Source organism: Podarcis bocagei (assembly GCF_964188305.1).
Source record: "Podarcis bocagei genome assembly, chromosome: 3".
Lineage (NCBI taxonomy): Eukaryota > Metazoa > Chordata > Lepidosauria > Squamata > Lacertidae > Podarcis > Podarcis bocagei.
The window spans coordinates 86,700,146-86,988,503 of NC_138127.1; the positions used below are offsets into that span (position 1 = coordinate 86,700,146).

General features: G+C 43.3%; 2 protein-coding genes and 1 long non-coding RNA gene across 6 annotated transcripts; 1 reads left to right on the forward strand and 2 right to left on the reverse strand.

The window, feature by feature from the left end:
* Positions 1-33,175: 33,175 nt before the first annotated feature.
* On the forward strand, positions 33,176-123,076 carry EML4 (EMAP like 4). Of its 3 annotated transcripts, XM_081185977.1 has the most exons (24): positions 33,177-33,537; positions 50,157-50,339; positions 66,038-66,167; positions 68,502-68,681; positions 73,401-73,529; positions 74,581-74,606; positions 75,479-75,511; positions 84,767-84,890; positions 86,903-87,052; positions 87,972-88,041; positions 89,651-89,761; positions 92,614-92,709; positions 93,550-93,684; positions 95,111-95,246; positions 98,603-98,754; positions 100,982-101,107; positions 101,599-101,730; positions 103,089-103,156; positions 108,806-108,894; positions 111,505-111,602; positions 117,666-117,753; positions 118,718-118,816; positions 119,252-119,382; positions 120,141-123,076. In XM_081185977.1, exons 1-24 carry the CDS (start codon positions 33,471-33,473, stop codon positions 120,609-120,611), a joined length of 3,024 nt encoding a protein of 1,007 aa, XP_081042103.1. In that variant the 5' UTR covers positions 33,177-33,470; the 3' UTR covers positions 120,612-123,076. The 3 variants fall into 3 exon arrangements, with proteins under 3 accessions (XP_081042104.1, XP_081042103.1, XP_081042105.1); XM_081185978.1 differs by lacking the exon at positions 68,502-68,681 and having other exon boundaries at positions 33,176-33,537; XM_081185979.1 differs by lacking the exons at positions 68,502-68,681; positions 75,479-75,511.
* On the reverse strand, positions 93,697-239,873 carry LOC308582744. The gene is made up of 3 exons (XR_014005831.1): positions 239,251-239,873; positions 232,530-232,738; positions 93,697-94,709 (listed from the first exon to the last, which is right to left on the reverse strand). It is a non-coding gene; the product is annotated as an uncharacterized lncRNA (long non-coding RNA).
* A 20,195-nt stretch (positions 239,874-260,068) lies between these two features.
* On the reverse strand, positions 260,069-271,424 carry COX7A2L (cytochrome c oxidase subunit 7A2 like). Of its 2 annotated transcripts, XM_081186126.1 has the most exons (4): positions 271,235-271,424; positions 265,235-265,367; positions 263,533-263,667; positions 260,069-261,000 (listed from the first exon to the last, which is right to left on the reverse strand). In XM_081186126.1, exons 2-4 carry the CDS (start codon positions 265,298-265,300, stop codon positions 260,857-260,859), a joined length of 345 nt encoding a protein of 114 aa, XP_081042252.1. In that variant the 5' UTR covers positions 265,301-265,367; positions 271,235-271,424; the 3' UTR covers positions 260,069-260,856. The 2 variants fall into 2 exon arrangements, with proteins under 2 accessions (XP_081042252.1, XP_081042251.1); XM_081186125.1 differs by lacking the exon at positions 265,235-265,367 and having other exon boundaries at positions 271,235-271,422.
* Positions 271,425-288,358: the final 16,934 nt, after the last annotated feature.

The window sequence follows — 288,358 nt, forward strand, 5'->3', positions numbered from 1 at the left end:
GAGGTTAAGGGGTGATATGATAGCCATGTTCAAATATATAAAAGGATGTCACATAGAGGAGGGAGAAAGGTTGTTTTCTGCTGCTCCAGAGAAGCGGACACGGAGCAATGGATCCAAACTACAAGAAAGAAGATTCCACCTAAACATTAGGAAGAACTTCCTGACAGTAAGAGCTGTTTGACAGTGGAATTTGCTGCCAAGGAGTGTGGTGGAGTCTCCTACTTTGGAGGTCTTTAAGCAGAGGCTTGACAACCTCAGGAGTGCTCTGATGGTGTTTCCTGCTTGGCAGGGGGTAGGACTCGATGGCCCTTGTGGTCTCTTCCAACTCTATGATTCTATGAAGTCTCTGTTTTATCTATGATCCCTCTGGGTGACCTTGGACCTTACCTAACCTACAGCATTGTAGCAAGTGGAAGGTGGGTGGAGAACCTCCTACATGAGTTCTGTGTCTCCTGCAAAGTCCCACTCTTATTGATAAGCATGCCATCTTTTTCTAGGTGTTCTCATATTATTATTATTATTATTATTTTAATTTTTTATTGCAACTTTGCTCTTGGGGGCAATTTTTTTTAAAAGCATCAATACAATACAATACAATACAATACAAAATAAGATAGAACAAACAAACAAAAGCATTTAAAATTGTGGTGCGTAAACAAAGTAGTTGTCTATGTGAGGTTCCTCCCCGTTGTTTTGAAATGTCTAATTACTCTCTGCAATATGATCACTCTGCAAAAGTTAATGCTGTTTCCATTGAACAACTAGGAACGCATTGAAATCAGGTAGAGGAAATGTTGCAAATCCTCCATATATTGCAAGGTATACTATTTCTTAATTGAAGTGCTACTTTGTTACACACAATTTACCTGAAACCTATTTGCATTAATTGCCAAGGAGGGAGAGAGTGCACCTGCCCTTCTGCCAAAATTTGGCACATGGGGCGGCAGTGAGAGATAAAGATCTGGCCCAGGGGGTCAGAAGTGCTCCCATCCCTGCAACAGAACATTTACAGGATAATTTCCCAGAGGATAGTTTTAAGAGCTAGGACAGAAATGAAGAACCAACCAAGTGGTTGGCAAAGATAACTTCTTTTTCTTCTTTCCTCTAAATATCCCTGAGCAGTATACAAGGCCACCCAGCATCAGTGAGAAGTGGGTTAGGCAGAGAGAGAGAGAGAGATTTCCCCAGAACATTATGACTGAATAATAAGGCATCTCCAGGTTTGGGGTTAAAAGGATCCATGCATTTATTTTCTCCATTTCCTAATTTTGGTGTAAATCAGCACTTTTCACCTGCCTGGTGACAGCTTTAGACTTGAGCTAGTGGCTTCAGCTGTGCTCAGTCTGTATTATTATTATTATTGTTGTTGTTGTTGTTGTTGTTGTTGTTGTTGTTATTATTTATTGCTTAAGTTACAAATGTGAGACAATGTGCAAACGTTCTGGACTAGTGGTATCCTGTTTTGTAGTACATCTTCCCCCCTCTGACCTTGAATGCAAATTAATCCCAATAACTGTTTATTATTGTAAGAAAAGGTAGCCTTGTCAGGTTTTCTTTGAAGACAGGAAGCCGAGTGTGCCAAAATTAGTTCTCTTTTGACTTGGGCCATGTAGGGTTTTAACAACCACACACACCCCTTTGAAGCTGCCTTCAGGTCTTTCTTCTAATCTTTGTCCTTTCCTTGTAATAATATCTGGTGCTTGTATCTATTGGAGTAAAGCGACAGCTGAAGCGTATTAACGTCCATTCTTCTGGAGCGGTGCTGGAAGTTGTAAAATTCCTTCAAGTGAGCACAGTTTTGCTGGCAGGCTTTGTTTGCTAATTGTATTCAGTTGCAGTTGGGCAGCAGCAGAGTTTGATGGATTCTGGTAGGTGGCTTTTAGTACAGAGTACTGTCTATGGCAACTCTTGGCAGCACTTTGACCTTTTGCAGATGCTTTATTGAGGTAGTAAAGTGGACTTCAAGTTCCCTCCCCTCAAGCAATAGTTTGGAACTGACTGCATGAACATATTAGGCACTGGTAACATCTGTTTTACACAGATGTAAAATTGAGTGGTGCCTGCCCTGAAAGGATGCCGTGTGGACTGAATGCTCATTTAACCATTCTTCTTTATTTCATCTCCCTGTGCTGCCAAAGATACACAGCAATCTGTGGCCACACTGTTAGAAACTCAGATATATAAGCTAGGAGCCAAATGGTTCCTTAAACCAATGTTACAGTCACAAAATGTCTAGTTGCCATTTTGGGGCAAGGAGGTGGCTCTGAAGTCTTATACAGTATTTCAAATGATGGACTGACTTTGATTTGATTCTCAGTTAAACATCTGGCTAGTTCAGATGACAACCTTGAGTTAAGAGCTTTGAGAAGAATAGTCACTAGATCCAGAGACATATTTTGGCCCATTCTGACCTCTTTTTTTTCCTAATGGTGCCTGCTGTTGCTCAGGCTGCACAAAAAAAATCATTTTGGTTCCAGAAATCCATTCTGATTGTGCAGATTAAATATAACTTGATAGAATTCTACAGGACGGGGTATTCATGTGTGAAAACAGTGCAGACCCAATTGTCCCTAGGCATGTAACTCCAGACAGTGGAGATGTCACGTGCCATTTTGGCATCCAGGCATCTTCATTTGGTCTCAAGTGATCAAAAGCCAGGTGCAAAATTTCGAACACTGTGTGTATGCTCAGTCTTCATTGAGTTACCTCTCCCACCTAAGCTCACACACCCTCAGGTACCTGTATTTTTTTTCAAACCTTGATGTCCCCCAAGCCTATGGATTTAATTTTATTAAATTTTATTTTATTTAAAAACCTTTACAAACCACTTAATATTCCATATTTCTGATAACCTCTCCTTATTGCATGGATAGCAGTACATAACAATAATCACTCCGTGAATTAGCTTTAGTATTATAGGACTAGTTTCCAGAGTTACTTCGTTTCCTCTAGAGAAGCCTTTCTCAGCCTTGAGTCACGTTAATTAATTAATTAATTTCCTATCAGAGACTCAAGGTGGCTTACAGATAAAATAAGAACAGTTTAAAACATTGGGAAAAACAAACTTTTTAAAAAATTAAACATTAATAGGATTAAAACCATATATAAATTGAGTGTGTGTGTGTGTGTATGGATATATGTATGTATATGTATATATTCTGTTCTCTGGTTGATGGAAATCGGTTTATGAAGAGACATTGCCCCCAAAGTCTGATATATTCTTATTGTGCTAGAACATTAGTGAATATGATAGGGATTCCCATTCCTTTTGAGACCCCTGCACTCCCCCTCATCTGCTCCAGAAGGTACCCAACTCGCTGGAGCAGATTTTGGTCATGCACAGGAGGCTATGGGAAGGAGAAAGGTAATCCCCGCTTGTACAAGCTGAAGTATAAGTGGAACCAGAACTGCATATTTCCCTTTGCAACAGTGAATTGTTTGCTTGAGCATTGCATGTTCAGAACGTCTTCTCTTGCATGATGGTCACACACCACTTCACATCTCTATCTGGGATTGTTATAAAAATGTAGATAGTATTTTCATTATCTGAGTTGGTTGGCGTATGGTGCACCAAGTTTGCAGGTTTGATCCCTATATGGGACAGCTGCATATTGCTGCATTGCAGGGGGTTGGACTAATCCACAGGGTCCCTTCCAACTCTAGAATTCTGTGATTTTAGCAATCTAATTTAAGGGGGGGAGGAATTCCCTATTTGCTAAATTTGTGGTTAAAACAGGCCTTCAAAAGAATATGCGCCCCTTTATGCCTGCAGCAGTCCACACAGATATAAGCAAATGTGTAGTTTGCATATCAGAACAGTTGAATTTTCCCATTCAAACACTTTGAAAATTTGGACCCCAGCGGCAAATACTTCTTTGCCAAGTTCATGATTAATCCTTTTTCTCCAAACATGCCTATACATAATGTTTGCTTGAATTAATGATAGCCATCTTTACAGGTGTTGTAAAAATTGTGAAGAACATCTCATTTTTGATCATTCTGCTTTGCATTTTTATTTAATGAATCTCTATGTGTTTCCCATTAACGTATGTTCTCAGCCAGAGAAGTAGTTTTTGTGCCATTCCTAAAAGGCTTTCACTCTAGTGGCTATCCTAACATTTCTTTAAACCTTCTATTGTGCTGTTGAATCTCTAGGAGGTTAAGAGAAGCATATCAGGATGATAGTTCAATGCACTTGTAATGTTTATGTTTGTTTTTTTTAAAAAAAATATCCAGCTTTTTACCACCCAGGTCTCAAAGGGGCTTAGAACAATAAAAAATATACAAAAATGTAAAATATTTAAAACATAACTTGAACAACAGAAATTTAAGGTCTCAGAAATGTAAATAAAGAACGCTAGAAACTTTAAAAGAAGAAGAAGAAGAAGAGTTTGGATTTGATATCCCGCCTTTCACTCGCTTTAAGGAGTCTCAAAGCGGCTAACATTCTCCTTTCCCTTCCTCCCCCACAACAAACACTCTGTGAGGTGAGTGGGGCTGAGAGACTTCAGAGAAGCGTGACTGGCCCAAGGTCACCCAGCAGCTGCATGTGGAGGAGCGGGGAATCGAACCCGGTTCCCCAGATTACGAGTCTACCGCTCTTAACCACTACACCACACTGGCTCAACTCAAACAGGCTTCCTCAATCTCGGCCCTCCAGATGTTTTGAAACTACAGTTTCCATCATCCCTGACCACTGGTCCTGCTAGCTAGGGATCATGGGAGTTGTAGGCCAAAAACATCCGGAGGGCCGAGGTTGAGGAAACCTGTTTTAAAACATCAGATAAGCATTCATCCCATAAAGGTCTCCTGAAATAAAATGGTTTTAACCAGGCTTCTGAAACTCAGCAGGGATGGTGCCCATTGGAACTTCTGTTGGAAGGGAGTTCCATAAAGGTGGCCGCACAGCACTGAAGGCACAGCTCCTCATTGACATGAGCCTTGCTTTTGGTCCTAGTGGGTGAAAAATTCAGTTCCTTAGGTGAGGCTATTAGTCAATTTGTCTACTTTGAGTGGCAGCAGCTCTCTGGGGTTTTGGGTAAAAAATCTTGTTCTTTGCTTGCTACTGGAACTTTCTATCTGGAAATGCATCCAAATCAAGTTGCAAAGTAGAAATAGACACATAAGAAATGTTCCATTAGTGAAAGACATTAACCTGGACAGTGACTAGGGATAGGGAGATACATCTACCCTCTTTAATGATGTACATAAAAGTTAGGAGAGGAGCCACTGTGGTGTAGTGGTTAAGAGTGGTAGACTTGTAATCTGGTGAACCGGGTTCGCGTCTCTGCTCCTGCACATGCAGCTGCTGGGTGACCTTGGGCTAGTCACACTTCTTTGAAGTCTCTCAGCCCCACTCACCTCACAGAGTGTTTGTTGTGGGGGAGGAAGGAAAAGGAGAATGTTAGCCGCTTTGAGACTCCTTAGGGTAGTGATAAAGCGGGATATCAAATCCAAACTCTTCTTCTTGGAAGTGCAGCTTAACTAGTAAGGTTCTTTCAGGCTGTAGATTGTACCCTTTCACATGAATATCAGCAGCTGATTATGCCGAAACCAGATAATTGTGGTCTACACAAGCCCTCCTAAGATGATGATCATGATTGCATGGACCTTTGCAACATAAAATTGAGCAGTGAAAGATTTATACGATCAAGGAAAAACAAGCCGACATAATCTACTATTGTGAAATTGCTTTTAGCGTTGACTTTTGCACTACTCTGCAAATAATTATAGGCCTCAGGATATGCCTGAGCACGCAGATGTACCTGCTTGCATCTTAATGACTTTACAGTTTATTTTTATAGCCCAAATGTTCTGGTTCTTCAGCTTTTTGCTGGTGAGTCTAATCCCTAAGCCAGCCTTTGCTAACCTGGTATCCTCCAAAGTCGTTTTGGACTACGACTTCCAACATGGGGGTGCTGGCTGGGGCTGAAGGGAGTTGTAGATCAAAACATCTGGAGGCACCAGATTGGTGAAGACTGTCTCGAGTCATTGGAAAGCTACCTATCTTCATGCCCTGTAGCTCATGTTCAGATGAAATGCTTAGCTTTGTAGTATGGGTAGATACCTGGCAATGGCTCCTCAACCCTTCCTTTTGTTTAACTGATTGCCTGTAGTAACAACACCAGTTACTGTCCTCCTTGCTGGATCCCTATAGAACTATGAAATCAACAGATTTGTGGGCACTGTATCTTTGGTAAATTAAAATTCCTGTCTTTGCTCAAGCCATTTCCTGCCTTTGTCTAAGGTGGACCTATTTAGCCTCACTAAAGGAGAAGATCTGGGACATGTCTACTCTGGTCCAGAGAATATCAACATTGATGATGATTTTTGTTAGGAGGAATGAGGATATCTGCAGCAGCCTCAAATACATTTTAGGAAGTGCATCTCCCTCCTCTTTGTGCTCGCTCACCTTATTGCAACTGCTTGTGGAAAGGTCTGCAGTTGTTGACTAGTGTTCTCGAAATCTATCTTTAGCATACCAGGCAATTTCTAATTAAAGTTTAATTGCCAACTGGGAGTCTTGGATCAAATTAAACCGTAAATTTTTCCAATTTACACTGGGTTGCAAAATCAGCCTTACGCTAATGCAAGATGAAGAAGTACAGTGGTACCTCGGGTTACAGATGCTTCAGGTTACAGACTCCACTAACGCAGAAATAGTACCTCAGGTTAAGAACTTTGCTTCAGGATGAGAACAGAAATCGTGCTCTGGCTGCGTGGCAGCAGTGGGAGGCCCCATTAGCTAAAGTGGTACCTCAGGTTAAGAACAGTTTCAGGTTAAGAACAGACCTCCAGAACGAATTAAGTTCTTAACCAGAGGTACCACTCTATACTGAAGAGTGAGAGGACTCAGTATTTCCAAATCTGCTTAAAGTGTACAAGAGATTTGTGCACATAATAAAGTTAATTAGGTCTCATTTTGTATCCACTCCTGGACGAACATTGTAAGCCAGAGTCAATTTTCCCCAGGATGAAATGTTAATCTGAAGAAGCCTGAAGATAACTATTATTAGGTACCTAGTGTGTTCACTTGCTTTTATTGTTTGCAAAATTTTGATGTGGAAAATGCTCAATATTTTTGTTGTTAAAAGTCTGCCATGCCCCACCTGTTACTGAACATCTTGTCCAGATAGTATTTGATTTGCATGTTCTAAGAACAAGAATAGAGTAGCAGCAGGGAGCACACCATGCATATGATAAAATGTCAATGGAAGAGCTAAATTTATCCTGGGAGATATTTTTCTCCTAAAGAACAGTACATTTATGACTTCTCAGAAACGTCAGGAGTCAGAACCGTCAAGGGGACTATTGGGTTTCCACTAAGAATCAGCTATGGAAATTTGCCTGATCAAAGATGACACCGCAGAGGTATAGCATCTGTTCTTTAGATGCCAGAGTTCTGGTTTTCTAAAATAAGCAGTACGCATTATGTTTTATGACAAGCTGATGTGCTGGGATAAAGGGATAGCCTTTTTGAAACAAAGGACGTCCCTTTGAAACTTGGGGTGAAAGTCATTATGCATGCAGAATTGCCTTTTGCCTTTTCCTTTTTTTTTAGCAGATTGCACAATAGTGCAGAATTCATTTGTTTAAGGGGATTTTAGTTTAAAGACAGACTCGTGGTTTTTATACATTTACAAAATGCTTCAGTCTTGAATACTTGATCCAGAGGTATGTGAAAAGCATTATACTGTTCCAGTACTTGGCAGTTGTTTTTAACCAAGACCTAGGAATGTTGGCATTATCCGGTGATGTCCTTTGGAAGGCTCCAGTGCATGCAGATTGTTCTCATGTTTGGGATAGCTTCTTTACTAGAAGCAACTGAGGAAGTCATTCCAGATGTATATTCCTCACGGGAGTGCTCAGTGAATTGACATCGGTAGGAAAACTTCTGCACTCAAAGAGTATTCACAAGCATTTGAGTATATGCAGATCGAAGATTCACACGGGTCTGATCATTTTTACTAATTTTCAGAGGGGGAACTGTGGTAGTCCGTGTTGCAGCAATGAACGCAAAGTGTTCTATGGCATCCTAAAGGCTGAAGCTGCATTCCAAATCTCCAATCCACCTTGTTGGGCGGGGATGGAGTTGGGTTGAATGGAGTGGAGGCCTTCCACCAGCAGAAGCTCCACCAGCTTCTGCCCTCAGAGTGATGCTGGCATGACTCCTCTGGTGTGGACCACCTTGTTTTGGCTGACAAAAGTGCAATCCTAACCCTGGAAACCACTGGGATTCTGGGGTAGCCTGTGGAAAGCCCCAAAGCAGAGTGGTGAGAGGCTGACCTGACCTGGCATCCACTGGATTCCAAGCCACCCCAGTGCCATCACTTCAGGCTGCAAGCTCCAAGTAGCATCTGCCCCTGGCCAGTGTGAGTAACAGGGCTGATAATGTGGCAGTAGCTTTGTGGATGCACCATCCCTTGCTGTTGCCCAGTCAGGTTAGTATTGCTGTATAAGAAATTCATTATGGCATACGCCTTTGTGGACTGTAATCCGCATCATCAGATGTATTCTCAGTAACAGGTAAGCCTTGTTGAATTACCACTCTGTTTTAGAATCATAGAATTGTAGAGCTGGAAGGGATCCCAAGGAACCCACTGAATGCAGGAATCCCAACATGTGGTTCCCCATCCACATTTGAAACCATACCAGACACTGCTTAGCTTTGCAGATGTGCTAGCCGTTTTATTTCTGCACCACTTCACAGTGGCCAGCCAGATACCTATGTAAACCCTGCAAGCAGGACCTGAATTCAGCAGCACTCTCCCTGCTTGTGATTTATAGGTATATGTGCACACATATTTCTGCTCCATTCGTCTTTACGAAGCCTGAAACTTCACAAATCTTTTCAGTGCTTTTCTAACCCTTATTTTTCATTTTAAACACTTTATTACTATATTTTCTATAACTGGGCATTCATCTACCTCTTTAAGTAGCCTTGGACTTGGAAATTAGCATTATTCTTTAGTTTTCCTTTGACCTTTTCCTGTTCACAGTTTGGCACTTTTATCACCTACCCACAAACATGCTTACTGTTACATTCACTTCCTCATTTGTGCAAGTATTTTGCCTTCCTTCCTGTATTAGTATCCTGCTTAGAGCAACTGAAGAGGATGAGAACCAGAGGAAGGGCAAAAAAATTATTTTGCCTAATATACTTAAAATGAAATTCAGTTACCAACTTTGAGGCTTAATATTGAACCATGATTTTGTGGGGAGGAGAGCATTCTGTGTTCCATGAATCCTATTTCCTTGGTGGATTGTTTTATATTTTATGAAAATTGTAAATTTAAATGTTGCGTGCTATTCTGAGTAGTGCTTTAACACCAGAAGGGCAGGAAATAAATATAATATATGATTTGTTTAATGTACTCTCTTTGACTCCAGCTCTCAATTGCAGCTTAGCGTACAGTGCGCTGGGGAAAATCTCTAACATGCATTAGGCAGGTGATTGGAGGCTACATTCACGGGACTACATGTTTCCAAGAGAATGTAACCGGCCCCAGTGCAGTGGGACACACTCCTGGAAGAGGTGTCCAATGCCCACTTATTTCCTTTGTCTTTTAAAGCAGCACATAATGCAACATCTGTTTCATTTGGACTTGGAAAGTTGGGTATTAGGATTCTGCTGTGGCCTCTTCTCCCACCTGCTGTGTATAAGTTGACTCCAGCCTTGGATTCACCATGCATGGAGCCAAGGAGTGGAATTGTGCTTGCTGGCTACAATCAAAGCATATTGATGTGAAGTTTTAGAAGGATGCTTCTGTGTGCACACTCCAGCCTTTCACATGTTTGGTAACCTTGGCTGACGGGTGTCCCTAGTTGCATGGAATTGTCCATGCCTATAGAAGCCCATTCATGCCTTTGCCCCAGTATATGGAGGTCGGGGGCTGAGGTCAGCCACTGACATGCTGTTCCTCCTACCTGCACTTCGAGCATATGCGAGTGTCGGTTTTATACTGTGAATGTTAGTCTTTCGTATGTAAAGGTTTTGATTATATATATATTTTAAAGTGGATTCAACTGAGAAGTCATGAGTTTTGGAAATGTAGGATAAAAATGATCAGAGATCAAACTTCAAACGACAAAGCCCTAAGGCATCCTGGACTGGGTGTGGGTGGCGCTGTGGGTTAAACCACAGAGCCTAGAACTTGCCGATCAGAAGGTCGGCAGTTCGAATCCCCGTGACGGGGTGAACTCCCGTTGCTCAGTCCCTGCTCCTGCCCACCTAGCAGTTCGAAAGCACGTCAAAGTGCAAGTAGATAAATAGGTACCGATCCAGCGGGAAGGTAAACGGCATTTCCGTGTGCTGCTCTGGTTCGCCAGAAGTGGCTTAGTCATGCTGGCCACATGACCCGGAAGCTGTACGCTGGCTCCCTCGGCCAATAACGCGAGATGAGCGCCACAACCCCAGAGTTGGTCACGACTGGACCTAATGGTCAGGGGTCCCTTTACCTTTTATCCTGGACTGTAGCTTATGCATTGGACTTTTGGACACAAACTCTTTGAGCAAATGAAGATGGCTATTGCCTCTGTGCTTCCTTGTTTCTATGAACAAATTCTTGCTGCCAACAAATGACATCAGGAAGATGGGAAGCTGCATTATGCTGAGTCAGTCAGTTATTCCATGTAGCTGATCACTGTCTACACCGACTGGCAACTGCATTCCATGCTTTCAGACTGGGATCTCTTCCAGCTCGATATGCTGGGGATTGAACCTAGAACTTTGCTTTATACAAAGCAGAGCTATGGCCCCTGCCCTCATGGAGATCTTACATTTTCTCCAATGCTATAAGTGCTGAATAGCCTGCTTATCATCTTGTAGGTCAAATTGGACTGTCAGATAGCTAAAACCTCTCAAGACTCACTCCTGACGTGGACTATCATGACCTCTCCTGGTCTATGTTTCACATTCCTTGTGAACCAAGTTAATCAGTCTTCATAATGCAAGCTAACACAGCTTTCAGGCCTCCTTGGAAACTGAAATTTAACGCTGCCATTCCTTGATAATTGCAGCAGCAGTATTGCTCCTCTTTAAAGACCCTTGTAAGAGTCTGGATCCCTCCATATGTTATTTGTCCAACTAGCACACTTCTTGCTTCTTTATCCCTCTTTTTTGCTGAAGCTCTGAGCTGGCTTCACTGGACTGGATTGACTTTCCTGCGCTGAGAGACATAAGGATTCAGCAGAGGAACTTGCAGTGATGCCTCTTGACATTCTGTCTGCACATTCTCTTGACACGACCCATTTGGCCCTCTCCTCATCAGCAAATGTGGCGCTGAAAGAGATGTTCCTTCGCAGTTTTAGAGCTTTCTCTCTCTCTCCCCTCTCCTGTCTCCATCTCCCTGGTGATGGGTTCAACAAGCCTGTAGGAGCACTGTTTCTTTTCTTGATCTCTGTTGGAGGAATTCAACATAGCGCTGCGGTATTTGTTCTGTCAGTAAAGCTTTTCAAATTGCCGGATGGAAAGACACCCCCCTGCATGCATGCTGGGGTTTTTTTGGGGGTGGTGGTTCTCCTGACCCCCTCCCCGATTCAGTTTGGGAGGAAGGGAAAGCACTAGCAGAGGCCCTTGTGCGGACTTCCCCTCGCAGAACTTGTTAATTGAATCTGGCCTTTGGTGCCCTTAGAAATATATAGATCGAACACTTTAACACTGTCTGCTTAGTGCTGTCATTGCCATCTTTTTGGCACCTACACAAGACTTTCCTTTTCTCCTTGGTATTTGTTTGTTGATCTTTCAAGCTTCTCTGTAGCTTTGGGACTATCTGCTAGCTTGGTTATATTTATGGGGATCATGTTGAGGTTGCGAAGTTTCTTTCTTTCTTTTTTATAAATTTAGTGCATTGCCATTTTTTGTTGCTCCTGTATGCAAGTTATAAAATTATGCTGTATTAGTTTTTTGCTTTTAAAAATATATATTGCTTACTGTACGTTCTCTTGTGGCATTTTTGGCATACATAAGAATGATGATAATAATAATAATAATAATAATAATAATAATAATAATAATAATAATAATAATAGATATGCAGATGCAATGCCTGAAAAGAAATGGCAAAGTTAGTCAGGCCCTGGAATGCCAATCCACCATGCTGCTCTCTATAGTGCTTCTGGAAAATGTTTCATGAATTCTCCAAGCTTGAGTGATTTGCTATGCAGAAATAATAATAATAATCTTCAGGCAAAACAGCAGGGAGACTCAGAGGGTAGGTGGGAAAGATGATAGCAATAGCCCTCGGGACCCAGCGGGGCTCAGTTGGATTTGTAACAAGTTGGGTTTGATTTACAGTGTTTAGCTTTTTGACTTGGGAGGAAAGGGAAGTTGGTCACACTGGGAGACAAGTGTTACATCCTGCATAACAACCTATTGAAGTATGTTTTAGACTTGCCCTTTCTCTGAGTCACCGCTGCACAAGAAAAATTCACAGAATGTTCACTGGGTCAAGACAATTTACTGCTTGCCGCTTCTATTCTGATCATGTTAAGAAAAAAAGGAACTGCGGACCAGATGGCGTGTGTATGCAGGGATGATACCAAGGGTTGTATCCAGCCAAGTTTTCAGTGTAGACCCATTGAAATTAATGGACCTAAATGAGTCATATTCATTAATTCTATGCCAAGCAGAACTTAATTAGGAATCTTATGTATACTTCTCATTTCTCTTCTTCTTTTAAACATACACACTTTTTAATCTTTGTAACATTTTTTTTAAATCCAAAAACTGTTCTCAAAGAAACTCTCAAATGTCTACCCCTTCTTCTGGAAATTTTGTATTGGTCTGAAATGCCTGTAGAACTAATGACTAATGGTGATGAAGGATCTTCTGGGACCTTTGTACACAGAACCTTGATTGATTGATTGATTGGTTGGTTGGTTGGTTGATTGATGAATATGTTCTCATAAATGCAGCTTTTCCTTCCTTGCTGCATGTTCGATTTCAGGGGCAGAAGCAGAAAATCCAAAAGACTGAGCATTGTGTATGGGTTGTTTTTCCCCCTTTCCCCATCTTTCAAGAAAAGGGTTCATGTCTCATAGACTGTAAATCCTTATTAAATAGAAGCTGCTTTGAGTGTGTTGGCAGAAAGGCACAAGGTGTAGAAATAAACATCAACATTGGTGTTCCTTGCAGGGCTGTTACAAAGATTATGGAGAGAATATCTGTGAAATGCACTTGAACGCTTAAAACTATTAAAAATTATTAAAATATTAATACTCTTGGAGAGTCCTCCAGGACCCAGGATTTGATATTTCAGAGCTGCATAAGCATATTTGTATGACTGGTGCGGATAATTGGCTGATCTGTTTCTGTTGTGGGGAAAACTAGAGCAGGAGTAGACATCTGTACCTCTTAGGGTCTCTTCCTGCAGTCCCAGGTCACCCAGCTTGAGCTTTCACAGCTGTTGCTCACCATGAACCACCATTGGCAGGACTGGCAGCAACAGCAGCAGATACCATAATTATGCGAATCTAATGCGCCATCAAATCTAATGCGCACCTCAGTTCTGAAAACCTAGAAACAATAAAAGTATTTACTGGCGAATGTAAATGCGCCATCATATCTAATGTGCCCCTTAATTTTCACAGCGTAATTTGGCCAAAAAAGATTCACATGACATTTGAGTAAATACGGTATGGTCTGTGCATAAAATTTATTATTTTGCTAATTGTGCAGCATTAAGTATTCAGTTTATATTTGACTATCTTCAGTAATGTTTTCTCTGAAATTTGTAAGTTTTTTTTTTTGTTAACTGCTGTGTTAAAGGTGCATTCTGTAGTTGGCCTTTGCAACGTTTTCTTTTGGAAAAAATTAACATACTTTGGTTTCCTGTTAATTTGAATGTATGCTTTATTTTTGACTTCTGGGTTGTTTTGTTTGATGTTTCAATGTAGGTTGTAAACTTGCTTCAAGATTTTTTTCTTAAAAATATGAATCAGTATAGAAATGAAATTAATTATAATCTTTCGTGCGTGCACATGTCTCTCTCTCTCTCTCTCTCTCTCTCTCTCTTTGTGTGTGTGTGTGTGTGTGTGTGTGTCTGTGTGTGTGTGTGTATCTCAAATAATTCAAGATTCAGACTTGCAGCAAATGCACTCCTGACCCTTTTCATAAGCTTGGTGAGAATGAGTTTCCCTAAGAAGGAATTTATATCTGCCTCAGTGGCCTCAGACTCATTTGGTTCTCAGGAGTGACTGCAGCCTTGGAGTGGTGCAATATTCCTATTGCTTGGGGATTTCTACGGATACAAAATCCATCCCTGCAGCAGACTAGCTGCTACTAACACAGATGAGTTTTCTCTGATTAATGGGACAGTTTTATATATTTTGGACCGGCAGCCTGTGTAACAGTATTGTACAGTTATGTAGAGACAGGGTAGGTAGCAAGTGGTTATTCTGACCATTTATATTCTATTATGTGAAACTGAAAAGTTTCACTACTGTGGATAAAGCATTAACTGGTTCTGGTCTGTGGAACGTGAGGTGCTGAAAAGTAGGAGATGCCTACTGGCAAGAATTTCGCGTGCTAACCTTGCCTGGTTGACACAGTTTTCTCTCTTTGATCCCTTTTCAGATTAATCGTCACGAGAGCCATATAGCCCCTTTTACGTGAAAAAGATCTGTCGAACTCAAATTTGGCGTTCTTGTTCTTGGCACAGAAACGAAAATAGTGAAAACATTCTGCTTTTATAAGCAAATGAAAACTATATTTATTGTGCCTAAAGCAACAACGACATACTTTTGAAACATCTGTCATTCTGAGAGGGTGTGTGTGTGTGTGTGTGTGTGTGTGTGTGTGTGTGTGTATTCATTCTCATGCTCCATTTTTTATAAATGAAGCTTGCTTTTTGAAAGCATAAGCACATATTTCTGATTTATAATTCTCGCTGTACTCACCCACCCAAAAGAAGACTGGAATATGCGAATGAAAACTGATCTGCAGCAGACTAGCATTTTGTCCCATGTGTGATTTTGCCTGCTGCGTCCTCTAAATTGTGGTATTGTGGCAGGACGTAGACCAGAGAAGCCTCAGCTTCGCCTTGAAGCTTACTGAGTAATTTGGGCTGTTCATTTCCCCCCTCTGCTTAACATGCAATACCAAATGGCTATAAAGATAAAATTGGGTGGGTGGGGGAACAGGAGAACATTCATGAATTTTTAAAAAGAAGTGTGGGATGCAAATATAATTTCAAATACTGTGAGGCGAACACGGTATTCTGAGTTTTAACTGTTATAAGTATGGTTGTTTTTTTACTTGAACAGGAATTGCAGTGTTTTGTACTACATGCGTAGCAAACCAGCTTTCTGTGGGATGTGAAAGCATCTTAACTGGTTTTGGAGCACACTTTGTAATTAAGGAGAAATGGGTACCAATTTTCAGATTTTAACAATACATTCTGGGTTGGATCCAAAAGCCTCTTCTACATATCAGATTGGATACAGGAAAAGCTCTTCTATTAAAGTAAGGGCTCCTTCAGACTTGATTGAAGAGTGTTGCATGAGAAAAGTGACTCCAGATGCAGATGAGTTACTGTGTTTGTGCAAATTCTTCTGTAAGGCCTTGATAAGCTCATTCTCAAGAACTTTTTATGATCCACTTGGGTTAAAATGCACGTCAGTCTGCAGTATATGCATTTTATTAACTGTTTCTTATGCTGTAATGCAACTCCTCATATTTAGTGGTGCTGCACTGCATATTCATGGAATAGCTTTTCTGCATTTTCTCCTTCTCATTGTTGACTGGATTGAAGTTAATGTGTATATTTTTAATGCACTGATTTTGGATAAGGAAACCGGGAGCTGAAACTTCTGTGGTGTGCTTAGGAATAAATAGTTACAGAGTGAAAAATAGATATTGCTGCCCTAGCAAAATGCGAAAACTATGCATTCCTTTATGGAACTCCTTAAAAATGTTGGTTCTTTTTATTGTGGTTTCTGCTTTCAGTCTGTGCTACCAATAATTGGATCTATAACATTTGTATTTAAATCTCGTCCTTTCCAAAGGCTTCAGGGTGGGTAATTAACTTTTAAAGTAAAATCCCAATTACAGTCATTAAAGCACGCTCAACTCACCTTATGCCACCATATTCCAGGGTGACAAAAAGTTATCTGAATTGTTTCTTTAAAAAATAAATGAAATAATAGCTGTTGGATTTTTTTTTCCATGGTAGAAATGTTAACAAGGTTAAATTGAGCCTTCCTAATTTCACAGAAATCTGACACATCATTGTCCTTGGTCAGATTCCTTCCGTCTCTCTTCCATAATTCAAGCTACATGATGCCTTATCTTGCCAGGTATTTGAAATGTACTCAATGACACAATTACTTTACAGCATGGTAAATACACCACATCCCTTTCAGGTGGAGTTAATTGCAGTTTTGTTCCATTTGATCCATTGTTCGCAAAGAGTTTAAAAAGAAGGTGTTTCAGTGTTCTGTTGGAACTTGAACACTGAAGCCTTGTTGGAAAATTGCATGTACTACAAATCATGGGATTGTCAGCTCTTGCTTGTGCAAGAAGAATTGCTTGTGTGGCCAACTGAGTTTGATGTTTTACTGCCGTATAGTGAAATGCCTTCTGTAGTAAATGGTAGACCGTGTACACTTTTAAAATTATCCCAATAGCTACGAAAGTGCATGTTTTAGAGCATTGGTTAAATCATTGCATTTGGTATTCACAGTTGACACACAGATTGTCAATGGAACTTAAACACTTAAAAAAAAAGGCGGCCCCCTCTGTGTTCGTCAGCTCCTTAGAGAGAACATAAAATTAACAAAACATACCCTTTAAGAACACAATCTCCGCTTCTATAGTGCTCTGCATCTTTGGTAGCTTTGTCAAGTGTGCTCTGGAATTTAGAATCTTTCTGAGTTAAAAATGTGACTGACTTTGAAGGGTACGAATTAAAATTTTCTGCTTCTGGAAGACTTCTGATCTTGATGAAACCATACTGGAACTCTGTCCCAAGTCCATTCACTTGATTAATGATGGGCACCTAATCTTGGAGAATGGCCCCAAACCCAGGTTGCTGGCTAACCAGTGTGTTACCAGTGATTGCATACCTTTTATCTGTCAATTTGGAACAAAACAGGATTGTCTGTCCTGACCTATTGGCTGCTGTTTTATTTTGCATTGTGCTTTCTACTACCTGTATATACCACCTTGTGATTTCAGTGAAATATGGTATATGAATATTTTAAAACAAATCATAACATTGTTCAGGTAAGATAGCTCACTTCTTTAGATTTATATAAACACAAGCATATAAATATCCCCAAATGTCTTTGCCTTCCAAAGCCTGACTGGGAACACTTTTTCTGTAAGTGTAGTGTAACACCAGCCAGGTAGCAAACCTAAATCTAAACAGTATTTTACATACAGACTAGAAATGTTCTTTTCATAATTGCTGGTGTATTTTAAACAAGCAAGATATCCGTTTATTCTTTGTATAATTTTTATTGCACCATAAAAATTCCAAAATCTAAAATTACCACCTGGCTATTAACAAACTTGAAAAAAGGTCAAGTCTTGAAATGGACTGTTGTGCTTATATGATGAGTAGCATCTACTTTAGCACTGGGATAGCAGGCTTTGTGGTTTCCCTATTGTTCTGGACTGCTATTCACATCTTTTATTCTATTGCTAGTTCTCTGATTTGCTAGTTAACTTGTGACTAGGTCGCAGTCCTACACACACTTGGGAGTTTCCAGAGGGCACCAAAACAAGAGTCTTGTGGCACTAATAAAGCCTATCAAATTTATTTTGGTAAGTGCGCGCACACTCTTTTGGAGGTCACGGGTGGTGGCAGCAACAGACTGTGAACATCAAAAGGAGACAAGTTTTGTTACACAAATCAAAATGCTTCCACTAATGGAACCACATCATTGGATGCTAAGCAGTAGCTGTTCCTCCAAAAACAGCTGATAGCACTTAACATCTTGGAATTGGCAAACCAAGTCACACATGCAGTGTGATAAAAATCCATTGTCCTGCTTCAGTCCACAAGTGATGAATCATAGAATAGTACAGTTGGAAGGGACCCCCGGGGGTCTTCTAGTCCAGCCCCCTGTAATGCAGGAATCTCAACTATATCATTCATGACAGATGGCCATCTCTGCTTAAGAACCCCCAAGGAAGGAGAATCCACAAACTCCCAAGGGAGTCTGCTCCACTGTTGAACAGCTCTTACTGTCAGAAAGATCTTCCTGGTGTTTAGTCGGAATCACCTGTCTCGTAACTTGAATCTTGTAACTTGGCATTGGTAGTCTTGATGAATGTAATTCAGTGGGTTCACATCACACTCTGCCTTTGCGGTTCCACTGTGTCCATTAATTCCAATGAGTGCTCTGAGTACGACTTTAGATACAACCCTTTGAGTGTAAAACTGAACTTGAACCAGTGAATAGCTATGCCCCAAGCGTCAAAAGCTTTGTAATTTCAGCATTAGGAAGGACTCACACATTAATCTTGGGGGAGGCGGTAGGAAACAAGCCTGCCTTTCTGTTTGGAGAGGCTTACAGTCAGAGCAGGGAGCGGTAGGAGACTCTGCACTGCCCTGCTGACCACACAACCATTCTTGGCTTCTTGAGATGCTAATGACATCTGACTGTGGTCACTGACTGGCCCAGGAGCTCGTTGATGGAGCAGTTCTTTAAACACAGTCTATGGCATAATTGCAGGGCTTGAGAGCTGTGGCGATAACAGAGTGTCTGTTGAACCAGGTGACTTTACATGCTATTTTTTTTCTGACATCGATGTAAGATTGGGAGTTAGAAGGGGAAGCAGCAGGCGAGTGAGTTCCTTCCTCCCCATCCCCATCCCCAACTGATCTTAGAGGGAAACACTGTGCCAGCTTAGTTGCATGCCAACTATTTGGAGCTGTTGGAAGTTTTTTTTTTTTTTTTGGTTTTTTGAAATCTGTAATTCTTGCTAGCATAAGGGTAGAACCCAAAATGGGCTGTTCATATTCAGAGCATGAGATTGGCGACCGGTGGGTAGGAACTAGGGGGAGATGGCTGCAGGCATATCTGCTCCTGTGGAGTATGCATCTATGTTCCTGAATGTGAAAAACTTAACAGGTGTGAGGCATATGGACTGCCTTTGTGCCAAAGGAAAATTGTCACCTTCAAAGCCAGCTCTTGAGCAGCTCAGATACTAAGTTAGCAATTTATTTGTAGTGGGAAAAGTTGTAAGCGAATGGGCTGAATGTGCAGATCCGAAGTTTGACTGGTAGACATGTTTGATTATTTAGTAATCATACTGTAGTAAACGTTAACAACTTAAGTTTTGATTATTTTAATTTTGTTAGGTATATTCTTATTGAGCGAAATGCTAAACTAGAACCTCCATGTTAAACATCAGCCAGGGTGACGAAGGAGACAAAATGTATTCCATTTCTAATTTACGTAGGCCTAGAAAACAAAATGTTGAATTCCATTTCCACAATAAAAAGGGCTCAATCTTCAACTCTTTCCTAAAGCTACTGTTAAATACTGATTTTCAGTAACTATATATAGAGAAGGGGTTTTTTGGTTTTGGTTTTTACACCTATAGTGTTTCTAATTCTGTCCTTCTTTCCTTAATTCACACAAAATGCAGGACTTACGGTATCCCATTTCCGTGGTACGGAAGGTAAAAGAAAATACTTTTGTCATCCCAAGTATGTTAATCTTCCCTGGTTCTGTCTTAGGTTTCTGCTTCCAAGTCAGTGCTGAATCAGGAGTGGGGAACCTGTGGCCTTGGACATGTTATTGGACTATAACTCTCATCCTTTACCAGTGGTATGGTGAATGGGCTGATAGAAGTTGCAGTACAACAAATTCAGGAGAGGCATAGGGTCTCCATCCCTGATTTTATTTGCCATGCAAAGGGTACTTCTGAATCTAACATTTTAAAAAGTAGGGCTTCCAACTTTCCTGTGTCTTACAGTATCAGTCGGCTAACTAGCATTGGCATCTGAAAACCCAGTAAACTTCCTATGCTTACAACTGTTTCTTTTCTGTGGCATAGCATTCTTGTTGAGATACGACAGGCAGGCCACTATCTGCATTTTTCCAGAAACAAATTAAGACATTTTGTTCAGACAAACTTCCCCAGTTGGGATATATAGCTCTCTGCCACGGGTGTCTCCTTTTTATTGTTTTCCAATTCATTCACTTTTATTTTGGTTCTTGTATTGTTTCAGAAAGTGCAAATTTAACTATCTAGCTTCACGTGTGAACTAAATACCCCCTCCCCACCCGATTAACACTATTATAAAAGACCTTGGGTTAGTTCCCGAGCTGTGAGCATGGTGTGGTTTTCTTGTCGCCTGCCGTTTCTGAAAGAGGTCTAGGTACCCTTTCAAACTATTGTGGGAAAGTGCAGCGAAAAAGGGAGTGACTAGAAATCAGGCAGAGCTCCTTGCATGCCAGACACCAGCTGTTCTGGAGGTGTCTCGAACCCAGTGTTCGAAACTTCCGTTGTTGCATTTTAAGACAGGGAATTTCATTAGCGTGAGCAGTTCCTGAGCTCTGGGCGCAGTACTGTGCCTCAGATTTCAGATTAAAACTGAGGAGTGATTGTCAGAAATGCTGGAGTAAGATAGAGTAGATAAAATGCGTATACTACACAACAAGAAATGTGCTGCAGAGTTAGAAATACTAAATGGTCATGTTCCACAGTATCAATTGTCAGCTGTGGAAGCAACTAATAACTTTTCCAGTGTTCGGAACTCCCAGTGTTCTAGGTGCATTTTGAGACAGGGACGAGCGGTTTCTGAGCTCTGGGTGCAGTACTGCGCCTATGATTTCAGATTAAAACTGCAGAGTGGAAGGAAAGGAAGACCCTTTTCTGCCTCCCCATTTCTAGCTGCTCTCTGAAGACTAGAGAAGAGACCTTTCTTAAGAATATTAGGGGGGTGGGCAGGGGAAAGACTAGACCATGTGAAAAATAAATGAAATATTTTAACTGCAGCTCATTCATTTTCAGCTTTCTATTCTTGTTATAAAAAAATGTGCCCAGACATTCTCTTGTGCCCATAACCTAGGGTTAAGGTGCCATTTAGCTCCTAGCTTTCATATCTCAGTTTCTAACACTTAATTTTTCACAGAAAGTCTTTAACTGCTCTAAGAAAGCTATACCACAGGAGGTAGTTCCTCATTAGAATTAGTTTGGGCCATTCATTAGTATTCTGCATCAGGAAACAGACACTGATGCAAATAAAAGAAATCAAATATTTATTTGGACAAGGTGTAGCCACTACCACGCTACTAGACATTGCAAGTAAGTAGGGAAGGAAGGAAGGAAGGAAGGAAGGAAGGAAGGAAGGAAGGAAGGAAGGAAGGGAGTAAGTTTTTAAGACCTCCAGGCTGTAAAATGGAGGTTGCAATTTCTCAGAAGACTATTCATGAAGTTCAGTCTAGAAGCTGCAGAGTATACAGGCTGTATGTTGGGGTTACTGATAGCTAGTTCACAGAAAGGAAGAAAGTCTAGGGCAAGTTCACAAAGAAACCAAAAGACATAGATAAAACGCTCAGGGCATCACAGCCACCCAGCAGCCATTTAACCATCTTATATGCACCAGCTTACAATGTTTTCATTCTCTCTGGCATGTTAAATATTCATATTTGTAAACAATCCCTGTCGTTTGACTTTTTCCACTTTTTCCGTTTTATTGATTTTGAATTTTGTTGCCTATATTTTTGTGCTGCTCTCCTAGAGTGGTTATTACGTTTTAAATTGTACTATGAGCCCCCCCTCCCGACATTTTAAATATATACCTTGAACAAAATAAATTTAATCACATATGACTGAAGCCTGAGGCAGGGCCATTTCTGAACTGAAAAGCATAGGCTGATCTAAGTGCATTACTTGGGACTTTGAAGCTCTTTTAAAGCAAGACTCTTGTAGAAGAGAATTCATAGAGGGCAACACAGTCCCACAACAGACACACTGTGGAGAACCTTCTCTTTTAGTCACTCACACCCTTTTTTGCCAAAGTCCCATAGCTGTTGTGTGAGGGAGGTGGTTTTGGGTGCCATGAAAGGGCAGCAAATGGTTAGTTATCATGGGGAGGGTTGTTGTTTTGTTTCTTACTATGTTATGTATTTTTGTGTTGTTTTTTTTAATTGTAAACCGTCCTGTTTTCCTTGGGTGAAGGGCAGTATAGAAATTTAATAAATAGTAATAAAGAATAGCTCATTGTTGAATTTTTACTCCCAGGAGGCACCTGTGGGATTTTTCTGCGTCAGGTGCCGAAATAACTTGATCAGCTTTAGGGTGACTTTCATTTGCTGCGGCACCTCAGACATATCCCAATTTTGCCTCTGTTAAAGGGGCGGTTTTTGGGTATTGTTCCGAAACCTTTCAGACTGTTTGACCAGAGGCAGCAGTGCAGTTAAATTTAGATGCCCAACAATATGGGATGTGATGCAAGTGTCATTCAGGAAGAAATATTGTCTATCTTCACTCAAAATTCCATCATAACCCCTCAGAATTTTGACTTTATCAAACTATCAACAGCAGCCACCTAAGTATAAATATTTCTATGTAGCACTTCCAGTTGCTCATGAATCAAAGCACATTTCCTCTATCTAAGAAAGATGAAGTAAATCATGAGGGGGCAAAATAGTCTACAGAAAGTTCAATTAACCGCAACAGAACAATGGCAATAGTCTGTTAGAAAAATTACATTAGTATTAAAGAAAATGCACACAGTGTGATTACAAGCTGGCTGTGCATTTCTTATACAAGATTGCACTGAATAGTTGGTTCATAAAACTGCTCCTTTTTTAAAAAAAAATCATTCTTTGATTTTTATTTTATTTTTCAGATCTGAATTTTCACCTCCTCCTGAAAATGCAAATGCAGAAGCATCATACTAAATCAATACTCTCAAATATTAAGACATCCCCACCTCTGTCATTAAATTAGTTAACATTAAATCCATTTACTCAACTCCTTGTCATAAAATGCTTGCAAAGACAAGAAAAGAACCTCATGGAAACATAGCGGGGGAATAAGTTTTGTTGCTGTAGGGATTCAGATAGAACAGTTACATTTATGAGTTATGGGAGATAGTGGTTTGTTTTGACGTGGGTGTATGCCTCATACCTCCATAAACAGGAACATTTAAACTTATCTAAAGGAAATGGTTTAGCAGAGCTATTTTGTTTACGCATCCTGCAATAAACCTAACTGCTGGGGGGCGGGGAGAGGATTACAAGCCAATATATACCCTGGAGGGTGGGGCAAAGAGAGGCAGAAAAGATGTGAATAAGGTTCATTACTTTAAGCAGATATATTAGTGGTCTACTCATTCACACACACAAACACACACAAGTTCATGCGCGCGCGCACACACATACGAAGGAGACAGTGTTGGACAGCTACAGAGTGCACAAAACCTGCCCACAAGTTTTTATTATTATTATTATTATTATTATTATTATTATTATTATTATTATTATTATTACATTTGAACTTGTAATTTATGGGTGAAGGGTGAAGGAAGTGCCATTGGAATTTCAAGGATAAAGTGTTGGATCAAGACTTGAGTGAGTAGGAGTCTATATGCACAGTAGGGGCCTTCCCTATTGTTGCTTCTTGTAGCTTCCAAAAAGAAATTCTGGAAGGTTAGGGACATGAAAACTAGGAGCAAAATGGCACCTTAAACCTAGGTTATGGGCACAACAATGGAATGTCTAGGTATGCTTTTTTATAACAAGAATACAGTCATACCTCGGGTTACAGACACTTCAGGTTGTGTGTTTTCGGGTAGTGGACCGCCGAAACCCAGAAGTACCGGAACGGGTTACTTCCAGGTTTTGGCAGTCGTGCATGTGCAGAAGCGCTGAATCGCAACCCATGTGTGCACAGACGCGCCACTGTGGGTTGTGGACACTGCGGGTTGCGAACGTGCATCCCACACGGATCACGTTCGCAACCCGAGCGTCTACTGTACAAAGCTGAAAATCATTTAACTGCAGCTATAATATTATGTTCTAGTCCTTCCCCTGCCCACCCCCCTAATATTCTTAAGAGAGATCTCTTCTCCAGTCTTCAGAGAGTAGCTGGAAGTGGGGAGGCAGAAAAAGGTCTTCCTTTCCTTCCACTCTGCAGTTTTAATCTGAAATCACAGGCGCAGTACTGCGCCCAGAGCTCAGAAACCGCTCGTGCTAATGAAATTCCCTGTCTCAAAATGCACCTAGAACAATGGGAGTCTTGAAAACTGGAAAAGTTATTATCTGCGTCCACAGGTGACAATTGATACTTACTGTGGAACATGACCATTTAGTATTTCTAACTCTGCAGCACATTTCTTGTTGTTGCATGTAGTGTAGTATAAGCATTTTATTTACTCTATCTTTCTGACAATCGCTGTCTTGTAAAACATTAGTAATTAACTGTAATGCCAGTTTAACCTGATTTTGCCTCTCTAGAATTCAGCGATTCCCAGTAAGCTCTGTTGGAGTGAGTAAATCAGTGCACTGAAATGTGATGACAACTGAGGGCTTTTTAAAATGCATAGTTATATTAAGTGTGAGAGAACAGTGCTGCAGTAATGCACTAATTCACTACTGTATTATATGCTACACACCCATTTATGAATAAAAATGTCGTGTATCTTTGTTAGCCAGTAAACATTATGCTAGTTCTTTTCTAGGGTTCCTTTTTCTTTGTATTAAAATCTTGCATTTCGATGGCTAAGCGCTTGGAGAGATGTAAATTTCTTTTAACATATTTAAGAGATGTTGGGGGTGGAGAGTTCTCCACACAGTAAGATTGCTTTGTTTTGACATTTATCTTGCTGTGATCGTTCTGCCAGTTGGCTTTAGGCACGGCTACCAAAAGAGTGAACACATGTTGCATTCATTAACTTTCCTCTGGCTCTGCTCAATTTTGCAAGTCAGACAAAAGCATGATCATATTAAATGGACTGTAGTGCAGTTGTAATATGAGTTCTCTCACACACTTAATGAAATGATAATCTTGAGAAACCTGCATCTCTCCCTCCCCCCCACCCCACCAATTGTTGGGAGTTACTATGCCTCTCCAACTCGGTGCAAATTCTTGTTTGTGCATGTGTTGCCCCTTCCTTCTAAATTAAAACGCTGCAGCTGTAGATGTATCATTCAGCCTTATTTGCATCTTCTCCTTCTTCCGTGATGCATTTGTACATGGGGAAATCCCATGTCACCCTTACAATGGTTGTGTGAGGTTGGCCGGATTGAGAGAGTGAAATCGACCAAAGTTTGCCCAGTGTGCTTCTTCATGGTTAAGCAGGAATTCCAACTTGGGTCTCTTCCAGCCGTTCGCAGTGTTCTGCCCAACCACACTAGATGTAAAACCACAGACTTAATGCCTTTTCAAACTGTGTTGGATAATTTTGTTTATGTGTGTGAGCAAGTCCGCTTAGGTGAAGCTTGTTTGCTATGCACATTGATATTTTGACGTGGATCTTCTTTTATCACTTATTTGTTGGATCGGTTGGCTGCCTTTCATCAGTAGTGGTCCCAGGACGACTTGTAGTAGTAGCTACATAGCAAATGCCACAGCTGTATGCAAACTACAATTCAACTATACCATACCCTCCAACATGTTGATTCCCAAAATGGTGATGTACTTCTTCCTGTATGGGTCAAGTGACCCGCGTGAGATCATGGTGCCCCAAAGATGTGCTTTTTGGGGGGCTGTGCTCTCACAGCACCCAAAAACACATGTCTTGGGGTGCTGTGTGAGATCATGGCCACCAAAATGACCACTGTGCTCTTGCCAGGGGAAAAACCTGGATGTCCTGTTTTTTTCTGGGACACTTGCATGGTATGTGTGAGGGTTTGATTAGCTGCTTGTGCGTGAAAACGTGCTCCCTCAGAGTTTGTGCGCCCCCACAAACCTCCGTGTGTGACGGAGCTCCTCAGACATGTCTGCTCTAGTCACTAGTAGAGTCCGACAGTGGCTGTCTGCGGAAGCGTTTCCAACAAAGAAGTTCCTTAACGGAAACGCGTCTCCTGGACTCACGGCGTGACAGTTTCCTGCGAGGTATGGGTCTCCCTATGGGAGACTCCGATACCTCCCCACTGTTTTCGCTGGAAGCCTCCCTGAGCCCTCCCTCCTGCTCGCATTCCTTCAGAGACCCACTCCTCCCCCTGCTGGTCCCTGCTTCAGCAGTTGAGTCTCTTTCATCCTGCCTGAGTCCCTCCACCACCTGATGCTCTGATGGCAGTTCCCTGACATCCACCTCCCCTCCAGGGCCCCCCTCACCCCCTCCCAATTCCTCCCCCCTGGGAGGTGAAGGGCTAAAACCCCGAAACGAATCTTCCTCATCTTCTGACGTCTCGAACAATTCTCTCCATCGATCGTCGTCCTGGCCAGCTGAATCCTCCTCCTCTTCAGAATCTGGGAACCCCTCCAACTCCTCTTCCTCGTCGGTGGTGGCAAAGTATTCCCTTCGGAACCTCGCTACAGGCTGAGGTTTACGTGGGAACCTCTGATGAAAAGTCTCTATTAAAACCTCGTCATTGACATCCTCTGCCCTAACCCAGGTGTTTTCCGACTCCGGTTCCCCTTCCCACATTACCAAATACTCTACTTGATCTCCCTTCCACCTGGAATCGAGGATCTCCGCTACATGGTAGCTGTGTTCCTTCTCCTCCATTGCTGGTCCCCTAGTGACCCTCCCCTCACTGTCTCCTCTATACGGTGACAGCAACAACCTGTGAAAAACTGGGTGCAGCTTCATGTGGTTCGGTAACCGGAGCCTGAAAGCCACTGGATTGACCTGCTGTATGACTTCAAACGGACCCAGCCTTTTGGGTCTTAATTTCTTACAACCTCCTTTGAATGGCAACCCTTGGGTTGACAGCCACACCTGGTCCCCCACCCTGATGCTTTCACCTTCCCTTCTGTTTTTGTCTGCTTGCCTCTTATATTCCTCCTTAGCCCTGTTTAAGTTGAGTTGGAGCTGGCGATGGATCGCTTCCATTTCTTCCACGAACTGTTCTGCAGCTGGAACGCTCCAGTTCTCCCCCTCCCCCCCTGGGAAGGCTCTGGGATGGCACCCGTGATTAGCCAAAAAGGGGCTCATCCCCGTGGACACGTTCTCTGCATTGTTGTAGGCAAATTCTGCCAACGCCAGCTTCTCCACCCAATCATTCTCTCTGTCATTAACATAACACCTCAAATATTGTTGGAGAACCCCATTTGCTCTTTCCGCCTGCCCGTTGGTTTCAGGATGACGGGCCGTCGAGAAATTAACCTCTACATGCAGTAAGCTCATGAGCTTCCTCCAGAACCTGGAAGTAAATTGTTTCCCTCGGTCTGAAACCACCCTCAAGGGGGCGCCATGCAACCTAAACACATTCTCTACAAACAATTTGGCGGTTTCTTCTGCTGTAACCGCATGTGAGCAGGCTATGAAGTGGGCCATTTTAGTTAACAGGTCTACTACAACCATGATGGCTGTTTTCCCTCTAGACCTTGGCAGATCAGTCATGAAATCTATTGCCACTGCTTCCCACGGTCTCTCAGGTGTGGGCAGTGGTTCTAATAAACCAGCCGGCGCCTGCCTCTCCCCCTTGGCTCTTTGGCATTGTTCACACCCTCTCACATACTCCCGCACATCTTCCCTGACCTTGGGCCACCAAAATTCCCTGGTAACCAGCCACATGGTTTTGTGTTGCCCAAAGTGCCCTGCTGTGGGGCTATCGTGCAGCTGCTTGAGTACTTTCTCCCTCAATTCCCCTTCAGGTATATATAACGCTCCCTTATAATACAATGCCCCATTTCTCTCCTCAAAACCACCGGGTTTGTCTTCCTCCCCTCTGAGATCCCTGAGTTTCCCCTGGGCGTATGCATCCTGCACCGTACCCTCTACCAATTCCCTTTGCCCCACCAAAGTCGCCCCACACACCCAGCGGTCCTCTGGAATGATATGGGTTTCTTCGGGTGCTCCCTCCCCCTCCAAATATTCAGGCTTGCGTGAGAGAGCGTCCGCCCTAACATTCTCTGGGCCTGGCACATAACAAATCTCAAAGTTAAATTTGGAGAACTCTTGGGCCCATCTCAACTGCCTTTGGTTGAGCACTCGCGCCGTTCTCCAGTACTCTAGATTTTTATGGTCCGTGCACACTTGCACTTTATGTTGTGCACCAACTAGCAGATGCCTCCATCTCCGGAACGCCTCATGAATAGCAAGCAGTTCTCGGTCGTACACCGTGTAGTTCCTCTCGGATTTGTTCAGCTTCCGCGAGAAGAAGGCACACGGACGCCACTCCGACTCCTCCTTCCCCGGCTGCAGAAGAAGCACCGCCCCTATGGCTCTGTCAGATGCGTCTGTTTCAACCCTTAGCTTCTTTCGTAAATCCACATGCAGAAGTTGTTCTTCAGAGGCGAAGGCCCTTTTCAGTTCCTCAAACGCTCGCCCCGCCTCCGCCGTCCATACAAACTTCTTCTTACTGCTGAGACAGTCAGTGATGGGCGCCGTCAGATGGGCGAAGTTGCGGATGAACTTACGATAAAAGTTTCCAAACCCTAGGAACCTCTGCACATCCTTCTTGGTTTTGGGTGTTTTCCATTCCAGCACTGCCTGTACCTTGCCGGGATCCATGGCCAATCCCTTGTCTGACAGGCGGTACCCCAGGAATTCCACCTCCTTGGTATGGAACCGACACTTCTCCAGTTTGACCCACAGCCTGTTGGCTTGCAGTCTGCTCAACACTTCTCTGACGTCTCTCACATGTTGCTCCTCATTCTCAGAATACACCAACACATCATCTAGAAAGGCAACGCAATTCTTGTAGAGCAAAGGGCCCAGCACGTGGTTCATAAAAGATTGAAAACACGCGGAGCCTGCTTGTAATCCAAATGGCATAACGAGGTATTCAAACGCCCCCAAAGGGGTAAACATGGTGGTTTTCCATTCATCCCCTTTCCTTATGCGTATCAGGTTGTACGCCCCCCTTAGATCCAGCTTTGTGAAAATCTTTCCCTTCCTCACCATGGTCAAAATATCATCAATTCTGGGCATAGGGAACGCCACCGGTTCAGTCACTGCATTCAGCCGCCTAAAATCACATACAAGTCTCGGCTTGTCCGCATTTTTTTTGTCCACAAAGAACACTGGGCTCCCCCCTGCTGCTTTGGACTCTCTGATGAAGCCTCTCTTCAGGTTCTTGTCAATGAACCCTCGCAACTCCTGCATTTCCCTGTCTGACATGGCATACAACTTGCCCACGGGAAGCTGTGCTCCAGGGAGTAAATTGATCTGACAATCAAAGGGTCTATGAGGTGGTAGTTGGTCAGCTTCCTTCTCGCTGAACACGTCGCTGAGATCTGCATACTGTGGTGGTACCTTCACCTTTCCCATTACTTCAGTCCCTGCTAGGGTGGCTTGGGCCCCTACTGAACCCTTCTCCCCTTTGCAGTGTTCTAGGCAATGTGCTGAACCAAAGGACACCACTCTTTGATGCCAGCCAACCAGCGGATCATGTAGAGCTAGCCAGCTCATTCCCAAAATAATGGGAGCGCCTCCCAGGGTGGCCACATTAAACGCTATCAGTTCTGTGTGCCTTGCCACCCTCATTATCATTGGGACAGTCTGCAAGCGGACTCCTCCTCCCAACAACTCCCTGCCATCAATCGTGGTCACCTGCAGGGGGTTGCTTAAAGGGATGGTCTGTATCTGGTGTTCAGCAACAAACTCCTTGCTCATAAAATTGCAGGAGCTGCCTGAGTCCAATAGCGCCTTTATTTTTAGGGGGTGCCCATTCTGCAGCTCTAGCGACACTTCAATCACTAGAGCAGGTCGAGGAGCTTCTGGCACGGGCACTTTCACTGCTCTTTGGCCTGGCTGCAGTGCCCCAATTGTGGCAACCAGGCGTTGGCTTTTACCTGCTCCGCTCCCCCTTCTTCTCCCCCCTCAACAGCTCCCACCATCCCTTGCCATTCCTTCCTCTGGGGGCAGACTCTGGCAAAGTGGCCTGGCTGTTGGCAGAGATAGCATTTCCGGGGGCCCTTTCCCTCCTTCTTAGCTCCCTCGCTGGTTTTTGAAAATGCGCGCGCGCGCGCTGTTCCGATTTCCATCGGCTCTGCCGGCGGGAAAGCTGGCTCAGGAATGTCTGGAATGCGGAACTCCTTCCAACGTTCCCCTCTCCCTTCCCGCCTCTCCAAGGCTCTTGCCTCCTGCCGCGCTCCTATGGTCAGCGCAGATTTGGTCAGCTGATCCATAGACTCCGCCCTGGGGCTCCGTGCCAGCTCGTCTTTCACCCCCGAAGAAAGACCTTCTTCAAATAGCATTTGAACGGGTGCCGCCGATAAATCCCAACTCAGTCTGTGAATCAGCATGGTAAACTCAGTCCAATATTCACGGACAGATCGACTCCCCTGCTTACAAACCATTAGCTGTCTGCGCACCACCCCTTCCTCAATATCGCTGGAAAACATGATATCCATTGCACGAAAGAACTTCATTGTGTCCTTTAGTATGTCATTGTGCGTTGCCATTAGGGGTCGCACCCAGTCTCTAGCCCCTTTCTCAAGATGCCCAATTACAAAAGCAACTCGCGATTCCTCATCAGGGAACTCATCGAACTGCACATTAAGGGCATATTGCATCTCTGTCCTAAAAGCATGGTAGTCCTTGGGGTCCCCCCCAAATTTCTGCACCAATCCTGGTACCTTTCTGGGGAATTGAGTGGCTCTCCCCTTCTTGTCTGCATCCTGAGCCCTTCTCTCCTCCAGCCTCGCCGTCTGCAGGGCCAGTTGAACCTCCAACGCTCGGTATCTATCTTCCAAGCTTGGACCAGCTCCAGCCCCTGCTCCTCCGGTTCCGGTTGGTTCGCTCATGATGCCTTCTCTTGCACAGGCAGCGTACAAAGACTGTCGGACTGCTGTGAGGGTTTGATTAGCTGCTTGTGCGTGAAAACGTGCTCCCTCAGAGTTTGTGCGCCCCCACAAACCTCCGTGTGTGACGGAGCTCCTCAGACATGTCTGCTCTAGTCACTAGTAGAGTCCGACAGTGGCTGTCTGCGGAAGCGTTTCCAACAAAGAAGTTCCTTAACGGAAACGCGTCTCCTGGACTCACGGCGTGACAGTTTCCTGCGAGGTATGGGTCTCCCTATGGGAGACTCCGATACCTCCCCACTGTTTTCGCTGGAAGCCTCCCTGAGCCCTCCCTCCTGCTCGCATTCCTTCAGAGACCCACTCCTCCCCCTGCTGGTCCCTGCTTCAGCAGTTGAGTCTCTTTCATCCTGCCTGAGTCCCTCCACCACCTGATGCTCTGATGGCAGTTCCCTGACAGTATGCTATAATCATAAACATCCCTAAATATAAAAACACTAAAACCATAATTATATCAGCAGCAACAGCTGCAGTACCCATGGCTGGCAATACCCTTGCACAAAGAAAGGAGGCTGTAGCTAATGCTAGTCAATAAGGAGGCAAAATAGGAAAAAGGCATAGCTGGGGGACCACTACTAAGAAACCCCTGCCCGAAGCCCACTTCCCAAAAGCTTCACTTGCTAGTGGGCCTTCCAGAAGAGTTGCCACTTCAAGCGTTTAAGCCCCAAGTCATGCTCTTAGAAAGCATGAGATAATATTTTTTTATCAACATTGACTTAACTTGATTTCAAACCACTAGTGTCTATTTAATTTTTTATTTTCTAGGTGCATTCATAGGAACTACAGCTCTCCCTTGGCATACCTTTTGACTTTATTTCTCATTTTTAAAAGTAAAAATAAAATATTGCCCCTTTATTTGCGTCTTTCCCTGAAGTGACTAATTGTAGAACTATATAAATTGTACTATATAAATTGAACTATATAAATTGTAATTTAGAACTATATAAATCAAATTATGAGTTCTCTGACCGTAATAGAAGAAGAAAAGGAGTTTGGATCTGGTATCCCACTTTATCACTACCCTACCCTACCCTACCCTACCCTAAAGAGTAAAAATGCCCAACAAATGAAGGGGCCAAATCGCCCATCTCCTTATTATGATGCTGCAGGAATGCTGGGTTATTTGTTCATTTGTTGACTTAACGTCTTACCGGCTGATCTGTGGGACATCTTTGGGAAAAGAAAGTAGTAAACCCTGTGCAAATCCGGAGTGGACTCCCTAAGACGGTTGATCATGTTACACCTCTTTCTGGCAACTTTTGCAGCCAAGCTGGTGCCAAATGTATTGTTCTGCTTTACTTTGGACCACATCAGTGATGCTAAAAGTGGGGTCTTGTCATCTGGGCATACACACTGCCCATGCTTGCACCCCGGAGACATCACTTCTGTGTTGATAACACAGCAAAAGCCATGCAGGAGGCAACCTTAACGAGTTACTGATCTCGTTAATTCTCCCAGCAGCTTAATTTCAGCTCTGGAGACGCACTCCATTGTCTCTTGAGACAGAAGGATGCCGCCAACAACAACATTAAAAAACAATTATACCGCCCTTCATCTGAGGATCATAGGTGGCTTAGAATATAGAAACACAAAAATACATACCATAGTACGAAACAAAAATAATACCACCCATTGGCTACAGTTTGTTAAATTAGCCAAAGGTCTGGGAAAGGAGGGATCTTTTTGCTTGGCGCCTAAAGATATGTAGCGAAGGTGTCAGGTGAGCTTCCACGAGGAGAGCATTCCACAAGCAGAGAGCCACCACGGAAGGGACCCGTTCTCACGTTTCCGCCCTTCTTGTGGAAGAGGCAGATGAAGAAGAGCCTCCGATGATAATCACAGGGTCCAGGATGGCTCACACGGGTAGAGATCTGTTAAGCTGTCTGTACCAATTGTGACAGCAATTCAGCCTGATGTGAAGGGAAAAAAGGAGCTTAAGATTCAGGGCTCCGAATGCAATCTCTTGTTTCAGTTGCTTTAAACAAAAGATGGGTCTCTATTATGTTGACACTGTTGTGTCCCAGTCAACTTAGCATGCTAGTTAATAATAATAAATCATATAGCCTGCTTAATCACCAACTTTTTTAAAAAAAGAAAGAAGAAAAAGCAAACTTTTAGCCCCTAGTGAGCTCTTTAATTCTTACTTTGTGCTGCAAGACAGATTGCTGTGTTGTGTCTGTGCTAGTAAGTGCCTTTATTAGTGTATTTGTGACGTCTAAGGTCTAGCCACTCCTTACAGCAGTCTCAGATTTTCTTCCCCCTCTCCCCTTATGTATCCCACCCCCTTCTGCCTCTCTCTCTCTCTCTCTCTAGCACACACACACACATGCTCGCTCTCAAACGCAGAAAGCTCTTTTGCTCAGTAGAGTTCCAGGGCTCGGAAGGAGCAAAGCTGATTGTCGGGACTTCTTGCTTGTGCTCTGCATAAGTGCTTTTGTGGCGGGCCATCTGGACTGGCAGGATTTCCTCAGAATATTTAAAGTATGTTGTCTGATTGGGAAAAGTCGGGATTGCCGTGAAACTCTGGGAAAGGCAGCAAACAGGGAACGTAGACAGAACTGGTTCGCGGCTCGTAACGTAGGTGGCAGGAATGGAAGACGCATTGCCTTGCCTTGCTTCGGTGTGCAATTCATCAGCACTTATGAACTTCTGCACCGGTAAAGTATAACTTCTTTCCCTCCCTCCCCCTTCTTTAATTGGGAACACCAGTACAGCCACCGCAGTTTCTTGCTAACCCACAAGGGGAAAGGACTATCTCCCTCTCTTCTCTTCCCCCGAAACCTTGTTTTTTTATTTTATTTTTTTGTAAATCTTCCTCTACAACTTCCTTCACAAATACATACAAAGTTTGAAGAAAAGTATTTACCTCTTTGCAGTCTTAGTTCTTTCCTAGCCTTAAAGGAAATCTGTTTTTTTGCTAGTTAATGCCTTTCATGTACAATGGAAAGCAGAAACCAAACGATTTCGCTTGGTGAGACTACTCTTGCAGTATGAAGAATCCCCTCCCATGAAATAAATCTGAATATTGCATGCTTGGAAGGGGGGGGGGGAGAAGCTGTTGTATCATTGAATTTTAACATTCAGCATGTGTTAAACATGTTTCCATATTTGTGTGCAAGATGCTTCAGTTAGACTTAACTTTCAGCGAAAGGTTGAACCCCTAGAGGAAAGTTTTGGATTGCATAGGGGGCCCCCTCAGGAAGTAGTACCGTAAAACATCTATGCAAAATAAGTCATTATGTATGCTGCAGTCTTGAGCATTCGCAGCACGGTTTGTATTTCTGCACAGCATGTGATATTTTCCAGACCAATTTATTCCCGGCTTTCTTGTGATCGTTAATCTGCAATTACTGAAGCATCTCAGCACAACTTCATACGCATACATCATTATCAGTAGCTAGATCTGTGTATATAGCAGAAAGCTGCCTATAGAAGCTCTTGCTTCATAGAGTTTTTGCAGTAGTTGTTTAGAAATATTGGGCCAAGAGTACAGAGCCAAAACAAAATGTGGAGGAGCTCCAAATGCAACCCTATTTTACAAATGCACCTAATGATAAGTGAGTATAGAAATATTCATCTTGCTGATTTGTCCGGATTAATACATGTGTAAAAAAGGCAGGTTCTTTTCTCTCTTTTTTTTGGGGGGGGGGCAGTTTTAGAGCATTAAGATGAAGAGAAAATGACTTCCGTAGAAAGATATAAAATGTTAAAATAGAAACTGCTTTGAACACCAAAAAAAGTTATATCTTTCCACACTTACTTTTATTGGTAGGAAAAAAACCACACTTTTGAAAATAAATTCTGTAAGTAATGTTCAGTGCTGCAAAAACAACAAAAAACAATGATAGCACAATATGTAATACAAAGGTGCTGAAATCCTGGGTTGGGGGTTAGTTGGAGTTTGGTGGTTTAGAATGCTTGCTAATACAATAAGTTAAGTACACTCATGCAGGATAAAATTTGTTCCCTTGGATTAGGCAGATATGTGGCAGGAAATGGAGTGGAGGGAGGCAAGAGATTCACCTTCTTTGTTTCCACTGAGTTCCATATTGGAGATTGCAAATCCAAATCCCGTTGATACTGCTGGCACTGGGTTACATTTATGGGCTTTGATAACAACTTTTTAAGGACTATTATTTTTCAACAAAAAAAGCACTAAACATAGTTGGGTAGGCTTGGGGAAGGGTTGGTTAAAGTTGAATGCGGAGCTTAAGTTGCACATGCCACATGTCGGTCTACAGCCCTTGAAATATTTGTGCTTACTGGTAAGCAAGCGGGGAACCTAGTTTGCCTGTGACTGACATGAACTTTGCATTTGTATTTATTTTGACACCTGTAACCTTGCTTTGTATGCTATTCCAGTTCACCCCAGTACAAGTTTGGTAACTGGTTGTGTTTCATTTCATGAGCAAAGCAACTTTTAAGTGACCTAATTCATTAGCACTAGATCAGACATAACCCATAGATATTTTAAGGATGCTTTTAGATGAAAATAACTGGGGAAATAGTTCCATTTGTAGCATGTGGTTTTTTTATTATTTAAAGTGAGTTGTACCCTTAACATAAAAGGTCTTTTCGACCTTTTTAGGAGGGCAGAGTATAGAAGCCTATGCAAAAGCAACATTTGTATAATTGTGGGGGAGGAATGCATAAAATAGCTATTGGGCTTTAATTGTACATGTTCACAATTTCATTTTACTTGGGAAGCTGGTGGATGTTTGTTATTGTTCATTTTTAACATTTTAAACCGGTCACCTGATTTTAATTTAAGGCTATGGTCTGAGTAAAGTTGGAAAATTTTTTTTATAGAAGTTCTGGTTCTGTTCTGGTTCACAAACAAACTTTTTTATCAGTTCAGTTTGACTCCCTGCAAGTAAGTATGTTTTGTACTGTAGTCACAATTAACATAGTAGTATGGGCCACATCCTGTCTTAATGAAACAGTAGGGGAGGACACTGAAAGGTCATCTGTGGATCAATGTTGTGCAAAATCAATTCATTTGAGGTTGAGCCAAATCAATAATGCAGGATCAAAGAGGTTTGCAATGCAACCTGTAATTTTGATTACAATCTGACATTGCAAATCAAACTGGTGAAAGCAAAATAACTAATACAGTCCACTCCATATATTCTTATAGTCTTACTGTGGACAGATACATATTCTGGAAAATCATTTTCCTGGTGGTGACAGTTACTCTCTGTAAGTTACTACTATCCACCAGGCAATAAGGATCTGTCTATGGGTGCCACTTCTAGAGGATAGTGCTGTATGCATCAGATCTTTCATAGAACCTGAATACAAAACAAAGCCATTTTTAGTGTTAGGTCATGATTAGGAAAATATTTCACAGCTGTTCGCCCTACTGCCACAATTAAGCACCAGTATGTTGTAGGGCTGGAAATTGCTTGACTTAAACACCCCATGTATAAGAACACCGGGTACCTAGTGGCCTGGAATGTTTCCTGCTTAAGTCCCAGGCATGATAGCAAGAATATCTACAAAGACCAGTGTTCAAGCCTTAATTTGAATATTGTGCATACTATGGTTGCTGTGTCTCTTAATACTATTTGTTATTTTATTTTTAAGAGAACTAGCAGTGAGAATAAGATTCACATCACAGGTCTAAATTTGTGACCCAGGTTTCAGTGATGAAGCATACTCCCGCAAAGACTTTCGGAGTGTCTATTGCTCACATATGATATCATTTTTCTTGTTTGTTAGGGTAGTGGGGGAAGATGAGGAAACAACAAGATTTTGAGAACAAATGTGTTTTTGCTATCAGGTGCTATGTATCTCCAACTTTTGCCCTTGATTCTGAAAAATAATCCTAGGTGCTTCACCTGGTGTCATGAAATGTATTTATTCCATAACTTTTATATACCCTTTGATTGTAAAAACAAACAAACAAACAAACCTCAAAACAGTACAGTGGTACCTCGGGTTACATACGCTTCAGGTTACATACGCTTCAGACTCCGCTAACCCAGAAATAGTGCTTCAGGTTAAGAACTTTGCTTCAGGATGAAGCAAATTGTGCTCCGGCGGTGTGGCAGCAGCAGGAGGCCCCATTAGCTAAAGTGGTGCTTCAGGTTAAGAACAGTTACCAAGTTGGACCAGCAACAATGTGTTGCAGGGTAGAATACTTCCTGCTTAGGATCCCAGCTCCATTCCAGTCTGCTTGGTTTGGTTTCTTCACCCAACATTCAGTCAGTATTTCACAGATATTGAGATTGTGGTGGTTAAATTTATTGAGGTTGCCGAGTTCTTATTTGGCCGTTTTGTCCACCTTAGGTTTTTCTCCTCCTTAAAGTTCCCCTAGGGCTGAAGATTTCGCTGCCTTGTGGGTTGATGCTGCCATTTTGGCCGCATGAATTATGCCCCTCGCACCATGAACTTTAGAAATAGTGGAAGTGATTATTCTGACAAAGGAGCTGAGAAGGTGATTTCTTTATTTTTTGGAGTTCCAGATTCAATATTTTCATCTGACAGGATGAAAGGAAGATTGTGGTAGGATGGTTGTAATCCAAAGAAAGTTGCTTGTTTACACTTTGTTGTTGTTTAGTCGTTTAGTCGTACCCGACTCTTCGTGACCCCATGGACCAGAGCACGCCAGGCACTCCTGTCTTCCACGGCCTCCCGCAATTTGGTCAAATTCATGCTGGTAGCTTCGAGAACACTGTCCAACCATCTCGTCCTCTGTCATCCCCTTCTCCTTGTGTTTACACTTAGCTATGGCATTATGTGCAAATTGGGCGAATGAATGGCAAATAAAAGTAGCACATAACAACTTGTGCCTCTAAAGGTTTTAATTTTAATTTCTAAAAAAGAAAGAAAAGACCCAACCTGTAAGGCTGTCTTGAGAGGTAGCTTAAAACACTTGCAAATATGTTAGGCTTGTTCATTAAAAGTGAGAAGATGCATATATAGATAAGTTTTGCAAACTGTGGTTTCCACCGTGTGTCAAAAAATGAAGGGAAGTTAGTAACTGCTTTTCCTCAGGGTTGTCTGGATCAGGCCCACAATTTTTATATTAAACATACACTCTGAATGCTTTTCTGATTGGCGTCTCCCTTTTCAGGTAACTGATACCTCAGAGCATGTCTTGCCTTTTCCAGCTGTGCCCAGAATAACCTAGACTATGTCAGCACTGTGCAGAATGATGAGCAAAGCCTGCCTTTAAGACTGAACAAACGATTGTTTAGCTGAGCAGCGTAAACCAGATAATGTAATGCGTAGCTTACAAAGGCTCTCCTTTTTTTTGGGGGGGGGAGAGGAGACTTATGACTCTTCCGGCCTTAGTGTGGTTTCTAAGGCCACTATATGGTTTGGTATTTGACTGCAGGAAGTAATTTCATTAAAGAGATTAATACTTGCATAAGATAAATATGCAGAGATTATAGGAATTACAGTTCCCTTCTCACACATCTCTTTACATAATGGGTTACCTCTGTATAACCTCAGAGAGCAACCAGGCAGCATTAGTTAATTTTTATTTTTTTTTGAAGCCGCTGGTCATAATTACACTGGTGACATCAGTCATCCATCATGTGCTGCTTGCACTCCCCCTTTGTAATGACCATAATAATTCATCCAAATAACTAGGAGCAGGGAGGTTGATCAGAGTATGATAATGAGTAATATGCAAAAAAGTATTTAACATTAAAGCAATCTTTGTTTTAGGAAAGAGTAATTCTGCAGTTAATTGATTCTTAATGTGTATCTGAAAATCAAGAAAATGCATAACCTAGATTCCCTATTTATTATTACACCGTATTATACACACACCATATTATTACATACTCTTTACACAATTTCACAGAAAATGCCCATGTTCCCAGTTTGCCACCTTAGTAAACCAGAAACGATGAATTCTCCTTCCATGTGAGGTTGACCACCAAGGAACTGAATGAGCATGTCTGATTCCTATCTGAAATGCAGAAGATACTTCCTTACAGCTGATTCAGACATGCAGCAGAATCTCATGGCACAGTATTTCCAATAGACTGCATGCGAGGGAATTGCAACATTTTATTTCTCCACTGAGCAATGGTTATCCTGAACCAAGGATGGGGTACTTAGACAACAACTAGCATGATCTCTGCCTTGGCCATGTTTGGCTTGTGGCTGGAGTGTGGTGGAGTCTCCTTTTTTGGAGGTCTTTAAGCAGAGGCTTGACAACCATATGTCAGGAGTGCTCTGATGGTGTTTCCTGCTTGGCAGGGGGTTGGACTCGATGGCCCTTGTGGTCTCTTCCAACTCTATGATTCTATGATTCTAGGAGTTGGAACCCAAACGCACCTGGAGAACCTCAAGTTTCCATCCTTGACCTGAGCTATTCTCTGTGAAATGTTAGGTTTTTGCATTCTTCATTTTCATAGTAGAACTTACAAATATGTGAGCTCCACAATAAACAAATATTTAGCCTGATAGAGAGCCAGTGTGGTGTAGTGGTTAAGAGCGGTAGACTCGTAATCTGGTGAACCGGGTTCGTGTCTCCGTTCCTCCACATGCAGCTGCTGGGTGACCTTGGGCTAGTCACACTTCTCTGAAGTCTCCCACTCCACTCACCTCACAGAGTGTTTGTTGTGGTGGAGGAAGGGAAAGGAGAATGTTAGCCGCTTTGAGACTCCTTAAGGGGAGTGAAAGGCGGGATATCAAGTCCAAACTCTTCTTCTAGTGTAGTGTTGTCTAGACTGTACCTATGTGATTCTGGCCATGCATTACTGCATCTCTTGGGAGTAGTTGTAGTTTTCCCTCCTGACCTATCGTGTGGGTGTGTATGCAACAGTTTGAGCAAAATAGACGTAGAGCCATTACAGAGGGTCTCCTTTTTTTATCAGTTGGAAAGTGCTTTTTAACCTCACAGAAAACAGCATGGAATCTGAGAGAACAGCGAGATTGACAGCTGAACCGGGGCACTGAAACTTTAATAGCTGAGGTCTGATTTTCACTTATAAAATGCACATTCACTGCAATAAGTGGCAGTGGTGCATGCCTATGGATTTGAGTGAACATTTTCTCCTACACATACACACACACCCTTTAAAAAAAATAACTAAGTGACAACCTGCCTCTTTCCCAGGTCCTGTTTCTGAGGGGGTTTTTACCCCCCTTTAGAGAAGTGTGCATCTAAATAGTGTAAATGCATGCCCTTAAGACCTGACAGGACACACACACATTCTAACTTTGGACATGTGTTGCATGTTTCCAAAAAGGAAGAATAGGTCCTGTTGTAGCAGTGAGGGTGATCAGTGGGAGCTCAGTGAACTTGGCCTGGGAACGGAGGGTTTTTAACGAGCGTATGTAAACGTGGCTGGTGAAATTATTCTCCACCTGGTACCAGTTAGTCCACATAAACAAAGCCTTGTATGACATCCTGTATTTAAAAACAAAAGCGATGTGTAAAACAGGATTTATAAATAGCACATTCATGCAAATGATCCCATACGTGGAGCTCTTCTAAACATACCAAGTCTATGATGTGGGACTAAATTAGAACTCTGTGTGGAATAATGGGAGCAGACGTCCTGGAAGTCCAGGCCACTGAAATGCAGCTGTGCTCTTGCTGCATGTGATCCTAACCAAAAGGTCTGAGTAAAACTTTCCCATGCAAAAAGATTGCGCAGGTGGGGTTTCGGGGGGGGGGTGTTGATTACGGCACTATCAAAACACATCCAACAGCATATGGAATCGAGAAGTGAAAAGTTTTAAAAACTTATTTTCAAAGCAGAGCTTTTTGGAACAGGAAGTTCCAAGAGCAGCTTGTTGTCATTTCACAGAAATGATAGGGTAGTAGGATGTGAACAGTCTGGTCTGAAGTTCTTTCCCAAGGCCACACTTCGTTCGAGTTTTAGAGTCCTCACTTCGGCTTCAGAATTTGTTCCCTTGGTGACCGTTCTTCGGGAAGGTAGCATTTTAATTACTTCTGCGACTGGAAAGCTAAAATCACACCATGGGAGAGGAGACAAGAGGGAGAGTATTCCAAAGGCCAGTTTACATCCCGCACCTGTGGCTCCTATGCACATAATATGTCCTTACTGCCACAGGTATATGGTGAACCGCCCTGACATCTTTGGATAAAGGGCATTATACAAATTCAATAAAATAAATAAATAAACAAACAAAATATTGTGGGATTAAAAACAATACTTGCTTCTGCATGTGTTGCCTGAAACACATTCACTTGAATCTCTCCCTAACCATTCATTGCGTGTGCAAAGACTGTTCTCTGTTTGAGTGTTTTCAGTATTGGTTAACCTCAGCAACTCACCCCTAAAAAGAACTGTTTGTTTTTTGTCAGTTTTAAGTGGTTGTGTGGACAACTAGCTGGTATTATTTATTTTTCTGCTGCTCAAGTGTTTTGTTAGACTTACCTTGTACAGTGGAACCTCTACTTACAACCATAATCTGTTCCGGAGGTCCGGTCATAACTAGAAATGGGGCCTCCCGCTGCCGCAACACGATTTCTGTTCTCATCCTGAAGCAAAGTTCTTAACCCGAGGTACTATTTCTGGGTTAGTGGAGTCTGTAACCTGAAGTGTCTATAACCCGAGGTACCACTGTAACACACTCTTTTGGGAGTTCTAAAAAATAATAATATAAAGATCTATGTACAGTAGGATGAGCATGTAAGAACTATTCTCCTCCACCCTGTGCACCCAAATGTGCCTACATAGTTTTTCTTTTTCTAATTAAATTTAAACTTTCAAGATGACTTTAAATTATTTGAAAAGTGTCATAAAAGCTATGAAAGGGAAACACAGAAAGAGAGCTAAAGCACAGTAGTGGAGGAAGGGGAAATTACACTAGTCAGAATTGGGTAAAAAAAAAAAACCTTTGCAAATAATAATGTGTTTTACTGAAAGGAAATAAGGAGTTAGTGCAAACGAAGACTAGGGAGATGGCTTTTCACACTCATCAATACATGAACAACTGCATTTTGCACCAGTTGAAGGCTTCAATCCGTTTTCAAGAGCAGCTCTGCCTAAAGTAAGAGCCTTTGTAAGCTACGCATTTAAATAAAAGATCAAAATCTGAGAGAGGAGTTTGGCTAGCTGAAGCTGGTGAAAGGTACTTTGGGCTGCCACAATCACTACCTCTGAATCCAGCAGTAGTACCAAGTCTTGAAGAGATCCCCAGGGTTATATATCTGTACTTTTAGGGGAAGTGTAAACCCATCCCAAATTCCAACCCAGCACTCTGAATCTGCTAAACTATCAAGTTCTCTTTATTGGCCCTTAAACAGCTCATAATGGTACTTGGGCAGTATTTGCAAAAAAAAAACAAAAAAAACCCCTGCCTGGCTATTTACTTCTAGTTCTGAACTAAGTAAGAAAAAGAGTCTTACGCCAGAATATTGCCTGCCCTTCCTCACTCCTGCAGCATTTTTTTTTCGGGGGGGGGGGTGTCCTATAGTTTGCCTTTTTCTGAAAGTTCTTTGAACAGGCTTCCCAGAAAGATTGCCTGACTTTTAATGCCTCTTCCTGTCTTGAAGCCTCTCCACATGATTCCCTTCGAAGCCGTGGAGTTTCTCATATGGCACACACTGCTGGAAGCTGGGATCAAACAAGAGCTTTGAAGAACCACTTGCAATGCATGAGTCCCATTGAAATCAACCAGACTTCCTTCTTAGCAGGTGTTTGTGATTATGCTGTTTAGAAATGTTGCTGCTTAGATAAGTGGCCACTGTAACTTTAGGGCTTGGGCATCCTGCCATTGTATGCCCATTGTGCTTAAACTCATTGCTTCAACCTACTACCATGGTTGTTCCACAGAAGCTAATACCTAGGAGAACAAAAAGTCCAGGGAGGAATTCAGTGTTGTGCTAAGGCGATTATTCCGTATGAGAAAGCATTTCCACTTACCAGATGGAATATGATCTCTATTCCTTCCACCTGCTTGCTGTTCTGGCATTTCTGCTGGCACACACACACCATGAGCCAATTTCAGGGGAGGGGGGGAGCCCCCGCCCCGTACAAATGGAGGTCCTTGTGCAGGGCTTCTGCAGATGGGACTCAATTGTTGAATCCCACCCATCGTTTGATAACGTGCAGGTGAGTTTCAAGCCAATTGTATGCCTAGTATAATAGCTTGCACTAGTCTTCCTCAACCTATTGCCCTGCAGATTTTGGTGAACCTGCAGCTCCCATCTGTTCCAGCCAGCATGGCAAGTGGTCAGGAATGATGAGAGTTGCAGTCCATCAGTGGGGGCACGAGCTGGGGAGAAGCTGGCTTAGTGATCCTTGAATAAAACTTGGCTGCAGAATAGTGACACAGGCTGCAAGGGTCTGTAGTGTGTACCTGTCTATATCTTGTTCATTTCAGCAAGATGTTAACATCAGCATACCACCAGTACCTTTCAATGTTAACTTTATTTAACAATGCTTGTTGTTTTTCTTTTTAAAAGCAACTTTAAGTGGAGCTGGAAGAGCTGATTCAGGTTAATTTTTCTTTTGAGTTGACTTCTCCTTAACAGCAGGATTTTCTTGCTTTACTACCTTGAACGGGAAGAGGTGGGAGTGTTCTGTGCTATTTGCATTTTAAAATTTATGTCTGAACAGCAGTATATTTCTTTGTCTCCTCCTGTGTTGGTTGTTGAGAAATGAAGTTGGTGGTTGTTTTTGTTAGTAGTAGTATTTCACAATACAGTAAAAGAATACAGAAAACAATTGCATGTATAACAATGATTAAACAATTATGTATATAAAAACAATTTCAAATCCAATCCAGATACCACCTGGGATAAATATCCCCACTTAAAAGGCTTGTTATAAAAAAACCCAAAAGTCTTCAACAGGCATCTAAAAGACAATAGGGACATGATTGATATACAATGAGAGAGAATTCAGAAGTGTAGGCCTGATTCCTATATTTTGAAAAATGGACTTCCTGATGAACTATTATCTTCAAGATGCACATTCCTGCAGAGCGTAGCAATCAGCTGTGTATATATTGTATGAGACTAACCGTTAGGTATCCTATACCAGCAGCACTTGGAACTTAGCCTGATAGCTAAGTGAGAACCAGTGTAGTTCTTTCAGCAGCAGCATGATATGATGGCAATATGCTGCCCCGGTGAGCAGATGAGTTGCTGTCTTTTGCACTAGCTGCAGCCTCTGGATCAACCTCAAGGGCAGACCCACACAGTGGGGTAATTGTGGTAATTTGGTATGCAAGGACTGCTTGGACTACTGTGTTCAGGCCATTCTGGTCAGAAATGGCTCTAGCTGTCTTCTCTGGAGCTAGTGAAAGGCTCTCCTAGCCACTGGACGCACCCAGTCCTATCCTCTCAGCAAACTTTAATACTCTGATAAGGGGCAGGGGACAAGGAAACACATGGAAACACAACAGCAGTTGAAGGAGGCAGCAAAATCACATTTGGCCAAGAACTCGCTCCCTGGTCAGAATTCTAGTCCCACTGTGTTATAGTGCTGTAGCTGATTCATGAAAGTTGGATATATTTTTAAAAGTATTTTTTCACACATCACCATGTCAAGAAAGAGTATGATCCATCAGAGAACTCTTACATCTGATGCTCCCCACTGAAATGAAAGGGCAGCTTTGTGTTGTTATTCACCCCTGTGTCCATGCCCAGGCTCAGTTACATGGAAGTTTTCAGCCATGTTGCATTACATGGAAGTTTTCAGCCATGTTGCATTGCATGTTGCATTACATGGAAGTTTTCAGCCATGTTGCATTGCATGGATGGTGCCAGGAGCCTTAACTACAAGCAGTAGAGATTCAAGCTGATGCCAACTCAGTTATGTGACCAGTGTTCGAAACTCCAATTGTTCTAGGCGCATTTTGAGATAGTGAATTTCATTAGCGTGTGCAGTTTCCGAGCTCTGGGCACACTACTGCGCCTAAGGTTTCAGATTAAAACTGCAGAGTAGAAGGGAAGGAGGACCTTTTTCTGCCTCCCCACTTCCAGCTACTCTCTGAAGACTGGAGAATCATAAGAATATTAGGGGGGGGGGCAAGGGAAGGACTAGACCATGTGAAAAATGAACATAATATTTTAGCTGCAGCTCATTCATTTTCAGCTTTGTATTCTTGTTATAAAAAAGCTCACCTAGACATTCTGTTGTTGTGCCCATAGCCTAGGTTTAAGGCTCCTAGCTTTCATATTTCTAACACTGTATGTGACAGCGCAAAATTGCAACCGATGAATTAGTTAAGTGTAAATACTGCCTCTCCTCCCCCCCCCCCTGCAAAGTTACCACTCCTGCTCTTTCCTCTAAAGGACCAGCTTTCTATTGTAGAAGTTGCAAGAGAATACAGATCCTGTTGGAATATTGTAAAATTGGGAACTGTTCCCCGTAGAGTGCCAATGTGGTGTAGTGGTTAGAGTGCTGGACTAGGACCCAGGAGACCAGGGTTCAATTCCCCTGCTCAGCCATGAAACACACTGGGTGAGCTGGGCCAGCCACACTCACAGCCTTAGCAAACCTCACAGCGCTGTGTTAAAATGGGGAGGAAGAGAACCACGTATACCTCCTTGAGCTCCCTAGAGGAAAAGTGGGGTATAGGTTTGGCAGATAAATAAATGTGACCTTGTTTCGGGAAGGAAGTTCCTTTAATTTCAGACTGCAGCATGTCTCTGAGTTGGGAGAGGGAATAGTTGCAAACTAACATCAGTGACACAATAAAATAAACATGAGTTCATAAATGAAGAGTCAAGCGTGCGCTGTCTTAGATTATCTAGCATAATTACTTCAATATTTTTTCCTGTTCTGTCTTTGAAATGTTCCAGAATTGATCAGGAAATGATGGGTTTAAACAGCACAACTCTGCTTCTGGGCAGAAATGTTCCAGAGGCCACACACCACTTTTTTTTTTAATTGCCAAAGTTTGTTATTGGAATAAGCAAAGCATGTTTACTAGGTTTGTAAAAGCTTTCTGTGCTGGTTTGAATAAAACTCCTCCTAGCAGTACTTTGGATTAATAGAGTTTACAGCAAAAGTTGCTATGTGCACACAGTGCAAGCAGGGCACAATTGCTCAGAGATGCATGCAATTGAAGCATGCAGTCATAGACTCTATTTACCCAAGCAGTATTCAAAATTCATTCTCTTTCTCATGTCCTTCTAGTTCACAGTCATTGTGTGGCGAGTTGCCGCCCCCCCAGGAGAAATGAAAACACAGGACACCAAGTATTAGGTTTAATGGGCGAATTAGGCCACAACTTACAGGAATGAGTGGTATTGGCATAGGCATTGGCCCTATTGACTAGCCGGCTTCAGCCCGATTGCGTGAAGACCGGCAAGGGTTAACCACCTGTGGAGGGAGTCCTGCTGAGGCACGTCAACTAGGAGCTCCCCCCGGGTCACCGCTCGGGGGCATGCCTTAGGCCCACACCTCCACAGGCTTCGGACAGGGCAACGCCCCCCCTCCCCGGAGTCCTTTATCGGACTACCCTTAGCAGATTAACTTAACTCTGCTGGCAGATTCCTGCAGGGGGCAGTGAATCACAAAAATCACGATGCAGGAAAAAACATGAAGCCAGCCCATGCCTCTACATAACTCCATCCTTATTTCAGGCACCATTATATCTCAGTATATTGTGATGTTTAGGTGGTGATATGTCACAGTGTTAAAAACCAGATATTGCCCAGCCCTAGCTTAGAAGCAAATTGCCTTCTCTTGAACATGAATCATATAAAGCTGACTTCGTCCGTTCAGCACACTGTTGTCTCCTTGACTGATAGCTGCACCCCCAGGGGTCTTTTCCCACCACCTGCCACCTGAGTTCCTTCTAAGCGGAGATGTCAGGATTTAACCCTTTGGGCTTTTGCGTGTAAAGCAAAGAGAGCCAGTGTGGTCTAGTGGTTAAGAGCAATAGACTCATAATCTGGTGAACCGGGTTTGCTTCTTCGCTCCTCCACATACAGCTGCTGGGTGACCTTGGGCTAGTCACACTTCTTTGAAGTCTCTCAGCCCCACTCACCTCACAGAGTGTTTGTTGTGGGGGAGGAAGGGAAAGGAGAATGTTAGCCGCTTTGAGACTCCTTCGGGTAGTGATAAAGCGGGATATCAAATCCAAACTCCTCCTCTTCTTCCACTGAGTTATGACCCCTTCTCCATGAGCAGGTGCCAGAAGTTCATCTTTCTAAGATGATGTGTAGATGCTAGCTTCCCCATGTTCCAATTTGATTGCTCCTGGGGTACCCTTACATGATGATGATGATGATGATAACAGCAGCAGCAACAACAACTTATTATTTATACCCCGCCCATCTGGCTGGGCTTCCCCAGCCACTCTGGGCAGCTTTCAACAAAATACTAAAATACAGTGGTACCTCGGGCTACATACGCTTCAGGTTACAGACTCAGCTAACCCAGAAATAGTACCTCGGGTTAAGAACTTTGCTTCAGGATGAGAACAGAAATCGTGCTCCGGCGGCGCAGCAGCAGCAGGAGGCCCCATTAGCTAAAGTGGTGCTTCAGGTTAAGAACAGTTTCAGGTTAAGAACGGACCTCCGGAACTAATTAAGTACTTAACCTGAGATACCACTGTACAGTAATGCATCAAACATTAAAAGCTTCCCTAAACAGGGCTGCCTTCAGATGTCTTCTAAAAGTCTGGTAGTTGTTGTTAACTTTGACATCTGGTGGGACGGTGTTCCACAGGGCAGGCGCCACTACCGAGAAGGCCCTCTGCCTGGTTCCCTGTAACTTGGCTTCTCACAGTGAGGGAACCACCAGAAGGCCCTCGGCGCTGGACCTCAGTGTCCGGGCAGAACGGTGGGGATGTAACCATGACTGTTGCTCTTGGCAAAGGGGAAGAATATCATGGAAGAGAAAAAAAGACAATTTAGATTCTATTCTTCCTCTATTCAACACTAGATGCAAGTTCAAGTACTTTCTCACCCAGGACTTAAACCTCGGTGGGCTATGTGCCAGGAACAGCAACTCTTTATAGAATCAAAGAGTTGGAAAGGGTTCCCAAGGGTCATCTAGACCAACCCCCTACAATGCAGGAATCTCAGCTAAAACATTCATGACAGATGGCCATCCAAGCTCTGTTTAAAAACCTCCAAGCAAGGAGAGTCCGCCGCCTCTCGTCGGAGTCTGTTCCACTGCTGAACAGTCAGAAATGTATGAGAGATGTTGCCATAATATTTTTTTTAATGGTTTACCAATGTATTATCTTCTTCTTGCTGTTAAAACAACCAGTTTTTTTTCTACCACTTATAAAACACACCAAGTAGCTCTGTCGCCAGCAGTACAGCTGCTCCAGACCCCAGGAGGGTGGGGTTGGCACGTGAGATGTAAAATGTTAAACAGTTCTGAAATGTCCGTAACGGCGTGATATTTGCATATGTTTGCAAGCTATTTAAATCCCCTTTAAAGATACACGAAAGCCAGAAATATGTATCTGTTGAATCTGGCTCCTGTTGAAATAGAATCGGGAGTTGGAAGGGCAAATTCTCTAGAACATCCCTAGACATAACAGGTGTTATTCATCCTCTCGCTAATAACCTTTAGAGATTCCACAACTTCTTGACTAGTCTGACTCCCCAGCTGTAAAGGTTTTCCAGCTCAGACTCTTTATATCTGTGTGATGGCCCCCAACCGCCCATTGTATTTCAGCAGAGCTGAATGTATATTAAAGAAAGTGTTCTTGTTACTTTTGCGTCTTGCACATTTTGCTTCTGATAGTGAGCCCAAAATAGCACTTTCCATGCAATGGGGTCACATTTCTGCCACTTCTTTAGATTCTTATCTGTGGAACTGCATTATTGCCGGTTGATTTTGCATTTGTAAATCGGGCCTGTTTCTTCTTTAGACATCATTGTATTAACTCGCTGATGTAGGTGCTGAGCAGCTATCATAATCGCTTAAAAATATAATCAGTTGATAATTGCCAAATTTAAAAATAATACTGGCAGTGGAACATCTTGTTAAATGATCAACAGTGGGAGATGTGAATCATACACCAATATGAGTAATCTAGAAATAGACCAGTGATACTTTGAATTGAGTCTGTGGTAGCAGATTCGCTTTAAGTACTGATTCCTGAGTAATTCCATCTTTCGGTTTGTTTTTGTGTGCCTTCATTTGATTATTACAGGAGTGTCTTTAAATGTGTTTCTGTGTTGCTCACTAGCATCATTTACATTCAATATTCTGCTCACGAAGAACACCAGTTGTAACTGGAGCAGGATGGTATGAGAATAGGGGCATGAGCCAGAAATTAATGTTGTTCAGCAGGAAGGATCAGGCAGGTGGTGGTGGTGGGGGGGGGTTCACTTCTTCAAATTAATGAAACAATAGTGGTTAGTTTCTTTCTATGGCTTGTATCCAGTCTAGCAATAAGTAACAACCCCGTCAACACAAGGATTTCTGCTTATGCAACAGGACTTCTCACTGCTCGCCATTTAAAACCGTTTTGGGGGTTCACACAACCCCCCGGAGCAGATTTAGGGGAGGGGGCAGGGCAGGTGGAGGACAGTTCCCGCTGCGCAAGAAGAAATCCTTGCGCTGATTGAACACTTACTTAGCGGGCCTTTGGATACAAGCCAATGTATTTTTGACCCAGTGACCTCAGCATATTCCAAGGGCAGGTTTTGAATGTCTACTTCATATAACATATCCCCTAAGATCTCAGATTGTCGTTAATAGCGATGCTCTGTTCAAGTTGAGATTCTGCATTTCCAAAGATTAAGATTCTATAGACGGTTCACCCCACTTTCCTGTTCAGGAGCCACCCTTAAAAGAAAATTTTAAGTCTGATGTTTAGAGCAGCTTCAACTCAGCACTGTGTTGGATCACATTTGCGTGGCACTCTACCCATCAGATAGTCCGCCAGGAGAGGCGATTTCATCAGTTCCTTTTGCAGAGCCCCGCTGTCCTCCTGAAAAGCTGCTTCAGAAGGACAGAGGACCGCCAGCACTGGGAGCTCTAAGGGAAATTGGCAAAATCTAAAATGCTAAACAGTTTTGAAATGCCCATTAGCAGTGAAGCTGTTTAAAGCTGCCCCTGTGTGGTGGTCATAACACAAAGCCAAATGTGTTAGAATTAAGCTTCTGATCCTTTCCTTCTGTCGGGCATTTTTGCTGACTTTACATTCTATACTGTGGCATTGCTTATTGGTGTTAAGTGGACTGGTTATTTTTCATGCCGATTTTGCTGCCTTCCACTTTGGGCACTTTGTATAGAAGGGGGTTGGGGTATAAACATGACTAATGATTTATTTGCATTTATTTCAAAATCCTGCACAAACAGAGCTTTAGAACGCCGCATGACTTTCCTTCTGATTATTTCTTTCTTGGCAGATGACAGCATTTCTGCAGCAAGTACATCCGATGTCCAAGACCGCCTTTCGGCTCTTGAACTGAGAGTGCAGCAACAAGAGGATGAAATCACAGTGCTGAAAGCAGCTTTGGCTGATGTTTTGCGGCGCCTTGCCATCTCCGAAGATCATGTCGCATCTGTGAGAAAATCGGCACCAAGTAAAGGTAAGGGAGGCCTCGAGTGCACATGGTTTGGCATTCATTTGGGGGATGTTTATTGATTTAAAAAGAATTTGAGAGCGGTGTACAAAAGCACGAAGGGAAAAGAAAAGCTAATCCACAGAACACATTTTAATAACAATCATTAAAATATAAAGCAAGGCAAAGGCAAAAGAAAACCACACAAATGAACAAACAAACTAAAAAGCAGACTAAAGCAGCCATCAGTTCTTGTAGAAGATTAGTGAAGCTGATTGAGCTTGACCCAATGCACCATAGGAATGTAAAAGGCTGCCTTATGCAGAGTCAGACCATTGGTCTATTAACTCAGTATTGTCTACACTAACTGGCAGCAGCTCTTCAGGGAAACTGAGTGCATTTTTATTAATGTTCCTAATTGTTAATCATAGAATCGTAGAGTTTCAAGGGACCCTGAGGGTCATCTAGTCCAACCCCCTGCAGTGCAGGAATCTTAACTAAAGCACCCATGACAGATGACCATCCAGTCCTCTTAAAAATCTCCAGTGATTCAGAGTCTACCACCTTCCAGCAGAGTCTCTTCCACTGTCAAACAGCTCTTACTGTCAGAAAGTTCCTCCTGAAGTTTAGTCAGAATCTCCTTTCTTGTAAGTTGAAGCCATTGGTTCAGGTCCAGAGCAGGAGAAGACAGACTTGTTCTATCCTCCATGTGACAGCCCTTGAGATATTTGAAAGTGGCTATCATATTTCTTCTCAATAACCTCTTTTCCACGCTAAATGTACCCAGCTCCCTCTATTGTGCCTCACAAGGCTCGGTTTCCAGACTCTTGATCATCTTGGTTGCCCTCCTGCACACATTCCACCTCGTCAATATCCCTTTTAAATTGTGGTGCCCAGAATTGGACACAGTACCCCAGATGTGGTGTGACCAAGCCATAATAGGGTGATACTATGACTTATCTTGACCTAGAATAGCATTAGTTTTGTTTGCTGCTGCATTACAACATTGACTCATTTTAATCTTGCGGTCTGCTAAGATCCCTAGATCCTTTTCACGTGTACTAATGGCAAGCCAGTTGTCCCCCAGGCTTGTTATATCACTATTGGCATAGCAGTCACTTAGAATGAACATAGGTAGGGTTGATAGAGTGGCTGGGGAAGCCCATCCAGATGGGCGGAGTATAAATAATAAATTATTATTATTATTATTATTATTATTATTATTATTATTATTATTATTATTAGTCCTTTCCCCAAGGTGCTTACTTAGAGTAGGCTCACTAAATTAACTGGGTCTTCTCTGAGTATGAGTAACATTGAATAGCATCCTAAGTTCATTGGCTAGACCATGTCTTAGAATCTTCTGTAATTCACCAAAATTCTGTGGCAGCTTGCTAGCAGGTTCTTCACAGACAAGTTGGCATGGACGTTCCCTCAAGGCAGAAACTCAGAAAACCACAGACGCGCTTTCTCTAACACAACCTTTCCCAACCTGGTGCCCTCCAGATGCTTAGAACTGCAGTTCACATCAGGCCCAGCCAGTTTGGGTGCACTGGTTGGACCTGATCAGAGCTGTAGTCCAGAACATTTGGAGACCACCAGACTGGAGAAGTGTGCTATGAGAACTAGTTTGTGAGCTGTTTTCAACATGATACTGTTGGAAATGTATGAAGCTGCTCTCTAGCTGGGCAGAACATTTGTCCATCTTTCTCAGTATTGTCTATTGTGACTGTTAGTGGCTCTCTAGAGTCTCATACAGACATCTTTCCTAGCCTACCAGGAGATTTTGTGACCTTTTACATTCAGAGCATGTACTCTACTGCTGAGTTGTGTGCCTTCCTCGTAAAAAAATATGAGAAAAGCTAGCGCTAGCAATGAAGAAAACAAAGTGTGCGTTTTGGAGGGTGAGGAGAATTTTAAAAGCACCTGTAAAATGCAATTTGCAGATTTTTTAAAGAAACAAACAGTAATTTTCTTTTGCAGTCTTGCCACAAATTGGCAGTTACTTCACCTGCATACTATAATATTAGCAATGGCAAGAATTGCCATGCTGCATTGTTATAAAGATTTATTGGCCATATTCCACAGTAAGTGTCTATTGTCATTTGTGGATGCAGTTAATAACTTTTCCCAGAAACAGTTTAGCAGCACCAAGAAAGCTATACCGCAGAGGTAGGTGCTAGTTTCTCATTACTTGCTAATTTGGGTCATTCATCTGGCTCTACCAACAGGATATGAAGGAAATACTTTACCAGCAAATAATCAAATGCATATTCGGGCATGATACAAAACATCACCATCGTAGCACTAAGTCTGCTTCCTGTACGTATTTGTTCTTCCCTCCCCATAAAATAAAAAATATTAGCAATATTTATTCAGTCTAATGCGAATGAAAATGTTTCAGCTATTGGAACTTCGCAGTTGTTTTGATATATAAAATGGGGAGGATTTACAATACCTCCAGAGCACATGACTGTACTTAACCTGAGAAAAGCTAATGTATGGAACTCCTTGCCACAAGCAAAACTCTACAGCAAATATGTTAGCAATTTCCGAAGATAAGTTAAATATCAGTAAAAAATAAAAACAAAAAGTTAGTAATTCCCAGGTGATTATGCCAAACTCTTACTCCCATCTGCCACCATTTTGTTACTGGTGTGCTTCAGTAATTTCTGTCTTTCTCAGGTGGGTCCTGGGGGCAGAAACCCTGATACAGGCCACATCTTGTATTCTTGTGCGTGTTCATCAGTAGGAGGACAGCTGATATTTCATCTGTAACTTGTGGGACATACATGCCACAGTTTAATATATGTACTATAATTTATGCATTGGCTGATACACCATCCACATAGCCTAGTGAACTGATCAGCAGATCCACTGGAAACTGTCTGGCACCTGAGAGCTCCAGGTGAATTTTATTATGTTAAAAGCTTGTAACTTTTATACAGTGGTGCCTCGCAAGACGAAAAGAATCCGTTCTGTGATTCTCTTCGTCTAGCGGTTTTTTCGTCTTGCGAAACAAGACCATTGACGGATTAGCGCTATTAGCGGCTTTTAGCGGCTTATCAGCTTATCGGATCAGCTGATAAGCGGCTTAGCGGCTTAGAAAAAGGGGGGGAAAGGAAAAAAACCCACAGGAACTCGCAAGACATTTTCGTCTTGCGAAGCAAGCCCATAGGAGATTCGTTTTGCGAAGCACCTCCAAAACGGAAAACTCTTTCGTCTAGCGAGTTTTCCGTCTTGCGAGGCATTCGTCTTGCGGGGCACCACTGTATTTAAAAACCACCCAGGTCTTGTTGGCTTTCTGTAGGCAACCTCCTGGCCAGACATTCTTCTTTGAAACCTATTGTCAGGGAACTGACATCGGAGCCAGAGGCGGAGGGAAGGCTCTTAAGTGATGCTGGAGAGGGACCCAGCAGGGAGAGAGGTAGCTCAGCGGGGGAAGGAAATCAGCTCAACACTAGGGATAAAGGGGAGCAGATGGGGGAATCGGCGAGAGGGCTCCAGGACTCTTCGCTGGACACCAGCGGGGAGAGCACGGGTCCTCCACTACCCACACCCTCCCTGCGCAGAAGACTTCCACGCAGGGAGAGTAGGAGGAGACTTGGCGTCAAACAACCTTTATGCTGGAAAAGGTTTAAGAAACGCCCACTGACGGATTCTGCTAGCGGCTGAGGCAGCCACGAAGTGAAGGGCTGTCCAGACAGGAAAGGTTTAGCAAGCCAACTTAGCCAGGAGTGGCGGTTACTTACGCACAAGCAACCCATATTCATTACACCTATGGAAGGGTGTCCTGATATCTTGTCCTCCTATGGGCTTAATAATGTTTTTAAGGTAAGGGCAAGAAGAATAGAGAAACCTTGAATCCTGTTTCCTGGTTTCCCACAGGCACCTGAGGGACCACTGTGAGAACAGGATGTGATACTAGATGGGCCATTGGCCTGATCCAGCAGGCGCTTTTATGATTCCAGGAACCCCTCCCTGAAAACTTTTCACTGTAGTTCTGCCCTCCTGCCCTCACGAAAGTGGGAGGGAAGGAAACAGCCCTCCATTCACAGTTTCATGAATGTGTGGGTTTTGCCACAGCATTATTTAAAGTATCTCTTTTGATCAAGGAGTTAAGCTATTATGTGTGGGGGAGGGGGGAATGGTTATTTAAAAGTACTTTGCATCTAGTTTAAAGCAGGCCAAACAGAATGAATATAATGAGTTGGCTGAAGGCTGTAATCCCACCCAGAAAATGCTTTTGATGAAGTAAGATGATATTATAAGAGGATCCATGACAAGTACATGAAGCAAGATGGCATTTATAAAATCAAATTTGTTGTTTTAAGAGCCATTAGCAGCATTCTAGTGCCTTTTGTTATTGGCAGCAGTTACACAGAAATTCTTATTCCAAAGCAGAAAAGCATAATAAATGTTTGGGCCATTAATTACAGGAGCAGCAGGCTGTTTCAAGGTCTTAAGAATTAGATGGGTAGCATGAAGTAATCTTGTGTGGAAAGCCCATTCAGCACTGTGGGCCACAATTAAAATATATAATATATGCAAGGCTGAATGCTACTTGGGTGTTGGTTTTTAAATGTAATTGTCTTTACATGAATGCCTTGCTTGCAAAGCCACTCACGTGTTGTTCATGTTATATTCATTCTGCATATGGTCCTTGTTCTGGCAACTTCTTGTAGCAAGACAAGAGCTCAGTTCAGACGTCACACAAAGCCATGGTTTACATGAACCATAGTTTAGAACCCAAACCATAATTTGTATTTCCAAACTATAAGACAAACCAGAGTTTTGAACTGTTTGTCTGTTTTGGTTTTCCATCTGCTCAGCTCTTCTGCCTGCAGAAACAGCTGTACCATAGAGACGTAATTATGGCTGTGCCTACAGTTTGTCAGTTCAGATGTCAGTCATGGCAACCATACTTAAGATTCCTTTGCCATGGTTTGGCATGGTGCCCAAAGGAGCAATAAAAGAGAAAACAGGTTTTATCTCAGACTGCTTTAAAAACCAGCCATGCTATTTGGCTGATTGGAAGAAATATAATTCCTGTGGCCAGCAATGCTCATGGCAAGCCTTCAGGGGAAAAAAGAGTTCAAGAGAGAACTGACAATTCTGTTTCTATTAGATCCTTAAAAAGCAGATGGGTTTTTTTTCTGAAAGTCTCAGTAAAAGAAGAATTTTATCTTCTGCAGCATCAATGCAGCAAAAATTATTTCTGGAAGCAAGCACATTTTAATTTATCCAAATGTCATTGTGAATTTTGGGTCATCTTATATAGAAACAATATTTATTTGAAGAAAACTAGAGAAAACAGAATGGATTCAAAATTGATAATACCCTCTCCCCTCCCCCCACTCCACCCCGGAAAACACATAAACAGAAAAGGTCAATTCAGTTATTGGTGTAGATTTTACTACTGTACCTAAACAAAATAGGGTGCAAATACTGTGACCAGGAAAGATTCTGAAGCAGCTGTTATTACTTGCACATTATCAATGGAAACCACTTCAGCCATTGTGCATTTAAACTGAAAATATATATTAAAAAATTGGAAGCAGAAATCGTGCAACAGAACATTAATTTGGAGGGGAGGGGAGCTTCCAGAAAACTGTCCGGCAAATCACAGGAGTTGGTCTAAGTCCAGCAATATTTCAAAGTGATTCATGCATGATTAGCCAGTTACCCAAGTCCAGTTTGGGGAATCTTGGTGGCCTGGCCACGGTTCAAGCTACCATCGTGGCTGAGTGTATTGTCTAGAGTCTAGACCAGTCATTTACCTCATTGACTGAACATTGCAAGGGCAACAGAGGGCCCTTTAAACTCTTTGGATTGGCTGTACAGCCCAAGATAATCTGCAGGTACTCTATGAGTTTACCTACAATGCCCACTTCTCTCTTGTCAATCAACCAGTTGGAAGGTACATCAATTACGGTCAATTTCACATGTACAAACGTCACATTTCTGAATGTCAGAAACTTGGTTTAGATTGCCTTTCCCCAGTCTGGTGTGCTCAATATGTTGCAAGACTCTAACTCCCATCAGTCGATGTCAGCATGGCAATGGTCAAAGGTTATAGGGATTGTAGTCCAACAACATCTGGAGGCACCAGTTTGGTGAAGCGTGGATTTTCATTCAGCACGTTGTGTTTCACTGCATCAACAGTTGCACAGCTTTGTTTATTCTACAAGTTTCCTAAGGATGCAGAAATCTGCATATGCAAACCAGAAACCTACAGTTTCCGTTTCCTTTCTTCTCTTTTATCGGTTGCCTTAAAATGGATGTGTATGCATTCTGTGAAGTACTGAACTGAAATGTTGGGACGAACAAACAAATATGGAAGGAACAAAGTGCTAAGTTCAGTTTTATTTCCTCATTCACACTGAAGGATTGTTTCATCATATGCTGAAGACTCAAAGTCTGTTTCTTTAGGGGTGATTTTTTTCAGTACTGAGTGTTGTCTTGTTTTGTTATGCTGAAATAATTTTAATTAATCTGTCTTCACCCTCTGTTTGTTTAAGTACATTTTGTCTTCCGTGTCCTTCTCAAATCCCATGACTTTTCAGTTCCACCTGCATGCAGTTGACATCCAGGTCTACTGCTCTCTCTTTCACTAACCCAAATTATCCCCCTCACCCCAATTCTACGTCTCTGGTGTTTCTGCTTTGTTGCTTTGTTGTTGTCTCAAACGCAATCTGTTCAAGACTGAGCTTCCCTTAGTTTCTCCCAAGCCTTCTTCTCCTGTGCACATTCTTTATCAATTCCTTGGCATCCACCCTGTGGAACAAGCACACAGCCTTGACTTTAGCTTTGATTGCTTTCTCTCTCTTGCTTTCATTACCCATATCCAGTCTGTTGCCAAAACGTGTAGCTTCTTCCTTTTACAGCACTGCAAAAATATGGCCCTTTTTCTCAGTCACCTCAGCAAAAACTCTGGCATCCTAGCACCTAGACTACAGTAATCTTTTCCTTTCCTTGTTATTCTCTTTCATTGTTTCATCCTGGTCCCTCCCTTTCTATCCAGCACTGTCCTGAAAAAAACAGTTTGCAGAGACCTCTCTTTTTTCTTTGATCATACGACACACTGATTTAAATGCCTTCACTGGATTTCTGTCATCTGGATCCAGCACAATCCCCCATGTCCTTGCCTTCAGAGTTCTCTATGGTCTTGACCCAAGTCTCTCAGCCCTTGCATCCCAATATATCCCTGCACCTGAGCTTCTCTCCTCCAGTTCTACCATCCTCCAGTGGCTGAGGATCTCCTTCTTCCGCCAAAAGGCTTCATACTTTTCTTTCTTGCTGCCTGTACGCTTGGAACTGTCTCCCAGAACACCTGTCTTGCTTTCTTCACATTTTCCACGAAGACCTAATGTGTAACTGAGCTTGCAAATAAGCCTAAGTAAGTGTAATTGAAATACATTGCTATCAATGTGCAGATGACATGCATCTCTGTTACTCCTTTTCATCTATGTCAGGGAAGCGAAGTGTCTTGGAAGAGGGCAAGGAGCTGAATGAGTGCTAATAAATTGAAGCTTATTCCAGACAAAACAGGTGCTCCTGGTTAGAAGAGAGGCAGATTCTGGATTTGTTTTGGGATGACTTTTAATGGATAAAACTAATTAGCACAAGGATTTCTGTCTGTGCAATGGGACTTCCGCTCTTTGTCCAATCTCACCCCCCACCCCCTGTTCTGGGGAGGAGAGGAAGTCCTGTTGCACAGACAGAACTCCTTTTGCTTAAACCCTTTATTTTGGATGGGGTGTTAATCCCCTTGAAAAATCAAGTTTATAATCTGGAAATGATCCTGGATTTGGGGTGCCTTTTAGTCTTCTAAATTTGCACTTAGATTAAAACCACAAGGTGATCTCTTAATAGGTATTTAAGAGCTAGTGTGTTGTAGCAGTTAGAGTGTTGGAACAGGAGCTGGGAGATCATGGTTCGAATCCCCATTCATCCTTGAAATTTACTGGGGGCCTTGGACCAGTCACCACCTCTCAGCCTAACTTACCTCAAAGGGTTGTTGTGAGGATAAAATAAGGAGAACTGTGTACGCCCCCTTGAGCTTCTTGGAGAAGAGGCAGGATATAAATGAAATAAACAATTTTGAACTCCGACCTTCCACAGGTGTACTTTTTTGTAGTATTTTTTCATGAAGAAATTATTTACACATGATAGGTTCCTGTATATCCCTACCAGCAGAGGTTCATGCAGGTGTGTATTATGCAGTGGGACAAACAGAGAGGCAGATCAGCAGCATCTCTTGTTCCTGCCAGGATGTTTTGCCTTCTGGAAAGTCTCGGAATGTCAGTATTTCATGACTTTTCCCTTCACACTACAAAATGTTGGCACTTGCATAGTATGCCAGAAAACGACAACCTGAAAGCAGCGGAGGAGGAGGAGGAGGAGGAAGGTATACTCCGGCGCTTGTGGCTGCCAACGAGATAGATTGCACCACAGCTGGTGTCTGGGAAATGCATTAGGACCTCATAGGGTGTCAAAATATATGTAACATAAGACTGCAGGCCCGGACTGCAAAGACATGTCCACAGCACACACAATGGCACTAGTTAGAGACTGCTTGGATTAAGCCTGCATTTGAAGGGCAAGATGAAGGCTACTGCGCCCCCTCTGAAAAAGCTGCTTCCAGGCTGAAAGCCTAGCGTAATGCATCTGACCCCAGAGGAAGATAAATGGACCAGCCTCTCTTGCTGAACGTGGAGGCAAAGAGCTGAGAGTTGGCTTGGATGGAATCTCTAATGGTGAAAAATTCTTTGCGCTCTGTGTGCGGAGAATAGGAGAGTATAAGAATGTGATATGTTATCTGTCTCCCACATAAGCACCGTTTCTGGAGATGCAAATGTGTGTCACAGCTGGATGGAATTGTCTTACAGGAGAAGTACAGCCAGGGTTCAGTTTACATTTGAATGAATGTACAACTTTTGTAGCGACTTTGAAACTAGATGGCTCCCCCCTTCTTTTCTTTCTTTTTTTAAGAGAATTTCCTGTAATATCAGCTAGAAACAGAATCTTTACATGTTGATTTGGGGAATATGTTGACAAATAACCAAAACCTTTTTTGAGTAATGATCTATGGTGCAGATTTACCCCCCTGCAAATTGCGGTTTTAAAATGAAAAGATCTCTCCCCTTTCTGTTGTTCAGTTTCCTTTCTTTATGTGCTTTAACATTGCCTTATCAGTACAAAGGCTGTACCAGAAGAACAAGAGTTTGGATTTGATATCCCGCCTTTCACTCCCCTTCAGGAGTCTCAAAGCGGCTAACATTCTCCTTTCCCTTCCTCCCCCACAACAAACACTCTGTGAGGTGAGTGGGGCTGAGAGACTTCAAAGAAGTGTGACTGCCCCAAGGTCACCCAGCAGATGCATGTGGAGGAGCAGGGGATCGAACCCGGTTCACCAGATTACGAGACTACCGCTCTTAACCACTACACCACACTGGCTAATGCTAACCAGAGTTTTCATTCTTAACCAGGGTGCGTACCCCGGTTTCAGATGAAGATAGAACTTCCTCAAAGTTTAGAAGGGAAGAAACTGAGGAGTCTTGAACCTACCTCCTCACCCTTGTGGGGAACCCCTGGTTGTCTTCTGCATTGAGTTTAATTATTTTCTAAACAGTCACTCAGAATTAGCATTTTGCTAACATTTAAATTGATGAGAGAGAAAGGATTTTGCACAGATTTTTGGAAACTCCCCAGTATTTTCTAAAGAATTCCGTAAAGAATGCACAGGGAGGTTTTATGCAAGCATTTCTTGATCAGACCTGTGTTGGATTTGAGAAGCTGGTTAAAGCCACTCATTGCAAATGGATCTTGCAATGGAGAATTACTGGTGGTATATTTTATTCTTAACTGCTCCTAGATGCTAGAGGTCGGTGGCCATTTAGTGGCTTCAGAGATGCTCCCAGAAGCAATGGGATGGATAGTGCCAGAGTGACATGGAGAGATAAGTGGATACCAGATGCTTTGGACACTGCCCAGGAAGTATGAAAAGCGGAAGCGCTTCTCATTCACACTTACTCACAGCTGCCGTTTCTATTTTAATGTAGAAGAGCCTACATTTGTTTCCCTTTTGAAGAAATTATTTGTGAACGTAATAAAAAAATTCCCTTGATTATATTTTTCAGCGAGTATGAATTATGAGTAAAATGATGGACTTCTGATTAAATGTGAAAGATGCTTCAATTTTTGTTTTTAAAAATGATTCATAGGATGAGTTTTGCATTAACACACATATAGAGGCCATCAAGTTCAGATAGGGAGTTGGGGTGGGGAGATGATATGAAACAGACCAGTTAATCAACAGTTTATGTGCCTACAAAATTGAGTGTTGTGAAGTATGTCACAAATAAAATAACAGACCTGACAGACCCTGTCCCTACAAAACTCTCACTCTCTCAACTGACAGGATCACACCAACTATCTTAACCGTATGTCATACACAGTGCCCCCTGATGTCTGAGTGCACAGTGCAGGTATCTGTGCAAAGTCTTCTGGAATGTAGAAGGGTTCTAGATTTTGTGGACACCGTCATGCATACAGCTGTATATGTGAAAGCTTCCTCATTGCAGACATGCTAAATGTGTAGGCATCAGGAGGTGAGGCAAGCTAGCATTTGCTAGTAAAAGCTAGTCAGTATGGCTGATCTGTTCATGCTCTGATGGAACATGTGCTTCTTATGAACAGTGCTAATATTTTTAGTTAATCTGTGGGGTTGGTTGGACCATCAGCCGCTCATGGTAGACAGCATATCGGAAATTATGAATCATAGGCTGGAGCAGTACAGTCATACTTACTTTATGATAAAGCTAGAGAATCTGATATCCCACCCCGTGCATTGAGCTTGTGCATTTGTAAACATTAATTAAGGAAAGCAAACAAGTACATTTTACACCCCCGAATATACTTTTGGTGTAGCAGTTTTTCATTAAGGAATGCAGTGCTACTATTATGCATGTGCATTGGCGCTAAAGAATTATTAAAGTATAGTAATAGCCATATTTATAACATATGTTACGCATCAGGGCAGTTGGGGATTTGGATGGCAGATTTGTAGCAAAGTGGAAGCTTTAGGGTATGAAAAGTGAGGTTTGGTTTTTAATAAAGTCATTTAGTGCGTAGCCACGAGGTACTGACAGCTTTATTTCCCTTTTCTTGCCTCGCCCTCATTATGTATGACCACCCGGTTCCCTTAATCTCTGTCAGTTCTATCCCGACTCTTCTTGATCTTTCTTCCAGTCCCGTGGCACTGAGCTGTCTTAAAGCTTCCAAGGGTTCTCATAGTAGCTTTCTAACGTACCCTGTAGTCCTCCTGTCTGTAATTTTTCTGTGTATCTAAAAATGCATATTCACCGTTGTTCTCTAATGGCAACCAGTGCTGCCCATAACAGCTTGTAGCCTACAAGTTCTTCTCTGGGTGCAAACATTCTCAAGTTGTTCTAGAGTGAAGATTGTAAGATTCAGGTTAGTTCAGACTGTGAAAAAGAAACAAACAAACAGTATTTATTTATTTTATCTCTTTGCAAAAAGGATTGTGGAAAAAGAACGTTTTGGTAGTTTTACTGTTTTTATTGTGCATTCCTTACAGTTGTATTCATTTCATGATAAATTCCATTTGTCTTCAATGTTCCTTTTTGTTGCTTTTCTTTGTACTTAATTTCAGGGGGAGTATAAGAGGCAACTAATGATGTCTGTTATTTTTGGTGCTTTTCATTTATTGACATGGAAGGTTTCAGATCGCCTTACCTTCCATAGCATCAAACGTGCCAAATTTCAGACCGGCAGATCCCTCTTTTCTTACAGATAATTAAAACTGCCATTGCAGGCATAGTGTTAACTCTTTTCTAAACTGAGAGGGGAAATGGGGCAGGTAGGGAAAAGCACATTGTGAAATAGATTTTAAGAGCTTAAAGGAACTATAAGGTAATTGAGAAGCTGGATTTTTTGTGAGGACAAAGGCAAAGCCCAGCGGAACCCACAAATGTTCTGTTTCCCAAAGAGCAATGTTCATGCATTCTTGCAACAAAATTAGCCTTAATCTTTCTCTAGCCATTTCTGTTCTCTGATTATGTGCCTGTAGGAGCAACATAAAAGGTTTAAAGAGGGCTTTGTCTAAATCTATGTTATCTTTCATTCACACACACATACTTGACAGGTTTTTAATGAAAGGGGTCTCTCAAGCTTGGCAGATATTATTCTATGAAAATTATCAGAATGGAGATGGAATCCATTATCTGTGGAAGACATTTTCACTACTTTGATCTCCAGCAGTTTGGCTCTAATCCTCATTGCCCAAACACAGGATCTCATTTTACATTCAGCTTGCATCTGGCTCCTGTCCTGAGCCAAAAGATAAGACCAAGAGCTAGTCTAGCTGTAATGGTTCGTTCTGGTTTGGCAATTTACATGCAGCATAAAATCAGATGGCTGTATGTATAGTAAGTGCAAAAATGTTACTGCGTTAGGGCTGTTTGAGACAACTAAGTTCCATATTGACTTTCATAAACACCCCCTGCAGTGGTTATACAAGCTGGATTGCTCAGAGCATGGTGAAGGTTGCAGGTTTGATCCTCGTAAGGAACAGCTGCAATATTCCTGCATTTGCAGGGACTAGAGGGTCCTCAGCGTCCTTTCCAACACTTATGATTCTATGATAGATGCACATGGTCATTTGTAGTGACTAATGCAAATGGAAAGTGTCACCAAGGCATTGTAATATTGATGTCATGTAACATATCATTCCAGGGGACTGATTTGTCTGTATGAATGCTGCTGACACTCAACAGAGTTTAGCCAGGTGTAGAGCACCTTCTTACCTGAAAATCCCCTTTAGAATAATGACTTGGATCTCAGCATCCTTGGATCATGCTTCTCATCTTGGAACTTCCCCACCTTCCATCCAGAGTCTGTTGGATCAAGCCCAATGGCTCATCTATTCCACATCCTGTTCTCATAGTGGTCATCCAGATGCCTACAAGTAGAATTTGAGTGGAAGATCACTGTCCTTTCTGTAGTTTCCAGCAACTCCGACCATGAAGATGGAGCATAGTCATTGTGGCTAGAAGCCATTGTGATAGCCTTAATCCCCCATGAATTTGTCCAACCTTCTTGATGGTCCTGTTGTGCGCCTTCCTGGAAACCTTTGGATGAAGGGCCATCTAGAAATATAAACAAATACAGTGGTACCCTGGGTTACATACGCTTCAGGTTACAGACTCCGCTAACCCAGAAATAGTGCTTCAGGTTGAGAACTTTGCTTCAGGATGAGAACAGAAATCATGCTCCGGCGGCGTGGCAGCAGCAGGAGGCCCCATTAGCTAAAGTGGTACTTCAGGTTAAGAACAGTTTCAGGTTAAGTACGGACCTCCAGAACGAATTAAGTACTTAACCCGAGGTACCACTGTATTTGCAAACAAATCACACAACGCTACCTTTTATGCATCCAGTAAGTAAAATCTATCACCCAGGACAATTTGTTCTGTTGAATGTCATTGCAACACAAATTTAGCCCTTTTCAGGTAATTCAGTGTGACCAAGTGAGGGGAAAATTGATGTGGGAGGCAGGGAGCTCGTGTACCAGCCCTTCCCCCTCCCAAAATTATAATGCCTACTGGTCTCTCCCACTCCATTCCCATCTCTCACGTATTTAACATAAAGGTCAGATGGGGGCTTGTAAGCATGTTTAGCTGAGCAACCTTAGAAGCCTCTCCCCAATCAGGAAGCCTTTATTCTTCAGTTTATATGGATGCTAGTGATTTTAGGATAAATGAAAGGGGAAAACATTGACATCTCCCCCACCCCAATTCTTTCCTTTCATCAAAGCTAATTTTATTCCTCTTGAACATCTGATAAATGCCTGTTTCGGTTCTGAATTTATATATTTCCTGTGAAATTTGAAAGCATGTTTTTTCTTTCTTTCTGTCTGACAGGAAATTTAGAGCTGTGGTAGTTGTGTCCCTCCCATTCACAACTCCATAGAACTGGCAGCCTCTGAGGTATTGATCTATTATGGTAATGCAGAATGGAAGGGAGTTCACCTACAGTTCAAGGGCGAATGAAGCGTCTCAGATATAGTTTCTGCCTTTCTGATCCCTGGGAAGGATCTCAGAAATAGTTTCGTTAATAGTACTCAATGGCACCCAGCCAAAATTTCCTCAGGTTGCTGCGTGCAAAAGGAAGTTGCTTTCGCTCTGAAGTGGCCAGGGCAATTCCTGTTCTCATTGAGCAATGTCTGAGCCCAAGTGACTGAGTACACATCAGAGCTGTTAAATTATTTTCATAATGTTCCATGTGCAGTGGTAACATTTAGACATTTAAAGAATATCAGCATTCTCCGTACCTGGCATTCTCATCATGGTGTCTGTGGGCATCACAATGCCCACAGACACCCCCTTGGCACCCGCCAAGCCCCCTGGTTCTTCCCAGTTTTTAAATGGTTTTCTGAATTTCCAGTTCAGGGAGGGGGAGTTGCCTCCTTTTTTGTGTGTCTTTGTGTAGCTGCTCTGCCTGTTGGGGAGTTCTGTTTCAAACTTTCTTCTGTGAAATTTATGGTGCCCACAGCAGTTTGTTAGATTGCCAAATGTGCCACCAGACTCAGAAAGTTTGGGGACCCCCTACTAAATATAAATATATTAGATATCGTCGCCATCTCCTTATAGAACAGACAGGGCAGTACGAGCTATTAGTGTACATTCTTACGTATTCATTGTCATCAGACCATATTAAGTAAATAAATGTAATAGCGAGCTGTCATGATCAGGTGTGCAGTGGGAAAATATTGCTATGGACAGTAGCTCATCTTATTAAACTGAAACAGTATGTTAATGATGGTGGTCATGAAATAAGAGCCATCTGGTGGCCAAAACCCATGGAGGGTTTTGAAGAATAAGTTGCAAGACCAAGTTATCAGAAAAGAGAGGGAAAATGACAAAGACCTGGAATCTTTTCTGTAGATGACAATGTACTCTGCCTTCCATGGAGTCACAGTGCTGGGCCAGATGCATTTTAGTCTGACTTAGTGTGTGTGTGTATATATAAATATATTTGTATTCCTAGACTTCACTTTAATTGTAATCTTGCTCTCTGATCTAGAGTATAGGGGGATCCTTTAAAAATAATAACCCAAAACAATCAAATGACATCTGGCAACCTGATGGTATTTGGTTTATTTTTATTCCTAATGATAGTCTTTGAAGTTAAAAGAAAGAAACTTTAAAGTTAAATTTTCCATTTCAGTATTTTATACAACAACAAATGCACTCCAAGTTCTGGTCTACAAGTTACTTGTTTTGTTAACTATGCATATATAGAGTTTTGATTATTATTTCGATTATTTGTTTCTACAGTATTCACAGTCTTTGCAGAGTATGACAATGTTGAAAGCTTGGGTGGGCGGAAAAGTGATATTTATTTTGTGTGAAGGAAAAATGCTTCCTGTATAAAACGGGGGTGTGGGGAGCAAGTTATAACTGTTTTTCCAAATGGTGGTTTATTGATTTTTAAGGATATCAAAGGGCTGTTTTGCTTGGATTCCACTCAAGTACCGTTGTTGACTGACAAGCCGGCCACACATAGACCAGATGTGCAGCCTTTTTATCTTCACTGTTGTTCTATCAAAGCCAATCTCAAATGTGATAAATCACAATTTGAATGTCAGTGGGGGATGTTTTTGAAGGCTGTTACGAATTACCTTCTCATTGTGTTTCTCGTAGGTCAGCCGGGCCTCCGTGAAGCTATCTCCCTGTCCTGCATCACTAATGGAAGTGCGGGAAGCAGAAAAACTAGCCACAGCCCTTCCATACCAATAGCCCGAAAAGAAACACTTTCGTCTGCTGCTAAAAGGTATACCTCTTCCTTGAAACAGTAAATACATAAACTTGAGAAATGTGGAACACAAGTCGGAGTGTACTCAGTTCACAGAGCGGGGTTCAAATCCCTACCCATCCAGGAACCTCACTTGTGAATAATTCGCAATAATTTATATGCCGCTTGATTGTAATAAAAACCTCAAAGCAGTTTACAAAAAGAACAAAACTATAAAATTAACCATTGAAAAAAGCAGTTTATAACATGCCAAAAATAAATAAAATCACTGATAAAATTAAAACACATTTCTACATTCTACAGGCACCACACACACACAAAAAAAAGAGTCTGGCTGATGTCAGTAGTCAGCATGGGTATTATTATTGTTATTGTTACTACTACTATTACAGGTATTACTACTGTTATTAGAAATTTTAAAAAATGGCTGGCTATATCACTTTGTAGCCTATTCTGCCTTCATTCTCCCTTTGTTTTGCCTCTGTTTTACCTGCTTCCTGATTTAGGGCCAATTATTTCCATTTTTGTCTATCGAAAGCCCAAGACAAAAAAAGAGATCGGGGGGATAATAGAAGCTGAAGTTAACTACTTTTCTTAACCGTTTGCCTGATGGCCAGAAGCTAACAAAAACATGTTTGTGTGGTATTCTGATATATTTATAGGTCCTGGGTATTCTGAGCGTATTTATTTATTTTAAAGCTTTCTATTTGTTGCATTTGAAAATCTCAGGGCTTTTCCTAGTAAAGACACAAAGCTGAAGCAGTTTCTCTGCAGGTCTGTGCCATATATCTGCCATGTGCCCATTTGCATGATGATGGTTGTGTTGATGTCTGCATTGTTTGTGGTTTAAATACAGCCTATGCCTTAATCCCTTCTGCCTTTGACCTACAGGAATGGCCTGTGTTGTTGTATGTGCAAATAAGTCCAAATTGCTGTTCTTTGAAATTTCATTGCTCTATCCATGGTGGAATAAGATAGTTTGGCAGTATAGCAGAGATGAGGAACCTGTGGGCTTCCAGAGTGGCCAGTGATCGAGGAAGGTGGGATTTGTAGTCCAATGACATCACAAGGACCAGTTTTCCCATCTCTGCCCCAGGAGTTAATGATCTTAGCTCATGCATGCTGAATCTAATATTCCCCATATATGCCATATTAGTAGAAATGCTGCTTACATCATCAATATTTGTAACATGTTTTAATAGCAAGCGGAACATCAGTGGTTCCTTTTGAAGTCTAGCTGTCACTTCCAAACGAGTCTTGATTCAGGATGTAACTACCCTGGAAGAGACAAAAAAGAAAGACAATATTTGATTCACTGTAGGATAACTGGCATGATGGCTGTCACAATACCAGCAAGCAAGGGCTGCCAATACATCTGTCATAATAATAAACTTCAAAGTTGTTTTCTCTAGTGGTAAGACATTTCCTACGGTTTGTTTTTCCATACAATATTGCTTTGTCAGAGATCCTGGAAAAAGTTGAAAGTTAATTGCAGCAGTGGTTTACCCCCCCCCCCCTTCTTCTTAACTTTATTTTTCAAAAATGTAAACTATAGTTGCATCCAACAGTATCGCTTTTGCTGTTGGAAGTTATTTTGGTCCAATGGAGTCTTCCATCAGCAGAATGGGGAGGGACATTTTTTTTTACCAATCCCTCCTCAGCTTGCAGCTTTCCATAGACTTCCAAAATCTGCTGCAGGTGGTTCAGGTATCCTGTGGGAACAGCTAAGGAAATAGCATGGGGGCTGCAGGGCCAGAAATCTCCTCCTCGCTGTTCTGCTGATGGATGATCCCTGTTGGATCAAAGAGCCTTCCATCAGCAGAAAGGAAACCATTGGATTCAACCCTTCAAAAAATTCTTAAGGAAAAGAAATATGCATGCTAAATTTTGGGAGTGCATTTATTTCTTAAACAATGAGACCAAAGCTCTAGTTTATTCTTCAGAACACTAAATGTGCATCTACAGAAGGTGAGGACATATAATTTTGATGATTTAGAAATATATTAGACATAAAAACTACTCTGTTGCAACTGCTTGCTTTTTGCAAAATAATAATAATATGTGAACACCAATACAGCACATAACAACCTATACTTGTGAGTTTCAGATGATTTGTGTAATCTAAAATAGAGCCACTTTTTATGTTTGATAGATAAATAAAAGATCTTAAAGCAAGCTGTTTATGAAGAAAATGAATTGCATATTTGGTTTCTGTAGCCGTTAACCTGACATATTATTTCTTTTGCACAAATGTTTTCATTGTGTTGGGTTTTCTTCCCCTTTCGCTTTTCTCCATTTTGCGTTCATTTTAAAAATACAACCTTTACCTCTTTCTTATACTTTGTTTTTCAGTGGTACAGAAAAAAGGAAGGAAAAACTTCACGGACAAACAGAGAAAAAAGAGGACTCTCATTCTAATGATCAAAACCCACAAACTCAAGCATCACCTTCACCTTCTCCCCAGCCCTCTGCACAGACTCTCCCAACACACAGGCAGACCCCAGAAGTCAAGAGCTCTGCTCCAGGCAAAAGGTTTCCTAAGTACCCAAGTACACAGCTAGGAAGTGGTTGCAACGATACTAACATTGCGCTTTGCTCCCAATTAAAAGCATGCCTATGTCTTTTATAAAACCATTTTCCAAAAGATTAACATAACCGGTTGGTTTGCACATGGTGCTAAACCATGCTTTTAGCGGCACAGCATATGTGTGAGCTGGAAGAAGGTTTAGGAGAATCTCAGACACACATGTTGTCTCTCTGACAATGACGCTCCGCAGCCCCCAGCTCCAGTCCCTGGGAAATGGACTACTTCAGAGTTTAGGTTCACTTTTCATGAATCCTGGCTTGTTGGAACCAGGGGTCCTGGTTTATGACAAGCTCTGGTCAGTTTCAAAACAGCTTAGCTGCACACCATGGCTTTATGAAGGTGGCTTTTGATGAAGCACAATCCCTGGTTCATGTCTAATGGCTAGGGAGGTTTTGTGGAAAATGATACTTGAACCAGAGCCAAGAGGGGGGCAGAAATGAGTCCATGGAGCAGGCCCATTCCAGGCAGTGAGCATAACTCAAAGCCATGGTTTAAAGTGACATGTGAACCAGCCAAATGAGGATAGATATTCCCTTTCCTCTTTTCAAAGGAATGGTATTCCACTGTTTGCCAGAGAGTAGCTGTCCCCCACAAGTCCACTTCTGAGCCCCAACCCCAGGGCTTTATACTACAGTGAAACATCTGGCATGAGAAGGGGAAATTCGTGTGAGAGTGATGGGGCTGACCCAAACAGCCCTGTTGAGTGTGGACTCCCTACTCTCAGTGGCATTTGGCCACTCAACTGAATTCTTCATTTAATGAGGATGTGGAGGGCAAGAGCTGACACATCAGGGAGGCCATCATGGTGCAAACATACTGGCCGAGCCCATCCAGAGCTCCCACTGGCACATAGGCATCATGCCTGCCTTCCTGCTGCCTTGCCCCTCTGCATCCTAGTAAGAAGCCGTGATGCAGTCCCACCAGCCACTGCTGCCACCTACTCTGACTGTATCAGCCTCTACCCAACCACCCTTGATACAACCTGTTTTCACCGTAGAGACACTTTCAATTTAATGAGCTTGAGCCCAGCATTCACGTCTATGACCATAACAGAAATCTGCAACGATTACATTTGAATCTAAATGCGTTCCATAGTTTCTGTAAACATATCTAACTAATACTTTGTGCTGCCTGTGCGTGATGGCATACTAATAGATCTCGGGTCTGCTTGGTATAGTTTGCAAACTTTAATTTTGGCTCCTTGCTTCTCAAACAGCTTTTCAGTGTGTTGCTTTGCCTTCTTTTTCAGTCTCTGCATGGGTGCACAGTGGCCCCTTCCTCTGCCCACCAACAATATCCAGTTCTTTACACCTAGATTAACTGTATGCCTCCTTCTGGCAACTCAGGCAACCAAACCGGTGCCCAGCATATTGCTCTGCTTTCCTTTGGACCACACTAGCGAGGCTGAGAAGGGGGATCTTGTTATCTGGGCAGCCTAGGACCTCCATGCACACTGCGCAGGCTTGCGCCCTGGAGAACTCCCTTGTATCTCAAGCAATTACATTAAGTTTTAGGCTGCAATCCATTAAGGTAATTAATATAAATATCACACATAAACGCCTGCCGTAAACCAGAAAATAGAACAAAGACCATTCGTTAATTGAGCAACAGCGCTGCCTGTAACAAAACCACCCACGATCTTTCTGCGTGTGTGTAAAACAGCCCTTAAGTGCTGCATCAGGGTGGTACTGGATGCTATTGCACACCTCTAAACCAAGCAGCATAAGAAAGTGAGTTCATGGCTGGATGATGTGTGCATTAGGACCTCTGCACAGGACTGTTCAATGGACAGATGGGATATAAATTCCTGTCTGAAGTCTCTGCCAGTACCCACAGGGTGCTGGGAGAACAGGGACAATGCAGAGGCACCCCTAGACCAGTGCACTGGGCTTTTGTTATCCCTTTTTCATCAGTTTACAAATTCAGATGTTGCTTGCTGCTGTACAAACACGGGGAGTTTCTTACACCAACCGGGTCAGACTGTCCAGTCCAGTATCTGGTTCTCCAGGCAGAGGTCCTTCAGAGTCTTAGACAGAAGTCTTTCTCACATCCAGCCACACATCCGGCTTGTGTGTTTTTCCTCTAAATGGCAATGCTTCCTGCGTAGGAAAAGCATAGTGTTTGATATAGCCCCTGCTACCAGACTCTTTTGGCTGGAGATATCAGGGATTGAACCCGAGATTTTCTGCAGGCAGAGCATGTGATCTATCGCTGAGCAGTGGGTTCTCAGTAAGGTTAGGGCAGAGCGCAGAAACAACAAGCAGCACCCACAGTGCACTTGTAGTTCTGGGGCACAAACTCTCTGGAAGAGAACAATAAAGCTGGGAAAGAATGAACTGCTATGTCCTTGGAATAAAAATTCTCAGTGCTTCTGAGCAATAACTATATAAACTGAATATAAACAGAAACAGACTGTACAACCTGAAAAAGACAATGCATGTACTTTTCTAAACCAAGAAAAACTGGTTTAACAAAAAATATACATAAAAGATAAAAACGAAACAATAATCCTTTCGCAAATGAAAGTAGCAGTTGGAACAGTCTCCAAAATTATTCAAATACAGTGGTTGTTGTTATTCTATCTTGCCGTTCTTTTTCAAGAGAGAGAAACCCCATAGCAGGTCACGACTATTAAACCTTACCTTCAGAATATATCAAATTTTAGTACCCTAAAACAACTCCAGAATTGGATAATTGAATCCAGTTCAGTTGGATAATTGAATCAAATACCAGCTGCCTGACCATCTCCTTCGTTGCTGCATACACACCATAAATTTAAAGCACACAATTTTCCTGCCAAAGAATCCTGGGAACTGTAGTTCATTAAAGGTGCTGGGAATTGCAGCTCTGAGAGGAGCAAATTGAGTTCCCAAGATTATGTGAGGGAATAAGTGTGCTTTAAGTGTATGGTGTGTATATGGCCAGTATTGTGTCATAGGCTCTCAGGGGCCTTAAGCAAAGTTCTGTTCCATTAATTGCTACCCAGTCATGTTAATTAAAGATGCCAGGCATTGGAATCTGGGACCTTCCAAACGCAAAGGAATATGGTCCGTTACTGAGAGCAGCGCCAGATAAATAACCCTTAAAATCTCTTGCTAAAATCAGACTTAAATTCTTTACACAGAACAACCAACCACACCAGCAGTTAAGAGTTGTCGAAAAACATACGATAAGAGTTACATGAATTAAAGCAGAAATTCTAAAATTCATTTAACTTGGTGGAAGGTGCTTCAAGATCAAGGGGGGGGGGGAATAACTTTAACTCTCCCTTAACAAAGGATTTCAAGAAGATGGTTGTATCAGTCATACTTCCAAAAGGGGAGTGGGGAGAGATTCCAGAAATTCTTACTTCAAAGTTAATTCAATTATTATAAACTTTCCTACACTGCTTGGCTCCTAAGACACATAAGCAGAATTCCTCTCACTATACTGGTCTTTCCTGCCCCTTCCTTCTCATTGCATCATTCTGCATTCCTTGAAAAGCCCGTGTTGAAGGTCTGAGGACCCCCAGCAGCGTGAGATGGGGCCCTGCAGGCTTCAGCATAAAAGAGGGTATCTTGCGTGAGTGGAAATGTCTGCTTATGCCAGAGCACCTTTGAACTGAAGCCTTTGTATACCTGTGACTCTTTCTGCATATGTATACCTGCTGGGACGCTGCAGCCACATATCATTTCCCGGCACCTGGACACATAGCAAAGTAGATAAACTTGTAATTGCCACACATCCGGCTTGTGTGTTTTTCCTCTAAATGGCAATGCTTCCTGCGTAGGAAAAGCATAGTGTTTGATATGGCCCCAACTAATGCATGTTTAAGTCTTTCATAAACTCTTTCTCTGTTATCTTGCACAAACTTAAAGTGGACTTTGGTCTGTTATCCTGTCTGGCATTTGGCTGTACGAAGGCATTTGTTCTTGGGTTTAGCATATTAATCTGCCAAAGCATAAAGAAATATCTGTGTGCACTTTTTTCCCCTAATGTTTGACTTCCTAACTTTTTTGTCACTTTCCCCCCTTTTTAGCTTCTGAAGGTCTTGCAGAAATAAACTTGCCGTTGGTAGCTTTTGCATATCATCCTTCCGGAAATTGTTTTAACTGGATAGGTTGCTAGGCTGTCTATTGGGCAACTGTGGAATTGTGATGTGAACTAGCATCTTCCCCTATAACCATCCTGAATCTAAAACCAAACCAAATTAGAAGCATGCTTTTAATAAATCTGCATTTGCAGCGTTTTGAATTGCAGATGGTGCATTGGATGATCAGACTACTCATCCATGAAAGCCTTTGTTATATTTAGCAATAATAATAATAATAATAATAATAATAATAATAATAATAATAATAATAAAAATAATAAAATGCAGATTGCAAAGTATGAGAAAGCATAGCGCATACTTTTTAAAAATGGCATTTACATTGCACTTGACAGTGTTCCAACATTATACTGATTAGGTTTAAAGTTGCCCTTTTGACGGTTTTCAAACATCCATTTAGATCGCTTTCTCTTATCCTTATTTCTGGGGTCTTCTGGATTTGCTTGAAAGATGTCCTGGCCTGGCAACTCTTTCATCTGCTGCTGCTTGAGCTGCTGTGTTTCCAGTACGAATTGTTACGTGGCATCATTCACTCCTGCTTTAACATCGGACATAAAATGTGCTTGTTTTCTAGTGTAAAGAGATCATCAACACTTGAAAAATCACACAGTGCATGGGAAAGTTCAGAAGAAAGTCGTAATAAACTAATGAGGGCAACCTCTGCCTCCAAATTGATATCAAAAAGTGGCAAGAATGCAGACAAGTAAGTGCTTGATTCAGTGCCGAACATTTTCTCCTGAGTTAATGCTAAAGTTCTGTAAAATGTGTATTATATCATTGTGTGGTCCTTCACCCTGATTTATAACTCCTGTCGTTCTTCGATACACAACTGATGCTCCTGAACATTAGAATTTCCCGCTTTTCCAGTTTGTGTGTTACATTGAATGAGTATACAATCAGAGTATACAAACCCTGTGTGCACAAATAGTTAAGCTATACACTCATACAGTTACTCACATGTAGCATTCAGTGAGTGCACAATCTGTACACAAGTGTTTGAGCTGCATACTGTTTCACTCAAAAACTTGTGCATTTGTAGAGACAGCTTGCACCAGTGTTCAGTGCAATGTATGAACAAAGCTCAAACAATGCAGCTCTATCTGTTGGGTGAAGCGCTGCATGCATTGCAGCCTTCTACAATAAATAAATAAATAAATAAATAGATGATAGATAGATGATAGATAGATAGATAGATAGATAGATAGTTGGAACTGAGTACTCCCCCCCCCCCTCCTTAAATACCTGGCTTGGAATAATCAGCTCTTTATTGGATTAGTATTGCTTAACTGGATATTTTAGCTTGAATTCCACAATACACCAGGTTACTTTAAGAAGAGAAATTTATTTAATTAGAGCTTTTAGACGTGTTATGTAATTGTAAAATGCCATTTTGAAAAATGTGTTTTATCCACCTTTCGGATAGAGGGTGACTATGTAATTCTACTCACTATAGTTAGGTGTCTGTTCCAAAGCTTTCTTTCCCAACATAGTTTCATAACATGAACAACTTTGGGGCAAAATTCCCCAAAAAATTCAACAACTTCAATCCTAAAAAAGGGCAACAACTTTACAACTTTGTCGGCCCTCACACATGTCCACTTCATCAAATCTGGCCCTCTTTGGAAAAGGTTTGGGCACCCTTGACTAGGCACTCAAACTAACATTTAATAACATCTTTTATTTTCGAGTTAATGTTTATCTATCTATCTATATAAATATATATATATTAATTGAACCTGCATTTCTCTCCCTAGACACAAAGATGTCATCGTCAGCCAAGGTAATTGGAAACATTTGTTTTTGAGTAGACCTTTACTCAAGGTCAGCTCGTTGCTTCTGCTAAGACTGATAAATCTATTTCTATGTCCAGTTCAGATAACTATAATAAACCTACAAGTTGAGTCATGTTTTAATATGATGATTAGGGCTTGCTTCAAAGTACAGTGGTACTTCAGGTTACAGACGCTTCAGGTTACAGACTCCGCTAACCCAGAAATAGTACCTCGGGTTAAGAACTTTGCTTCACGATGAGAACAGAAATCGTGCGGTGGCAGTGGGAGGCCCCATTAGCTAAAGTGATACCTCAGGTTAAGAACTGTTTCAGGTTAAGAATGGACCTCCAGAACAAATTAAGTTCTTAACCCGAGTTACCACTGTATAGTGCATTCAGCGGCATTTCTCTATTGGCTCCAGACCTATAAAGATGAAAAGAGTATACGTGTCTCAGAGAAATTTTGCGTGCATGAAGCTCCACCTGCTTATAAGTGGTTTCCCATTTAAGCTGCTCCACATTCACATTCCTTTGTGGGTTTGTATCTGCTGCCTTCATGCTTATAAACCAGCAAGGCTTCTCACATGTCCAAACACTCTGAAGAGCGCATATAATTCACACGAGGCTCTGGATCAGAGTGAGAAACTCCCAAGCACTCTTGAAATTGGCTTGGTCTTAGCAAAGAGGATTCAGCCTCTTGTGAATGTTGTATGCTATTCATTTAAAAACAAAAAACAAAACAGGAAAATCTGCAATGAGTATATGATGTGCTATATCTGTTTCCCATGTGCATTTTAAAAATACTAGATTGGGTTTGAATGGTAGACTTCACCCAAGGCAGGAGACACCTGTAAGCTGTTTTATTTCTGTCCCATAACCAGCAAAAATGTCAACTCGAGAAAAGAACAGCCAAGGTAAGGATTAAAATTATGCAAGCTGGTTGCTTTCCTAGTTAAATGCCTTTTTGATCTTTTATTTGGCTTTTTAGTCTCCCAAAGCACATGGGTTCAACCTATTCAATTTCAGTAGAAACCTATTCCTGTATTTTTTACCTAAATAATGCAATACTGTAATTAAGAAGCATCATACCCCTCCCCCCCAACCCACACCCTCAAAATCTAAAATGTTAATTGATATATGCTTAATTTCCTCTTTCCGAGAATGGACATGATATACATGTACATTAAACATTATCCAGGCAATTGTCTTCTAACAGTATCCTGAAATGCCAACTAAAAGATCCCTTGTTACCCTCGGTATTCTGGGTTACAAATTGTGTACTATGCAGTCAAATAACAGAAAATATCCTCCTTTGGTAACAATTTTTTTTAAAAAAAAGATTAAAGTTTGTTTCTGTCAGTAAATTCTGTGTGGCTGCTGCTGGCTTGTTGAAAGAGAGAGAAAAAACAGTGTATGTATCGTTACTGTCTGCTAAGAATATTATTCCTGATTGAGAATGACTGGCTTTGATCTGCAAATGTCACTGAAGCATGAAGCTTGAAACCTGGAGCATGTTGGCTCATGTGCATGTCATATAGAGCATAGCCATTGCATTTTTTAAAAAAAAAATCACACACACAAATTCTATTCTTTATGCTTTCCACAAATCTGTAGTCTGCACAATTCCCTGCTGGAAGAAATCTGGGGATTCCTTTCCCTGTACTCGGATCACTTGCTTGCCTTGTAGCAGCTATCTGTTCTATTCCGTAATTGTGTCATTTGTTTGCTTCTGCATTCCTCTTGTGGCGCACTGTATGTAGATTATTATGATACGTAGGGTATATGGTATGTAGGAGAGCATAGACCTTAATGAGCTCGTGGGTTTCCCTATTCCTAGAACTCAGGACCATGTTTGGGTCCAATCTTACTGACTTACTCATTTGAACAAACAAACAAAAATTCAAAATGGGGATAATAGAGTACAAAAAAGGTCTGAGCAGGTGCTGATGGGACTGTTTCTGTTAGATCTTGCTTTTTCAGTCTTGTATTACTTAACTGTGTGCTTAATATCTTAATTAATGTTGTTGGTTAGCTGGTTTGGATGCAGATGTGAGTAGCAGTTCAACGCAAGGTGTCTCGTCTGATTTTCTTACGTAACGACTGATACGTTTCAAACGGCAAGATGTTGAGAAGGAAAAAAGTGCGATTAATTGTGAAACTGAAAGGCTATGACTTTTGGTAATTGACATATTATCCCTGTTGGAGCTTTCTCCGGTAGTCTTTTGACTTTATAATGCCCTTCAGGCATTTTCCTAATCTTGCTGGTGTGGTTGAGAAATCATATTGGACGAAGCTGTAAATTCTCATTCCATTGTGAAACCCAGCTTTGGAGCTCTGAATGTCGTGTGTGGAGGTTAACTACCTGCCTTTTTCTGGCACCTCAAATGAGTAACACTTACAATGGCATCAGCAGTCATGCACTGGAGTCCCCTTTGTCAGATGTGCGAACTAATGGGGCGCTGTCTCTCATATATCCTGTGTTGCAGTGAAGTGATGGAGTATGGTTATCTTAATGGGAACGAACCTACATGATTCTTCCATTCATGTGCTTCCCTTTACTTGTTACTTCTGGTTCGTCTATGTTCTTTTGAAACAAGGCAGCTTCCTAAGTCAAGATTTGAAATTGGTTTCAATAAACCGTAAATAAGACTGACCTCAGTTTGCCCAAATTGGGACATAAAATTCTTTGCTCGGAATCTGTTGTCTCCAAGGTTTTTCTTTACCTGATGACACCAGAGATCGAACATGGAACCTTTTCCCCAAAAGCAATGCATGCCCCTTCTCCTACTGACCAGAAGTTTCTAAGCTATGGCCCTTCCCCCTGGGGACCTGAAAGTTTCTGTTCTCATAAAAAAATCAAAAATCAAATCAAAATGAGATTCCAGAATAGAACTGATGAATTAGATCTTGTCAACAAGCATTATTTCTGTTTGTTTAGGCCTACATTACATATCTTTAGATGCCAGTCAAAAATGTTTGTCTGTAACCAGAGCTGTTTAATCAGCCAATCCATGGCCTTTTATATGTGTTTTGTAGGAGGCGAGTTATTGGTTTGTTTTCATTATGTATTATGTGTCCTTATTTTGTAGTTTTATGTTGTGATCTTCGGATGAAGGGCATTATACATGTTTAATAAATAACATAATTACTATTTCCTCTCCTACTAGTCATGCTAGAATAAATTACAAATTACTGATATTGCAAGTGGTCATTGTGCCAGTTGTGTACACATTTAAAGTTTGCATGAGTTATCATAGGTTAGCTGGTGGTTTTATTTTGTTTTATTGCTGTTTGGCCCTGCTGTCTACTTTCTCTCATTGCACCTGTATATAAATGTACTTGCCAACTGAGGATATCTGATGAAGTGGACTCTGGTCATGAAAGTTTATGCCAAACTTCTTGCATTTGGGGGTGGTTTACATGCAGCCTCACACATCCAACTATAACAAGTTCAACTGTGGGCACTATAAACCCATATGTAGATGGGAATCTTATCATTACTCTTGTTTCTTGATGCCCTCCCACTGTGTTGAGTCCAAGCCACTCGGCAGCTCTGAATTCCTTCTAGTTTTTCAGGAGTCTCTGGTCTTCAGAAATAACAGCAGTTACAAAGGGGCAATTGCATTCTTTCCTCCGTGGCGTCTGCTGTCCTTTTGTAATTGTCGCCTTCAAATTCAGAAGATCATTTAAAATATTTGTTCTGTTTAAATAAAACAATTCATCATGCCCATTGCATGCCCATGGGGGCACCCTTCCCTTTAAACCACTTCAACTCTCGCAGCAGCTATAGCCAAGTGTACGTGCATTTTTTAAAAAGCGTACAAATTCCTTGAAACTAACATCTAGAACATGCCGTGACTTTTAGAATCTGTTCTAACGGTTTAATAAATTTTCTGCCATGTTTGGCTTTAGATCAAGGATGCAGTTGTGTGCCAGTACCTATTTTAAGGACTTTGCTTTTAACTTGGCTGCACGTGAAATACAGCCTTTATGCTTGGCTGCCAGTGGCAGCAGGTCTCTACATGCAGATGCCTTCAGCAATAATGGTGGAAATGAGATACAGGATTACATGCTTAAGTACCTGATTTGAATGTATGAAATTATGAGGCCCACCCCCTCCCTAAAGCTGGGTTTCTTCTTGAAGCACTTTGCAGTTTGTACATAGAGCTTTTTTAATGTAGGGAGTTTATTTATTTTTGTTCCTTAAAACCAACAGAATAAATTGAAGGAAGGGTTTTTCTGATCTCTTATAATTCCTCAAATTACAATTTACCTTCCTAGTGCAGAATGGTTCTAAAAGAGCTCTAAAAATTAAGACCATGTGCCCGTTCATACATTACTGCCTTTGGATTTCTTTTAATTTTAAAAATAGCACATTGAAAGTGGCCATAGAATAGAGGTGATGGACATCTCTGAGTCTCTTCCTAAATGCACATCTAACTTACTCCGCATTGCAAAGATGCGTATCTCATCTCTTACTTGGTTGCATTGTTGCATTTATTTTTTCCACCTCGAGTTGCAGCAAGGAAACATTGGAGACAACTCTGCAATTATTGTAGAAGGAAAACCTCCTGCGGAAAAGGCTGCCAAATCATATAAGTGCTACTACAACACCACAGATTAGTGCTGTTGTTTTTCCAAAGTGAAAAGAAGACCATTGGATCAGAATTTTAACAGTAGGATCTCTTTCCTTAGGAAAATAAGAGTTGGTCTCAACATGGCCTTAAATCATATAGGGACTGCTTGGAATTGCGTCTATGTGACTGCTTTCCCCCACTGCAGTATGTAGAAGCATTTCCATTTTGTACTGCTGAACTGTGTGGAGTGTTTGGATATGAGTGATGTGTGTTGCTGACATGCATACCTCATGATGCCCAAGTACGTTATGGCAACTGGCTCACATCTGTTAACAGCAGCGGCAGAACTAAACCACTGAATGGTCCATTTCAAACTATCATTGCATGATAGTTGAATTAGCAGCTGAATCACCATGGAAAACACCAGCCTTCCCACTCCCCCCTTGAACATGACACCAATAAGAAACTGCGAAAGATTCTTCCTGATTGCTCTAATTATGCTATGGTATCGAGCTTTTAGTTTACACAACTTTTCTGCAAGCAGCAACAAGAGAAAACCTCCGTGTCTTGGTTTCATGGGTAGAAGAGTTCTGTGTACATGGATGTAATAGCATGCAATCCATTTAATATGCATAAAACAGGAGTGGGCAACCTGTGGCCCTTCCATAAGCCCCAGCCAGCTGTTGCAGCTCACCAACATCAGAAGGACCAGGCTTCCTCAACCTTGGCCCTCCAGATGTTTTTGGCCTACAACTCCCATGATCCCTAGCTAGCAGGACCAGTGGTCAGAGATGATTGGTAATTGTAGTCTCAAAACATCCAGAGAGCCGAGGTTGAGGAAGCCTGAGAAGGACCATAGGTTTCCCATCCCTGCTATGAAAGGTATCATCTTGAAGCAATTCAGGGCAGGTTTTTTATTACAAACTTTCCATATGCTGCATTTACAGAGCTTAATACAAAGGTTGTGGCTCCCACCAACTGGATGATGACATTTAAAATTAAACCAGTGTCTCCTTCCTCTTACAAGGATGCTTTGGGTGTTTTGTTTTGTTTTTCATTTTGGTTCTATTTGTTCTAAAACGAGGCCTTTTGCTTTCTTATTTGGACGAAAAAGGGCAGGGGACAAGAGGGTATAGGATGTATGCTTGAGATACACATGAAATACTTCATCTTATTATATCCTTAAAAGCCCACAGTTAAACAGTTTGGGAGGGGACCAGTAAAGTTCAGTTTGATGTTCTAGAACACGGCAATTAAGCTAATATAAATTAAAAGGGAGTTCAACTGCTGCTTCTCCTTGCTTGTATTTACAGGAATTTGTCCCTGGGCAACAACCTTCTGTTTGGTAAAAATGCTTTTGTTGATACGCCGCCATTACCTGTACAGTTTCCAAAAAAAGTTTTGCATTAATGCTATAATTGCCCTGTGGGCTTGTATACCTAAGAGAACGTTTTGTAGTGTTGGATTTCAAAAAGAGAAACAAGGATGTGTGTGAGAGGCTTTACCGCCCCCATGTAAGGTCAATCAAAATTTGTTTATACAGACTTTTTAATTTAAAAAGGTCTGAAAATGCGCTCAGTGAGTTCTCCGAAGTTTGTGTAGCCTACCAGAAGAAAACAATGCTACTTTGGTTTTCCTGTTATTTCTTTGGGGTGAGGAAACAGGAGAGATGCTTGGTGTCTTTTGTCAGTGCTATTTATAACCTGAACTTCCACAGCACCACACTTGAACCTCCTGTTTCTCTCGTGACACTTCTGAGTTCACTTAGGGCAATAATTGCATTTCATTTATTTCAGTCAATAACCAGTTGAGAAGGAGAGAAGAAAACAAAATACATAAGGCACAGTATGGTACATTAAGTACAATATTAAATATAGAACTTAAAAGCAATGTAAAATATCAAAACATTAGGAAATATAAAATAATTACCGTGAGGGGGGGAAAGGTTGATGTGCATTATAATGAGTGAAATAAGTATTTGATCCCCTATCAACCGGCCAGATGTCAGGTTACCTGGTATGTAACAAGATGAGATTAGAAGCACCTGCTGTAAGGGAGAGATCTTACCTGTAATCCCAGCTCGTTAACAGTACCTATACAAAAGACACCTGTCGACAGAAACAATCAATCCAGCAGATTCCAAAGCAGCCACCATGACCAAGACCAAAGAGCTGTCCAAGGATGTCAGGGACAAGATTGTAGACCTGCCCAAGGCTGGACTGGGCTACAAGACTATTGCCAAGCAGCTTGGTGAGAAGGTGACAACAGTTGGTGCAATAATTCGCAAATGGAAGAAACACAAAATAACTGTCAACCTCCCTCAGCCTTGGGCTCCATGCAAGATCTCATCTCATGGAGTTGCCATGATCAGGAGAACGGCGATAAAGCAGCCCAGAACTACACGGGGGGGGGGGGGACTTGTCAATGATCTCAGGGCAGCTGGGACCATAGTCGCCATGAAAACAGTTGGTAACATGCTACGTTGTGAAGGACTGAGATCTTGCAGAGCCCGCAAGATCCCCTTGCTCAAGACAGCACTTGTACAGACCCATCTGCAGTTTGCCAGTGCACATCTGAATGACCCAGAGGAGAACTAGGTGAAAGCATTGTGGTCAGCTGAGGCCAAAATCAAGCTCTTTGGCATCAACTCAACTCGCCGTGTTTGGAGGAGGAGGAATGCTGCTTACGATTCCAAGAACACCATCCCCATCATCAAGCATGGAGGGGAACATATTATGCTTTAGGGGTGTTTTTCTGCTAAGGGGACAGGACACCTTCACCGCATCGAAGGGATGATGGACAGGACCATGTATCATCAAATCTTGGATGAGCACCTCCTTCCCTCAGCCAGGGCATTGAAAATGGGTCAAGGATAGGTATTCCAGCATGACAATGACCCAGAACACATGGCCAAGGCAACGAAGAAATGGCTGAAGAAGAAGCACATTAAGGTTCTGGAGTGGCCTAGCCAGTTTCCAGACCTTAATCCCATTGAAAATCTGCGGAGGCAGCTGAAGGTTCGAGTAGCTACACATCAGCCTTGAAATCTTACTGACTTGGAGAGGATCTGCAAAGAGGAGTGGGACGAAAATACCTCCTGAGATGTGTGCAAACCTGGTGGCCACCTACAAGAAACATCTGACCTCTGTATTTGCCAACAAGGGTTTTGCCACCAAGTACCAAGTCATCTTTTGCAGAGGGATCAAATACTTATTTCACTCATTATAATGCACATCAATCTCTGACTTTTGTCTTCTGGGTTTCTGGGGTTTCCCCTGTTGTTATTCTGTCTCTCACAGCTACAATAAACCTACCATTAAAATGATGGACTGGTCATTTCTTCATCAGAGGGCAAACGGGTAAATTTAGCAAGGGAACAAATACTTCCCTCCCCCCTCACTATATATTAAAATGATGAGTGACAACTTAAGTGTTAATAATTTTAAAATTAGGACAAGATCCTGCTCTGACAAGCTATGACCACCACACAAAAACTAGCTTCCGTGGCAGTAATCTCAGGAGACTGGTCAGCCAAAAGATAAATCAATATAAAACACTTGAATCAGCCTCCATAAACCTTTGATCTTCAAAAGTTGCTGGACTACAGTTCCCATTATCCCTGGCTGTTGGCCATACTAGGTGGGGATGATGGGGGCTGCAATGCAACAACCTCTGGGGACCCAGAATTGCAGCAAGGCTTCCTTAGACAATAGAAAGGTGATCCCATCCCTTGAAAAATATTGATTTATGCAGATTTAATAAACCTTGAATAGAATAAAACTATACAGTGGTGTCTCGCAAGACGAAAATAATTCATTCTGTGATTCTCTTGGTCTAGCGGTTTTTTCGTCTTGCGAAGCAAGCCCATTGACGGATTAGAGGATTAGCGCTATTAGCGGCTTTTAGCTGCTTATCAGCTTATCGGATCAGCTGATAAGCGGCTTAGCGGCTTAGAAAAGGGGGGGGGGGAAACCCCGCAGGAACTCGCAAGACATTTTCGTCTTGCGAAGCAAGCCCATAGGAGATTCGTTTTGCGAAGCACCTCCAAAACGGAAAACTCTTTAGTCTAGCGAGTTTTCCGTCTTGCGAGGCATTCGTCTTGCGGGGCACCACTGTAATCCCTTTAATTCAGTGACAGCCATAGTTAGCTTTAAGTGAACGTTTATCAGTCTGATGATAATGTTGAGATGCATAAAAGTTCCCCCTTGGTAGGTATTACAATAAAACACCTGAAGAAGAATAAAGCTTGCTCTTCAGAGTTTAATTGGGATGAGGTGTATATATTATTTACTGCATAGGCTTTACCTCTCATTTTAATAACATAGTTTCTTAATAGACTTGGCCTTACCTCTCTCTCCTATGAAATACTTTCTTTTTAGGCTCTAAAATGTGATGGTCTCTGCTTGTGGTGTCATTCACACTGCAGGCTGCATACGTCTTGACTTTTTCAGTGTGTCTAATCCGTGGGTGGGACGCGCGGGTGGCGCTGTGGGTTAAACCACAGAGCCTAGGACTCTAGAAGGTCGGCGGTTCGAATCCCCGCGATGGGGTGAGCTCCCGTTGCTCGGTCCCTGCTCCTGCCAACCTAGCAGTTCGAAAGCATGTCAAAGTGCAAGTAGATAAATAGGTACCGCTCCGGTGGGAAGGTAAACGGCGTTTCCGTGTGGTGCTCTGGTTCGCCAGAAGTGGCTTAGTTCGCCAATCGTCTTCTAAATCCGGCCCATGGTCAGTCCAGGAATCAGTGTGTTTTTACATGAGTAGAATGTGTCCTTTTATTTAAAATGCATCTCTGGGTTATTTGTGGGGCATAGGAATTCGTTCATTTTTATTTTTCTTCAAAATATAGTCCAGCCCCCCACTAGGTTTGGGGGACGGTGAACCAGCCCCTTGCTGAAAAAGTTTGCTGACCCCTAATCTATCTTTTCATTCAACGTGTGGTGGGTGGGGGTGAATAATCTGAAAGTGGAGACAGTCTTGTGCTCAACTGCAAAGGAAGTAAATTTTCTATATGGCCCAGAGCCCAAAGTTGGAGAAAGGTAATGGGATGGTTATGCCACCCTGAAAAGCAGTGGGGTGGCATCTCACCCACCAGGCACGGCTTAATGTGCCTCTTCCTGAGCCTGTAAAAATTGGTCCTTGCTCCCTGCTACTTGCACATTTTGCTTTTTCTTAAGTTGTGTCTTGGGCTGGAAGAAGAGAGGCTCCAGTCTTGCTCTCCTTAGAAATTTTAGGAGTGGCCACGTAGAACTGTTAAATGAATACCAATTGAATGGAGAAGTGGGGAGAAGCAGCAAATGTTGACAAAGATTCAGTGCCTTTCGGTAAGAGGGCAGCAGCCCATAGATTACATCCATCGGGCTTTGAAGTTGATAAGATGGTCAGAAGCATATCTTGGTGGGTGGTGAGAAAGAAGTATTTATTCCGCCTTATTAGGTCTGAGCCAGAAAAGTTGTACTGATGATGTCCTACCAGGATCTGTATCAAATCCATAGCTTACACTTTTTAAAAATGTAGTTCTTTACAGGGTCTGTGAGCATTTCTGCTTGCAAAGCAAACTCACTTACAGTGCATGCTTTTGTTTTGTTTTGACAGAAGGAGAGTACATCAAGATGTTCATGCGGGGACGACCAATCACAATGTTTCTTCCTTCAGAGGTAGACAAATATTACGAAATCAAGACAGAGCTGCCTTCTGAGAAATTAAAACTGGAGTGGGTGTATCCTTATCACAAACCTAGACAAAAAACAAAAAACCCCACTTGTTTTTTTCCAGTGGTTTTTTCTTTTTTCTTTCCCCACCCCCACCCCTCCTTTTTCTGTCTAGTTTCCTGTTTTCTTTTATCACTGTGAAGCCTGCATAATTTAATAGTAGTGTAAAGAAAAAGAAAAGTCCTTCCTCTAAGGGAAAAATAATTTTGGGATCACTAAATAATAGGCTATTGGTTTTCGTCTGGTAACCACTCATAGTTTCCTGGTGCTGTTTGTGTTGACTTCTTCCTTCTTGCTTGGCACAGGCGTTTTCCCACAGTCCCTCCAATGCTTTGCACATTCCACACAGTTAAGCATTGGGTTACTGTTTCATTTGAGAACATTTAGGAGTTTATTTGCAGGATCAGATCCAAGCACCCATATAGTCCAATCTTTTCTAACCTTGTTGGACCTCCTGCCCCTTCATCCCTGAGCGTTAGGCATGTTGTCTGGGGAGGTGGAAGCTGAAGTCCAGCAGAACAGGGGGTGCCAAGATTGAGGAAGATTGATTTAGTTCAGAAGAGGATATCTAGTGCTAACACCCCAGAAATGTTTCCAAATAAAATATATCAGTGCAACGAGATGTATTAAGGCTCCTATACCTTTGTAGCTTTTAGTGAGCCTGGAGAGAGCTAAACCATCAACCCAGATTTGGTCAACACTCTAAGCCAAACCATGGCTCAGCAAAGGAGCCATTATCTCCTCTAGGAGATGCATCCTTGCTAAACCATGGTTTGGCTTAGCATAATATGTGATTCAGGCCAGTGACTTAGTGCTAACCATGGTTTGTGAAGGTACCAGCGCAGATATGATGCTGCCACTATGCTAATCTCCTGAAATAATAAGAGTGTTTGTGTGTGTAGGAGTATTTTAGCTTCCAGTCTCCTTATGTGTATTTATTTAAAGCATTTTTATCCCACTCTTTAGTCAGAAAAGACTCCCAAGAGTAGTTGACAGATTTCAGTAACCAGACAGTCCCTGCAAAAAACATGACAAAAAGGTAAAAGAGATTTGGAGGGAAGAAGTAAAACAACAACAGCTAGACAGAATTATTGTAATGAGCAGCTGGGGTTTGAAGGTTTCAAAGAGAGGAGAAGCCAAAAGTTGCTGTTTTTTCTGCAGAACAGGTAGAGAAGCCCTGCAGCCCCATCTTTCTGCCTCTCTCCCCTTTACCTGGGCCTCTTTTATTCGTTTATATTAAATAAATAAAAAAGGAATATCCCACTTGTCTGTCATGTATACAACATTCAGGGAAGCTCACAATTGAAGCCAACAATATAATAATAAATAGAAACAGGTAGCAGAAACTAAAAAGAGGCGGTGGATAATATTTTATTTATTTTCTTCATGTTTCTATTGTGCAGAAGTTGTTTTATTTCACACCATATTTTTAAAAATTACTTTTCTCCTGCTGTAATCCTAAAAAGGGTTCTGAATATTTTGCAATTGCTTAGCGGTGTCTTGCCACCTTGCGAGGAGCTTTTGGAATTTTCACACACTTCTTTTAAAAGGCCAAATGGAACTGATACACTTCCTCTCCGGAATGGAGCAATAGGAAGGCCTGTGCTGTCTGATGCAATTCCATGACTGCAAAACAGGTTAAGGTACTTAAAGGTTGTGCAGCGGCTTCTATTATTGCCTAATGAAAATTTCACATTTCAGGTTTACAAACTTGACTCTGTTTTAATCTTCATACTTCAGGGTAGTCTTCGTGTGTTTGTTTTATACTCACGCAACTTGCAGTACATTTGTTTCCTATGTGCCTTTTACTTAACACACACACCAAAAAGCAAGGGGAACCTGAGTTCCCAAAAGTTAAAATATATGTATGGCGGAGGTACAGTGTTTCACATCTGAGGCAGATTATGAAAGAATGATCTATTCATTCCCGTTGCCACAGACCTTCACGGTGTGAGATTTGTGGAACTGATTCTCTTTTAATATTCATGGATTTTAAAAACCTTGACCTAAAAAAAAAAAGATATGGCTATCGTGGAAGGGACTGTCGAGCCAATGTTTACCTCCTTCCTACTGGAGAAATAGTATATTTCATAGCATCCGTGGTAGTACTGTTTAACTATGAAGAGAGGACTCAGCGCCACTACTTGGGACATACAGACTGCATTAAATGGTTAGTGTTGTGAAGCTTCTGTGGTATGTCTTACAAATGTGACTATTCATATTCTGTACCAGATTTTGCATACGAATGATCTGCTGAAAATAGTAGCGAGGTCATTCGAATCTGGATTAGAGCAACAGGTTGTTTTTTTTAGTGAGGAAGAAAGAGGAGTCTCCTTCTCGGGTGCTTGGTCCATAGCAGGCATGGGATACATTTTTCAGCCTTAAGACCACATTTCCTCCTGGGAAACCTTCCAAGGGCCACAAACCAATGGCAGGCTCGGCCAGAGGGAGAAGCGGGTGGAGCAACAAGTGCCATTCCCCCCCCCCATTGTAGAGCAGGATTGTTTCTGGACACATTCACACACGCTCCTCTCTGTCTAGACAAACAAGGGTTCAAGGACACATTCCAGCCAGGCAAAAGCACTCCAGCTGCAAGGCAGATTCAGTGAGGGCTGTGGCATGGAGAGAGATCTGAAGGCTACAGAGGTCTAGGAATACATTGCAGGCTGTTGGACTAGATTAGGCATAGGCAAACTTGGCCCTCTGGATGTTTTTTGGAACTACAACTCCCATGATCCCTAGCTAACAGGACCAGTGGTCAGGGATGATGGGAATTGTAGTCCCAAAACATCTTGAGGGCCGAGTTTGCCTATGCATGGAATAGATGACCCTCATAGTCCCTGCCAATTCTATGATTTTATGAAATTTTTGCCTTCATCACCATATAACAGATTTAGCACACTCCAAGCTGCACACGGACCGCACAACCCTCAGAAGCAATGTGCTGCTGTTGTGCTAAAAGCTGTTCAGTGTCACACTCTTCTTTTCTCAGAACAGGGGTTCCGTGAAAGGGCATTTGTAAAAGCAAGTTGTTACCATGAATGTTCGCCCACAACAAGTGACTTCCTTGTTGGCATTGTGTCTTCTAGCCTTGCTGTGCACCCAGACAAAATCAGGATTGCAACTGGACAGCTAGCTGGAGTGGATAAAGATGGAAGAGTAAGCTTTTAAAGAAATCCTGCCTCAATAGCTGGTTTGTGTTTATGGGAACCAGGAAGGCCTTGTGGAGTGTCTGCTTTTCACTTCTGCTCACTTCTGGTGCATAATTAGAAAAGCACAAGTTCATGCATAATCTTAATCCGTTGTGCGTTGCGTATTTCCCGCAGAAGGCCCACGGGGATCTTGAAACATTTATTTTAGCCAGACTTCCCATCCCTCTTCTCTCCCCTTCCCAAAGGGTGGGGGGAGCAACTCTTACTGGAACTGAGGCTACCCATGTGCTCTCACAGCTTCAAGGAAAACAAAACATGACCTCGTGCCTTAGTCAAAAGACCCAAAGCCTTTGGCAAAAAAGCACAGCAGGAGCACACAGCAAAGTGGCAGCACTCATAAACAGTCCTGTGCATAGCTGTGATTGGCACTTAAAGCCAATCTCATCTCTGCAAAGTATATATAGATGGACGACTTGGCTGTTGGGAGGAAGAGACACTTTGACCGAGGTCACGTTTTGACTAATTCACTCCAAAGAAATGAAGTTACACCAGCTGATAGTTGACCTAATAATATAATAATAATTTATTAGTTATACCCCGCCCATCTGGCTGAGTTTCCCCAGCCTCTCTGGGCAGCTCCCAATCAAGTGTTAGAAACAATACAGCATTAAATATTAAAAACTTCCCTAAACAGGGCTGCTTTCAGATGTGTTTTAAAAATAGGATAGCTGCTTATTTCCTTGACATCTGATGGGAGGGTGTTCCACAGGGCGGGCGCCACTACTGAGAAGACCCTCTGTCTGGTTCCCTTTAACCTCACTTCTCACAGTGAGGGAACTGCCAGAAGGCCATCGGCGCTGGGTCTCAGTGTCCGGGCTGAATAATGGGGGTGGAGACGCTCCTTCAGCTATACAGGACCGAGGCCATTTAGGACTTTAAAGGTCAGCACCAACACTTTGAATTGTGCTCAGAAACGTACTGGGAGCCAATGCAGATCTCTCAGGACCGCTGTTATGTGGTCCCGGCGGCCACTCCCAGTCACCAGTCTAGCTGCCGCATTCTGGATTAATTGCAGATTGATCTTCATTTCAGAGTCTGTTGCATCAGTCATTTTTGCTAGTTTCATGATTTATTAGCTTTTTTGTGTCTGTTATCACGAATCCCTCAGAGGAGGCTTTTTTGGGGAGGGGGTGAACCCTGTGATGTGAACAGATTTCAGCTTGTTCAGCTCTAGATCCCACCCATTGCAAATATTGTTTTACCAAATGCCTGGTTAGTTGCTATTCAGACTGGTGTTTCAATGCACTTTCCCCCTCTCGTGACAAGGTGTTTGCAAGTAAGGCTGAAATCCTATACCTACTTGCCTAGGAGCAAACAACATTGGAACTTGCCTTAAAGCAAACGTATAAGATTACACTGTAAATCCTGTTTCTGAAGGTTGATCTGAAAAGCAGCATGCTCAGTTACCCGTATTGTTGCAAGGTCTTCCTTTCTTAGTAATTGGTGGTGTTCACCTCAACCAAAAGATTAAACTGCTTAATGTAAGGCTAATTTTGCATGTTTCTATTTTCAGCTCCTTTCAGTAACCATTTCCATGAAATTGTTTTTATTTTCAGTCTTTGCCTCCCCATGTTAGAGTATGGGATTCGGTGAGTGTGGCAACTCTGCAAGTCATTGGCCTTGGGACTTTCGAGCGTGGAGTAGGATGCCTGGATTTTTCAAAAGCGGTAAGCAGGGAAATGCATTTTTAAACAAACGAAACAAAAAACAGTTTCTGGATTTTACAGCAATACCCCCTCTCTCTCAATCAAACCAGAGTCATGTAAGATACAGCAAGGAAATGGCTGACAGGCATATATAGTACACAACATCACCTTTTTAAAGAACTAGCTACTATATGCAGGGACGCGGGTGGCGCTGTGGGTTAAACCACAGAGCCTAGGACTTGCCGATCAGAAGGTCAGCGGTTCGAATCCCTGCGATGGAGTGAGCTCCCATTGCTCGGTCCCTGCTCCTGCCCACCTAGCAGTTCGAAAGTATGTCAAAGTGCAAGTAGATAAATAGGTACCACTCTGGCGGGAAGGTAAACGGCGTTTCCATGCGCTGCTCTGGTTCGCCAGAAGCAGCTTAGTCATGCTGGCCACATGACTGTACGCCGGCTTCCTCGGCCAAAAAAGCGAGATGAGTGCCGCAACCCAAGAGTCGGTCACAACTGGACCTAATGGTCAGGGTCCCTTTACTTTTACTATATGCAAGGTTGTGTGAAACACCTGTGGATTCATATGTATTTTGTTGTTAAGCAACAAAACTTGATATTGCATTACTTCTGTGGACTTAAGGGACTTAAGTATCTTTGAGGGTTTGCAGTATGACTTGTGCTAACCTGTTTGTAAACCTGCATCCAGTGGCAGATAAAGGGAGTAGGAGAGTCTGCCCCATCCATGCTGCTAATCAGTTCCTTTTCCACTATGGAAGAATATGCTTCATATTGTGTGCAGAGTACTGTACTCATAAAGCTGGTGCATGGTTTCCAACTCAGTCTGTCCAATTGCAGCCATCCTCAGACTTCTGTGCATTCTTCTTGTTTGCTTGTTTGCTAGTTAACTGCACCAGGGCATTGTAGCTTTGTACAACAAAGCTTTGTCCTAAGGTTATTGTCAGCCTAGCAGTTCCAGCCAATCCTCCTACATCAGCATGGTGCGCTGGATCAACACATGACATGCACACAGTACAGTGGCATGATGCACACAGTACAGTGGCATGGGAGTTGTGGTGCTTAAGCTCAGGGATGGGAAACCCATGGCCTCCCAGATGTTACTGTATTCCAGGTTCTGCCAGTGACCATTGTCAGTGCCTGGTTAGGGCTGATTGGAGTTGGCATGCGACAGCATCGAGAGGATCATGGGTTTCCCCAACCCTACTTTAGTTCTCAAGCAGCCAGATCCTATGGAAATCTCCATCACTTAGTGTTCTGACAGTTGCTGACACCAAGTCTATGCTATGACATTTTATCCCCCCCCCCCGAATTGCCCTAATTGTGAAAAATAATGAAAAACCAGAATGAGTCACTTAACATGCAACTTAAGAGTGTTGAGAACTGTGGGGATGGGTGTGTAAATTCTACTAAAACGCGGCTCTCTAGAGGGTAGATAGCTCTCCATGGTGCAACACAGGACAGATGGCCGAACAACAACACACAAAAGAACCCCACAAAGTCCGCAAGCAACGCCAGAAATAGAAATGAAGGCTGCATTGTGTATTTGTTTCAACACCTGCTGAAAGATTTGTTTCTTGTGAGTAAGTTCAGGAAGGCTAAATTTTGGCAAGCTCTGATACAAAGGATTTGTTTTCCCCTCTGATGTTGGACTTGACCTAGAACAGGAAATAAGGAAACCCTTGCTTTGCACTTCTGCCCTTTTCAAAAATAGCTTAGCCCTATCCATTTCTTTAAATAGCAACTGTCTAGTCTCAGTACTTCAGCATTGGCCATATCAGTGTTTGTAGCATAAACATTTGTATTTCTACATCTCTGATGGGGTGGTGATAGCAGTGCATCCTACATTTGTCAAAATAGTGAGGTTTTGTAGAAGAAGAAAACAAGTATGAGGTTTCTCGGGTCAAAGGTGACCTACCTGACTTTAATAATAGTTTTTATCTAACTTAGCACCAATGGAACATGTGCATGTGTTACATCTTGGGCACATTTAATGTACTTAGGGATATGTGGCAGTGGACAGTATACTAGACAAAGGTAGAAGAGAAAATCAGCTGCTTGGATTGACTTTTAGGATGTGATAAGACGTTTCCAGCATTTCTAATGCTGGGCATGTTATCTACCCTAAGCCTGTCCATATGTGATTGTATTCTTATGTTACTGTGTGATTGTCTCGGGGTCACCTAGTGTGCTTCACAGCTGAGTGAGGAGTTGAACCCTGTTCTCCCAGGTCTAGTCCAACACTCTCAACTACTACACCACAGCATGAGCAGCAGCTGCTCTGGTGTGCCAAGATTTTACACGTAGCAACTTGAGAGTCTAGCAGAAAGATTAAGCTGGCCACTTGTGGCCGATTTCCTTCCACGTTCAGAGTCATTTACAGATTGAGCATGTAACCCAAACCATGCTGTTGTTGCACCTGGTTTGTGTGTGAATCTGCACTTGAAAGTAAGTAAAACGTCATTGTAAATATTGAAAGCTAGGTATTAATAACCTCAAATAATCATCGAAATAATAGGGAAATGGATTTGAACAAGTTTTATCTGCATACATCACATTGGCCTGCTTCTTATGACTTGGTAGGCCAAACTGTGGCTTACCAAGACCAGCAAATGTGTGGACTCTTGGAGTGACGTTGCAGCCATTTTTTTCCTCCTCAGCCTGCTGCACCATAAGGCAATATTTGGCTCATCATGTCATCCGAACTGGGGTTTATGGTTAAACTCTCTCCTCACTAACCACAAGCTGTAGCCAAGGTCTAGGAAGGACCAATTGCAAGGTCTTCTCCACTGTTTTGAATTCTATCTGACTTGTAGCTTAGCCTACATCTAATGATGACATGCTTTGCTAATTTCTTCTCTTAAGGACTCAGGTACACATTTGTGTGTGATCGATGATTCTAACGAGCACATGCTGACTGTCTGGGATTGGCAGAAGAGATCAAAAGTAGCCGAGATTAAGGTAATTAGTAGAATTCATATATCCAGTATCCTGTACATATATGTACAAAATCATTACACAGATACACATGTCGTGAACTGCAGTAAATGTTTGTTATCTGAGATGGCAGCTTCTTCAGTGTTTGATATTGAGAAATGTGAATGGAAAACTTAAGAAGCCCATGTAAGTCAGATAATCTTAGAAAGCCTATTTTAGAGCTTCATAGAGCAAAATATTTGCAAAAGTTCAGGATATATGATGTTTATTTTTATTTATTTGGTGCTTTTACAAAGCCACACGTGGTTTCTGACACAGAAGTTATCTTTATGAAGGATCTTTCATTGTATGTGTCAAGAACCTAATGTCATTTTCTCAATCCCTCGCCCTATTTCTCACATCTGCAAACTGAAGAGAGGCTAGTGTGTAGGTGGGATTAAACCCTAGATCTCTTCTGCTTTCAGCCCCATATTATTAGCATTTGGAAATGAATGTATTCCAGATAACATGGGCTTGGATCCTATGATAAATTAACTGAAGGAAGTTCACGATGGAAGGTTTTCCATATTTCCCTTCCCTCTTCGGTGATTCTGAAAAGGCCTCTTTTCAAAGTAGGAAGCCCTCCTTAAAAATGTGGGACAGAGTTCAGGAGCCTGGTGGCAAAGATGGAGAACATTCAAAGCAGGCATGTGCAGGGGACAGTGGCTTGGAGAACCCCAGGTAGCAAGAATGAACTGCTATTAATAAATATACTCATTTGCATGCCCATTATGTGGGATTTGTTTGCATAACGGTGAATTGTCTCCACTTATCTGCGTAAGCAGGAATGTTAACCGTGGTAACTGCCTTTTGTTGTTTCAACAGACTACAAACGAAGTTGTTCTTGCAGTAGCATTCCATCCAACTGACAAAGACACAATAATAACATCTGGCAAATCCCATATTTTTTTCTGGACTTGGAGCAGCAATTCTTTGACAAGGAAGCAAGGGATTTTTGGGGTAAGCATTCTTCCTCTCTGGGCAAGCTTCTTTCCTTGGTAGTCAAGATCACCTGATTTTATCAGACTGATGATCCTTAGATAACTGTTGTGGAGAAGAAAGGACTGTTCTGCCTAATAGGTCCCGTATCTAATATATTGAGTGACTACACAAAGACATGCATTTAACTACTTCCAATGTAAAATGCACATAGCAAAGCCTCGAGAGAGTGATTTTGGACAAGGGAGTGCAAGGTCACTAAACCTTGTCCTTGTGAGCCATATTCCCACTCATAATCATGTCTCCACCTCATGCAATAACAGGATGGAGCTCTCTAGGCCATCTTCTAGCCCAGCCATCAGCTTGACATAGGGAATCCAGAGAAAGAGTGTATCTCCCTCAGATAGCTGTCCTTCTTCCATTTGAAGACCTGTAGGAAAGGAGAGCTCGCCACCCTTCTAGGTAACGATTTCCATCGTTGAACCGCTCTTGCCGTCGAAAGGTTTTTCGTAATACTCAACTAAAGTCTTCCCTCCTGTGATATCAAGCCTGTTAGATATAGTCCTGCCTTCTGAGGCAACGGAAATCAAGTCTTTGTCTTCTTCTATGTGGCAGCCTTTTATTTATTTGAAGAGCACTATCATGCCCCTGCTCAGTATTCCTTTCTCCAGGCTAAATAAACCCAGTTCCATCCATCTTGTTGGACTTGTTTCCAATACTCAGCTGAACATCTGTGGTGCCCTCTTCAAAACCTGTTCTGGTTTCTCTAGCACCTCTATTCTCCTCATCCCTGTGGAGTTCTAAATTCATGTTCAGTCTCCAAGATACAGGTCTCCAAGATACAACTCCACAGAGTGGGGTGGGGTGGAAGCAGCAGTGAAAGCAGAAAACGGGAGAGACCAGCCTAAGCATCTTGTCCTGCTGCTGCTCTACTCAAGAGCCAGTGTGTTGTAGTGGTTAAGAGTGGTAGACTCGTAATCTGGTGAACTGGGTTTGTGTCTCCGCCCCTCCACATGCATCTGCTGGGTGACCTTGGGCTAGTCACACTTCTTTGAAGTCTCTCAGCCTCACTCACCTCACAGAGTGTTTGTTGTGGGGGAGGAAGGGAAAGGAGAATGTTAGCCGCTGTGAAACTCCTTAGGGTAGTGATAAAGCGGAATATCAAATCCAAACTCCTCTTCTTCTTCTTCTTCTTCTTCTTCTTCTTCTTCTTCTTCTTCTTCTTCTTCAAATGCTACGGCATAATGAATGGCAGTCATCCCTCACATTTTCCAAAGCAATGGTTGAGATGGAGAGAGTGCTACCATGTTTGAAGCAGCCCACGGAAATGTCTCTGGAACGAGATGTTTTGGATTGTGCCCATTTTGCTTTTGTATATCTGCCTTCCATATTGTACTATTTTAAAAAAATGCATTTTGTTGTTCCTTCTTTCTTTCTTTCTTTTTAGAAATACGAAAAACCCAAATTTGTTCAGTGCTTAGCATTTTTAGGAAACGGAGATGTTCTCACTGGAGACTCAGGTGGGATAATGCTTATATGGAGCAAAACTGCTGTAGAAGCCACTCCTGGGAAAGGATCGAAAGGTATGGCAATTTGTTAAACTGGCTTATATATATAGGGGCAGATAGGTTTAAAAATTCATAAAATGCAAGGAATTACAAAGGTAGTTGAAGGAATTGTCAGGTGCATGCAGGTTTCATACATCTTCAGCCTGTTGTGTCAATCCATGAAAAAACACCAGGTGACTCTTAGTGAACTGCCCTCCAGCAAATTTTCTTCCCATTTTGACACACTGGAGCAGTAGCCATAATGATTTTTAAAAAACATGCTTTCATATTACGGGCTAACCATACAGTTTTCTCCCAGGCTGCTCCGAAATCAGCAAGCGCTTAACTTTCCCGTTCATGCTTCTCAGCAAGAATTTTTAAACATGGTTAAAACCCACAATTTTTACTAGTATACTTCAGAAGAGACTTGGATTCGGGACGGCCAAAATGAAGCTATTTCTTCATATGGCATGTGCTTATTGGAAGTCGCTGCTGCAGTATGTGGGGGCATGTGGTTTAGATGACATTAGACAAATTCATGGAGGGTAGGCCTGTCAGTGATTATTTGCTACCTCCAGCGGTTTCAGGGACACTCTTCTGGTGAACAGAAGAGGCAAAGAACAATTGCCTTCCATCTCTTGCTTGCGGGCTTCCCAGAGGCATCCAGCTTTCCACTGTGAAAACTGGGAAGCTAGACTAGATGGATCCTTTGGCTTACCTAGCCTGGCCCATCTTAAATAGCAGCATATTCTACACTTGGTCCCCTTTCCTTAGGGACTCAAGCAGGTGCATGTGGCTGCCTGCGCCATCATATGGGCTATGAGATTGTCAAGAATCGCTTCTGCAGTTGCTCAGTGCTTAGGATGAGGCACACTAAGAAATATGCATGAGCAACGCAAAACCTCTTAACTTCAATGTGTAATGTATCACATTGGAGAAGATGTCTTAACATAATGCAGTTTTATATAGCAGTATTTGGTCTTTAATATTGACAGACACATGAAAGGAATACGTAAAAACAAAAAAATGTAATGTACCAGATACTGGCATTAGAGCTTTCTCTAATTTTAATTTTCTGCCTTTCAAGTTAAGCATGCTTTATAGGCCAGCGTTTTGTTTCAATTTAAAATTTTAAAGAAGAATTACTATTTGCAACCAGCCATATGCAGGTCTGGCATTGCTGAGCCCTAAGGTAGCTCTTAAATCCAAGGATAATTGTTGTTTTTGGCAGCTAATTAAAATGCTGGGGCTTAAATGGGCATGCCAGAAAAAACATACTGTCAGAACAGGACGTTTTAACTGCAAATATATATATTTTCAGCAAATTTTCTTTCTGAAGAAAAGAATAAAGTAAAAATTTAATTATAAAATGGATCGTACATTTAATATCATAATAACCCACCTAAAGCAAATGGCTCTTTTGCTATAGTTGCCATAGCAAATATTCCATAGTGAAAAGTTGAATGTATTAATTATTTAAATGGTTCCAGGATTTTGTTGAGTTGGGCTTTTTATGGCTGATGTGTGCTGTTGAATTTATCATGGCTTTAATGGAGTTTTAGGTCTGTGTGTGTGTCTCTGTGCTTACATCGAGAAATAAAGCAAACTGCTCCCTAGGGATGGCCTGCTAAGTAAAGTTGGCATCTTTTACTTTCACTTGGGTTTTATGGAGAGCTTTGAAGCTAGGCACACATTTGTTATATATACATTTTATCCTAGAACAGATGGTAGTTCACACCTAATGGCATCTGCCCTTTAAAAATTAATCTTGAAGATTAACCAAAAAAAAAAAAAAAACCCTTTGCAGTAGCAGCCAGATGAACTAATGTTATTTGGTAAGGTTTTCTAATTAAAATATCTGGGCACATTGTTACGTGCAAAGCCTTTACACCAGTAATCCAATTCACACCTGAGCTGCACTTAATGCAGGTTTTATAGAGGGGTTTTTTACATTTGTTTCTGAATTCATCCTTCAGTGTTTATGTAGAAAAATAGCAAACCGTAGCATTACCAACTTTTACTAAAGCCACCCTAGACATCCCCGGCCCTCACAACACACACACACACACACACACACACACACACACTCCTCTCGCAGACACACCTCTTGTTTTTGAAAATTTGGGCAGATAGCTTCTAGTTATGAGAGCCTCTGAGCTCGGAAGCACCCCATACTCCCTCCAAGCACCTGGCGTTCAGTATCCTACTGCCTCCGAGCCTAGAGGTTCTGTTTTATCTATCAAAGTTAAAAAGACATCAAATCATTTTTAAAAAGCATATATGTAGCTTTATTCAAACCATGATTCACCAAGGCAGTTAGCCCCAGAATATGTTTTAGTTCCAGAAGTCATTTTCTTCTTTTTCTTTGCTGCCCCAGAAGAAAGGACTAGATCTTAATGGACTTGAATTAACAGCAGAGCAAATTTTGGTTGAACAATAGAAGAAACTTCTTACTGGAGCAATTTGACAATAGGACCATTTATCCAGAGGCATTGTGAGCTCTTATTCACTGTTGCTCTTCCAGCAGAAGCTTGCCAACCATTGCTTGGGGGAAAAGGAAGGCTCTTAGCTCTGGATTTCCTACCTCAAGCAGGTGGTTGAACTAAATGGCCTACAAGACATTCTCCAAATCTTTATGATTCCATGGCCCAGTTCAGATCATCACATTAGCAAGCCAAGATAAGCCTATGCCTGCACATGTAGCCATTTCCCTCCCCGCCCTTGTCGGCACACCACAGTTAAACTTACAAGCCTATAGTCTCTTGTTCCGCCCAAACCAGGAGTGTGGTTTAAGATTCCAGCTTGTCCCCAATCTGGAAACCCTAGTTTCCCAGTTCAGATGCAATGGGAAATCATAGCTAACTGATGGTTTCCTAACTTACTGCTGAGAAAGGAGGATGGAAGGGGGTAGCGCGAGTGTGGAGTGTGCAGGCAGAAGGTTTGTGCATATCATAGCTTCCTAAACTGAGACATGGTCATCCAAACTGACTTCATGCTTTTGTTATAATATTCAGAGAGGACTTTGGTCACTACAGAATGGCAGTGGGAAGCCTCTGCCAGTCTAGGATCTAGGGCGAAAGATTCCACAGGATAGTTAGATTGCAAATTCAGGCAGCCTTGAACGCCTAGAATAGCTGTTAGGAAATTGACCACCAAGTTCCCAACAGGAGTGATCATGAAGCCAGTGGAAGCTACTTTGTAAGCACTTTTAAGTTCCAGTTTTGGCAGGCTAGAAAATCACAGTGTTGTTGAAACCATCTACATAGGAAAAAATACCCACCCCACCCACCCATCAAAAAGTGTCTGTCTTTAATGTAATATTTTCATTTTTCTTCTGTGTAAACTGGCAAAACCATTATAACAACTTAGTACTCTTTCTGCTGTGACCACAGGTGTGTATCAGATCAGTCGGCAAATCAAAGCTCACAATGGCAGCGTGTTCACCCTCTGCCAAATGAGGAACGGGATGCTGCTCACTGGAGGTGGGAAGGACAGAAAAATAATTCTGTGGGATCATGACTTGAACCCTGAAAGGGAAATAGAGGTAGGCACATTACTGTCACCAAAGAAATGAAACCACGTAGCAATTGTGGTACTGCTGTTGCTCTTCTTGTTATTGCTGTGCTACTTACAACTTCATTTACATTCCCCTCATTGATTTCATTATTAATGTTTTTACCTCATCATTTCTCTGATGAGCTTAGAACAGTATACAAGATTCCCACCCCCTTCTGTTTGTATCTTCACAACAACCCTGAGAGATTGTCTAGGTCTGCAGTCACCTAGTGAGCTTTATGAGTTGGTAGGGAACACAAGACCCTTGAGCCTATTCTGCCCACATATGGCTATTTCCCTTCTGTCATATTCATACAACTTTGCCTGCTCACTTCAAGCCCACTTTCCACATCTGCCGTGGTGGACTCTCGCCAACACATGTCTGTACCACAATACGTTTCTTGGGGCTCAATCCAGTGGGAAGTGTTCCTTAGTAAGCCCCATTGAATCGGGGTTGTGTAAAGTGATGTCTGTGCAGCTCTGCTCCATCTTACTGAACACCATGCAGAGAGATGTTGCTGATTAATTCTGCCCTTGGTTTTATCTGTGAAGTTAAGTTCAGTGCCACTCCCAGTTTACAAATGGGGAAACATGACAGATGCATCACAGCTTGTCTTGAAATCCACAGGTGATCGGCAGCTTGAACCCAAAATTGCCGAGTCCCACTCCAGCACGCCCCTCACCTGGCCTTGGCAACTCCCAGTAAAAAGCAAAATGACATTTTAATCTCTATTTGCGGTGATGAATTCACAGCCTCTGGGGGTGTTAATATACCTGTTCGGTAAGGGAAATGGCTTCAAAAGAGTCATTTTAAAAAGATAATTAATAAAATCAACAAGTTAGATGCCAACTGGATATAAATCACCATTGAACTTGGTAAACAGCAACTTGAGTGATGTAGATTGTTATCTCTCCTAATCCTATTCCCTTTGTTAACGTGCCATGTTCTCTGTATACAGCTGTTATTTGATGCTGAAAAATCCTGCCAGCTCTTCTGGGAAAAATATAGTAGTTAGATAAACATCTTTGCATTTTTTTAGTTTGAGGTCCCCCGTCCCCCATTTTATTTCCTCTTATAGTGCTACTTGGCATTAGACAGGCAAGCAAATTGAACATTTTATAATAGAAAATGTAAGGAAGCAGCCAGCAGATGTTAAGATTCTTTATCACTCCCAATGCTTGTTCCTCATGTGTTGAGAGATGTCTTTAACATACTTGCATGAGAAGCCTTCATTCTATTGAGACTACTTAAAACGGTGCGCAGCGAAGAATTCAGTATAGCAGGTTCTTCCTTGTTTGTATCCATTCTGAAGTCTTCTTCAACGCTTGTGTTTCTGAAATCAGATAGCAGTGCAACACAACTCCTTAATGGTGCATTCTAAGAATCATCCCCACCACTTATAAAATTTAGTGGGATTGCTCCTTTTAAGTGGCCTTTAAAAACATAGTTGCCAGAAGCGTCTTGCCAGATGTGGTGGAGCCACTATGCTAGCTTCCTGGCAGGTCAGTTTCACACCAGGAGGGGCAAGGAAATGGAGAGGTCAGTATGGTGTAAATTCACAGGCAGGAAGATCAAGTTGGCTCCACTTGCATTTGCACCACACAAACTTCCCCTCCCATCCCGCTCACCCCTCCGCCAGGAAACTAGCACTGCAGCTACACTTAACCCAGCAAGCCACTTCTAAATGCTGCTGTCACCGGCACCAAGGAAACATTTTATTGATGCTTCAATAATCCAGGCTGCTCCTGTTGATGAGTAGGGACAGAGTCGGTCTTCATTTGAGCAGCTCTGTTTGAGGCGAGCACAGTTTGCCCTTTAAGCAGACCCATTTTCCAAACTGGATCTCGCACTCCTGTCTCTGGGCACTCTGCCTTCCCTGCCAATCCCTCCTCAAGTCCAGAAAAGCCTTGCTTTGGGAGAAGTGGGAGGATAAGTTGGCAGCAGGGGGTCTAACCAGCAGGGATGTCCCTCAAATCTAACCACTAGCCTGTTAGGCAAATATTGATAGCTGTCCTTACTCCACTCCATTCAATGTATTGTAGTGTATGTCATGAGCGGAGCACTAGATTTAAAATAGTTTGGTGCCGATTTAGACCCATTTCCAAATTCCTCCTCAGCTCTGCATGTGCTTCAAGATGCTATTGTTTTTAGAAATTATAACTGTTATGCTCTGAGGACTAAAATAATTGAGCTTATGGGAAATCTGTTTTATTAGGTTCCTGATCAATATGGGACAATCAGAGCTGTAGCAGAAGGCAAAGCTGACCAATTTCTACTTGGCACTTCGCGGAATTTTATTTTGCGGGGAACATTTAATGACGGTTTCCAAGTGGAAGTACAGGTGAGTTCACTTCGCCCCCTGTCCAACCCACCCGCTACTTCAGCTGCGCCATTGAGATTTAATTGGTTTGGTACAGGTTATAGAGGGACGCGGGTGGCGCTGTGGGTTAAACCACAGAGCCTAGGACTTGCCGATCAGAAGGTCGGCGGTTCGAATCCCCGCAACGGGGTGAGCTCCCGTTGCTTGGTCCCTGCTCCTGCCAACCTAGCAGTTCGAAAGCACGTCAAAGTGCAAGTAGATAAATAGGTACCGCTCTGGCGGGAAGGTAAACAGCGTTTCCGTGCTTCTCTGGTCCACCAGAAGCGGCTTAGTCATGCTGGCCACATGACCCAGAAGCTGTACGCTGGCTCCCTCGGCCAATAAAGCGAGATGAGCGCCGCAACCCCAGAATCGGTCACGACTGGACCTAATGGTCAGGGGTCCCTTTACCTTTACCTTTACAGGTTATAGATATCTGTCCAGTAATTCAGGTTTGCTTGCTTACGTTATAGGGGCACACAGACGAGCTCTGGGGCCTGGCGACACATCCTTTTAAAGATCTCTTCTTAACGTGTGCTCAAGATGGGCAAGTTTGTATGTGGAACTCAGCGGACCACACACTTGAATGGACCAGGTTGGTGGAGGTATGCGAGCTTCTTTTTCTGAAGTTGTCAGCTGTAATCGTAGGATGCTTCCCTGCCTACACAAGTAGAGCTTCCTCTTAGGGGTGGAGCCAGCCTGTACTACCACATCTCATAACAAGCAATGGCAGTGCCTTTGCAGTGTAAGGGGTGGGGCATAGCTCAGAAGTAGAGCACATTTGCTTTGTCATTGGGCCTTGTTGGTGTGGAGGAGGGTTGGCAGTGTTTTTGTACGCATGTTATTAAGAACAATAGAAAAGTGTGGCGTTAATATAGTCTGGTTAGTGGTCATATGAACATGGAACCTCAGGATTGTAGACATAGGCCTATTGGAATTAATGGACAGAACTAACTTCAGGTCATTAGTTTCATTGGGTCTGCTCTGGGTAAGGGTTAGTTGAAGGCAACCCTAAGTTTCTTCTTCATTTTTCATTTACTTACGGTTCCCCTTCATTGAAGCTAGTAAGCTTGGTATCTTCCTTGCACTACACACATATACTGTGCTTTAGTAATTAGGGACAGTGAAGACGCTCTTGCATTGTCCCCTTCAAAATTAGGCATGAGGTAGGGGACGCGGGTGGCGCTGTGGGTTAAACCACAGAGCCTAGGACTTGCCAATCAGAAGGTCGGCAGTTCGAATACCCGCGACAGGGTGAGCTCCCGTTGCTCGGTCCCTGCTCCTGCAAACCTAGCAGTTCGAAAGCATGTCAAAGTAGATAAATAGGTACCACTCCAGCGGGAAGGTAAACAGCGTTTCCATGTGCTGCTCTGGTTTTCCAGAAGCGGCTTAGTCATGCTGGCCACATAACCCGGAAGCTGTATGCCAGCTCTCTCGGCCAATAAAGCGAGATGAGCGCCGCAACCCCAGAGTCGGTCACGACTAGACCTAATGGTCAGGGGTCCCTTTACCTTTTAGGGGACGGTTAAGATTTCTAGCCCTCCAGATGTTGCTGAACTACAGCTGCTACCATCCCTGACCACGCTGACTGAGCTGATGGGTTGATACCCAACAACATATGGAGGACTACAGGTTCCCCATCCCCATACTGTATTCTTCTATTTAATCTCTTATCATGGAGAGTTGGGGTACCGTTCTTTCCATATCATCAGGGTACCTGAGTGACTAATTTATTCGGAAATATTATTTTTGCGGGAAAGAGTTAATTGATTCAAATCTTACTACGAGGACAATAAATATTGTAGCAATCACTGGCCATCTTGCTTCATAAGTTAGAACTGTGGTGCTTGCTCCATTTTCCTTTTTTTTCAGTCCAGGTGAGGCAGTTTGGCATATATGTTCTTTTTGTGTGAATGTTAACTAGGTTTCAGCCTAAATCGTAAGACCAAAATGTGTCTTTCAGGAACCAGGACATTGTGCTGACTTCCATCCAAGTGGAACAGTGGTAGCAATAGGAACACACTCAGGAAGGTAAATGCTTTTGTCCCTCTGCTCAAGCGAAGCAATTGCGATTATTATATCTCAGGAAATTGTTCTAGTAATTTGTTTGTTTCACTCCAATGTATTCTCCTTTCCCTACATATCAGGTATGTAACCTCCTCTGGGGAGGTGGGGGGGGGGAGAGAACATAAAAATATAATGGTGACACATTAACACGTTTTTATATTTTTAAGCCAATGGAATTTATCGTTACGCAAGCAAAACAAAGCTGACCTACTCCAGCTAGAGATCTCGTGTATTCATATTGTCATCCTTTGTTTTTTCATGGTAGTAAAATGCAAACGTCTTTTGGAATAGTAAGGAAAACTCCTTAGATCAGATGTTCTCCCAAATAAGAGGACTCTGTTTTCCATACTCAATTTTGCTGAAACATAAGAAAATTTTGTCTTCTCTGTAGGCTGGAGGAACTGAATACTTGGGAGGGGGTGGGAAGGGCTGTATTGTGATGATCAGCACAGTGATATGTTACAATGCAATCCCATTCAAATTTTGTCAAGAGGGAGCCAATGAACCTTGCAAAAAAACAACAACAGCAACACCTATATATGTTGTCTTTTTACCCTGTTTCAGCCCTACAGGCATTTATCATGCTTGCTCTGCATTCAAACTGCCAAACATCCATCAACTGCTTAACAATTGAGTCATCAATTCTACAAAGCCAAGCACAAGAGATTTTTTCCCCCAGAGATCTGCGATTTTGTTATTGCTTGGAGAATTATGGAGTGGCTCCCCCCCCCCCCCATTTTCTTCTACCAATCAAAAGTATTAATGTTTAGTTTGCAGCCAAGCCCAACATTTCACAGCCTGCTACAACTTTACTGGGCTAGTTTACCATCTGCTTGCTGCCTACGTTTTCACTTGGAAATGAGAGATCCTCGAGGAATGTATATTTTCCCCAAAGCGAAACCCAGCTGTAGTAATAAAAAGCTCCAACAGAGCTTTGCATGTGAACTGCTGGATTTTCATACACAGGAAATTCATTTCATGGAGTCGTGGTCTGTATAAGCAGACACCTTCCATGCATGTATCAAGTGAATGAAAGAGCACCAGTCTTCGTTAAAAGTAGGAGCTTTGGGGCATTCATTGTCTCGTATGTGGACAGTGCCAGACATGTAGCCCAAGTTTTGTAAGTTTTAACAGGGCTGACCAGGGGTCTAAAGGATTGCTGGTTTTCTTTTTAAATTAATCTCATGGGGTTACTCTCTTATCCTTCTATCCCACCCACTTCTTTAAAAGGTTCATGACAGCACATGCACACACTATTCATAAAAAAAAAATAGTTTGCAAACAATACTGCCTCAAGTGAACTTAACACCTAAATTCGCTCTCTGCTTGCTTTTTACAGGAAAACGTAGCTGCTTCTTTCAGTGTCTTGATTAAAATTAATTATCTGGCAGCTAAGATCACGGGAGCTATGCTAGAAATTGCACCCATATAACTAGTTAATACTCTGTGCTGTCCTAGGGATAACATCAAGAGCACAATAGCGGTGTAAGCAAAAAAGAAAGAACTCCATACTTTAAGGCAAAACACCCATAGAGTCCCTGGCAACTTCATCTGTGCCCAACAGTCACAATGTAGATTCATGTTAATGCTCCTCCATTAGCTATGCCTAATGTATGGAAGGCACTAATCAACATGCTGCATTGACGGGTACAACATACTCAGTCAATGTCCTCTCTGGCTAGCAACAAAATGCAAACTGATTTATGTGTTTGGGGTAAAGATCACGGACCTGCTCCCATGTCTGTATAAACGCACATGTGAACCCTTACCTTGCATATGTGTCCACAGGAGTGAACTGCACAGAGGTTATGGTAATGGGCATGGTTACTTCAGAAACACCAATTATTTGCTCGCTTACTTTGGTGAATTGGCAAGAACCAACAGGTGCCAATAGAAATGAATACAAAATCTTTATTTGCACACAGTGGCAGTAAAATGGCAAGCTTGGAGCTGTAGTGCAGAAATATAAAATAGCGAGATGGATAGGTACCACAAGTTGCACAGTATAACCAAGCCCTGCTGCTCCTTGTGCCCTTGCGCATTCACACTGCCTTAGACATTTGACTGAAGTGCCCAGAGGCAAAGCAGTAGGTTGGCTTCACCCAAACCAGGTTGCTCTGTATTCCTTGAGACTCAAGCAGTGCAGCGATGAACCAAACTCTAAAATTCTGGAGCAGATACTGCAAAATCCAAAGATTTGCACTGGCTACATTCAAGCCATCAAGATCTCAGCTTAATAAGCGAAGACAAGTTTTATGCACCCATATGCAGATACTTTGCATGACCAGTGAAGCAAGCCAGGAAGCCACGGTTAACCATAGCTTCCTATTGCATCTGAGCTGGGAAACTAATATTAATGGCTTCTAAACAAGCTAGAATATGAAGTCATTGTGTAAAAGTTGGCTTCCAGAAATCCTGTTTTGTTTTGAAACTATTCACTTTAATTCACCGTTGGGAATGAAGATATGGTTAACTGGTTCCTGGCTTGTTCACTCGTGTAAACTGAAGAATGAAGCAGTTGTGTGCAGGTGCCTGAAGCTCCTGCACATCTTGACTATTGGAACCAAGCCGCTGATTGTGCAAAGGAACACATGCTTCCTATATCAGTGGCTTCTCGTGGACCCACCAATGAGCGTGCACAGAGCTCCTTAAACTGTAATGGATATGCTATTCCATTCACTGAAGAATGCAGAGCTGCACATCCCTGCCTTCCATTGCTTAGATATGTAAAATTAATACTTAAGGTCCTGTGGTGTCTGGCTTGGCCTGTTCCCCTGCCCCCCCCCCAAAAAAACTTCTTTAAAATCTGTAGCATTAAGTTGTCGTCATCCGTGACAATTTGTAGAATCAATTTTAGGAAAGGACACAGTTTTCCTCTTCCTGATACCCTTTGCTAGATTCTCTTTTCATTAAGTTCACTTTTTTAAATACTTGCCGCATTATTTAAAGTGAATAAGAGATCCCAAGTAGATGACAAGCTGCATGTATGGTGGTTTTGTGTGCCTTCGATAAAGAATTAGCACCTTCCCTGCTTTAGATCTGTCGGGATTTAACACGAATAGCAGAAGCAAACACCAGCAATTTCGGTGGCATTAAAAAAAACAACAAAACTTGAATGTTATTCAACACCAAAGCAGCAGGCTGAAACATGTCGGTCATCCAGCTGCAGTACAAAATTGGCTGTAGGTGAAACCTACATTTTTGCGTTGCCCCCCCGTGATATTATTGAAAGTGGTTTCTGCTGCTGTCCAATGAAAATATTTCAGCCATTTTTTTCCACTGGTTCCATCCATCTTGCACACAGCATATTCACAAGCTGTGGTGGTATGCTGAGCTGCTTCATGTTTTATGTCTTTCATGTGGTCCCTTAACCACAAATTGGGTCCAAGCCATTTGGAATAGGCCATTTTCCAGATATCTGGTTTTCAGACTTGGGAGTGCTTTTTGAAAATAACGAGGGATGACTTCTTCTTGAGAACTTAACTATGTAGCCTTGCCCGTGATGTGGATTTTAAAATGTCAAGATGAATTTTGTTTTGCTGTCCCATGTTTTTAATTTTGTGCACACTATTTATAGATGGCACTCTGGTAGCTTAAGTAAAATGGCCCCAGCTGCCTCTGGCCCAAAAAAAAATCAGCATCCTTGCAGATTTAAGAGCACTGCCATTACAATGTCCAACCTTTGTGGACTGCAAATTTAGTGCATCCCCGTGCATGCAAATGGGATGTTAACGATTACTTGTAATTGGTCTCCTTGTTGGCAACCTGTTCATGAGTGGCAGCATACAGTTTTCTTCACACAACAGGCAGTGAAAATCAATCCATATGGATATAAGTTGAGTGCTGTGTTATTCCATCATAATAACACAGTGCGCCGGTTCTCTGAAACCATACCTTTTTTGTAGGACGAATCTGTAAAATTAGCCCTTTGCATTATTCCAGAAGCCTATCTTCTTTACTTGCCCCTTCTTCTGAGAGTCATAACTAAGGTTTTGCAGAGCTTAGTCACAAAGAGAAGTGTTTCTCTTTTTCCCCATTCTTGGGGTGCTTTTCCCCCTCAAGCATGGTGTCAGACATGTTACTACTATCATGCAGATATTGCAGGTGGGACTAAGGTGAAATTCGAGCTGCGACTTGCACTCTTGAGCCACTACACGTTGCCAGCTTCCACGCTGTCTGCTGCAGTTGAGAGTTTTGTTTGCTCAACTTGAGCATGACAGGCCACTGGCAGGTTGAGTCAATCACGTTCCTTCGTGTTCCTTTGGAACTATGAAGAGTATTCAGTTTTCCATGCGTGCTTTAAATGTAACAATGTGTGCTGTAGAATCACAGTTCTATATATTTTATGTTGTGTTCATAGAAGAGATTCCAAGGGTCATCTAGTCCAGGGGTCAGCAAACTTACCACACTTCGGTCTGGTGTCTCCAGCGCTGATTACATGGCGGGCCAGAGGGCAGGGGAGCGCGTGCCCATACACATGCTCACAGGCTATTTCCAGTGCACTTCCAGGTTGGAGGAGCACCGGAAATAGCTTGTGCGCATGTGCACAGGCCTCCTCCGACCCGGATGTGCAGTGGAAATAATGCTTGCGCATGCACACAAGCTATTTCCGGTGCTCCTCCGACCCGGAAGTGGGCAGCCGCACAGCGCAGCGCTGGTAAGAGCAGGCAGCGGGCGTGGGGGGGGGGCCGTGGGCCGGATAAACAAGTCCCTCAGGCCTTATCCAACACGCAGGCCTTAGTTTGGGGACCCCTGATCTAGTCCAACCCCCTTCAATGCATATACAGCAATTGTATACAACCCTTTAATACAAAGTTATTGGGGCAGTTTGCAATAGATAAGTAAAAAATAATTAAAAACAGAGTTAGACCTCAAACCATTAAAAAAGAAAACTATTATTTAGTATTATTATTATTTATTGAATTTATATACCACCCTATACCCAAAGGTCCCAGGGCGGTTCACAGAACAAGATTAATATATAAAGCCACAAAATATTTAATCAAAATAAAAGCAACCCAATAAACCCCCCTCCCCAAAATACCCCACATTTTAAAAGAGCATAGGATGTCAGTCAAATTAATCAAAGGCCTGGTTAAAAAGGAATGTTTTTGCCTGGCACCTAAATGTATATAATGAAGGTGCCAGGTGAACTTCCTTGGGGAGAGCATTCCACAGATGGGAAGCCATTGCGGAGAAGGCCTGTTCTCGTGTTTCTGTCCTCCAGACCTCTTGTAGTAACCTTGATACAATGGAATGGAACTTTCCACACATCCCCAGAGTTATAAACCGGTTTCAAAAACAGAGGCCTAGACTACCTAAGTTTCGTAAAAGTCCTGACCTAACAGAAAGGTCTTCACTTCATGCTGAAAAGACCACAAAGATGGTGGCAGGCAAACCTCCCTGGAAAGACTAAAAATGTGCCATATTCAGAAAAACATAACACAAATAAATGCATGTACTACACATAACACATATTAGCAAAAAATGTATTTTTCAGCATCGCATGTCTCTAGGACAGAGGGATGTGATCATAGCCCATAGAGCCTTAAAAAAAAAAAAAATTGGTCATAGCTTTTGCTAGAATGTTTCCCTTCTGTTTCTTCTTAACAGGTGGTTCGTTCTAGATGCCGAAACAAGAGATTTGGTTTCAATACATACAGATGGCAATGAGCAGCTTTCGGTGATGCGCTACACAGTAGGTAGGCAGAACGGCACTGAATTCAGTGTTTGCATCCTTCCAAACACATGTTTAGATTTCTCGTTTAAAAAAACAAACGAACAAGGTAACATTACATAGGTCTTACTATGGCTTTAACACTCACGTCAGATTACGTTCCAGCATTAACAAAGTAGATCATTTGTAAAGCAGGTGCAGAAATGAAGGATTTCACTTGTGTTTTGGCTGCACCTGAATCAACAGTGTTGTTTGCCAGCTTCTCTCCATGAATAGCAGGCTAAATAAAGCATTTTGAAATGTTAATTCAGATGGAAAATATAACCCACCAGGTATATAAGCAATGGCAGCCCTACAAAAATGGGACAATTTGTTATGGAGTTATGATTCAAGCATGTAAAACAGCTGCTGAATGGGTCAAACTCAGCAGTACAACAATCTTTGTGTATTGTTAAGTTGTTTATGCCCTTAAAATTTTAAGTCTCTGATATAATTTGATGTACTTACCTATTTTCATATTGCTGGGTAGTGACTTGGAGTGGCTTCAATAATCCATGACAGCTCCCCCCCCCCCCCCGGAAGCAGCACAGTTCTTAATAGTTGCCATTTCCTGTTTTTTGCAAAATATTTTAGGGGGAAGGAGAATCGATGGAAGTTTTTCCTCTGCTGCTTTCATGCCAGGTGCCCCATTGATTTGCCAGGCATGCAGGCCATTTGTTTCGAGCCTGATCCTGGATAGCTCATTCATGTCCCCAGGTGGGGCCCTGCTAATACTGAAAGCAGCGTTCAAAACTCCCATTGTTCTGGGCGCGTTTTGCGACAGGAAATTTTGTTAGTGCAAGTAGTTTCTGACCTCTGGGCTCAGTACTGTGCCTAAGATTTCAAATTGAAACTGCTGCTGTTGGAAGGAATGGAGGACCTTTTTCTGCCTCCCCACTTCCAGCTACTCTCTGAAGACTGGGGAAGAGACCCTCTTAAGAATATCAGGGGGGCAGGCAGGGGAAGGACTAGACCATGTGAAAAATGAACATAATATTTTAGCTGCAGTTCATTCATTTTCAGCTTTGTATTATTGTTATAAGAAAAGCACGCCTAGACACTCCATTGCAGCACCCGTAACCTAGGCTTAAGGTGCCATTTAGCTCCTAACTTTTGTATCTCACTTTCTAACACTGACTGAGTGTAGCCTGCACAGGATATCTTTCATGCTGTAGCGGAAACCAGGAGTTCCTCGTCTGAAAAGGAACTTTTTTCTGTGTCATAGTGTGCCAAGCATAGAGGCTACATTTGCGAGGAGAGGTATACTGGAGCTCCCATTAGATGCAGCTCTGCGTGCTGTAAGATTTTGGCTGAGATTCTCTGTGGGAGGCAGTCAACATACAGTCTCTTCTTTTCCCCCAAGCCTGTCAAATTGTCACTTTACACAGACAGCTCTTCCATTCCTGCTGTGTGAATCAGCTTACTTGGAAATCATTATCATTTGCAGACACTTCAGAGGACTCTTTGTCATGTTCCAAGCCCATAGCATGGCTAACTGTGCTTTAAATTAAGGCGTTCAGATGGACAAATATTTTCACAATCCAGTACTGGGTTCTCAGTTAGCACAGGTGCTTCTTGAGCTGAATGCAAAGTGTGAAAAAATGCCTGCATTCTGCAGGAACACCCAGCTATGCTAGTCTTACTCCAAATAGCCTTTCTGCATGTTTAGAGTTTTTATGCATTGAATATATATATATATTTAAATGTTCAGTAAATCTGTATCCCTGTATTTCCAAAGTTTTTTGAGACTGCTTACAAAAATCAGCATAAACCTTCCACAGAGCCTTAAACAACACCTGAGCAACATAACAGGAGGTTTTTAAAATAAGAAAAGAAAAGGAGGAGATCCCAGATTTCTATTGGCTAACCAGGTTTAAATTAGCAGGGAATGGTCAGAAAAACTTTGCTTTGGAGAGGCAGACTCACACGTGGACTGCAACGACTCTTGGTTTGCCACAAGACATATACTCAGTAGCTTTGCCAGCCAATCCTGATTCTGGTGCATTTGCCTACCACTTACATACTTTTAATTGAATGCTAAAAAGCAAAACCAAAACCTGATTCTTTCATAGTTTTTTGCACTATGGCCAGATTGTGGTTCCTGAAAGTAAGTGGGGGCGGGGAACCAATGTGGGTTGATGGAATTTGTCCACTTCTACCCAGCCTCCAGAAATGTCTTTCAGGAGTTGCAGGGGAAGGAATTGGGAAAATTGCTATCTGCAATCTTCCTTCTCCTCACAGTTCTCTGGGGCCAATCCGGTAATGGATTATGAGAGGCTATCCTGTTTGGCAGGGATAGGAAATGTGTGGTCCTCCAGATGTTATCGGACTCCCAACTCCCATCAGCCTCGGCAAATGTGGCCGGTTGTGAGGGGATGATGGGGCTCGGGTCTCCAACAACGTCTGGTTTCCCATCCCTGCTGTTTGCGTCATGTGGTGTTTTCAGTCCTCCTTCATCGCCAACAGCGAGGCCACCACATGAGCTCTGGATGATGTTATACAGGGAGGGAGTTGTTCAGCACATCTGGAATATGTTTGGTATGCCAATCGGCAGTGGATATCACAGCATACAGTTTGTTTCTGATTTTCATTGCAGATGGCACCTTACTTGCAGTGGGATCCCATGATAACTTCATTTACCTCTACACAGTGACAGAAAATGGAAGGAAGTACAGTAGATATGGAAAGTGCACTGTAAGTTCCTATGCAGGATGAATTGGTAACAGTAAAAGGATTTTGCATGCAACATAATGGCAACCAGTGTGGAATTTTTCACATATTGATCAGGAACCCTAATAATGCCTTTAAAAACTGTGGTGGGGTAGCATGTATCTCTAGAGCAGGCATGGCTAACCTGCAACACATGGGCCCCCATAATAGTTTCTTCTGCCCCCACAAAAAAACCCAAATTGTCACTTAGACAAATTCCATTTTATTTTATTTTATTTGTTTTTTAAGTCTGACTGCTCCCATAAGTGCTCACTGTGGTACTGTGATGCCAAAAGGGTTTTTTGTGAGTCACAATCCACACCCCACACAATTTCAACAGGCAGGGAGCAAACAGCCCTCACACTACCTGGTAAACGTCAACAAAGTTTGTAGGAGGAACTGATGTTGTGCACCCACACCCAAAACCATAACATGATCCATTGCAGCGCACTAACTTCAGGATTCGTGCTGGTTTTTAAAAGGCAACGAAAAATTGGGGTCTTCCCATACGCTCTTTCCCTTTATACGTTGCTGCAGAAGTGTAGCAATTCAGCTGTGATCTTGTTATAAAGTGGGAAGCATGTGGTTGGGGTCAGTGGCACAGGTCCTTCCCCCCCCCCATGCAATATGGGCTCTTTTAAGTGCATTAACTGTTATGAACATGGGTGTCAGAGATTACAGTTAACTCTGGATCAGTGACTACCAGTTACAAAGATGGTGTGCCATGTGAATTTTAAGGGAAGGAGTGTCACTCAAGGATAGGAAAGCTTTGTAAGACAGATCAAGATTTTGATCCAACTAGCTCAGTTTTGTCTGCAATGACTGCAAGCAGCTCTCCAGGGTCTTGGACAAGGTCTTACTTGGCCCTGTCTGTACATGCAGGAGACTGAGCCTGCAGCATTCTGCATGCAAGCCTTAGCATTGAGCTGCAGCCTCTCCCCTGAGATTCTGAAGAGCCTTAGTTAGTCAGAGTAAGGAATACCAAATTGCTTTCTTCAGCGATGAAGCACAAGGCAGCATGCATATGGTTCCAATCTGTGTCGTCTCCCATCCGTGCACTAAGTAGACCCAGATCTGCTTAGCTTCGGCAAGGTTCCTGCACCATGTGCCTTCAGACCATCCTCTGGGATCAGGGCTCCAGCTTGTCAAAAATGCAGGCTTCCACTAAGTTACACAGGAAATGCCCATAACCTTTTGACTCACGCTGCTTTCAATGGTTGATGCAGACTTTTATCGCACAGCATTTATCCTCTTGTTCCAGCGCACAAGGATTGTGTATCTGTAGAATCTATTGCCCCCTTGTGGGGAATTTCTAATTTAACATAATTATTTGTGAAAAGAACCGATGGTTGCTAAACATTCAAACCATGCATCGCAGGCGCATCTGTTACAGAATTCCAGGTTTTCTTTCCCCTGGTTGTTTGGTTGGTTTTTGGTCATTTTTAATCCTATGTTACCCTTGCAGGGCTGTAATTAGGTGTACTAATGTAGATGCTATTTCCAAGAGAAATGAATCAAAACTGGTAGGCTGACACTAGATCACAGTGACATTGTTTAGGACATCAGGAAAGGTCATGAAACAGTATAGCAGGTCACACTGGCACCTCTGGCTACAACCACTTTGACATGGTGGGAACTAGAAGGGCTGGCTGGTGTGTTTCAGGTGCTCATTGTCTGCCAGACTACTTTGGTTGTTATTTTTCCTCCATGGTCCCAGCCTCCAAATGCTACAGCTCCCATCGGCCCTAATATGCATGGCCAATGGCCAAGGATCATGGGAGTTGTAGTTTGGCAACATCTGGAGGGCCAAAGATTCCCGGCACATGACTAAAAAGGAAGCCAGAGAAGGATGCTGGTGGACTTATCAAACAGATGCCTGGCATTTCTTGACAGTCTTTCATACAGAAGTCTCCACCGCTGATCCTGCTTTAGGGTTGCTGTTGTTTTAATACTTGCTAATACTTTCCCAAGCCTTGTCCCTTCTGTGACCCCTTTCCCCAGTATCTGCCTTGAATTCCTTCCCAGCCTGGTCTCTACGGCTGCTGCCCCCTCTTGCCCTTCTGCCCTGTTGTTGTTGCAGCCAAAACATACCTCCCAGACTCTGAGCCTTCTGATGTCGCTCACATATGCTGTAGCCTGCCTGAGGCTGCAAACACAGCAAAATTATCAAGTAGCTGGCCAGTGGCCCATATTCAGCTTCGCTGGCTGAGTGTTGTGCAGACTTGCTTTAGATACGGGATACTCTTGTTTTGCCTAACTCCTTACACATATTCAGCTGCTCTTGTGCAGGCAATTCTCTTCAGGGGCCCTTGTTCCAACACATGGAATCAGGGCCAAGCTTTGCCACACAGTGTCACACGTGGGGTGATCTGTGCACCTCGGAAAAGGTCTGCAGCCCAGTGGCAGAACACATGCTTTGCATGCAAGGAGGACCTAAATTTAGGTACCCTGGCATCTCCAGGTAGGGGCTGGGAGAGACACCTTTCTGAAACCTTGGGGAGCCACTGCTAGTCAGTGTGGGCAGTGCTGAGATAGCTGGACCAAAGGTCCGACTTGCGAAAGGCAGCTTCCCATGTTCTATGCTTTGGACAATCATTCAGCCAAACAGTCCAATGGAGAGCCATTTCCGACACTACAATTCCTATTAAAAGCTCTGAATTGCTTGCCTCTTGATTTCTCTGCCAGTTCATAAAAAAGGTGTGCATTGTGTTCTTCCCGGTTTAAGTGAATTAAAAGGCTCCCGAAATTTCAGTTTCCATTATTTCACTTGCTAGTTCTTAAGAGTGTTTTCTTGTTCAGAGGGATTGTTTTGGGTGCATATTTTGAATATTGAATCATGGTAAAATTGCCTCAGCTTAGCTCATCCCTGCTTTGGTTGTTTGTTCTGTAATATGAGGATTCCAAGCACTGATCAGAATAGGTTTGGTCTGTGTCTTTAGGGCTCTTTTGTGTGCCTCGTGTTTGGGTACCAACCAGCTCAACATTCCCACCGCCCAGGAGAAGGAAATGCAAAATGCAATGCACTGTGCTATCTCCCTTGAAAATGGGGGCATTGGAGTGGAAGTTTGAAGATTTCTGTGTTTTGAACCGAAAGGAGTCCGGAAAATATGTACTTCAATGTGATATCTCCCTTGCAATCTCGGATATCTAAATGAAAACTGGTGAAATTTTGCATTCCATGTTCAAACCTGAGGTCAGCCCATACAGATGTTGTCCAGATGGCAGGGAGGACGTCAGGGCTCTCTAACACTGCGCCATACTTACAGTACTACATAATTCATATTTCTAGCACCAGAAGGAGACATGGCCTTTGTGCATTAAACTGTATCTTCTGTGTACAAGACCAGCATTGTATCCATGCACTGCCTTCAGATATTACCTTCACGTTGTGTGCAGCACACACTTGTGTGTAGATCAGTGTTTCCCAACCTTTTTTGGGCAAAGGCACACTTGTTTGATGAAAAAAATCTTGGGGCACACCACCATTACAGCCCCGTGACGTCAGCGCGCAGCGTCACGCCGGGAGGGACGCACGAAAGTGTAAGTTTCAATTTTTTTCCCTCCCCCTTGCCGGGGAACCTCCAAGCTTTGGGGGGGGGGAGGAGGCAGCAAAGCGAGGCAGGAAGGAGAGCGCGGCTTGGCTGGGTGAGCTTTGGCAGGGGCAGGGAATGAGAGCCGCGAGGCGGGCGCTGCGGACGGAGGCGCTGCCCGCCGAGCTCGCAGGCAGGCAGGCAGGCAGACGGCGAGAGCCCCGCGCTGGGCGGCCTCTCCTCGCCGCCGCCGCCCCGCCTCTCGCCACCCGACTCGCCCGCCTCCCTCCAGGCAACAAAGTGGTTGGGAAACACTGGTGTAGATGCATATGTCCGTTGACGTGTACAAGATGACACCGTATCCCTGTGGTTGATTCAGAAACTTTTAGCAAACTACTAGCAAAGTCTTTACATTGTGGAGTCCTAATTATTTTGTGTTTGATGAAATGGCTTCATTCTGTTTAGAGTCTGTATGGATGGTTTTCTTCTTCTTGTGCTTTGGTGTTACTGTGTGCTGTCAATGGCTTTATACCATGAAGTGGTCTCTAAATAGGTGTGATAATACAATATATGCAGAGTAAGAGGCATGTTCTGGAATTTTTATGGGCTTGCGAAGGTTCGAAGTGTGGAGGGGGCAGGGCTGCATGCACAATTCCTGCACCAGCATTCTTGCATGTGCTGCGTACCTCTGCTTGTCCCCATCCTTTACGCAGTAAGGATGGACTTCTGGGTGCTTCTGCTCATATATACTTGAACGTGAGTAAGCTTGTCTGGCCGTTCAACATAAATCACTCTAACAACTCTTAACTCCTAACATTTTCTCTCTCTCTCTCCTTGTCATATCCAAGAAGATTGTCATTAGCGATGAGAAAGGGAGCTTCCCTGTTCACTCACTCAGTTTTACTAGCCAAAGGTGCCAGTAGTGATTACTCTCACTATGTGAACAGTAGATCAGAAGCGAAGTGTAATATGTCTCTCACTGTGGTCGCTGCCGAGGGGAGGTTTTTTCCTTTCGAATGGAATGCAAAACTCTGCTATTTCAACTATTGAAGTAATGTGGTGTCCAGACCTCTCCCATCGCAGTTGCTGGCTCAGAGGGATTTTCCGACTCCAGAGCACCCCTTCCCAATTGGCCCCCCACCCACCCATTCTCTGCCTCCCCTCGGAATGTTTACAGCTGCCAAATGTCTGGCAGGATGTAGTAAATGGTGGTCCCAACTCTCTCCCCACACCTCCCCCCATGTCAGTTCTAGCTTCCAGCATTTTTAAGATTCAGGATGAGGAGAAGGAGCAGGGGAAGGGAGAGAATGAGAGAGCTTTTGCTTTTTAACCCTGGTGCATGTCTTCCAAACCAATTGAGGACATTTTTAAAAGCTAGTTCAAATAAGCCGGTTGCTTATTTCCCCCCTCTACCTGACAGATCTTCCTGCATTTTGAATCACATGAGGAAATCTTGGTTGTGAACCAGCCTATACGTAGATGAATCTCACAGCAACAATTTCCACTTTAACTGCAGCTGGAGTAATTGCAGAAATGGCTGCTGCAATGTGTAAATGGCTGCTCAGATGTGTAACACCAGACCATGGATTGGCGTAATGTGGATGAGTGGCATAATGTGGATGAGCCCCGTGTTTCCCTTCTTGCTCCCTATTTAGTAGTAAATTATAATCTGTCATTGCATGAGAACCAGGCAAATTATGTTTTGCTGAAATGTTAACCTGCTGGCAAATTACGATTTGATACTGGTGGAATCTACACTCACATAAAAAAAACCCACTGTGAAAATGCTTTTTTAAAAAACGTTTTGAAATATATATTGAATTTGCCATAGTTCACTATCGCCATCTAGTGTAATATTTGTATATTGCACTTTACAACACACTTAAAACGTTTTATTTGCAGCTGTATGGCTAAGTCAGCTGAGTCGGAAGTAAGAAGGGCAATCAGAGATGCAGGAGGACGAGGAGGGACAGCCTAAGCACATGGCTAAACCATGGTCTGAACCTACTTAGAGCTCAGGTCATGGGGAGACTTCAAAGCAGCAAAAGCTAAACCTGCTGTAGACGAAAGGTGCTGTTCTTTCTCTCACCATTTGCCAGATACAAATTTAGCTTCAGACACTTCAAACAGTCCTTTGTTACATTGCATTCCTGCATATCTTCTAGCATCCCATCAGCTTGCTTTTGTTGAAGATTTGGTGAAATTTTAACACAGCATAAAATCCAATTATCTATAATAACCAGGCAGAAGAACTTAAGCATTTGTATCTGTGGAGTGCAATCAGCAGGCCCTATGCAGTTCAATTCATGGGCTTCTACGTGCATTCCATCAAAATGAATGGGTTCTCTGCAGCGATAGAACTTGGTAAATTACTCCTACAGTCAGTCGTGACATTTTGTTTCTATGAACTTATCAAAGGGGGATTAAACAGCGAAGCAGGCAGAAATACTTCTTTCTGCTGATCGGAATTTTGATAGCTTGCTTGTTTTCTCTTTTTTTGGTTTTGTGTGTGTTTTAGGGACATTCCAGCTATATTACGCACCTTGACTGGTCCCCAGAAAATAAGTATATAATGTCAAACTCGGGAGACTATGAAATACTATACTGTGAGTACAAAGCTGTAATTACCTCCAGCCTACAGGAGTGCCTGAACATTCATAATGGGAGGCAGTGGGGCGGGAAGGTGGGGGGGGGGGGAGAGAGCTGATGCAAGTCAAGCTGTTGGTGCAAAACGCTTGCTGACAGGGGATACTGGCATGACCTTCTGTAACCTGACCTTCTGATATTATTCAGAGCTGCTTCTTGCTAACGGAGCTTCCAAATATAGCTTACATCTCTGCAGGGACATCAATCAGTTTAACAGTTTATAGGGGAGAGTGGTGCTGGTGTGTGATGTGTCACGAAGCAGGTTTTCGGCTTCAAAAACAACACACACCCTTGCCTCATTAGAGCCCTGTGTCACTTACTGGTGCAGACACATGCTGGCATTTTAAAACTTCACTTTAGCAACGGAATAATGCTACTTAGCATTTATTTAGCATTCTTTCCTTAGCACGCCACGTGCTTCGTGGCCCTTCGGCCTGCCCAAAGGCAGGACAGCGGCAGAGTGTAGCAGCTTGATGGGTCTCCGTTAACCTCCTGCGTTTCCAAAAATGGGATGAAGTTGAACACTTGGGGACCCTGGTACTTGGCTGGTAGCTGCATGTAGCTTTGTATACATTCTCCCCCTAATATTTGGTATAGCCCTGCAGTTAAGCCAGTGTTTATATATCCATGTGAGAAAGACAGGCTTGCCTTTGGCCAGGTGCGGGAGACTTGTGGCCTTGCAGATGTTGTTGAACTCCCCCAACCAGCGTAGCCAGTGGTTTCAGGGACAGGAGTTGTACTCCAGCAGCATCAAGAGACCCATGAGTTCTCAGTTCATACCCTTAAAGCTATAGAAATGCTAGAAGATGCACTTGCATGCTTGTTCAAAGAAAGAAAGAAAAAGCAACACCCTTAATGTCAGAAACAGCTAAAACAAATGCCGCTTATGTGATTCCAATAAGAGTTGTGCATTTTTTTTTGAAGGGGACATTCCAGCTGGCTGCAAACTAATGAGGAATCGTTCTGAGTGTAAGGATATAGATTGGACAACATACACTTGTGTGCTGGGATTTCAGGTGTTTGGTGAGTAGCAAAGATGACCCTTCTTGCATTTTAAATCAAGGGTGCTCTGGAAAGCTAAGCGGGCACAGTGTTAACTGTGAATCCCTTTCTTAGCTCAATTATTTAAGCAGGGATGCAGCTTTTCAACAGAGGCTAATGTTGCAAAAAAGAAGTGTGTGAAGAAAATGGCCTCTCCCACTCTCTTTTTCAAGAAGCTGCTTTCGAAAGGTCACAATGAGTAGTGGAAGGGGTAGGTTGCTCGACTTTTTCTTTGCACACAGTGATTTAGGCCATATTCCTCACCCTTCAGCCACTTTCCCTTGCAGGATTCCATTCTGTGCATCATCTAAACAGTGCCTCTTTCTCCAGAACTGCCTTGCTCACTCATGCGACTAATCAGCAAAGATTTCTTCAAGCAGGTGACAACTCTAATTTGTTGGCTTTCCTCTATTGAAGGAGTGTGGCCTGAAGGATCAGACGGGACAGACATAAATGCTCTTATCAGGTCCCACAACAGGAAGGTGATCGCAGTTGCTGATGACTTTTGTAAAGTCCATCTATTTCAGTATCCCTGCTCCAAGGCAAAGGTATGTCTAGATGACACATTTTTAGGGGCAAGGGTGATACATGCATGTGTGGAACCATGTGCTCATACTGGAGTGGTGGTATACTTGTTCCAGTATCACATCTAAAGGCTCACCAACTCCCCCTGCTCCCTTCCTCCCCACTCATAAAAATATTCTCTTGCTTCCAGGGTCATTGGTGCAAGTGGACTTTTGCCCCCCCAACCCAGTTTTTGATTGGGATACAAGCTGTTCTTGCTGGGGGTGGGGAAGAGATCCATTGGGCTTAATGGGAGATGTGGGGGGGGGGAGGAATTGTTTCAACATTGCTTCCCCAAATCACTGGTTTAGAGTGCCCAGGGAAAATAATACAGTGTGATTAAAATCTACACCTGTCGTCCAAAATGAAAAATGCCTCTTACCTCTCAACCCACGCCCTACTGGAGCTCAGAGTATTAACTTTGTCGGCCTTACTTTGCATTTTTTTAAAATGCAGCATTTCGGGGGTACCTAAGTCCACAGAGTGACTCAGGGATCTAGGGAGTCCAGCTTGAGATGCCTTGTTAACAGCACTGTCCAACTCAAGACTATGAAAATCTCCCCTGAATCACCCCTACTTTCCTCCTAAATTGCGAGATTCTTAGATTGGCCTTGTAAGAAGCATATTTTTGTTCCTGGGTATATTCGCAGTGTTGAAATGCTGGCATGAAGCTGCTGTTCCAATTGGTCTCCTGATCCTCATCAAGTAGCACAGACTGTCATTTCCTGGTTTGTTTCAACAGGCACCAAGTCATAAATACAGCGCCCACAGCAGCCACGTGACTAACGTCAGCTTCACTCACAACGACAGCCACTTGATTTCAACTGGAGGCAAAGACATGAGTATCATCCAATGGAGACTTGTGGAGAAAGTAACTCTGCCACACAACGACATCACGGTAGAAATGGGCACGGCCAAAGTGCCCGCTAGTGCCAGCGAAAGCTTTGTGCAGCCGAGTACCCCCGTTCCCCTCGCTCAGCCGTTGGACGGAATGGCAGCCAACGAAAATGCAACGGACGGTTCCCCGACGTCCTCGGAGAGTAATCTGGAGCAGACTGTGGAAGCCAATGAAGAGCAGAGCGAGGAGCAAAGTGAGGGGAGCAGTCTGGATCCAGGAGAGCCAAACGGTGAAGAACCATCCAATGAAACAAGCGAGGAGCAGAGCGAATCCACTATTACGGAAGACCAGCAGGAAACCTCTCCGTTGTCTTAACAGCTGCAAGTTCAAGATGGTCTTTTTAGAAGAGAAGAAAATCCCCTCAGTGTGCATACTTTTGTAAAAGGGAGTAGGGTTCAAGAAGGGAAGGGGGAGCATCTCCAGTCTAGGAGCAACCCAAGTTGTTGGGTTTCAGTTGACGACCTTTAGTCCGATCTTCTGTTTTCAATGCATGGAACTATTGTAAGGACCCGTCTTGGCAGTTCCGTTCAAGAGCTGGTCAGGATAGTAGGATGTAAACATAGATTAAATGTAATTCTGAAATTGCCGTCGGAAAGAGGCATGGTGCAAATGGCCAGGGCTAGAGGAGAAGAGGGAATTAGCTCCAGCTGTATGCCGAGGGGCGGAGGGAAGCCTCCTGTGAAAGAACTTTTTAACACCAACCAGAAGGACTAAGTCATACCTTCTGCATAATGCAACCGGGGTGCAGCAAAGCCAATAAAACGGCAAGCTCTTTATGGGAGCTCTTCCTTCTTTTTTTATATTAAAAAGAGAGGAAGAAGCGAAGAGGACAACACGATCGCGCATCATGCCCTCTGCCTTCTTTATTAACACCTATGCAATTTTCTAACACTACTAATTCCTACTAGCCACCTGGGTGCTGCTAGCTAGCTCTAAGGCAACTCATATTAACGAACACTTCTCCTTCCTCGACGATGGATTTTAAGTTGGGTCTTTTAAGACAACCACCTTCACGTAGTTTTTCTAATTGACAGGCGCCGTAGGACGTCTTTTCCAGAGAGCTACTTGCCTAGACATAATGAAACTCAAGAACACCTACTGTGACCTTGATGTGAACTGACTTGACTCCATGATGACACAAGTTCAGATTCTCAAGTTAAACTTGGCCTTCAGACGATACAGCTCATTCTCTCGTGAAGAGGCTCAATGTTAGAGGAATATCATTAAGTTATGAAATCTGGTGCTTGGGATTAACATAACAAATCAATTGCTTACAAAAACTAGGGATAACCGTCATAATCAGAAAAATTCAAATGGGGTTTTTTACAGCCTCCTTTTTTAATTGCTCTAATGTAAATGTCACATTAATGGATTATGTAGGATATTTTTGGATTTTTTCTCTTCTGTGTGCTACAGTTTTTTTGTGCTTGTTTTATTCCTCTTGCCCAGTTGCTGTAAATCTTGCAGCTCTGAGACGGCTGTACCCTGGCCAGTTATGGGATACCATGGCATTTTATTATGCATTTGGAAAAGTACCATTTTTAAAAAAAGAATACACAAAAAAATCCTGTCGGCTAAGTTTTTCTTAATTACCTAGAGTTTCCTACATTTAAAAAAAAAAGTTTTCTGGAAAAAAAATCCTAGTTGTTTTATGTTTTGATTTAATAGGATCTTCTTTTTTATTGTGCTGATATCTTAGAGTTTAGTTTTTAGAATTGTTTTTAGAAACTTTGGATGAGTTTGTTAAGTCTTAAGTGTGCAAGCGTTTACGTGATTGTGCCATTCCAAAGTGCATCTGAACTGTCATTCCCTTCTAGTATCTTCTCAGGAGTAATTACTACAGATCAGGTATCTATTCATCATTGGTAACATTGAGAACTCAAATGAACTCCCAAAGGACACTTGTATGTATGCATATACATATATAGATAGATATATCTCCTCTTTGTTTACATCCATTCCGGAAAACCTCAAAATAATTCTCTCCAAACGGGAGAGAGGCGTGGATTCCAAGCAACCCATTTATCTGTTTATTTTAAAACTGTGCTGTTAAATAGTAATGGTGTTGGAGAACTCTTGTGTGTGATTAGCTGCTTTGCCGAATAATGTCAGTGGGCAAGGCAGACGATTGCAGATGATTGTGTCGAGGTGTAATGCACAGATGGAGAACCTGGGCTGCTCCAGCTGGTTCTTGGACTTTCCCATCAGCTCCAGCCAACATGGCCAATAGCCAGGGATGATGGGAGTTGTAGTTCAACCGTGTGTGAAAGGCCACAGGTTTCCCATCCTAGTGTAATGGATTCCTTTAAAAGGAATACACTTATGGTGAAAAAGTACTATGTAGTAATGTTTTTTTCAAAGCTTATTGGACGCATAACTCTCTTTTTCATCCTCGATGAATACCATGAAACAATGCATTTCATTTTGAAAATATCTATTACCTGGGGGTTGCCATGTAAAATGAGAGAGTTAACGTGATTTTTTCCCTCTCATGCTGTAGTCTAAAGGAGGGTTGTTGTTTTTCTATTATGCAAAAAAAAAAAAAAAGCCTTACAGCTTTCGATTGCTGGCAACTACTGTTTAATGGATAATCTAATCTGTGATAATGGATGGAAATGGGTGGGATTATGTTAACTGTAGATGTTCTAGGGGGAAATTGTGAATGAAATATGATTTAAAGAGTGTCATGTGAAGATGTTTGAGCCATTTCTATCATGCATTCCTGTCTCATGGCAGAAAAAAAATTGAAGATTTAAAAAATAATAAAAGAATCAAAATAACATGGTACTTTTTTTCTCTTTGGGGCTGCATCTTGCAGGTGTTTCTAAGTACCCATCTTCTGCTCACCTGAATTATTGGTTCCAGTTTAGGTGGTCTAGCTGTGCAACTATTGCACAGAGAGAGCATTCATCCTTTTATCCCCATACTAATTCACAGGGATCAGGAGAAGAAGTGCAAGTCTTCCACAGACTCTTCTTTGGAATGGCCAAAGTGAATGTTAGTGGTATGGAATCACTGCTCTGTGTAGATTGCTGTATGTGGAGAGGCATTTTTCAGATAGCTTCGCCCAAGCAACCAGCTTTTAACTCTGGAGCAAGCCAGAAGGAATGTCAAAAAAAGGACTAGGAAACAATTGACTGGGATGTGCCCAATAAATTTTGCATGTAAAGCCTTTTTTTCAGAGCAACCATATAAGGTTACATCTTAAGACAACTTTTTAAAAAGAAGACATTATTGTGCATAGTTTTCGCCTCATTTGGTGTGGTGGTTTTGTTAAAAAACACACAACTCGATTCAAATAAAACATTTGGGGCAATATATTAGTGATTTATCTAATTGGCTTGTTCAGAATTGTTGCCCTATGGAGCCCAGTTTCACTAAAATTAGTATGACATGAGCTTTTAGAACTAGATAGTATTCCTACTGCATTTGCTTTAGAGCCAGGGATGGGGGATTTTGTGTACCCATCTCACCCAAAGGTGCTTTTGGACTCCAGTTCCCATGAGCCACAACCAGCCTGGTCTTTCAGTGGTGATTTAGTTGTGTTGGGTAGACCCAAGGTCCATGTAGTTCTGCCAGATGCTTGTGGAATTTCAGATTCATCTGGAAATGGCCACTTCTTGGCATTTGTCCTCAGCATTTTGGTAAGGGGATGTTTACAGGCTCTTGAACATGGAAGCCCCATTCCTTGCGATTATAACTTAATGTACCTAAAGATATGATTGCATCTGCTTTTTTTTTTTTTTTACAACAAAGTGCTTTGAAAACAAAGGCTTCTTGGCATTGGAGGAGTTAACAGCTGGATGGGAAACAGAATTTAATTGCTTGATGTTTGCTCGTTCACATTCCAAGCGAGATTGAGGAGACTTCATTGTTTCAGTCTTTTATTTGTGACAGATGTTTTGCTTGGGCTTTAATCATTAAAGAATGGGGAAGCTGCAGAATGGATTATGGCATTCTGAAGAATAAGCACTTTCCACGATCCAATCTACTTTTTATATGGGGGAAAGGCAAGCATTTGCTCACAGATAAGGGGTTCCCGGGGTCCTTTATCTCAGGTACTCTCTTTGGTCCTCTGGCCAAGTTCATTGCTAAGCTTCATCCTCCCTTGGTGCTGATGTTCTCCTTCCACTCAACTGTGTTCGTTCGCACAAACACTGCAGAATGTCATTCATATGTCTCTAGAATGGACCGGGCAATAGCCTTCAATTGTTTAATCTGGTGTATACTTCCACTGTATCTGGAGGTTTTACTAAGTTCTGTTGCAATAGAAGAGTGGAAAAGTGGGGGGGGGGGGCAAGAAGAGAGCTGCATTTAGGAACAGACAGGAAATGAGTTTTGGGGTTTAAGAAAGAATGTGTTTCACCACCTGTTGCTCTAACATAATTATGACAGCAGGGACCCATAAAGGTGAGACAGTAGATGAAAGAGAAGCTTGTGTTACTCAAGGTGGGAGATGATCAAGGCATGAACTAGAGCAGGCATAGGCAAACTCGGCCCTCCCTATGTTTTGAGACTACAGTTCCCATCATCCCTAACCACTGGTCCTGTTAGCTAGGGATCATGGGAGTGTAGTCCCAAAACATCTGGAGGGCCAAGTTTGCCTATGCCTGAACTAGAGACAGGACCAGCTGAGCCATTTGGCAAAATAATTGCATCAGGCAGTGTGTGGGGCGGTTATTGTTTCCTGGGACCCCAGTCAGATATCTCGTCTGCCACCACCTGTCTCCCCTTGCTCCTAACGTTTTGCTGCTGCCTTAAGGGGGTAAAGGGGACCCCTGACCTTTAGGTCCAGTCGTGACCGACTCTGGGGTTGCGCGCTCATCTCACTTTATAGGCCGAGGGAGCCGGTGTTTGTCCGCAGACAGCTTCCGGGTCATGTGGCCAGCATAACTAAGCCACATCTGGCGAACCGGAGCAGCACACGGAAACGCCGTTTACCTTCCCGCCGGAGCGGTACCTATTTATCTACTTGCACTTTGACGTGCTTTCGAACTGCTAGGTTGGCAGGAGCAGGGACCGAGCAACAGGAGCTCATCCCGTCACGGGGCTTCGAGCCTCCAACCTTCTGATCGGCAAGTCCTAGGCTCTGTGGTTTAACCCACAGCACCACCTGCGTCCCGCTGCTGCCTTAGCACACCTCCATTTTCTCTCTAGGGAAGGGAAGGGGGCCTTTAAAAATGATTAAGCGGTTTGAAAAGCGAGTGTCTAACCACCTTGGAAAATTGCGGGTGGTCCAGGCACTGTCCCCGGCCACTTCCCCCAGAATTCCTCTCTCTGAGGATGGACTCTCTTTTTCTCAGAGCAAGGCCAGAGAGGAAGGGAAGGCATGTTTTTGCCACATCAGCAGCAGAAGCAAAACGTAAAAAGGGATGTGAGAGAGAGCGAGGAAGGGCAGCTGTGCCTCTCGCCTCAGGTGGCGCCTTGTCTCACCCCGGCCCTGACTGGAATTTTTGCCTAATTGCCAGAAGAAAAGTAGTGGGTGGGTGTGTTTGAGATGTTGCAAAGGGAGAAGCAACTTGATCTTGGTTAGTGCTCAGCTTTCAGACTTCAGTTCTCTGAAACTGTAAACAAAGAACAGTTGGGTTTTATTTACATAGTGCGGCAACAAAGGAACATGAAGTGCTTTTCATTCCACTTGGTTGGAGAACTCCATTTCCAGTACACACACTCTCCATTTTGGAGTCTCTGTCGGCTGCAGCGAGAACACTTGCTGAGATAATTTTGGAACAAGATCAGCTTTGCGGCTTCTGCAGACTCTCTTCCTGGTTTCCAGCAGCAGTATTTTAAATACTCTCAATATGCCAATTTCTAAAGAAAATGAAATTTTCAGAAAATTTGCTATTTCTGTCTGTTACTCTCTCACTAAGTGCAAAAAAAGGAGAATACTGCCAAGTTTTTCATCAATGACTAATAATGTTAGTGGTCTCAGGAGAAGTCTGTTTGTAGACAGCATGGTGCCCTAGGAATTACCTTCAGATTTCCCACATATATCCCTTGTCTTCTATCATTTTATGGGTCAGAAAAACTCCAAAAACAAAGTGAGCCATGTGGACACAACGTTTGTGAAGTGGCATAACATACAAGCTGAGTCCCATATAATTTGACTTCTGTGGGGAAACAACACCTCTTGAATAACGCATGAATGTGGAGGTGCTGCTGCAATAGCACCTCATGAATCCAGAAATATTACTACTAGTAACAGTAGTATTAGCTGTCCATCATGAGATCCCAGGGCAGGTTTAAACAATTTTTAGCAATACAATATTTAAAACGTACAACAATTGAGAATAGAGTGGGTCCTAAAATATATATCTTGGATAAAGTGCCAGGGAAACTAAAGTGTGTTTTCAGCATCTGATGAAAGCTACATAATGAAGATGGCAGACACACCTCTATGGAGAGGGACACTTAGGAGCTGCCTCAGAGTATGCTCTTTCCTGGGCTGCCATCACACACAGATCCTGCAAACGTCTGAAGATGGTGGAGCTTTCAAGAGGGCTTCCTCTGTCAACCTTAACAGGTGGGGGGGGGCTGTAGGCAAGGAGTCACAGTTGCTGAGGTATTTAAACACAAACACGAGCACCTTGAATAGGGCACAGAAACAAACTGGCAAGTGATGCAGCTCTTCCCAGCCAGTAATCTGGCCAGCTCATTTTGGACCAGTTGAAGTTGAGTCCTCTTCAAGGGCAGCCCCACATTGCAATAAATCCAGTCTGGAAGCAGAGTGGTTGGTAGGTTAACTTGGCCATTAGGTATGTGTTTCCTGCATATTTCAGGAAGTGGGTGGTCATTTTGTGCTTCCTCTAAGCACCACTGTTCTCGGCACTTAGAAGAGGTAACTTGTTCACTGTCCTTTCCGAGGCTCGTGCATGGACCAAATGAAATAATATTTTGTTTTCCAACTATATCAGTAGTGGACTCTGGTGCTGAGATGTGAGGGCTAAAGGTCATGTAGCTGCCCTCAACCTTCTGGTGTGCCTGGAGAAGACTTGTTGATGGTGTGATCTGACTCGAGAACAACTCAACCTTCCCTGAATTGCTTCAGTCCACCTTGTAATGTGGGGTTCACACACAGCTGATACCCAACCATTAGTATTTCACCAACGTAAAATATGTCAAATGCCCTCTCCCTTCTCTTCCTACAGCAAGATGTGCTCTGTACGCAGCAGTTCAGGGTAGGCTCCCTGAACTTAGAATATTCCATCAGTTCAGAAAGAGCTGCTCCAGAGAGATTGGGAAAGCCTGGAGAGCTTGATAACTTACAGGCCTGCTTTTAACTCTTAGCAGGAATCAAACACAAGGGAAAGAGGGTTTTGCCTTCTTCAAAGGACAACATCCAGAACATGGCAGCTAGCAGATCTTCTGGGCACAAGAACCCCAGCACCACCACCCACAAAAGGTGTCTGTCTTCCCTGAGTTTAAACTCCGCTTATTGGCTCTTAACCACTGCATAAAGGTGCTATTCCAGGGCTTGTACAGCCTATCCTGATTCAGATGGTATGGGGAAGTATGAGCTGCATGTCAGCATGCTGACAGCCCTGTGCTCCAAAACTCCTAAGGCCAAACCTGGGCTAAACACAGAAAGGCGTGGATCTGGATAATCCAGAGCCATCCAGGAACACTTAAATTTGCTCCTCCATAACTCTTCCCCCTAAAAGCAGTATTGGTAGTAGATGGCTTGCACACAATAATATAGACCATAGCTAGATACAGTGGTACCTTGGGTTACATACGCTTCAGGTTGCATACACTTCAGGTTACAGACTCCGCTAACCCAGAAATAGTACCTTGGGTTATGAACTTTGCTTCAGGATGAGAACAGAAATCGTGCTCCGGCAGGAGGCCCCATTAGCTAAAGTGCTTCAGGTTAAGAACAGTTTCACGTTAAGAATGGACCTCCGGAACGAATTAAGTACTTAACCCGAGGTACCACTGTACATATTTATTTATTTTGTATCTGGCTATAGAAAGCTTGTAGAGAGAATTCCTCTCTGCAATGCCTCATAACCTATAGTCCTGTTATGAAGATAGGGTTCCCCCCCCCTTTATTGTTCTGCAATTTTGCACAATTCTGAGCAGGAGACAAACTTGGACCATGCTCTACTACCCATACTTTATATGCACATGTTTTCATTACAGATTTTCCATGCCAGGTCTTGTCCTGAAATTCATATTTTACTACATATAATAAAGAGTGAGAATGAAAATCAGATGCCCAGTGCAATTGCTGCAGGTTTTTGATCGACTCGGCGTTGGCGTTTCATAACTCCGCATTGATTTATTGTTCGCTGCGCCTACGACTTGCCTGGCGCTGGAGGCCTATAATTCTCCACCCGAAGAGAGGATGTTTGGGAGAGCTACCATTTGCCATATTGATTCCATATGAAGAACATAACAAAATGGTCTCTTCAGAGTCTGCTCACTGGCAGTATTTGTGAATTCAGATTTCATCAGCCTTCTCCTTTGGCTTTACCAAGTCATGGACAGAGAGGCGGAAAGAGGATGGATCTTGATTTAAAGGAGTGAAAGAAATGCCAGCCCCCAATCATTAATCGGGGAACAATAATACTAAAGGCAGCAACTGTTCTTTTGAATAAGGGCAAATGCAAGCTGCAGTTAAATCCAGCAAGTTTAGCCGTATTCAGGCATTACACTCGCAAGTAAGTGCAACACAAGTTCTGGGCTTGAACATGTGAACTCTGACATCCCTGTTCTCTATGAGCAGGAAGAGGACACACTGCATTTGTTGGAGAACTGTATTGAAATGTTCAGATAAGTGCATCGCAACATTCAGATAAGTGCAAATTTTGAAGGATCCATTTTCTGGTTCTGTAGAGGAAAACCAATCTTCAATAACTATTTTGGGGTTGCAAAACAGCTGAAGCAATTTATTACTGAGAGGAGCAGACAAGAAACTATCAGTGTGTCCTGCTTAAGCAAGTTCCTCTGAGGAAGCAGGCATTTTTACATTTATTTTTATACTTGTGTGTTGTTCTGCTACAGATAAGGAATTTAGGCAGGCCATTCCAAAGAACAAAGATGTTCTGAGCTCATCAGATAAAGCTTATCTTGCAGTTTTGTTCTCTGCAGTTACATTCCAAAAATTTGCTTGCAGTAAAAAGTTCAGAGAACGTTGCATTTCCTTCATCATGTGTGCGTCCTCCTCCCCCCTTCCCTTTAATTCATCACTTGTCAGCAAATTTAAGCAGAAAGATTCCAGGTTTAGGATTTGAGACCTGGGGTCTTTTACTCCTGCTGTTCTCGTAATTGTGCCGTAGAGTGCAAATGTGATAAATTTGGCTTTGAACACACTATGAATCTAATTTCCCACATCTAGGATTTCAGTAGCCCAGCATTGAAAAACTGGGGGGCAGGGTGGATCTATATTTGCGGTATAAGAATTTATGGACTTTGACTACCGTAGGAAAAAAATAACACCTCAGTCTCATGCCTCCAGAGGGATGGGAGATCTAGAACACATCTGGAGGGATTTTATTTCTTAGGCTTCGGACTTAGATGGCCAGCATTCACCATCCATGACAGGTTGGGATATATGGATGTCCTGAATTGTATTGGCCTGTTACCATTTCCCCCTCTTACTAGTTATTTATGGTTTGCTCACTTTGTATACAGGGTATGCAATACCCTGTTACTGCAACTCTGGGTTGTTAGTAATGGTCATTATGTTAGAATAACACACATACACACACACATATATATAGTTACAAGGAGATAGCTGTGTTGGTCTGCCGTAGTAGAAACCAAAAAAATTCTTCCAGTAGCACCTTAGAGACCAACTAAGTTTGTTATTGGACAAACTTAGTTGGTCTCTAAGGTGCTACTGGAAGGTGTGTGTGTGTGTGTGTGTGTGTATATATATGTGTGTGTGTGTGTGTGTGTGTATCCCCATCCCTCCATTCAGAACACACAATAGCACTAATGAGGCTTCTCAAGGCAAAGTTCCCACATGCTCAGCAGGACATCACCCAAGCTTATCTGTGCACCCTCTCCAGCTTCAACAGCTGAAATCCTCACAGCCCTCTAGGATTCTTTAATGCTCAGCAGCAGATTTCCTCCACCTGCTTATGGCTCTTGAATGCTAGTGCCCAACAACTTCAACATGTGGAAGCTGAATGGATGTGCTTATTTGGGGAGATCCTTTTTTTGTAAACATTGGTTGGCTGGCGAACTGCATCGCAAAATTCGAAGAAGTGCAAATTTCAAACAACAGCTGTGTTTTCGTTATCGCACTGTTTCAGAAAATGTGATTTTTAATGAATTCCACTTTAAATGCATACTGAACTGGATTTTCCCGCCATCCCTAGTCATGACTAACTGGTTGGGTTATGCATAGGGATGTCACTCAGTTTTCCTCCGCTTGGAATAGGAGAGCATTACAGTTCCAGAGGTCTCGTCTAGCTCAGATTGCAACCCAAACTGGAAAAGACCTCCTCACTCCTCCTTACCTGGCTGTTGCTCCAGCAGTGGCAGAAGAGACAGGCAGGGAAGTGTGGCACATTTGAAGCACAGTTTCCCCTTCAGAGAATTCCCCCATCCAACACTTTTATGGCAGCTCAAGCTGATAGTCATCATGGCTTTTTCATTAAAAGGGGGGGGCTTCCTTTTTCAATAAAGCCCTATGAAAGTATTTATTTTCCTCAGCACTGCTGGAGGATTGACAGCTGCCCCCTTGATCCTTCTCTTTCAGGAAGTGAATTGCAAACGGTCTGGGGATTGCTTGCTGGCGTTCGTGTCCAGCTGTTATTTGGGAGACCTTTCAAAGCTCAAAGGCCACAGGGCCTGGTGGTTGGTTTCATTCTGATCTTGTGTGTGTTTTCTCTTCCTTTACTGTGACCTTAAAAAAAGGCAGGAAACCAGCTGTTTACCAGCCTTAAAGTGGTGTGCATTTGTGTGTGAAAGGCAGAGCAGAGAGCTCAAGCCTTCCCAGGGTACCTCATTTGAAAGGCGCAGGCTTAAAAAAGAATTGGGTCACTTCTGACTGCTACCATCTGGCCCACTTCTCTCAAAGATTACCCTGGAATGCATTTCACATGTGCGTTTGGAACAAGAGTATACCCTGCCAAAAGCCAAAATACTTTGCAGCTGAGTGTTGCCTGGAAGTCTAAATATTCCAAATGCAAGAACCAAGAGCAGCTTTCATGAAATAGCACAGCATTTCTGCATGAGCCTCACTGGGGTCCAAAGCACTTTTTTCACAAGTCGTTGATAAATCCCCTTTTCTTACCTCTCTCCACTCCCCCCCCCACCCAGTAAAATATACTCCCTTAAAATGCAGAAGAATAACTGATGCAAGTTTTAGTGAAATGGCTGTGGAACTGATGGGCTGCTTCCAGACAGCCTGTTTATTGAGCATTCATCCTGATTCATTTGCTGGAAGGTTAGATGGTGTTGGCTATATGTAAGGAGTATTTCTTATTTGCTTGTGGGAAGGTTAGAGCAAGTGTTGTCCCAGGTTTTCCAGTACAGTGGTACCTCGGGTTAAGAACTTAATTTGTTCCAGAGGTCCATTCTTAAGCTGAAACTGTTCTTAACCTGAGGTACCACTTTAGCTAATGGGGCCTCCCGCTGCCGCCGCGCCACCGCCGCCGCACGATTTCTGTTCTCATCCTGAAGCAAAGTTCTTAACCCGAGGTACTATTTCTGGGTTAGCGGAGTCTGTAACCTGAAGCGTCTGTAACCTGAGGTACCACTGTTTGTTCCCACCTCACTTTCCTTATTTGGCAGGGAAGTCTGACCTTTTGGGGAAACAAGTTTGTTGCATGAGACCACCTGATCATCTATAATTGTGCAACCTGAATTTGCTGGTATGTGGATCCCACCTGAAAACAGTGGCTCTCTGAAAGCACCCCAGAAAATGGTTGCTTGCACAGAAAAGGACATGAGGGCAAAATGGAGTCCTCTTCAGGCACCTGGACCCAGGGGGCGGTGTGGTTTCTAAACCACGAGCCCCTTGGGCTTGCTGATCGTAAGGTCAGCAGTTCAAATCTGCAAGACGGAATGAGCTCCCATTGCTCTGTCCCAGCTCCTGTCATCCTAGCAGTTCAAAAGCACACCAGCACAAGTGAATAAATAGGTACAACTGTGATGGGAAGGTAAACAGCATTTCCGTGTGCTCTGGTTTCCATCACAGTGTTCAGTTGCACCAGAAGCAGTTTAGTCATGCTGGCCACATGATCCAGAAAGCTGTCTGTGGACAAATGTTGGCTCCCTCAGCCTGAAAGTGGAGATGAGCACCTTACCCCATAGTCAAATTTGACTGGGTCCTTTACCTTTTTACCTCTTCAGACATTTCTTTTGATTTTCCCACAAATGACAGGCTCTACTTCCCTGACACCCCACCATCACCACTGCAATTATCTGCAGCAAGGGAGCATATTCTCAATGTTTTGGGTCCAGGAGTGCCAACTTGAATAAAATATGGGGGGTAAGCCCCCCACCCTACATAATTGAGCACAGTGCCACACACACACACCATTTGAATGGCAATGCCCATCAACGTTGGGGTGGCTCAGCCTCTTCAAATAATTTTTTTTGGGGGGGGCGAAGGGACCTCAGCTCCTAGGAGTTGGCTCCAATGGTTGGGTCCTTGCATGGTGTAGAATCCTAGAAACTCAAGGCCCTACATTGCTCAAAGATCCCTGAGGCAAAGAACAAGATAGACAGCATCTATCACCACTTGAAATGCCTTCAAAAAATATCTCTTGAGTTTTCTAAAAGGGAGAAAGCAATGGGGACATCAGTTCTGTGGGCTAAGGCTGCAATCCTATACACTCATGTCTGCACAGACATGTAGAATTGCACCATAAACCATGGGACATTAATTTAATATTTACAATAGAGACAGTGTGGTGTAGTTGTTAGAGTAGTACTAGGCTAGGACCTGGAGACCAGGGTTCAAATCCAGACTCACTCAGGAAGCTCAGTGGAGCCGCTCTCCCTCAGCCTAATTTACCTCACAGGGTTGTGGTGAGGGTAAAACTAGAGAGAAGGAGAACTGTATGTGCCACCTTTAGATACTTGGAGGAACGGGGAGGATATGAATGTAGCAATAATAATAAGTAAAATATCTCCTCAAACATTCATCAAGCTTAATTTTAAAAGTGACGATATTGTTGTTTCCAGATTTCTGAGTGTTGGACAGGTCTTTGGGCTCCCAACATAAGGATATGAATAATCTGCTTACAGTGGCATGGAGCAGTGTTCAGGTTGCTGGATTTGGAATGGCAGGTTCCAGGTTCAAATCTCAACTACGATACAGCTTCCTGGTTGCCCTTGGTTGCCCCAATCACTGTTGCTGATCCCAACATACTTCAGAGAGTTTTTGCACTCCTCAAATTCTTTTTATGACATGACTTTCTGTCTGCTTGCATTACTTTCGCTTGCGTTCTTTTTTGTTCTCATTTGGACAAGGGTTCCATGTTCCAGAGGAAGCCTTCTTGCTTCTGATAGCTTCTTTGACTCTCTTGGGAAGGGAAACCCATAGTGTACAAGTATAATGCATTTTTTAATGCCCAGATTTAAACCTATATACTTTCAGAAAAGGCCCTTTGTCTACGTCATTACAATGATTTTCTCATTTCCACTGTGTCACATAAAACAGTGCCATCACTGTGCCATGACCTAGAAGCTATGATTGCATATTAAGCGGGCCATTTTGCAATTGGAGCCTCACTGCAAATGTAAGGTAGGTAATAGCTTCAAGAATAGGCTTTTTTATATAATAATAATAATAATAATAATAATAATAATAATAATAATAATAATAATAATAATACACATCAGGGTGCTAAACCTTAATTCCAAAAAGAACTAAGCACTAGATGGAGCCCTGCTGTAAGCTACGAGTTACAGCCCTCTTTTCAGCGAAGTGAATTTGCAAAACAGTGACTGGATTCAGAGCCTCGGAATTGCGCTTGCAAAAGAGTCCTTGAATATGAGGCTCAGAATTGATGATGGTGATGATTTTGTGTTTATATGCACAGCATAATAAAAATACAGTAGCTACATCATTTAAAAGCTATGCAGCTAAAACAGCATTGCACAGTAAGCACGACACTGCCTAAAACTGCTAGACCCGAGGCAGATTTATTTCCCCAAAGCCCGGAGCGATTGTTGCTTGAGCCGAAGATGGTATTTGCTTTTGTCAATTTGTCTTGCTCAATCATTGAGTCTGTCATTCTTTTTCTGTGTTCAAAGTGCCGTGCGATTCTTACCTGTTTTAAAGTATCATTTCTCAAGGCTGCTAAGGTCTTTACAGATAAACAGGGGCACAGATCTCTGTGTGTGTTGAAATGAAAAGGTGAAGTAGCTGGTCTACTTGATACAGTGGTGCCCCGCAAGACGAATGCCTCGCAAGACGGAAAACTCACTAGACGAAAGAGTTTTCCATTTTGGAGGTGCTTCGCAAAACGAATCTCCTATGGGCTTGCTTCGCAAGACGAAAATGTCTTGCGAGTTCCTGCGGGGTTTCCCCCCCCCCTTTTCTAAGCCGCTAAGCCACTTATCAGGTGATCCGATAAGCCGATAAACCGCTAAAAGCCTCTAATAGCGCTAATAGCGCTAATCCGCTAATCCGTCAATGGGCTTGCTTCGCAAGACGAAAAAACCGCTAGACGAAGAGAATCACAGAATGGATTCTTTTCGTCTTGCGAGGCACCACTGTACTATTAAGCCATTTTCTGTTCACTTGTGGCTCCCCATTTGTGGAGCACTCTCCCCAATGAGATCTGCCAAATGCCATTGCTGACAACTTCTCAATGCCAGATAAAAACTGATAGTCCCACTTTCCAGGCTTTTGATGGACTATGATGTTTGCTGTTAATTGCTTCCTGGTGAAGCTTTTCTGCCGCTCCTTGTGATTTTTTTTTAATGAATTGCTTGTGGTTTTTTTGTCTAAATGTGTTTACATTATAATGTTTTTTTACTTATGTCTCTCCTTTTACATCTATGAACATAAGAGGCTGCTGGATCCAGTGACCCATCTAGTCCTGCATCCTGTTTTCAAAGTGGCCAACCAGAAGTCTGTAGGAAACCAGTAAGATGGATCTGAGAAAGAGAGCCCTCCCCCTTTTTCTGGTTTCCAGCAATGGATATTCAGAAGCATTGCTGCCTCTGTCTGAGAGGAGATATGATAGCCATCTTCAAATATCCTTAAGGGCTGTCACATGGAATAATAATAATAATAATAATAATAATAATAATAATAATAATAATTTATTCCCCAGCCCCTCTGGGCGGCTTTCAGCAAAATATTAAAATACAGTAATGCATTAAACATGAAAAAACTTCCCTAAACAGGGCTGCCTTCAGATGTCTTCTAAAAGTCTGGTGGGAGGATGTTCCACAGGGCGGGTGCCACTACTGAGAAGGCCCTCTGCCTGGTTCCCTGTAACTTGGCTTCTCACAGTGAGGGAACTGCCAGAAGGCCCTCAGCGCTGGACCTCAGTGTCCAGGCAGAACGATGGGGGGGGGGGAAATGCTCCTTCAGGTATACTGAAGAGGGAGCATGCTTGTTTTCCCCTGCTCTGGAGGGTAGGACTTGAACCAATGGCTTCAAGTTACAAAAAAGGAGATTCTGACGAAACATTCGGAAAAAGCTTTCTGACAGTCAGAGCTGTTCAGCAGTGGAACAGACTCCCACGAGAGGTGGTGAACTCTCCCTCCTTGGAGACTTTTAAGCAGGGGTTGCATGGCCATCTGTCATGGATGCTTCAGCTGAGATTCCTGCATTGCAGGGGGTTGGAATAGATGACCTTTGGGGTTCCTTCCAAATCTATGATTCTATGACTGTGGAGGCTATTAGGCATGGACAGTCTTTTTCTCCAATCCTTGGTGGCCATCCTGCAGGAGCGAGTTCTTTTGCACATTTTTGGAGATCTTTTTTGTAACAAGTAACTAACACATTCAAAAAGAAGAATGAAGGATGATAATTTAATAATTGTAGTTTCAACATCCATAAAGTTGGAGCGTTTTGCTTCATACACTTATCATTCCACTTCCAAGGAGGTTCCACTTTCTTGGTTTTTGTTTAGTTTTGAAGCGTTCTGGCTTTATTTTACTGCCAATAGGAGTAAATATTTCATTACAGCTATTCAAAGTTGCCCATCAGCTTGGTAATTCCAAAGCTGCTATCATTTATTCATACCGCTATCAAGCTGGTGCAAGAATAATACGTTATTGTGATAGGTTAATATAATAGCTACAAAAAGAGGCATTAGAATTAATGCTTAATGGGAAATTGAGATAGGAATGAAGGAAACCCTGTCAGATGAAAGTGTTTTTGTTTGGCCAGTTGCTCCTTAACAGATTGTGGAAGGAGTCTCTCATTTGAACATGATTATGTTACGCTGAATATACTCCAAGCCCCTGGACAGCCCCGGAGCTCACTCTTGTTGCCAACATGCAAAATGATTAAAAGCTTTTAATGCAAGGCCTGGGAATCGCTCATCTGCAAAAGCACATTGCCAAATGAAGACCATAATTCAACCAAAATAGTTGGAATTCAAATGTATAAAGAGAAGAGAAATGTATCATTAGCTCGGAAGAATGTGCTCTAAATCCAGAACACATTACTGTGCCAGGACAGTATTTCATTGTTTGGTGAGTTGTTGCATGTGCATATTCCGCTCTTGAGTGGGTAGAGGGCTCAGTGCCTCAAATAATAATAGTACGGAGAATGATCCCTGACTCCCAGGAGCCTCCAATGACACAGCTGGATCCAGAAGTATCCTCACACTGCAAACTTGCTCCTTCAGGGGAAGAGGGACTGCATCAGACACAGAAACCACTCACCCATAATGCCTCTCTCTTGCATCAAAAAACATTTAAAACCAGCACTTGAAAGCAGTTTGGCCTGACAGAGACCAAGTGATCAGCACCATCTGCACCTTAATTTTCATTTTCATTTTTTTGTAAAAGTTTTTATTAATTTTCAATACAATATACATATATATCAAAGGTTTATCACAAATTATATATTATGGGCTTCCTTCAGCTTATCTGCCAATCATCCGTAATTAAATTTTAGTTACGCATTTCCTAAATTTAATACTGCCTTTTTATATGCCTTCCTAATCTTACTTTCTTTTTTACAATACTCCTCAACCTTTCACAGAGCTTCTTGAAATCCCACGAATGTTGTTTGTTCATCACATATATTTTTCAGATATTCTACAAATTTTTCCCAGTCCTCGATGAACTTATGGTCTCATTGATATCTAATCTTCCCAGTAAATTTGTCCAGTTCTACATAGTCCATCATTTTCATTTTCATTCTCCATTCTTCCAGGGTCGGTAATTCCTCCTGTTTCCATCTTTGGGCCACTAATATTCTCGCTGCTGTAACTGGCACCTTAATTTTCAAAGGCTTGTCTGAATAAGGCCTTAGCCTGCCAGTGGAAGGGTAACAAAGAGGGAGCCAGTCTAAGCCCTCTTGGGAGGGAATTCCATAATATGGGAACAGCCACAGAAAAGGCTCCGTCTTTTGTGTCACCACGAACTGTGCCTCTGGTGTGGATGGAACAGAGAGAAAGTGCTCACCCAAGAATATTTGCACCTGGGCAGGTTCAACAAAGTCCTTTATTTGAGTTTACAGACACCTGCTGCCACTTAACTAGCAGTGAGATATTCCATCTCTTAGACAAGAAGTAGATTATTTTATCCAGATCATCCTCATCTGCCAGCCTAACCACCAGGAATATCTTTCAAGGCAAGCTGTTATATCACAACTGAGAATGGCAATGACATTCATGTTCAACCCCTCCAGATCCACAAATAAATAAATGTGAATCTAGAAGAATTTTACCTGAAATAGTAATGCTACGAAGGCCTTTAGGAAGTAGGGAGATGTCAGATCATACAAGTTGCTCATGAGATGTTGTAAAGAAATGGGAGAGGGAGAATGGTGAGAATAATGGTTTCTGGATTGATTCTGCATCTTGGCAAACTTAGAATTCAAAGAGCCTGCTTTCAATATATTTATGCACCTGATCCAAGCTCTATTTTTTAGAATTAGAAAATCAATACCAAATGCCTGGTTTTTTATTTCACCATGAGGCATCCAGCTATTCTGCTTTTTATTGTATCCTGGCGCCAATATACAGTCCATCCATATCCATTTAAAATAGTAAAGCAAACATGCCATGAAGATGCACATCACAACTTTCAAATATTTTCCAGTATTTAAAGATCCTCTGACTTGGGAAACATCCCAGTTTTACCACCATAAGTTAGCTGAAAAGCATTTTCCCAGTATATGCCTTAAGACCTGGGATGACCAAGTTAGATTCTTGCTTACTTGCAAATCCAACATGGTTTGTGAGGGCATACGTAGAATAAGGAGCATAAGAAACTGCAGAGTCAGATCACTAGTCCATCTTTTGTGTTTTCTGATTGGCTAGTGGTTCTCCAGGATTTCATCTAGGTTTTCCTCTCAGACCTACCTGGAGAGGCCAGAGATCGAACCGGGGCCTTTGCATACGCAACGCAGAAGCTCTACCAATGAGCTACAGCCCTTCTGACTGGAAAAGAAAATGTGTATTTTGTTGCAGACAGTGTCATCACCCATTTTTGTAGCACCCTGCTTGTGGTTAACGCTTAGCTGGAATGAAATATTCAACGCAGCAATAGAGAAATTAAAATAATTATTTATTTGTCAGACAAATAAATGAGAGGCACAGTGGTATATGGTTACCAAGCTCTGGCCTGGCCTCCTGCCATTATGGCCAGCACTTATATTCCCTTAATCCAGCCCCCTTTACTCCTCCTGTGGCTGCCTCTGTTCAATCAGCCTGGTTGAAATTTCTATTGGTTGTTTGCTATAACCAATCTTAAAAGATACACCCATATCCTCCTGTCCTTATATGGAACACAAAGAGCTATATATTGTTACATCTATAAATGACAAATAAGTAGTAATATATCTTACATGTGTCTCAACAAGGAATCTTAATTACCAGCTCACCTCTTGCCTTCCTTGCCCTCCAAAACAGATGGTTAATAATTTTAAATTTTTATCTTAAACATATGTCAAGGATCTTGAGTTTCACATCAACATTGAAAGATCTCCTTCATTTGAAGGTTTCTAAACAAATGCCTGACAACTTATATATCAGGACAGCTTGGATGGCGTCTTCCTGTCTGGCAGGGGGGGCTCGGCTGGTGGCTGACTTAATTACAACTCTTACAACTATATGAAATAAGAATCTAGCATTTGTTAAATCCTTTGCATAATTACATGTAAGCAAATATATTTAATACATAACATAGGTAGCCTTTTAAGAAGAATAAGCCTTCTCAAAGGAAAGGATGGACCAGTTTACAGCCTCAAAATAAAATAGGGAAAAAGGCCTCTTCCCCTGTTTACACTCCCCCCCTTCTCCAGCCGGTTGCTTTCTTTTCCATGTGCTCTTGGCCTTTTGTCCTGTGGCTCAAGTTTAACGGTTTTATTTTACTATTTACCCATTCCTAATTATGTTGGGTCTATGTAACCTTGCTCTTCAGCCTGTAATTCCAGCTTTTACGACTTTGAGAATTGTTTTCTGCTATAAATCAAGGGGGCCCCCTTGTCCAGGAGGATAAACATCTTGCCAAAGTACTTAGGCAGTTGGTCTTCTGCCTGGCATGAAACTTTTGAAAATCTAAGCCCATTTAATTTAGGAACCTGATCAAGATATAAGCCAATATAAGCCTTGATTAAAAATGCAGTCTATATTCAGATGCCACATTTTGTCTTCATCTTCAAGCTGTTAGAGTTTCACTTGTGGGTGGGCTCCAAAGATAATCACACTTGATGTCACAAACAAACAAAGAAGAAGAGTTTGGATTTGATATCCCGCTTTATCACTACCCTAAGGAGTCTCAAACCAGCTAACATTCTCCTTTCCCTCCCTCCCCCACAACAAACCCTCTGTGTGGTGAGTGAGGCTGAGAGACTTCAGAGAAGTGTGACTGGCCCAAGGTCACCCAGCAGCTGCATGTGGAGAAGCGGAGACGCAAACCCGGTTCACCAGATTACAAGGCTACCGCTCTTAACCACTACACCACAAACAAACATTGTATATGGCTTTTGCCTGTGGCACACCATCCCATCTCTCTAACCCTAACTGAGCTACAGGCTGCAACAAGACCCTTGCTTGCATCCAACACTGCCACTGTGAGAGCGTTACAAATCTCTGCTCACATAATAGGACTTTCCCTTCTTACCCCACATGCGGAATCTGCTACTGAGAGTTGGGGGATACTGGGAGTGATGGGAGTTGTCATGGCAAAGGCTGAATTATAGGTTTAAATGGAAAACTATATTCCTCAGGATTCCTCGTGGCAATGGATGTGTCACGCCATACATTTAAAGCACTATGATACCACTTTAAACAGCCATGATGTCTTCCCCCAAAGAATTATGGGAGCTGTTAGCAGAACTCTTTTCCCCTCACAGAAATGTGATTCCCAGAGTTCCTTATGAAGAGGGATTGATTGTTAAGCCACTCTGAGGACTGTAGCTCTGTGAGGGGGCCTCGTAACAACTCTCAGCACCCTTAACAAACTAAAGCTCTCATAATTCTTCGGGGGGAAGCCATGACTGTTAAAAGTAGTATCCTAGTGCTTTGAACATGTGGTGTGAATACGGCCTACGTTTGCACAGAGGCTTCCATAGCTACTGGGGAGCAAGGAAAATTATGGGTGACGTTTCTGCCGCTGCCAGCTTTTTGTTGGTAGTTCCTAACCTTTCCTCCTTCCTAACAAAATAAGTTTGAAAAGAGAGTTAGCTGGGTGGGGGCAAAGACACGGCTCACCACTTAATGCTCTCAGCTGCTGCAATTTTTAAATTGGACCATAACCGTCTAATGTAATTTGCTGCTGCTTCACGAGCAGCTGTTTGTGTTCACAACTCTGCATAATAATCTGCCTTGGTTATATGGTAGCCTTCAGTATCTGACAGCTCTCCTTGCTTGGTCTGCCTGCGCTCCTCATCTCACTAGACCACATTAAATATCGAGCTATTCAAGAAATCCGCTAGCTCAGGCTTTTGTTTTTGAATCCAAGCTTCACAGGCTGCAATCCACCCCATACATCAAAAGCATGACTATACTGCTTTAACCATCAAGGTTTCCCCCAGAGAATTCTGGGAGTTGTTAGCAGACCTCTGTTCCCCTCACAGAGCTAAAACTTCCCAGAGTTCTCTGGGAAGAGGGGTAGATTGATAAGCCATTCTACACTTCCCAGAATGCTTTGGAGGGCACCATGACTGGTAAAGTGGTGTAATGCAGAATTCAATGCAGTGGTATCTTGGTTGTCAAACGCCTTTGTTGAACATCGCAAACTCGGAAGTGAGTTTTCCAGTTTGTGAATGTTTTTCGGAAGCTGGACGTCCAACATGGCTTCCGCTTGAGTGCAGGAAGCTCCTGCAGCCAATCGGAAGCCGAGCTTTGGTTTTCGAACCATTCCGGGAGTCGAACAGACTCCCAGAACAGATTAAGTTCAAGAACCAAGGTACCACTGCATATGCTTTGGATGTGGTCCTGGCGTCCTTCAGACGTGTTTTACTGTATTGATTTTGTTCAGTGTTTTGATATGTCTGGCTGCATTATGTATAGTGTAAATCATTTGGAGACTGTTCATTAAAAAGCAATATAGGTAAAGGTAAAGGGACCCCTGATCATTAGGTCCAGTTGTGGCTGACTCTGGGGTTGTGGCACTCATCTCGCTTTCTTGGCCAAGGGAGCCGGCGTACAGCTTCCGGGTCATGTGGCCAGCATAACTAAGCCGCTTCTGACAAACCAGAGCAGCACACAGAAACACTGTTTACCTTCCCGCCGGAGCGGTACCTATTTTTTTTTTTAAAAAAAAAATATTACATTTTTCAGATACAAAGTCAGAGATATACACAGAATATAAGAAATATAAAAAGAAATAAAAGAAAAGAAGAAAGAATGAAGAAAGAATCCAACTTTCCAAAGCTTTTTTACACAGCCAACTGGACTTCCCCGCATCTCCCTCACCCTGCATTCTTTACAATAAAAATATCAGCAAATTATTACCTTGTTTCATGCCTTACTTTGTACCTTTCAGGTGTTGTATTTCTGAATTTAAAGTACTTTTTGTCCTTTACTTATACCTTAAATTAAATATAATATTACTTTAAATTTCGACCTTTTCTTACTTATAACTTAGTTTCTTGTTTCACCCAATCTAATTGCTGAAGCTAAAGTTTCCAAATCGTGCAAATTCTTAACATTCATACAACTTATAATGTTTTTCTAAATAGTCCTTAAATTTTTTCCAGTCCTCTTCCATTGTTTCTTCTCCGGAGCGGTACCTATTTATCTACTTGCACTCTGACGTGCTTTCGAACTGCTAGGTTGGCAGGAGCTGGGACCGAGCAATGGGAGCTCACTCTGTTGCGGGGATTCAAACTGCCGACCTTCTGGTCGGCAAGCCCTAGGCTCTGTGGTTTAACCCACAGTGCCACCCGTGTCCCTAAAAAGCAATATACACATAGAAAAATATAATAATAGAATTGTAGAGTTGGAAGGGAACCTGAGAGTGGTCTAGCCCAACTCCCTGCAATGCAGGAATCTCAGCTAGGTCAGCCAAGACAGATGGCCATCCAACCTCTGCTAAAAAACCTCCAAGGAAGGAGAGTCCACCTCTACACATATGATCTTTCTCTGAAATGCTTGCAAAGACCTGCATAATGTGACATTGAACCCCACCCACTTTCTCTAAAGCAAGGGTTGCCAATGGGTGCCCTCCAGGTGTTGTGGACTACAACTTCAGTCAGCCCCAGCCAGTTGATCTAAAGGTCAGGGATGATGGGAATTGTAGTCCATAACATAGTCCTGCTGTGGGGAACCTTTGGTGCTCTGGATATGGCTGAACTACAGTTCTCCCCATCCCTGGCCATTGCCCATGCTGGCTGATGGGAGCTGCAGTACAGCAACATCTGAGGGCCAAAGGTTCCCCACAGCTATGCTACTTTATTAACTGCCCTAGGAATGTAAATCTATGTTGGTGATGATATAAATGTTGAAAATACAAATAAATATATAAGTAGCAAAGCCTCTATGACTTTGGATGTTAACATTTCAATCAGTTCCTATTCAATAGTTTTGCAGGTTTTCTGCCTCTGTTTTCTCGATAAGCACCTTTTTTTAAAAAAAACCCCTTAAAGGAATATGAAAGTACAATAAATAAGCATGCCTATTTAATTAACTTATATAAATTACCATGAAATTTCTTTTAGTTTTATTTATAATCAGTTACCGGAACTGCTGAGGAATGGATTTTAATTTCCGTAGCTCGGCATGATATATGAGCTTGCAGGGCAGCAGCTGAAGGAGGAGTAAAAGGGTTTTCTTGTGTGTGTGTTTCTTTGTGGCTGATTAGCTGCTCTCCCTGTGCAAAGGTCAGAGGGGGCAGGGTTTCTGTTGAGTCAGGTGATTAGCTGTGGGCGGAGCTTATCAGAGCTTGCAGGGCAGCAGCTGAAGGAGGAGCAAAAGGGTTTTCTTGTGTGTGTGTTTCTTTGTGGCTGATTAGCTGCTCTCCCTGTGCAAAGGTCAGAGGGGGCAGGGTTTCTGTTGAGTCAGGTGATTAGCTGTGGGCGGAGCTTATCAGAGCTTGCAGGGCAGCAGCTGAAGGAGGAGCAAAAGGGTTTTCTTGTGTGTGTGTTTCTTTGTGGCTGATTAGCTGCTCTCCCTGTGCAAAGGTCAGAGGGGGCAGGGTTTCTGTTGAGTCAGGTGATTAGCTGTGGGAGGAGCTTATCAGAGCTTGCAGGGCAGCAGCTGAAGGAGGAGCAAAAGAGTTTTCTTGTGTGTTTCTTTGTGGCTGATTAGCTGCTCTCCCTGTGCAAAGGTCAGAGGGGGCAGGGTTTCTGTTGAGGCAGGGATTAGCTGTGGGAGGAGCTTATCAGACCTAGCAGGGCAGCGGGGCGCGCAGTTTGATCCATCTTTTAGATTTAGGGGAGCTAGTCTCAAACATTTGTTGGGGGAGACCTAGGTTTTTTTTTGGGGGGGGGTTATTTGTCTTGTCTTCACGCTTTTTAAGATAGAGGACCACTGTAGCCACCCCCAATGACACGTTTTCAAGATGGAGGGTGAGGGAACAGCTGCAGTCGCCTGCGGTTCCTGCGCAATGTTTGCCATCTTGCCAAAGGTTGCAGGCAGCTTTACCTGCAGCAATTGTATGTTGATTGCCCTCTTAGAAGACAAAGTCCAGCAACTGGAGGAATGTGTAGCTACGCTCCAAAGAATTAGAGAGCTGGAGCTCTTCTTGGAAGCAACAGAGAACACCGTCTCCACCAAGGAGGAGACAGGGGACACCCCTGAGAAGGAGGCTAGTTCACCAACAAAGGTGCCAGATATATGGAGAAACGTGACTCAAAGAAGTAGGAGGCCCAGGGTTCGCTCTGATTGTTTAGAAATACACAATCGCTTTGAAGTCCTCTCCCCTAGCATGGAAGACGAAGAACAGACTCCATTTGAGGATCTCTCCCTCATTACAGTCGATCAGGCATATGAAGACGAGCAGCAAAGTCAGTCCTCAGGGAATGTGCAGGTGACCTTGGAACGGACAGCTCACGGAAGAACCCCGACCAAACCTAAGAGGAGGCGTGTAGTGGTGATAGGGGATTCCCTACTGAGGGGAACAGAAGCAGTGATCTGTGGGCCTGACAAGATGTCTCGGGAGGTGTGCTGTCTCCCCGGGGCCAAGATCCAAGATGTAACTGAACGACTGCAAGGAATCATAAAACCCACTGACAAATACCCCTTCCTCTTGGTTCATGTGGGAACCAATGACACTGCAAGCAATAGCCTCCAGAAGATCAAAAGAGACTACGAGGCTCTCGGCAGGAAATTGAAGCAATTAAATGCACAAATTGTCATCTCATCTGTCCTCCCAGTTGAACGACGTGGCCCAGGGAGAGAGGGAAAATAGTGGAAGTGAACAGCTGGCTTCGCAAATGGTGTAAACCGGAACAATTTGGATTCTTAGATCACGGACTGCAGTTTCTTGAAGATGGACTTCTGGCAAGTGATGGGCTGCACCTCACAACGGTTGGGAGGAATGTTTTTGCCAAAAATCTCAGAAACCTCATCAGGAGGGCTTTAAACTGACTAATGTGGGGGAGGGTGACAGTGCTCCTGAAGGTAGGAGTCTATCAATTGATGAAGATGATCATCCAAATGTCATAGACCAAATGGAGCAAACAGCACGCAGACCTAGTGGTGGGAGGAAAAAATCCTTAAATAAGAGACACGGGGGAATGATTAATGGACTTCAATGTCTGTACACTAATGCACAAAGCATGGGAAATAAACAAGATGAGCTTGAGCTCTTGGTACAGCAAACTAAATATGACATAATAGGCATCACTGAAACCTGGTGGGATAAGTCCCACGATTGAACTCAGGCTTGCTAGAGAGGTTAAAAGCAACAAAAAAGGCTTTTATGGGTATGTCCGTAGCAAAAGGAAGAACAAAGAAACAGTGGGGTCACTCAGAGGAGAAGATGGTGAAATGCAAACAGGGGACACAGAAAGGGCTGAACTCCTCAATGCCTTCTTTGCCTCAGTCTTCTCCGATAAAGAAAACAATGCCCGACCTGAAGAATTTGGAGCAAATGATTCAGCAGAGGAAACACAGCCCAGAATAACTAAGGAGATAGTACAAGAATACTTGGCTAGTTTAGATGTATTCAAGTCTCCAGGGCCAGATGAACTGCATCCAAGAGTATTAAAAGAACTGGCAGATGTGATCTCAGAACCACTGGCAGTCATCTTTGAGAATTCCTGGAGAACAGGCGAAGTCCCGGCAGACTGGAGGAGGGCAAATGTTGTCCCTATTTTCAAAAAGGGGAAAAGAGAGGACCCAAATAATTACCGCCCAGTCAGTCTGACATCAATACCAGGGGAGATTTTGGAGCAGATCATTAAGCAAACAGTCTGTGAACACCTAGAAAGGAATGCTGTGATCACCAATAGTCAGCATGGATTTCTGAAAAATAAGTCATGTCAGACTAACCTGATCTCGTTTTTTGACAGAATTACAAGCCTGGTAGATGAAGGGAACGCAGTGGATGTAGCCTACCTTGATTTCAGCAAGGCATTCGACAAGGTGCCCCATGATATTCTTGTAAAGAAGCTGGTAAAATGCGGTCTTGACTATGCTACCAATCAGTGGATTTGTAACGGGCTGACTGACCGAACCCAAAGGGTGCTCATCAATGGTTCCTCTTCATCCTGGAGAAGAGTGACTAGTGGGGTGCCACAGGGTTCTGTCTTGGGCCCGGTCTTATTCAACATCTTTAACAACGACTTGGATGATGGACTCAAGGGCATCCTGATCAAATTTGCAGATGACACCAAGCTGGGAGGGGTGGCTAACACCCCAGAGGACAGGATCACACTTCAAAATGACCTTGACAGATTAGAGCACTGGGCCAAAACAAACAAGATGAACTTTAACAGGGAGAAATGTAAAGTATTGCACTTGGGCAAAAAAAATGAGAGGTACAAATACAAGATGGGTGACACCTGGCTTGAGAGCAGTACATGTGAAAAGGATCTAGGAGTCTTGGTTGACCACAAACTTGACATGAGCCAACAGTGTGACGCGGCAGCTAAAAAAGCCAATGCAATTCTGGGCTGCATCAATAGGAGTATAGCATTTAGATCAAGGGAAGTAATAGTGCCACTGTATTCTGCTCTGGTCAGACCTCACCTGGAGTACTGTGTCCAGTTCTGGGCACCACAGTTCAAGAAGGACACTGACAAACTGGAACATGTCCAGAGGAGGGCAACCAAAATGGTCAAAGGCCTGGAAACGATGCCTTATGAGGAATGGTTAAGGGAGCTGGGCCTGTTTGGCCTGGAGAAGAAGAGGTTAAGGGGTGATATGATAGCCATGTTCAAATATATAAAAGGATGTCATATAGAGGAGGGAGAAAGGTTGTTTTCTGCTGCTCCAGAGAAGCGAACACGGAGCAATGGATTCAAACTACAAGAAAGAAGATTCCACCTAAACATTAGGAAGAACTTCCTGACAGTAAGAGCTGTTTGACAGTGGAATTTGCTGCCAAGGAGTGTGGTGGAGTCTCCTACTTTGGAGGTCTTTAAGCAGAGGCTTGACAACCATATGTCAGGAGTGCTCTGATGGTGTTTCCTGCTTGGCAGGGGGTTGGACTCGATGGCCCTTGTGGTCTCTTCCAACTCTATGATTCTATGATATCTGAAATACTCAGAGAACAGAATTCTTCCAAACACCATGCACCCTTCTGGAAAAAAAATAGTATAAATCAGGTCCATTGAGCAGGAATTAATTAACAACAAAACAACAACTACCAAAATGCACCCACCCACTTTGACCTGATATCCTAAAACTCTAAGGGTAGCATAGGAAATGTTGAGCATTTGGAAACTGGTCAGAATATATATTATTTTGCTTCCATTCCTCTATATGAAGGAAGCAGGTGAGTGGGTGGGTATAAAAGGACAATAATTTTAGTTAGTTTGAGGGCACTTTCAGATGGTCAGTATTTTCAGGTGGCAAATTCAGGTTGTGCAGTTATAGTTGATGCAATCAACTTGTTTCCCCCAGAAGAGTGGACCTTTTGCGATAAGGAAAGTGGGGGGGGGGGGATGCTCTGGAAAGTGTGGCACAACACTTCTGATGGTGCAACCAGCCTGCAAACAAACAAGAATGACGGCTCATTGAAAAGCCAACATTGTGTTGTTGCAAAACTGTGCCACCCTGACGCAAGAGGGCAACCGATATCAGCAGGTTTGGAAGTTGTTGTTGTTGAAAAAAGTTAAGGGAGAAGGGGCCCCCAGAATAATAGAATCATAGAATTGTATGCTTGCAATGGATCTCAAGGGTAACCTTGTCCAACTCCTTGCAATGCAGCAATCACAGCTAAATAATTTTGTTTGTTTGTTTCTTTTTCTCCTTCTTGGAGGCTAGGACCTGAACCAATGGCTTCAAGTTACAAGAAAGGAGATTCAAACTAAACATCAGTAAGAACTTTCTGATGGTAAGAGGTGTCTGACAGTGGAATAGACTTCAGTGGAAGGTGGTGGACTTCCTTGGAGGTTTTTAAGCAGAGGTTGGATGGTCATCAGTCATGGATGCTTTAGCTGAGATTCCTGCATTGCAGAGAGTTGGACTGGATGACCCCCGGGGTCTCTTCCAACTCTACAATTCTGTGATTCTATGAATCTCTGGGAGATGGCCATCCAACCTCTGTTTAACAACTTCCAAGGAAGCAGAGTCCACCACCTTCTGAGTTAGTTCAGTAATCGGTCCAATGAAAACTGAACGTTGGCCATGAAGTTCTGACAGACTGATGAGGACAAGGATGGAAGACTGGGTGAGGCAGGAGGGAATGGAATTGAGTTGTGAAATCCTGAACAGGGCTCACTCCACTCTGCAACATTTACTTGTGGCCTTAATGACAGAAGGGGTCTTAGCCAGTAAGTGAAATCTTGCCATAGCACTGGAGTGACAATACAAATGGGCTTGGAAGGAGTGGCCAGACAGATTCATTTCACCAATGTCAGCCAACCCCTGTGGTTTCATTTATGCAGAGCCTTGGCTTTTAAGTGATCTGAAGGCTTGTCCCATTTAAAGAAAGAAAGAATGGAACACGCAATGACACAAGAGAGGCCTCCCTTTTGAGAACTTAATTCACATTTTGTGAATGTTCCAGCTGTGGTGATAAATAGTGTTGAGAATCGTGTGCTTACCTTTGTGTGCAGTTCCATACAGTGATCGATGTACTGTAGCCGGTTATCATTTTTCCTTCGCTTAATAGCCTGCAAAAACAAACACGCATGGAACATAAATCAACATGACTCATGATGTACTTGTTGAGCCACTTATTTCCTTGAATGGTTTTTCGGTGCCAAAAACCTTTTGATCTCCTTTGGCAGAGAAGTTTCCGCAACACGGCAGAGCTCGAGCAAGCCAAGTAGGGTAAGAGATAAACGGACTCCTCGCCTAATCTGGATGTCAGGTTTCCTTGCTTGCATTTTTTCCAGGAGCATGTGTTGTGATATGGGCTGGGAATGTCCGGTCGAGCATATTTTCAGTGGTCAGGCATGTTCTGCATTTTCCTCCAGTCCAAAACCTTATTTAGGCTACCAGATTTTGCAAATGCAAGACCGCAGTCCATTTACTTATGCAATCCATCCATCCATCCATCTTTATTCCAATTGAAACTTCCTCCCAAAAGAGCCCCGGGAGGGAAAAAATACAATATTATTGATAAAGCAACATCATTGAAACACTACAAAGTTGAAACAATTCTACTAAATTTCATAAAATACACAATTCTAGATGCTGAATGGGCTGCTCAAAACAATCCAGGGTGCAATTCTATATTTCTTTAACAGTGGAGCTCCTATTGCAATTTAGCTGTTGCTGGACTACAACAACATTTTCTAAATGCTTGATGTTTTATCATGTTTTTAATATTCTGTTGGGAGCCACCCAGAGCAGCCAGGGCAACCCTGTTGTTGTTGTTGTTGTTGCTGCTGATGATGATGATGATGATGTTGTTACTATTATTATTACAACTCCCATCATGCATGGCCCTTAGCCATGTTGGCTGGGGCTGATGGGAGATGGAGTACAACAACATCTGGAGGTCCATGGGCACCACCAGACGTGCCCCGTCTGAGGGTATCAGTGGCTGAGGTGGAGCAAAAGGGATCAGGTGGCCTTTGAGGTACCTTTGACCCAAATTGTTTAGGGCTTTGTAAATTAAAACAAAAACCTTGAAACTGACCCACTGACGAATCAGCAACCTGTGCAGCTGTCTCAACAGCAGAGTTGCCAGAGATCTGCTCCCTTGAGCAGTCTCGACTCTGCATTCTGCACCAGCTTCAGCTTCCAGACCAGATACAAGGTCAGGCCTGCATAAAGTGTGTCCTAGTAATTCTTTTGCATTGTTCTACTGAATTTAGGCTGGTTTTTTTAAAATGAGAACACCCTTGAGCACTGATGTATTTGTGGAAAATGCAATCCATGTGAGAGAGGACTTTGTATACTTCTTCGTTTTTCTGTTTTTACTTTTGTTTAGATTAGTATGGTGTTTTTTATCGTAATGTATTATGAAAGTCTTAATAAAATCTTATTTTTTTAAAAAAAATGCAGGACAGAAATGAATTGACTATGACATCTGTAAATTTCATTGTTTTGATGTATTTTTATATAAACCAAGCCGGGAACATGTTTGAACAGGAGTTGACACTGGTGATAAATAACAAATATCCTTGTGCTTGTGGATTAAATGGCTTGAGTGTGTGCAATGAAATTGAACATCAACAGCAGGCACTAAAACTAGGATGTGAGTGCTCTGAGTTAGTTCGAACTAGGTAGAAGAGTGTGAACAGAAGGGTTTTTGGATCTCTCAGCTATGTCTGCTCCTTGAAGATTAAATGTAAGCCCCTGGTAACTCTCAGAACTGTCTTGTAATCAGGAACGGATTTGAACTTAAACTGAGGGCACTGCAAAGAATTTAGCAGAATGATTACTGCATGTAGGTCATGACCGCCCTTGGATTATCTACAGGCAGCAGGAGGGAGAAGAGGGGGCAACATCAGTTGGGGTTTAAAGATTGGAGGCACCACTTTTATCAGGAGATCCTTCCCTCCAGCGTGGCACTTTACTTTAAGCAAGGAGTGAGTCCAATCTTAACCAGAAGTCATTGATTTTGTGGGGTTTTGAGCAAGCACAGCTATTTTCAGTATTATCTTCATGCAAAGGTGACTGAGCAGTGCACACTGCAACTTTTACTACAGCGAGCTGAGTTCTAAAGCTTCCTTTTTTTCTATAAAAGAAGACGGGCAAACCTACAGCATGTCTGACTGCACTCGTTTCTTCCACGTTAGAATCTGAGCACACACGACTCCACTTAGCACAGCCATGACATCGCTACACAAGTGGTCCATATTCTTCATACGACAAAACTGTATTCTTCACAAGTTATTATTTTAATCAGAGAAATTGCTTGAGAGAGAGAGAGAGAGAGAGAGAGGACAATCTTCAGGAATCTAAGTCCTTGCCAAGGGTCAGAATGGTCTGATCTCTATAAGGGATAAACCAGGATTAAATTCATGGAGATATCATATGCCCCAGCTGTTCATTTTTCAGTTAAATTTCTGACCTTGTCATGTCGCAATCTTGTTTTGGGGAGACATGCCAGGTTGCGCTTGGGTTTTTTGCTTTTGTGGACACTTCCAAACTCAAGGTCTCCAGGACAGGGGTGGGGAACCTGTGGCTCTCCAGATACTCTTGGACTCCAATTCCCATCAGCCTCAGTAAGTGTGGCCAATGGTGAGGGGTGCAGTGAGTTGTAGTCCCTGCAGCATCTAGAGGGGCCACAGGTTTCCCACACACACTCTAGAAATTAAGTGTTGGATGCAGGCATAGCTATGCTTAGAATAGACCCAGTGAAATAAAGGCAACTTAAATCAGTTATGATGTAAATCACAGAATCATAGATGTAAGTTATGAATTATGTAAATTATGAATTATGATGTAAATCACAGAATCATAGATTCATAGAATTGGAAGGGACCATGAGGAATCTTTCACCCAACGTGGGGCTTGAACCCACAGCCTTGAGATTAAAAGTCTCATGCTCCACCAACTGAACTATGGTTGCAACAGTCCTGCTCAAAGGGGTGGCAAAGTCTGAATTGTATCTTGTGTGTGTTGGCTCCCTTGTTATACCAGGTCAGACTTTTGTGTCCATTGAGCTCTGACCCCACCAGACTCATAACATTATTTATTCTTTATATAGACCTATTGGTGTGCTTGGTGTTTGTGCTTTACTGAGTATAGTCATACCTTGGAAGTTAAACGGAATTCGTTCTGGAAGTCCGTTCGACTTCCAAAACATTCAGAAACCAAAGTGCGGCTTCTGATTGGCTGAAGGAAGCTCCTGCAGCCAATTGGAAGCGGTGGAAGCCCCATCGGATGTTCGGCTTCCAAAAATAGTTCGCAGTCACTTCCGGGTTTGCAGCATTCGGGAGCCAAAATGTTTGAGAACTAAGCTGTTCAAAAACCAAGGTACAACTGTATGTGAGGAGCTTGCGAATGAAGAAAGTGAAAACAGGGGCAAACAGAGAGTCAATAGCTTATTGTTTCAGTTAACTGGGCTTATAGCTTTGTTATAGGGTCAAGTTACCGTTGGACATGGGAATGTGTGGATTGTACCAAAGGCCTCTCAGGAAAGGTGTGTTTTGAGGAGGGGTGGATTTGAAGGTAGTAAGAGAGGCAACACCACATAGGTGTTGGCCACCCCTGCAGTAATGGTTCCTGATCCACCAGTTAACATGCACCGGGTTCCATTTTATACTTTGTGCAGTGGCAGTATCCTAGCCAATGAGGTTAATCTGAGGTGTGATTATTGCTAATTGAAAACTTTTCCCATAAACAAGTCTTCTTGTTGACATGAGTTGTGGTTCTAGTCCACAGGGAACAACTAATTATGTCCCCCCCCCCGACTGTTGAATTGGGGTACACAGGATAAAGCAGTCCTTATTGTATCCTGGGCCTAAGTTATTTAGGGCTTTGTACACAACTACAAGACAGGAAGACATGGCACTGCTTTGCCCCAGGAGCAGCTAGATAACTCCAGCACCTTTCTGAATTAATGATGGGTGAATGCACAAGCAATTTTTCTGAACTAATGAATATGAGTTTCTTAAGAAACAAATTTCCCATGGCACAACTTCCAGTTACCTTTTGTTCTGATCAACAAATTCCCTGGCGCTTGCAAAATGATTGCATACTGATCTATCCTTTTTCCTTTTTGGCATGGAAAATTCTAATTTAGTTGTCACCATAACTTTCTGTTGTCACAAAAAATTACACAAAGGAATATATTTATTGTTTCTCACTTAACAGCAGAAGAAATTATGTCTTCAGCAAAACAGCGCTGAAGCTTTCTTTCATCTTCATGCTCATTAGAGTTCAAAGGAGGGAAGGAAAGATAATTTTCAATGAAGATGGGGCAACTGGGATGACATTGGCAGGGCTGCGCAGCGGGAAAAACATTAAACCTGTGGGGACTTCGATGCCGTCACTGTCAAAAGGGGTCACAGTTTTGGGACAGCAAATCCCCAGCTGCCTTTCTAGAGAACAATTGTGGAGCAAAAGGTTTGAACCAGACCAGAACCTGTAATAGGTTCATCTTAAGAATGAAGGGGGGGGGGAAAGGCCAGTGTCCCATCTAGTCCTAGACCCACCAAGTGTTTTCCAGGGACATCCCTGATTTAGAGAAGCCGTCCCGGTTTCTGATTTGATCCCGGAAGGTCCCACTTTTCCTTAGGATGTCCCTATTTTCATTGGAGAAATGTTGGAGGGTCTGAAGTCCAGCATCCTGTTATCACAGTGGCCAACCAGATGCCTGTGGGATACTCATAAGCAGGATCTGAGCACAGCAGCACTCTCTCTGCCTGCCGTTTCCAGCAACTGGTATTATTCGGAAGCAAGAACATCATTTCCCATGTTTTTCTAATAATATTTAATACAATTAAGGCTTCAATCTAAAGCCAGCCAGATGTGGCATGAGTGCCACTCTGCAAGTTGGAGGGCAGCTATGCCCCAGACAGCTCCTTCAATATGCCCCTGAAAACTATGGGCACAGCTGTTTCTCAAATTGATCTTTTTGTATGGTTTTGTAGTATTTTATGCATTTTATGCATTGTGACTTGCCATTATTTTAGCTTAGTAATTCTTTATTGTAATTGTTAAGTGTAAACGGTTTAATTGTTATTTGCTGATGTTTAATTTTACTGTTTACTGATTTGTTCTTTTGGATTATTGAACATTGCTTTATTTGTTGTAAATTGTTTATTTTAAAGTTATGTTTTTATTAAGACTTTTTAATTGGATCAGATTGTTATTAGGTGTGTGATCTTTGCTGTCTACTTTGTTGTTTCTTCAGCTTGCAAACAGCCTTGTGTAGAGTAATATAGAAAGGCACTTTGCAAATTAAAAGTGAAATGAAATGTGTTCACAGGCTTCCAGTCCTTGTTCCTCTGACATTACCCCAGAAGAAGCCCTCAGCTGTGCCAACCCTGGAGCTGCTGCAGTTAATTCCCTCCCATTCTCTGCAACTTTCCCCCCAACCTCAGCATGCCAGCAGAACTTAAGAAGGTGCTGAAGCTCTGTAGAAGATCTCACACTTTTGCAAGGTCCCCGGCTCAATCCTTGACATTTCAAGGCAGGGCTAGTGAAAGACCAGAGAGCTGCTGCCAGCCAGTGTCACCAATACTGAGTTAGATGGATGAATGGTCTGACTTAGTCTAAGGCTGCTTCCTGTGTTCCTCCACTGTAGAAGCTCACCCCCAGCCCCCACAGGATTGATCTGCCTATTACTTTAAGCACAGTAAGTGATAGAATCATAGAATTGTTGAGTTGGAAGGGACCCAGAGGGTTGTCTAGTCCAGCCCTCTGCAATGCAGGAATCTTTTGCCCAACATGGGACATGAATCCACAACCCTGAGATTAAGAGTTTCATGCTCTACCTACTGAGCTAACCTGGGACACCTGTGTCTAGTTTCTTTCTTCCTTTTTTATTAAATTTTATTTAACATAATTATTACAAAATACAAGCAAAATACTGCAAATACATACATACATATATATTTCAGATAAGCACACATATATAAAAAAGAGCAAGAAAGAAAAAAGGAAGAAAAGAAAAAAGAAAAAGAAAAAATAAGAAGAAAAATTGGAAGAATTTCTTCCAAATTTATTCTACAAATATCTCAATAATAAAATTTCATTGACTGACTTCCATCGCTTACACTGCACTTCCTATATACATTTTAAGCAAAATTGTATCTGTTACTCCATATTTTCCCCATACAATCTCATACAAATATTCTAATCAATAAGTTTTCTAAATCTTTCATAAATCTATTCTAAGCACAACCAATACCTTACACTTAATCTTTGTCTACATAAATAAGTTGGAAGGGGCCAAGAGGGTTGTCTAGTCCAGCCCTCTGCAATGCAGGAATCTTTTGCCCAACATGGGACTCAAACCCACAACCCTGAGATTAAGAATTTTGTGCTCTATCTACTGAGCTCACCTGGGACACCTGTGTCTAGTTTCTGATGGCTCTGCAATGACTTCCTGCCCTGTTAGAACTACAGAGTTGGAAGTTCACGGAGTCCATCCCCTGGTTGACGCAGGAAATCTGCTGCTTCCGCATCCCTGAGAGGTGGTCATCCATCCCAGACTCTGCTTAATATTGTACACTATTCAAAGCTGATATGCTGTCCATCAGAGGAAAGGCTGCATGGGGAAAGAACTCTTCATCTTGCAGAGGAAAAGCTGCGTTTATTCAGATGACTTCAAAGGCTAATGATCCTGTGAGTGGAACAAAATCAATATACGGTACATGTCTATCTGCTGCAAACAAAGGGTGGGAGTTGAAGCAAGTCTCCCAAGGCCTTAATTATTCATAATGTTTGCAGGACTGATTCAAAGGAGATAATTGAGCAAGGCAAGGCCTAATGGATATTGCAGGAGGGAATCTGTGGCCTGCAAAACTTTGGCTGGAGCTTCTATAAATACTGGTGTAATTAAACTGGCACAGGTGAAGTTACCGGCCGTACAGCACAATATGTTCCTGACCTGTCTCCAAAGGAAAGACTTCCCCAAACTGATTTGCTGCAGAGATTGCAACTCCCATCATCCCTGACCATCCCTGACTCTGCTGCCTGGGGCTGATGGGAGTTAACATAAGAAGAGGAGAAGAGCCCTGCAGGATCAGGCCCAACTCAGCCAGCATCCTGCCCAACCAGATGTTTACCGGAAGCCTGCAAGCATCACCCGAGTGCAACAGCACTCTCCTATACCCTCCAAGTCTCCACTTTCCAGGGTCAGTCTTGGAATTACAGAAGCCACCCTTGTTTTTGATTGGACCCCAAACTGTCCTACTCAGCCTTCAACAGGATGTCCCTATTTTCATCGGAGAAATGCTATAGGGGATGCTTTCCCCATCAACTAGGATTCAGAGGCATACTTCCTCCAACAGTGGAGGCAGAACAGAGTCATCTGCTAGGAATCATAGGAGTGCTGTTGTCTTCAGGTCCTGTTTGCAGGGCTCCCACAGGCATCCCACAGGATGCTAGACAAAATGGTCCACTGGGTTCTTCTAACATTCTTCTGATATGCCTCCCCAATTCTCCACCGTCAAACGTGGTGGTGTGATTTTTCTGTTTGTGTTTGGGCATTTTGCTTAGCCTTATAGATGCAGCTCAGTAAAGCGTTGTTGTTGTTGTTTAGTTTTTTAGTCGTGTCCGACTCTTCGTGACCCCATGGAACAGAGCATGCCAGGCACTCCTTTCTTCCACTGCCTCCCGCAGTTTGTTCAAACTCATGCTGGTAGCTTCGAGAACACTATCCAACCATCTAGTCCTCTGTCGTCCCCTTCTCCTTGTGCCTTCAATCTTTCCCAACATCAGGGTCTTTTCCAGAGAGTCTTTTCTTCTCATGAGGTGGCCAAAGTATTGGAGCCTCAGCTTCATGATCTGTCCTTTCAGTGAGAACTCAGGGCTGATTTCCTTCAGAATGGAGAGGTTTGATCTTCTTGCAGTCCATGGGACTCTCAAGAGTCTCCTCCAGCACCATAATTCAAAAGCATCAATTCTTCGGCGATCAGCCTTCTTGATGGTCCAGCTCTCACTTCCATACATCACTACTGGGAAAACCATAGCTTTAACTATACAGACCTTTGCTGGCAAGGTTGAGGTCTTTGCTTTTTAAAGCATAGCTTTGTACAAATATTTAGCAATGGCCTTTATGTTAAAATGACCCAGTGGTGGGTGTATGAGATGTAGAAAAAGTGGTCTGCCCAGGAAGGGCTGTAGCTGTGCAAGGTGGTTTAATGTTTACTTGCTGGTTGGAGGTGTGTGTGGGGGGTGCTCTTTAGGAATCTTCAGACACCAGGTTGTAATTGCTGGAGGTGTTAATTAGCCAAGCAGGTGATCTTGTTAGACAGAGAGCTCTGTAACCCTGGTAATTTCCACAGCATAATGAATCACACGGCTCTGTTCAGGGACTCTCTGACATATAAACCCAGGTTGAGAAGCTGCAATATTTTGCCATTGTGGTTTCTCCTTCCACACCTTGGGTATCTCATATGAGAATCCATTTCTCCTGCATCCATTACTGTATTTGCATGAGAATCTACCAGGTGATCTACCAAGGAAACCCTTCAAAAATGTCTTGGTGCAAAGCTGAACTAGATGAGTGTGCTGCAGTGGTTAAAATTTTGGACTAGGACCTGGGAGACAAGGGTTCAAATTCCCATTCAGCAATGAACCATCTGCAACTTTTCAATTTGAGGCAGAAATGGATGAAATCTGCAGCCAATCTCACCCTTTCTGAGAACACGAATCCTGCAAAATTTCAGAAGGAAAGCTGTAGTTGATTTTCCCACAAGGGCAGCTGTTATTGTTTTAGGGTGAGTAAAAAAATAATAATGTAATTTCCCCTAGTGTTTCATGGACAATTGATCTGAAAATGGCGAGAGATACCCCAGGGTAATAAACCTACCAAATTTCAAAGAAATTGGCCCAGGGATGAGAAGAATTAACAGGGATTTGCTTTCTGGGCAAAATAACTCCCTCTGATGATAGGCTTAACTTGCAAACCATAACAGACCTCATCTTCCATCTTCTCCTGACTCTAGTGTTTGCTCTCCTTCTTTGTTGGGTTAGGGCAGGGGTCGGCAACGGCCGGATCACTCCCATGGAGATTGTCCGTGTGCCAGACTGGTGCAGTGCGACGCCGGAAATTGCATCTGTTCATGTCCATGGGGCTGGAAATGGCTTCTGCACATGCCCAGAATATTTCTTTTAGGTCTGGATCCCTGAGGTGCCACAAAGTCCTTTTGGCACCCTCACTTTGAATCGTGCAGCCTTTTACAGATTCCACTTGGTTTTCTGATGAGCCAAAGCCCCCTCTTCCCCTATTATGCTCTCTGATTTGCCTGAGAGTTCAGGATCCATCTTTATCCAGTGCCCACCCCAGACTTAACACCCCCTCCCTGTCAGTAGATGCATTCAGGTATCACCTAAGTCACATAAGCTTGGTCCTAAAATAGGTTGCATTTTTGCTTTTTTAAACGGATTGGTATAATTTGTAAAAACAAACCTAAGAGCTATAATCTGTATTTGACAAGTATCAGAATAGTTTTGCACAGTCTTGCTTAAGTTGTTTTTGCATTGATCCTGCAGAATAACTTGTTAAATTTTAAACACGCTGCTTACAAAATGATATCTTCTGAATCAGTGAGGAGGAACACTAAAAGTGACAGCAACATTTACATTCCATTAGTGATGATGAGCTGCAGATCGAACTGGAGGTGTTGTTGTGCCAGTATGCAGAAGCCGCAGTGTGAAGATATTAATCTTTGTCTTGTTAACCCAATCTTTAAATGAGTTTTTAATGTTTAGGGTTTATGTCATCTTAGGCTACCCCTAAACATAGTCCTGTTTTTCTGAGGAAAGCACTTCAGGTCTTCCTTCATAGATTTGCGGAAGGGATATGAGTGGCGCTGTGGTCTAAACCACTGAGCTTCTTTGGCTTGCTGATAATAAGGTCGGCAGTTAGAATCTGTGCAATGGGGTGATCTCCCATTGCCCTGTCCCAGCTTCTGCCAACCTAGAAGTTCGAAAGCATACCAGCCTGAGTAGATAAATAGGTACCGCTGCAGTGGGAAGGTAAATGGCATTTCCATGTGCTCTGGCACTTGCCATGGTGTTCCATGCACCAGAAGCATTTTAGTCATGCTGGCCACATGACCCAAGAATGCTGTCTGCAGACAAACGCCAGCTCCCTTGGCCAGAAAGAGGAGATGAGCGCTGTGCCCCATAGTAAAATTTGACTGGACTTAACCATCCAGGGGTCCTTTTCCTTTACCTTTACCACTGATTTGCATAGAGGATTCCCTAACCATGACCTTAAGGAAAGGACAACAGATGGTACTTAGAGAAGAGACGACGAGGTCTCCTATTGCCCATTTGCTAAATTTGTGCCGTCAGGGATCCCTTTCATCTTTGAAATATCTGCTGAGGAACCCCCTATACACTGCAGAACATTTTGGCACATATTCTGTGGTGCAGAGTCGGTTCATGCAGAGAAAGCAAGCGGTGTCCACTCTGAATCAAGCCAAAGCAGACAAGATCAGGACCTTGGATAGCGCTTCTGGCTGAAGCATCCTCTTTCTCTGCCAGCTGCTGGAAATGTTGCCTTTGCAGGGAGCTGGGGATAACTGAAGCCTAACAGAGACCTGCAAGGCCATAGGTGCTGTCTCCTTTGCTGAAGCTGGTTGAAGGACCATTGACTTATTGTGCTGTCTTTGACTTCTGCGTGACCAGAGGTGTTTGCCATACAGCAAAGTCTTCAGAGGAAGAATCAGAATTGTGGAGTTGGAAGGGACCACAAGGGTCATTTAGCCCAACCCCCTGCAATGCAGGAATCTTTTTGCCCACCATGGGGCTTGATCCCACAACCCTGAGATTAAGAGTCTCATGCTCTACCAACTGAGCTATTCCAGGTGATGTTGGGCTTCATCCTATTCATGAAAGGGCCTCAGATAAGGTTCCTAGTTCTCTCCTTATACAGCCTGAATATCATCCTAATCAGAGTCTTCTGTGCTTGTTTCAGATAATTGCACATCACTGTCCGGAAGCTAACATATCCTCCCATTTCAATCTATGATGAACCAGATGCTCAGTCTTTTGTCAGTTCAGTTGCGTCTCCCTGGTCTGATTGTGATTTCTCAGGGCAGTGAGTTGCAACATCTGTTTCACCTGTTTTGCTCAGATGGGGTCCCTTAGAGACAGCGATGAGTTCTTTAGAGGATTCAGCTGGCAGGATGCTTCAGTGCTGTGAGACCTCATGTGACCTCCCTTCTCGAGTTCTTTCAGGCTGCACAAGAGACAGAGTTCACAGGATACGCACATAATTCAAAAACATTATGTCATTTCTATGCAGTCGGATTCCATCCATTTGTGTCTCCATGACTTTGGCAGAACTGCAATAGTTATTACATTCATGGGCCACCCTGTCTCCAAGGAACTTAAGGTAGGATTTGTGGCTTTTCCTTCCCTCCACCTCCAGTCGCATTTAATCCCCACACAAACCCTGCAAGGTAAGTTAGAGGTAGTAAGCGAGCTGCCCTAAGGTCATCCAGTGAGCTTTACAACAGAGTGGGAATTTGAACCCACTCAAAGGCTGCATACACACCATATATTTAGGACATGTTTAAAGCACATTGCTCTCCTCCCCCCACCCCAAAATCATGAGAACTGTGATTTACCCCTCACAGAGCTACAATTTCCAACCCACTTAACAAACAGCGGTTCCCAAAATTCTTTGGGAGGTCCTTTAAACGTTTGGTGTGGCACACTGGCATATTGTAGCATCTCCAAGAACAGAGCACATTCTACCCAGCAACAATTCTGTGATCCCGATCACACTGTATTCTTAGAACTGGAACACAGAGCGGAAAGTCAATTTAATTTTAGCCTGGAAGTGCCCACAATGACTTTGATGGTGAATTATTCTCTTTCTGCGGCTCATAGCTGCTCTCTAACTAGCACATGAGTAAAAGAACTTTCTGTCCTGCTTTTATGCTGTGTAACTGATCAGAGTCTTACGCGATGATGAAGAACTATAAATGTCACATTTTTGGTGGCAAGCAAGGGTTTCATGGGCTGTATTGCAGAATTAGTCTACCCGTGCAACAAGGAAGCAGGAAGCAGGATCAGGGAGAAGCACATTCACCCTCCTCCTCCAAACACCAGCATCTTCCACAAGCCCTGCTGGATCAGGCCAGTGGCCCATCTAGTCCAGCATCCTGTTCTCACAGTGGCCAAACAGATGTTTAAGGGAAACCCGCAAGGAAATCAGGAATGCTGACCCTCACTTCCTCTTCTACACAATGTTGATTTCAGGGGGAAAAGAATGCCTGCAGAGGGCTGTGGCCTACCAGGATTCCGGTCAAGTGAGCCAACACTGTTGATTAAACCTTCAACTGCAGATCTTAACTAGAGCCTGATTCACACAGGCCTTTATATAACTTGTAGCAATTAACCTCATGACTGTGCACTTGATAGTCATCAGCTGAATGTGTGAACTTAGCTAAATGTGTAGACTGAATCGAGATGCCATTGAGGTGGCATTGTACCTGAGAGTGTTCTCTCTCTGGTGTTTTAACTGAGATGGCCCTTTCACATATGTAACTCAGCACACAGTTTATAAGTCATCATGGGATGAACAGTCATGCATGAACTTAGCTCAGTGGACTTCAGGGCCAATGGGATTGTGAAGGAAACAGGAAGTTCAAGTGCCTCCTATTTCCTGTTCCTAACTCCATGGGTCACTCTTCTCCTTCTCAGAAAATGTGAAACCTCTCCCCGACATCAGGTGCTTCCAAACCTTCCAGGTGAGTAAATGAAAATGTTGTGGGTTTCAGGCATGATGGTGTAGTGGAAAAACAGAAACCACAAGGCAACATCACCACTTCAAAACACACCATCATCTTATTCTCAAAGCACAGGTATAGGGAAGGTGAAGTGAGTTTGAAACCAAAGTTTGTTTGCTGTGAGTTTGGGGTTTGTTTGTTTTAAAGAGAGACAGTGGGAGCTGTGCTATAAAACTCCAAGCCTTACAATAGCCAAACTCCTTTCAGCTTGATTTAGAATGTAAAGCTCTTTCTTCGTGAGAGTTCAGGAAAAGTGTGTCTGTTTTCTGAGAGATTTCTTTTGGCTCAAGAAATTGGTAAATGTTTTGCCATTCCAGCTGGGGAAGAATTTTGAAGGAAAAGACATTCAATTCATAATACACCTGAATGTTGCAAACTGCACAAGTGCATATTTCTCTGAGCACGTGACTACAAATTTCAATGGCATCGCTTTCTGGAATCTGGGTGCTTTTAAAGTAAGGGACTTAGGTGCATGGGTGCTTTCAAAGTTAACCATGAACATCTATGGCAGGAATGGCGAAGCTGTGAGCCTTCAGAAATTGACTCAACATCTCTGACCATTGGCCATACCAGCTGTGATTGATGGGTGTTGGAGTCCCATCAACATCTCGAGGGACACAAGTCCCCCTTCCTGACTTAGGGTGTGTGAAAACAAATTCAAGGAAGTTTCTGTTGCATCAGGAAAGAATGAAGAAAAATGTCCCTGCAGTAAGTCAAATCAGCCTGCTGGTGAATTTAAGGAGAAATTGTGGACTGAATTGTAAAGCACATCTTGTGATTTAGAGAAATGCTGCCTTGGCTTTTGTTCCTCATGACTGGGGATGATAAAGCTCACGGAAACATATTTTAAGTGTTCAGTGGACCTTAAATAATCTAATATTATCCCCCACTGAGTCTATGCTCTAATCCACAGTTTCGATAACTCGTGGATGGAACAGATCTTTTCCATCTGTTTTGCTTATGTGATTACAAATATTGGCCAGGATCCAAAGAGGTTTCAGCTAGCAGGAAATGATGTGCAGCAGAGCTGAAATTAATATTCAGACTTTTGCCACTAGTTTTATTTAGAATGCAAACTTTATAAATCTAAAAATTCAGGTTAGAAATGGAATTTCTAACTGAAATTCAAGATCCTTAGACTTGTAGGAATCTCTTGGTTGAATGACAACAAACATACCATCTGCTGCTGGAGACAGGTGAATATTAATGAATATTCTCATTCTAATTGCCATATTGTAAAATAGAATATCATATTTATTCTGTTTATAGCCCAACCTATTCCAAAGGCTTGGAAACAATTTTAATTGTGCACCTGCTCTCACACATGGATAATTAATAGCTAACCTAAAATGCTTGTTTTGAAACACTGTATTTTAAAATTTTCTAACCCACCTTTCAGAGCACACTGACCTCAAAAGGTGGTTTACACAAAGTTAAAATTCAACAGTGATATACACCCATCAACTCCATTGATCCATAAGCAGCAGCAAATAACTAACAGCACAGCTTGTTAATAGCAATCAAATGCAATGGAAGAAAAATGTCTAAGCTCTCTTGAAAACTGACAACAATGGGACCATTGCGTGAGGTCATGGCAACCAAAATGGCCACTGTTCTCGTGCAATAAAAACTGGGATGTCACAGGTTTTCCAAGACACTTGCAAGACTCTTAAAAGACTAGAGTTCTAGGCTTTTTTTGGGGGGGGGAGCAGCATGCTTTAAATGATGGTGTGGATGTGACCAAAATCTCTTTGAGACTTCTACTCTTAACTTCCAAAGCCTTGATCCAGCAGCCCCTTGCAGCGTGGTATCCCAATAATCCCATCTGTGCATAATAAAGCAAAATTTAGGAAACTCCATCAACATATGTTGCCCTATGCTTTGGAAAGCAACATGTGCCAAACTGGTGATATTATTAAACTCGAACAACATTTACTAATTAGCCTTAACTGCATATTTAAAAGGGGCCTATGCAACATGCATTGTTGTCAATTATGTTAGTTTTGTTCCTTTCTCTTTAGCTAACAGATAAAGGGTTTTTCCTTCAGTGAAGGCTGATCTGCATTTTGATTGCACCACTCCAGTTGATGAATAGGTAAAGGTACCCCTGCCCGTACGGGCCAGTCGTGTCCGACTCTAGGGTTGCGTGCTCATCTCGCTCTAGAGGCCTTGAGCTGGCGCCGTCCGATGACACTTCCGGATCACGTGGCCAGCGTGATGAAGCTGCAGCTGGCGAACCAGCACCAGTGCAGCACACGGAAACATCGTTTACCTTCCCGCTATAAAGCGGTACCTATTTATCTACTTGCACTTAAGAGTGCTTTCGAACTGCTAGGTGGGCAGGAGCTGGGACCGAGCGACAGGAGCTCACCCCGCCACGGGGATTCGAACCGCCGACCATACGATCGGCAAGTCCTAGGCACTGAGGTTTTACCCACAGCGCCACCCGCATCCCAGTTGATGAATAAGGCTGCCTCTTAACAAACATCAATTCAAGGTCTGGGCTAGCTGACCCTTCCCCCCCCCCCCGGAAATCCCTTGGGAGCTCTTTAGGTTAGGGAAGTTGATTAATGTGTTGGGGAAATTAATAGATGAAAGGGAACTGAATGAATAATAAATTAAAAATTAAAAAATTGTCCAGTGGCACCTTAGAGACCAAACATGAGTCCCATGGACTGCAAGAAGGTCAGGCCTATCCATTCTGAAGGAAATCAGCCCTAAGTGCTCACTGGAAGGACCAGTGGCGTAGCGTGGGTTCTCAGCACCCGGGGCAAGGCAAGTATTTTGCGCCCCCTAACCCGTGGATTTTAGCACTCGAGTCTCTTCCGCGCGCCCCCAGATGTTGCGCCAGGTGCGGCAGGCCCCCCCTGCACCCCCCACGCTACGCCACTGCTCCCACCACAAGTCTTCAGGACAGCCATCCGAAGGCTGGCGCGGGGAGAAGGTCTCTCCGCCCCACCGCCAGGCTTCGGAGCAGCCTTCCGAAGGCTGGCGGCGGGAGGAGGTCTCTCCGCCCCACCGCCAGCCTTCGGAGGAGGTCCGAGGACAGTGGGGTTCCTGCTTCCTCGAGGAGGGCCGGCCAAACGCGCCCCCCAAAATGTTGCGCCCGGTGCGGCCGGCACCCCTGGCACCCCCCACGCTACGCCACTGGGAAGGACAGATCCTGAAGCTGAGGCTCCAATACTTTGGCCACCTCATGAGAAGAGAAGACTCCCTGGAAAAGACCCTGATGTTGGGAAAGATGGAGGGCACAAGGAGAAGGGGACGACAGAGGACGAGATGGTTGGATAGTGTTCTCGAAGCTACAAACATGAGTTTGACCAAGCTGCAGAAGGCAGTGGAAGACAGGAGTGCCTGGCATGCTCTGGTCCAGGGGGGTCACGAAGAGTCGGACACGACTAAATGACTAAACAACAACAGGTCCACTGGACAATTTTTTAATTTATTTCAACCACGTCAGAGCAACATTGCTACCTACCTGAATCTTGAATTAATAATAGTCAGCTGCAAGCAAATTACTGCAAACTGGAGGATTGGCTAAAGAAGGTTAAATTATACGAAATGGTAGGATTAGATGAAGAAGTGCAATTGTGTACAGATCTGATCACAATGAATCATTGAATCATAGAATTGTAGAGTTGGAAGGGATCCTGAGGATCATGTAATCCTACCCCCTGCAATGCAGGGAAATGCAGCTGTTGGTGTGCAGAGGGCCGGGAGGCCAGCTGACTAGCCCCAGCTGAGCTGTCTCCTTCCAGTCTTCCCACTTTGAAGACCATCGGCATCTGCTCCAACATAAATCAGCGACCTGGGCTTCAAAGCCAGGGCACACTATCAGCAGAGCGAACTGCGCACATAGATTATGCGTGAGGCTTGTGGAAGTTTACTACAACTACAGTTTTACTAATCATAAATCAGGATAAAGAAACATGTCCCATATGGGGGTCAAACCTGTAACCTTGGTGTTATCAGCACCACACTCCAACCAGCTGAGCTCTCCCTCTGAGTTCAGGGAGGGAGGGAGGGGGGAGGGGGGGAGTAAGCTCCTATCAGCATTGATATAGTGGGCTTTAAAGGGGGAAAGGCTGTAGCTCGGTGGTAGAGTATCTGCTTTGCATGCAGAAGGTCCCAAGTTCAATCCTCAGGTAGGGCTGGAAGAGATTCCCTGTGTCAGGAATAGGTCAGCAATAAAGCACCTGGTGTCAATGAATTTAACTCTTCACCCAAAGAAACAAAAACAGTGCAGGCCTCGAGAGCACAGCAACTCCTCCCAGTAGGCCTTTCCCAATGCGGAAGTTGCAAGGACTGAGGGTCCCCACTTTCCCACCACTCTCTTAAGGCCCCTCCTCCAGTGCTTTCTCCAGCAGCCAAAGGCTCTGCCATCTTGTCTCTCTTTGCTCTGCCCTCTTCACTCCTCTGTGTGTTCTGGGAGACTGGGGGGAGGGGAACTGGTCATAGCAGGAGTGGGAGACTCCCTGGCTTCTTCAGCAGCCTCTCAGCTCTGTCTCCTCTCCTGCCTCTGATTCTGGACTGCTCTCTGGCCCAACCTTTTCCTGCTCACTAAACCCTGTTGCCTCTTCAACTTCTGACACCTTCTCCTCCCAGTTTGCCCCTCCCTTGTCTCCCTTGTGACCACTCATCAATGCCCCACCACCAACCCCCTGGCTCTGAGTCTTCTTTCCCTGGGAGGTTCCCCAGCTGGGGCATCCCACCACCACTCTGCAACCAGCCAGGCCACGAAACCCTGTCTGTGAACCCTGGAATGCCACAGCCAGTCAGCATAGACAATACGGAGCTAGACGGAGCAATATTTTGACTCTGCAAGGTGTCTTCCTGTGCTCCTGTTCCCGTGTCACTGCTAAAAGGTGAATCCCAACCCTGAGACATGGCTGGCAAATTTCTCCCTCCCACACCTTGAGAAAATGTCCCCTCCCCACCCCACCCCAATTTCTGTGCCCACAAATTGGATGGAGAATGTTGAGAGGCCATTATCCCACATTTCTAGCTGGTATTGACATCGAGCTTTACAGAGATGTTTTAATGGGTTTTGAATTTTAGCAGAAGGATAAAATAAGACACTTTGTCTTTTCCTATTGTGAGGTTTATAATTCCACAATGACGAATGATTAAGACAGCTGGGATTCATGCAAAGGATAAAGCATATAGCCAGATGATAACATTTTTTTCCATTCTCAGAGAAAGCATAGGTGGTGATTCTTGAGGAAATCGCTGTCTGAAATCATTGGATGGCTCCCCAAGCCTCTCTGCGCTAGAATGAAATATATTATAGTAATCGTTAATGTTTAACAAGCCCCTTTTGTACAGTAAAATAATTCCAGACATACATATGTGGCATAGGAGAAATGAGGTGCCAAAATATCTTCTTCCTTCTATTCAGTCTGATCATAATAATACTCTGGTGATTTTGTGCACAATATTCCATCCAAAAGTGTAGAAATCCCACTGGGTGCAAAATGTAAAACAGGTCAATTTTGTGTGGTTTAGGATCTTAATTGGAGAGAGCAATCAATAATATATTGAGTTATCATCCAAAAGCTGTTTGAATAGATTCATTATCCCTTTGTTGCTACTGTTTTTCTCCCTCTTCTCCCTCCCCTAGACCAACATGGATTTAGTTTGAATATATCAAAAATGAGGAACCTTTTTCATCCCAAGTTCAAGGACACAGCCAGGCAAAAGCAATCAAGGAGGACACTGAGCAAGACCAGTGAGGGAAGTCACCTGAGAAGAGCAGGTGTGGTCTGAGGAGAGTCCCAGTGACCAGACAGAAAGGCATCAGACTCTATACCAATGGTTGCTAACCTTTGGGGTCCAGTAGCTACATTTGAAATTTTGAAGACCAGACACAAAATGGCTGCCATGGAGGGGGAAACATAACATGAAATGGCTGCTCTAAGGGTTCCATCAGATTCTCCAGACCAGATTTGGGGAGGGTGTGGAGCACGTGTTGGGAGAGAATGGGGGGAGGGGGAGTTCCGTTGCAGAAGTGTAAATCCTTGAAATGTTGGGACAAGTTAGTTAGATGCTGCCCCGTTGCTTTATTAGATTGCTAATTATTTAGAAATGATTACTATGATTTAAATGGAAATGCCATTTACCTTCCTGCTGCAGTGGCACCTATTTATCTACTTGGACTGGTGTGCTTTTGAACTGCTACGTTAGCAGGAGCTGGGCCAGAGCAACGGGAGCTCACTCCATCGCAGGGATTTGAACCTTCAACCTTCTGATCAGCAAGCCCAAGAGGCTCAGTGCTTTAGACCAGTGTTCCCCAACCTTGGGCCTCCAGCTGTTTTTGGACTACAATTCCCCTCATCCTTGACCACTGGTCTTGCTAGCGAGGGATGATGGGAGTTGTAGTCCAAAAACAGCTGGAGGCCCAAGGTTGGGGAACACTGCTTTAGACCACAGCACCCCCTGCATCCACAGGTGACCTGTGCACCTGCTAAGTCAGCTGTCCAGGTGCTGTTAACTCTTGATGTGCAATTTCAAGACACCTCCTGCTCACCTTCTCATGGTTATCATTAAACTGGACTTGGACTGGAGAGCCACCTAAACAGAGGATGCCTTCCAATAGAGAACTGTCCTCTTTAACATAGGAGACACGGCTTCCCTAATATGCTCGTCACCATTTCTGTGGGACAGGAGCCTGTGAGATTTTATCAACAGAGCACAGCCAGTACTCGGTGTCTTCTGGTGAAGGGTTTTTATCTTGAGGCTTGCGAGTAACTCCAGCTGACACATCTCTCAGCTGAAAGTGATGGATGGATTGGTTGGACCTCAGGGGATTCATTTTGTGCACTCACTCATACATCTCTGAAAGTCAATCACACAGGGCAGGTGGCCTGATCAACTAAGGAAAAAATTAAGCGAGTTTCATAAAGCCTTCCATTTAAATATTCATATAATGAAGGTCTAAAGAAGGCTTTTCCCCACTGGAAAGACAGAATCCAACAAGCTCCTTTTGATTAAAATCAATGCCTTCAATTTTAACCAGATAACATTTCTCCCTTCATCTGCCTCCATGTAGTGAGCAGAAGGTCTAACTTTGGGGAAATGCGGGAAAGATTAATATGCAGGCATACTGATAATATTCAAATTAGTGTTTCAGCATAGCATTTCCCAATAGGAAAAATAAATTATTCCCTCCCCGCAATGTTTTAGATTCCTACATATTTGGGCTCATGACCCTCTCCAAAGGATATGAAGATATACAACGTTGTCTCCTAAATTTTGCCATTCACTACTGATATATAGAGGGACACGGGTGGCACTGTGGGTTAAACCACAGAGCCTAGGACTTGCCGATCAGAAGGTCGGCAGTTTGAATCCCCACGGCGGGGTGAGCTCCCGTTCCTCGGTCCCTGCTCCTGCCAACCTAGCAGTTCGAAAGCACGTCAAAGTGCAAGTAGATAAATAGGTACCGCTCCAGCGGGAAGGTAAATGGCGTTTCCGTGCGCTGCTCTGGTTTGCCAGAAGCGGCTTAGTCATGCTGGCCACATGACCTGGAAGCTGTATGCCGGCTCCCTCAGCCAATAAAGCGAGATGAGCACTGCAACCCCAGAGTTGGTCACGACTGGACCTAATGGTCAGGGGTCCCTTTACCTTACTGATATATATACTCAAACAAAAAGGGTTCATTTTGTCAATGGAAGTCTTCTTTAACCTGGTGCCCTCCCAATGTTTTGGACGACAACTGCAATCAGCCCTGGCCAACACAGCCATGATCCATTCAGAATCACGGGGTTGGACTAGATGATTCTTGTGGTCCCTTCCAACTCTACAAATTTGATGATTCTATGAATTTGTCCAATCCTCTCTTAAGGACATCTAGGTTGGTGGCCATGGCTACTTCCTGTGGGAGTGAGTTCCACAGTTTAACCAGGAGTGGCCTGCAATGTTTTGGCACCTGCTGCCGTGTAGAGGGGGTGTGCAGGAGCCTCTGTAAGGGCTTCCCCTCAAGGAAAAACCCTTGCAAACCTTGCCACCCTGCTCAACTGCGGGAGGAAGATTTGGAGGAGTGCAATGCTGTGCACTCAAATGCCACCCTCTCGCCGAGACTCTTGGCATTCTGCAAGACTTTGATGCTGGTTTATTTCTGCCCCTAGGGGCAAGGGAAACCAGCCAGCAACACTTACCTGGTTGCTTCTTTGACAGTGGCAAAAGCAGTGAGGAGTGGGGGGAGCCGGCGGGGGTACTGCCTCTCACATTTCCACCGCCTGAGGCAGCTGCTTCACCCTGTCTCGTGGGTGAACCGGCTCTGTTTAAACTGTCTTTTCAAGGCCTCTTCTCTCCCAATTGATATTTTTAAAAAAATCTTTAAACATGATGTGAACTGGACAGCCCTTCAAGTAGATGGATCCTTCAAACAGAGGATTGTTCTCTGTAAACTAGGATCCATGTCTACCCTAGTCCATCCCCAGAGCTCCCTTCTCCCTTCTCTTTTCATGGGAAGACTGATAGGGAGAGGGGTCAGCAGCAGGAAATTGCTGCCTGTGGAACAGCATAAGAAAGGAGGATTGAGAGTGATGCAGAAGCTGGCTAGATTGGGTCACTATTTGTTAACAGGCTTTTAAAAGTCCATTGAGTTTAATAGAATTGGAATTGCACCCAGATAGATTTTTGCAAATTTGCGTAAGTCATCCCAATTTAATCTGCTGCTTAAATCTTTTCAACTTTTTCATTCTGGGGCAATGCTTTCACAAAGGTTAGCACTGCTTTGCAAACACATCTCCAAAAGCTGCCTGGAAATTCTACGCCTGCAAAGCTCTTTTTCAAACACATGCAAAAACCTGACAGTAATAATGAGAGGATCCCCTAAGAGCCAAGCGGCAAATCTCCTTCGCACACATTTCCAATACTGAGGACCAATGTTGCGTGGAAAAGAACAAAAATCTATTTTCTTTCCATAAATCCTAAGTGGTGGAAATGTTGCCAGGAAGACTTCGCGACTTGTCAGGCTGCATTCTGGAACATGTCTGTATTACCAACTCAGGGTCTCTGAGTCAGCTTTCAACAAATTCAACCAGAGGAATGAGAAGTACTGCTGGTAAATATATGCACACTGGAAGTAGTTGGCTGGGCTATACAACAAATTTTGCGGGGACTGGGGACAAGGCTATACATGTATGACCGCCATCTTGCTGAAACTAACAATTAAGGGTCTTTTACTTGAGGGACATGCTATTACCCGCCCTGCCCCCCCCAAAGTTCCTCCCACCACTTGCAGAAGCAATTTTCAGCGTCTGAGCATGCGCAGAAGCAATTTCCGGCATCGCGCTGCGATGATCCGGCCCATGGAGGATCTCTGTGGGAATGATCCAGCCCATGCCCAGTAAGCCCCTGTTCTAGATGTTGTACTCTAACACAGCATGAGCAGCAGTCAGAGATGATGTGAGTTGTAGTTCAAGAACAACTGGAGAGCCACAGATTCCCCACCTTGTTTTATTTCCTCTCTATAGAGTTACATCCCTGTGCAATATACTCAATAATCCTGAATATAAATTTTACCTTCAGTTCGAAATATTACTAAATATGTAGGTCTATTTAAATGACCAATATTAGATTAGTGGCATACTTTTTGCAAGCACTGAAGGGTTAAGGTCACATCTACATGTACACGACGGTGTTGTCCTTAAATTATTTGCAGTTTTTTACTGACACACTGCAAAGTTTTCAGCACACTGAGTAGGGGAGAGAAACTGTCCTTCCTAGGAGGAGATCAAACTATTTCCCCACCAGATCTGTCACAAAACAATCAGTAGCCCATGTTAAAAAATGATATGCTAGAATTCCATATAGTACAGAAAGGTGGGGGGATCTTTATTAGACCTCAGAGTATCAGTAGATACCAATTTCCACATAAGTAGGCTATATATCTTGAATCTTTTTTTAAAAAAAAAAACGAACAGACAACACAAGACACAACCTGCCAAGAGAAGAAGAGAGATACAAGGTCACACGGCCCCTGCTTATGCCACAGGCATTTTGACTACTTCAAGGACTTTCCTTGTCACCCCTTAATTATAGTTTGGAGCAGGCCATTGGGGGCATCATCAGTATGCAGGTCATCACAGCTTCTCCGTAGTAGCTTGAAGCTCTCATCTGCACTTTATTGGTTCCTCTGACACATGAAAAAACCTTCGATCTTCAAAGCTGAAGCTGGCATTTTAGAACAGCCTTGCCTGACAGACCTAACACCCAATTTAAGTGTCAAGATGAAGTTTGTTGGGCAGTGCAGCTCTCCTAATGAAAACTTAAGGCATCTTATAATTATGTTGCTGGTTATGTTTATATCCCCACTCTCCTCTGTGGAGGTCAGGGCAGAGTGTATGACTCTTCTCCTCCCATTTTTAAAAAAAATCCTTTTGTCATTGACAACCCCATGGTAGGTTACATGGAGTGATGGGGTTTGGCTCAAGGTCAGCAACAGTGTCGTGAACTCTCCACGTGGAGATTCGAAGCGGCATTTCCCTAGGTCCTAATGTGATATTCTACCACTTGCAAAGGTCACTTCCTCCCATCTAAACCTACTCATATATTAAGCTCTTCTCTAGGGGGCTCCTGCTTAGGCTGCATTCCCATTTATATTTTCTGTTTCCCTAATTTTCGTATTACAGTGGCACCTCGGGTTAATTCGTTCTGGAAGTCCGTTCTTAACCTGAAACTGTTCTTAACCTGAGGTACCACTTTAGCTAATGGGGCCTCCTGCTGCTGCCGCCGCACCACCGCCGCACAATTTCTGTTCTCATCCTGAAGCAAAGTTCTTATTTCTAGGTTAGCGGAGTCTGTAACCTGAAGCATCTGTAACCTGAAGCGTCTGTACCCCAAGGTACCACTGTATATTTGAGCTTTCACATGCCATAAAAGCCACTTTTAGAAGACTAAAGGAATGCAGTACATATTTAGCATTCCTTTGTGTGTTCATTTGATTTCAGGTGGGGAAAGGCCCTTAACTCAGAAAATCAGAGGAATGAGGTGTCAAGATTTGGGGCAGTATACCAGCATACAGTTATTTCCTGCTGTCCTCCACCTGGTCCATCTAGCTCAGTATTGTCTACACCGACCACCAGCAGCTATTTCAGACAGGGACTCTCTTCCAGCAATACCTGGAGATGCTGGGGATTGAACCTGGGACCTTTGGCATGCAAAGCAGATGCTCTGCCACTCAGCTACAGCCATTTCCTATAGCTGCCTTGTGCATTCACTATGATCAAAAGGAGGGATCAAAAACTGCCCTGGAAACGTTGCCGGAGAGCTGCATGTAAATCCTTTAAAACAAGTCAACAGGCAAAGATTGCAAAATCCCCAACACTTGTCTTAGACACACTTAAAGAGCATGAAGTCATGTGGTTTCCATTTCAGTGCTTGGAACCTGAAAGAGAAACCATGTTTAACTACATGCCTGCTCTGCTTCCACTTAGTGTTTATCTGCTGTTCTGACATTTGCTCCTTCTGCACCTTGCAACAAGTTTTCCACTCTGCGTTCTTTTGAACAATGCATTTTCTGCATTGTTCTACACTTACCAGATACATTCTTTTTTCCCCTTCCTCTTTTTTATAAGATTATATTAAGACTTTTCATAATACAATAAAAAACAAAATAATCAAGAAAGAAAGAAAGAAAGAAAGAAAGAAAGAAAGAAAGAAAGAAGGAAGGAAGGAAGGAAGGAAGGAAGGAAGGAAGGAAGGAAGGAAGGAAGGAAGGGAGGGAGGGAGGGAGGGAGGGAGGGCGGAAGGGCGGAAGGGCGGAAGGAAGGAAGGAAGGAAGGAAGGAAGGAAAACTCCTCTCTCACGGGTAGATCTTAACCCTTGTCTCACACAGAAGGAGGTGGACCCTCCCAGTTCTCACCTGAGAGCTTCCCTTTCTTCTCCCTGCCTCCAGCCCTGGTAGATCTCCCCTTCACTGCCTCTTACACAGGGTTCTTCACCAACCAGCCATCACCTTCAAATGCAAGCAAATAATAAGAAGAAAAAGTATCAGAGAGATAAAAGTGATTAAGGAATGAGAAAATAGTAAAGGAATAAAAAAAAAGGAAGGAAGACAAAGAAAAAGAAATTACAGTGGTACCTTAGGTTACAGATGCTTCAGGTTACAGACTCTGCTAAACCAGAAATAGTACCTTGGGTTAAGAACTTTGCTTCAGGATGAGAACAGAAATCGTGCAGCTGTGGCGCAGCGGCAGCAGGAGGCCCCATTAGCTAAAGTGGTGCTTCAGGTTAAGAACCATTTCAGGTTAAGAACGGACCTCCGGAACGAATTAAGTACTTAACCCGAGGTACTACTGTAATTCATTCTGAGCCCCCAGATGTTCTCCCAGCAGCCTCAACCAGCATGGCCTACCAGCACGATGGAAGTTGTAGTCCAATAGGCTCCCCATTTCTGGACTCCTACAACATCTGGTGGGACGGAAGTTCTCCATCTTTGCTAAAGTGCCTACAGAACCATACAAAAAAAGGTTCTTGATTTCAACTCATCTGATCAAGCTAAATTGCAATGCCAGTAGCCTGCTGGGGGGGAAAATGGAATAATCAAAGGGAAATGGTGGTTTTCTGGTCTCCAGACAAATACACACATGGTGAGTGGCAATGCCTTCAAAACATTTTAACTTCTGTTGTTAATTTCATGCAAACAAATTTTTGAAGAATTCTTTTTTCTTTTCTTTTTTAAAGTTGGCTTATTTATATTCTACATTTTACACTTTATTATTTTAATCATAGCTGTTCAGTCAGAGATGTCAAGTGCCATATGCTACCCAGATCAAAAGGTTTTTGATCTCTGTGGGTACCAGAACCTTGAGTGATGGCATTTTGTTAACGGGGAGCTGATGGAGACACTGACAGGCTTTCTAAGTAGTTGGAGGCAGACCGGCTGACGTCATGATGGATAGCAGATCTGCCTAATTCCTGAAGGAGAAAAGATCCTGGGAAGATTGAAAAGGTAATGAGCCCTACTTGCCCTTTTGCTCTCCTTGCTTTTTGTGACGCTTGGCATCAGTCACAGGGCAGATGGAGCTGACAAAAATAATGTCTAGATTAAGCTACTTAAGTGAATATCAGGGTCACAGATGCTGCTAAGTTGATCTCACTTTCTTACTCCTTACCACCACCTCCCCCTGAAGTATAACTTTCACAATCTTCCTTACTTTGCTGGAGGTGCTGTTCAGAGCCAGACCAAACTTTTGACAGTCTCCAGAGTTTACTTGTCTAAAGAAAGGGAGAGATGCTATACAATATGTGTGAGAGACCTAGCAGGATCAGGGATCAGGTTCATTGGTAGAGTCATATAGGTTTGCCACTTTTGGTCGAGCAAAAAAAAGGACAGGTTGGGCAAAATACAGGGGGGAGGGGTGCTAAGAATTACTTTATCTGGTGTAGAAATGACTTCAAAGCAGGTCCATGCAAACTCTCTCACTCGTTCTCTGATTCTGAGTCTCCATCTCCAACCCACTCGCCTCTGCCTGCGCCAAAACTCTCTTTTCCCCTGCTTTCCACTGGACAGAAGGGAACTGGAACACTCTCTCTTTGACCCACCTACCTCTGACTGTGCAAAAATTCTCTTTCTCAAAGGCGCAAGGAGATAGGATAATATTATATTAAGGATGGAATAACAAATAAAGTGAGTAACGCAACAATAACAAAAATAATAGTAGGCAAACACGGGTGGAGGGAAGTACTGGATTGTGGAGGAGGGCGGTGATGGGATTAACTGAAATTGTTTCCGTAAAGATTCTATAAGGAAAGCAGAAAGCAGCAAGAAATATCAAGTAAAGGTATTGGAAAGGAAATCAGTGTAAATGAAAACATGAGACTTATGGTTTTGCTATATATGATTTTATTTTGGAGCTGTCTGTTGTAAAGTATGTATATTATGTGAAAATAATAATAATAATAATAATAATAATAATAATAATAATAATAATAATAAAACAACTCTCTTACTCAATTCCCCTGCTCTCCAACTTGACAGACCAGGCACCTGCAAACCCCCCTCTTTCGCTCTCTTAGTCTGACCCACCCTCTGCCCACACATAAACTCTCTCTCCTTCACCAGACAAGGCTCCTGCAAACCCAGAATAATTACCGTATTTTTCGCTCTATAACACGCACCTGACCATAACACGCACATCGTTTTTAGAGGAGGAAAACAAGGGGGGGGGGAATTCTGAATGAAACAGTGGATGTATCATTTTTGTGCTTCATGCTGTGGCCACAGACATGTGATCTGATGGTGAATTTGGGGTCACCCAATGCAAAAATCCTGAGAATCCCTGTGGATTCATGCTTTGTAACCACGTTTTTGCACCATTGCAGCCCCAAGCAACAGTGGGTGCGTGATTTTGGGGGGGCAGGCTGTAGCCATGGACATGCTATGTGATCTGATGGTGAATTTGGGGTGACCCAGTGCAAAGATCCTGAGGATCCATGTGGATCCATGCTTTGTAACCACATTTTTGCACCATTGCAGCCCCAAGCAACAGTGGGTGCGTGATTTTGGGGGGCAGGCTGTAGCCATGGACATGCTATGTGATCTGATGGTGAATTTGGGGTGACCCAATGCAAAGATTCTGAGGATCCATGTGGATCCATGCTTTGTAACTGCATTTTAAGTGGGGAGGGAAGAAAAACACAGAAGGGACAAGGAGCATAAAAATGCAGGAGAGGGATTTAACGGGAGGGAGGAAAGAAAGAAAGGCAAAAGTCCCCCCACCCCACCCAAGCCAGCCCTCTCTCTCCCTCTCTCCCACCTGCATGTTTTCTGGCTGCCTGCGAGGAGCAGGGAGAGGAATTAGAAGGAAGGACGCTCTGCTTTCCCCTCTGCTTGCCTGGAGGGGAGGGGATTTGCCTGCTCTTTGTTCCGTTTGAGCAAACACAGCAACGAAACACAAGCGGGTGGACAGTAAGACCCTGAGGCAGAATGCAGTAAAGCAGCAACTTCCTCTTTTCAGGTTTCCCTTCTCCGACATGCGATTTGATTTTTGACTGATTTTTGTTCCTGCGCTTGCCCTAGTCGGCTCCAGGGACCACACATTTGCTCAATAACACGCACAGACATTCCCCCTTCCTTTTTAGGAGAAAAAATCTGCGTGTTATAGAGAGAAAAATACGGTACTCCTTTTAATTAGCAGTGAGGTCCTAAGTGAACTGCTGCCCACCAACAGCACCACTCACCCCTTTCCATGCAACAGTTGTTGAAACCCACCATGTAATCTTTCTGACCCCCCATTGGGACTGAATGTCAGCAGGTGCTCCCCTGCTCCCACTCTTTCCTGCCCAGCCGTAGAGGCATGATTACTGATTCCTCTTCTCAACAGTCGATAGAAAGAAACATCTTTGTTGTTAGGACTCGGGAGCACACCAGGTAGCTCTGGGAAAGAGAAGCAGAGAATGCATTCACAGGACTGGTGTGGGAGACACAGAGGAGGAAGAGGAGGAGGAGGAAGAAAAAAGGGGCCAGGGCCTTTTGCGGGGTGTGTGGGGAGATGGAAAGTGTAGTTTTCAAGATCTCTCAGCTCAACTGAGCTTGAGAAGAAGACACAGGTGCATGTTTTTGCTGAAGTCCACCAGACAAACTTTTGCAAAATGAATTGTGATTTGTGTGGTCATCAGGATAAATAATCCTGCACAATTATTATTACTATGTTACATCTCGCAAGCGTAGGCCCCCCCAAAAAAGCTTGAAAATCAACACCCATTTAGGATTCTAATCTATCTGTGCTGTGGTCCTATATGACTGGGTTAGAAGAAAGAGCTACAATACCACTGGCCATAACTGCTGAGCAGATTAAAAACCTTTGCATCTCATCTTATTGGCTTCATTAGAGAGGGGCTGGTACTTTTAAATTGCTTTCCTTGATTGATAACGGTCCCTAAAGCAGCATCTACTGTGGTAAACAAAACTGTGGATAACTTTGTGTTATAAATATTTCAACAATTTCCACATTAATAGGGGCGTTAAATAAAATTTTGCTTGGGTGCCTCAGGTAACGGTTACAAAATAGGAGCGTGGATTAAGGATAAATTATGCCAGCAGAAGTTATTCCAGCTTCCTATAGTTTCTGCATAGGTACACAATTTTTCTCGGCACATTCACTCTATAATTTAACACTGTTGCCACTAGGGGGCAGAATATATATATGATCAATATGGGGAGGGTGGGGGAAGAAAATGTTGGGATTCATTTATTTATTTGTGCAGGATAATTCAGTCTAATAAGTCAAAGGGGAGAAATGTTTCGCAAGCAGCTGATGCCTCTTCTGAACGGTTGATAGAAAGAAACATCTTTGTTGTTAGGACTCAGGATCACATCAGGAGGGAGGCCATGGAACTCAAAAAGCCTTGAATCATTCTGTGCCACATGTGCACCATACATTTAAAGGGCTATGAATCCAATCAAATCTGACTATGGGGTGCGGCACTCATCTCCGCTTTCAGGCTGAGGGAACTGTCATCTGTCCACAGACAGCTTTCCGGGTCATGTGGCCAGCAGGACTAAGCCATTTCTAGCACAATGGAACACCCTGACAGAAACCAGAGCACACGGAAACGCCATTTACCTTCCCACTGCAGCGGTACCTATTTATCTACTTGCACTGGTGTGCTTTTGAACTGCTAGGTAGGTAGGAGCTGGGACAAAGTGATGGGCACTCACCCCATTGTGAAGATTCGAACTGCTGACCTTACGATCAGCAAGCTCAAGAAACTCAGTGGTTTAGACCACAATGCCACTCGCGTCCCTAGCAGCTATTGTTGTAAAACACACATACACTCTAAAGACTGGTTCTGTTCCACTTTGGTAACCTATGGAAACTCTGACTGAGTGGGTTACCCTGATAGTGTGGAAAGGATCTAGTCAAGCTCTTAAGTCCAGTGATACCTCTGGTTAAGAACTTAATTCGTTCTGGAGGTCTGTTCTTAACCTGAAACTGTTCTTAACCTGAGGTACCACTTTAGCTAATGGGGCCTCCCGCTGCCATCACACTGCCACCGCACGATTTCTGTTCTCATTCTGAAGTAATGTTCTTAACCTGAGGTAATTTTTCTGGGTTAGCGGAGTCTGTGACCTGAAGCATCTGTAACCTGAAGCGTCTGTAACCCAAGGTACCACTGTACTGTATGTGTAGTCATTTATTTATTTATTTATTTATTTATTTGCTGTTTACTGCTTGTGTTTCCTTTATGTTGCAGCCTGATTTTTAAAGCATTTTCATACATGTCATGCAATGTAATGTGATACTGATGCAATTGATCTGCACCAGACTTTTCACTGAATATTGTGCCAGCCCATGTCTTCTATGGGCATATCGGAGGATTGGCAGAAGCCAGTTTTTTATCATCCTTAAAACAGTACCAGATATGATTATTTCTCTTTACTAGACCAAAGTCACGGCGGGGGGAGGAGAGCATCCTTTTCTTTCTGTAAATCATTTACAGCCACAACTTGGAATTCAATGTATAAGGAGGTTTTGCTACATCTTCCCCATGGTGTCTCTCCAAATGTAAACCCCTGCTCCGTAAGGATTTAATATAATTGCTTTTGTGAGAGATGTTAGCATTACATCCTGGTCCGGCAGATAAGATGTTTAAAAACATGCCAGCTTTTCGTTTAAGGATTTGCTGAAATTACTGTAATAAACCTGTTTCCGTGTGGCTGGAGAGAGCTTATCCAAAGTGGTGGGGGAGCAGGGGAGAAGCTGTTGCTATAAATGTGACCTCTCATTCCAGCACCTGTGACCCCTATCAAGCTCCATCTATTTGTGAGGCTATTCCTGACAGACAGCTCCATGGTGGAATCGATTGGTTCAGCATTTACGGGTATGGCTTTTAATAACATTTCAGGGTTTATGAAAGCAAGGGCTGGGGGCTGTCTGCCGATGCCATGGTGTAAACAAGGCAGCTTGAAACCATCATGGCCTGGGCAGTGTGGGAAAAGGTCCATGTTCGTTTACAGTTTTTATTCTGTGTCACTAGCAAGAAAGATGACACCCATCAAGAAAATTCTGCATTAAGAGCTGAAGAGTTTGGAGCTGGGTCAGCCAAGCAGAAATGCATATTGGAGAGGTGGCTGTGGAACATAGCTGTCAACGTTTCCCATTTTTTTAAGGGAAATTCCCTTATTCCGAATAGGATTCCTCGAAAGAAAAGGGAAAAGTTGACAGCTATGCTGTGGAAGGTGGAGTCTTTTAGCAAGGCTGACCACGGCAGTCTCTCATTTCAAGAGAGGAGAGGTAAATAGAACTTGTGGAGATCTGATGAAGCTGAATGGTGGAAGTTTCAGTCAGGGCAGATCAAAGAAAGAACTCCTTCATGCAGTGCATGCGCCTCCACATTCAGAGACCGTTTGCTTCAGAATGCTAGATGTTGACAACCACAGGAGGGAAGAGTGGTTTAGTGCTTACAGTAGGTCCTGTTTCATGGCTTCCCGCAGGCATCTGGGTGGCCAGGAGATGAGAACAGGATGCTGGACTAGATGGGCCATTGACCTGATCCAGCCAGCTTATACTTTGCTTATTCCATTGCAATGCACGAAGATAATCCACATGCACAATGAAGCATGCATGGGTCTCCCCCAGTGATGAGGAGCAGAGACAGTTGCCTTACACCAAGTCAATGCATTTATCTCAATACCATCAACAATGACTGGTGATACAGTGGTGCCCCGCAAGACGGAACGGCTCGCGAGACGAAAAACTCGCAAGACGAAAGGTTTTTTCGTTTTCGAGTTGCTTCGCAAGACGAATTTCCCTATGGGCTTGCTTCGCAAAACGAAGCTTGCCCCCGCATCCCGGACCTCTTTTGAAGCAAGGGGCGGCGGGGAGAAGATCGCTTCCCCCCGTTGCTAGCCCCGCAATCTCCGGGGACAGAGGGGAAGGCGCCTTCCCCTCTGTCCCCGGACCCCTTTTGAACCAAGGGGCGGCAACGGGGAGAAGCGATTCTCCCCGCTGCCCCTTCCCTTGCTTTAAAACAGGTCCCCTCTGTCCCTGGACGGTCTCCATAGGAACGCATTGATTGATTTTCAATGCATTCCTATGGGAAACAGTGCTTCGCAAGACGAAAAACTCGCAAGAAGAAAAAACTTGCGGAACGAATTAATTTCATCTTGCGAGGCACCACTGTATTCTGGAAATGTTGTAGATACTAGGAGAGGATATATTGATTTAATAGTATCCTTCCTAACTCATGTTTGTGAGTCAGCAGCAGAGTGCAGTGGTACCTCAGGTTATAGACACTTCAGGTTACAGACGCTTCAGGTTGCAGACTCCGCTAACCCAGAAATATTACCTTGGGATAAGAACTTTGCTTCAGGATGAGAACAGAAATCGCACGGCGGCAATGGGAGGCCCCATTAGCTAAAGTGGTACCTCAGGTTAAGAACAGTTTCAGGTTAAGAACAGACCTCCAGAATGAATTAAGTTCTTAACCCAAGGTACCACTGTACACAATACAGTGGTACCTCTAGTTGCGGACGTGATCCGTTCCGGGGTGCCATTCACACCCCAAAAAGTCCGCAACTAGAGCGGCGCTTCTGCGCAAGTGCGGAGCGCGATAGAGCGATTCTGCGCATGTGCGAAGCATGCAGAACGCTTCTGCACACTTACGCGCGGCGAAACCTTGAAGTATACACTTCTGGGTTTGCCGCATTCGCAGGCTGAAAAGACGCAACATGAACCTAAAGCAACACGAGGTATGACTGTATATAGCAGGAAGCTAGTTGGCAGATTCATTTGAATCTCTTTACTTAAGCAATCCAATCTGGCTTTGTCCAGATTGGGTTCTATTCCTGGTAAGTCCCCCTTTATCCCTCCTGAAAGGAATATAGACAAAAGAAGCTTCTTTTAAAAGTAATAAGAAGTTTACTCACATTTAGTTCACAGTATGATCCCTGAAGGGACACGGGTGGCGCTGTGGGTTAAACCACAGAGCCTAGGACTTGCCGATCAGAAGATCGTGGTTCAAATCCCTGTGACAGGGTGAGCTCCCATTGCTCGGTCCCTGCTCCTGCCAACCTAGCAGTTCGAAAGCATGTCAAAGCGCAAGTAGATAAATAGGTACTGCTCCGGCGAGAAAGTGAACGGCGTTTCCGTGCGCTGCTCTGGTTTGCCAGAAGCGGCTTAGTCATGCTGGCCACATGACCTGGAAGCTATATGCCGGCTCTCTCAGCCAATAAAGCGAGATGAGCGCCACAACCCCAGAGTTGGTCATGACTGGACCTAATGGTCAGGGGTCCCCTTTACCCTTTTTTATGATCCCTGAAGGCAGGTTTTAGCTTGTAGTTACAGATACAGTGTAGCTTACATCCTTGCAAGGATGGGCCCATGTGCTGCTGGCAGAGATCCAGCAGTGCAGTCCAAGAGAAGAAATGTTATCAAGAGGCAGAAGAAGAACAAGAGGAAGATGGCTGTGTGACCAGCCCCTTTTATGGGGTCTCCCAGGGTCACGTCTACCCAGTGGCGTAGCGTGGATTGTCAGCACCCGGGGCAAGGCAAGTAATTTGCGCCCCCTAACCCGTGGATTTTAGGGTAGCCAGGTAGGGGCAGAGAGCTGCGAGTGCGAGCGCCCCCCCCAGATGTTGCGCCCGGTGCGGCCAGCCCCCCCTACACCCCCATGCTACGCCACTGCGTCTACCTACCTGGTCACACGCAAGGGAAGGACGTTCCAGACCAGGTGTGACAGGAAGTCCTCCTGGCTGTGAAGTAACACCCCCCTGTGTTTCCACTCTGGGCAAACAGGAAGTGTTGTACTTTGCTGCTTATGTTACATCCCACAGATATTTCTCAAGGGTTTGAGATGTTGTTGTTGTTTAGTTGTTTAGTCGTGTCCGACTCTTCGTGACCCCATGGACCAGAACACACCAGGCACTCCTGTCTTCCACTGCCTCCCGCAGTTTGGTCAGACTCATATTTGTAGCTTCGAGAACACTGTCCAACCATCTCATCCTCTGTCGTCCTCTTCTCCTTGTGCCCTCCATCTTTCCCAGCATCAGGGTCTTTTCCAGGGAGTCTTCTCTTCTCATGAGGTGGCCAAAGTAATGGAGTCTCAGCTTCACGATCTGTCCTTCCAGTGAGCACTCAGGGCTGATTTCCTTCAGAATGGAGAGGTTTGATCTTCTTGCAGTCCATGGGACTCTCAAGAGTCTCCTCCAGCACCATAATTCAAAAGCATCAATTCTTTGGCGATCAGCCTTCTTGATGGTCCAGCTCTCACTTCCATACATCACTACTGGGAACACCATGGCTTTAACTATACGGACCTTTGTTGGCAAGGTGATGTCTCTGCTTTTTTTGAGATAGGGAGTCTCTTTCAGAATGACCTGGAGATGCTGGGGATTGAACAAGAGAACTTTTTTGCATGCACAAGAGACTAGGGGGGTTAGATGGCACAGAGTCTAGATAGGGCCTGGAAATTGGAAGTGAAGTCGAGTCTATGAACTAGATTCCTGATATAGAGAAACATCATTGGTTACTATGACTAGACAGGCTCTGACATAGAGTTCCTAATGGTTTTGCATACACACTGCCTAGTTTCAGTAATACTCTAGCATCAAACGGTCCCAGACCACATAAAATTAGGCTTCAGAAGGAAATGTGTTTTAACAGAGCAATCCTGCAATATGTTTACTCAGAAGTAAGTGTCTTTGGGTTCAATGGGCCTTTCTCCCAGTTGGCTATAGCTTTTGCAGCCTAATTTGGAAATACAGACCATAAATGTTTTATTTCCCTTACTTCAAAGTGTGTATTATAACTATAATCTATACATTTAAAACATTTTTATTAACCTTAATACTGACTTTATATTACTTATTCTTTGTCTCTCGATTTTTCTTATATTTCAAGTACAAGCTCTAAAATAAGAACCAAAAAGACGATTATAGTTCTTGTAATAGCTATAATTATAGCATAATTATTTCTGATGGACTTACAATATAATATGATTCATTAATTTTCTGTAATGTGATGACTTAAAGAAATGAATATATTCAAACATGATACCAAAGGCTGTTAATTAGATTTGAATTTTCTTCTGCTTTTTATTTAGTGTAGTAGAAATTGAAAGCAATACTCGTGTCTAATATTTATATTGTTTGCAATTCATTCATGGCTTAATAATGGATTGCATCTTTATTGGCAATTAAAACAATTAACTGAAAATACATATGGACCATGAGAGAAGGCTATTTTAAAAAAAGTAATTGATTATGCCTAGGAAAGGAAAAAATAAGGAATTCTTACTATGAGGTGGGCCTTCTCGGAGGGCCTTCTCGGTAGTGGTGCTTTCCCTATGGAACACCCTCCCTTCAGATATCAAGGAGATAAAGAAGTACACAACTTTTAAAGGACATCTGAAGGCAGTCCTGTATTGGTTGCAGATGACTTAGTATTGACATTACAGGAGCCAGAATCTAGCGTTAAAAGAGTATTAGAACTGATCCAGGAGTTTGGTCAGGTGGCAGGATTTAAGTTGAATAAGTTAAAAACCAAAGTTCTTGAGAAAAACTTAACAATGACTGAAAGAGAGAGGTTTCAGAATGAGACAGGTTTAACAGTGGTCAAGAAGGTGAAATATTTGGGGATTAATATGACAGCTAAAAATGGGAACCTATTCAAGGACAACTATGAAAAATGTTGGTCAGACGTCAAGAAGGATCTAGAAATATGGTCAAATTTGAAGCTTTCCTTGTTGGGCCGAATTGCTGTTATTAAGATGAATGTACTGCCAAGAATGTTGTTTTTGTTTCACTCGTTACAAATTTTGGACAAAATGGAATGTTTCAAGAAGTGGCAGAGAGACATTTCTAAATTTGTCTGGCAGGGCAAGAAACCCAGAATAAAATTTAAAATATTAACCGATGCAAAAGAAAGAGGGGGATTTGCCCTGCCAGACCTTAAACTCTATTATGAATCAGCAGCTTTCTGCTGGTTGAAGGACTGGCTGCTTCTTGAGAACACAGACATTTTGGATTTAGAAGGTTTCAATAATGTTTTTGGGTGGCATGCATACTTATGGTATGACAAGGTTAAAGCACATAAGGCATTTAAGAACCATATTGTCAGGAAAGCACTGTTTAATGTCTGGACACGATACAAAGACTTACTTGAAAACAAAACCCCAAGGTGGTTGTCACCAATGGAGGCAAAAGCTCCAAAAAAAAACTCAATATGGAGGCCAAGTGGCCAAAATATTGGGAGATTTTAGAGCAAGAAGGAGACAAATTGAAATTGCAGAGTTTTGAGAAATTAAAAGATAGAGTGCGAGATTGGCTTCATTATTTTCAAATAAGAGAGGAATACAATTTAGACAAAAAAATCGGCTTCCAGGTGGAAAAATCAAAGTTGGAAACAGAATTGTTAGATCCCAATACTAAGATACTTTCAAGAATGTATAACTTGCTGTTAAAATGGAATACTCAGGATGAAACAGTCAAATCTGCTATGATTAAATGGGCACAGGACGTTGGTCATAACATTATGTTTGCTGACTGGGAACAGTTGTGGACCACAGGTATGAAATTCACGGCATGTAATGCCCTTAGAGAGAATATTATTAAAATGATTTATAGGTGGTACATGACACCAGTCAAGCTTGCAAAAATCTACCATTTGCCCGATAATAAATGTTGGAAATGTAAAGAAACTGAGGGTACATTATTTCACCTTTGGTGGACGTGCCCAAGGATTAAGGCTTTCTGGGAAATGATATATAATGAATTGAAAAAGGTATTTAAATATACCTTCCTGAAGAAACCAGAGGCCTTTCTCCTGGGCATTGTTGGCCAATTGGTGTTAAAGAAGGATAGAATTTTCTTTATGTATGCAACAGCAGCAGCAAGATTACTCATCGCGAAATATTGGAAGACACAGGAGCTACCCACACTGGAAGAATGGCAGATGAAGGTCATGGACTACATGGAACTGGCAGAGATGACTGGCAGAATCCGTGACCAGGGAGAAGAGTCGGTGGAGGAAGATTGGAAGAAGTTTAAAGATTACCTGCAGAAGCACTGTAAAATTAAGGAATGTTGAAATGATGTTTGATTGAAAATAAGTGGTACTGGTAAAGAGATGCTTAAGAAAATGTAAATAGGGATTGATAACTGGAAATGGATATCTATAATAATAGGTTAATATATGGGGTAAGGATGAACGTTAGAGGGTAAGGATTTGCTGAATTTAATATTTGAACTGGAATACAAAATGGGAGGTGTGAGGAGGTCAAGAAACTAGTGAAGAAAATATAAGATTTGAAAATATAAATCTATTTTTAGTTTTGATTTTTGGCTTTTCTCTTTGTTCTTATTCTTTATTCTCTATTTTTTTTTCTTTTATTAGCTGTTTTTCTACTGTGTATCTTTTATTTGTTTTGTTTTTGTAGTTTAAATGTTGGAATTTGTTTTTATTGTTTGTGAAACATTAATAAATATCATTATAAAAAAAATGAAGGCAGTCCTATATTGGGAAGTTTTTAATGCTTGGTGCTTTATTATGTTTTTATATATGCTGTAAGCCACCCAGAGTGGCTGGGGAAATCCAACCAGATGGGTGGGGTATAAATAAATTAATAATAATAATAATAATAATAATAATAATAATAATAATAATAATAATAATAATAATAATAATCTGCTGCCTCTTATGTCATTTTTGCTGCATTTGCAGCACTGAAATGACCTCCGCAGAGAGCAAGGCTGAGCAGTGTGTATGGAGGTCCTGACCTGCCCAGATGACAAGACCTGGTTCTTCTGATTCTTGGCCTCACTGATGTGGTCCAAAGGAAAGCAGAGCAATAGATTTGGCACCCGCTTGACTGCTGGAGTTCCTGGAGGGAAGCATACAAGACTCCGTCCAACCACCTTAGACCTCCCCTCTGGATTTGTGTAGGGTTTACTCCTTAGCCTTCTCTTCTCCCAAAGACATCCCACAAGATGTCCTGCAAGGTAGCTCATTATAATTGTTCCCATGTTGGAGATCCACATCAGAAAAGGCATAGAGCAGGGATGGGGAACCTGTGGCCTTCCACCTGTTGCTATACTACAGCATCCCATCACCCCATCTGCCATGCTGCCTGTGGTCCATCAGTATCCTAAGGGCTGCAAACAGGGGTGCCCGGGTAAGGCCCACCTGAGCACATGATGCAGTGCACACACTCCATTTGAATGGGAATGCCCATCAACTTTGTAGGGGCCCAGCCCCCTCAAATATTTTATTGTGGGGGCCATAGCCCCCATGGCCCCTGAGAGTTGGCTTCTATGACCACAAGCAACCCATCCCCTGGCATAGAGGCTTGTCTAAGTCCTCCTAAGTATCCCCTGACAGAGAGGAGAGATTTGAAGTTGGGACTGCCTGGCCTAACATATGCATCTTAACCTCTTATGCATGTCCTCTCACAAATATGCCCTATTGGCTTCATAAGGACTTAACTCCCTGTTAAGGGTGCGCAGGATTGCAGCCTTCACCACTGCACTGACTCTTCCTTTTATTAGTATTAACGGGGCAAATCAGCCTGCACATTTATGTGATTCAAGTTGATTATTTGTACACGGCATGGGAAAGGATTTGATGTAGGGATTAAGCAAATTAGCAATGCTCCTGATATAGAACTTGAAAAGCAGATTGAAAATTATGATATGTCCCTTTGAGACCAAAGGCACTTTGTCTAAATATATTATGTATCTGACAGCTAAGGGTAATTTTTCTCCCAGTTTCTTTAGTTTTTCCATTGGCACTGCTCTCTTATTAAGGGAACAAAAAGAGCCAGCTTTTACTTCTACTTAGAATATGCTGGAATACAGCATTGTGATAAATGGGCCTAGCAAAAGAGACCCAGAATTTAACTCAGTATAAAGCGAACCCGGCTTTGCCCAGGCCAGTTTTGTGCAGGTAAGTAAGTGTCAGTTACAAGCCAACAATAGATACTTATTGGTTTATACTTAACCCTCCACATAATCTCACATACACAGTAAATATTTATACATTGTGTATCTAAAACAAACGCTGCCCCAGTAAACACTGCGTCTTCCCCGCTGTCCCCGGACCTCTTTTGAAGCAAGGGGCGGCGGGGAGAAGATCGCTTCTCCCCGTTGCCAGCCCCGCAAGCTCCGGGGACAGAGGGGAAGGCACGCGCGCGCCTTCCTCTCTCTCCCCGGACCCCTTTTGAACCAAGGGGCGGCAACGGGGAGAAGCGATCTTCTCCCCTCCGCCCCTTGCTTCAAAAGAGGGGACAGAGGGGAAGGCGCGCGGCCATTCCCCTGTCCCCGGACGGTCTCCATAGGAACGCATTGATTGATTTTCAATGCATTCCTATGGGAAACCGTGCTTCGCAAGACGAAAAACTCGCAAGAAGAAAAAACTTGCGGAACAAATTAATTTCGTCTTGCGAGGCACCACTGTAGTTATCTAAAGTCATTTGCCTATAACAAAATATGTATATGTACACCCAGAGATTTTTTTTCCTTTCAATTTTTGGGGGGCCCCCAAGAGAGTGGGGCCCTAAGCTATAGCTTGTTTAGCTTATATGTAAATCCGGCACTGACTGAGGCCACATCCACACAATGCATTTGAACACTATCTTACCACTTTAACAGCCATGGCTTCCCTGCAAAGGATCCTGAGAAGTACCCCTATTTCCCTCACAGATCTATAATTCCCACAGCCAAACCCTCATCCCAGGAAACTCCGGGAATTGTAGCTCTGTGGTGGGAATAGAGGTCTACTAACAACTCTAAATTCCCTTAAACTGGGGTTGTTTGGGGGAAGACATAACTGATAAAGTGATATAGTGCTTTAAATACCGTATTTTTTGCTCTATAACATGCACCCGACCATAACACGCACGTAGTTTTTAGAGGAGGAAAATCCGTAGGCATGCCACCCGTAGGCATTTCCTCCATAACACGCACAGACATTTCCCCTTACTTTCTAGGAGGAAAAAAGTGAGTGTTATGGTGCAAAAAATACGGTATATGGTGCAGATATGGCCTGAAATCGTTCTTCTTTACTAATTTAGTCAGGTCCTGGAACAGTCTGGAAGTTTCTTTTGTTAGACTTCCATTTATTACCAAATCTTTGAACAACACTGAGAACTTTCATAAGTTGCTTAATTTATCCTGAGTCCCTTTGACACAAGCACCACCCATAATAATGGGAATCAGATAAAGCAAACAAATAATTAAGCAGACAAAACAGGAAAGTGAGTCATTTCAAGAGATAAATTTCAGATGGAAATTTCAGAGTCTGTTTCCCATGCCTGCTAATATTTCTGTGAAGGTGCTCTCATTATCTCTCGGGGGAGGGGAAACCACGAGTTACATTTAAATGGATTTTATTTCAAAAGTAAGATGCTTCATGGAAAGAGAATGCAATTTGATCATTTCAAACAAGCACTCCAGATAACTCTCTCAAAAGCTACAGATAATGAGGTTTTAAAATGTTTATCTTTTCATGACACGATGTTAATTTTAATTTTTGAAGACAATTAAATTAACTCCGTAAAAATATCCTGTGCTGCAGGAATCATAGTAGGATGAGTTCCTAAATGGTACGCTATTTTGTGACAAATGGCTGATGGCTATCAAAGTAGACGGAGCAGATGGGTTTATTAGGATGGGGAAAATGTAACTCTCTTAAGAAGCGAGTGTAGGATTTCCCCTCCTGCTTGCAAGATTTGCTCTGCTCACCCAACCTTCATTTCTCTACTGACACACCTACCTGGTTCAAAGGCCAATATAGATTTTCACCTCTCTATTCCCCTTGCTGCATTTACTGGCTTTTCAAACCTTTGTTCTTCCCAAGAACCTGGGAAGTTTATCTACTTCAACATTTATTTGGTGTTATATTTTTATATGTATTTTAAAATGATAATAATAATTACAAATACATGGATTTGACAAAGATGTACATCTATAATAAAGACCGTAATATGTAAGATTGCAGAAACTTTTTCTCTTTTATAATAAAAATTTTGCCTACACCCATTTATACCAATCTAACAAAGGTGAAGCTTTTTTTAACACACCCACACACCCACACACTTTGACCTTAAAGCTCTGTGCAAGGGGGAGTGGGAAAGACGTGACTTTGTGATCAAGGACCAGCCAATCAGCTGTCTGTACAGTCAGGCAGGATGATGGGAAATGGCTAGGTAATCATCGCAAGGGCCAGCCAATTAGCATTCTGCCAGCCTGACTTCTCCTGGGAACAGAAAGAGACAGTTGCTCCCGAGCTCATTTGAGTTGGTATGCCTTTCCCCAACCCCAAAGTGACATGATAAAAGTTTGTAAAATTATGCCTAGCATGGAGAAAGTGGGTAGAATAAAGATTTCCTTCTCCCTCTCCATAACACTAGAAGCGGACCTTAGGGCAGGTTAACAACAACATCAACAACAACAACAACAACAACAACAACAACAACGGGAGAAGGTGCCTCCTGATTCTACCTTGAAAATTCCTCCCCCCAGCTTGGAATATATCTGCAGGAGGGAATCAACAGGCAAGGGAAAACCTTAAGCCCCCTCCCCTATTTGCTATTTCTTCCCTGCAAGCCCCCCAGCCCAGCCCACTCCATCATGCATTTGCTTTACAAGGGAAACATGTAGCTGAGAATGCTCTACTCCTTTCTCAAAGTGAAGTTCTAAGAATCTTCCTACAGGCACCTCCAATCAATTCAAGTAGCTTCGCTTCCATTTTTCCCCTAGGCTGACATATCAGAGAGCCTCCTCAATTTGTTAATCCCGCTTCATTGACTTTGTAAGTACAATTGCCCGGCCGCATGTTTCCCTTCTGAAATGTAGCTGTAAGCAGGATTTGTGCTGTTGTTCAGGCAATATCTCTTTGGACCGGAGAGGCAGCTGTGTAACGGAGATGTCTTTAAGCAGCTTCTAGGTTGTGCATTCCCTATCAGCGCACCACCTTGCTCGCAGCAATGTATATATATATTTCACTTCATTGTCTCAGTTCCGAACTGCATGTTTCATTGGAGATTTGTGATTGCAACTCCCCATGTAATGTTCTTCTTCGGGAAGCAGCTGTGGGGCTAAAGGGATCTGTGTCACTTGAATCCAGTGCAGGCTGGTCCATTAAGGCAAATGAGTCACTGTTCCACTATCCTCAGTCTGCCTTCAACCAGCCCTCACCTGCCTGCCTTCTTATTAATAATAAGAATAATAATTAATAATAATAATACAGTGGGGATTATTGTTACTATTATTTGTGTTTTTATATTGTAAACCACCCTGTGATCCTCAGATGAAGTGTGGTTTAGAAATATCACCATCACCATCACCATCATCAAGTTTTCCTTATTCAGGGGATGGCACTGCCTTTTAGCTTCCTCCTCCTTAGTCGCAATGTTGGCCTTGAAGAATTTGGTGGTGCCAAGGATGGAGACAAAAAGGAGAATTTGTTGGCTTCACCTATCACTGCTCCCCCCAGGTATCGTGAAATCTATCATAGTTTTGAGTTTATCCCAGGGGTTGGCAAGGCTTAGCAGGCATGGTCACTCCCACAGAGATCCTCCATGGGCCGGGCCGGCGCAGCGCAATGCTGGAAATCACGTCTGCGCATGTCTGCGGCACTGGAAATGGCTTCTGCACATGCCCAGACGCTGAAAATTGCGCCTGCGCAGAAGTGATTTTCGGCATCTGGGCATGCACTGAAGCCATTCCCGGTGCCGCAGACATGCGCAGACGCGATTTCCAGCCTCTGCACATATGCAAAAGCAATTTTCGGAGCCACAGAGTATCATTTTAGTGCAGTGCGAGGGGACTCACCGAGCGGGCGGCTCGGTTCAGGGGCGACTCGGGGGCCAGTTAAATGGCCTCTGTAGCCACAGAGGCTTCTGGCCCATGGGCCGCAGGTTGGGGACCCCTGGTCTATCCTATGGTTGGTGTTGAAGTAAGATTTCACAGGTGATCCCACTTGATTAGCTTCTCCATATGGAATGCAGCAGATCTTGTCCTTTGCTTCAGGCAGCAAAAGATCTTGAGCTTGCTATGACTAACATTTATTGTGGCATAAGTTTTCAGGGACTGCAGCAGGGGTGGGGAACCTGTGGCCTGCCAGATGTTGTTGGATGAACTCCAACTCCCATCAGCCCCTACCAGAATGGCCAGTGATCAGGGAATATGCTAGTTGTAGACTAGCAACTTCTGCAGGACCACAAGTTAGCCACCTCTGGGCTAGAGCAAGGGTGACTAACCTCTGGCCCTCCAGGTTTGTTGAACATAAAGTCTAGCCATATAGTCAATGATGACTGGGGGTTTTGTCCAGCAACATCTGGAAGACCAAAAGTTAGCCACTGCTGGACTAGGGGTACTTCATCAGAGGTATATAGTTTTATCCTCAGTTGCCAATAATAGGCACAAATAGAGAAACAACAGCAGGCCCCCAAACCATGATATGTATGAAGTACAGCAAGTGACATTTCCAAGCGAGTGTATACAAGAGAGACGCATGGTGGCCATTTTGCAATAGCAGTAGCACAATTTTCAGAGCTTTTCTAATCCAATTTAGCACTCTGCTCTAACGCTCTGAATGAATTTACAAGGAAAAATTTGTAAAGAGAAAAGAAACCTTGCATGAAGTGATAGATCCTAAGAAAGAAACTCCTGGTCTCAGCGGAGCTATAAAGGTGTAATTTCATCAAACCAACAGTCATATAACCTCTTGACCTAATTGTTTCTAAAAACAACTCCTTAGACACATGAGAAAATTGATTTCTTCCCAGGCCTTTATATAGGGCACATTTTCTAATGAAGATTAACTGCAATGGGTTTCTCGGGTTAATATCCGAAGCTAGCAGAAGCTGGCTGGGAGGGGAAGCGCCTGGTGGTTAATTTCTATATCTAGAGGCTTCCATGTTGCAGGTTTCATGTTCATACAGCTGAACGACCCCAGATAATCTAATGCTTCTTTAAACATTCATGCAACGTGTTAGCAATAATGACATCCTTGCAGCCAAGCTGATAACACATAACCCTCCTGCCAAGTTTGCCCTGGGGGTCTTTTGTATTAACTTCTCTTAGCATCCAGATGAAAAGAAGAATTTCATTATTCAGGCAACAGAAGCAATGAGGCCCATTCTCAGCCTTCTAGGCTTGCCACCCCAAGCACCTTCACAGAAGATTAAGTCCCATTGAGCTCAGTGGGTCTTCTGAATAAACATGATTAGGATCCCGCTATGCTTCAGAATAGAATGCATTGGCTGTGCATCTGTTTTAACACAATCCGCTTCCTTAGGCAGCATTTGGACTTGACCCATTAAAGACACTCCTTAATTCGTAAAAACAACAATGAACCTTGTGACACCTTAAGGTGGGGTCGCCAGCCTTTGGTTGGACATGCAGCAGCAGGAATAATTCAGCTTGTAATTTATATCACTAATTCAGCTAACCAAGAGGAGTGATGGTGATGGTGATGGTGATGGAGGTGTTATGGATGCTTAGTAACCAGGAAGTGTGGTGTGATCTCTACCAAGGTAGCGTGTGCCCTGATTGGCTGTGTAGTTCTGAGGGAATTTTTCCCTTTGTGAGTTTTGGTTGAATGCCTCCCTGCTACATTAAGTAAAGGTAAAGGGACCCCTGACCATTAGGTCCAGTCGTGACCGACTCTGGGGTTGCGGCGCTCATCTCGCTTTATTGGCCGAGGGAGCTGGTGTACAGCTTCCAGGTCATGTGGCCAGCATGACTAAGCCACTTCTGGCGAACCAGAGCAATGCACGGAAATGCCGTTTACCTTCCCGCCGGAGCGGTACCTATTTATCTACTTGCACTTTGACGTGCTTTCAAACTGCTACATACAAGGCCTGAAATAAGAAAAACAACCATTTTTGTTCATTTCTCCTCATTTTATACACTGTTTTTGTTCCGTTTCCCCTGCTAAGTGCTAACAGGATTTCTTTTCTCTCTGGACTCCATCTTTATTAAGTGGCTTTGCTTCACCTTTGGGGGGCAATGGGCAGTTTTAGGATTTTTGAGAGGCTGTTGTGGGTGCCAGGTGTGTGTGTGTGTGTGTGTGTGTGTGTGTGTGTGTGTGTGTGTGTGTGTGACATAGCACAGAATAGCAGCTGCATCTAAAAGAGCAGAAGAAGAGACAGAACCACAAAATGGTGTGTGCATCCCTCCATCATCCCCTCCCCCCATCAATGGGGAGGGGGAAGGCCCCTGCCTCAGCCACCACCATACTTGCTTAGAGAGAAGCTCTTTGTACTTACCCTCTGTTCAGAATAGGAAGGAAGTGTCCAATCCTAGCATCCAGTAACACATGAGCACAAACAAGGGTGACCAGGAGGTGCCAATAGAAGCAGTGGTGTGCACACTGATGACTGTGGGCCTGTTGACAACCCCTCCCTAGAATACTAGCACATTTATTATGTCATAAGCTTTCCTGGACTACAGTCCATGCCACCATGAAAACTTACACCATAATAAATATGCTATTCTTTGAAGTGCCACAAGATTCTCTGTTATTTATGCTCCAATAGACTGACATGGCTGCCCCTCTGCAAATCCTTAATTGGTGCCTATTCTTCAAGCAGCGTCTTCTCCCGTCCTTCCAGGAGCAAACAATTCTCACAGCAAAATAAAGCATCTTTGGCCCCTGTAAATCAATAAGCAAAAAATACTCTTCTGACAGATATGTGATCCATTTACTTTTTTATGTCTTTTCACCACAGCATAACAACTTCAAGGATGACAGCATACAAATAACAAGCCTGCTATTAATTAGGGGGAAAGTGTTGTAAAACTAAAGGAATGTTGCTTAAATTTGTTTTTTAATTAAAAAGGACAGTAACAGAGAAATGGGCAATCTATGATAGACGTACAAACTCGAGAAAAGATGGACAAGGGAATAAACGTTGATGCTAACCATTGAGAGGAAGTAGGACATAAACCAGTAAGGTAAAATACAAAGCAAAGGAAAAGATGGTGCAGCCCCAGGACATCAGTATTTCCAATAAAACCATGTTTTATGGGGATCTAAAATTGCTTAAATTGTTTTGACTGGACACGTTTGTAGGGCAGATTCATATATTTTAGAGCAACACAAAAGGTGCTTCTGGGTGGCTGTTTACTGAATAATTGATGTGCAGCACCCACATGACATTATCCTCATCAAAATGCCATCCCATGTTATTTAGCCATTCCATTGGGATTTACTGTTTTTGAGAGGGAGGGATGGGTAGGAAATGGTAAATCTGAATTAAATAGGAAAGTAATGTTGGAAAACTAGCCCCCTCGGGAGAGGCTGGCCCCCCCTCTCAGGTTCCCGGGGCTTGTTTACCGGTGATCTACCCTGGCTGGCATCCCCGCAAGTCCAGGAAGATCTTGATAGGCGACATCTCCCAGCGTGGAAAATGCACACCCCCTTTGCTCCTTGCATACCAGCAGGAGAAAGAAGAAAGTCAGAAAGTCTACATCATCTACGGTTTATTTCTGTCTTTTCATCTGTACAAAAACATGTCTGTTTAGTTCAGTCTCCTCCAAGCAACTCTGTAAGACTTCCCTCACACACGCAACAGGAAGGTCTCATATTACACACAGAACAAATCCCTGTGAACCGCCCTGTAAATTGCCTGGAACATTCTTTCCCAAGGCTAGCCACATCATGTGATGTAAACGCCGAGCTAGTTTGCAGCTGCGTAGTACTCATATCCCAACAAGTAATAGCGGGCAGTGTTTGGATGAGGAGGACAAAGTGTGGACTCTCTGCAAAACATTCGTGCATGAGCACCAAAGAGTCCTCAATAAGCTACCTTGCAAAAACACCAAGAGACACAACTTCATTTGCTTTCCTCTGCCTTTCTGTTTTTGAATCACCACTCACTGTCAAGGACTGCTTCCTAAAGTTTCTTGACTCCCCAATGTCGATTTTCTGATATTTGTTGTTGTTGGTAAAGGTAAAGGTACCCCTGGTCCAGTTGTGAACGACTCTGGGGTTGCAGCGCTCATCTCACTCTATAGGCCGAGGGAGCTGGTGTTTGTCTGCAGACAGCTTCCGGGTCATGTGGCCAGCATGACTAAGCCGCTTCTGGCGAACCAGAGCAGCACACGGAAACGCTGTTTACCTTCCCTCCAGAGCGGTACCTATTTATCTACTTGCACTTGACATGCTTTTGAACTGCTAGGTTGGCAGGAGCAGGGACCAAACAACGGGAGCTCACCTCGTTGCAGGGATTCGAACTACCAACCTTCTGATCGGCAAGCCCTAGGCTCTGTGGTTTAGGCCACAGCACCACCCGCATCCTGTTGTTGTTCTTACAATATGGCTAACATCTCCCTCCCCCCTTATTCTCCTCCCATTATATCTGCCACCTCTAACCCTTGTGTTTTGGATGTCAAGAAAAACACTTTTCTGTTACCCCAGCTATCCAATTCCCATCATCAAACTGATTTAGAGGCCTTAAGCAGTGATGATAGATACCCCGGTGGCAAGCTTGCTAGGCCAGAAATCTCCCCCTGCCACCATACATCTGCAGAAAGCTCATGGGATTGACCGTTAAACCACTGCCGCTCTGTGAGGGGAATAGGGGTCTCCTAACCACTTTCAGCCCTCATAACAAACTACAACCCCCCAAGTTTTTTGCGGGGGAAGCCACGACTGTTTATAAAGGTATCATAGGGCTTTACCTTATGGTGTGGATGTGGGCTATGTTTCAGAGCCTGTTTGTGTGTGTGTTTTAATTTCCAATTTTATCTTGAACTTCCTTTGTAATAATTGGAATATTTTGTAGGTTTATGCATAGGAGGAATGTTAGTATTTGCATGCTATGGTTCAGTGTAAGGTCTTCCCAGCACCAGCACCTTTAATGTGAAATAAATAAATATCAGCCCTTCAGCATGAGATCTGTTAACTAGAGTTGTGAGGCACCTGAACCTGGGACCCTCTGCATTCAAAGCACGTACTCTATGGTCCCTTCCCATCAACACATTCAGCTCTCTGAGTCATCAATACATGAGCCATCTTCTCCTCTGACCTGGCAGCTGCCTTTAGTACTATCAATCATTCAACTCCCTTCTCCGCCTTATGCTTCCATTACATCTTCTCTTTGTTTTATAACGGCTTTTTAGTGCCTCTTCATTACTCTCTGAAGGGATCCTGCACTGCTCAGTCCTTCATGCACCGCTTTTCTCACTTTCCTTTGCTTATCCTGTTCTTCTGGAGCTGGAGTCTAGAGAGGATGTGGTAGAGATTACCAGACCCTTGCCCCAAACCAGGCCAGTTGTGGAACAAAGCAAGAGTTGATACCAAGGAGCAAGCCAGAAGAAGACAAGACCCAAATTAAGAACTAAGAGGCAAAGGCAGGGCAGATGTTAAGAACAATGAGCAAAACCAGAAGCCAAGGAACCAGCAAAACCAGAAGCCAAGGAACATTCCAGAGCCAATAATACCTTGTTGTTCAAGCAACAGCACAACCTAAGCAGGCATAGGCCTTCCTGTCCAGGAGGGTACAGTGGACGGCTTATGTGGATACAGCCAATCTAGACCTTAGAATATCAGGGACCAACATTCCATCCCTCAGTTTGACTCACCCCACACAGATCCAAAGGTTCCATGTCTGAACGCCAGTATTTCCTGATGGGGCCTGTGTTCCCAACAATTATCACGCCCAAAGAGGCAAGACACTACCTGGCTTGCCTCTTCAGCAGTGGGCATTGCAGGTGGCAGAACTGCGCATCATCCCCCCACCCTTTGAACTCTGGTCTTTGTCACCGAAAGTGGGCGGAAGGGTGGCTAATGCCCTGGTGGGTCTTCTTCCTACTATGAAACTAATAATTTATTGGCAGTTATAAACTGAATGTATGAGCAATGCTGATGTTTTTGTCATGAACTCAGCTAAATCTTTCCTTAAGCCAGTTTCCCCCCTCCATTTCAGTTCTGAGAGACTGTGCTGGTCCTCTGACCTTCCAGTTCAGCTTTTTAAAATTGCCCATAAAGAAACTTACCTCCATGTGCTGACACAGTGGGATTTCCCTGCTCACTAGAAATAAATCTACCAAGTTGTATTTAATATTTAAAGCTCTCCCGGGTTGTAACTCCATTGTGCTGGCAGGGGGAAGCTACCACTCAAACTCCTACGCCGATCAATAAAATATTGGGAACAGAATTTATGAGCAGGAGCTTCTTGCCAGTTGCACTTTATGAAGATTTAAACTGGCTCTGCTCTCTCCAAAGGCAGTTCTTTCCTTCCTCTGGGTTTAATGACCTCATCACCGCTATCAGCAAAAGGGGGAAGCCACTTTATTTATCTGCATTAAACATCTGCCTCAGAGTAAAGGTAGCTTGAAATAAAAGAGACTTTTAGGCTGCAGTGGAGGGGAAACATAAAACACCAAATATATTTTAATCACGGTCATTACTGTGATTTCTACAACTGCTGCAATTGTTTGTTTAGAGCCTGCTACAATATGCTCCCAGCTTTATGTAAAATGGAAATGATCTTGTTCCCTCCCAGCAGGCTTACAATCAATGGCTGTGAGCATCTTTTTAGAACATTGGCGGTGTTACTACAGAGCAGTTGTTGCTGCTGCCCAGGTTTCCTGAGGTCAGATGTCTGTGATAACTAGGGATGGGGAAGGAATTCGGTTCATTTTGCTTTTAAAGGTGAATGTTTGAAATTTGCACTTTCCAAAACAATACGTGAACCAGAACACAGCCATTGCTCAAAATTCAGATGTCTTCGGGTCTTGCAACACAGTTCTCCAGCCAAGTAATGTGTACCAAAATACATATACTAGGGTGGTGTGTACATAAAACATGCACATATTAGGGGAATAGTGTAAAACGTGCACATTAGGGGGAATTGCTTAGCAGAAATACAGTAGTTATATTAGGCAAAGATGCAGACAAGGATGTGTATCTTAGGATAAATTCATGCAGGAAAATGTTGATCGGTTTTCTTGGGGGCTTTTTTTAAAGCATCAACAGATGTGCAAATGTAGAGAACAGAATGTATGAGTACAAAAATGAGTAACGGGTAAGGGGGAACCACCTGACGTATTTGATCATCCCTAGTGGGAACACATGCCTAAGTTGCATCTAGATAGGCTTACTGCATGATTTTTCCTTTTGGAGGGGTTCTTCACCCAATCCACTTTATGCCCCACCCATTTGAATGCGGCCCCTGGAATGTTGGGCAAGTTGCAATCCATCCTTCAGTCAGAAATAGGTTCCCCAGCCAAGAAATAAACGGTGACCAGTATACTTTCTTCACCCCTATTCTGGGTGCAGTTTGTAATGATTTTCTTTTATATATAACAGAAAGAATTGGTGCACAGCCGCTATTTTCTTGAAACACTTCAAAAAGAAGAAGAAATAAGGATTCATCAACAAGTCCTAATGTATAACACATATACCCTCTCCTTGTCCAGAAGTACTTGTTTTTCTTTAAATGTTCCTTGGTAGTAGGTTAAGAATGTGTGCATATCTGGCAATTCATCAGGGAGCTCATCGGAAAGAAAACAGCTAGGATAACAGTACGTAAATGATACCCTGCTCTTACACAACAGTGTACCATCACTGAAAGAAAAGTTTCTAATTTTTTTAAAATGAACTTTTGTTTGAAGTATCCACACTTCCCTTCTCCAGTGAATTAAATAATTCTTTCTTTTTTTAAAAAAAAAATCTTTTGAGTGAAACTATTTTTTCCCCCTTTCTGTTTCCTTCTTTTTTTTCTTCTTCTTTTTTTTTTGGCCATGGGTATAGTGCTAGATGTGTTAAAGTTACAATACAAGTGGAGTACAAAACTCCTGCAAGGTCCTCCAGGTCTCACAGCAAGATGGTCTTTAGGCTTTTGTCCTCAAATATCTTTATTAAAACATTTTATGTACTATCAAGATGATGTCTCAGGGGTTTCTAAGCATTGATCCTCAGGGTTCAATTTTATCTCCCATCCTGTTTAGCATCTACATGAAACTGCTGAGTGGGGTTATCTGGAGTTTTGGGGCACATTATCAGCAAAATGCTGATGCCACACAGCTCTAGTTCTCCTTTACACCTGCAGGTGAGGCAGTGGAAGTGCTGGACCAGTGTCTTGCCTTGGTAATGGACTGGGTGAGAGCCAACAAACTGAAGTCCAATCCAGATAAGACACAGGCACTGTTAGTGGGTGGTTCCCCAAACAGGATGGGTGGTAGATTGCTTGCTCTTGATGGGGCTACGTTTCCTCTGAAGGAGCAGGTACTTGAGAGTACTTCTGGGTCCATTGCTTAAGGTTCAGGTGGCCTCAGTGGCACAGCATTCCTTCCTTCAGAGACTACTTGGTATGGCAGCTATATCAACGGAACATGCCCAAGCATCAGCACTTGACCTGAAGGAATTGGTGACAACAATTTCAAAGGAAAAGGCACTCAAAGTGAGATTTTGATGTGTCTGAAATTGAAACTTTTAAGAGACTTAGAATTGTAACATCACCTCTCGCAAGATTATTCGAAATGATTTCTGTGCTGAAATATTTTCTTTTGTATTTGAGAAAGGTGAGCAGAGACTGTTGCATTACTTGTCATTCCTATTTAAAATACATTTAGCAATTTCAAGTTTTGTGCTTTTCATTTTTCCTACAACACGCCAGATTTTGAAAACTGTATTTTTGTGTGGGGGGATTGCGATTAGTTAGCCTTGCAAAATAGCCTGGAACCAGCACTGCCCTTGTATAAGAACACACGGTCATCCATTTCATTCAGTCTCTTAGGAGACAGAAATGTTCGATTTGGATGCCTGTTTGCTGTTCTGAGCCTGGTCCATATATTTACTCCTAAGTGTCTGGACAAGCACTCCATCTGCAAGGTTTCCCAATTCATCAAGACAGGGAAAGCAGAAGAGGGGGAAAGAGTGAAGCAGAGTTTCTCTATTTGATTCTCACTCAGACTTCTGGAATTCTACAGAAGCTATTTTCAGAATATCTATAACAGGGAGATGAATTGCTGCTATGAACAGTGAGCCAGAAAAACCTGCTGATGAGTTAGTCATATGAAAAGTTGAAATATTTATTACATATGTTTATTAAAATTTTATTGGGGAAGATTTTTACTGCTGAGGGCTGATGAAAGGGGAAATGGTGGAATAATAACATTTTTAGAAATAAAAAAATGGCACCAATCTATATTCAGTGCTTTTGTCTGAAGATACTCAGCAGTACAGAGTGCCAGCACCTTTTTTGGGGGGGGGGGAGTGACATCATGCTCTCATCTCTTTATAGGAGGACTCGGTTGGGCTTTCTGTTGTGCAAGCATACATGATCGGATTGCACTGTTAATGGAAATAAGGTAGAGGTTGAAAGGAAGATTTGTGCAAAAGAGTTACAGAAAGGACGTGGTCCTTGCCTGGACTGCAGACCATAAGGCAGAAGCAAGGCTGAAGACTGGGCAGCTGGGAGAAGAAGAAGAAGAAGAAGAAGAAGAAGAAGAAGAAGAAGAAGAAGAAGAAGAAGAAGAAGAAGAAGAAGAAGAAGAAATAATACAGGAGGAGGAGGAGTTTGGATTTGATATCCCGCCTTTCACTCCCTTTAAGGAGTCTCAAAGCAGCTAACATTTTCCTTTCCCTTCCTCCCCCACAACAAACACTCTGTGAGGTGAGTGGGGCTGAGAGACTTCAAAGAAGTGTGACTAGCCCAAGGTCACCCAGCAGCTGCATGTGGAGGAGCGGAGACGCAAACCCGGTTCCCCTGATTACGAGACTACCGCTCTTAACCACTACACCACACTGGCTGTGCCTGATTTCTGTTGGAATCCAAAGCTGTGGCTATGGAAGAAGCAAAAACATATTGGGTGTTATTGCTGTGAACCCCTCAATCATAGGCTCAGGTTGTATACAGTGGTGCTTCAGGTTACAGACGCTTCAGGTTACAGACTCCGCTAACCCAGAAATAGTACCTCAGGTTAAGAACTTTACTTCAGGATGAGAACAGAAATCACGTGCCAGCCGTGCAGCGGCAGCGGGAGGCCCCATTAGCTAAAGTAGTACCTCAGGTTAATAACAGTTTCAGGTTAAGAACGGACCTCCGGAACGAATTAAGTTCTTAACCAGAGGTACCACTGTGTATGTGTAAATAAACCATATATCATAAAGACACCACACTCTCTACCTATCCCCTGGAATCCCGCTTGGAGTCTGGGGTGGCGTGTTGACAGTATATTTGCACTCTCTTTTACAATGAGCCAGCAGAGACTGGGCTTATCCTACAACCTGGGTAGGCGACCTAAGGCCCAGGGGCCGGATCTGGCCCAATCGCCTTCTAAATCCAACCTGCAGACAGTCCGGGAATCAGCATGTTTTTACATGAGTAGAATGTGTGCTTTTATTTAAAATGCATCTCTGGGTTATTTGTGGGGCACAGGAATTCGTTCATTTCCCTCCAAAAAATATAGTCCGGCCCCCCACAAGGTCTAAGGGACAGCGGACCGGCCCCCTGCTGAAAAGGTTTGCTGACCCCTTTCTACACTATTTACATGCTGAATCAGCCAATGAAATGGCCTGTGGGTGATTCTAATTCCAGCGCGTCTCCATGGTTTCAGGCACAATTCTTCCCCAGCCTAACCTAGACTTTCTGTGAACATGGGATTTTCTGCCTTGAACACATGTGCTCGACCACAGACCTGTGGCCCATCCCAAAACATTATCCCCATGATTCTCAGGGAATTGTGCTGATGTTTTGGGAGAGACATGTGTAAACCATGCCACCTCATTCTGTCGAAAGAGAGACCCTTGGGAATCCTCATTATCTAAGCTGAGGCTGTTTTGACATGATATTGTCACCAAGCCTTGATGTGCGAAGACAATCCTCCCGGTCTTGCTTCCTGCTCCCTCCCTCAGCTCAGCCAAATGACAGCATCTGGCCCAAATTCCTCTCCTAATGGGCTCCGCAGTTGGGATCTATTTCGTGATGGAGAAACATCACTAGATAGAAATCTGCAAACAAATAAATGAGAGGCAGGAGCAGCTGCACCCCGGGTCAAATAATGTTTAGGAAATACTGAGCTAATAAATTAGTATGAAGAGAGCAAGCGGTATTCCCAGATGGTAGGAAGCAAATTGAGACAAGCCAGGCTATAATTAGCTAAGTTGTGGTGGGATTTTCTTTAATAACGATGCTATGGCATCTTCTGTTATCGTCAGATATGTGCCTGTTGTTGACTTCTCATAATAGACCCACTACAATCCAAGGAAGGATAATGAACACTTGCTTGGCAATGACTGCCTGGCAAAATAAACAAAGGCTGTATACTCCAGAAAACATTAGTAAGTAGTGGTAGGCAACTTTAGACTGCTGCTAATCTTCTTTTCCGGGATGCGGGTGGCACTGTGGGTTAAACCACAGAGCCTAGGACTTGCCGATCAGAAGGTCGGTGGTTCGAATCCCCGCGGCGGGGTGAGCTCCCATTGTTTGGTCCCTGCTCCTGCCAACCTAGCAGTTCAAAAGCACGTCAAAGTGCAAGTAGTTAAAGCGGTACCACTCTGGAGGAAAGGTAAACGGCATTTCCGTGCGCTGCTCTGGTTCGCCAGAAGCGGCTTAGTCATGCTGGCCACATGACCTGGAAGCTGTACGCCGGCTCCCTTGGCCAATAAAGCGAGATGAGTGCCACAACCCCAGAGTCGGTCACGACTGGACCTAATGGTCGGGGTCCCTTTACTTTTACCTTTAATCTTCTTTTAACCAGAAGATCCTACAAAGGTGCAGCTCATGGCCCATGAGCATCTGCTATATGTAGGTTTTCAAGGTAGTGAAAACCTTGCATTACAGGTAAGGATTGGGATAAATTAGATTTGGAGCACATTTTTATATGAACCTATCTAATTCGCACTTCCTGAAGCACTGAGGTCATACCCACACCATTCATTTAAAGCACTCTTATGCCACTTTAAGAGTCATGGTTTCCCCAAATAACTGTGGGAACTGTAGAGTGCTGAGAGTTGTTAGGAGACCCTTAACAAACCACAACTCCCAGGATTCTTCGCAGAAAGCAAGGGTTGTTAAAAGTGGTATAAAAGTGCTAGTAAATAGATGGTGTGTCATTGCTATTTTCTTGTTATTTTGCCATGAGGGAATCTCTATCTCAGATGTCCAAATAACTTGACAAGCTTTGGGAACTTGACTTGGGGTGGAGGTAGATAATCTGCTCCTCTGACTTGGACAGCAAAATATGCTGAGCCTGCCTTGCCCTTTCACCATGGTCTTGATGAACACTGCTATGTGTATCAGGAGGGAAGATGAAGGTGGGGACTTCCTTCCTGGAGTAATAGGAGAACGGATTTTCATAGAAATGGGTTAAATGGAGATTCCTGCATTGCAGGGGGTTCGATTAGAAGACCTTCGAGGCTTCTTCCAACTCTTCCAATTCTATGATGCTAAAGCCACATCTAGTTTGGTCCCTAAGGCTACATAAGTAGGAGCTGAATATTTCTGTTAAGAGAACTGTAATTCCCTCCAATTTGAATTCAATGACGTTTTCAGCTAAGAGCTGGTCCCTGCTGTTTCCAATAACTTGGACTGAGAAGCAGCCTTGAGAAGAAGAATTGTGCAAAGAGTCACATTATTCACTATCACGCAACGCTTCTGTGTTGCCCCAGAGGCTAAGAAGCAACCATTACTCTGGTATTCAAGGCCATACATTTTTCAAGGCAAGGAAATGCACAATTTTACGTGGAAGAAATGTCACAGTGCCGCATATAATATTTATTACATTTAAAAACAAGACATCTATATTGACACTGAGTAAAGTAGGTGAATGCAAATGGAAGTATCCAAATGAATAGAGCGCTTTTTTTAAAAAAAAAAAAAGCCCAAATAAAACTATCTGAAAACGTAGCAAAGTACTTCCACATGCCGTGTCCTTGGTGGCTGTCAGCCTGTTCTGGCTTTGTATATTTGCAAGATGAAAAGAGCTTCTAAATGATCCAATGGATGATCTGGAAGCTGCAGAAAAGTTGGTAGGTGGCCCCAGTGAATGCAGGGCTGCAAGAATACAGGGAGACTTGTTTAAGTTACAGTACAGGCTTTCACAAGGCCAAGCAGTATATAAGCAAGGTGGTTTGGATCAAATGGTTGCTTGAGCTGAGGTTGAGAGGTCCATTCATGTGAGATCCATTCATGAGGGTAGGGATGGGATTTAGGGAACTTAAAGTGACCCTATGTGCCTATTTAGCCTCCTGTTCAGGCACTGATGATGGGCAACATCAAGGCTCTCTCTTCTTATGGTTCTTTATCTTTGAGAAGGACTTGGGCCAGACAGACCTTCAAAGAGAGGACTACTGTAAAGCAGGACTGGTGGCCTCCCTGTTTGTGGAGCTAAATTGCTCCTTGGGGTCAGTGGATACAGTTCTCCCATCAGTCATTGGGATTTGGATGATGCCCTTGAAGAACTTCATTCAGCACTCAAGGTCTGCGGTGGGATCCCAACCCTAAAAGCAGATTTCAGGATACCTGCACACACACACAGCTCTCTACAGTTGTTCTGTAATAACAGCGTCAAAGGGTTCCAAACACTGTAGTTATATCCTTGTTTCCCACACTACAGAGGCCAAACAGCACTTAATTTGTAGTAACAAGACCACAGGGGTGGATTTAGGGCTGTGTGGGTGGTGCTGAGTCAAGGGGGTGCCATCTCAAAGCCCAGTAAGTGAGGCTCTGGGCTTGGGAAGGAGGCTGGGGCTCTGACAGGAGCCTAGAATCTTCCCTCCACCCTCCACCCAAAGCACTCCTTCCCTCCACCCAAAGCACTAGTTAGTGCTCTCTGAGCTGAGAGGGCTCTAGGAACCATTGTGCCAAAAGCTGGGTGCCTTCTTACCTCCCTTTGGAAGACAGCATGAGGCCTGCAGATGACCCTCCAAATTCTGGCCTCCACAGGGAGCCATGGCACGCAAGTCCACCACTGAAGACCACATTCCATTAGTGCTCAGGTTGCCTGGGAAGCCATTTTGAAGCTACAAATAATAAATGATGTTTACTGTGGAGATTCAGAACTGTGAACAAATACTTTTTTTAAAAAGGGAAAGCATTCTATATATGCGTGTATGTAATCACATACATACACATATGCCCCTTTCATTTTGGTTCCTTCACACCATAAATAGTTTCCATGGGAACATTATTCTCACTTTCAGTGAGACTTCATTTTGCAATGAAATTATAGAAAGCAGTAAAATCCAGTGATTAATGGTTTCATCAAAGCATGGAGTGTTGCCTGCAATTGGCCCCATATCATTGAGATGAAGCCAAGGTGGTACCAAGCAATCAAGGCAGCAATGGGGGGGATGTCACACATGGAGGCGCAGTCTGTGCAAAATCAATTCCACAGAGATGTTAATCTTTTGCTTAAGAGCCAGGACGTCAATCGATCAGGCCTTGGCTTCTCTATGGGAGTTACAGCTGCTTGGCAGAATGTCTACAGTTTTTCGGGAGAAGTCTGTCTTGTTGATGGTAAATGGCAGTGTAGAAAGGGGTGGGATTATGTGTTAGCTGGGCACCATTTGAAATATCTCTGATCAACCCTTCCAAAATTGTATCAAGGAAGAGCACCTGATGACTAGTTGTTCCAGTAGAGGTAAGGGATGAAATTAATAATTGCTTCTTGAAGTCTAGTGAGAATGACTTAGACATCAAGATGTGAAGATATAAAAGACATGAATCAGTGGAACGAAGGGGAGGTACAAATAATTTTACAAGGTTTTCGAAGACTTCATGTTGAATTTTGTAAACTCATGTTTAATAAGGCTGCAAACCTATGTCTACTCAGAAGTCCCATTTAATTACTCCCAGGTAGGGTGATGCTGACGTCATTAGATGATTGAATGTGCATGCATACCCCATCTGTTTTCTTTCCACCCGTGCCATGAAGCCTGCCTGTGGGACCATTTCCCCAGTGGCGAAGAGGCATCCCCCTGGCTGTTCCTCTTAACACCTTCTGTGTGGCAAGCACAGCACATGGTCCACGGGTTAGGGGGACACAATACTTGCCTTGCCCCAGCTGCTGGCAACCCATGCTGTACCACAGTCCAATGGTGATTAGCCTTATTGGAAAATGCTTCCACTTGTCCCAGTTCGGGCACCCATTTTTTTTTGCCAATCCCCACTACCTGCTGGATCACACCACATTATATCATCTTCTGTTCTGTCCCTAAACCTCCAGGAATAACATTTTGGAGGGGAGGAGGAATTTAAGTTGATTGCAGGGATTTAAGGTGAGGAAGGATCAGTGACAATCAGGAATTTTGACTTGTGTGAGTGGAAACACATTAAAACAAACCCACCACCCAGTGTCTTAAGATGTGCTTACAGTTGCCTTTTGCTGACACTTTATGATGACAGTTCCATCAAAATGTCTTCCTGCTGCAATTCCAGATTATACAGGATGCCACCGCTGTCGTTACAGAAAAAAACTTCCATGTTCTATAATTGCATCCCCAAGGTCAACCAAAAGGGATAGACGTTCCAAAGTGATATCCAGCATCCTTTGATATCTGTGAAATCCAGAGGTAGGCTATTAAGTTTCAAAAACAAGAATGAAATGAAATAAACCTATCTTGACCAGCTCTTGAAAGCTTACTCTTTCAAACTAGACTCTTTGGATAAATGGTTGTGTCTGGAAAATAAGTTGCCTCCTATCTTGAATGATAAGGTAAGGAAATTTTCTCCCCAGATGATGATACTATGTATGAGCATTATCTCTTTTTATTCTAATCAGGTGGTGGTGAAATAAAACATAGTTACATTTAATATCTCAATCTACTTCAAAAGCTGCGGGGATTCATGAGCTGGCATTTCAAAACTGCGTGGGAACTGTTCTAAAGATGAGAGGTTGCCTGGCACAGGATGGCTTAATGTCCTACACAATCTTTGCAGTTTTGCGTGTACACAGTTGAAAAGTGCCATTATCATTTTTATCTGCAGTTGATATTGGATGCCATGCAGCTGCCATTGCAGCACTTGAATTCTGAAGTGGAATATTATAGCCTAAATTATGGGGTTAAGAGCCTGGCATCTGCGAAATCATTGGCAAAGGGTCCTGGAAGGCAGAAAACTCCCTGCATTTCCCAAGCCTTCGGGCTTTGGAGAAGCCTGCTTCCAACTGCTGAAGCTTTAAAAGACTGGCTAAAAGACCCAAACAAATGGTGCCTGGGTTTCCCTCCCCCTGCCCACTGGCTTTGGGCAGGTTTGTGTGGGCGATCTGGAAGAGGTTTGAAGATCTCTGCCTAGGCCGGTTGTTCCAAGCAGAGAAAATTAGCTAATGGACTAACTAATAATCAGAGGCGTACATAGGGTTCCTTGCACCCTTGGCAAAGAGCTGTATCGGGACCCCTGCCTTGAAAAAGAAAATCATTTTACCAAATGCCTTTGGGCTACAGTACAAGAAGGATGGGAAGCTTCTTCCACAGTTTATCTCGCTGCGATAGTGGCAAGACATTGCCACACACATTTGCACCATATATACCATGCTCTAATAAAATCATAGAACTGTAGAATTGTAGAGTTGGAAGGGAACAAGAGAGTAATCTAGTCCATCCTCTGCAATGAATGACTCTTTTGCCCAACATGGGGCTCAAACCCACGACCCTGAGGTTAAGAGTCTCATGCTCTACCAACGGAGCTTTCCAGGTGGTTTTTGTAGCCCTCTACCAGGACCTGTGCCCCCGATGGGGGCTGGTTTTACCAAGTTCAGGTATACCTTTGTTAATGGATAACCAGACAGAGAAGTACTAATCCCCCCTCCAATTTAATAACTTTGCTTATATTCCTAGAGGGAGAAGCAAAGCTAATTATTTGACAACATCAAAGAATCCCCCATTTCTATCTGCAGTCTGGCAGCCATTTCCAACCCAAGAAGAGATTAAAACTCCCATGTGGCTTTCGACATTTCTCCCGCTGCAGCGAAAGGAACCTGATCCTTTTGATAGCAAGCTTTGTTGTAAAGGGAGACATCAAGGATGCCCTTCTTTTTAGTCTCCCATCAACTTTCTCTGATGTGTTTCAGCATTTCTTTAATAAAACATTGGGGGGGGGGGCACTCATTTGACTAGGTCACGTTGAAGGAGCGCATCCAAGTTCCATTGAAAAAATTAAAGCCACTAACTAAGGTGTTGAAAAGATCTATCCTTTATATCAGAGAAAGGAAAGCTTGTATCCAATCCAGAGTCGTAATCAGAGTAGACTCATTGAAGTTAATGGACCAAACTCTGGGAAAGTGCAGGAACCTTGCAGTCTCTTGCTACTCAGAAATTAGGGATTTGCACACATAGGAGCCAGCTCCTAGGGACTGAGAGGTTGTACTTGCCCTTTCCCCCATTATTTTATTCAAGATGGCACCCCTTTTTGTACAGCACATGTTTAGGCAATTGGGAGAAACCTGTGAGCTCACAAACCTGCCCTTCATCTCTCCTCTCCTCCTTCCTCTGTTTGCCCAGCCATGACTGTCCCAAATCAACAACACATGGGAAGTGCCTGTGTCCAAAAGTCAAAATGCACAATTTGCTTTATTGCTTCCATCTCTGGGCCGAAAACACGTGTTTTCCTTGAGAACCCCCGGTGCAACTGGTGGAAACCCACCCAGTGCATATAACTTCTGTGCCCTGCAGAACCCTAAAGTTTTAACACGCACAATGAGATCACTGCTTCATATTCACGTTGAAGAGATGTGTGGGTGGATGACTGTGCAATGTTAAAACCCAGACTTGAGTGCCAAGGACAAAAAGAAAAAGGAGCAAGGGGAAGAACGAATTGATCTTGAAATCATCGTCTAGGCAATACCTTATTATGTTTAAAGATTAAGAGCAGTTGGGAGCAAAGGGGATGAGGAGAGGCTTATATGCCAAGATTACTAGGCAGCTGTGTGAAAAATATTATGGGGATGCATTGAAGACTAGCAGGCATAGACATGTGCATGAAATGTGCCAGGTGTACCCAAGCTCATCCTAATATTTAAAAAATATTAGGTTTGTGATTAGGAGGAGATAGCACGGAACACCAACCTGGCTCCCTCAGCTGCTGTGGGGAAGCAGCGATGGGGTGAAGCAGACAGAGAGATGCAGACAGAATAAAAAGGCTGCAATGGACCTGTGGCAGTGGGGTGTTTGGCTCCAGAAATGACAGTAAAAGAAGAGCTAAGTATTACCCACTCTCCAGTTATAGTCACTATATGTGCTTTATGATTGAGCATTCAATAAATGTTTGCCTCAAAAAAATAAAAAATTCTGGGTGCACACCCTAATGTATGTGCTGAGCACACTTATGCCAACAGGGACTGCCATTAGGACATGAGTCCTAACTCATATACTACTGAGGTGACATAGAAGTCACTTCCCTGTGAGTTGGCAGAATCAGCTGGATATCTTTATCCTGGGGAAGAGAAGATTAATGGGAGGAGACAAGATCTTGGGCTGTCATGCAGAAGGTGGAACAGATACAGGCTGCATTGACACCATACATTCAAAGCACATTTAAAGCACATTATTTCCACCCAAATAAATCCTGGGAACTGGTGTTTCTTAAAGGTGTTGGGAATTGTAGCTCTGGGGTGGTAAACTACACTTCTCAGGATTCTTTGGAGGAGCTATGTGCTTTAAATGTGCTTTGAATGCATGGTGTGTAAGCAGAGGACAGAAATGAGAAGAAATGGGTTGAATTTGCAGGGAAGCAGAATTTGGCTACATGTTAGGAGAACCTTCCTAATGGCAGGAAATGTTCAATATTGGCATATACCACCTTAAGAGCTGCTGGGCTTTCCTTCACTGGGGACAAACTAGACGGTCTCCTGTCAAGGATGCTGTAGGGTTGCTGTAGGGTTGCATCCTGCATTGCAGATCATACATTGAGCTGGTGATTGGACTGGATGACTTCTAAGATCCCTCTTAACTCTGTAATTCTATGGTCAAAACATCTGTAGAGAAAAAACATGTGCATTGTATAAAGGATGTGATTTATTCCCATGCCAACACTGATGTCCTTCAGGAGAGCAGGAAGCAATTATCAATTTGAAGGATGCAAACAGAAACAGTCTGCCCAGTTCAAATACAGACAGATTCTCATGAAGCTGTCAAATGGGAAGCCATTCCAAAACACCTGCTTCTGATTAAAATCTTAACTAGCATGCTGTTGTGTACACACGCCCCACTTCCCTGAGTGTCGACAAGGTCCAGGGGTATAGCTAGCTAGGTTTTGTTTTGGAAGAGGATGAGAGCAATTCCAACAGGACTTTGCTTCAGTGTTTGAGCAGCCTTTCAAACACCGGTGTTGAGAAATGGTTGACTAATAGCAGAAGTCCTTCTTGGAGACCATGCCAAACTAGACACAACTGCTTTGGCCTTGTGTGGAAATTTCAAAACAATAAATAGATAGCACAAGTGAGACAAGCCAAATAGGGAATGTGGTGTGGGCTCCTGACTGGAATCAGTGCTTCCTGTTGGCACCAATAGCAGGACCATACTGGTGACCATTAGAATCACAGGAAGGGAACATGACTAGCACACACTCCTGTCCCCCATTCTGCCGCTCTTATTCAACCCAGACCCCCAACTCAAGCTGCTTATTAGAAAGAAAGAAAGAAAGAAAGAAAGAAAGAAAGAAAGAAAGAAAGAAAGAAAGAAAGAAAGACTTGCACATAAGGCCAAACCACATGATGAACATATTGTGTCTAGAAATGTGCTGTTCCATAAATTAAAACCCTTGCAGACATGGATCTCCTCCTTTTAAAGACTGCCTCACATACAATGAAAAGCTCCCACTTATTTTGCCCTTCCAAACACCTTGCTTAGCTCAGAGGACCCTCAGAGCCCGAAGATCACCTGACATTAACTGAAGGGTACCTGATCCCTGAACTCCTCTCATCACACGGTTTGATTGCATGCCTATACAGCACAGTTCGAATCTCTCCTTCGTAATTCTGCACTCTCTGCAAACCTTGTTCCCCAGTCCAGGGAGTTGGCTCCACTTCTGGTATCAAGTGAATGGAGGCCAGGTTTTCACATCACCATTTTTAATATCTGACATTTTTTAATATTTTGTGTTCAAATTGGTCCTTGAAAGAGCATTTTGCTGTACTGATGAGTATGTAGCTTGTGTCTCCTCTAAGCTTAGCTTGCTCTCACCCATGTGCTGCCTTTCTTTGCATGCTACCAATGGACACCAGGTTGTGGCCAACATCCACAGTGTCAGCCCAGAGCAGTCTGCATTTATTTCTGGTTGGCTCAAGGATGGTGCATCATGAATGCTAGTAGCCCAGGCTGCCTAAGGCTACATCTCTGCTGTACATTGAAAGCAGTATCAAACCACTTTGAATAGTCATAGCTTCCAAACTTCTGGGGACAGAAGTTTATTAAGGGTTTGTTAAGACTCCTATTCTCCTTACAGGGCTACAATTCCCAGAGTGATTTAAGCCAATCTTTCTTTTCCTCAAATTTTGGGAATTTATGAGGGAGAATAGGGTGGGGGTCCCCTAAAAATTCTCTGCACCCTTAAAAATTACAGTTCCCAGTATTTTTGGGAGAGCATGGCTGTTAAAACAATATACACTTTTTTAAGTGGACTGCAAATCCCATGATACTTGGTCATTGGCTATGTTGGCTGCAGTTGTTGGGTGTTGTAGTCAAACAACATCTGGAGGGCACAGTGTTGCCTATCTCTGTCTTAGTATAAAGTAAGGTAGGAAGTAGAATAGGAGATCTATTTTAACCCTCTTATGCTTTGGGGAACGCTTTAAATGTATAATGCAGATGGGACTTAACATGCAGAAAAGGATATGGAGGCAAATAGCCTATATATCATAAAACCCACCTGAAGCAGGCCTGTTTAATTCAATGTTCCAGTTTCCAGTCTTCCAGAGTCCTGTTCCAATAGTCAAACTTTTACTTCCTTTTCGTTTCCTTTTCTTTTTTAAAAAAAACCTGCCATTTTAACACAGGGAAGCAAAACTAATAAGAAACGGTAAGATCTAAAAGGTTGAGACAATTGCCTTACATGCCGTGGAGAAATTCAGTGGGGAAATGAGTTTGCTACGAATGATAGGGAAAGAGATAATTTTTATATATCTTGGAAATTATAGGGTATTACACACTGGTACAAATCTTATATAGACTGGTTAAAGCTAGCTGCAGCTGCTTCCTTTGGCTAGTGAGGATATATATATATATAGCCAGGCAAAGCACTATTTTAATAAAGTGCTTATAATCTTCTCCGCACTTCAACTTAATGACATTTTGCCTTGCTTAAAGTCAGGGTTAAGAGCCATCCTGCAGCATAATTGGCCATAAAAGAGGCATTGTCAGATGCTCTCATCTTCCTTTCTGCTCATGCTGTGCTCTGCTTTACTGGAGCCCTGACACAGTGAGACTCTTATCAAAGTGAGCGTACAACCTTTGTGTATGGGCAGGGGCACAGTTGTATTTCTTGTATCGATTGGCTTCCTCTTTTATTTGTATGCTTGTTAGCTGCTTTGAAAACATCCATTTGTTTGTTTGTCCAGCCTTCTGAGGTGTGGCAGGTTGGGATACGAAAGAGAACCTTTCCAGTTATGAATCCTGACTTTTAGAAGCTAGAATTCTAAGAGATGGAAGGACCATTTGAGGTGACTTGGGTCACATTCACACCCTACATTTAAAGCCCTATGATACCATGTTAAACGTTTATGGATTCCCACCCACCTCCCCAAAACAGAATTCCGAGAGCTTCTTAAGGGTGCTGAGAGTTGTTGGTAGATGCCTATTCTCGTTGTTGTTGTTGTTGTTGTTGTTGTTGTTGTTGTTGTTGTTGTTTAGTCATATCTGGTTCTTTGTGACCCCATGGACCAGAGCACGACAGGCACTCCTGTCTTCCACTGCCTCCCACAGTTTGGTCAAACTCATGTTGGTAGCTTTGAGAACACTGTCCAACCATCTTGTCCTCTGTAATCCCCTTCTCCTTGTGCCCTCCATCTTTCCCAACATCAGGGTCCCTTTACAGAGCTTCAATTCCCCAAGTTCCCTGTAAAGAGGGATTGATCGCTAAACCATTCTTTTTAAACCAGGCATCAGGGGAGCAAGGGGCATTGCGATCCTATGGGTTCACAGTCTCTCCTGCCATCCTGTCTCTAAGACCTTATTTGGACCCCTGCCTCTTGCAACACACTGACAGCAGCTTAGCCTTTGTGGTGGAGCTGACCGTCTTCTCTGCCCACATCAGTCTACAAAACATAGAATTACTCCCTATAAGAACCAGTTATTTCATTAAGAATTTCTGGCTTTTTGTACCAGCCGAGTGTTGTTATTTAACCATTCTCTCTAGCTTTTTTAACATCCAGAAAAAGTCGCACCACAAATGTATCGCCATATATCGAAAGCAACCACGTTAACTGTATCCTTTTCCCACTCTTAGCATCCATCCCCTTTTGTAGAATCAATTGTGCTCTGATTTTGTAATTTTAACAAGCTGTTTTATATTCTCATAGTAGATTTAGCATCTCAGAAATTAACTATTCATAAGTGATACGCTCTGTAATGCATGGAAATTAATAAAACAGAAACCCGTCCAGAATTACAGATAACAATCTGTGATTTTCCACAAGGCTGTGGGATTTAAACTATTTTTTATGGAACCTTGACAGGTATTCACAGAGGAAAGCTGTGCATTTGGATCTGCTGAGATTGAAAAATACCTTTTGGATAGGGTTCCTCCCCTTTCCCTGTTCTCTCTGGCGCTTACGACAAATGCGATGGCACTGTTTCTTAATACAGAGTAAAAGAGGTTTGTTTGCTCTGTATAATAATACAGCAGTAAAATGGACTTTTAAATAAGGAGAGTGAATGAGTGCTTTTTAAGACAGAATCATCTCAGTGTGACTTGAGGCACCAAGTCCATCTCTACTTTGGATGAATTCTTTCTAGCCTCATCTCAGCTTTGAAAATCTTTTTGATGGGGGGGAATATCCCTCCTTTAAAGAAGAAAATACACCTGCATTAGAAGCCTCTTCACTGCTGCCAGAACAGCACTTAAGAACTTAATAATCCCTCTGATACTGGATGTAGGATGGCTTCTTGGGTGTTGGAGGGTATTAGTGCTAGTATAAGAGTTTCAGGCTTTTATGGAACTCGTGAGTTAGCTGCTGAATTGGACAAGGCCAGCAGCAAGAGCCACAGGCATTTGGTTTTGTAAAGCTTTTTGAAAAATGTCTTTTTGAAGCCATCTTACCTTCAGGGATCAGGTGCCTCCAATGGTGCTTAGCCAATGTGCTTCCGGCAGTAACAGGGGGTGGGTGGTGAATTTCAGTTTGGCTTGCAGTGAGTCCCAATCTCCATTCTAGGCCAGACTAGAAGTGATGCCTATCACATCACTGGGAATCATGCCTTTTTCTCTTCTCAAAGATAATATCAAGCACAGGGAAGCAGGGATTTTCACTAGAACTGCAGAACTTTGGAACAGCACATTTTGGCACACACTCCCACTTTTCCAAAGTCCTGAGAAGGTCTTGTAATTTAGATCTTGTAATTTCCTCCTGACTCTTTGCCTTTTGTGTCATGTATTTCAGATTGTAAGCCTGAGAGTAGGGATTGAATTAATGTTTGTTTTTTTTAATCTCTAGGCTGTTCTGGGAGCTTTCCTTGTTTGAACAGCAGCATAAAAATTTCTTTGGATAGACATATTACAAGGGAAGCTCACACTGGCGCTAATGGGAAATTTCCCTGCAGGTAGGCCTGGCTGAAGACATTTTGGCTCCTGAGGCGAACCACAAAATGGCACCCACTTCCCTGCCTGGGGAAAAAAGGATAAGGGAAGATCTCTATCAGGAACTAGTGGGGAGGAATGATGTTCTATATTGTGGATCCTGCCACCTGAGGCAGTCACCTCACCTTGCCTCATGGGTGGGCCAGTCCTTCTTCCAGGGTTAATAACAGGCAAGAGAGTGGTGGATTTTTGTTGGGGCCACCACAGGGAGGGGGAGAGAATTAAACCTCCACCTCCACATGCCATGTTCCTTGTTCTTATGCAATAATAAATTGCTAGAGAAAGATAATGGGGACCAATCATACATGCACCATGTCCCATGACTTTTCTTGTGGAAAGCTCAAACCTAGCATTGCCTTTTGTGAAAAAGGAACGACTGCTAACTACAAACATCCTGTGTTGCCAGGGCTAGATATGGAAAGCCATGTTTCTGCGTCTGACTGCTGTATGTGGTGGCCCATAAGGCCTGCAGTAAACTGGGTTCCCTGGTACAACAGTGACTCTGGCCACCCAGAGTCAGCATCTGATTCAGCCTGAGATTTTGCCTTTGATACAGACTTCTTGGCGGCTCAGGTCTGAATTTTTGTGACTTCCACAGTGGGCCACAGATGCAGAACTTGGAAGTCAGTGAAATTCATCATTCAAAGCAAGTTCTTCATGACCAGCTTCAAAGTATGTGGGGTATATAATGGACAGGCGTCTGCCAATGTATTTATACCAGAACTCATAGGATGCATTCAGAGTTAAATAATTGTAGGTTTTCATGAATGATTTATTAGAGATAGCCCAGGTAAAGGTAAAGGGACCCCTGACTGTTAGGTCCAGTCGTGGACGACTCTGGGGTTGCAGCACTCATCTCGCTTTACTGGCTGAGAGAGCCTGCATACAGCTTCTGGGTCATGTGGCCAGCATGACTAAGCCGCTTCTGGCGAACCAGAGCAGCACACGAAAAGGCCGTTTACCTTCCTGCTGGAGTGGTACCTATTTATCTACTTGCACTTTAACGTGCTTTCAAACTGCTAGGTTGGCAGAAACTGGGACCGAGCAACGGGAGCTCACCCCGTCACAGGGATTTGAACTGCCAACCTTCTGATCAGCAAGCCCTAGGCTCTGTGGTTTAGACCACAGCGCCACCCCCATCCCTTATAGAGATAGCCTACTGGATGTAAATAAGGTACTTCATAAATTAATTATCAAATAATTTTCACTTTCTAGTTTTTAGATTACAGGTAACCTTTAGAAGAAAAATATAGAAGCAATTACAACTTGTAGAATGGGTTTTTTAGTTTTATTATTTATTTTGACAATTTATACAGTATACACAAGCATAGTAGACCTTCATCATGGTGTTGGTTATTAGCATCACATTCATCATATGACAAACTCTAAAATTCAAACTATAAATCTGTTTTAGAATTCTTTTTTTTTCCCCAGAGGGGCTTTCTTTTGCATGTGTTTTTATTTTAATATCAGTATTTAATCTTCTGTCAAGGAACATTATTTCATAGTACACTTTTTAAAATATGCACAGGCTGTGGAAATCAATATATTCAAAAGATATCAAATATATAAATCAACCAGTCCTTCATATCAGAAGTCTCTGTTATCAGGACGAGACTGCCTGACAGGAAGCAGTTTATTACCTAATCTAGCTTTGAAATTAATCCCATTCCTAGTTATTTTGTCACTGTGTCTTCACTTCAGTGCCCTTATTCCTTGGCAGCAATGTGGCACAGAGGATAAAGTCCATCAATTTTTCAATTTCAGGAAAGGTAGGCTCTGTTCTCTGGATTGTGTTTATTCAGACATTATATTTTGTAATAGGTTGACAAAGCAATTAGTTATAAGAGCAACACTAGCAGCTTTTGTTACCTGAAAACTTGTCCAGTATGTTAGAACATGGTGGTCACATTCACACCATACATTTTAAACACTATGATAGCACTTTAAACAGCCATGGCTTCTCCCATAGAATTCTGGGAGCTGTAATTTGTTAAGGGTGCTGAGAGTTGTTAGGAGACCCCCTAGTCCCCTCAGAGAGCTTCAGTTCTCAGAGTGGTTTAGCAGCCAATCCCTCCTCACAGGGAACTCTGGGAATTGTAGTTGTGTTAGGGGAATAAGGGACGTGGGTGGCGCTGTGGGTTAAACCACAGAGCCTAGGACTTGCCGATCAGAAGGTTGGCGGTTCAAATCCCCACGACAGGGTGAGCTCCCGTTGCTCGGTCCCTGCTCCTGCCAACCTAGCAGTTCAAAAGCACATCAAAGTGCAAGTAGATAAATAGGTACCGCTCTGGCGAGAAGGTAAACGGCATTTCCGTGTGCTGCTCTGGTTCGCCAGAAGCGGCTTAGTCATGCTGGCCACATGACCCGGAAGCTGTATGCCGGCTCCCTCGGCCAATAAAGCGAGATGAGCAACCGCAACCCCAGAGTCATCAGCGACTGGACCTAATGGTCAGGGGTCCCTTTACCTTTACCTAACAACTCTTGCACCGTCACAAGTGGAGAAAGTGCTCAGATCCTGCTATGGGCTTCCCATGGGCATCTAGCTCGCCACTGTGAGAACATGACACTGGACTAGGTTGGCCTTGGGCATGATCCATCAGGGCTGTTTTGTTCTTCCATTATAGAATCATAGAGTTGGAAGGGATCCCCAAGGGTCTAGCCCAACCCCCTGCAATGCAGGAAACTCAACTAAAGCACCATGACAGATAGTATGAATTATAAAGTTCCCTGCGTGCTCTTTTCATAATAGACTTCAAGATGCTGCACATAGAGTTCCTAACCAGTATTCCATCCTGACACTGCTCAGAGCTAGACATGTTCCACTTTATCAAGGCTGTTTTATCATGTGCCTTAAGATACTGTTCAGGGAATACTTCTTTTCTTCGTCTATCCTATTTACTTATTTTTTACTTGCAAAATATTGGATTCCTATCAGGAAAAGATAAGGAGCAATGCCATTGTTTGCTTCTGCCATGCATCTTAATCTTTTGGGGACTTCCAAAACTCATGGATTGTGCTTTCTGGCTGGGGAGTATAAGCACTCATTCTAAAGGCTACTTCATTTTCTGCTCCAACGATTCAAACTGTGGCATATTTTTCAACAGAAAAATAAATAAAGCCTTTTCATAGGAGAAAAATGATTTGTAGACTCCCTTAGGGATCAGTTGTATACCCTATTTCATTAAAAAAATTGATATGGGAGAAGTATGAATATATACATGACCAGCTTTGAATTAATTTTAGTACAGGATTACACAATTATTCATCTTCTATATTAGTCTAGTGCAGCTCTGCCTCCTCTTAGAAGACCTCAGATGGGTACAGCTTCCTCTTCAAGCAACAATTTGCCATTGCTTGGCAAGTAGGGCCCACTGGGAGCTGTCCAGGGTCCTGATTTCTGTTTCACGATACCTTACCTTGACTTCACTTGACTGAATTTGACTAGACTTGACCTGCCTACAAGGGACTTGGTCTGACTTTGCTCACTTCCCATGCAAGACTCAAGTCCCATCAGAGCACTACCTATGCTGCATGGTGGAAAGATGCACTACCTGTGTTCAGTCCATCTGTATTGTCTTGTGAAAGGTTCTTAATAAAGCCAAATAATAGTATTAATAATAATGCATCAGGGAAGGAATCTTGTTGCATCATTCAAGCCTGATGGAGCAGCCAAGAGCCAGTTCTAGTTTGTGGGTTCCATGTGTAACCAGATTAATGTGAGCATTAAACGCCCGTTTGCAGATAGCAAACTCAGTCCTTTACAGCAGAATGCAGCAGAAGCAACTGTGGTTGGAATAGTAACATCAAAGGTTTTATTTATAAAGCAAATAACAAAACAACAAGACAACTCTCACATCCATCTTCTTCAGCAGAGGAGCAGAGAGAGAGAGGGGGGAGACATTTAAATAGTTCCCATACTCATACATCAATTAAGTAATTAAAGGCAACCCGCAACATTATGCAATGTGAGAATGAGACATTACAATACTAACGATTAAGAGCACTCAAGCCATTAGTTTAGCTGTCCTTCATCTAAATCTGTGTTGCAAAGATGGCAGCACATGAAAGTTGGCAACATCAACTCCACCATGTGGGAATCCCTTGCAGATGCCTGGAGACAGTGTGTGGAGACAATCAGTTTGTGCATTCATAACAGTGACCAGAGAAAGAATGACCACTGGAAGGAGCATAGAGAGAAGAAACCCCATGGTGCATCTGCAGCAGCACAACCAGATGCCTTCATCTGCCCCAGGTCCTCCTGATAGCCACATCTCACTTTGGAGGGGCTACACTGATGCATAAAAATCACACACAACTGGCACTGACTCTTTTAAGATTATTTGATCATCTATTGTGATCTAATCTGGCTCAGTATTAGTTATTCTGTCATTGGGCCTGTAATTGGAATATGTTGTGTTTGTGTACTGGGAGTTGTCTGCTGACTGACAGTGGGTCCCCAGGGTTTCAGGCAGGAGTGTCTCCCTGGAGATGCCTGGGATTGAATTTGGGACCTTTTAAGAACATAGGAAGCTGCCTACACTGAATCGAACCATTGGTATCTATAGCTCAGTGTTGTCAACATTGACTTCTGACTCTCCACAGTTTCTGGCAGGGGTCTCTCTCTCTTTCTCAACACTACCTGAAGATGACAGGAATTGGACCTGGGATGTCCTGCACAGAAAGCACATGATGATCAGTAGATCATCTCAGCTATGGACTTTAAGGAAAGCGAAGGCCATTTCTTCAATCTGATCATTCAAGGACACACTTGCAAGTGCTCACGATTGTTAACTTGGCAGCCAGTCAAATTCTTACTTCCCAATTGAGCCAGAAATACCACATGATTGGGGCAATGTGTCCTTTGGTTTGTTTATCCCAGGTTTTATGGTAACATAGCCCAAAGCACTGCATCTATTATTTCCCCCCAAATTGTTTACAGAGTTCTTAGAGCAGCCAGTGAGGAGGCCACTGTCATGAGAACAGCATTGTGCTGGGCTTGGCACCGAAACTGACTAGCAGATTTTGTTGGTTAGAACTTGGCAAATCTGTGGTGTTTGCATGTTTTGCTTCCTCTGGATGAGGCTTCTGGCTGCTGTTGTGCCTGATGAAGTGACTGATAAAAACGTGACATTGGAGCAGGGACGCTTCAGAAGTTTGCATAATTCATGTTCCCCCTGCTGAGAACTTTCCCATGAAGCCAGGCCAGGGATAGAGATGAGAGACAAAATGAGCTCGGTGGAAAGCCTGGAGGAAAAACAAATGACACTGCAGAAGATTGGAAAAGCTCACCGATGACAATCTGGACAAAATGGCAGGATTAGCCGCACACTACAGAGGAGACTGCAGGCAGACAAATAAATGTGATCTCTTTGACAAAATCAAAGAACCATTTGCTTGAGAAAGTACTGATGGGTCTATAACATATTTATGATGGGTTGGATCCAGACTTTGCCATCCATGAGCAGAGGGGCTGCTTCTGTCAACAGAAGGCTTTTGATCCAACAGAAAGGTTTCACTGGTAAATAGGGGAAGGTGGCTTTTACTGATTCCTTTTGCCTTTGTGGCCCCCACTGCCACCTCCTGTACTGTTCCACAGGGTTCCCCAACCTTCTGGAGTAAAAGAGGATACAAGAGCCTATAGGGGATGGGAGAACTGGCAAAAGTCACCCCCACCACCTCTGCTGGTTGGACCAATAACTAGATCTAACCTACTAATAATTTATTCTTTACTGTTATCATTAGTATTGCTTTTATTAAATTGCATTTATATCCTACCTTTCTTCCACCATGAAAAGCAAGGCAATGTCTCTTAGGATTTACAGTCTCTCCTCAAGGCATCATCAACCCGATCCAAATCTGCTTAGTTTCACCAAGTTTGATTTATCCCATGGAGGCCAACATGCTGTCCTCCAGATGTTGTTTAGACTACAATTCCCATCATCCTGTACAACATTGGCCATGCTATTACTGTTATGATCTGCTGTGAACAGTGATAAGGACATAGAACCTATTCCTGAGGCAGGGTGGACTAGAGTAGAGATAGAGGAACTCTTTTTTTATCAGTATACAATGTAATGGGCATAATTGTCTATTGGATCATAATGCTGGTACATGAGTGCTGTCATGTGCATGCCACTTATTGAATTGCCCTCTTAGCACTGCAGTTCCCAACACCAGCCATAGCAGGGAGCTCTTTAGACATTGCCCACTGCCAATGGAAACAGACAGAAACAAAAGAGGTCTGAAGCTGTGGACAGGGGACAACAACCACATGCAATTTTTGCAAGAAGAGATGGAGGGAATTGATCAAAAAATGAAAAAAGGTAAGTACCAAACCAAAACCTTTCTTGGGCAGCCTGGTCACACCATCAGAGGTCAACAAGAGTTTCACGAGGAGAAAGCGGGTAACATTAAATACATTCTGTGCATGCTCCTACTAAGCAGCTAACTTAGTACAATAGTTGATGTAGCTTAACAGTGATCAATGAGAGTGATTGAGAGCGATGGATTAATATGGAAGAATTTTTATGCATGCATCTGAAAAAGCAGCTTGATCAGCTGTTTTGGTTTCTGAAGCTCTAAAAGCAATCTGGAGATGGGAGATGTTTCCAGTAGCTGAGATCTATTAATTATACTGCTCACACACGTAGATGGTCATTAGTCAGGAGAAAATGTTTCCGTCCCTGTAATTTACAGAGAATGGCCATCAAACAATGTGTCATCTGATCATCCAAGGCCAAGCTGGCAAGCAGGCATAATACAGAGCTGAGCTTGCAACCAACTAGGACTATATATTCTCCCCATGGAACCAGAGATTCCACAACCACTGGGGCAATGCATAAACCTATTTATTTATTGACCATATTGGTTTATTTAAAAGCATTTTTATAATGCTTAATATTTCAAAGATATCTAAGTGTGAAGTGGTGTAAAGTATAAATAAAAGCAAGTCATTAAACGTTAAAATGAAAATGCAGTTTAAAACCAATAAAACAGCAATATAAAGGTGAATAGAACAGACATCCGAGTGTTAAAACTTTTTAAAATTATTTATTTGGTTTTTCAGATGGAAATTTTACAATCCTATATCAAACATAAATCATAAAAACAAGATTCCAAGTAATCTCCTGGACTTCTATCTTCTCCTTTGTGGGTCCTATTATTTATCATTTCAGACTTTTACATCTCCATTATATCCTAAATTTACCATTAAACTACAAGCGATATTCCAATCCTACTAACGATTTTAACTGTTTATAATGGTCTTTAAGATAAGTTATAAATTTTCACCATTCTTTATTAAAATTTTGGTCTTCTTGATTTCTGTTTCTTCCAGTCATTTTGGCATAGTCCATCAACTTCATCTGCCATTCTTCTCTGGTAGGGACTTTATCTTCTTTCCATCTCTGGGCCAATAAAATCCACACAGCCGTGGTCACATACATGAAAAGTCTTTTCTGCTCCCTTGGGATTTCAGCACCTAGAAAAGAGGATTCCAACTTGTAAAGTAGGGTCCAATTTTATGGGTCAGGGAAAGCTTGGGCAAAAGGATAAGTCTTCACAAGACATCTGAAGCAACTGTTGGTTGCTGCTCTACAGAATAGCAGCAGCAGCAACAACAACAGCAACAATTCAGTGGCAGAGTACAGTGGTACCTTGGGTTAAGAACTTAATTCGTTCTGGAGGTCCATTCTTAACCTGAAACTGTTCTTAACCTGAGGTACCACTTTAGCTAATGGGGCCTCCTGCTACCGCTGCACCGCCGGAGCATTATTTATGTTCTCATCCTGAAGCAAAGTTCTTAACCCAAGGTACTATTTCTGGGTTAGCAGAGTCTCTAACCTGAAGCATCTGTAATCTGAAGCATCTGTCACCCAAGGTACCACTGTATCTTCTTTCCTTGCAGAAGGTCCACAGCATCCTTAGGTAGGGTTGGGAATGCTACTTCCTGAAAGCCTGGAGACCCTACAACTAGTTGACAACACTGAGCCAGTTAGATCGATGGTCTGACTCGGTGTGCAGCAGCTTTCTGTGTTCCGGTTATTATTATTATTATTATTATTATTATTATTATTATTATTATTATTATTGCCTTATGAGGAAAGGAAATCAAGCCTTATGAGCAACAGTTAAAGGAGCTGGCTATGTTTAGCCTGGAAAAAAGAAGACTGAAAGGAGATATGATAACCATCTTTAAATATCTAAGCAGCTGTCATGGGTAAGATGGAGGAACCTTGTTTTATCCTGCTCTGAAAGGTAGGTCCTAAACCACTGACTTCAACTTACAAGAAAGGAGATTCCAACTAAACATCAGGAAGAACTTTCTGACAGTAAGAGCTGCTCGAGAGTGGAATGGTCTCCCTCAGGAGGTTGTGCACTCTTCTTTCTTGGAGGTTTTAAAGCAGAGGTTGGTTGGATGGCCGTCTGTCATGGATGCTTTAGCTGAGATTCTTGCATTGCAGGGCGTTTGACTAGATGACCCTAGGGGTTCCTTTCGACTCTATGGTTCTATGATTCTATGATGATGATGGTGGTGATGATTTGATATGCGGTAATAAGAAAATTTTAAAAAGAGAAACCCAATAATTGCCATTTCTGGACGAAAGTGAGAAACGAGAGATGCTGTGAAGAGGCAACAAAAGGTCTGCAGCTCTTGTCGTCTCCCACAGATCTGCCTACATCAGCTGCTATTTACTGTTCTGTCATTATCTTCTGTAATGGTTATGATGAAGCCATAGCAGCATATTCATAGCTCTTTGAAATAATCACCGGGCTCTTCGTCTTATGCAGCATGTGAGAAACATCAAGGTGGAATCCTGCAGAGTGACTGCAGGAAGGAACATTACAACAGGGATAAGAGAGAGCAAATCAGCTCAGCTTGCTTCAGGCTCAATGCATCCGAGGACAGGCTGGCATTGTTATGGGATTAAGTAAAATAGCACATCAGTTAGGGAATCTGACGGTTGCCAGGAATTGAGAAGCAGAAAGGCAATGCCAGATCTCCCTTGTTCACGGGGGATTGGGCACTGGACCACATTTAGAGAAGGCTGCTCTGAAATTTCATGAAATTCAATTACATGTACCATTATAGTACATAAGAGCATAAGACGTGCCCTGCTGGATCTGGCCCATGTAGTCCAGAATCCTTTTCTCAAAGTGGCCAGCCTGATGCCCACTGGAAGTCCAAAAGCAGGACCTGAATGAAACAGCAAACTCCCCACTTGTCATTCCAAGGAAATTATATTTACAGGCATATTGCCTCCAATGGTGAAGGCAGAAGATGACTAGTGGTCAGCAGTAGTGCAAAAGAAAAAACCAACCCCATTTAAACTGACCATTGTGGTAGTAAATTTGAATGTCCATTTCCCCCTTTCAAAATGAAGAAGAAGAAGAAGAAGAAGAAGAAGAAGAAGAAGAAGAAGAAGAAGAAGAAGAAGATTGATTTGGTAGATTCTCCCTCCTTCCCTCTTTTTGCATCTCTGATGCTCCAGGTTCTTCCAACAGTTTCCTAGTACCAGTGACATGTGATATTATGTAGCCAGTAAGGTTTCACCCTAGAAATATTGTGACATTGCATGATGATGTAGAGCACCACTGATTTTCCTTCTGGATCTCATGCACATAATTTCAAATGAATGGAGACCTATGGAACAATTCTACATATAGGAAGCTAGTGGAAATCATTAAATCAAGACAGCGTAGATTATCCCTACTTCAAATGCCATTCAGGAATGGGGCTACTGTAGACTGAGCTGGCCTAAGCCTGGCAGGGGGAAAACAAGCCTTTAAAATAGAGTTTGACTTACACCACCCTTTTTTGCAGGCGTATATTCTGTTGCGTGACGTGGCTGAGCTGAATGGAGCTAAGATTCAGTATAAGGATCCTGCCTGATCCTATTCCTGTCAACCCCCTGGTATGCCTATTTTTCAGGGCTTACAGCAGTGTAAGATCTGCCAGTCTCAGCTCAGCCAGCTGAGTTGAGATGAGGAAATTATGCTGCCATATTGCCAGCTTGAGCCAGGATGTGGGGCTCACACTTGTGTAGCCTGGCTGCACTGGGAATCAGCTGACCGAGCCAGAGATTTGCTGGGTCCTAGCACACTTGACTTGGTGGGTCTTGGGTTTGGATGACTTCCTAAGGCCAGAGGTGAATAAGAAGAGCTATCTAACGCAGCATTCTGTTCTCACAGTGGCCAACCAGAAGCCTGTGAGAAGCCCACAAGCAGGGCATGAGCACTACCTCTGATACTGGAGACAATATATCACCATCATTACTTGTAGCCAGCTTTATGAACTGAAAGCTTTATGAATTTGTCTTATCTCCTGTTAAAGTTGATGGCCGTCAGCCCATCAATGCACCTTGTAGGAGCCAATTCTGTGGTTTAACTATATGCTGTGTAAAAAGTCCTTTTTACCTGTCCTGAGAACCTCTAGGTTCACTGGAAAGTCCTTGCATCAACAGTGGTCTCCTGCACACATGGAGCTCCTGTAGCTTCAAGGAGACTCTGCACTAGGCTGAATCCAAATAAGCAAATTCAATTGGAAGGGAAATTTTATTTGGGAATACATTTTCATATGCATGCAAATCTTTTTGCATAGCTCAGAATCCAATTAGTGTAATAGGTACCACCAATATATTGAATTTTGGGTTGGGGGAGTGAAATAAGCATAAGATAAATGATAAAACTTCTTGCATGAAAGGCAGTGAGCATGAAAGGCAGTGTGGATGAGCGAGGTGGGGAGCAGGAAACTAATTTTCCATTGGCAAGCTGTTTTAGGAATCAGATCACACATTCCCATCATTTCCTAAGAAGAGTTGAATGAGCACCAGAATTGAAAAACAATACTTGAATAGAGATGAGATGAGATGGGGAAACCCTTCTTATAATTCCAAGCTCTTAATTACTGCAGTTTGACAATAATAGAGTTACAGTCCTGTAATCAATCACAGCCTGAAGCAGGAGATAAGAACTCTTCACTTAGTGAGATTGGAAAAGGGCACTATTAATTGGTGGAGCTTTCATTAGGAAAATGAACAGCCAGGAAAGGGGAGAGGAGCAAAAAGGATGCCAGGACCAATTTCTTTGATAACCAGCAATTGCATTAAATGTTCCCTTCTCTGAATGGCGTCAAGGCCAAGTGGACTGCCTGGTGTGTGGGCACTGAACAAAAGACACAACTCTTCTTCCCCCACTGAATTCTGTCAAATGAAATCATTTAGAGAACTTAAACTGCAATACAATAGGAACACTCTGATACCCTCGGACACTCTTTACAGAAACAACATTCCAAAATAGTATTATGAGTTTGTGGGTGCCAGGGTTCGTGGGTGTAAGAACTCCATAATTCCTGGCTTTAGTAAGTGTTATAATTTAATCAATGCTTGGAGAGTTAAACTGAAAGACAGACTCTAAATAGCTGGCCTCAGCTTCCTGTGCTTAAAGATTGCCTGAAAGATGAGCCATTAAGAGAGAACAAGGAGATGAGCCATCAACAAAGAAAAGAAACTGCCTGGGGCCCCTGGGATCTCACACCACTTGGAGATTGGGGTGGCATGTAACACTGATGTCAGAAGCCCCATCATCCCTTTGGGCTTGCTATCAGGTATGTTTGTGCTTAAAACTGAAGTTCCAATCGTTCTGGGACAACAAATCTAAGCTGTGACCACAGTTGGTCACCTCAACTCAAAAAGGAGTTGGCAAAGATTCAGCAAAGGACAACTAAGATAATCAAGGGGTGGAGTGACTTCACTACGAGGAAAGGTTGCGAGGTTTGGGACTTTTTAGTTTAGAGAAAAGGTAAGTAAGAGGTGGCATAATGGAAGTTTATAAAGTTATGCATGGCATAGAGAAAGTGGAACCAAAGTAAAAAAAAAAAATTCATTCCAGTAGCAACTTAGAGACCAACTAAGTTCGTTATTGTATGAGCTTTCGTGTGCATGCACACTTCTTCAGGTGGGGAGAGGGTGGGGTATTACTCAGAAGGGTGGTGGGAATGGAGAGACCTTGTCTGAATAGAGACATTGCGTTCTTATCTCATTATACATGATAAAGCTATTTTTGGCCATCTCACCCCTTGCTTTTTCCTGTAAGACCAATTGCAGTCATTAACAGTCGTCAGCTGGTTTACCACACCTATCAGCCAATCACCTATTCCCACCACCCTTCTGAGTAATATCCCTCCCCACCCTCTCATTATATATAAGGGTCTAGTGACTTCTGTTTCAGTGTATCTGAAAAAGTGTGCGTGCACACAAAAGTTCATACCAAGAACAAACTTAATTGGTCTCTAAGGTGCTAAGGGACGCGGGTGGTGCTGTGGGTTAAACCACAGAGCCTAGGGCTTGCCGATCAGAAGGTCGGTGGTTCAAATCCTGGCAACGGGGTGAGCTCCCGTTGTTCAGTCCCTCCTCCTGCCAACCTAGCAGTTCAAAAGCATGTCAAAGTGCAAGTAGATCAATAGGTACCGCTCTGACGGGAAGGTAAACAGCATTTCTATGCACTGCTCTGGTTCGCCAGAAGCGGCTTAGTCATGCTGGCCACATGACCCGGAAGCTGTACGCTGGCTTCCTCAGCCAGTAAAGCGAGACGAGCGCCGCAGCCCCAGAGTCGTCCCCGACTGGACCTAATGGTCAGGGGTCCCTTTACCTTTACCTTTAAGGTGCTACTGGAAGGAATTTTTTTATTTTGGTTCAACTATGGCAGACCAACACTACTACCTAGCTATATATAGAGAAAGTGGTTAGAGAAAAGTTTGGCCCTTCCCTCATAACACTAGAACTCGTGGACATCCAATGAAACTGAAACTGAATCCTGGAAGATTCAGGACAGATAAAGGAAAGTACTTATTCATGTACCACATAGTTAAACTATGGAGCTCAGGAGGCAGTGATGACCACCAACTTAGATGGCTTTAAAAGAGGAGAAGACAAATTCATGGATGGTCAGGCTGTTGGTGGCTACTGGTCATGATGGCTATGCTCTGTCTCCACGGTTGGAGGCAGTAATGCTTCTGATTTCCACTTACATATAAAAATAAATATTAAAATACAGTGGTACCTTGGGTTAAGTACTTAATTCATTCCGGAGGTCCGTTCTTAACCTGAAACTGTTCTTAACCTGAAGCACCACTTTAGCTAATGGGGCCTCCCGCTGCCGCCACCGCACGAATTCTGTTCTCATCCTGAAGCAAAGTTCTTAACCCGAGGTAATATTCCTGGGTTAGCGGAGTCTGTAACCTGAAGCGTATGTAACCTGAAGCGTATGTAACCCGAGGTACCACTGTATGTCTTTTAAGAGAACCCCACTAAAATGTTCCTGAATGTTGTGAGCTGCTCTGAGATCTACAGGTATAAGGCGGTATACAAATTTAATAATAAATAAATAAACATGCTGTGGATTTTCATGATGCCTTCTTTTTTAAAAAAAGTTGCAAACTGATGTGGAAATGTGGAGAATTTAAGATCAGAAAAATGGGAAACTGAGAGAATCCATCCGTAGCTTTTCTGATATGATTGTTGAAAAGATTCTTGAAAAATATCTTTGGAGCATTTTTAGCACCTAGAAACTGCTTGAGATAATTGCTAAGTATCTATGATTTGTAGGCAGGCACATCATCAGCTTTGGATATCTTAAATTTATGCTGTTCTTCTTTGGTAAACCAATGTAGAGTTCCTGTCTGGAATGAAGAATATGTTTAATTACAGGAGTGCCTGGAAACATCAACACAACTGGAACTGCCCCGAAATAACCACTATAATCTCCATTTTTAAAGACGTTTATAGCTATTTTCTCTGCATGAAATACTTTAGAGTCTCCACTAAGAAAAAATGTTTGGAGTCTTAACATCTCTTGTGCCTCCCACCCCCATGCTCATCAAATATACCCCAGATATCACAGCTTTGGTGAACCTAATTAAAATTAGTGCCTGAGAAGATACAGAGAAATTGAGAAGGCTCTTAGGTAAAGATAGCAGCCAGGGATAGAGCAAGAAAGTATTGGTAATTCTGTTTTGTCATGCTAAACCAGAGGTGAGAAACCTATGGCCACCAACTTAAATTTATGTGGTCCCCATTACCCCCTGAATCAGCCTCATTTCTCAATCTCATCAGCTCCTTCACTTCCTGTACATAGGAACCTAGGAAGCTGCCTTATACTGAGTCAGATCATTGGTCCATCTCGCTTAGTATTATCTGCTACACTGACTGGCAGTGACTTTCCAATGTTTCAGACAGGAGTCTCTTCCAGCCCTACCTGGAGATACTGGGGATTGAACCTGGGACCTTCTGCATGCAAGGCAGATGATTTAACCACTAAGCTACAACCCTAACACCAAGACCTAGTATAGAAACCAGGGGCTTCCCAAGCCAGAGTCTTCCAAACCACAGCTAGAACTAACTTTGGTGGGGTTTATGAGTAAAATTGCTTGTACTCCTTAGTTGGCTATGCTTTGTGATCGCAGCAGCAGGTGGCTCCTGGTTGGCAGTTACCATTTTCTTTCCCCAGAATTCCCCTTTGGGGCAATATATTTGAGCAATGGGGAAGAAAACAATGACAGACTAAAGAAGGACCTCTCACCAAGAGGTAAGCCTCCCTTGGAGAATCACTAAATCGCACCCCGATTTCACTGCCCATCCATGAGAAAGCAAAAATGGTGAATTTCAGCTTAGCATTCCGCGAGATGCCAAAGCCAGAACTCTCAGAGATAGCAGTTCCCAAGTCATATATCATCAAGGGCAGTATCCTCAGGCCTAGGCTTCATGCTTGGGAAGGGATAGCAAAGAGGCAACAGAGTTCCGGGCTCCCAATTCCTTAGCAAGAGGGTGCTGCAAGAGGGAGACAGCAAAGACAAAGAAAGCTAACACCAAGCAGCTATATGAGCTATACGAGCAACTCCTCTGTTTCCTGGGAGGGTCCTGAAGGGCATGTCTCTGAGCAGCCTTGTTTCTCAGTTCAGAATGAATCTTCTTCTTTGGCGATCACTCGTAGCCAAGTAAGATTGTACTCCATGAACACTTAACAGTGAGTCCGTAAATGACTGTGGAGGCCAATTCTGGATCCACACGTCTTTCCACACTTGGGATATAGGTTTCCGGGTGGGCATTTATCACGGTGAGGGTTTGCCAAACGTGCCTTCCTCTTAGCACGTTTCTCCCTTTCATCCTGAGTTCTTCAAAGTCTTCAAAGTCCATGACACCTTTGGAAAAGGAATGAATCACAACAATCTAATGCAGGACACTATCCAGCACTGCTTCCTCCTCTCTCATTCCCATAGGATGAGCCTCACCAATTCTAGGCAGCTTAGTCTTTACTACTAGGATCTGAGTATGGTGTGAGTGATCTGTCCTCATGCACTGAATACATGGAAACTTGTTAGCCCACCCTTTGAAGACCCTGTACTTTACACACTGTTTGCCATTTCCAGAAATTCTATAGTTAACAACAACTTGCCATAATGGCCAATGCAGTCTACATATGAGGATTCAGGATTCCAATGCATAGAGAATCTTTATCCCTGTTCAGGGACGCGGACTTATAAAAAATATTGGGGGGGGCCCGGGAAAGCTCATGAATAATAAATAAGCTCATGAATATGCAAATAAAGTGGCTCCGGCCCTAAATAGGGCAAGCCACGCCCCCCAGCCAGCCGATTGGCTGGCTGGGAGGTGTGGCCAGTCGGGATTCCCCTGTTCTCGCGGGATTTCCAGCAGTGCCTTGGCAGTGGCGGTGGTGCTGCGAAGCAGCGAGGCAGGAGCCCCCGCCCCCGGGGATTCCCTAATCTCGCGGGGGACGGCTGGGGCTCTCCGATTAGGGCGCGCGGCTGGCTGGCTGGCTGGCGAAGGAGCAGGTGGGGAGGAGGCGGGGGACGGCGGCGGCGCTCTGCTGGAAGGGCGCCCGAGATTATTGGGGGGGCTGAGCCTGAGTCGGCGCCTATGTCCCTGTTGCTGAACTACAACAATGCTTCATCCCTGTCCATTGGCTATGCTTGCTAGGGCAGATGAGAGTTCAGCAATATTCCCCACTCCACTGTTTAAAAATATTGTGAGACTTCTTTGGTCCATTTCCAGTACTTCAGTCTTGTGCTACACTGATAATATAGAAATCAGCCTGACTTTTTGGTTGCTGTGGGAAAGCATGTTTAAAAAGAAGAAGCTAACTGGTTTTTATGTGCATTTTTGGAGGTTCATTTTCATGTGGAATACACATACGTGAGTAATTCAATACCTCGCAGCACCTGCAAACTCCCCTGGCTGTGTAAACGTGGGGATTAAAATAACTGCATTTATTTGAAGGGAAGCTTGTGCATATCCTGCTGGAGCTGCCAAGTTAAACAAATTGTGATTTGGACTGATTTGGCTTCCTCCTAGAGCCATTAAAGGCACAGGTGGGAACCCTAGTGAGAAGCGAAGAATGGAGTCCTGTTCTCCGGTCTGACTTTTGCTCGTGATTTGCCAACATATGGAAATCCAAACAGTGCAAGGAGAAACAAATTTGTGAAGGGCTCACAGTCAAAGCCCTTTTAAAGAAATGGGACCTTGATTCCATAGATTTGCAGAGCTGATTATAGTAAGACAGGGTTGAACTCCCAAAACTATAGCAATATATACATACACAGAAGGACAAGGTGGCTGGTTCTGCTCCTTGTACAGGTGCACACTGCTCAGTCCCAAGGATTTCATATTGGGAAAAGCAATTGGCAATCTGTGCTGAGTTACTTACATAAGAACATAAAAATGGCTTCAGGATCAAGCCAAAATCTCATCCTGCTTCCTGTAACCAACCCAATGCCTATGAGATGCCCAGAAGCAGGAACTGAGTGCAGCAGCCCTCTCCCCACTGGAGCTTCCTGGCAACTGGTATTCAGAAGCAAACTGACAAAGGAGGGAGGACATGGCTATAATAGTAAGCAATGGTAGCCATCCAGGTTGGTGATCGTAATCTGGTGAACCGGGTTTACGTCTCCACTCCTCCACTCCTCCACATGCAGCTTGGGCTAGCCACACTTCTTTGAAGTCTCTCGGCCCCACTCACCTCACAGAGTGTTTGTTGTGGGGGAGGAAGGGAAAGGAGAATGTCAGCCGCTTTGAGACTCCTTAGGGTAGTGATAAAGCGGGATACCAAATCCAAATGTTTTCTTCTTCTTCTTCCAGCATTCAATGTCATCAGACAGCTGCTGGGATCTGGTCTTAGGAAAGAAGTTGATCTGTCTGTTCTTCCTATTCAACCCAGAAAGTACACAATATACTTTTAGAACAATGGTGGCCCACCTTTTTGACATGCTTGTCACAAACCCCAAGTAGGAAATTGTGCAGCTCAAGCGGACATTGCAGTACAAGTTACATTTACAATGAACTAAAGGTGAATTTGCCAGGCTCCTAGATTACATTTTCAGCAGTATAGGTAAAAACATTTTTAGGTATACACGCACCTTAGGAGTATAAATACAAAAGTAAGGTGCAGACTGCAGCTGTAGTTTCTTGAATAGATTTCCACAAGGGATTTGGGAGTGGTGCAGAGGGCAGAAGTTACAGGTTCATAGCACCTGACTAGTCTTAGACATCTGGAAAACCTAGCTGTGTACAGGAGTGGTTTAACAACCAATCCCTCTTCCCTGGGAACTCTGGGAACTGTAGTGCTGTGAATGGAATAGGTCCTAACAACTTTCAGCACTACAGGTCCCAGGATCCTTTGGTGAAAGACATGCCTATTTAAAGTGGTATGGTTATGCTTTAAATGTATGGTGTGGGGGGGGGGCCTTTTAAGCATGTTTTTACAGGACTGTAGCAGGAGGAAGAGAATGCAGGGGTGGCCCAGAATGGCTTTTAAAAGAGTTAGACAAATCCATGGAGGAGAGGGCTATTGATAACTACTAGCCATGATGGACTATGTTGCTAGAAAGCCCAGGAGTGAAGACTATTCTTATGGTTGGGTCCTGCTAGCAGGCTTCCCATGGGCATCTGGTTCATAGCTGTCAACTTTTCCCTTTTCTTGCGAGGAATCCTATTCGGAATAAGGGAATTTCCCTTTAAAAAAGGGAAACGTTGACAGCTATGATCTGGTTGGCCACTGTGATGCTAGACTAGATGGGCCATTCACCTGATCCAGGAAGCTCTTCTCAGATTCTTAGCACACAGTTGCTCCCCCCCCCCTTTTCACACATGTGCCTTTTATGCTCCTATAATTGATCATTAGTTTCAATCACATTTCAGGCCTTTCAGATTAAGAATCTCAGGCCATGACCACAGAATGCCTCCTTTTGCTGAGAACAGAGCTGCCCTGGTCTGCTTGACTTGAAGCTTTGTTTAAAGACCTCTTCAATACAACCCTTTTCAACACTAGCTTTGCCCTCCCATGAAGAAATCTGCCATTTGATGTAAATGACCTTTCTGTTCTTAAAAAAAAAAGCAAAAGATAGAAAAGGCAACTGCACCCACCTAATCCCTTAGCTGACTGGCTACAGCCTGCTGTTATACAGTGACATGCTTGCGGTTTCGTTATACTTTCAGTGAAATGATAGGCATCGCAGGGAGTCCATTAGCCTGTTACATTCCAGTTGAAGTTAATTACACTTTCTCAGCTTCAGAGGAAGATACACCAGATCGGAGCCTTCTAATCTACCACTCACATCTCTGGCATAAAATACCCATTAGCTGTACTACATTTTTCCTCGTCTTCTGTTCCTTCCTGTACTCAATCACTGGCAGCTCTGCAGCCAAAATCCCTATCGGGCTTCTTCAGAGCACCGTTCTGCTCTCTAGTCGGTGCCTAAACTGGCACTTAAAAGTGAATAGAAATTGTTCAGTGACACGTGCGTAACACCTTTATGCAATGGGAAATGGAGGCACGAAAGGGCATTAAGATTTTACAGTTGCTTGTGGGTACTGAGAGGCAGAGAGAATTTGAGTTTAGAGCAGGGGTCAGCAAACTTTTTCAGCAGGGGGCCGGTCCACTCTCCTTCAGACCTTGGGGGGGGCGGACTATTTGGGGGGGGGGGGATGAATGAATTCCTATGCCGCACAAATAACCCAGAGATTCATTTTAAATAAAAGGACACATTCTACTCATGTAAAAACATGCTGAGTCCCAGACCAACCATGAGCTGGACTTAGAAGGCAATTGGACCGGATCCGGCCCCTGGGCCTTAAGTTTGCCTACCCATGGATTAGCAGGGGTACCCAAACTTTTTTCAAAGAGGGCCAGATTTGATGAACCAAACATGCATGAGGGCCGACCAAAGTTGTTTAGATTTTTTAGGATTGAAGTTGCTGAGCTTTTTTAAGGATTTTACCCCAGGACATAAACTGCCACGGGGCCAAATTAAATCAACTGGTGGACCGGATTAGGCCTCCGAAACGGACTTTGGACATGCCTGGTTTAGAGGATCCCAGGAGCTCCTGAGTAGGGATTTGAACCCTGGTCTCCCAGGTCCTAGTTCGACACTCTAACCACTACGCCACACTGGCTCTCTATGAAGTGATCTGGGCACATGCATAATCTATCCTGCATAAACTGAAAAGGGGGTGGGTAGGTGGGTGCAGACTGCAGGGGCAGGACACAGCTGGATGTATAGCCTCAAGTGTTGTAAGTATTCTGCTGGATGGATGTCCTGAGAACCTACTAAGACAAAAAATGACATTCTAATTAAAACTATGGTCTCTATGGGAAACAGAGAACTTTACAATTGGTCACAGCCTGTGAACGTTCCATACAAATGCTGAGTGAGTGCTGATTCCAGAAGCTACTTTGTATTGGAAAAGGTTATTTAGCCATTTCCTAATTTTATGCAGTGAGTCAGGGTTTTTGTTTTTGTTTTACTTCTCCTTTATCCCAATACAGAAGAACCACCCTCTATCTAGTGGAGAAGAAGACACTTGCATGGCTGGGTTTGCACAATTTCGTTCCAAAGGTAATCCAAAGTCATGTGCATAATATTCTGTATTTATTTTATTTTAGAATATTCCTGCCCTGCCTCCCCCTTCCAAATTTACAACATTATGTATGTAAAGGTCCTATTGAATGTGCAGCTCCAAGCAGTCACCCTATCAAAGGGTTTCGCCCTATTTTAGCTGCCCCTTTGCAAATACCTTTTGTTTTGTCATCTACAGAGTATTTATTATTGCCCCTAAATGCCTCTTTGAAATAAAAAGTGCCCACACCTTATAGGAGGCCAAACCCTGTAGCTACTCCAAGCAAATCTAGAGGAGGAGTGAAAACATCTTGTCAACTACAGTATCCCTTTGTTATGGTGGTTTTGTGGCTCTTAGATTGAAGACTGATGCGTTAGCCTCTGTCTTAGTGAAGGCTGCAGGCATGATGAAGATTTGATGGCAAATCTGTACTTGATGACTTTGCCAGACATGTAGAATTCACTCTTTCAGCCCTCCCCTTTGTCTTTCTAAAAGTATATTATATATGTTCCAGAACTTTAAGTGATGGAACATCTGTGCAACTAGGCTATACCTCCCCCTGTCTGCTGTGCATATTGCATGATTCCCTCCACCTCAGAGCTAGTTTTCAATCTTTAAGTGGTTCTGATCGTTGCATATTTATACACTGATGCTTCAGGGCATATTAAACCAGTGTAGCTCAAGGAATTTACATTTGACATCTGCTAACTATTTGGTAAGTAGCAGATGAGTCAACAACACATTTAAGCTTGAGAAGACTCTTGTTCATACATTATTAGCAGCGTCGTACACAGTGCTGCTCAGGAATTCCAAGAAACCATCAAATCAGTAGAGTTTGAAATTGGTGCTTAAAAATCCGTGGTTTTCCAAGGCACGGTCTGCCATCTTGATTCAAAATGGCATCCAATTGTACCCAAACATAGACAAAAACCTGCTCCTTGATCTTAGGAACTGCCATGTCAAATTTGCTTGCAATATCTTAAAAGGGTGCATAGAGAACAGACAAAGGGACAAAGACAAACAACTTTCCAAAACATTTAGTAGGCTCTGAGCATCTACTTCCCCCCAAAATGGCAAATGTCTACAATCTAGAATATCACTAGATCCAGGACTCCTTTACATTGCAATGTGCAAAAGGGAAAGAACTGGGAGGGCCTGGACCAGTTTTCCATCCCATCAGTCGTCCAGAGATGGGCAACCTGTAGCCCTCCAAGATGCTGTTGGGCTCCAACTCCCATCAGTCCCAGTCAGGATAGCCTGTAGTCTAACAACACCTGGGAACCACAGTTTCCCCATCTCTGGGTGCTTCCACACTGTCACTATTTGGAAGTAGGATTCAATCCCCTACAGACAAACTCATCAATTATAGTTGATTGGAAGGACTTGTTCAACCTTTTTGAATTAAGGAAAGTGATGTCAAAATGCACTGATAGGAAGATGAAGGGTCTTTCTGAAAGCAACTAGTGACATAGCGAGGCTATAGATGTGGTCTGCCTTTCTTGCACCCAAACCTACACAGAAGGGAGGGATTGCATCAATGCTGCTTCTGCTTCAGTTGGACTATATGAGTTCATTTGGGGCCTGATCCTGCAAGCAAATTGTTCTAGTTTCCTCAAGACCCCACTAATTCTGGCGGCGGCAGCAAAAAGGAGGAAAAAGTTAATTATACCCAGCACTGGGGTGGGCAGAGCCCTGCAGCCTGAAGGGATGCAAATTGCCCCCTCCTTCATCCTCATTTGATGATCAGAGGAGTGGCAATCCTCAGTTCCTCATCTGATCCTCAAGGATTGCTCATTTGTGTTACCTGTGTGCATGTGTGTGCTCACATGCATGAGAGTGTTGGGGTGGCCACATTCACTGTTGGCATATGTTCCCTGGAAGATTAGGCTAAGGCAAATGTGGCCCTCAGGGTGCAAAGGTTTAAAGTTTAATGCAATTAATGGATCTACCACATTTTACGACTATTGGGAGCTGCTTTGAGAGGGTGCCATTGAAAGCCAAATGCAAAATTTCCCAAACAACTAAAAAGTCCTACTGATTTCAGTGGCACATCCATGCAAGTCTGTTTAGAGCTGCAGCCACCATGCCTAGCTGCAAAAACATTTCTGAGCATAAGAATATATTGCTTTAACCAGATCTATGGGCTTACCTTTATGAACAAACCCTCAACCCTTCCGTTTTTGTTTTTTAAAAAATATCTCCATGGATGTATTACATAGAACATCAGAAAGATTTAGGTTTAATATAGTGCTCTGCCAGTGTGATTGTTCACTACATGAAGAACATATTTTAAAAGTTTATTGCCATTTTGCTAATGTTTAGTATAGGACTTTTTTTAATGTAGGGCTGATTCAAAAATATTTACCTGTTGCCTGATGTCATACAATTTATGTTTCTGCCACTTCAGCCATATTTGCTTATTTTGTTTACAGGATGGAACAGCTGAAATCTACCATATTTTAAAAATCATGACTGGTGAGAAAGCAGTTAGTTATGGAGAACTGGGAACTTCATGCACCTGGCAGATATGAGAGGCTGGGCATCTTTTGTTCAGCGCATACTGGGTCCCTAACCAATAGCTTTAAATGGATTCCCAAACAGGCATGTCTGCAAGTCACCCGTAGGGAGAGAGAGCAAATTTGCCTTGATTGACAGAACCCCTGGAATGTGGCTTCTAAAATTAACCTTGAGCTGCTCCCTGTGCTGCACTTCACCCAAATCAGATTTTCCAAGGGCTGTTATCTTATCTGTGACTTAGGAAAAAGCCACATCTGTTGTGCCTGGAAGCAGAACACTGATGGTACTTCAAAATCTGAAATTGCCTGTGCATTTCTATGGATAAAAGGCTCTTGCTTAGAGTGCAAGGAAAACATCTGGTCAGTTTATTTTTAGCTCTGAGTCTCAAATCTTTGGGTAAAGCCAGCCAGAGCACTGCCTACCTGGAGAACCATTTAATTATTTTGTTTCCAGGGGCGTGTTGGACCTTTTTAGCACATTAGCATGGTGCCCCTGGAGGTGGACTCGAGAACAACTAAGCTTTTGGCACACATGTTGGTTTCTTTTTATAATAATCTGACCATTGCAGACAGTGTTCACATGCTCCTATCTTCATTATCCATGAAGGTGGAAACTGCAGGGGGCAGTTCATTGCCACCCCCAAATGCCAGTGGGAAAATGCATACTACTTCTAACAATCGGACTTGCATTTCCCCCTCCCTTCCAAGACTTTTATTGCAAAACTTTCTTCCAAAACTCTGGCTTTAGGAAACTTCTGGAATGCTGGCTCTAATCCATGATGTATGTGGATTTGGAATCTTTCCCCTCTGCAAGTGCTTTAAGAATCAAATAACTCAGTTATTGCAAGGACACACTCTTGAATATTCACGCAGTGAATATTACTGGTGGTGGCTGTTGCCCATGGGAACTGCTAGGGTGAAAAGCAGGGAGCCAACAGCAGGGGGAGCTAGAGCCAATGACTGGCAGAGCCAACTAATTCCGGTTTTGTCTCCATCTTCCCACCTGACAGATTCTACAAGAGCAACACTGAGACTGTGTGCACATTCAGAGTACATTTGTCCCCTCCAATAATTCTGGGCACTGTAGTTTGTGACAGGTTGCTGGGAATTATAACCCTGTGAGGAGTGAACTACAGTGCCTAAAATTAACTGAGGGGAAGAATGTGATTCCAGTGTGGTTCATACTATACACACAGGAAGAAGCTCAGAGGCAGTGACACCACCAGGGTTGGTTGTAATGAAGAAGGAAGGAAGGTGGAGCTGGCTGAAGGCAGACTGAGGTAGGCAGAGCAATGCCCCACTTGCCTTAATGGATTGGCCTCCACTGAACATAACACAGTGTGAAACCGGAGAGAAGTATGGTTTTGTCTCCATGGCTTTTACAAGAGAAATCTCAGAAGTTACATTTCTTGGGTGTGGAAGATCAGGAAAAGGTGAACTACGGACATTAAATCCAGAGCCAACCCTATCGTTAGGCAGAGTGAGGCTGCTGCTTCAGGTGGCATATAATAAGGGTGGGAGAAGCCACTTCTCCATTCCCAGTGTTGAGATTCAAGTGCTTGACATGTTCGCTTCTGTACATAGAATTACAGGGAGGTCGAAATCTTGTTTGCCTCAGGCAGCAAAAAGTCTTGAGCTGGCCCTGATTAAACCAGTCTACACTTCTAAGGTAGAGAGCTCTGAAAGAGGCACTCACATGACAATCGCCATCCATTTGTAGTGTTAGTGGATCAAAGGTGCTTTGGAAGCCTTGCTGACAATGAGCAGCCACCTGTTATAGAGAAAGTCTGTCCATATTTTTCATGATAGCAGCGCTGCACCTCTTAATGGATTTCAGACAGACCATCACATGCCTAAGGTTCCAGGTTCAATCCTTGACATTTCCAAATAATGTGGGAAAGACTCTGGTCTGAAAAACTGGCAAGCTGCTGGCAGCCAATGTAGAAAACATTGAGCAAAATGGTCTGATCCCAATGGCTACTCATTTTGTGTCTGAATACTTTTTGCACTCATCCCTATGATGCCGGCTAAATAATGCCTTTTTTTAACCATAACACCAACACTAGATATCACTAAGTACCACAGTACTTATAGTAAGCTCTTTCTGTTACTTTTCAATCCTCTTATTAGGTGATGACCCTCAATATTTTTGATCTGACATGGAGAAAAGTAATCCTCCAATCTGTCCTGTATTTAAAATTAAACTGAGTCGCAAATGTTCAAAATGAACTCATGTAAATCTTGGGAGATAAAACTTCTTTTGCAGAGCTTTACACAAGAAGATGGTTTTTGTCAGCTCCGGAGCTTTTTTTTAACTTTTCCTTTCTTGACTGGAGGGATCTTGTGCATCTTCAATAATACTATAATCTACTTGAATATCATAAGACTGAAAACAGTTCAGAGAAAGTACAAAGGGAGGGCTGTTTGCCTGCTGCTTGACTTCCCCCACTGCATCAGAAGTGACAGGTGTCTCTCAAGCACAACCGATGAGGTTTGAAGCCAGCAGCCTCTGCACAGGCATGAATATTTATAGTGGTGCCAGAAACATATAGCAATTCTATGCCTGGCATGGAATGAGGTGGTAGACTGTGTTGATAGAATTCTGGTGTGGTGGGCATCATATTTTCTCTGGGTGGGAAAACTCCTGAATGTAATAAACAAGCATATCAGGAAGAAAGGTCCATTCTTCTTCCACTTGCATCCTGCCCATCATTAACTATAGGTGTTTCTCCGCTATTAAAAACGTAAGCGCTCTGCTGAACCTCTCTAGTTCACCCATTTCTCTCACGGTGGGCAAACAGATGGACATAGGAAACCCTCCAACATTGGAGATGGTCAACGCATTCTCACTCAGATTCTCAGATAGCAAACTCATTCTCAAGAGATTGGATATTCATATAATCAGTGAACAAGAGGAGAGTATCAGCAGGCTTCGAGGAACTCCAAGGTTTCCAAAACTCCAAAAAACAAAACAAAAAAACACCCTTTAGGAAAAACATTAAATGGTGGGTGTAGGGCTCAAACTGCCCACAGAGGACTGAGTATGCACAGCGGGTCCAGGAAGCTGGCTGACTGGCAGGGAGGAGGAACGGAATGGAATGTTTGGAAAGAAGACATGGCTGGCTGGCTGGCTGGCTGGCTGTTTGAAATACTGAACAGGAAGAATCCACACTGCAACGTTTTGTTGCAGCCCCCCCCCCACTTTTACTAGCATAGCCATCAAACAGAGAATAGCTTGGCAAAGTGGTCAGCCATCCCAATTTTCCTCCTCCCTGTAAATGCCCCACTTTGCAGGACAGCTGCCACTGCTGTTTTTTTTGGGGGGGGTTGAGGGGGGTGGAGAGATATTAAAATTTTCATGAGCAAACCAAGATATTGTACATCTTACAGCTCATAACACTGGCTTGCAAGGAGAAGAATCTTTAAAGGAAAATTCCCTTTGGATTTCTTTTTTAATTAACCAAGTACTTCTAATGATAATGAATTTGTTTTCCAAAAACAGAACAAAAACAAGCCCTAACGCCTCAACCAACAAATGTTTGCCTTCTCCAAACTGAGCAACAGAGTCCCCAGAGTTTCACAAATCAATGAGCATTAATGTTACATAACCCCAAGAGAAGACACCTCTCAGCTAAGACAGCGCACAGCTGCTTCTGTTTAATTAAAACATATAGGTCTGGGATGAGTTGCTTTGATTTTCTACTTCAGCATTTTTTCCTCCAGCTTTAAAACCATGTATCTTTCAAAGTGTGAGAAAGAATGGAATGTTTGTCTTAATAAAAGGCATTTACCGGAGATGTTTCCGCAGCTTGTGGAGGAGAAGACAAATTGGGAACAGACTGTTGGTGATAGGTTTCTATCTTAGCTTTAGAAAACATTTGTAGAGGCTGCCAGTTATTTGCTTCCACACGGAGCCCTGTAGCTTAAGTGACATAAATGTCACGCCATGCCAAGTGTTTTGAATGTTACACACCTCCCAATTTCTTGAGGCCACATTATACTCCCATGGAAGTAGGGAAGGGGAAATGTGTCAATTTTGATTCCTCTACATTTTTCATGTGTCCAATCTTCTGTTCCATTCTCCACATTTCCACACCAGTTTACAATTGTTGTTAAAGGCATTGTGAAAATTCATCAGCGTTATACAGTGGTACCTCAAGTTACATACGCTTCAGGTTACAGACTCCGTTAACCCAGAAATAGTGCTTCATGTTAAGAACTTTGCTTCAGGATGAGAACAGAAATCGGGCTCTGGCAGCACGGCAGCAGCAAGAGGCCCCATTAGCTAAAGTGGTGCTTCAGGTTAAGAACAGTTTCAGGTTAAGTACGGACCTCCGGAACAAATTAAGTACTTAACCTGAGGTACCACTGTAGTATGAATTTATCCTAAAAGACACATTTACTATGCATTTTCCCCAACATGCATGTCTTTGCAAAGCAATTTCCTCTAATAAAATGCATGTCGAATGTCATTTTCACCAATATATGCATTTGTAGGCACACTTTAGCCTAGTATGTATATAATAGAATCATAGAATCATAGAATCATAGAGTTGGAAGAGACCACAAGGGCCGTCGAGTCCAACCCCCTGCCAAGCAGGAAACACCATCAGAGCACTCCTGACATATGGTTGTCAAGCCTCTGCTTAAAGACCTCCAAAGTAGGAGACTCCACCACACTCCTTGGCAGCAAATTCCACTGTCGAACAGCTCTTACTGTCAGGAAGTTCTTCCTAATGTTTAGGTGGAATCTTCTTTCTTGTAGTTTGGATCCATTGCTCCGTGTCCGCTTCTCTGGAGCAGCAGAAAACAACCTTTCTCCCTCCTCTATGTGACATCCTTTTATATATTTGAACATGGCTATCATATCACCCCTTAGCCTCCTCTTCTCCAGGCTAAACATGCCCAGCTCCCTTAGCCGTTCCTCATAAGGCATCGTTTCCAGTCCTTTGACCATTTTGGTTGCCCTCCTCTGGACACGTTCCAGTTTGTCAGTGTCCTTCTTGAACTGTGGTGCCCAGAACTGGACACAGTACTCCAGGTGAGGTCTGACCAGAGCAGAATACAGTGGCACTATTACCGTATTTTTCGCCCCATAAGACGCACTTTTTCCCCTCCAAAAATGAAGGGGAAATCGGGGTGCGTCTTATGGGGCGAATGCCTGCAAGCCTCGCGCGCCCGGCAGGAGGTCCGACCGGGTGCGCGAGGCTTGGGGCGGCAGCCTGTCGCCCGAAGCATGGGGAGCCCTCTGGAGGGCTCCCCCTGCTTCGGGCGAGTGTCTGCAAGCCTCGCGCACCCGGCAGGAGGTCCCACCGGGTGCGCGAGGCTTGGGGCGGCAGCGGACTGCTTGCGCGCACCTAGAAGCTTGGGGCCAGCTGAGCTCAGCCCGCCCCAAGCTTCTCGGTGCGCGCAAGCAGTCCGCTGCCGCCCCAAGCCTCCCGCACCCGGCAGGAGGTCCCGCTGGGTGCGCGAGGCTTGGGGCGGCAGCGGACTGCTTGCGCGCACCTAGAAGCTTGGGGCGGGCTGAGCTCAGCTGGCCCCAAGCTTCTAGGTGCGCGCAAGCAGTCCGCTCCCGCCCCAAGCCTCGCGCACCCAGCGGGACCTCCTGCCGGGTGCGGGAGGCTTGGGGCGGCAGCGGACTGCTTGCCGGCATGCAGAAGCTTGGGGCGTGCTGAGCTCAGCACGCCCCAAGCTTCTAGGTGCGCGCAAGCAGTCCGCTGCCGCCCCAAGCCTTGCGCACCCAGCGGGACCTCCTGCCGGGTGCGGGAGGCTTGGGGCGGCAGCGGACTGCTTGCCGGCATGCAGAAGCTTGGGGCGTGCTGAGCTCAGCACGCCCCAAGCTTCTAGGTGCGCGCAAGCAGTCCGCTGCCGCCCCAAGCCTTGCGCACCCAGCGGGACCTCCTGCCGGGTGCGGGAGGCTTGGGGCGGCAGCGGACTGCTTGCCGGCACGCAGAAGCTTGGGGCACGCTGACCTCAGCTTGCCCCAAGCTTCTGGATTAGCGCAGCGCACCTGGGGGGGAAATAAATTTTTTTTCCTTTATTTCCCCCCCCCTAAAATCTAGGTGCGTCTTATGGGCCGGTGCGTCTTATGGGGCGAAAAATACGGTACTTCCTTTGATCTAGATGCTATACTCCTATTGATGCAGCCCAGAATTGCATTGGCTTTTTTAGCTGCCGCGTCACACTGTTGGCTCATGTCAAGTTTGTGGTCAACCAAGACTCCTAGATCCTTTTCACATGTACTGCTCTCAAGCCAGTACACATTACACAGCTGGAGAATTGCCCTGCAAAATTCGGAGAAAAATTCACATTTCAAAGGACTGCTGTATTTCGGTTCAGAAATCACAGAAAGTTCAGATTAAGTAAATGTGCCTCTAAATGCAAACTGAATTGAATTTATGCTCCATCCCTACATGAAGCTGCTTTTCAATGTAACCACGTGTGAGATGCCATGATGCAGTTCCATCTAGCTGTGGCTCTGTATCATGTGAATGATAAGACCATGTTGCATGTTGGAATTCATAGCCCACGTGCAGCTTGGCAAGTGAGCAATCAGTGTCTTCGCTACAGGCTAGGGAGACAGAGCACAGAAGGAATCTGCCTAGAGATAAGAGGACCCGATAACAGCTCGGTGATTGGCTGAGGTCTCTCATATAGGCAGCATGACCTATGACACTCATTTAGGTTGCTAGTTAGTTGTATTGTGAGTGCTTGGAGAGTGAAGAAGTCGTGTCTGTATATAGTAACTTGTATATAGTTTGTGAGTTTACTGCCGTATATAATAAACTACAAAAATCAAGTTACTAGTCATCAGTCTTTGTTCCTGATCATCTTCCTGACTGAGCAGTCTCGAGCATTGCCTAAGAAAAGCTGCAATATTCTGCTAAGCTGTGCAGCAGGCGAAAGCGCTTCAAAAGTTCACAGGCTTTAAAGTTTTAATGTGTCACACTGCCTGTCACACTGCAGAGGCCTTTTGGACACAGCACTCTCTCTCTCCCGAAAGGAAGCCAATCTCATGGAACAGACCCATGTAATTTATTTACTAGCAGATACAGTGGTGCCTCGCAAGACGAAATTAATCCGTTCCGCGAGTCTCTTTGTCTTGCGGTTTTTTCGTCTTGCGAAGCATGGCTATTAGCGGCTTAGCGGCTTAGCGGCTATTAACGGCTTAGTGGCTATTAACGGCTTAGCGGCTTTAAGAAAAAGGAAACAAACTCGCAAGAACTCGCAAGACGTTTCGTCTTGCGAAGCAAGCCCATAGGGAAATTCGTCTTGTGGGACGACTCAAAAAATGGAAAACTCTTTCGTCTTGCGCGTTTTTCGTCTTGCGCGTTTTTTGTCTTGCGAGGTACCACTGTACACAAAACCAAAAGTATATACTGCACCACCAATATTAAGGGTAAAATAATACCATGGCAGTCAACACTAAAATTACATTTGGGGGTGAAATACAAAGCACATCACAAATGAGTAGATCAGCTTAATATATCTCACATCAGGGAAAGTTTGGGAGAACAGGTGGGTTTTAAGCAGGTGCCTAAATGCCAATATTGTTGATGCCTGCCTGATGTTTTTTGGGAGGGCATTCCAAAAGGCTGGTGCCACCACACTAAATGTCCCAATTTAATGACGGTTATCTTCAGGAGAAAGGATTGAAATGACCGGACAGGGATATGCAAGGTAAGGTGTTAGTGGAGGTAACCTGGTTCAGGGCTTTTTCTGCCCTAGAGGACACAATGATTGTGTTATTCACCTGCAGAACCCAGATATAATAATAATAATAATAATAATAATAATAATAATAATAATAATAATTATTTATACCCTCCCCATCTGGGCTGCTTCCAACAAAATATTAAATTACACTAATGCATCAAACATTAAAAGCTTCCCTAAACAGGGCAGCCTTCAGATGTCTTCTAAAAGTCTGGTAGTTGTTGTTCTCTTTGACATCTGGTGGGAGGGTGTTCTACAGGGCAGGTGCCACTACCAAGAAGGCCCTCTGCCTATTTCCCTGTAACTTGGCTTCTCACAGTGAGGGAACCACCAGAAGGCCCTCGGCACTGGACCTCAGTGTCCGGGAATAACAATGGGGGTGGAGACGCTCCTTCAGGTATACTGGACTGAGGCCTTTTATGATATCATGTGTCCATATGGCTACCGCATGGCTTCACCTGAATTGCAAAGGGCATTTCAAATAGACTGGCATAATCTTTCACAAACACGAAACTGCCTGCTTCACACTAAATAAAGTCTGTGTGTTTCAGGAGACACAGATGTGGTGTCCCTCCAGTTCGCGAACAGTGCGAGATCTAACCTGGTTACCTGCCATTTCTACAACGTTGGAAACATGTTAGAGGGTAACTGTGCCTCAATAATAAATCAACCTTTTCTCCATCCCCTCTCTGCTTATTAGTGTGCAGTTGACAATTATCCTTCGAGGTTATTTTAACATTCTGCGCAACAAAACAAAATAAAATGGGGAAAATGCTCATTATAGCCCCAGCGCTGATTGCTGCCTTTGTTCTGTGATGTCTTCAGCGGAGTGAAAAGCAGGTCATGCTGGTTTTGCCTCTGAAGTAACTGCATATAAAAGCCAAAAAAAAACCACAAAACCCAGCACGAAGAAATACACCTCTCACAATGGCACTTTGCAGTCTGAGCGATAAAGTAATGTGCAGCTTTGGGAGTGTAATTTTGCTAGCTTGAATCCCTCCAGCCCATAGGGTGTCTGACCAGTGGAGACAGAAGGGGTCTGGCTGTTGGTTGCATGATCTGAACAATTGCTGGAAAAGAAAGTGAAAGTCAATGCCCCTGTTCCCTATCCAGATTCCACCCTGGCATCATTTGCTTACTTCTTTATTTAAATATTTTCTTTGTTTTGAGCATGTACGTGCAAGACCATGTTTCTGTGCACAACGCCCGACACATAAAATAATAATCATAATCATAATCATAATAATAATTTAAAAAACCAATAATAATAATAATTTTGTATTTATACCCCGCCCTTCCTGGTTCAGAAAACCAGACTCAGGGCGGCTAACAACAAATTTAAAACACTTAATTGAGGCAACAAAAACCAGCCTAAAATACAGTATAAAACATGAATAACAATAAATTCAGAATTCAAAAATCAATTTAGGGGGGAAATCCATCCAATAAACATTAGATGATCACCAGGGCTAGCTGGCTAAATTAGTCCTATTTGGGCCAGCGAGGAGACCAGGGGAGAATTAGCTGTGAGATTCCATGCAAAATTTGAACTCTAGAATAAAGGAAGTTGTCTCATACAGGGTCAGACTATTAGACTTAGGAGTTGTGGTGGCCATGTGTCCGAGTTTACAGAGGCCAGTTTTGCATTTTGAGGACCAACTGCTTCAAGTCCAGTGCTTGGACCATACCCTTTAGGAATACCACTAAAGCACACTACTTCCCCCTATGACCTGAGAACTGAAGTTTACCATCACAGAGCTATAATTCCCAGCACCCTTAACAAACTACAGTTCCCAGATTTTGAGGGGGGAAGTCGTGTGCCTTAAATGCATGTACATTCAGGCTCCCGGTCTTTGCGCCTACATGGCCTTTCTAATTCTCATGCCTTATTCAAACTCGGGCACATAGCTAACCTGACTCTTCACTAACCATGAGCTGCAGCCATCACCTTCCCTTCCCTTTTTTGTTTTTAAAGTAAAGCAATCAGACATCTATAAATGAAGTTAGAAAGCAAAACATGGAGGCAAGGCTTATTAGGCAGATACAGCGATGCTGCTGTTGCTAAGGATACTTAGCCTCTTATTCAGGGTTGCTAAGCAATCAGAAGGAAGGAATTTGAGGGGTTTCCTCCTGAACAGATTCACTGTCCTCTAACAGGAGCAGCTAGCAGCAAGATGCACAGGTACAGTAACAAAGCAGAAGATGTCGTGTGTCTTTAACTGCTGTGTGGCTGGAAGAAATTTTAAATTTTCTTGTAGGGAAATGCAATAATGAGGAAAGTTTCACCTGTTGCCATTGGGGGATTCCCTGGTCCTGAATGGGGTGACTGTGCCCCTGAAGGACCAGGTGCGCAGCCTGGGAGTCATTTTGGACTCACAGCTGTCTATGGAGCCGCAGGTGAATTCTGTGTCAAGGGCGGCTGTCTACCAGCTCCACCTGGTACGCAGGCTAAGACCCTACCTGCCCGCAGACTGTCTCGCCAGAATGGTGCATGCTCTAGTTATCTCCCACTTGGACTACTGCAATGCACTCTACCTGGGGCTACCTTTGAAGGTGACCCAGAAACTGCAATTAATCCAGAATGCGGCAGCTAGACTGGTGACTCGGGGCGGCCGCCGAGACCACATAACACCAGCCCTGAGAGATCTGCATTGGCTCCCAGTACATTTCCAAGCACAATTCAAAGTGGTGGTGCTGACCTTTAAAGCCCTAAACGGCCTCGGTCCAGTATACCTGAAGGAGGGTCTCCACCCCCATCGTTCAGCCCGGACACTGAGATCCAGCGCCGAGGGCCTTCTGGCAGTTCCCTCATTGCAAGAAGTGAGGTTACAGGGAACCAGACAGAGGGCCTTCTCGGTAGTGGCGCCCACCCTGTAGAACACCCTTCAGATGTGAAGGAAATAAGCAGCTATCCTATCTTTAAAAGACATCTGAAGGCAGCCCTGTTTAGGGAAGTTTTTTAATATTTAATGCTGTACTGTTTTTAACACTTGATTGGGAGCCGCCCAGAATGGCTGGGGAGACAGCCAGATGGGTGGAGTATAAATAAATTATTATTATTATTATTATTATTATTATTATTATTATTATGCCAGGCAATTTATTACTCATGTGTAGCCCCTGAATTGGGACGCAGGTGGCGCTGTGGGTAAAAGCCTCAGCACCTAGGGCTTGCCGATCGAAAGGTCGGCGGTTCAAATCCCTGCGGCGGGGTGCGCTCCCGTCGTTCGGTTCCAGCGCCTGCCAACCTAGCAGTTCGAAAGCACCCCCGGGTGCAAGTAGATAAATAGGGACCGCTTACAAGCGGGAAGGTAAACGGTGTTTCCGTGTGCGGCTCTGGTTCGCCAGAGCAGCGATGTCACGCTGGCCACGTGACCCGGAAGTGTCTTTGGACAGCGCTGGCCCCCGGCCTCTTGAGTGAGATGGGCACACAACCCTAGAGTCTGGCAAGACTGGCCCGTACGGGCAGGGGTACCTTTACCTTTACCTAGCCCCTGAATTACATTTGGACCCAGCACAGCAGCTGAATGCTAGAGGAAATTGCTGAAGATGAACTAAAGAACTCCTTTAGATGAATGGAACTACAGTGGTGCCCCGCAAGACGAATGCCTCGCAAGACGGAAAACTCGCTAGACGAAAGTTTTCCTGTGGCATCTGAATATAGACTGCATTTTTAATCAAGGCTTATATTGGCTTATATCTTGATCAGGTTCCTAAATTAAATGGGCTTAGATTTTCAAATGTTTCATGCCAGGCAGAAGGCCAGCTGTTTAAAGAACACAGGCAATGTTTTCCTCCTAGACAAGGGGCCCCTTGATTTATAGCAGAAAACAATTCTCAAAGTCGTAAAAGCTGGAATTACAGACTGAGTGAGGACACTGACCCTACATGTTACAGAAGATAAAAAAGGCAGAGATAAACATAATTAATAGTTGGTAAATAGTAAAATAATACCAATGTGCCTCCCAGTAAAATGAGCCAGATCTTCTTTCTAAGGTTAAAGACCAAATGGAGAAGCATTTAGCTGGCAGAAAGAGAGCATTTTTGGGAAGTCCTTTTTAAAAGCTGTTTCTTTCTTAAACTGAGAAAGTTAGAGGGCAATAAATGTTGGGAAGAGCTAATGGGAAAAGCAGCTGGCTGAAGGGGGGGGTGTGAACTGAAGAGGCTTCTTTTAAAGCGGTTTTTTACTGTGTTCCTTTTTACTGAGTTCCTTTTCTACTTTACAAAGGCCTTATTCCTTTTAAAAGGCTACCTATGTTATGTATTAAATATATTTGCTTAAATGTAATTATGCAAAGGATTTAACAAATGCTAGATTCTTATTTCATATAGTTGTAAGAGTTGTATTTATCCTGAAATTAAGTCAGCTACCAGTCTAGCCCCCCTGCCAGACAGGAAGACGCCATCCAAGCAGTCCTGATATATAGCTGTCAGGCATTTGTTTAGAAACCTTCAAATGAAGGAGATCTTTCAATGTTGATGTGAAACTCAAGATCCTTGACATATGTTTAAGATAAAAATTTAAGATTAACCATTTGTTTTAGAAGGCAATAGGGCAAGGAGGGCAAGAGGTGAGCTGGTAATTAAGATTCCTTGTTGAGACACATGTAAGATATATTACTACTTATTTGTCATTTATAGATGTAACAATATATAGCTCTTTGTGTTCCATATAAGGACAGGAGGATATGGGTGTATCTTTTAGGATTGGTTATAGCAATCAGCCAATAGGAAATCCAACCAGGCTGATTGGACAGAGGCAGCCACAGGAGGAGCAAAGGGGGCTGGATTAAGGGAATATAAGTGCTGGCCATAATGGCAGGAGGCCAGGCCAGAGCTTGGTAACCATATACCACTGTGCCTCTCATTTATTTGTCTGACAAATAAATAATTATTTTAATTTCTCTATTGCTGCGTTGAATATTTCATTCCAGCTAAGCGTTAACCACAAGCAGGGTGCTACATTCCGTTTTGGAGGTGCTTCGCAAAACGAATCTCCTATGGGCTTGCTTCGCAAGACAAAAATGTATTGCGAGTTCCTGCGGTCCCCCCCCTTTTCTATGCCGCTAAGCTGCTTATCAGCTGATCCGATAAACCGATAAGCTGCTAAAAGCCGCTAAAAGCCGCTAATAGCGCTAATCCACTAATCCGTCAATGGGCTTGCTTCGCAAGACGAAAAAACCGCTAGACGAAGAGACTCACAGAACTGATTCTTTTCGTCTTGCGAGGCACCACTGTAGTTTGTTTTGTAAAAGGACAAACTTGAATTAGAACTAGTTACTTTATAAAATGAACCTTCCAAGCACTGGTTGGGGTTAAAAGGAGCCCAACTCCATCTAGAGGGCCCAGGTTCTTCACTCCTGACATAAATGGAGTTTCAACATTCAATTAAAAATAACAGCAACATACCCGCAGTATTGTTGTGCCATGTAAGATGAGACTGAGGCAGTTCTGCATAAGGGCATCAAGAAATAATTTACAGCAATAGAACCAATCTGGGTATTTCATGGACAAGAAGGAGCTGTAGTTGCCTCCTCCCTAAAGGCTAAATGGAGGCGCATCATTAAAAATAAACATTAAGTGAATAGTTCCACAGTTGAACCATTTCCCAGTTAACACAGCAAGAGAATAATCACAGCACATATAATCACACACAGCTAGGCAAGAGTGGTTGGGGAAAATCCAGCATTACAAGTGAAGGAGACCAGGAGGCCTAGCAAAGGAGAGGATCTCCCCCCATTTAATATTCTTGCTTCATGAGCAGAGAGGATATTTACTTGATTGACGATCCGAAGATTATACAGTTCAAAAAAGGAACAGATATTTGACATTTTGCAGAATGCCTTTGCAAGGGGTGAGCCTGCAGCTCAAAACGATTAATTCTGACAAGGATCAGGGAGCGAGAGAGCTGGAAAATGTTCGTGTGGAAATTGGCTGTGTCATCGCAGAGTTTCTCCCCACGTCTAAAAGCAGTTTAGATCATTTTATAACTGTGTTCTGCATATGGAAGCCAAAGAGCGTGTTAGAAGATGGTCAGTGGGAGGGAGCAGAACAATTTTACAGCCTCAGAAAGCAATGGAGAATGTGAGTAAATGAAGCCACATCCATACGATACATTTAAAGCAGTCTCCTTCATCCCAAAACGTGGGAACTATGGTTTACCTCTCATGGAGCTACAAGTCCCAGCACCCGCAGTTCCCAGGATTATTTTGGGGGAAGCCATGTGCTTCAAATGTATGGTGTGAATGTTACCTCCCTTGACATGCCTTTATGACAGGGGTGGGAGATGTGTGGCCCTAGAAACATTGTTGGACTCCAACTCCCATCAGCCCCAGCCAGCATGACCAGGAATGATGACCAGTGTTTAGACTAGGACCTCGGAGATCAGATCCCAGCCATGATTCTTCCTGATGGCCAGTCACAATCTCTCCACCTGTTGTTGTGAAGATGAAATAGGGAAGGGGGTGATATAAATGTAATAATTCATAAATAAATTATGGGAACTGCAGTCCAACAACACCCAGATGGCCAGAGCTTCCCCAGGTCCAACATGGGATATCTGTACAGTGGTACCTCAGGTTACAGATGCTTCAGGTTACAGACGCTTCAAGTTACAGACTCCGTTAACCCAGAAATAGTACCTCAGGTTAAGAACTTTGCTTCAGGATGAGAACAGAAATGGTGTGGCAGCGGCGCAGCAGCAGTGAAGACCCCATTAGCTAAAGTGGTACCTCAGGTTAAGAACAATTTCAGGTTAAGAACGGACCTCCAGAATGAATTAAGTTCTTAACCTGAGTTACCACTGTAGTTACAAAACTATAAAGGCAACCATGCTCTCCCCAGTCCAACAAGAGAGGTGTTTGAATATTGACACAGACTTCCCCACACACCGCAGATATGGGCATACCTGCACATCTCCATCCCGAGGTTCTGTGAGCTGGTGAGCTGGATGCACCTTTGAACACCAATGCACTTACCTTGCGCATCACTTTTAATTATTTCGTTTTTTACACATTGCTTTGTGCATTATGGATACTTTTCCATCCACTTTGTAATTGTGATGGATTCATTTGCTTTTATAATTGTAGGTTCAGTTGCTGTAACTCACTCTGGAACCTTAAGATGAAGGGTGGGTAAGAAATCTAATAAAACAAATCCATTTTATTACTATTCTTCTCTAGTTGCTTTGAGGTGCTTGGGGAAGCAGTCTCAGCGATACCTCTGAACAGGTGGGGAAGGACGGTTACTCAGTGGTAGAGAGTATCTGCTTTGAATGTACAAGGTCCCAGGTACAACCCCGATCATCTCCAAGTAGGGTTGGGAACAAATGCTGCTCAAAACTCTGCCAGTCAGTTTAGAGAATACTGCAGTAGATGGACCAATGATCTGACTCTGCGGAAGACAGCTTTCTATGTTCTCACTTCCTGTTTCATAGCCTGCCTCTTAGCCAGTCTTAAAACTTCCTTTTCACAGAGCAATTACAGCATCAAGAGAATCTCTATAGCTTCTTCTAGTCACCAACCTCCCTTTACATGCAGATCTTTTTAGATACAACCCCACAACCCAAAAAACCTCTCAGAACATTAATTTTCTGTGACCAAGACAGGAAATTATGTATTTGATTGAAAGTGGGCGTCCTTGGATAAAGCCTTTTGCTGCTGCCAGTCAGTTGATGGAATTTGATGGGAGAGATGCAGCTTCCCTCGCTAGACATTGCGTCCATCTGGGAGTATTCAGCTTAATTACACAGAACATTTAAATGTTCCTACTTCCCTCATTTTCTCAGAGACGGTTGATATAAGGTTGACACGAAGTTTTAAAATAGACAATGGCTCATATCTTAAAGATGAGCTGAAAGGCTTGTCTTCTTCCCAGCAAACCTCTTCCCTTCCCCTCTCCTGGTTGTATCTCCCCCTCCTCTATTTTTAGATAGCAAACTCCATGGAACAGAGACCTGTCTTTTCAATTATGTAAACCACAATGCATATTAATGGGCCTGGATAAATAAGTAAGACTAAAACTCTAATTCACGTAGCGGGGAAGACAACAATTGCTCTTGCAAACGTTTCTCAGAACAGGTTGATAACTTGGAGACCAGAATATTTTTGAAGTGGGTACTTTTCCTTGTTTTGTGATGCAGCACTCCAGCTAAATAATCTGTATAAAATTGTACCTGTTAGAGGGAAGTGTACATAAAGATGCATGTGTTGGTGAAAATAGCATACAGAGATGCATGATATTGCTCGCAAAAATATTAGATAGTATTAGACAAATTGTATAAAAGTTCCCATTAGGGAACGCTGACAAAATTTTGTTTGCAAGGAAACTGTAAACTGATACAGAAATATGGTGAACGGAACATAAGATTGGACAAATGCTTGTTTCATTTGCTCTGTCACACTGTGCCTTAAGGAGAAGCTGTCTGGGATTCTCTGAACTTATAAATCTATTTCCTAGTCAGCATGTAGCAGTTTCTTTCCACTTAGCAGGTATTCCTTTTGGGTGGGGCATAAATCACTGGATTTTCTACGCCTCACTATTCTAAATTTATTTCCAGTTTGAACAACCATTCCCCCATCTATAATTAGGCAAAGTACAACCTTTCCATTCTTAAGGAAATCAGCCCTGAGTGCTCACTGGAAGGACAGATCCTGAAGCTGAGACTCCAGTACTTTGGCCATCTCATGAGAAGAGAAGACTCCCTGGAAAAGACCCTGATGTTGGGGAAGGTGGAGGGTGCAAGGAGAAGGAAACAACAGAGGATGAGATGGTTGGACAGTGTTCTCGAAGCTACCAGCATGAGTTTGACCAAACTGCGGGAGGCAGTGGAAGACAGAAGTGCCTGGCATCCATGGGGTCACAAAGAGTCGGACACAACTAAACGACTAAACAACAACAACAGGAAAGTCTTAAAACTTTCTCCTTTGGCCACATTATTTTTCATTAATTGGCTCCCTTCATGTCGGCACCGTTATTGATTTCATGGGTTTTGCCACCAAACTCTCTGACCTCTCTGAGTAAACCACTAAACCTAGCTGTGCCTCCATTTCCGTCCTGTTAACATGCTGCTAATGGTGTTCTGTTAAAAGCAAGTAACTGCATGAATTGGAAACTATAACAACACAACCAAAGTAGCTGCAGAAATCTGGACATTGACTGCCGGTTGTAACTGTTCATGAACAAAGGTGAGCAGTTCTTCACGAATATGCCCGAATTAGCTCAGACCTCAGCCGAATGTGCTATACATGAATCCAGCAAGAGCACTCGGTGGTTCTTAAGCCCAGAGAGTCATTCATTCTACTGGCTGGATAAGAAACCTAGAATAAACCATCAAGGACTGGAACTGGCTGAAATGGAAGAATAGATCTATTGCAAATATGAAGGGTGCCTCCCAATGGGGAGGTGAATATTGCAAATAGGTTATTGAGTTATTGCAAATGGGCTTTTGGCAACGGTTTCAATTTGGTTTATAATTACCAGATTCTGCCCTTGGAAAGGAAAAATCCATATTAAGCAGAGAGAAAATACAGGTTGGCATTTTGAGCCCACACCATCTGGGAGTACATTAAAGCAATGTTCAACTATGGGAATACATTCACCATTAACACATATAGAACTTAGAGTACATTCAGATGGGGGGGCATTGTGTTGGTTTTCATTATTATAGTGCTAGTGCTTCTGTCCCACTGCCTAATGTTCTTTCCACACTGCAGTACCTGTTCGGTTATGGAACTGTGGCTTTCTGACATATATACCAGCAGGTCACACTAAATTTCATTCATGCCAATGGACATAGTGTAACAGAACAACAAATGTCATTGAAAAACGCCACTACTCCTCCACCCTTTCCACAAAGGCATGTTTCTGCTCCCCCATGAAAACTGCAGGATAGAACTGTCCCCAAATTCCATCACTTCACAATTTTCCATGTAAGGGGGCTGCAAAGTGATTTTTCCTGGAATCAAAGAACACAGAAATGAGTGGTAAACATGCCCTGTATTCCATTAGTGGCTTTTACAATGGGTGAATGCTGAACTATAATGTGGAAATTAACAATTAATGTTGGGGAAATGGAATAAACTGCTGTGTGGATGCAGCCATGCTCTTCCAACTGTTTCACATAATAATATATAATTCTGCCTACAAGTAAAGTGGACAGACTGGAGGAACAAATGGAAGGCCCAAACGTGTCCCTGCAGCCTGAGAGGAACTCAAGACTCAACTCTGTGAGGTAGTTTAGGCTGAATGACAGTGAGTGGCCCAAGGTCACACAGTGAGTTTCACAGCTAGTCTCCCAAGTCCTAATCCACTTAATATCCCTCCACCTTATTCCACATTCTGGAAAAAAAGATGTAGAAGTGATTAAGCTGGGGGAGGGAAAATAATCTTTTCCCATAGGGGTAGAAATTTGTGGAGGTCCCTTGTTAACAGTCCTGGGTGACACCTTTAACCAATTTAGACTGCAGTCCTGTACATACTTAGGGAGCAATCCCCATGGAATTCAGTGGGGCTTACTTCTGAGTAACGTACAGCTTCTTGGGCATTAACCCACACAAACAATTGTGACAAGAGGGACCCCTTCTGAACCAAAGTAGGGCACTTTTCAGTTTAGTTGGTGCTATTTCTATAACAGCAACACTTAAATTGCCCACCATAGCTTTGCAAGGGAGAAGGATGGGGAGAAAACCAAAGCAACTTGGCCACGCCCCTTTCACCTTTCATTGGCCACGCCCTCGTGACCTCTGAGCTGTCCAACCAGGTCTAGTGGACACGAGTCACCACTGGTGCCATCTTCTTTTTCAATTGCATTTTCTCCTTATGTCCTACTTCCCCATTCCAGACACAGTTTGCATTTCACATAGCCTTCGGGTATTCATCAAACTTATTTCTCTCTCTCCCTGTCTTTTGAACTACAAACTGTTCCCATCAACGTATCTGCTGGTGTCAATGTAATTTGTGTTAAATTAACACCAGGTATTTCTGAAATTCAAATGAAGCTCTTTCAGCCAGGCTTAAAAATTCAATAAGAAATGCATCACGTGCCGACTGAAGCAGAAATCACGGGTCACCAACAAGGGAAAGCGAGACTCGTCTCCCCTGCATCTGAAAATTCATTACACATGCTAGAACAGGAAGAGGTCAAGGAATTAAAACTTTCTAATTTGCTTTAATAGTTAGACGTGGCAGTATGCTTTTTTATATATATGGGGGAGGGAGTTTCTTCTTTAACAGTTTAATAATGGTAGCTCTGAAAACCTGAGAGGTTTATTAATACATCAGGCAGCTTCTGATGTTCTAGTGCTTTATAGGTACAAATCAAATGGGAACAACTGCGATCAATTCAAAAGTTTGGTGTCATATTATTTGAAAATGGGCCTCTGTATCTTTGACACGCTGTCCTTTTAGGCAGCTGCTACCAATTCAAAATTACCTTTATTTCTGATGCTCTTGCCACAGGAGGCTTTATGCAGTAGGCTGACTCCTAAAGGAAGACTAACAGTTGTGGTGTGAAGCCGGATGCTTATGCAGTCAGGTGCTTGAGGGAACTCTTCCCTCTCCTTCAACCCACTGACTGAGACTTGTGGACCAGAAAGCCCTTGATTCAGTTCCTGGTCTCTCAGGCTTGGCCACCCCCCCCCCCCTGGGGAAATAGGCATGAGTCCTGGGGAGGCCTACTGAGATAATGTGAACAGGCTTTGAGCATTCCAAAACGGAGACTTGGGCCCAGGCTACCTAAAGGACCATGGCCTCCTATGTCACCATGTCCACTCCCTAAGATCTATGTGTTTTGACTATGGCAGAAGCTCAATTGAGACATATGAGATAACCTTCTTGGTAGCATGACCCATACTGGAGAACTTCCTTCCAGAGGAGGCCCATTTAACTCCCTCATTACTTATCCTTCACTGCTAAATTTATTATTAGTTTATTCATCACCATCATCATCATTATCATCATCATCAGCTAGTTAAGTTTCAGATTGCATAGTTTGGTTTTAATGATAGACCCTGATAGTTTAGTTCAGGGGTAGCCAATGTGGTGGCTTCCAGATGTTTTTGGGATCCCATCATCCCTGACCAAGGGCCATCCTGGCTGAGGTTGAATAGTCATCCAACATCTGAAGACATTGTCCACATTGACTAGCCATGATTTAGCTGGCTTTAATCTTCTGCTATTGTTTATTACTTGGGTGGTTGTGTGTGTGTGTGTGTGTTTGATGTTTTTAAATAATGCAAGCTGCTCTGAGCACCATCGTTAGAAAATTCCAGGGTAGTAGGGTTTTATTTTTACATACTACTTTGAACTAATCTTTGACTACATATTCTTACTAAATCTTTATGGTACAGCAGTAAAGAATTAGCACCTGGGTCACTCTGCTTCAGCTTTCTTTGCAGGAAAGAAAAAGTAGCATCAATACATTTCTAACTGCTGCAGTAAGCAGGTATGAGTCAAAGAAAACACAGAGCAACAGATCTCATGAATACTTAACAACATTTTACTATCATGACATTGTGGAGCAGTAATTTCCTTTAAGGAAGTACCATCTCCCTGTTAAACTAAATGTTCGGCTTCCCAACAGAGCACACAACTGGGGCATTGGCACTAAATGTGGAAATTAATTGATGCCAGAGCGAGCTTTAAAATATTTAAAACCAGCATGCAACTGTAGGACAAAATAGCATTCGGGAGTTCAAATGTGGAGGGTTGCTGTTATCAGTATTTTAGCCTTTCAAATTATATAGTCTACTTACTGCACTGGTGAGGCACAGCAAATACTACATCAAGGCACTAGTCATGAGCAAGTGTAGACTTTTGACAGTTGTTTCTCCATCCCTTGTCTCTGTCGTCTCCAAAATGCTCCCTGCCTTACACAGCTGTGTTATGTAGACGAGGTGGGGAAGTCCTGGGAGAGCATTGCCAATAGCTGCTATTACAAAAATAGTTGGGGGTTGGGTTGCATCCATGCACTGGAGTGGGAGGGGGGATGCCCTCCCCCTTTCCGCCAGTGTTACAGCTTCTTGTGCACCTGATCATTTGCAGAGGTCTATGTATTTTGGAAGCTGATCCTATGCAGCTAGGGAATTCAACAGACCTTTCTCCTAGGAAACTACTACGCATAGGACGATAAGTCATGCCGATCCTAATAAACTGGATATTACGATTATATAGAGTAAGCGCTGGGCTTTGGGACGAAGGCGGGAGGGCTCTGACAGGATCCTAGAGTCCTCCTCCTCCCCAAAGCCTAGTTAGCACTTGTTCAACTTTGGGAAGTAGACGGGAGGAGCCTGGGACCCTGCCAGTCTCATGCCTTCTTCTCCAAACCCAGCATCTCCTTTAACCAGTTTTTGGGAAGATGGTGTTGTGCTGGGGGGGGGGACATCAATAATAATAATAATAATAATAATAATAATAATAATAATAATAATAATAATAATAATAATAATAATTTATACCCTCCCCATCTGGGCTGCTTCCAACAAAATATTAAATTACAGTAATGCATCAAACATTAAAAGTTTCCCTAAACAGGGCTGCCTTCAGATGTCTTCTAAAAGTCTGGTAGTTGTTGTTCTCTTTGACATCTGGTGGGAGGGTGTTCCACAGGGCGGGTGCCACTACCAAGAAGCCCCTCTGCCTGGTTCTCTGTAACTTGGCTTCTCGCAGTGAGGGAACTGCCAGAAGGCCCTCGGGGCTGGACCTCAGTGTCTGGGTAGAACGATGCGGGTGGAGACATATACTGGACCAAGGCCGTTTAGGGCTTTAAAGGTCAGCACCAACACTTTGAATTGTGCTCATCTCATACTGCAATCATGCTACAGAAATAAATTTCAAAGCTAACTAAAGGGCTCCTGTGAGCACAAAGTGGTAGGTGGGTCTGAGACTTTTGTACATTAGATGAGGTACCAGATTAAAACCTCGTTGTCTAGGTAACAGGAAAGACCATGGATATCTGCAACCAATCAAAGCAGGCAGTACTGGATTGGAAGGATCAGTGATCCAAGTACATATAAGGCATATTCATTTGTACATCTCCGACCTCATTTTGTATGATCATACTACTGTTGAGGCAAAGTGTTCACAGAACTACATTATGCTGTACAATTAATCTCTCCCGTCACTTTCCATAGAGGTAACCTTGCCTCCTTCCAAGCGGTGCCATTTGCAGAAACCCAAGTAGCAGTGGAGCCAGAGAAGCTAGTTCAAAAACAAAACTCTTGGGGGTATAAGAGAGTGGAGTGTGTCCAATTTTAATCCAGAAGATAGGTGCGCTTTGCTCAGTCATAAATTTGTGTTTGTTATTGACAGTTATGTTCAAAGTAGTTCACTGGTTTTGTACCACTGCTGAAACAAAAAACAACAGTAAATCTTATTCCATATTACCCATAAAACAGACACATCAGATAGAAGTGCAGCATTTGTACTGCTGTGTTTATTCCAAGGTTAAAACAAATAGAATTTTATTTTAGAGATGGGGGAGTGGGAGGGGGGAACTGTGGTGGAGTCAAGTGTTTCTACACAGAACCTGCCTTTGAACGCAACGCTCCGCTTCCAAGAGACGGCTCACAGAAATGGAATGAAGTTTACAGATCATCAGAAGAAAATGTCAGGAGCTAATCAAAACAACACAGCTCTGCTGAAACAACTCCACAGAAATCACAGTCAGGCTCGTAACATAATTTGAGAAGGGGCCTAAATGGTAGATTCCAGTGAGAATTATCAAGCCAAATCATTTCAGGTTGCCATTTTGAATCAGCCTAGTAGTTCAGTCCATAATCTTTTCTTCTGCAAGTTAAATGCACTTTCAACAAGATTCCCAAATGCCCTTGTCCCTAAAACGAGGTCATCAATCAACGTAACAACTTCATTTCTAGTTTGCACTGTCAACTTGGTCTGCCCTACTGTCAGGAATGCCTGCTGCATAACCCCTCTTATTTTCAAGTCAAGGGTGTGAAGACTAATCTGCAAAACTACACAGGAGATAATGGCTTTCTTCTCAACTTCTGGTATTAATTTTGCTCTTCTTCTCGTAAGCGTTAGAAGGTCACCATTTCCCAAACTTTTCTTAAACCCCAAATCGAATCTCTAGAATTTGCAACATAAAATCACATGATTGAAGTGTATTGGCAGAAGGTTAAGTGCAAGTCTTCCTTCCAGTGGATAGTCATTAGTCTCTATTAATCAGGGATCATTCATTTCATCTTTTTTGGGTTGGCTGCCATGTAGAGCGCTATCAGACAGTAGATGGTCCCTCCTATTGTTAGTGCCATCGTGGTCCGGTAAAGAAGCTGATCAGGAAGGCCCCGTTTCAAGTGCACTGGCAAACCATCGGGCTTCTGTTGATAAAATATATACATAAGAATTAATAAAGGCATGTACATTACCATCCCCCAAGCTAAAGTCTATTTGTACAAAATGTGAATGAAAGCTAAACCAAGATAGCAGATAGCAGCGAGCACAGACTATGGGTTTGGTGACCTGCGTAAGTTCCTGACCTTTCTCATGAAAGCAATGAGATTACTCAAAGCAAATATGCACATTTGTATTATTTATACAGGTTCTTGATAATTAAGTGCAGCCCACCCAACTCCATCCAGTTTAAGGGCAGAATACACCCACACACAGCCCAGCAAATGTGTTCCACGATAACTTCTAAAGCCCTGGGAACCTTTATCAGAGGTCCACGCACGTTAACTACGTATATTAGTCTGTATCACAGGGCAGATACATGCAGCTCAGTTGTGGCATGAATGGCAAGTGGAGGGAAACAGATCTGACTTCTATGGGCTGTGCTCAATATTTAAGCAGCTGCATATGCAGGTCCTTCCTCTCCTTTCTTAACACTTGGTCCTCCTGTCTTGACATCAGAGAAGGACCACAGCTCAGCCACAGAGCAAACAGCTGCAGGCAGGAAACCCCGGGTTCAGTAACTGGCATCTCTAGCCAAAAGGACCAAGTAACGGATGATGGGAAAGACCTCTGCCTGAAACCCTGGAAAGCCTCTGCCCACTGCAGAAGGTGATGCTGGAACAGATGGACGCAGAGTCTGAGTTGTTAAATGGCAACTTCTTAGGTTTCTGACACTGTGGCATTTCATGTTTCCTGTCATTGGTAGCCTATCAGGGAGCACAGTGTTGTGAAATCACAAGGAAGTGCACCACATCCAGACTTTATGGGAGAGGAAAGGGAAACTAAGGGAGGAACTCAATGTCACGCTACTACAAACATTCCATCTGAGCAGACATATCAGATTGCCAGATGGAACGATCCCCCTCTCCCCAAGGATTGTTCTAGGGATTCTCCCAACCTCCACCTAGAGCCAATTTTGGGGGTGCACAGAGGAAGGAGATGGGGAAAAGAAAAGCCACATGGCACAAACAGAAGCCCGCACATAGGGCTTGCACTGATGAGGATCGTTACATGACTCCCACATCACATCTGCACTATTCACTTACACGCAGTATAAAAGAATACGGCAGAATATTCCTTTAAGTGGCTAATCACACCAGATGCTTCCTGGCAAAGCATCGCTAACTTGCGAGTCGTGAGGTTTCAAGGGAAAAGGAAATAACACCAATTAAGAGCAGGAGTGTTTTCCGAATAAAAACAGAATGCCAGAAAAAGTGAGCTTCTTAAAGATCTGTTATTCCATCAGAACAAGGGAGTTTTGCATATTCCATGCAAGGTGCTCCAGTGGTTTACTCTGATCTCAACTGCTAAACCCACTGCATTTATTAGTAGTTGCATAACGTTAATAGCAATGTTTAACTGTTGGGTTTTAACCTGACTATGTAACTGCCCATGGGCAAGACTGACCTGAATATGGCAAGCATCTGCAACAGACTGGAGAAGCAAAAAAAGGATTAGTGCTGAGTTTATTCGTATCAGCAGATGTTGTCCGAAATGCTGCTGTTATAGAAGTGGAACACGTAACTTGCAAGCAGAACTCTGCATGTACAGTGCTCTTTCTTAAAAGTAGAAACTGGAATCTGGTCCAGAATTTTGAGAACTGCTACCACAGATGCATGAGTAGTGCAGAGAGAAATATATTGTGCCGCAACATACTGACATTGCCAAGAGAGGACTCAAAAGCAAAAAATGGGCTGCCAAGTTTGGGGGGTGATTCTTAAATGTTCTGAACAGCTCCTTTTCTCCATAATCTCCACAGTTATCACTACTTGTGTACAATCCTGTGTGCCCCTTTCAGATCTTCATGTCTTTTCCCAGGTTCCACTCTTTGCCCTCTCAGAGAGTAATTCAACGTTGCACCAAGGTGGCTGTTCTGTCACAGCAAGCATTTTGGCCTGCCAGACAGAACAATTCCCACTCTCCTCCTCCCATATGCTGTTCTGGGGTCTATCCCAAGCCATTTTTGGGGGGGGAGCCATGCAAAGGAGAAGAGAAGGAACCAAAGCCCCGATACATAAGTGGAAGCCCTCACTCAGGGCTTCCACGGACAGAAATCATTAGTTGAATCCCATACTTGGTCTTCGTCCCTGCCAAAGACCTTCCATTTCATTGAAAGCTTCAACCTTGTAAGAATAATCAAGCAAAAGACAAACAGGATAATTTTCAGATATGGTATGGTTGAAGATTGGGCAGGGGGAAAGACAACAGGAGAGGGAGAGAGAGAGTTGAGGAGGAGGCAAAAATCATGCAAAGTGCACCTAGCGCTGAACTTACATTTAGCCTGCTGTAAAATTTGTTTCAAGTTCTTTTTAAAATACTGTTGACCTCTAATGTAAACACAGAAACATAGATATTAGCAGCACTTTATCTACACTTCTGCAAGCCTCAAGCATTCAGCATCTCCAGCAATCAGACATAAATTCAACTAAGATTATTGACTGAATATTGTTTCTTCCCACCTGAAAAAACTTCTGCAGCTCTGGTACCCGGTTTTTACCAAGATACTCAACGGTGGACGGTCCTTCTGAGGCAATTTTAGTTGGTGTTGCAAATATTAGAGTTGGCGACTCTGTAGATACAACTGGCTTGAATCCCTGCATAAAATGAGACGATTAAAACTTTGTTTGCAGTGAGCACAGTTACCAGATACATTATCAGCTATATAAACAAGTGACCAGACAGTAAGAGACTACAAAGCAAGAGCGTCTCTGGCTTAACCTTGAACACTGTACTCCACAGGACCATCCAGAAGAGACACTTAGAGAATTACGGTCAAGAGCATATTTACAGTCTGGAAGTTTGCCTGCAAATGGCAAGTCATGTGCCTGTTATAAAGGGAAAGAGGGGGAAACAAAATCTCCTCCATCAGCTCAGTTGGGTTCAAGTACCAATGACTTCTCCACCCTCAGAATTAAATGGAGAGAACCTGAATTTGCTTTTTCCGTCCCCCCCATCCCTTGATACTTCTTTTGAATTGCATTAACTGTAGGCTGTTGCAGCATGGACCTGTGTATTTCAGAAATATACAGTGGTACCTCGGGTTACATTCGCTTCAGGTTACATACGCTTCAGGTTACAGACTCTGCTAACCCAGAAATAGTGCTTCAGGATAAGAACTTTGCTTCAGGATGAGAACAGAAATCGTGCTCTGGCGGCGCGGCAGCAGCAGGAGGCTCCATTAGCTAAAGTGGTGCTTCAGGTTAAGAACAGTTTCAGGTTAAGTACGGACCTCCGGAACGAATTAAGTACTTAACCCGAGGTACCACTGTATTCCATTTTGCAACCATTTTACAATGGTGGCCAATTTATTTCTAGGACCAAGTGCTGGATTTTACATTTAAGCATTTATTCCAAGGTCTGGTAGGAACCCATATAACTCAGAGACAGCCATTCCTACACAAGCTCCCCTGTTTATATTCTGCAGAGTGGGGGTAGTCCACTGTGTGCCCCATATCACATGAGGGGAGGACACGTGGGATAGGAGACTGCCCCACAGTTGTGGAAGAACTGTCACGAAATGGTCTGCAGCTCTAATGTTTTGCAGCAATCAAGGAGGAGGCAAAACCTTCCTCTGCTGCAAGACGTTTAAGTGGGCATTTCCGCTTGTAAAATACTACCTCCATAGAATGTACAGTTTAGTGACTTTATGAGACTTTGGTTTTATTGCTATTGCATTAGTGGACACTTTGTTAGAAGCATATTCACACATTGAAAAGGCAAGTTATAAATGTTTTAAATCAATAAATTGCCCTTTCTGCTTCACAATACAAGCTGAATCAAGTCTTTTTTCTTAAAATTTTCCAAATGAAGTCACCAGCACATAGTGAAAAGAATCTGTCAAGAAGCCAACCCAAAGCAGCAAGAAAACAAAATTAGACTGGCAAAGTCTGCCTCTTCCAGATGCAGAAGCAAATGTTTCTCGACCAAGGGTAGCCAATGAGGTGCTCTCCATGTGTTGCTACTAGCCATGGGGGCTATGTTCTCCCTCCGCTGTCAGGAGGCAATGTGCCTCTGAATATCAGTTACTGGAATCACAAGTAAAGGAGAGTGCTATTGCACTCAGGTCCTGCTTGCAGGCTTCCCCTGGGCATCTGGCAGGCCAATGCAAGAACAGCATGCTGGAGTAGATGGGCCTTCAGCTTGATCCAGCAGGGCTCTTACATTCCAACTCTCATCAGCCCCAGACAGCATGTGGAGAGATCCTGCCTCAAATCTCCAGCAAACCATGAAGCTTAGCGAGTGACTTTGGGACAGCCACACTCTCTCCTGCCACAACCTAGCTCAGAGGTAATCCCTACCAGAGAGAAAGGACAAATCAAGCTGTTAGACTATGCTGAAATGGCAAAACTCAGAGACCAAGACAAGAAATTCAAAAAAGAATGGGGAAAGTTTGTGATTTATTTAGGAGACCACTGTGAGCAGATGAAAACATTAGCAGGATTTTAATCTTACTTGTAATGTAACAAATACTACGGACAATATGGATAGATACAAAACATAATTATGAAATGATATGCAGTCGGAAATGTTGACAATAGGACCCATGGGGGAAGTCTCGAGATTCAGAGTTATCTCATTCTATGGATATGTATTTGGTATTGTAACTAATTTACATTTGTAAAACCAAATAAAAATGATTATAAATAAATAAATAACCTAGCTCAGAGGGCTGTTGGGTGGAGCAATCAATGAATGCTGCCCTGAGCTTTTTCCAGAAAGAGTAGTGTATAAATGAAATAAAATTTGGTAAATGATCCAAATCATCTTCTTTGGGAAGCAGGCCTTAGGAATGGGCTCTGGAAATTCATAACTATTTTAACTCACTTAAAAAAAAAAACCTACTCTCAAATTAATGGCAAAAAATATGCTATTGGAAATGTATTGCTTTCTCAAAACAACATTCCAACACCATGACCTCAGGCCAGCCTTCCTCAGGGTGTCTACCAATGTCCATGAATAGGGGAGGGCAAACAGCCATTGCTTACTGCTTCTGTACACATTTTCTGGGTTCTTACAACAAGAAGAAATGAGGCAGCAACAAGTGAGCAAAAGTTGGGTAGCTTCACAGTAGGGCACACTGCAAAGCTGGAGGGTGGCTGGATGCTACTCTTGTCTCACTGTCCTTCCCTGGTGTTTCCAGTATAACCCCTGCAGCTCAGTCCCACTATGTTAGAACATAAGGAATAACATAAGATGAGCCCTGCTGGATCAGGCAAGTGGCTCACCTAGTCTAGCATCCTGTTCTCATGGGGAACCAACTAGATACCAACCGGGAAGTCCACAAACAAAACCTGAGTGCAACAGTATTGTCCCCTCTTGTGATTCCTTGCAACTGGTATTTAGAGGCATACTGCCTCTAACAATGGAGCCATCATGGATAAGAGCCATTGTTCAATCAGGCTTAGTTTCAGGATGTGAGTGTACAGGATTGCAGCCTCAGTCTGGTCAGCTGAACAGATGTGGGAGCTGACCCCTCAATACCAACAGGAATAGGGGTTACATTCATAACAAGTCATTCGTTTAGTCTTTCTTCCCCTTGAGTTTTGAATGCATTCGTGAACATCCGTTTAAAAAGAAAGTCAATTAAGAGATGAGCATGCCACCTTCACAATGCAGTTTGTGTTCATTTAGGCATTCAAGCATTGCTGATGAAGAACCAAAATGCAGCTAATTCTGGAATGCTTTACTTCTTACATGCAGGCATTTAACAGAGCTACACTCAAGTAAAAAAGGCTGTGCAGCACAGCCAACAATTACCTACATACAGATTCCCTACTTTATTATTCCAGACAGTGAGTGTGAACACAATATGCTTGACATTAAATTTGCATTTTAACAAGGCTAATAAGTACATGATTGAAATGAATGTCTACTAATTAGTTTTTGTTTGTTCATCTATCAAGCTGTCTGCCAATCACATACGTTATCTGAAAATAATGTTCACTTGTCAGGTTAACTTTATGTAAAACTATTTATATTTGCTTTTAAAAAAAACATGCAGTAGGGAACTCACTCAGCTCTATGGAATGCATCAGAAATCTATCCAAAGACAGACCCCACTGCTATTCTGCATATCTGTGAATGTATTCATAAAATACAAAAAATCTGTATTGAGAAATATAGCCTATCCTAAGCTACAGCTGAGAGGTATCTTTCCGATATACACACAGTGTGATCCCCATCTGGCCATTTTAAAATATGCCATGGTATCAAGGAATGACCATAAATATTCTGTTTGGTGAGGAGGAACAGAACATTGATGAACAATGGTTTTTCTACAAGGGAAGTTAGCAGCCATTTTGGATGGGAGAAAACCCATGGCTTAGCAAAAGGGATGTGCTGTGTTGGCAGCAACAGGTAGGGAGAGTGCAGAGGATATAGGGCAAGAAAGGGGACAAGTGAGTCCAGGAGATAAGAGTAACTAGAAGGCTGGGATACCCGAGAAACAAGATATTTAAAATAAGAGGAGCACAATCGCTGTCGGTGGAAAGGAAAGAAAGGAGAAAGGGTAACAGAGGCATGTGGACTGCTAGCAAGGAGACGAGAGAAAGGGGTTAGAGGTTAGTGTACTGTAGTATAGAGGTTAGTGTACTGTAGTCTAGGCCAGTGTTTTTCAACCTTTTTTGGGCAAAGGCACACTTGTTTCATGAAAAAAATCACGAGGCACACCACCACTGTGTGCGGAGAGGGGGAGGTCAGAGCCCCGCTGCTCTCTATGGGGAATCGGATAAGAGCGGACCGCCTGTCCGCTCTCATCTGATCCCATCCGATCTGATCCCCACCCAGGATGGATGGAAAATAGGGTGGACACAGTCCAGCGCCCGCCTAGTGGGCGAAAATTTGACTTTTTTTTTAAAAAAAATCTTTCGAATTTTTCAATTTTTCCCACGGCACACCAGGCAACATCTCGCGGCACACTAGTGTGCCGCGGAACAGTGGTTGAAAAACACTGGTCTAGGCAATCAAGGGGGATGAATGTCACTTTGTAATATGAACTATTCGTCTAAAATATTTCAGGCTGCATTAATTAATTGATGGGTTAAAGTATTTACAGGCCTCCCCCTACAAAAGAATGAATAAATCATGCTGTCAACACAGAAAACATCATAAAAGGGACACCAAAAAAAATCATAAAAACGACTCATCTAATAAGTTTGAGCAGCGGAACAGGCCTGTCGGCATAAAAAAGACCCAGGAGATGCCTGAAATGCCGACACTAAATGCCATACTTCTAGTTGAAGCTACTCAGGCTTCTGAGACACAGGCATTAAATAATAGCGCTCCGCAACATGTTTTCTAAATGTATGAAGTAGTGAGCCCCTTTTTATTTTAAAAGATAAAGTTGTAAAACAAAAAGCAAGTTAAACCAATTATTAGAAAAGTGGACAAAAGACAAATAAAAATGCCTGCTGAATCGACTAGTGCAGCAGCCTTTAGGGGGAAACAGCAGAGGTAAGTGGCTTCTCACATCTAAAGACAGGTTGTTCCAAAGCAGAGGAACCACCCAAGAAAGAGCCACATGTCCCCCTATCATTCTTCCAGCCTCTCCCTGTGAGGGTAGGCAGACAAGAGCCTGATTGTGTGACTGCAGCAAGTTCACTGTCTGATTTCTGGTAGAGCAGGTTCCTTAGGAATCCAGGACCCAGGCCATAAAAGGCTGTATAGGTCAAAAACAGCCCAGACAAACATCAGTGGACACTGCAATTTAAATTGAGGCTATAAATTGCTTGATGCATTCCCCAACCTCCCTGCCCCTTGCATTTAAAGTACTGTACTGTACTTGACTTCCTTCCAAGAATCCTGGGAAATACTATAGAATCATAGAACAGTAGAGTTGGAAGAGACCCCAAGGTCATATAATCCAACTTCCTGTAATGCATGAATCTCAATAACAGCACCCACGGCAGGCGGCCATCCAACCTCTGCTTAAAAGCCTCCCGTAGTTCACTAAAGGGCGCTGGGAACTGCAGCTCTGTGGAGAGTAAACTACAGCTTCTACAATTATTTAAAGCTGTCCAGGTGGTGCAAACGTGCTTCCAAAGGTGTGGTGCGGATGCAACCTCTGCTTTTCTTGCAATAGGTCATGCCCCACCCCCAACTAATTTCTCCTGATTTTTATTGCTCACTGTTCGTTTCATTTACCATATACTGCATTCTCTGTACAGGGAAGCCTTTTAATGTGTAATGTTTTATTATGATTTTATGTATCTTGGAAGCCACGCAGACTGGTTGGGGCAACCTAGTCACATGGGTACAAAGAACAACAACAACTATTATATTTCAAATACTCTGCAACAACGCTTATTGACAACAGCTATTATACATATTTCAAATACTCTGCTGTGATGCTTATTGACGACAACTATATTTCAAATACTCTCTGCCACAACGCTTATTGACAACAACTATTGTATTTCAAATATTCTGCTGCAACGCTTATTGACAACTACTATTATATTTCAAATACTCTGCTGCAACGCTTATTGACAACTACTATTATATTTCAAATACTCTGCTGCAACGCTTATTGGCAACTACTATTATATTTCAAATACTCTGCTGCAACGCTTATTGACAGCAACTATTATAAATACTCTGCTACGCTTATTGCCGAGAACTACTATATTTCAAATACTCTCCCCAGGGAAGTTTGCCCAGCACCTTCATTATGCACCTGTAGGCGCCAGGCAAAAATGTTCCTCTTTAACCAGGCATTTGGTTGATCCGATATACAACCTATGCCCTTTTAAAATGTGTGTGGGGTTTTTTTTGGGGGGGGGTATTGAGTTGCTGTTTTTATTTTTATTAGGTATTTTGTGGTTTTATATCTTGATTTTATTCTATGAACCACCCTGAGACCCCCCAGGTATAGGGCAGTATAGAAATTCAATAAATTATCTTTCAAATCAGAACCAGTGAAGGCGGTAAAGGTCCTGTGTGAGTGTCTGGAGGCAGTTGGAGGATGGATGGCAGCTAGCAGATTGAGGCTGAATCCTGACAAGACAGAAGTACTGTTTTGGGGGGACAGGAGGCGGGCAGGTGTGGAGGACTCCCTGGTCCTGAATGGGGTAACTGTGCCCCTGAAGGACCAGGTGCACAGCCTGGGAGTTATTCTGGACTCACAGCTGTCCATGGAGGTGCAGGTCAATTCTGTGTCCAAGGCAGCTGTTTACCAGCTCCATCTGGTATGCAGGCTGAGACCCTATCTGCCTGCAGACTGTCTCGCCAGAGTGGTGCATGCTCTAGTTATCTCTCGCTTGGACTACTGCAATGCGCTCTATGTGAGGCTATCTTTGAAGGTGACCCGGAAAGTACAACTAATCCAGAATGTGGCAGCTAGACTAGTGACTGGAAGTAGCCGCCGAGACCAGTCTTGAAAGACCTACACTGGCTCCCAGTACATTTCTGAGCACAAGTCAAAGAGTTGGTGCTGACCTCTAAACGGCCTCAGTCCAGTATACCTGACGGAGCGTATCCACCCCCATTGTTCTGCCCAGACACTGAGGTCCAGCGCCGAGGGCCTTCTGACAGTTCCCTCACTGCAAGAAGCCAAGTTACAGGGAACCAGGCAGAGGGCCTTCTCAGTACTGCCACCTGCCCTGTGGAACTCCTTCCCACCAGGTGTCAAAGAGAAAAACAACTACCAGACTTTTAGAAGACATCTGAAGGCAGCCCTGTTTAGGGAAGCTTTTAATGTTTAACTGACTATTGTATTTTAATATTCTATTGGAAGCCGCCAGACTGGCTGGGGAGACCCAGCCAATGGGCAGGGTATAAATAAATTATTATCTATTTATTTATTTTTGACACCAACCATATTATGTTTCAAATATTCTCTGCTGCAAGGCTTCCTTGCAAGCCGCCCCAGGGAACACCTAGTGGGCAGCCACAGAAGCGCGTGAAATACATGAAGCCCGCTTCTCCATTCCGCCTTCCCCGCTTCTCAATGAATAATAGTAATAATAATAATAATAATTTATTATTTATACCCCGCCCATCTGGCTGGGCTTCCCCACTGTGGAGGGTTAGAGAGAGTTCTCTCTTTAGGTCATTGAGAGAACTGGACTTCATGGGGCCCCGTAGGGAAGTCTCTCCTCTACGTGAAGCGCAGCTGTGAAGGTCAAGCTCCCGGCGGCCCGAAAGCGCGGCTGCCTCCGTTACCTGGGGAGCGTAGGCGGCGGAAGCGCCGGCCCCCACCAGCCTCTGCGTGAAGCCGCTGAACTTGTAATACATCCCGGCGCCCTGGGACGGCTGCCTCGCTCCGCCACGCGCGCAGCTCCGCTTCCCCAGCCTTACGAGCCGGCAGCTGCCCGCAGTGCTGCCCGCCAAGAGGAAGGGGTGGGCGAGAAAGGACCTCCTGTGCGACCGGGTCGTTCTTGGACCTCTTCCCCGAGAGGGGTGTCCTGCGCAAGTGCCTGAGGAAATCGGTCCGAACGACGAAAGCGCCAGCGCCATTTAAGCGCCATTGAAGACCCTAAGGCGACCCCGCCCTGGAGTAGGTATTTTACTATTGTCGCGCTGTGGTTTCGTTTGGCCGGCTTCGGAAGGAAGTCGATTTCTAATCGGGCAGTAACATAGACAACCTCAAAAGCTACCTCGGTGTACTTTTTGGTCTTCACCGCCAAAGAGATGGGAAAGGGGTAGAGCCGCACTGCAGTTATCCGGAGGCGAAACTTCCTGGTTCCTTTCTGTAGTTTCCTCATCCACGCACCTTTTCCTCCCCTGGGACAAGAGTGAGAGTGGAAGAAACCCGCCATCTGAGCAGCAGAACTCGAAAGGTAGAGTTGAAGTATTCCAGGCGGAAATATTCTGCACAATTTCCTGGAAGCGAGCCCCATTGGCAGGCAGTTCTGAGTCAATAAAATAAATAATAAATAATAAGTAATAAATTCAGATGTCATCTCAAAGCAGTAAATGCTGGTTTTTGTTTTTCTTTTTAAGTTTTCACCTTAAGACCTGGTGTAAAAATAGCAAAATTCCTGTATTTACTGGAGTAATAGGGAAACTGTGGCCTTCCAGATGTTACTGGACTCCAAATCCCATCATCCCAGACCATTGGCCATGCTGACTGCAGCAGATGGGAGCTGGAGTCCCCGTTCTTTCTCCTTTTGCTTTAGTGTGGATGTGCTGATGCCCAATTTTGTGCATCTGTGCTAAAATGCTGGTCTCTTCCATTGCTTCCTAGGAGCATAAGAATATACTTAAGACTCTACCAAAAAATACATAGCAATCATGCAGTCTTCTTCATATTTCTGTATATTATGATGGGATCCACATCCCTCCTAAGAACATTAAACGAAACTGCTGAATCAAGGCAACAGGTTACTGTATACATAACACAAGAGCCCTGCGGGATCATTCTAGCACAGCTTCTAGCCGTGCCTGCCTTTTGGAGAGTACCAAAAATTGCAGCTAAAATCAACCCGGAAGCTGAAGTCAAAGTGTGAGTCTAACCTTTAAAAAAAGGAAGTCTGTATGTTTATAGATTGTTGGTTTTTCTTTTTTAAAAAAAGCCAAGAGCCCGAAATCGACCAATCCGCGGTAGGGAGGAGCGTCACGTGTAGGACAGTCGCCGAGCAACCGTTGTTAGGGAGAGAAGCCTTTTGATGCTCCTGCATCCAAGAGAAAGATGGTCAAGAGCTGGAGGAAGGTGATGTGCGAGAGGATGGCAGGCTGAAGAGGAGAGAGGCAGAGCAGCAACAACAACAAAAATAGCCAATGCTTGGAAACTTAGCTTTTAAAAAAGGGATTAGTTCCAGTTCATAATTTAAAATCTCACACTTAATAGTTTTGCTTTGTTTCATAACGTCTTGATTGTAAAAAAGAAGCCTCAAAGCAGTTTACAAAAGAAAAAGATGAAGCAATAAAAAAAATTCACAGCCGTTCTTTAAAACATACAAAATATATATCCTCTCCTAGCATCTATACAGTGGGCTCTGGGAAAACTCTCAAATGGAGCAATTTGGTTTGGGACACTGGGAGCTTTGGATCTGGAGGTGCTGCAGCCAAAAAGGAAAGAAAAAACAACAACTTCCACATGCACCTTCCACCTTGGCTGGCATCAGGAGCGATGCTTGGGATGTGCTCATTGCTTTGTTCCTCTGGATTATTCTGGCTGTTTGGAAAGTGCCATAAGACTCTCTTGCCCTCCCAAGCCTGACATTTTAGGTAACACCTTATGGCATAAGTGTTAAACAGTCACACCACTGTACTTTTAATCAGCCTGCAAAGTTTTAATCGGCCTGCAAAGACAAAAATGTGTGGTAAAGGGCACACTTTGTACTGACAGATTAGCCCTCAAATGGCCCGAGGAAACAAACATCGCAAACGGTGATGCCATGTCATTAACATAACCGTGATTTTGAAAACTCTACAAGTTGAAATGAAACCATATGTTTAAAACAGCAGTTCATATGGTGGAGAGGAAATTAGCAATAGTTATTTAAAGCAGGAACCGGAAGGACTCTGCTTGCAAAGTGGCATCTTGATAAATCATCAGCTTGAGTGGGTGATGACAGAATTAACGCCTCATTCCTAAACATTTAGCATTCACCACATCAGTCTGAAGTATTCTTGCCATGTTATACTACAATATGGCAGAATACCAGAGGTTGTTAACATTGCATTGACACAATTGTATAGGCAGTGAATTCTAACTTTTTATTTGTTGATCAATGGGCTGTTGGGGATGGGGATAAATTTAAGAATGCAACAGAATCGTATTCAGTCTAGATAATAGAATACTAGACATAGTTAGAAGCATTGCTCTATGTATAGATACTCCCAATTACTTTCAAGGGGCTTTACTCCCTAAGAAGTGTCCAGACGCTTCCACTAGTTAGCTATCTCCAGTTCTCCCATGGCAGGGTATCTATCCAGGTGTCCTTTTTATTGCACATTCATGATGATTTGTGCTCATGATGCTATTGGGGCAGTCACACACAATCCTGCTATCAAGGCTGCTTGTACCTACAAAAGATTTGGAGTGTTCACATTGCCTCATTTCTGATCTGTACATATTGTTGCATGTCATTCCAGTCTCCAAGCAGTGCGAGGTTCTAGGTGCTTATCCAGAGCTCGTGTTTCCTTTTGGAAATGAGGCACAACGCAGACTGTAGTGTCTTTATGATACATCGTGTATTTACATATATATACAAACTGAGCCTACAATGGGGGGCTTCACAGCGTTGAAGAGGGTCTTTTGCTTCTCCCATAGGCATGGCCTTGGATTACAGCAGAAATCAGCCATAACACACACACACACACACAGGCTTTCTAGCCTACAGCTTTTCTTCCAACTTCTAGCTCATATAACTCTCCACTCCTAAACCCTGACTTTTGTTCTTCTCAGTATCTGTGAGTTGAGGGAGAGGCCTCACCCATTTTTAATCTGGCACAGAACTCCCTTTCCTTTGTTCTCTTAATGGTCCATCACTCAGGCGATCAACTGAACACAGGAAGCTAGTCTGGCTTGATTTTAAACACTTGCTGGATGCAGGGATTAAAGTGAGTGGCACCCAGTTTAATACTCCAAGCCTTGATTAAATTTGAACCCTTACAGGATCCTGCTGTTTGACACCCCCAAACTCATAACAATATATTGTTGAAATCAAGGGTTAGGGAGACATCAAGGAAACGGAATAAACTGCCACGTGAATGCAGCCTTTGTTTATTTTGCGATGCTTCCCCAGTGCCACTACATGATTGCTACAGTGCAACAAAAGCGAGACAAAAATAAACCAGATCACCTGTGGTATTAAAAGTTGCAGGCTTTCAGCATGAAGAAAATTGGTCCACATCCCCTTTCTAACCCAGCAATTCCAAAGCCGTCACTCTCTCTAGGTTGGTTGATGTTAATTGCAGGTAAGTCACAAGAAAACATGCCATTCAACCCTTTGCTCTGGCTTCCAGGGATCTGCAAAGCCTCATTAGAGCCAAGGAAAGTAGCAAATGGGCTTGAGAGAGTGATGAAAAGTTCAAGGAGCAAGCAGCATGATGTGAGGAGCAGACTGATGGTGGTCCCCCCCCCCCCCCGAGGGTACAGAGAAATGCAAACTGGAGCCCTGGATTTGCATCCACCAATAACCTTGCCTCATAAATATATGAATAAGTAAACACACAAGAGACATTTCCCGGGGCCGATCTAAATGCAAACTACTCTTTGTTCTTTTGGGTGTACCATTGAGGCATGTTCGGGAGGAATAGGTGAGAGATGGTTCTGTGTTCGCTCTCATTAGGCAAAAATGACATTGAAACAGCAGCAGTAGCAGCCTTCCAGGGCTCTGTGGCTTGTTCTTTCAGAAGAGCTTCATGTTCAGATTGTTTTTTAATGAAAGAAAAAGTACAGAATTCCTCTCCTCACACACACACACACACCCAGTCTGCACAGCTGACAGCTCAAACGCCTTTGTATTTTCTTGCGGGGAATAATTTCTCAGTGCACCAAAACTTGCCTCGCAGGATCTTTTGTGCAGGACAGATGTCTGCTCCTCGAGCCCTGCGAATGTACCCAAGATGCAGTTCCATTCCCTCAGTCACAGAGAACAAGTGAGTGGGTGGATTTTGAATATGAAAATTGCTGTGTGTGTTCGTGGCTTGTTTATGCAGCAATCATTGGTAAAGAGCTTGAAATTGAAAGATGGGGTAGGAGGGCGGGAGGGAACCCACATACCTGTGTTTGATATTAATATGCACAGCAAACCAATGGGGAGATACTGCTAACCTCACTTCTGAAGTCCAAAGGAAGACTTTAGCAGCAAGGTAACACAGTAAGTACAGTGGTACCTCAGGTTAAGTACTTAATTCATTCTGGAGGTCCGTTCTTATCCTGAAACTGTTCTTAACCTGAAGCACCACTTTAGCTAATGGGGCCTCCTGCTGCCGCTGCGCCGCCGGAGCACGATTTCTATTCTCATCCTGAAGCAAAGTTCTTAACCTGAGGTACTATTTCTGGGTTAGCGGAGTCTGTAACCTGAAGCGTATGTAACCTGAGGTACCACTGTAGTTTGAAACCTTGCGGAAATTCCTTAAAAAGAGAGTTGTGTTGCTGGCATCCATCTGTCTCAAGTGACAATGGATTGTGCCTCTGGGAGTGTAGTCGAACCGCCGCATTAGCAGCACTGAAGTGATCTCCCCAGGGCGCAAGCCTGGGCAGTGTGTATGGAGGTCCTAGGCTACTCAGACGGCAAGACACACACATACACACACTGCCTCACTCATGTGGTCCAAAGGAAAGCAGAGCAATGTGTTTGGCATCAGCTTGGCTGCAGGAATTGCCAGAAGGAAGCATACAACTGTCTTAGGGACTGCAGTCTGGATTTGTGTAGGGTTTACTCCTTAGCCTCCCCCCCCCCCGAATATATCCCGCAAGGCAGCCAAGGTTTAGTACAGTGGTGCCTCTGGTTGCGAACGGGATCCATTCCAGAGCCCCGTTCGCAACATGAGCAGAATGCAACCCGTGTCTGCGCGGGTCGTGATTCGCTGCTTCTGCGCATGAGTGTGACATCATTTTGCGTGTCTGCACATGTGCGAGCAGCGAAACCTGGAAGTAACCCTTTCCAGTACTTCTGGATCACTGTGGAACATATCCTGAAACAATGTAACATGAAGCGGAAGTAAGAAGAGGTATGACCGTACCAGAGTTTTTCTTCTCCTAGATCAGACATCCCTAAACTCGGCCCTCCAGATGTTTTGGGACTACAGTTCCCATCATCCCTGACCACTGGTCGTGTTAGCTAGGGATGATGGGAGTTGTAGTCCCAAAACATCTGGAGGGCTGAGTTTGGGGATGCCTGTCCTAGATGGACTACCTTCCCAGGTTCATAAGCCCCATATGCCCCTCGCTTCCCTCTACAGCACATGCAGAAACCCCCTCCTTGACTATTGGACCCACTATTAGTCTCACCCAGAACCTGTCTTCACATGTAGAGGAAGTCCCTAACTCACCAAAGGTTTGAGATTCATCAGCTACCCTCACCTGGATTAGCCAGCCAATCTAAGCTGTTTCCTGGTGTGTGGCTGCTGTCACATGCTGACAGCTTCTAGGAGCCACAGGTGAGAGCTGAGTACAGGACGGGGACCAAACATGGACAAACTAGCCCAGAAGGAGCATGACATGTCTCCCACCAGAGATATCGTTCCACCCTTACCACCCCATACCTCCTCCTTCCAAATGAGTGTTTTTCTGGCATTTTAGGGCAAATTTGGTTTGTAGGTTGCCTGGCACCTGTTGTGATGGAAAAGCAAACTGAGAAGAGGTGATCTTCCTTGGGGTCGTGGGTTCGAGTCCCATGTTGGGCAAAAGATTCCTGCACTGCAGGAGGTGGAAAAGACGGCCCTTGTGGCTCTTTATGATTCTACGAGTCACCATCTTACATACTCCATTTTCCAATAATCAGTTCTTTCCATCTCAGGCTTCACCAGCAGGATTTTGTGTAGGAATCACCTTAACTGACTGGCAGAAGCATGTCACAACAGTAACCACAAGCTTAGCTTGTTTCTGGACAGGCTTGAACCTAGCACCTCTCATTTTCAAATAAATCACTGGTTGAAATAAATCCATTTGTGTTTATTTTTAATCAGATTTGTGTTTCTCTAAGCCAGTGTTTTTCAACCTTTTTGGGGCAAAGGCACACTTGTTTCATGAAAAAAATCACGAGGCACACCACCACTGTGTGCGGAGAGGGAGATGTCAGAGCCCCGCTGCTCTCTATGGGGAATCGGATGAGAGCGGACCGCCTGTCCACTCTCATCCGATCCCATCCGATCTGATCCCCACCCAGGATGGATGGGAAATAGGGTGGACACAGTCCGGCGCCCGCCTAGTGGGCGAAAATTTGACACTTTTTTTTAATCTTTCGAATTTTTCCATTTTTCCCACGGCACATCAGGCAACATCTCGCGGCACACTAGTGTGCCGCGGAACAGTGGTTAAAAAACACTGCTCTAAGCAGTGCAAACCAGCATACAGGGAGCCCTCTCACGTTTATCATCGTAAAAATCCCAAGAGGTAGGTTAAGCTGGGAATTAGTGACTAGCTCAAGGCCAGCCTGGGAAATTCATCCTCAGCTGAGGAAATGAAATGCACACATTCAGAGGAAATAACACACTGTGCTCCCACAAATATTTTCTTACCCAGGGATTGTTGTTAATCATTTCTTTCTACAGATTTCAATATGCAAAGAGGAAATATAAATTTATATTCACAATAAAGTTACACAAGGTTAAATGCACACATCTCTGTAATCAACTGTCCACCTGATGTTTACTTTAGAGAGAAACTAGCAGGGAATGTGTTTTGGCAGGCTTTGCACTCCAACACAGACACATGAAAAGAAACCCTAGAATATGGGTGAGACTCTTTTTGTTGGTTATGGGGAAATAAAAGGGACAGGAGAGCCATAGCTCAGCAGTAGTGCACATGCAAAAGACATGTTGTTGTTGTTATTGCTGTTGTTGTTGTTGTTTAGTTGTTTAGTCGTGTCTGACTCTTCGTGACCCCATGGACCAGAGCACACCAGGCACTCCTGTCTTCCACTGCCTCCTGCAGTTTGGTCAAACTCATGCTGGTAGCTTCGAAAACAACCATCTCGTCCTCTGTCGTCCCCTTGTGCCCTCCATCTTTCCCAACATCAGGGTCTTTTCCAGGGAGTCTTCTCTTCTCATGAGGTGGCCAAAGTATTGGAGCCTCAGCTTCACGATCTATTGTTTATTTATTATTTAAATTTGTATGTCACCATCCCATATACGGTAGATGTGCTCAAAGCTCACAACAGCACAACCAAATTGCAAACCGACACAAAATTCCAGTAGTAATCTGATACTAAATCACTTCAAAATATAACATGACAATCCAGTTTGATTATATGAACATTGTAACATTTTAAAGTCACAGCCTTCTGAATAGCTCAGTTGGTTATAGTGTGGTGCTGATAATGCCAAGGTTGCAGGTTCGATCCTGTACGGTGGCAGCTGCATATCCTGCACTCCAGGGGGTTGGACTAGATCAGGGGTCAGCAAACTTTTTCAGCAGGGGGCCGGTCCACTGTCCCTCAGACCTTGTGGGGGGCCCGGGCTATATTTGGGGGGGGGGGGAATGAACGAATTCCTATGCCCCACAAATAACCCAGAGATGATTTTAAATAAAAAGACACATTCTACTCATGTAAAAACACGCTGATTCCCGGGCTGTCCGCGGGCAGGATTTAGAAGCCGATTGGACCAGATCCGGCCTCCGGGCCTTAGTTTGCCTACCCATGGACTAGATTATCCTCAGGGTCCCTTCCAACTCTACAATTCAATGATAAAACACACTATCAAACACCTAGGTCATGTGTGCAACAACAGAATAGCTAGGCATGCTTTTTTATAATAAGAATACAAAGCTGAAAATGAATGAACTGCAGCTAAAATATTATGTTCATTTTTCACATGGTCTAGTCCTTCCCCTGCCCACACCCCTAATATTCTTAAGAGGGTCTCTTCTCCAGTCTTCGGAGAGTAGCTGGAAATGGGGAGGCAGAAAAAGGTCCTACTTTCCTTCCACTCTGCAGTTTTTAAAAAAAATAAATAAATTATTTTTTTATTAATTTATTTACAACATAAATCCACAACAACTCATACATAAAAACAAACACACCACCACTGACGATTAAAACATATCAAAATTAAACTCCTATCCACTTACACAAAGAAAACATCACATAAAAATAAAATACTTCCTTTATCCATGGCCTCCTTATTTACTTCTTGTATGCTGTTTCTTTTATATGTGATTATTACAATTTTTTCTAATTGTGACTTATAAAACTGCAAAATCTCCTGTAGAAATTAATTGAAACAAGTGCAGATGTATATTTTGGGGCACTGTTTGGTAAAGTATTCTCTGCATTTTTCCCATGCTTTTTGAAATTCTTCTCTAGGTTGTCTCCCAATTGTCTCTGTTAATCTGGCCAATTCAGTATAATCTAATAATTTATCCTGCCACTCTTGGCACTAATTCTTTTTTCCAATTTCTGGCAATTAAGGTCCTCGCCGTGCCTGTGGCATAAAGGAACATTTTCTGATCCTCTTTTGCTATACCTGTGTCTGCTATTCCTAATAGGAAAGCTTCTGTATTCCACTCTGCAGTTTTAATCTGAAATCTTAGGCGCAGTAGTACTCCCAGAGCTCAGAAACTGCTCACACTAATGAAATTCCCTGTAGCAAAATGCCCCTAGAACAATGGGGGTTTCGAAAACTGGCATGTGCCCCATGCTGCTGAATGCTGCTAGCTTGCCTGGCCACCTGTGAGGGAGTTAGAGCATTCTAGCTCTCAGGCAGGGTCAGGAGAGCAGAGTGGCCCTGAATGTATGGTGGTGGCCTATTCTTGTTGTAGATTGTCTTGTCACAACCCCATCAAGTTAGTCGTCACCTGCAAGTCGTCCACCTATCTAGTGCTTGCCTATGAAAATAGTCTCCAAGGAAGCATGACTGTGACTAATACAGTGGTACCTTGGGTTACATATGCATCAGGTTACATATGCTTCAGGTTACAGACTCTGCCAAAATATTACCTCGGGTTAAGAACTTTGCTTCAGGATGAGAACAGAAATCGTGGTCTGGCGGTGCGGCGGCAGCAGGAGGCCCCATTAGCTAAAGTGGTGCTTCAGGTTAAGAACAGTTTCAGGTTAAGTACGGACCACCGGAACGAATTAAGTACTTAACCTGAGGTACCACTGTGAGGGAACTGCCAGAAGGCCCTCGGTGCTGGACCTCAGTGTCCGGACAGAACAATGGGACTGGAGTCGCTCCTTCAGTTATACTGGACTAAGACCGTTTAGGGCTTTAAAGGTCAGCACCAACAATATTGGTACCAATAACAGCACATTCAGACTGCCTCCTGAATGTACCAACAATATTTGCTTATCTGTTGTTGTTTAGTCGTTTAGTCGTGTCCGACTCTTCGTGACCCCATGGACCAGAGCACGCCAGGCACTCCTGTCTTCCACTGCCTCCCGCAGTTTGGTCAGACTCATGTTTGTAGCTTCGAGAACACTGTCCAACCATCTTGTCCTCTGTCGTCCCCTTCTCCTTGTGCCCTCAATCTTTCCCAACATCAGGGTCTTTTCCAACATCAGGGAGTTTTCTCTTCTCATGAGGTGGCCAAAGTATTGGAGTCTCAGCTTCACGATCTGTCCTTCCAGTGAGCACTCAGGGCTGATTTCCTTAAGAATGGATAGGTTTGATCTTCTTGCAGTCCATGGGACTCTCAAGAGTCTCCTCCAGCACCATAATTCAAAAGCATCAATTCTTTGGCGATCAACTTTCTTTATGGTCCAGCTCTCTACTTATTTGCTTATCTACTTAAAGCATTTTTACCCTGCTCTATAGCTGAAATAGCTCTTGGGGCTGCTTTAAAAAGTCTGTGGTCTGACAATCCCTACCCTTGTGGACAATCCACAAGGTAGGACACACAAGGAAATGGGGCTAGGAAGGAGGAGGAAAAGGAAAGCTCACTCACCAGCTCTTAAAATGGCACTGGGAGGAATTTCTGGCCTGTGGGCCAAACATTTTGGGGGAAGACATGCTCACCTGCTCTACAACTGGCTTCATACAGGGCATCAGGTGTGGGACAGGGAAGGGCTTCAAGCAAGATCCATATTGTTCCTTCACTGATGTGAGGCATGCTCCCAACCACCAATCAGCTCAAGGGCCACAGGAGCCCACCTTGCTCAAGGTGGGGGAAGAGGTTTTCATGTGTGAGTGAGGCTGAGAGGTGAGTGAGGCTGAGAGACTTCAGAGAAGTATGACTAGCCCAAGGCCACCCAGCAGCTGCATGTGGAGGAGCGGGGAAGCGAACCCGGTTCACCAGACTATGAGTCCACCGCTCTTAACCACTAAACCACACTGGCATCCCAGTAGATAAGCAAATATTGTTGGTACATTCAGGAGGCAGTCGCAGTCACATCCAACATCATCATAATATTTGGCTGAGACATGGGTAGCCCTGCTTGCCTGTCTAAGTGGACCTATGAGGTGGGGCCAGATAAAGATCTGGTCACTAGAGCCAGAAAGCTTCCCACTCCTGTCTTAAAGTAGCAGTTCTCAACTTTGGTGACCAGCTGGGATGGAAATGGTCCAGGCAGCTGGTGTCTCAGTAGACCTGATAGAATAAGCCTGCTTCTCTTCCCTGTTCTGCAACCTGATGATATGACTGCTAAGTGACAGTTTGGGGGGAAGCCCAAGTCTTTTTCTGCTGCAGTCTTGTGATTTATTTATTTTTTGCTCCAAGCTGCCTGAAGAGCTATGATTTCTTTTCTAGGCACTCGCCAAACATTTGTGTCTGGTACGAAAGCCTGAAAAGGGCGGCTGGGGGTGGGTAGGTGGGAGGAATAGGAATATAAATCCCCTTCATATCCATTTGTACATTCAGAACCTTTTCTTCTGTTTGTCTTTTATTCAAGGTACTTTTTCAGATTGTAGGTGCTCATTCCTCCCCATTTGCTTATGCCCATAGCAACACCCCCGTTAGACATAATGGTGAAGCATTATCATTCTTCTCAAGAACGGCAAAGTGCTGAGGAGCAAGAGAGAGCCAGGGATCCAACATGTTTTAAGGGAGGAAATATTGTGCCAGCGTTTTGCTTTGGGGGAATCCAGAACTTTTTCAAATTAGCTAAGATGAATCTGGGGAAGAAAATTAATGAAAGAAGGTGATCTTTTCATTTCATTAGTCTGTGTTCTAACAATCCAATAAAAGTCTCTTGAATAATAAAGAATACGCTTTCAGAAATTTCATTTTTCCGTAATTACATTGGCAAGGAATAAATAGTCTGTAATTGCACTGGATGAGTTATAAATTATAGCAAGTTTGCAGCAGAAAGTACTTTTGAAGTTCCACTTGTCTTTCTATACAGTGGCTTCCATGTGTGTTCAAGGAAGTGCCTACTGGTTCAATTACCTCGTGCAAAAATGGAAGGGAAAGAGAACATGTCCATGAATGCACACACTGACGATCTATCCCAACACCAAAACCTCCTTGAGGAGGGAGACATTGATCCAACAGAAAACTGTGAAACACAGGCACACAAGTAATCTATATTTCTTCCTATATACATAAAAATGTAAGGTGTCATCATGCTGCAGTTCATATGGCCATCAGTATGTGGCGACAACAACTCCAATGTGACTAGAAAATGGCAGGCAGGCAAGCAAATAGTGTGGATGGCAGGAGTCCCAGACAAGCTGGTTAACCAAGAGGGGGAGACACTTCAGAGAGCAGTTTGGCAAACAATAGTGTAGACATTATTGTACATAATAATATCCACATCATATTGTGATGAAGAGCAGGCTTAAAATGAATAAAATTAAACAGAAATGGCATGGAATCCACATACCCTCAGAAAACTCCTCTGCATGATTACAAATTACTTGTGCACACCAGCAGAACCCCAGTGGTTCAGTTTAGGGTTCGAAACACTTTTAGGCAGGGCACATTTGGAATTTTGAGGAAGTATCACAAAACAGCTGCTGTAGAGGGCATTACATTAACATAAAATGGTTGCTGTTATGTACTGAGTTGAATAGGATCCAAAAGGCAGCAATCTGATTGGTCCTAGAACAATAGGATTCAGAATGCAGCAGTCTGATTGGTCCTAGAACAATAGTGTCCAGAATGCAGCAGTCTGATTGGTCCACAGGAGCCACCCAATCCAGCTCCAGGTGGAAGTGAATCCGCAACCTGATTGGCCTACAGGTGAATTAGCCAATCATGTGGGGCCCATTGTGTAAATAATGTATATAAAGCAGACATTCTGGGGGAACTTCCATTCCTCCTCACCACTATGAGCTGAATAAAGAGCATGAAATCCACTCTCGACTCCAAGTATATTTCAGTTGCCACATCTGAAGGAAGAGGAAAAGAGACAGGACCACAAAACAGCCGAAGCATTCACTCACCCACCCTCAATCAATGCTGGGAAAGACCCTGCCAGGCGAACTCAGAGAGAGACCTTTGCACATTTCCATTTGTGGAAAGGAACTGGGGGTGGGTGTGCAGTCCTGGCATCCAATGAAATGTGGCCATGTTGAAGGGGAGACATTCAATGAAGAAGCAACTGAACCAGTGCATTGAGGAACAGAGCAGGAAAGCAAACAGTCTTTCTCATGCATTCTGGTTTCTTGAGGGGATTTTGCCGGCTTCGTAGGACGGACTAGTGGTCACCATATTGGTGACCCCTGCTGTAAGGTCCAGAAGTCCACTGTAAGTATCCTCATACCACATAGAATAATACAACTGCATGAAAAGGAAAGGTTTATATTTTTCAGGAACTAGAAAATGCTTTGCAGGCAAGGGAAGCAAGCCAGAGGAAATTGGCTCCAAGCAAATTAAGGGTCCCAAACATTGCAGATGACCTTTGTGTTTAGAAGTCACGCACAAGTGTGCTTTCAGTATAACATCCTTTCACAGCCATGTTCAAAGTACCTTAGAATAGAATATAGAAATAAAAGAGTGTTTAGAGAAGGCAACACTTGAAACTGCATAAGGAAGATTTGAAAATGCTACTCGTCAGAAAGCTGGATAAATCCAACCTGTTCAAGCAGGGATTGTCAAGAGAAGGAGAAGAAAGTCTCAAATGCTACAGAGATGGAAGCGTTCTGCCTGAGCGCCTCAATAGTTCAGAAGGAAGAACAAAATTAATCCATTGCTGCCACATGCATTTATACCTCAGAACTCATAAATTACCCACAACCTCGAGCTTGTATTTCCTCCTCCTCCAGATGGAAATTACATTTCTTGAATATAGATTTCCACATCAACTCTGGGCACTCATTAGAGCTCGAAGGCTGCAGTGCCCTTCTCGCGTTGATACATGCGCACAGTTGCACACACTTTCGGCCTGACAAATCCCCAATTCGTCTAGCTAAGCCTTTTGAACCATTGATTGATCGAGTCCATTCGGGTGGATTGAGTGAGCCATTACTTGTGTCAGGGAACTTTTGAGACCCAATTGATTCTGATGCCTTGATGGAATGCAGATGATGCGAAAGCAGGACTTCCTAGGAAAGTCATACCTGCTCAGGCCTGAGACGAGGAAAAATGAGGTTGAGAAATTATTGAGATGTATGAAGACTTATGGTCGTGGCAGGAATGTTCTGAGGAGCAGCACTGTGCATTAGGGGAAGGGTTGTAGTTTTGCATGTAGAAATCCCATGCTTGGGTTAGGAACAGGCATGCCTGTCTGTTGTATAGGAGGAGAGAGCTAGGTTGGCAGACAGCATAGACCAGGACCCAAGGAGGCAGAAGTGGGATGAGGAAAACCCTTACACAGGACTTAGAGCAGCAATAAAACTGGCTATATGCTGTTAGTTGGATGGAGTTTACCAAGGAAGGCTGAATGTGTCATATTGATCCAAAGCAACCAGCCATAATATCATAGCCTGAAGGTCTCTAATTAGAGCAGAACTCAAGAAGTAATAACACCAGAATGTTCTCCATTGTTTATGGGTGATGCAAGACTATTATGAAACTTGAAAGAACGTCTCGGCAACGTTAGGAACAGCTCCCCACACATACAGACCCTCCCTGCCAATGAGACCAGGGCTTTCCTGCGAGCGCAGCTTGCTGGCCTTTTTCCTAATTTACTTCTGCCTGAAGCTCTAGCAGCTTTATTCTATAATTTAGCATCTCTTAGAAAGGCACAGAGGAAAGAAATACATTAAAAGACTTGAACTTCCATCGCGTAGTGTAACTTTTGTGCCGCCGGGCAAATGCCACAGTAGGATGTATCGACAGAAGTATTAAGGCGCAAGATAAAATTGTTTTGCTCCGTCCAAGGCTCGGCAAGACTGTTCCGTCCTGTTCTGTAGCATTCATACGTCCACTAAAGCAGAGGTGAACTAGAAAGGATTGAGGGGGCAGGTATAAATATGACAAAAAGCCTCCATCTTGTGAGGCTGTGATTGTGTGAGAGAGAGCAAGAGCAAGAGACAGAAACAGACAGACAGACACACACACACAGAGAGAGAGAGAGAGAGAGGGGGGGGGTACAGTTGATTATGTAAAGGCAGCACTCCTCTTATTTTATTATGTCCAATCCTGGCATCCTATGAAATGTGGGCATACTTAAAGCCCTAAACGGCCTTGGGCCAGTATACCTGAAAGAGCGTCTCCACCTCCATCGTTCTGCCCGGACACTGAGGTCCAGCACCGAGGGCCTTCTGGTGGTTCCCTCACTATGAGAAGCCAAGTTACAGGGAACCAGGCAGAGGGCCTTCTCGGTAGTGGCACCCACCCTGTGGAACGCCCTCCCATCAGATGTCAAAGAGAAAAATAACTACCAAACTTTTAGAAGACATCTGAAGGCAGCCCTGTTTAGGAAAGCTTTTAATGTTTAATAGGTTATTGTATTTTAGTGTTTTGTTGGAAGCCGCCCAGAGTGGCTGGGGAAACCCAGCCAGATGTACGGGGTATAAATAATAAATTATTTATTATTATTATTATTATTATTATTATTATTATTATTATTATTATTATTATTATTATTATTATTATTATTGATGTTATTCAATGCAGGGGAGGCCAAGCAGGAACTGAGCAGAAAGAACAAGTAGTCTCTCACCTATTGTGGATTTTTTAAGGGATAATTATTGAAGTGTTGCTTACATTCTGGCACCCATGAGTAATTGTGCATAAGCAGGACTCAACGTAGTCTTCAGCAGATCACTCCCTCTCCTCTCCCATGAGTCCCCTAAATCAGTTACATGGGTTCTGTCAACCCTCAGGAACAGACTCGGGGATGGTGTGGGGCACATGCAGGAGGATGGGGTAGGGGGTCACATTGTGCTAGTGCTAATCCTTACGCCATCATAATTATTTGGTTGAAAGCGGGCCTTTTTCAACATGAGAACTGCCGCAGGATCAAATCCATGAATGAGTTCAGATGGGATTCAAGTAGATGGCTGGGCACTCTGGGAGTAAACCCAAAGTCCATGTAATGTCAGTCTTCAGTTATCTGAGGTATGTTTGTCTTGCATTATAATATAATGTCTCCCTGTAGGTTTGCTTATAAATGTCATGTGCCATTTCCCTGGTTCAAAGTGATGTACTGATAATGTCCAGATGATCCTAGCCATTTTTTTTGAAGAAGAAAATATAGGTTATTTTCTCCAAAACTCCTCAGTGCAATGTACGATGTACAAAATTGCTCAAAACAATATACAAATCCCCTATCAACATTTGGAGGGGGAAACAGGGGGCACACTTCTGTACATGCTCTTTATCAAATGTGTTATATCCCACATTTAAGAACATAAGATAATTATCTGATGGATTCAAAATATAATTATTATTTTTGGAAAAAATTGTCCAGTAGCACCTTAGAGACCAACTAAGTTTGTTCTGGGTATAAGCTTTCTGAAGTATAAGTTATATGAAGAAGTGTTCATGCATATGAAAGCTTATACCCAGAACAAACTTAGTTGGTCTCACAACTACCTACCTGTATCTGATGGATGTGAGGGCGATTTGGCTGTAACATCTGACACTCCATTGATCCCCAGGGTTGATTTGGCTTCCTTGCTCACTGCTCCATGTGCGTCCCTTCCAAAGTTGCGCATTCGGTGGAAGAGGAAGAGCATCCCAGATAGAAAGGAGTATACCGTTCTTCGGTCAAGGATAATGATCAATAATACATTTTATGGTGTCCAAAAATCACATTAAGGAAACATTAAACAGAACTGCAGAAGAAAGAAAGTTAGAATAGAACTCAAAGCTTGGGCAGCAGAAGCAGCAAAAATTTGGGCAGTCCCTACTTGAAGTAGAAGAAGAGGAGGAGGAGTTTGGACTTTATATCCCTCTTTATCACTCCCCTTAAGGAGTCTCAAAGTGGCTAACATTCTCCTTTCCCTTCCTCCCCCACAACAAACACTCTGTGAGGTGAGTGGGGCTGAGAGACTTCAGAGAAGTGTGACTGGCCCAAGGTCACCCAGCAGCTGCATGTGGAGGAGCGGGGAAGCGAACCCGGTTCACCAGATTACGAGTCCACCACTCTTAACCACTACACCACACTGAATACTTGAAGTATTCAATCTGTCCTCTGCTCTGTTTCTTTCACTTAAGCGTTGGGTGCTGCTTTCTTACTGAAGGCAAACATCTAGTGGGGCTCTAAATGTAAACAAGAGTTACAGGGAGGATCATAGTGGAGAAATCTTCTGTGATGACTGTGCCCTTAAAACTGAAGGACCCCTAAAAACTGACAGAAGAACTTATGAAGAACCTGCAGGTCAACAGTCCAGCTGGTCAAG

What these genes read in the sequence shown, in the direction of transcription:
- EML4 (XM_081185977.1), top strand. Translation starts at nt 33,471, where the DNA reads ATGGAAGACGCATTGCCTTGCCTTGCTTCGGTGTGCAATTCATCAGCA. An exon ending in CTTTCGTCTGCTGCTAAAAG is followed by an intron (nt 66,168 to 68,501) that starts GTATACCTCTTC and finishes TTTGTTTTTCAG; the next exon opens with TGGTACAGAAAAAAGGAAGG. An exon ending in TCCTGGGAAAGGATCGAAAG is followed by an intron (nt 95,247 to 98,602) that starts GTATGGCAATTT and finishes CTGTGACCACAG; the next exon opens with GTGTGTATCAGATCAGTCGG.
- COX7A2L (XM_081186125.1), bottom strand. Translation starts at nt 271,306, where the DNA reads ATGTATTACAAGTTCAGCGGCTTCACGCAGAGGCTGGTGGGGGCCGGC. An exon ending in CCGCCGCCTACGCTCCCCAG is followed by an intron (nt 263,668 to 271,234) that starts GTAACGGAGGCA and finishes CATTTTATGCAG; the next exon opens with GGATTCAAGCCAGTTGTATC. An exon ending in AGCTGCAGAAGTTTTTTCAG is followed by an intron (nt 261,001 to 263,532) that starts GTGGGAAGAAAC and finishes TTTTATCAACAG; the next exon opens with AAGCCCGATGGTTTGCCAGT.